Source organism: Takifugu rubripes, chromosome 10 (genome assembly GCF_901000725.2).
Source record: "Takifugu rubripes chromosome 10, fTakRub1.2, whole genome shotgun sequence".
Taxonomy (NCBI): Eukaryota; Metazoa; Chordata; class Actinopteri; order Tetraodontiformes; family Tetraodontidae; genus Takifugu; species Takifugu rubripes.
Window position 1 is genome coordinate 6,873,779 of NC_042294.1, and position 273,526 is coordinate 7,147,304.

At 45.3% G+C, this 273,526-nt stretch overlaps 23 protein-coding genes, 1 non-coding gene and 1 pseudogene across 48 annotated transcripts; 19 read left to right on the forward strand and 6 right to left on the reverse strand.

The window, feature by feature from the left end:
* The first annotated feature begins 1,171 nt into the window (after window positions 1–1,171).
* Window positions 1,172–16,261, forward strand: zbtb47b (zinc finger and BTB domain containing 47b). 3 transcript variants are annotated; one of them, XM_029842656.1, is made up of 6 exons: window positions 1,172–1,701; window positions 9,465–10,857; window positions 10,942–11,089; window positions 11,409–11,524; window positions 11,607–11,751; window positions 11,845–16,261. In XM_029842656.1, exons 1-6 carry the CDS (start codon window positions 1,628–1,630, stop codon window positions 12,261–12,263), a joined length of 2,295 nt encoding a protein of 764 aa, XP_029698516.1. In that variant the 5' UTR covers window positions 1,172–1,627; the 3' UTR covers window positions 12,264–16,261. The 3 variants fall into 3 exon arrangements, with proteins under 3 accessions (XP_029698516.1, XP_029698517.1, XP_011606241.1); XM_029842657.1 differs by having other exon boundaries at window positions 1,174–1,701; window positions 9,465–10,851; XM_011607939.2 differs by having other exon boundaries at window positions 1,176–1,701; window positions 9,496–10,857.
* Window positions 16,262–16,303: 42 nt separating this feature from the next.
* Window positions 16,304–19,631, reverse strand: klhl40b (kelch-like family member 40b). The gene is made up of 6 exons (XM_003967991.3): window positions 17,930–19,631; window positions 17,689–17,849; window positions 17,513–17,620; window positions 17,244–17,429; window positions 16,737–16,886; window positions 16,304–16,639 (listed from the first exon to the last, which is right to left on the reverse strand). Exons 1-6 carry the CDS (start codon window positions 19,040–19,042, stop codon window positions 16,528–16,530), a joined length of 1,830 nt encoding a protein of 609 aa, XP_003968040.1. The 5' UTR covers window positions 19,043–19,631; the 3' UTR covers window positions 16,304–16,527.
* Window positions 19,632–19,929: 298 nt separating this feature from the next.
* On the reverse strand, window positions 19,930–25,554 carry hhatlb (hedgehog acyltransferase like, b). Its single transcript, XM_003967990.3, has 13 exons — window positions 25,341–25,554; window positions 24,073–24,135; window positions 23,874–23,986; window positions 23,205–23,272; window positions 23,017–23,130; window positions 22,112–22,306; window positions 21,818–22,027; window positions 21,253–21,424; window positions 21,011–21,155; window positions 20,892–20,927; window positions 20,618–20,819; window positions 20,395–20,536; window positions 19,930–20,313 (listed from the first exon to the last, which is right to left on the reverse strand). Exons 3-13 carry the CDS (start codon window positions 23,977–23,979, stop codon window positions 20,099–20,101), a joined length of 1,605 nt encoding a protein of 534 aa, XP_003968039.1. The 5' UTR covers window positions 23,980–23,986; window positions 24,073–24,135; window positions 25,341–25,554; the 3' UTR covers window positions 19,930–20,098.
* A 1,448-nt stretch (window positions 25,555–27,002) lies between these two features.
* Window positions 27,003–31,529, reverse strand: gars1 (glycyl-tRNA synthetase 1). The gene is made up of 17 exons (XM_003967989.3): window positions 31,241–31,529; window positions 30,817–30,918; window positions 30,583–30,685; window positions 30,298–30,439; window positions 29,950–30,038; window positions 29,716–29,792; window positions 29,389–29,534; window positions 29,171–29,320; window positions 28,943–29,105; window positions 28,708–28,872; window positions 28,529–28,636; window positions 28,303–28,448; window positions 28,135–28,220; window positions 27,943–28,052; window positions 27,769–27,862; window positions 27,508–27,698; window positions 27,003–27,427 (listed from the first exon to the last, which is right to left on the reverse strand). Exons 1-17 carry the CDS (start codon window positions 31,490–31,492, stop codon window positions 27,302–27,304), a joined length of 2,250 nt encoding a protein of 749 aa, XP_003968038.2. The 5' UTR covers window positions 31,493–31,529; the 3' UTR covers window positions 27,003–27,301.
* On the reverse strand, window positions 30,107–30,245 carry LOC115251357 (small nucleolar RNA SNORA84). The gene has a single exon (XR_003889915.1). It is a non-coding gene; the product is annotated as a small nucleolar RNA SNORA84 (small nucleolar RNA).
* Window positions 31,530–34,505: 2,976 nt separating the features above from the next.
* ctdspla (CTD (carboxy-terminal domain, RNA polymerase II, polypeptide A) small phosphatase-like a) lies at window positions 34,506–52,810 on the forward strand. 3 transcript variants are annotated; one of them, XM_029842591.1, is made up of 8 exons: window positions 34,506–35,089; window positions 44,350–44,516; window positions 46,037–46,069; window positions 47,396–47,497; window positions 50,095–50,151; window positions 50,634–50,726; window positions 50,808–50,917; window positions 52,452–52,810. In XM_029842591.1, the coding sequence occupies exons 1-8, from the start codon at window positions 35,014–35,016 to the stop codon at window positions 52,510–52,512; spliced, it is 699 nt and encodes a 232-aa protein (XP_029698451.1). In that variant the 5' UTR covers window positions 34,506–35,013; the 3' UTR covers window positions 52,513–52,810. The 3 variants fall into 3 exon arrangements, with proteins under 3 accessions (XP_029698451.1, XP_029698449.1, XP_029698450.1); XM_029842589.1 differs by lacking the exon at window positions 52,452–52,810 and adding an exon at window positions 51,408–51,829 and having other exon boundaries at window positions 34,523–35,089; window positions 50,808–50,993; XM_029842590.1 differs by lacking the exons at window positions 46,037–46,069; window positions 52,452–52,810 and adding an exon at window positions 51,408–51,829 and having other exon boundaries at window positions 34,527–35,089; window positions 50,808–50,993.
* A 69-nt stretch (window positions 52,811–52,879) lies between these two features.
* Window positions 52,880–61,700, forward strand: vill (villin-like). 3 transcript variants are annotated; one of them, XM_029842586.1, is made up of 21 exons: window positions 52,880–53,307; window positions 54,795–54,827; window positions 55,960–56,043; window positions 56,173–56,247; window positions 56,332–56,531; window positions 56,891–56,999; window positions 57,179–57,289; window positions 57,677–57,882; window positions 57,959–58,037; window positions 58,118–58,216; window positions 58,300–58,450; window positions 58,578–58,678; window positions 58,788–58,925; window positions 59,015–59,173; window positions 59,249–59,428; window positions 59,519–59,661; window positions 59,790–59,934; window positions 60,036–60,224; window positions 60,472–60,540; window positions 60,718–60,996; window positions 61,355–61,700. In XM_029842586.1, exons 1-21 carry the CDS (start codon window positions 53,263–53,265, stop codon window positions 61,466–61,468), a joined length of 2,709 nt encoding a protein of 902 aa, XP_029698446.1. In that variant the 5' UTR covers window positions 52,880–53,262; the 3' UTR covers window positions 61,469–61,700. The 3 variants fall into 3 exon arrangements, with proteins under 3 accessions (XP_029698446.1, XP_011606239.2, XP_029698447.1); XM_011607937.2 differs by lacking the exon at window positions 60,472–60,540; XM_029842587.1 differs by lacking the exon at window positions 54,795–54,827.
* Window positions 61,701–61,841: 141 nt separating this feature from the next.
* plcd1a (phospholipase C, delta 1a) lies at window positions 61,842–70,980 on the reverse strand. 2 transcript variants are annotated; one of them, XM_011607938.2, is made up of 15 exons: window positions 70,678–70,980; window positions 68,026–68,184; window positions 65,628–65,856; window positions 65,427–65,556; window positions 65,128–65,356; window positions 64,845–65,046; window positions 64,592–64,736; window positions 64,361–64,513; window positions 63,835–63,981; window positions 63,601–63,757; window positions 63,394–63,510; window positions 63,121–63,299; window positions 62,700–62,835; window positions 62,477–62,626; window positions 61,842–62,339 (listed from the first exon to the last, which is right to left on the reverse strand). In XM_011607938.2, exons 1-15 carry the CDS (start codon window positions 70,706–70,708, stop codon window positions 62,248–62,250), a joined length of 2,256 nt encoding a protein of 751 aa, XP_011606240.1. In that variant the 5' UTR covers window positions 70,709–70,980; the 3' UTR covers window positions 61,842–62,247. The 2 variants fall into 2 exon arrangements, with proteins under 2 accessions (XP_011606240.1, XP_003968055.2); XM_003968006.3 differs by lacking the exon at window positions 70,678–70,980 and adding an exon at window positions 69,746–70,651.
* Window positions 70,981–71,651: 671 nt separating this feature from the next.
* Window positions 71,652–75,380, forward strand: LOC101062404 (sperm-associated antigen 6-like). Its single transcript, XM_003968005.2, has 11 exons — window positions 71,652–71,693; window positions 72,070–72,175; window positions 72,273–72,442; window positions 72,677–72,860; window positions 72,937–73,142; window positions 74,073–74,246; window positions 74,322–74,474; window positions 74,550–74,741; window positions 74,869–74,985; window positions 75,076–75,221; window positions 75,291–75,380. The coding sequence occupies exons 1-11, from the start codon at window positions 71,667–71,669 to the stop codon at window positions 75,367–75,369; spliced, it is 1,554 nt and encodes a 517-aa protein (XP_003968054.1). The 5' UTR covers window positions 71,652–71,666; the 3' UTR covers window positions 75,370–75,380.
* A 2,312-nt stretch (window positions 75,381–77,692) lies between these two features.
* dlec1 (DLEC1 cilia and flagella associated protein) lies at window positions 77,693–87,197 on the forward strand. Of its 2 annotated transcripts, none has more exons than XM_029843133.1 (38): window positions 77,693–77,862; window positions 78,810–78,893; window positions 79,152–79,289; window positions 79,358–79,634; window positions 79,715–79,875; window positions 80,026–80,225; window positions 80,308–80,392; window positions 80,464–80,551; window positions 80,629–80,799; window positions 80,895–81,031; window positions 81,114–81,206; window positions 81,309–81,399; window positions 81,486–81,648; window positions 81,725–81,917; window positions 81,987–82,063; window positions 82,139–82,307; window positions 82,386–82,482; window positions 82,567–82,697; window positions 82,788–82,937; window positions 83,068–83,198; window positions 83,263–83,413; window positions 83,495–83,611; window positions 83,699–83,820; window positions 83,922–84,104; window positions 84,176–84,231; window positions 84,313–84,464; window positions 84,534–84,649; window positions 84,721–84,791; window positions 84,876–85,075; window positions 85,178–85,276; window positions 85,356–85,478; window positions 85,562–85,656; window positions 85,781–85,868; window positions 85,949–86,143; window positions 86,211–86,372; window positions 86,440–86,590; window positions 86,672–86,765; window positions 86,848–87,197. In XM_029843133.1, the coding sequence occupies exons 2-38, from the start codon at window positions 78,816–78,818 to the stop codon at window positions 86,969–86,971; spliced, it is 4,929 nt and encodes a 1,642-aa protein (XP_029698993.1). In that variant the 5' UTR covers window positions 77,693–77,862; window positions 78,810–78,815; the 3' UTR covers window positions 86,972–87,197. The 2 variants fall into 2 exon arrangements, with proteins under 2 accessions (XP_029698993.1, XP_029698992.1); XM_029843132.1 differs by lacking the exon at window positions 77,693–77,862 and adding an exon at window positions 78,495–78,570.
* Window positions 87,198–88,421: 1,224 nt separating this feature from the next.
* Window positions 88,422–113,803, forward strand: map3k22 (mitogen-activated protein kinase kinase kinase 22). 2 transcript variants are annotated; one of them, XM_011607936.2, is made up of 18 exons: window positions 88,422–88,772; window positions 95,181–95,264; window positions 95,838–95,882; window positions 99,330–99,439; window positions 100,367–100,404; window positions 103,186–103,285; window positions 103,446–103,562; window positions 103,945–104,059; window positions 105,298–105,431; window positions 105,904–105,977; window positions 106,730–106,791; window positions 108,121–108,192; window positions 108,704–108,868; window positions 109,658–109,806; window positions 109,904–110,035; window positions 110,655–110,784; window positions 111,643–111,820; window positions 111,983–113,803. In XM_011607936.2, exons 2-18 carry the CDS (start codon window positions 95,246–95,248, stop codon window positions 112,209–112,211), a joined length of 1,869 nt encoding a protein of 622 aa, XP_011606238.1. In that variant the 5' UTR covers window positions 88,422–88,772; window positions 95,181–95,245; the 3' UTR covers window positions 112,212–113,803. The 2 variants fall into 2 exon arrangements, with proteins under 2 accessions (XP_011606238.1, XP_029698396.1); XM_029842536.1 differs by lacking the exon at window positions 88,422–88,772 and adding an exon at window positions 94,744–94,970.
* Window positions 113,804–113,918: 115 nt separating this feature from the next.
* Window positions 113,919–118,637, forward strand: cry-dash (cryptochrome DASH). The gene is made up of 14 exons (XM_003967988.3): window positions 113,919–114,131; window positions 114,925–115,097; window positions 115,376–115,469; window positions 115,558–115,688; window positions 115,784–115,932; window positions 116,409–116,497; window positions 116,582–116,655; window positions 116,751–116,840; window positions 116,920–116,999; window positions 117,068–117,127; window positions 117,232–117,389; window positions 117,519–117,638; window positions 117,713–117,889; window positions 118,037–118,637. The coding sequence occupies exons 1-14, from the start codon at window positions 114,069–114,071 to the stop codon at window positions 118,142–118,144; spliced, it is 1,566 nt and encodes a 521-aa protein (XP_003968037.1). The 5' UTR covers window positions 113,919–114,068; the 3' UTR covers window positions 118,145–118,637.
* An 89-nt stretch (window positions 118,638–118,726) lies between these two features.
* On the forward strand, window positions 118,727–121,314 carry myd88 (MYD88 innate immune signal transduction adaptor). Of its 2 annotated transcripts, none has more exons than XM_029842412.1 (5): window positions 118,727–119,168; window positions 119,840–119,971; window positions 120,361–120,538; window positions 120,765–120,856; window positions 120,929–121,314. In XM_029842412.1, exons 1-5 carry the CDS (start codon window positions 118,859–118,861, stop codon window positions 121,102–121,104), a joined length of 888 nt encoding a protein of 295 aa, XP_029698272.1. In that variant the 5' UTR covers window positions 118,727–118,858; the 3' UTR covers window positions 121,105–121,314.
* Window positions 121,315–123,442: 2,128 nt separating this feature from the next.
* On the forward strand, window positions 123,443–145,508 carry oxsr1b (oxidative stress responsive kinase 1b). 2 transcript variants are annotated; one of them, XM_029842570.1, is made up of 19 exons: window positions 123,443–124,120; window positions 128,325–128,437; window positions 131,702–131,810; window positions 135,268–135,409; window positions 139,128–139,183; window positions 139,318–139,427; window positions 139,544–139,645; window positions 139,740–139,873; window positions 139,973–140,021; window positions 140,504–140,569; window positions 140,642–140,764; window positions 140,925–141,002; window positions 142,360–142,395; window positions 142,484–142,618; window positions 142,711–142,760; window positions 142,871–142,923; window positions 143,000–143,068; window positions 143,164–143,228; window positions 143,485–145,508. In XM_029842570.1, the coding sequence occupies exons 1-19, from the start codon at window positions 124,051–124,053 to the stop codon at window positions 143,557–143,559; spliced, it is 1,635 nt and encodes a 544-aa protein (XP_029698430.1). In that variant the 5' UTR covers window positions 123,443–124,050; the 3' UTR covers window positions 143,560–145,508. The 2 variants fall into 2 exon arrangements, with proteins under 2 accessions (XP_029698430.1, XP_029698432.1); XM_029842572.1 differs by lacking the exon at window positions 140,925–141,002 and having other exon boundaries at window positions 123,450–124,120.
* A 378-nt stretch (window positions 145,509–145,886) lies between these two features.
* LOC101061725 (solute carrier family 22 member 13-like) lies at window positions 145,887–151,042 on the forward strand. Its single transcript, XM_003968002.3, has 11 exons — window positions 145,887–146,003; window positions 147,571–147,965; window positions 148,129–148,232; window positions 148,888–149,042; window positions 149,297–149,468; window positions 149,559–149,679; window positions 149,763–149,857; window positions 149,923–150,137; window positions 150,305–150,413; window positions 150,485–150,679; window positions 150,769–151,042. The coding sequence occupies exons 2-11, from the start codon at window positions 147,591–147,593 to the stop codon at window positions 150,905–150,907; spliced, it is 1,680 nt and encodes a 559-aa protein (XP_003968051.3). The 5' UTR covers window positions 145,887–146,003; window positions 147,571–147,590; the 3' UTR covers window positions 150,908–151,042.
* A 3,957-nt stretch (window positions 151,043–154,999) lies between these two features.
* Window positions 155,000–159,694, forward strand: LOC101067890 (solute carrier family 22 member 13-like). 5 transcript variants are annotated; one of them, XM_029842567.1, is made up of 11 exons: window positions 155,000–155,039; window positions 156,021–156,415; window positions 156,625–156,728; window positions 157,487–157,641; window positions 158,027–158,198; window positions 158,289–158,409; window positions 158,494–158,588; window positions 158,654–158,868; window positions 159,027–159,135; window positions 159,197–159,391; window positions 159,465–159,694. In XM_029842567.1, the coding sequence occupies exons 2-11, from the start codon at window positions 156,041–156,043 to the stop codon at window positions 159,511–159,513; spliced, it is 1,590 nt and encodes a 529-aa protein (XP_029698427.1). In that variant the 5' UTR covers window positions 155,000–155,039; window positions 156,021–156,040; the 3' UTR covers window positions 159,514–159,694. The 5 variants fall into 5 exon arrangements, with proteins under 5 accessions (XP_029698427.1, XP_029698426.1, XP_029698425.1 ...); XM_029842566.1 differs by lacking the exon at window positions 155,000–155,039 and adding an exon at window positions 155,079–155,277; XM_029842565.1 differs by lacking the exon at window positions 155,000–155,039 and adding an exon at window positions 155,089–155,225.
* A 4,124-nt stretch (window positions 159,695–163,818) lies between these two features.
* Window positions 163,819–168,820, forward strand: LOC101068119 (solute carrier family 22 member 13-like). 5 transcript variants are annotated; one of them, XM_029842577.1, is made up of 10 exons: window positions 163,819–164,498; window positions 164,565–164,668; window positions 164,902–164,954; window positions 165,310–165,481; window positions 165,560–165,680; window positions 165,759–165,853; window positions 166,600–166,814; window positions 167,209–167,317; window positions 167,406–167,466; window positions 167,537–168,820. In XM_029842577.1, exons 1-10 carry the CDS (start codon window positions 164,124–164,126, stop codon window positions 167,693–167,695), a joined length of 1,464 nt encoding a protein of 487 aa, XP_029698437.1. In that variant the 5' UTR covers window positions 163,819–164,123; the 3' UTR covers window positions 167,696–168,820. The 5 variants fall into 5 exon arrangements, with proteins under 5 accessions (XP_029698437.1, XP_029698436.1, XP_029698438.1 ...); XM_029842576.1 differs by having other exon boundaries at window positions 163,820–164,498; window positions 164,586–164,668; window positions 164,902–165,053; XM_029842574.1 differs by having other exon boundaries at window positions 164,016–164,498; window positions 164,902–165,053; window positions 167,537–168,819.
* A 475-nt stretch (window positions 168,821–169,295) lies between these two features.
* LOC101061986 (solute carrier family 22 member 13-like) lies at window positions 169,296–172,855 on the forward strand. The gene is made up of 10 exons (XM_029842573.1): window positions 169,296–169,873; window positions 169,992–170,095; window positions 170,162–170,313; window positions 170,588–170,759; window positions 170,846–170,966; window positions 171,048–171,142; window positions 171,265–171,479; window positions 171,752–171,860; window positions 171,988–172,182; window positions 172,264–172,855. The coding sequence occupies exons 1-10, from the start codon at window positions 169,499–169,501 to the stop codon at window positions 172,304–172,306; spliced, it is 1,581 nt and encodes a 526-aa protein (XP_029698433.1). The 5' UTR covers window positions 169,296–169,498; the 3' UTR covers window positions 172,307–172,855.
* A 2,021-nt stretch (window positions 172,856–174,876) lies between these two features.
* Window positions 174,877–178,427, forward strand: LOC101061758 (solute carrier family 22 member 13-like). Of its 3 annotated transcripts, XM_029842839.1 has the most exons (10): window positions 174,877–175,277; window positions 175,377–175,480; window positions 175,627–175,778; window positions 175,927–176,098; window positions 176,189–176,309; window positions 176,386–176,480; window positions 176,661–176,875; window positions 177,255–177,363; window positions 177,422–177,616; window positions 177,701–178,427. In XM_029842839.1, the coding sequence occupies exons 1-10, from the start codon at window positions 174,882–174,884 to the stop codon at window positions 177,729–177,731; spliced, it is 1,590 nt and encodes a 529-aa protein (XP_029698699.1). In that variant the 5' UTR covers window positions 174,877–174,881; the 3' UTR covers window positions 177,732–178,427. The 3 variants fall into 3 exon arrangements, with proteins under 3 accessions (XP_029698699.1, XP_029698700.1, XP_029698702.1); XM_029842840.1 differs by lacking the exon at window positions 177,255–177,363 and having other exon boundaries at window positions 177,385–177,616; XM_029842842.1 differs by lacking the exons at window positions 177,255–177,363; window positions 177,422–177,616; window positions 177,701–178,427 and adding an exon at window positions 176,993–177,230.
* Window positions 178,428–178,716: 289 nt separating this feature from the next.
* Window positions 178,717–181,733, forward strand: LOC101061310 (solute carrier family 22 member 13-like; annotated as a pseudogene).
* Window positions 181,734–185,144: 3,411 nt separating this feature from the next.
* Window positions 185,145–188,770, forward strand: LOC101061531 (solute carrier family 22 member 13-like). Of its 3 annotated transcripts, none has more exons than XM_029842873.1 (10): window positions 185,145–185,556; window positions 186,270–186,373; window positions 186,464–186,615; window positions 186,796–186,967; window positions 187,060–187,180; window positions 187,262–187,356; window positions 187,509–187,723; window positions 188,031–188,139; window positions 188,257–188,451; window positions 188,533–188,770. In XM_029842873.1, exons 1-10 carry the CDS (start codon window positions 185,182–185,184, stop codon window positions 188,573–188,575), a joined length of 1,581 nt encoding a protein of 526 aa, XP_029698733.1. In that variant the 5' UTR covers window positions 185,145–185,181; the 3' UTR covers window positions 188,576–188,770. The 3 variants fall into 3 exon arrangements, with proteins under 3 accessions (XP_029698733.1, XP_029698734.1, XP_029698735.1); XM_029842874.1 differs by having other exon boundaries at window positions 187,626–187,723; XM_029842875.1 differs by lacking the exon at window positions 188,533–188,770 and having other exon boundaries at window positions 188,211–188,362.
* A 3,934-nt stretch (window positions 188,771–192,704) lies between these two features.
* Window positions 192,705–196,683, forward strand: LOC101067592 (solute carrier family 22 member 13-like). The gene is made up of 10 exons (XM_029842866.1): window positions 192,705–193,427; window positions 194,129–194,232; window positions 194,322–194,473; window positions 194,658–194,829; window positions 194,922–195,042; window positions 195,119–195,213; window positions 195,351–195,565; window positions 195,880–195,988; window positions 196,107–196,301; window positions 196,386–196,683. The coding sequence occupies exons 1-10, from the start codon at window positions 193,053–193,055 to the stop codon at window positions 196,414–196,416; spliced, it is 1,569 nt and encodes a 522-aa protein (XP_029698726.1). The 5' UTR covers window positions 192,705–193,052; the 3' UTR covers window positions 196,417–196,683.
* Window positions 196,684–198,852: 2,169 nt separating this feature from the next.
* On the forward strand, window positions 198,853–202,465 carry LOC115251328 (solute carrier family 22 member 13-like). The gene is made up of 10 exons (XM_029843135.1): window positions 198,853–199,280; window positions 199,963–200,066; window positions 200,156–200,307; window positions 200,484–200,655; window positions 200,753–200,873; window positions 200,950–201,044; window positions 201,178–201,392; window positions 201,694–201,802; window positions 201,920–202,114; window positions 202,200–202,465. Exons 1-10 carry the CDS (start codon window positions 198,906–198,908, stop codon window positions 202,228–202,230), a joined length of 1,569 nt encoding a protein of 522 aa, XP_029698995.1. The 5' UTR covers window positions 198,853–198,905; the 3' UTR covers window positions 202,231–202,465.
* Window positions 202,466–214,742: 12,277 nt separating this feature from the next.
* Window positions 214,743–218,474, forward strand: LOC101064186 (solute carrier family 22 member 13-like). Of its 2 annotated transcripts, XM_011607948.2 has the most exons (10): window positions 214,746–215,368; window positions 215,445–215,548; window positions 216,110–216,261; window positions 216,417–216,588; window positions 216,672–216,792; window positions 217,136–217,230; window positions 217,394–217,608; window positions 217,690–217,798; window positions 217,980–218,174; window positions 218,265–218,474. In XM_011607948.2, exons 1-10 carry the CDS (start codon window positions 214,994–214,996, stop codon window positions 218,323–218,325), a joined length of 1,599 nt encoding a protein of 532 aa, XP_011606250.1. In that variant the 5' UTR covers window positions 214,746–214,993; the 3' UTR covers window positions 218,326–218,474. The 2 variants fall into 2 exon arrangements, 1 of the variants encoding a protein (XP_011606250.1); XR_003889881.1 differs by lacking the exon at window positions 218,265–218,474 and having other exon boundaries at window positions 214,743–215,368; window positions 217,690–217,855; window positions 217,980–218,110.
* A 1,663-nt stretch (window positions 218,475–220,137) lies between these two features.
* On the reverse strand, window positions 220,138–227,580 carry LOC105417000 (xin actin-binding repeat-containing protein 1-like). The gene is made up of 9 exons (XM_029843075.1): window positions 227,514–227,580; window positions 227,158–227,314; window positions 227,015–227,084; window positions 226,693–226,947; window positions 226,092–226,442; window positions 225,835–225,913; window positions 224,818–224,963; window positions 224,658–224,705; window positions 220,138–224,422 (listed from the first exon to the last, which is right to left on the reverse strand). Exons 1-9 carry the CDS (start codon window positions 227,566–227,568, stop codon window positions 220,475–220,477), a joined length of 5,109 nt encoding a protein of 1,702 aa, XP_029698935.1. The 5' UTR covers window positions 227,569–227,580; the 3' UTR covers window positions 220,138–220,474.
* Between the last annotated feature and the right edge of the window lie 45,946 nt (window positions 227,581–273,526).

Below are 273,526 nucleotides of genomic sequence, written 5' to 3' on the forward strand. Positions count from 1 at the left end.
ATCTGTTGGAGTCCGGCCTGATTATGGTTTTCATGTCTTTTAGGAAAAGAGTGTGAAAGGTTACATATTTGCATCTAAAGAAAACCATTTTTGACAACACACGGATTAACGTGAAGGCTCCCCGAGGACGCACCTTGATGCTCCTGCCTCACATTTCAGCTTAAGTCTTTTTCATTTCTGCTCATCAAAGAAACACATGATATCACTTAGTCTTAGAAATCAAGAGTAATCTTAAAAACCTCTCTGCTGATGGCGGTCTGCGTCCATGAGGCCGGGCTTGACCCAGCGCTGAAGAACTGCCTCCATGCTGACACTGAAGCCTGTCTGAGTCCCTGACAGGAAGTGATGAATGGGACGTGCTGCAGGCTGTGATCAATTTCCCCCCACCTTGTTATGAGCATATCGACTTGTGCTCCATGTGGTCGGCTCTGGAGTCAGCGGTGGCAGCGAGGTCCAGGCACTGAAACCAAAAACAGAGCAGATGAATGTTTAAACGACAAAATAAAGCTCCGTCTGTGTGGTTTACCACCAGTTTAAATCACACCGATGCCACTCTTGACAGTTGAAATCGGTGTAATGACTTTGATAACGATAACTTTAATTCAGAAGCACATTTTAAAGCATGAAAATGACCTCTTTCACCCCTTTGTTCCCTGTCTTTGTTCCGTGTTTTGCAGAAGTAAACGATGCGATGGAGGAGGATGCCCCGTTCGTCAGAACCTGACAGTGACAGCTTCAAGGTCAAACCGAGGGAAACTGATGATGAGGGCGATGACGATGAAGGCAGGGAGAAAGGGAACCTCTCCATACAAGCGAGGGACGGTGAGTAGCTCCAAGATGAATCTATTTCACCAGCGTTGCATCCAAAAATGAACATATAATGAATCCCTTTAAAAGTATTACTGCCCTCGCTGTGTATAGTAGGAGTGCTATTAAACCTATAAAACACATATAATCTGTTTTATTTCATAACGGAGGCCATACAAATATGCTTTCTAAAAAGTATACTACAAAATTAAAAAAAATGTATTCTTACCTGAATTAGGATTTTTTTTTAAATTAAGGATAATCAAAAATAACTAGGCAAGATGCTGTTTAAATTAGTCATGTCTAATTATTGCAGTTATTAAAGAAGTTGAGATTTGCGTGGATAAATGACATCACAAGTTCGTGCTTATTATTGTGCAAATAAAGTTACGATGCCCTCTGTTAGGTTAAAAATGACTAAAATAAAGCCCCAACCGCCCCCTCCTTTTGCCCGCGTGACGTCACCCGGGTGCAGGCTCGCCCAGCGCGCAAACGGGCAGCGCACTGGGGCGTTTGCGCCATCAGGCTGCGCGTCCTTCCCAGTCCGAATGTGCGCCAAATCCACTGGGGAGAATTGCGCGTCGTCTCGGAACTCCGCGTTTGGAAGGGGGTGGAAAAAAAAGGAAAAGAAAAAGTACCGTGTCCCTTTAAAAACGTCTGACAAAAAAGCCCATATGATCCCCGAGCTCCAATCACCAATTCCTTCTCCAAAAGCAGCCTCTGCATTTTTGTCTGTCTGAATGCTACGGCAGCACGGGGGGAGAAAAGACTGAGGATAAGGCAGAAACTGGAGAAATGTGACAATTCAGCGGCGATTTTCATGGCGAGGGGGAAACTGGTGCGGCAGGAGTTATTCTGGGACTCCTCGGAGCCTCACGACGCTGGATCAAAATGGTAGGCTACGAAGAAGCGCCGCGATTTTTTTGTTTATTTTCCCCCCTGTGCGCGTGTCCCTGTTTGATCTCTTGCAAATTTGAGCCACTTAGCAGGCCGATCAAACTTAACCGCACTTGCGCTTCGCTGCGCGCACGCAACGCCGCTTGTCATCACGCGTGTTTTTGGGCGCCCGTTATCCTCCGTGGTGAAGTTTGCAACTTGCTGTCATTGCACAAGTTGGACGCCGAAGCAGCCGAGGGGTCGCGGCGGATACAATAGCTGCGGCGACGCAGAGAAGGAGTTAAATTCTTTCAGATGTTGCGCCGGAGGCTCAGGTCGCGCCTGGCGCAAATGTCGACAGGAGGAGAGAACCTAAACTGCCTCCGCGCCCTCAGACAGCGGGGCAAGTTTGCCTGTGACATCCATCGGATTCGCGCCAGCACGCAGGGGTAGATGTCACCAAGAATCCGCGATGTGCACATTCCTGTTTTCGGTAAATCCGGACGGGTTCTGCAGGGGCAGGCTAATAGAGTTGTGGGAAACGAGACCGACAGGCGGCTCTGTCTCTGGGGTCGCTCTGGGATGCCTCATTAGGAAAGCATGTGGAGCTCGATGCAGTGGTGAAGTAATCCCAGCGCGTTCACATCTGGAGGCTTGGGTTAATATCTGGGTCAGGTCAGCGGGGTTAGGTCTGGTGCTCGCTGGGTGGCTTCTGGTGGGGGGGGGGGCGTGTTTTTCGGGACTGCTGTTGATCATCTTTTTTGTGTAAGAGGGTGAACTCATCTGGTGTTTTGAGATACTTTTCACCACAGTTGGGACAAAAGTGTCCTAGATAATTCCTGCTACAATCTTTGTGGAAATAAGAGCAGATTAGTCCTTGTCATCCCCCCCACCCCCACAGCCTCACCTAAAACCTGTGGGTTTAGACCTACTGTGCATGGCGTCTGCAAAGGGATGCAGGAAACACTTGTTTTGCCAAAAATACAAGATACTGGATACAAAGCAGCTCCGAAGCATCGCTAAAGATTGCAAAACAGAGGAAGCAGGTGCAAAACAACAAAGATACAGGTGATGTAACACAACTACAAAGAGAAAACAACCTGTACAAGACACAGAACAGCACAAAACAAGATGCAAAAGGAGTGAAAAGATTCAGTTTGGCTCAAAACAAAACTGAAATGGAGACAAAGATGCAACAGAGTGCAGCTCCTCCCTGGTTCTTCCTGCACCAGGTGCTTTCACATAATCTCTCGGGGACATTCCTGCCCCCTCCCGTCTGTGGGTGCTGAGTGTGGAGACTGTCCTCGGCCCCCATGACGAGCGCAGCCGCTCCTGAGGCCTGGCAACAAACGACAGCAGACATTTTCCTGCTGCTGGTAGGAGGCCGCTCTCCATGGAGACGCAGACCTGACTGTAGGTGCTGCTAATTTATGATCCCCACATTAAGAGCAGTGCCTGAGTCTTCACAGAGCAACATTTTGGTAATGGTGGAAACAAGACTCCAGACTGGGAGGACCTTTTTTTTCTTTTTTCTTATTAACCTTTAATTGTCAGTCAGAGGTGTTCTTGGGCTGAATTCAGGCCGAACTAAGAGGTTGAAACCCTTAAAGCGGAGAATGTTAGTTCTAAAGCGCATCAAAGCAAAACGAGTTTTATTTTGTTCCATTTTAAAATAATGCCTCGTCTTTTAGGAACCTGTGCTACGTGACAGTTAGCATCGTTGGCAGCGTCGTGTGGGGGAAACAAGACTTGTTGTTTTTATTGTGCAGCAGTTATTGCGCAACGAGGCGTATACACTGTGCATAATGATGTGTGTGACAGTGGCCCTCTGGTGGTAGGCTGCAGTAAAGGAATAGGTCCAAATGGGGGGGGGGGGGGGGGGGGGCACATTAGAAGAAGGCATTGACAGTTAAGTCTTCAAGAATTTGTGATGCTTCGTTGGCGTCGCTTTAGCTTTGTTAACTCAAAGCCTGGGAAAGTGGCTCGCCTGTTTTTTCCAGGCTTTAAAGTTACCTGTCAACTCCCACAAAGACCCAGGTTGACCAAGTGCGCCCCTCTTTGTTCGACACTTCTCGAAGCTTTTCTCCTCCTCTGGTGCAAATGAGTCCCCCCCCCCCCCCCACCTCCAATGGCACGTTTCTTCCCTTTAAACTCGCCTCCACTCTGCTCTCCAGTTGGTCATTGATTACCAGTGGCCATTCAAAGCCGACGCTCCTCGTCTCCTGCTCTTTTTTTCTCTCTTCATCCTCTCTGACCTTCTCATCAAACGTCCGCCCACACACACACACACACACACACACACACAGATTCCACTGATAAGGGCCTTTTAAGTGTCTCGTGTTAGCCTCTTCTGTCGGCGTGTCATGGGATAATTAGGATATCACGGTTTTCCTCCCGTGTTATAGCCACGGTTGTGTCTGCACCTGCTTCTCCTCCCCAACAGAAACTTTTTTTGTGCCTTTTGGACGACTTCTAAGTCGGGACTTTCACTCTTTTACTCCTCTGGCCCTCGTTTTGTTTGACTTGTTGCTGTTTGCTCTCGACCGGCAGAAATACCTCACCCGGCTTGGCGTTATCCGCACGGCGGGTATTTGGAGTCTGTGAGTTCATGCACCCCGGGCAGGTGTGCCGTTTGCTCTGACAGAGCGTCGGTGTACTCCTTTGTGTGAGCAGACGCCAGCATCTCCCTCGGCAGGCGTCCTGACTCAGCACTTTTTCCCCGAGCCCACCGGCCCAGACGCACGCTTCCTGGCAGGGCTTCAGCGTGGACGCTCCTACCTCCTCCAGTCCGGCCGCTCAGCTCCAGACGAGGCGCGCTCTGACAGGCGAACCCGCGCTCCTTATCCGTGTCAAACGGCCCGTGTCAAAAAGATGCCGCTCCTGCTCTCCCGCGCCATATTTTTCTTAGCGTTTACGCCTGGTTACACTTGTTTGTCGGTTTGTCATCTGCTGTTGCGTTACCATGCAAATATATCAACATATGAAGATTAAACCTGCTGCTGCTATCAGGAAAATTGTTGGATTGGGACAGGAAACGACCTTTCAGTGAGGAGGAGGCTTTCCTGTCACTTAAATAAACCTTGATATGTCCTGTAAACCACATTTTAATGGTAAAATCTGCATGAAACCATCATCTTCTGATGGAGGAATGCTCAGTTTCCGGAGATTGAAGTCCACGTTCAACAAAACGAGAGGATTTTTAAGCCGTCTGCGTCACAGCGTTGCTAATTGACAGGATTGTGGCTCTCGCTGTCGACGTTAAACGCCAGTGTCATCTGTCGGGCTCCGCTCTGACGTGACCTCGGCGGCGAGACCACCGTGCCTCCGTCAGCTGGCAGGCATCGATTTTTAATGGCCTGGTCTTTTATTTTAATCGCAGCGCTGTAATTATCTCAGCTGGGCCTTTAAAAACCGAGTCCTTGTCACTTGTTCGACAATCAATCAGGCTCAATCGTCCCGCTTGATAACACATAATTCGAGTCGAAGCCCGTGTAAATCCCATCTTTCATTGTGTTTGGCGTGCTCCGGCGCCGCACGTGCCGGATGTCATTACCTTCGCGATTAGGATGCAGGTATGCGCACGTGGGCGCTGCAGATGGGGATGTGCAGCTACTGTATGTGCTTCCTTTACCTCAAGGTCAGCGGCGGGTGCTGATTGGATTTAGAGGAGAGGAGAGGGTTCACGCTGCAGACAGAGGAGGAATCTTCCAGCAGACACATGGGTGGATTAAAAGAAACAGGGGCCCATGGGCACAGATAAGAAGGCAGACCCCCCAACCACACACCCATACATGCAAGACTGATGAAAGACACCAAAGGCCAAACTGTCACCGTCTCGAACCATTGCCGTATCTAACGTGTACCTACGGGGCTGGTGAGGCGCTGCATAGAACCTACATTATATCCCACCGGACTGTGAGACGACGGCTGTTTTCCGACCTGTTCTGAGCCTCCGTTGCCCCCCCACAGCCTTTAACCTCACCCGTCTATGCAGCAAACTGCCGCCTGCACGTGGAAGATTCCTCATTGCACACTGACGGGTTGTTATGATGTTAGCATGATGTTAGCAACCCTCGTATCCCAGCGGTGCGCACGGCTGGTCGGGTCCAGGCTGCTGACTAGATAACACCCTGAGGGTTAAGCCACGCCTCTCACCTGCAGAATCCGCGGCTCGGCTCCTCTCGGACTGACCCTGTCTGCACCAGCGGCGAGCGGCGGGAGTTTCTGGTGAGCGCGCACAGAGGACACAGAGGCACTCATTACCCTGATGACTTTTTAATAGCCATCTGATTGGACTCTGCCTGAAATGACACGTCCTTGTCCCGTTCCGTTCGGTCGGCGTTTTACGCCCGACCCGGTCCATTTCTCACTTTCAGCAAAGCCGTTGCGACTGTGTGATCTCGGGGAGAGTTTGTGTCCTGCTTTGCGGTCATCAGTACTGATGATTACACAGGGATCTGTGTGTGTGTGTGTGTTACCATCTCTGTGCCAGTGACTGAGATGAGGCCTGACACGGTGCCCGATCTCCTTCCTCCGGGTGCCAGTCATGTCAGGCCTCGTACAGGGACCCTCGGCAGGAGGCCTGGCTGCGAGGAAAGCTGCTGAGTGTGCTCTTTACTGGGGTTGCTAGAACTCCATGGGTGGAGGTGGCAGGGACGCCCCCCCCCCCCCCCCCCCCCCCCCCCCCTTCCCCCGTCCTGCAGGGTGACGCCAGGGCAGCCAGAGATCGCTGTCTGGTGGCGTGATCTGCTTGTGATCTGACGAGAAAGGTGACTTCAGCGTGCAGGCGGGCAGTTGGACATTTGCTGGATGAGGATTTTGATGCTTCACTCGAATGTGCAGCTGGGTTTAGTTGAGGGAGCTGCATCAGAACGACCCTGTAAAGTAAAAGTTGATCCCAGTAATCTATTTAATTAGAAATAATCACTTTATTCATAGATTTTGCCTATGGATGTTATCGTTGTAATGAGTCGAACTTTGTGGAGAGTAATCCTACAGCCCGATTGGTATTTTAAGCTGAATGCTAACAGGATCCGATTAGTTTAAAAAGAGACAGAGATGTGATGAAAGAAGAGTTCATTCCGTGGGCAGAATAGCTTTAACCCCCGCGCGACTCTCTCTCTTTCTGAATGCGCAGCTTTCCTCCCTCAAACGATCGACACGACCGTGACCGCGCTCCGACATTGGCCTCTGCCTACGGTTCGGCCCGTTCACAGGCAGCCAGGCGTGGCTCTCTGCTCACTACTGGCTGTCACACACGCTGTTTGAAGCATAAACAGGGGTCTTTCTCAGGAACACAACCTTGACAGGTCGCCGGTGCTTTGCAGGTCATTTAAGAGTCCCCAATCCAGCAAGTTGGTGCCTATTTTGGGAGTAAGAAGTCACGCAAAATGCTGGAGTTAGAACCCAGAACCTCAGAACGTTGCGTCTTGACACAGTTCTGGACTGAAACCCCAATTTAGTATCATCCAGTGCACAAACCCTCAGGTTTGCTTTGAGGCTCAATTCGGTTGTGACAGAAGGGGCCCCAGATGATCCCAGTTGCCGCCTTTTATGTCTGCCGCTGCCTCTCGGCTTCATCACAGTGACCTGCCCGCTGAAATGGCAGCTTGGCGGAGGTTATCTCACATCCTGCGACTGTAGGGGCGCCCACAGACACGCGGACGCTCAAAAGTCCTAAATCGGTGGCGTGTAGTAGAAAAGGTGTGCAGGAGAAAGGTCGGCACACTGATGAAGTGACGCCGTGACTCAGGGCTTCTGGTCCAGTGCTGGTTCAACCAGTCACACCCCAGTTTATCGGTCGGCTCCTCGGCTCTTCCATTTAGCAGCCGGGGGGGGGCTGTGTACAGAACCTTGATTGATGCTCCACATTTTGTAAGTCGGTAATCCCCCCGCCTGCTGCGTTTGTCACGGGTCAGGCCAGGTATGAATAATGGATCGAGAAGCATCTGACTGGTTAAAGGCAGTGTTCCGCTCACTCTGACATTTCTGACAGAGGTGGATAATGAGAGGGGTTAAATGTGTCCCGTACTGTAGTTTGTTTGACTGGTAGTTGGATTTTCGTTGTTTGGATTTGAATGGGGTGAAAATAAGATAATAGCTCACATGAACAATTTATTACCCAAAGTTTAGTGTCTATTCTCTTTATTCGTCTCTAGTTTAGCCCACATTTTACACATTTTATTCAAAACTTTTATAGCTTAACTGGTTTTTCCCACCAACGAGAAGACTTCAGTTGCATTAGTGAGCTAACTGATGCTACCTTTTACTGTAATTGTAACAAAAATTGATTATTTGCTGCAGTTTCCTGAGGTATTTAATCATTTCAAGGACGAACTGTGCCAAATGATCCTGGTTTCTTATTTAAATGATCAAAAGAAGCGCATCTCTCGTTCCTGAAACAGACTGTGTCCATCTTGAATTGTGTCTAGACTTGTTTTAAAACTGCTGAATAGGCAACCTGTTTGCAGTCCTGGAGCAGGGCCGGGTGCAGTCCTGAAAGAGTCTCGCCTGTTTTTTCGCACAAAATTGCCTTTCGCAACGTAGAATTGAATCTTTGAGTGGTCCTATTTGAATTCCAGGAGAACTTGATTGTGATCTCCAAAGAAGTTCCAGTGTGCAACATGATCTGATTAGGGCTGCAGCAGTTTGCCCTTGGGTGATGTTTGTAGCCTCTCCCACTCCCCTCTCGTCCCGGAGTCAAAATCAGCAGCCACGAACTACGAAGCAGTCAATCTACTTCCTAATTCAGATGGGACAGATTTGCCGGATTGGGCCCAAATGCAAGTCCGTTTCCCAGCCATATCGACGTGTTTGGGAAAGCCAAAGGAGCATTTTAGCCCTGATATTCAATCATTCTTTAAAGAAGACATTAATGCAGCTCCATAGCTACATCGTGTCCTGCAAACCGAGCCTTGTCTTCACGTGTGCTTCTCTACCGCCAAGAGATGCCCAGAATGATGAATCCCCCTAATTGTTTGGAGGGTTATTTAGTATTTATTCAGCCTGGTTTCCCTAATTATTTCTCCCGACATGTTTTGTCTCGTGCATAATTCTCAATCCTCAGGGACAGTGTAGTGTGCGGGTGTGCCGAGAGAGCCGGCTAATGGGGGGAGATGGCCTTGAATACCAATGCTCCCACCACTCCCCTCATCTGTGTGTGTGTGTGTGTGTGTGTGTGTGTGTGTGTTTTTCCTTCCCCTGCGTGGCTGCACGTTACATACGCATGTTTGAGAGTCGGCACACACGCGCGCGCGCGTTAGGCCGCTCTGTCCTCGCTCACATCGCGCCTGGATCGAAACCCTGCCCTTCCTGTGCTAAAATAAACCCACCTTGGGAAGTTGAGGACCTTGCACAGAGCCTTGAGTGTTGCACCTTTTTGGATTTTTTCTTCCCCCCTCTGAATTCCGGAATTCCGTATCATGTATATTAGATATTGATTTATTCCTTTTGTACTGAGACTGAACACAAACACAAATCAAAAAGAGCTGAATTTAAAGATGAACCGGTACTTTATAGCGTTTAAAATGTAAGGTGCAGGATCACGTTACATTTAACGAGATGTAACAGCCTATACGTCCTTCTGGACTAAGGTGTGTTTCCTGTGTGTCCTGTAAAGAACCTTTTAATCGACTAAGTGATTCTCCACAGGAAAGAAGGGCTCAGCGTGATGTGGCACTCTGTTTATTGTAACGGTGATGATGGTGATGATCCACTCTGCAGGGTCTGGTTGATGTGGCACCTGCTTGTGCACTTGTTTTCTCTGTCAACCTCTTGTCCAGCATGACCTCCTCTCTGCATCTGTGCCTCCAGCTCATAGTGGAGAAGACCACAGACTTCCCCACTGCTGAGTTCTCTCTGGTGGAGGATGTGGCTCTGCACTTCACGTGTTTGATGGACAGGTTGAACGAGCAGCGCCTCTTCCAGCCTGACCTGTGCGACGTCGACATCGTCCTGGTGCGCCAGCACAGCACCTTCCCCGCACACAAGGGCGTGCTGGCGGCCTACAGCCCCTTCTTCCACTCCCTGTTCGCCCAGAGCAAGCATCTGCGGCGGGTGGACCTGTCGCTGGACGCTCTGACATCGCAGGGCTTGCAGCAGATCCTCAACTTCATCTACACCTCCAAACTGCTGGTGAGCAGTCGCACTGTCCGGGACGTGCTCAATGCTGCCACCCTCCTCCAGATGAGCGACATAGCGGCTTCCTGTCGAGATCTCATCAGCAACCACTCGCTCAGGACCTCCGCGGAAGACATGGCCAGCGGCGGCGACCCGGCCGCCGTGAAGGTGTCGCCCAGCCGATTGTACCCTGAGATCAAGCAGGAGTCGGAGCTGGGGAGAGCGTACAGGAGGGAGGGCAGCAGCCCCTTTTCTGTTCGAGTGGAGGACACAGGAAAGACGGCATCCCAGCAGAAGCCATATTACCCAAAGGAGGAGGGGCCGACAGGTGGCGCCAGCTCAGGCGTGGCATCTTTGTGCAAAGTGGAAAGGAACGGGGAAGAACCAAAGGCCGCCGATGGTCACGGCTCCTTTAACAGAGACCAGATCATAGTTGAGGTCAACCTGAACAACCAGACCCTTAACGTGTCGAAGGGGTCAGAGGGCAAATCCGCCCCGGAGACGACGGCCATCTTTGGCCGCCGCCGCGACAAAGACAGCATCTCGGAGGACGACGAGGAGAACGAGACGGAGAATGTCGGCACAGTTGGAGACGAGGAGGACGAGATCCTTAGGAGGGGGGACATGCTGGGGCAGAGCAGCGAGGACGAGGAGGAAGACGAAGAGGAAGAGGAGAACACCTTAAACATTCCCTGTTTGGAGCAGCCAGCGGCGATGGAGAGACCGCGCAGGGGGACCAGAGCTTTCGCCATGGCGGGCACCGCCGCCTCTTTGCGACAGACGCTGGCGGAGGCCACGTTGGCCAACCAGCGACAGGGCGGGAAGAGGGCGCCGGACATGGAGGCTCTGGGCCAGAAAGTGAGGCTGGAGGAGAAGCAGCATTTCCAGTGTAAGAAGTGCCCTCGCATCTTCAACAACCGCTGGTACCTGGAGAAGCACATGACCGTCACCCACAACCGCATGCAGAGCTGCAGCAACTGCGGGAAGCGCTTCCTGCTGGAGAGCGAGCTGCTGCTGCACCAGCAGACGGACTGCGAGAAGAGCATCCAGGTACAGGTAGCTTTGATCTACACGGCCTCCCGTGTACGTTGACCCCGATCGGCTGAAGACCTCTTTTTTCTTTGTCCCATTGTGTCCAAGTGCGTCACGTGTGGCAAGGCCTTCAAAAAGCTCTGGTCGTTGCACGAGCACAACAAGATCGTCCACGGCTACGCGGAGAAGAAGTTCTCCTGCGAGATCTGCGAGAAAAAGTTTTACACCATGGCCCACGTGAGGAAGCACATGGTCGGTGAGTGACAGGCGAGCCCGGGGGGCTTCCTTTTATACCCCCGCCGATTGTTGGGCAGAGAAGTTGTTTTGGGCGTCGTTTTCCTTTTCCAGCTTTTGTGAGATGCGCGTCTAATTTCGCTGCCAGGCAGAGAACTAAGATTCATTATTTCTGCAGTCAAGGGTCTCTGATTTATCCTTTTTGCTACTAATGTAGCAATAAGACGACCCTTAGGGTGCCACTTTCTAATGCTTCAGCGCCCTCTGACCGCAGTGCAGGTGTAACGGTGATGATGGTTCATTATTTAAAACCCTCGCCGTGTCCTGTTCTGTGCGTTCAGCCCACACCAAGGACATGCCGTTCACCTGTGAGACGTGCGGGAAGTCCTTCAAACGCAGCATGTCCCTGAAGGTCCACTCGCTGCAGCACTCGGGGGAGAAGCCCTTCAAGTGCGAGGTGGGAGCACGTTTTCCGCCTCCGTTTGAACGCGGTTAAATCGCCGTCCGTCGTGTGCTGACCCAAACGTTTGTGGTTGCAGAACTGCAGCGAGCGCTTCCAGTACAAATATCAGCTGCGGTCCCACATGAGCATCCACATCGGACACAAACAGTTCATGTGTCAGTGGTGCGGGAAGGACTTCAACATGAAGCAATACTTCGACGAACACATGAAGACGCACACTGGTGAGCGTTTCAGTACATTTTGGCTCTTTATTGTGTCTGAAACCGTCCCTGTGAGTGTGATGATGGAGGTTTTTCGCACCCGTTTCCCTGCAGGAGAGAAGCCGTACATCTGTGAGATCTGCGGGAAGAGCTTCACCAGCCGGCCCAACATGAAGCGCCACCGCCGCACCCACACCGGGGAGAAGCCCTACCCCTGCGAGGTGTGCGGCCAGAGGTTTCGCTTCTCCAACATGCTCAAAGCCCACCGGGAAAAATGCTTCCGCATCAGCAACCCCGCCGGCCTCGACCCGCCCCTGGCCTCGCTCGCCGTGGACTCCGGCGGCCAGGTGCAGCTGGCGATGCTTCCCGCCACATCCGCGGCCACGCCCACCACTGCTTCTAACCCGCAACCCATCCGTGGAAGCCATCTATCCTTCCCCCTGCAGCACTCCACGCCAGGGCTGCCTCCCACTCCTCATTTACCCCCACCGCCTCCTTTGTTCTGTCCCGGTAGGATAAACTCCAACAACTAACACACTTTAGTAGCATCAAAAGCACTTTTTTTTAGAGCTTTTCAGCCAACTCTTGCAACAGGAGTTCAGAAAAGAATGACTGAAAGCTACATGGAGGTCTTCAAAAATGCACCCCTGATAGAAAAAAAGATTTTATACTCTTTAATACAGTCAACAACCTCAGCTTACACCATGCTTGTCCTTCTCCAGAGCCTTGCACAACGCCTCCACTGTAGCGCCGTTTATAAAATATCCGGAATCTTCACTCGCGAGAGCAACGCAGTTTTTATTTCTGCCCATTCTCTGCCAAGATGTAGCAGGTGGTCCGACCCAGCAATAACCAAATGCCCATTTGTCTCTGATCATATGTGTGTACATGGCCAATAACCAAATCCTGCTAGCGTAACAGCTATAGTTATCAAATGTTACACAGCATTTATACTCGATCCTGCACCTTACATTTAACTAGTGATATTTAATGCTGACTGTTTTTCTTTTTAATAATTGTGGTAATGTGAATCTTGTGGCAGGTTAGGTCTGTTTGTCGGGAACTAAGAAAAGTTGTGAGGACAGTTAGCCGTACAGCGGGTAGCGTCTGTAAGGCAAGAGATGATGAGTATAAAATGTCGCATTAAGCTAATCAATGTGTGAGCTTCCTTAAGTCAGGAGGAGTAAACTGCTGACTTTTGCTTATATTAAGCAAGCGCGCTCCTCTCCTGGAGATTCGGCTTCGAAACGATATCGCACCTTCCTGCGAAGCGTGTTTGAGGCCCGGGGTACGTCCACACTCTTGCATTTTTGTTTGAAAACGTCGCATTTAAACCCGTTGTCCACACAACTCCGACCTTTACAGCAAATTGCAAACAATGTAGCAGACCTCCTTTTAGTTATAGCGTCTTTGCGTATGCCGTGAAAATGCTAATATGGATGAGGTTGATTTTCGTTTTAAAATTAAAAATGCGCCAGTGTGGACGTGCCCTCCCTAATGTAATCAAACCTGCAGTGTATTTACATTTTTTAAACTAAATGTTAAGGTCATTTCCCAGTTAATACTAAAAATATGTAGGAATTGTAGCTTCTTTTGTAACTCATTAGGTGTGCACATTTTATTGTATAATGTTAGCATTATATTAAAATGCCTAAATCTGTCAAAGAGCACCGGCAGCGATTACTTTGGGCACAGTAGAGCGCATCGCTAAAAGGGCTCACCATAATTGCTGTGATCTGTAGAAGCTGATTAAAGGTAGACACAAGCAGTTGCCAGTGAAAAAAACAAAACCAAGTGGCGCTATGTGCAATTGTGACACAGGACAACTAGAGTATCATAAAAACAAAAATGATGCATCACTTTTGAGATCTCAGAAAGGAATATTTTGGCATTGTTGAAAGTTTTATGGAGACCAAGCAAGAAGATCCAAATGATATCTGTATGTTAAATATGAAGCTAGTAGCTGGTTAGCACTGCCGAAAAAATGAATTTATTTTGAGTCATTTCAGGGCTAATCTGTAAAAAAAAGTATTTTTACTGTATGTAGCATACGATTAAATAAGGAGTCAATTAATTGTCTCCTTAATTTGCACTGCTTCAATTTGTTGAACAGTGTTTTATCCTTATGCTAAGCTAGGCTTAAAAAAAACGATCTGGCAGTTGCTGCTTCATATTTACAATGTACAGTGCCGTAAACAGGCTTTGAAAATGTCAGAATTATTCCTTTCTGTCATTTCAGTCAGATAATCCAAAATGATCCTCTGTGCACTGTTGATGCACTTCTGCTCACTTTATCTATCATCTACACGTGTAGCATTAACCTGTAAATATTGTTGTCTCTTCCTTGTGATTCATTCCTTATGTTTACATTTAGAGAGTCAGTCGAATGTCGCCCCCTGTGCGTCGTTGTCGGTACTACAATAAGATTTTCTAAGGGCGTTATGCTTCGCGTGGTTTTAATTTTAAAGACACTTTTAAGCACCTTAGTGTCCAGTTTGCCACAATTAGATTAGGGCCACATCAGATGTTGGTTGATGGTACTTTACGACGTGTCTTTTTATGCATTCATTTGCTACTTTTGTACAGGGTCTCACCTGAGATGACCCTCTAAATGTAAATGATCTGTTCCTTGTATTCTGGCTATGGTGGTTGCAGATCAACCCACTGGACGGGTGACTCTTTTAGACCGGACGAGTCAAAATCAAGTAATTTCCCTGCTTTGAGAAGCACTAAGCTGGCATAGTGTGGTCAGAACAAGCTAACCGCCTTATTGTGCAAAGGGATTTGAATGTTGTTGGTGCAGGTGTTAGCTGTAGGGAGTAGTAAAGGATGAGAAATAGCAGTTGATGCTACTGATTTATGCACTTTGAATTTGACTAACTTTAACGTGGGATCGTGTGCAGTACTGTAGGTAGTAGGGAAAGAGTACGAGGAAGTAGAATCCAAATTTTATGTTTCAAAGTGCCATGTGTCCTCGCGGATGACCAAGACACATGGTAATACGGTTTTATTATTATTTTTATTAAAATTGGGTGGGAAAAAAATAGCAATATGTAAGCTGCCAAAATGATAAAATAAGATATTAATGGTGAGCACTTTATAGTTTAGTTTGGCTGGCAGGTTTTTTCAGAAGGAAATATTATAACATTAAATAATAATCCACTCACTTCCTGTTTGAGGAGCAGTAATTGACGGCATGCAGGGGCCATGTGTTGAAGGCCAAAACTTATGTAATAGAGGTTCATTTAGTTTATTTTGTCACACTTCAATCTATGCTGACAATACTTACGTAGTTGTTATAAAAGTCAAAGTCGATACAGCAGCGTGATTATGGCTGTTTCTTCCTCTTGGATTATTTAATAACCTGAAGACTTCCCTAAATATCAGTATCAGAGACACATTTACATTTAGCTGATGTAATATTACGCAGTGACATAGAAGTTTTTTTTTTCCTTAGAATTGCCGCCTTTTATGGAAATTAGCCAAATTGTTCTATACTAAGGCTAACGGCCAAAAGCTTGCACTAAATTAGGTAAAGGCGATCCTGACCTTTTCCTTGAACGAGGGTTTGCTCCTGATTAAGTGGGTGCCTAGATACCACGTCGCCTGGTTGTATAACGTGGCCGGCTGTACAATTTGTGACTTCCAAGTTGGGTCTCCATGGGATAGTGTCCCCTCTTGTTTGGGGTTTAGCTGCCAGACTCCAAGCGTGGCCTTCAGCTTCACGAAAAAGGTTTTCATAGCAACAAAAGCTTTTGCTGATCAATGCTAGCGGTGAGAGTGCACTGAGAGTGGGTCAGAATTTCAAGAAACAAGTCATTTTTTCAGGAAAAAAAAGGCTTTTTGGAGAATGAAAGAAATGTTTGGTTTTTTTTTATTCTGTTTTTATCTGCACACGCTTGTCGTTTAAAAGAACACACACAACAACAAAATCAACATTAGGAGGCAAAAGATGCTAGAGTCAGCAAATAATGTTAGCTCGATTAGCTTAAAAGTAGAAAAGCTATCAAATCAACACATTGATTGGTATCAAAATTCACTGTTCTCAGTGTGTGGGCTTCATTAGAGCTTAACATAGGGGAAATAAATCTAGTTTGCATGTAAGATTTGATAAAATGTTTAAAGAAATTACCCTAAAGGTGACTTTTTGAGATATACGTGATAATAACAGTAGGTGCTGACGCCATAGTCGGCTCAGATGTATTACCCACGTACCCGCTACATTCTCCTGATTTTTTCACACTGCAGTTGTGTTAAAAAATAATCATATATGTACCATAATTTGCTGATTCTCTACTTCATAATGTAAACACTGTCTTAGTCAACTCTGGTGTACCATGTGTAGGCAGTAGTCGTCAAATTCAGCTATATGAAGGACAAAAAAACATAAGAGGACAATAGTGTCTAGAGGTGCTACAACATTAGAACGTATTTTCTGTCTTATCTTGTATTATTAACCCGTGTTTACTGTCTGTAACACCGCAGAAATCATTTCAATATTAAACAGTATAGTTATATTATTGCAAAAAAAGGTTGTGTGGTGTGTTTTTGCTGAGGAATGCACTCGTCAGCACACGATTATTAGTCAATTTTAATGTCAAAAGCAGAGAAAAATGGTGTCAACAGGTTACAGGCGGATGAAAATCACCAAAACTCAGATATAGAAAAATCGAAACTACCTCTGCTCAGTGTTAAACCAGGATTAGCAGCTTGATTAGAGCCAATTGAAGGTATAAAACAAAGGAAACGGCAAAGGCAGTTTGCTGATAAGAGAGAGAACATAGTCTACAGAATGTTTCACATCTTGGTGAGTCTCAGGGTGTTGAGGCGGACCCCCAGAACGGTGGCCCCTGAAGCATACTGGATTTCTCTGAGGATCCCGGTCCATTTCTTCTGTGTCTCATCATATCTAAAAGAGCAAAAAAGAATTAAAAAAAGAGTGGCTTATTTTAAAAATAGTAGCTTTAAAATTGGAAGAAGAGAGGTTGGTTTTCCATTTGTCCCACCTCCAGATGTCATTCATTTCCTTGGGAACTAGCTCGTCGCTGTCTTCCAGAGGCATCATGCCGAAGCCTCCTACAGCGTACAGAGAGTCGGCCAAAGATACCAGGTTTACCGAGCTGCGCTCCTGAGGAAACACGGTGGACTCGGACCACCTGGGAGGAGGAGAAACACGACTCAGTCAGGCGTAATCGATCGGGCGATACTCCGCTGTGTACGGGAATATCGATCCAAGGAGCCGAATGTCTGTCCGTCAAAGGAAACAACCAAAATATTTGCATCCATGGTTGCATCTTTTTAAACTTTAATGCTGCAAACGTGCTGAATTATAGCTGCTTAGTAACTTAAAAATAATAACTTTCAGGCTACTGTAAAAATATTTAGGAACAGCAATCTCACAATCACTGAAGGGGACCGGTGTTGGTATTTTTAATGAAATAAGTTATTTGTAGCTAACGTTGGAGTAGCTTTGTGCTAATTTGGCAACTTCTTGGCCTTTTCAAGGCTCTCACTTGTTAGATTTGATGTCGTACACCTCCACGGAGTCCGTCAGCCCCGTGTCCGTCACTCCCGCCGCTACGTATATTTTGTCCTTGTGAACGACGGCGCCGAAGAGAGAGCGCGCGGTCGTCATGGGCGCGAGCTCCTTCCATTCGAAACGCTTAGCGTCGTACGCGCACACCTTTTTCAGGCAGCTCCTTTAAATTGAAGACAAAATGTAATCTAAAAACAAATGAAATGTTCTTATTTTGGGATATACACCAGCAGACTGAATACTCACTTGTTGTCCCCTTTCCCTCCGAGGACGTAAACAACATCGTTATGTGATACGGTTGAATGTCCGTATACCGGATAGGGAGATGGATCCGATTCACCCCATTTAAAAGATCTGTTTGAATAAAAAGGAATTGGTAGATTAGTTGTGTCCTTATGATCCACGTGAGCTTCTGGACTCACTGTCTGTCATAGACCAGGACAGAGTCCAGGGTCTGCTCCTGGTCTTTCAGCTCCCTCCCGCCCACAACAAAGATGGAGTTCTCAGCCTCAGCAAGCCCGAACAAGAAGCGAGGAGACGGGACGGGAGGCATCGCCATCCAGTCGGCAGTGACGGGGTCGTACTGAGGCCAAGAGAGACCAACATCATTGTTAGCGTCTCCAGAGCAGTGTTTAAAAAGTCCTTTTAGGAGCCGTTTCCTACCTGGAGGAAGTAGGAGCACAGTGGATCCTCTTTGTTCTGCTCATCGTAGAACAGCCCCCCGGCCGCGAAGATCTGGTTCTCCCTGGTGACCAGGCTGTTGTGATTCTTGGGAATCTGCGTGGAGAGCGACGCTAAAAAGCAGTCGTTCCCGGCCGGGTCGTAGGCCACGGCACCCGTGTCGTTGACCATCAGGATCAAGTCTCTGACAAACATCCCGAACCGCAGGCTGTCATTCAGGATACCTGGCAGAAGGCCTTCTTCTTCTTTGTCTCCGTCGTTCTCTGCTCCACCTCCTTCCTTGCTTTTGCTTTTTTTGACATCTGGCATTTTGCCGGTGTGGGCGTCTCTGACCAGCTGAAGCTTCTCCCGCAGCTCAGGGTTCGAAGCGATAAGCTTGTGTTTCTCCACCGCCTCCTTCAGGTAATCCTCGGTCACCAGACGCAGGCGGACACAATCAAGCAGGCCCGGAAGCTCCTTCTCCCTCTGCTCTGTGTCCCGGGACACCCAACTCATCAGGGCTTCAAAAACCGTCTCCTCTGTCTCCACGCTAAGGTTGTCATTGGATAAAATGGCCGCCAGCTCACTGGGAAGCAGCTGGAAGAAGTCCTCGTCTCTGGAGATGAGCTGGAAGCGCTCGCAGGCATAGTTCCTAGCGGAGATGGCCAACCGGGGACAGTCCAGCATCAGACCGAGTCTGAAGACGGCCAGGCAGTTGCTGAGGCTCAGGCGCTTCTGCAGGAAGGACACACACACGGTAAAAATCGAAGGGATCTGGTACATGTTAGCGACAGCGAAGATATCCTGGACGTTGTGCTCCGTCACGTTGATCTTGGAGGTGTATAAGTATTTCAGGATGAGTCCCATGACCCCCGGTTCCACGTCTTCCAAGACAATCTCTTTCTTTTTGCTCTCCTCCAGGTCCGACAGGAAGATGGCGCGGAAGTAGGAGCTGCAGGCGCACAGGACCAGCCGGTGGCAGGGGAACTCCTTGTCCTTGATCTTCAGGACGCAGTCCACCAGCTTGTCATTCTCCAGCAGGTCGTACAGGCCATCCTGGAGCAGCGTCTGCTGGTACACCCTCGGCTCGTCCGTCGGGTTGATCGGCAGTGCCATCGTTCCTGGCGGGCGGGGAGTAGAGACTAGCCTTTGAGTCAAGTAACGCTGGATCTGCTTTGCAGTCAAACTGCCCTCGTTTCTCGCCCAGAAAGAAGATTCGGAGGCAGAGTCAGTCAGCTGCTGGCTATCACCGGCTGAACAGCAGCAGAGCCCACCTCCCTCAGCTGTCCTGAGCCCTCAACTCCACTCCAACTGGCACGCTATTTATAGCAGCAGCACTCGGCGCGGAGCTGGGGGGGGGCTTCATTCTGGAATGAAATGCAATATCAATCAACTCTGAGGCAACTTTGTCCACAGGAACATCCACCCAATCTCAGACAGCTGACTTAATGCTTCACGGTCTCGTCCCTGAGTCACGAGAGGCCCGGAACCGTTGTGGTGGGCTTCCCCTGCTGGTAACTGGCGGTAGTGTTCTTTCAAAAAACAAACGCATCATTTTTTTGTTTTACATTCAAGAAAAGCTGAAATCCAAGGTCCATTTGTCATGCTCGTGGATGACATCATCGTCCTGGTTTGAATTTTCTGGCTTATCATCGGTGCACCATTGTTCTATTTTTATATCTCATCCTGCGCGGTTGGTGAGTCAGTTATACGTGACAAGTGTTTGAAGAATCTCCAGCGATGAGGCACCAAAGTAATATTAAACTTCTAATCCCTTTTTAACAACACAACACCTCATCATCGTCATGACAGGAACACATGGAGACCCAGAAAGATCAAAATTCAATGATCAAAGTAACATTTTATTATAACGGTCGCTACAATGTTCATTTTTATTGTCATTTTTGGTTATTGTCTATGGTCAAGATAAACCTCTAAAAGAATCAGATATGACAAAGCGTTTCAGCTTCTGAGCTAACAAGATGAACGGCTCCATCAGAGAGTGAGCGGTGAACAAGTTTGCTTTTTATTTTCATTTTTGAATCAATCAAAGGTTCCAAAAGCACATATTTTAATTCTACTGTACACTGTTACACTGTGTTGTTGACAGTAATGTCTCATCTTTTGCATCAGCGTGTTAAAATCTGGACTTTCACACCTCGTCGAAGCAATCTATTCTGCTTTTTCTTTGCTGGGATCCATGACTGGTGGAGCGGCAGCGGCCGGTGCTCCAGCAGGCGCGGCGGCGCTGGTGGGAGGAGGAGGGGGTGGCGGAGGAGGAAGAGGGTCTGGATCGTCGATGAGAGCCTGCTTCCTCTCCGTCTCCTTGATCACCTGGATCAGGCAGTACGTCACAAACATGACAACGATGGTGGTTATGGGGAAGCCTGGGAAGGTGAGAGATATGAAACCATTTTTTAAACAAAAGGCTTTGATGAGAGTATGAAGATTATTGAGATAACAGTTACCTCTGAGAAACAGACGTTTGGCAACTAACTTGGCAAAGTCCAAGCTATTCAAGGCCAGGGTGTTGTACAAAACAATGCTCCAGAAGTTGAAAACGTTAAAGACGGCTCTGATCCGGCGGGATGCTGCCTCCGACATAGTGGTCTGTGGGGGGGAGGGCACCTTATCAAGCAGCATGAAAGGCACAGAAGTCGTTCAACTCACAGGTAATCTTGAGAAACAAACCTCTACGGAGGCGAAGGGCTCCATTGAGAAGAACTTTTCCATCCACAACTCAAAGTTGAGGCCGAAGCAGTTAAAGAAGGCCCAGATCAGCACCGCCGGGCAGGGTCCCAGCCAGATGATGGTGACCCCAAAGGTGCACAGTGTTGCTACCAGCTCCTCTAGCACATTGTTGTGTTTTCCCCCAAGGTAATTATATACATACCTGTAAAAACCCAATGGTTCAGACCTTTGATGTACAGATTTTCACGGCTAGGTTCTTGTTTGCGGCACTCACTTGCACAGCCACTCATTGATCCCTCTGTCAAAATGACTGAAAAGGAGGAGAAAAAGGGGGGATTTACACAATTGTGAACTGAGCGTGCGCAGTCAAACTTGTGCTAGAACTCTTCTCACGTTTCTGCAAAGACATAAAGCATGGTGATGCATTTTGGCGGCTTCGGAGGGTCCAAGTGATCCAGTCTGGATACAGTGTTGATTACTCCGAACATGACGGCAGCTTTTACCCAGTCGTACACCAGGTTAAAGTAAGCTAGCCCCACTGGAAACAGCAGATTTCAACATTCATTTGTCCTGGAATAAATTAAAAAATAGTCCTTGAAACACATTCCCCAGCTGGGGGGAAGGGCGACACGGACCTAAGGCCCAGTCCGACATGTGCCTCAGCAGCTTCATGTCGGTGGGGATGGTGACAATGTACATGAAATGGAAGAGGACATCCACCACGATGACGACTCCCAGGTGGATGGCGCCCTGCACGCTGATGTTCCACATCTCTCGTTCTTTCCTGGTCAGGTCTGACCTGTTCACCTACAGGGGGCAGCACACGCCCATCAAATGCAGGATATTCGCACCCAGGACAGGTGGATGTTAGCATGCATCACACCTCTCTAAGTGTTAGCATGCTGCTATGTTTGTACTGAATGGTCAGATTGAAGCGTGAACTCAATAATGGTGGTGTGAAGTTTCTAAATATGTTGATAACAAACTTCAGGACTGAAAATACTTGTGGAAGCAGTTGTGGAAAAATCCATGTGGTTGCCTGGCAACCAGCACATGTTCACTGACACTCTTGCTCAGGGAGGACAGGTATTCAATTCTCCTAATCTTTATTCTCGCCGCTCTCACACACGGGACCAAAACACGACCTAAATGAACAAGATCTGACGCTGGATCGGGGGAGTCAATAGAAGCTGAACTTACTTGAACGTAAAACTTATCAAAGGTCATGATGGGCCCGAAATAGAAGAACGGGAGGTAGAAGTTGTACTTGAGCAGTTCCAGGATGTTGTAATTCCCATCTTTGCGCTCGCAGTTCTCCAGAGCAAAGCTCATGCACCGCATTATAGTGAACCCGCAACCTCCGTAGAAGAGAATGTGACGCAGCTCAAAGTCCCCCTTCACGAAATCAACCTACGCCAGGAGAAACAGAGAACAACAAAGAGCCCTTTCCTCCCATTTCATCCAAGAAAAGGGTCGTTTCCCACCCGGCCTCACCTGCCAGGACACAAAGGGCTCGCACTTGAATGTGGCGAGGGTGCAGAGGCCTGTGGCGAAGCAAAGCCAGCGGATTTTCACCAGGGAGATGCTGTAGAGGAGGATGCAGTGAGACAGGATGAGGGTGACGTAGGTCCAGCCCATGCTGGTCCACACAGCCAGGAGGCCGTACACCAGGTACACCAAAGACCTGTACTGTGGGAGAAACAGGAAATGTTAGCATTTGTCCTGAGGGAGCCATATTTAATATGATTTAGACAAGATTTGTTCATGAGGATGTATTTTCTGGTAATACCAGTGGTGCCACAAGAGGCAGCAATGAGCAGCAGTGTTGTCTTCAGCATGAGTGGATGAAGACAAACTTTGTTTTGCTATTTTTGTGCAAAGTCGTGCCAATCACAGTGCACTTCTGCACTCCTGCAACATAGAGCTGCTCATGCACAGGTATAAAACCCATATTGTGTATAATCAGACAATTTTCTGCAGTTCTTGGTGCGAATGACAATGTGGTGAAATACTGCCCCCTAGTGTTCAGGAGGCCGTGGGGTGAAAATCACTGCGGAACCCGTCAAACGGGAACTGGCAGGAACTAAATTTGACAAGTTTCAACAAGTAATGTATCATCCAGACCAAACAGACCGAAAGTAGATCTTTTAGTTCCCCTTCATCTACCACCATCCTCCCTCTCTGGGGCCTTTATGCCTCCCACCTGCCCCCCATTCATCATCCGCGGCTCAGCTAATGATATAAAAAGCTGTTGGTGCTGTAAAAATACATTGTGACAAAGAGCATCTCAAATGTCACCGAGCCTTTGTAACGTGCGCTGTGCTGCCTTGGCCTGGCGTGTTTCTCTCAGATCATTAACCCCCCCCCTTCGTGCAGCCTCCCCCGGTCAGCAGAATCACCTGCACAGCCAGCATGGAGCAGATCTTGGCGAACAGCACATGACCGGACAGAGCGAACAGGATGTGTGCTTTGAACGTGGAGAACCACATCATCCACTCCAGATCAGCCGTGTCCTGTGAATCCACATCAACATGTGACCACTCGGAACGTTTTGGCTCTGTTGACGAGCCGTAATGTGGCTTCTCACCATTTTCCTGCCAAAGTAGTACCATCCTGGCTTCACGCTGGTTTTAAAAGTCTTTCTGTTGACGTTGGCTGCAGGGAAAATCAGATTAATAAAGCAGAAAATGTCACAACAGGAGCTTTGTGTGTCCCGTCTTTTCCTTTATTCAAGTGACCAACGTGTTGTTTCGCTCTTGTGCGCTCTGGTGTTGGTGCTGACATCTGATCTCCTGCCTGACCTGCACAGCCGCGGCGCTTCGCCCTCACACTGCGATGCAGGAATACTGCGCATTGTGTCGACATTGTCCATTTGTCCACCCTCTGAATAAAGGGAACGTACCCATTCCTCTAAAGCACAATCCTAGAGGAATGGTTTTTACCTTTGCATGTTGGGAAATAATAACGTCTGCTGTTAATGTGAGGAAGCTTGTTTATATCTGGCTAGAGTGGTTGTTTTATTTGTATTTTCATTTGCAGATCCACAACTCCCTTCAATGGGAGTAGCTCACTCTGTATGGGACTAGGCTGCAAAGCAAAGGGTTCCTGGTTCAGTCCCTGGAGTGGACGAACCATGGAAGGATGTTTTTGGTGTGCCAGGACAACTACCCAGGTTCCCTTGAGCAAGCTTCCAACCCTGCCCCCCCCAAATGCTCACATAATCTGTTTGTGTCTTTGTGTGTTTTCTTATACTCACAAGTGGACACCTCAGAGATCCAGCTGGCAGCCCAGATCATGGCCAGACCCAGAACCGTGCTGTAGAGGTACAGCTCATATTTGGGGAGGGCGGCTTTAATCCCCATGGTGACGCTGACACAGAAACACACACATTTTATAAACTTGCTGACATCAGGCTGACGTTTTCACCCGCCTCAGGCTGATCCTGTCTCACTCACCGAGCCTCTGGATGGCACCCGTGGGCGGGTCAGCGTGGGCTCTGCAGCAGGCAGCTGTTGATGCTATAAAAGCAAGTGTAACAATGCAATCTTACTGTCTGCAGGAGAGACATCCAGCACGTCTAAAAATAGACGCCACAGCCTGTCAAACGTCCTCGGTAGAGGTCACGCGTGAACTGCTGAACTTTCTGACTGCAAGTTGGAAGAAAGTAAATGCACGTCGCTTCCTGTGATGCTGTGGTTTGCCGCCTGTTGCACTTTGCATGGTGAAACATCATTAGCTGATTCTTGAGGTTTTAAACACACTAAAACACACAGATGGTGGCCCAATGAAAATTGAATAAATGATTAAATAAAATTCCATTTGGAAAAAAGTGGTATCGGAAGTCAAGTAATTAATCTAATTAATGCATGAACCGCAGAATAATTAGAGGAGCTATATTATGCAGGAGGGAAACAGCTTTAAATGACAGCCCGACAGCAAGCACTGTAAAAAAAAAGATCTGGTTTTTAAACGTTAAAAAATGCCAAATTTGACCAAAAATGTGCTTTGAATTTAGTCAAAACTTGTCCCCGAGTGATTTGAACACAAATTTGGTCGTTTTTTAGGGTGAACACACAGCCAGTTATTTCAAACCGACTGTTTTTTACAGTGCACATATAAACACAGCATGGAAAGAACAGAATAACAAGTTTAAAGTGCTAGTTTGCTGCTTTTTAATATTACTTCTGACACATTTATCAACATTTCGAACAAGCTTAAATTATAGATGATTAAATCAGCTGATATAATGTAATTAATGTATTTTTTTTAGATTTTATTCCTTTTATATGATTCGTTTGTTCTTATAAACAAAGTTTGGATTGTCTAAGATAAAATCTTGATCTACAGGCTTGCATGTTAAATCTTCAGTAAAATGGAGACTGATATTCAGTAAGAAAGCATAGAAATAAAATAAAATATGAATATACTTCAAATATTAAGTAAATTCCTTAATTAATTAATCCATCCTGCTGGGTCCTGTTTGTATATTTGAACTACTAATCCCTCTCAGTTGAAAAGCAAATCGTCAAACTTCCACAGATCACAAGTAAAGAGTTAATAGTTTTAATCTGACTTATTTCTAAAAAGATGAAGGTAAACTGCTCTTTCAGGTTTCCTTTTGGGTGTAGTCAGACGTGTCCCTGTTGTTTCTTCTCTTCGGGATTTATCCATAAATGTCACACACGCTGGTTCGTCCTCCAGCAGCACCTGTTGTGATACTGACCTTGGACGTAGCAGTTGTTGCAGGCCTGAAGAAAGCTGCCACCAAATACACAGAATGCTCCAAAAACAGAGGGAAGTTACAGGCACTGAGATGCCAAAACACCAAAAAGAACGTAGGAGAACGTAGATGTAAACTTTTACATCTGCTTGCATCTGCAGAGTGCAGGGTGGGCCGTGGGTCCCTCTGACTCCCAGAGAGGGGAGCTGCCGCCGGTTAAAGGTTCACATGATGTATTTATACTTCGACTACTAACACGGTGGGGGCGGAACAGGAGGGGCTGCAGTCACTTCAAAGCCTTTAGCCATCTTTAATTTTACCAGACCGAACGTTGAGAAAAGCTCATTTACGTGTGTCAATTACGTTTTTCATGCAAACTTTACATTTTCAAACTAAAGTTGATTCAGGAGAGACAATTGAGGTCAGTAATTGTTATTTTCAGCTACTTTTTACTGTGTGAACAATATTGCTGAGTTTAAATGTAGAAAAATTAGCTACTGTACTCATTGAAATGTAATGTGCCTGAAAATCATATGAAAATCAATTATGAAAGGAGAGAGCAAATGGAAGACCAGTAAGACCAGTTCTTACTGGTTTGGTGGGAGTTGAACCTATGCTAATGCGGTATGAAAGTGTTGACTGTCCATCATAGGGAGGAGGTTTCATGAATAGCTGTCGTTTGGTGAGTCCTGTCCAGGGTTCTTGCCCCTTCTGTGATGAGCTGCGTGCTTGTCTCAGCCCAGCGGTTGGTTCTGATGACACCCTGATTCAGTTTCCTCCCCTATGATGGTCATTCAGCCCTTTCATACTGCATTAGCCTAAATAGTTGGAACTCCCACCAAAATAGTCAGAACCTTTATGGAATACTCTTATATAATCAATTGACTCTACCACTAGAGGGAGCCCGTGTGCAACCAGTGGTACACACGCTTTAAAGAGCGCTGAGGTGGAGAGTTTAACTCCACAGAATGCTTAAAATCAAGTCACAACAGGTCACAATAAGACGGTAATCTAAGAGGTAATATTGTTGATTCATGTTTTAGGCGCGGAAGACAGAAAAACGACTCTGTCACAAACAATTTAATATTTTATGACGAATGGCTACATTCCTCCTTGTCGCCCACAAGGGGGCGTTAATGTCACTGCTTCCCGTGCTGACTAAGCTGATCTGGGTTCAGTTTCACTTTGAGTCGGGCTCGACGCAACTCTGAAGAAAATGAGGACGTGAGGGTACATTCCCGTACAGCCACAGTTATGAAACTGAGGCTTATTGTTGCATCATCCAGGAAATGCAAATATTTAACTTAATATTAAGTTGCTGTTATTGGACATACTGGTCTGTCAGGCAACCTGCAGGATCGTTTTCATTAAAACTTCTCACTGACCTGTGCTGAGAATAATATAAAAAAGTTTGTACCTGCACGGGAACCAGTAGAACTTATTTTTACTCAGTGGCCTTCATGTAAAACCCAGGTTACCAAATTGAACTCAGACTGGGGTTCATTTAAATTACTTTTAATCAAATATTATACTGTTAAAGAAAATAAGGTTGCAGATTTTCCCCAATAAAATGAAGAAATAACCTGCTTTGATGGTGCTTGACTGTTTTTTTTTAATACCTTGCCACCATTCCTGTAATGGTGATCTCACAGAAAACATCAGAGCTGTAACATAAGTGCTGGTTGCTTTATTGAGCTTAAGCCAATCAGCCCGGAGGCCGGAATGACGGAACCCTCCTCACACTGGTGCCAACAGGTTACATTTTGTCCCTTTTAAAACATCCGATTGGTGAAAATGCTCACAGATGAGAAACTGCCCATGGAAAAGTCTGTCCTCCGCCTGTTAGAAATGGTGTTTACATGACTTATTGTGACTGTGGGCGCCAGGAGAGCTCATCACAACACTGGTGCAGCATTCCTGGTGGTGCATGAGCAACAAGGAGGCATTTTCTGGGAGCAAAGGCTTTACTCTTCGGTTGTGTCCTTCTTGCTGGTCTCCTGTCCTTCAAAGATGGGGTACTTGCTCTCCACTACGGCCCAGCTCAGCGTCCCGTTGGCCAAATCCCGAATGATTCCAGGCAGCTCACTGACCTGAGGAGATTTAATAGAAAAAGGGTGTTGAAGTCCTACGTTGCAAGTGAGGACGTACAGGAAGGAACCGTCTACCGTACCTCGGCCCTGATCTGCCTCATGGAGTCGCGGTCCCTCAGAGTGGCTGTGTGAGGTGTTTTGTTCACCGTGTCGAAGTCTATGGTGATGCCAAACGCCACCCCGATCTCATCCGTCCTGGCGTAGCGCCTGCCGATGGATCCCGAGGAGTCGTCCACCTTGTGCGAGACGCCGTTTCTGGTCAGTTCCTCGGCTGGAAACGGGTAGAATTAAGCTTCTATGAAATCTCAGACTGCCTTAGGCGTGCGGCTGTGGGCGCTTACACAACTCCCTGACGAAGGGCACGAATTCCTGGTTCTGGCTCAGCGGCAGGACGGAGCACTTGTACGGCGCTACGGTTGCCGGGAAGCTGAAGAACTGCCGGAGGAAGAAGCGTTGGTTGCCAAGATCTCGCGAGCGGCACGTCAACGATTTGACGTCCACAGATATTTACTGACCGTTCGTTGCTCGTCGCCCTCCCTGACGTGGAATGTGTGCTCGAAGATGGTGTACATGATCCTGCCGATGCCGAAGGACGGCTCAATGACGTTGGGAATGACCTCCTCCACTGCAGGTGACAAACGGGGGGGGGGATGAACTGAATCTGCTCCCAATTTTGTCTGAGATGTTCTGTCCGGGGTGGAACTCACCGTGCATGGTCTTCTGGAATCGCTTCACGGACACCATGTCCTTAGTGAGCTTGAACGTCTTGCCTTCTGTCTCGATGGTGAACTCTCTAGACATGAAGGAGCCCCCATCAATCGTGATGTACATGACAACAAACTTCCCTAACCTTTAGGAGAGGAGGCAGCGCTCACCCGGTCTCGTTGAGCAGCTTCTCTTGATCTGTAATGTAGCATTCGTCGCACATGGACAGGAAATCCATGGCTATCTTTGCATCCTTCTTGTAGGCCTTCCCCAGTGCTCCCTTGTTGGGTTCGAACTGGACGACGTTTATAACTTTGTGTGGGGGAGTTGAGGAAAACCCCAGGGTGGGTAGTTCACGCTCATTATCCGGGAAAAACCACCACGCTAAAAGGATATGGGTTCTTTAAGAGGCTTTTCGGCGACCAGAGGCACCTTTGTGACTCGAGCGTGACACGCCAGGTCGTAGCAGGAGCGGTCGGCACATCCCACAATCTCGATCCAGCCCTGAGTGTACAAGGAGGTTCCGGTCAGGTTCATTACGACGTGGGGCTACGAGTCCCGAGGCGGCCGCTTACGTATGAGGTTTTGGTTTCAGCATCCCAGCAGTCACAGGCGTAGTGAGCCATCTCGTTGTCCATGTGCTGTCGGAAACGCAGCTTGTCTTTGGCGACGCCGACTTTGATAAGGTAGAGGTAGATCCTCCCGATGAAGTATCCCAGGACGGAGTTGTTGATGACTCCCTGAATGACAGCAGAATTAAGAACCCGCTCCAGAGAAGATGCCCACAACAGTGGCTGAAGGGACCTTCACCTGCTCCACAGCGTCGCCCAGCTTCATGACCTCCGCAGACTGACCGCTGGTCTGCGCTTTGGAGGAGTACAACAGAATCTCCAGGTCAGCTACATTTGCAAATTTCTGATGGACCTTCTCTTTCGGATCCACAAAGTGCTCGATCTCTGCCATGGTGAACTCCCTGCACAGAGAAACTGTCAGCAGAGGCGTAAAATCGCCGTTGCGGGCAGCGCGGCGGCCTGCTACCTGACACGGATGAGTCCAGAGCGAGGAGAGATTTCGTTCCTGAAGGAGTTTCCTATTTGAGCAGCGGCGAAGGGCAGCTTTCCCTGGTTGAACTCTAAGAGACGCTTGAAGTTGAGGAAGATTCCCTGAGCTGTTTCAGGCCTCAGATAGCTGCAGAATAGAAGATGAATGACTCAAGGCCACAAGAAAACAAGTGGAACTATGTTTTTTCACGGTACCCTGGCATATTTCCGCCCGGTCCGATGGACGTCTGAAACATCAGATTGAAGGAGATGGGTGGCGTGAGGTCATTTCCTGTGGTGGGAGACTTGACGTTGTATTTCACAAAGAGGTCAGACAGTTCCTGCTGGGTGTAGTTGTCCATCTGAAATTCATGAGAATGGATATTCAGGATTTACCGCCATCAGATTCTTGTATTGAGCTGCAAATACCGATTAAAAGATAAGTTACTGCCAACTACTACAGCTGATTTAGGAAGAGTTTAGCTAGAAAGCTAGAAATGTAAACGTAAGCGGCTGTTTTGGTTTTATTTCTGTGTCCCCGACCTGCGTGATGACTTCCTCCATCTCGGCCTTCTTCTCTGCTGTGCATTTCTTATCAGACATCAGCTTCTGGAGATGAGCTGCAAGTCATAAGAGCAGGTTTACTGTAGCAATGTTTCCACCTTTAACGAACTTTGATGTGTTTGTTTACTTCCATCGTCCCACTTAGATGGGAAAGATTTACCCAAATATCTTCACTCATATTTGGGGGAATTTATTTAGCAAGGAACTCCTCACCTTTCAGGAGGTGGTCGGCCCTAAAGCACTCGCCATTCTTCACGTCTTTCACCATATAATCAGCAAATTTGTCCACGTGTCCTGATGTCCTGGGGAAAATATGGGTGAAAAGGGACGCGCATTGCTTCCAGGTCTGTTCAGAGATGTTGAATCCTGTAAATGTATCTGAGACCGGGCTATGGAAGGCTGCTATGGTGGCAGCTTCCATGCATAAAATCACAGACTTAATGTGCGCCTGTTGACAAAAACCCACAGATCAGCACTTTGGAGTCAGCCGACTCTGGGAACCACGAGGCGCTCTCTTGTAACATTACCTACAACTACAACCACGCTAATGAAAACACTCACTTGAGGACAGGCTCGGGCGTCAGCATCGTGCAGTCGATCTCCAGGATCTGCTCCTCCTGGATGAAGTGCTGCCTCCACACCTGCAGGATGTTGTTCTTCAGGGCACAGCCCATGGGGCCAAAGTCATACAGCCCACTGACACCTGTAGAACATCAGGGATCGGTGAGGGCGATGGCAGGGTCCTGACGCGGCGACAGCCCCTCCACGGTGCCGTAAAGCCCAACGTGGGGCTGAAAGGGGCTTGAGGACACTTAAACATTTATACATTTGCAGAAAAATGTATACCTCCATAGATAGCAAAAGCCTGGTCGTAAAAGAACCGTCTCTTGAGAGTATCCTCCATCTTGGTTCGGTCAACAATGTCATCTTTGGGTTGTAATGCCAGCTCCTGCAATCATAAACAGCTTGTGTTTACAACCATGTAGGGGACACAACTCAGCTCCGCAGAGGCAACCAGACCCTAACGGTGGGGATAATAAACGATCCATCTGCGCCATTTTATGATCATCAAGCACTCACCTTTGCCTCCAAAGCCTTCTTCCTTGCTTTCAGTTCAGCCACAGCTTTCGTTATGTCCACCTCTGGAGCTCCATCCTGTTTCATTTGGCGCACCAGGTCCCCCTGCAGAGACAAGCGGCCGTAGAGTCGTGCGTAGAAGACGCTTTAAATAAAGCTCGCTCTAGTTTTATCCGCCTTGTCTTTTAGCAGCATTGTTAGCATCATCTCGTAACCCCACCCTGCTCCCAAAACTCTGCAGTAGCACCCTGAAACGTGGCAACACGTTAGCATTAGCAGCTACTTAGAGAACCATGCATTTCCCGACTGACACTTCCAAAGGCAGCCGGTCAGATGAACCGGGCTGCCGGGTAAGCTGACGTGTCGACAGCTGACTCTCGAAACTAAAAAATCCCATCTCAACACAAGTAAAGCGAGAGTGTGAAACCTGTTCTTTGACAGCAAGCCTGAAAGGGGCGAGAATCTCCTCAATGTTTCCTTCCATAACTTGTCCTTCCGCCGGCTGCAGCCACAGGCTCGTCTTCTTCTTCCTCTTACACAAGCAGACCGAGGTTGAAAACGGCCTGATTAAGGGCAGGTAGCGGGGTGACTGGCGGACGGAGCGGACCGTGGAGACTGCACAGATGGAGGAGATCTCAGAGGAGGTCCGCAGCAGTGCAGATGTAGCGCTACGAAACATGGACCGCGGAAATGCGGGAGGCGAATGATGAAATCTCTGAAATGAAGCGAATGCTGCTTCCGCTCCCCCGCCAGCACTTTCGTCTTAAACCGGCGTGGCATTTTACGTGTCGGCAGATTCGTTACAGGGGGAAATAGAATAAATAAGTCGGACTGCTTTACGGTTTAGCTAGAATATTTTATTACTTGATTGATTTTTTTTTTTAAATGTAATTTTACTCAGTGGTTTCCCAGCAGCCTGACTAGGAATAAGGAACTGATTTTGTAAGGAAGGGGGGATTAAGTTTATGCGAATTATTTATTAATTCATTTATCTCTCACTGCTCTTTGTAGACAAATGAATTCATTAATGATGTGCATGCACTTATTCTAAATTTAATTCTACCTCCCGTGCAAAAACAGTTCCTTATTCCTAGTCAGGGTCATGGAGTTTCGAATTTAGACGAATTTCTACATTATTATTATTGTTCGTGGCGGTATTGTTATTTTTTATTTGTTTTCTACACGTTGTCTATATTTTCCCAGTTCAACATTTATTTATAAACTAATTTGAGCAATAAAAACCTTTCCGCATTTCATAATTTTACCCACAAGGGGGCAGCACGTACGCAAAATAACGTTTTTAGTTGCAGACGCAGAAAAAATAATCGTCAGAACTTTATTGTTTTCCTTACTGATTTGCTATTGTCTTCCCTGGAATTTAAAATACACTTCCACAGCTTCTTTAATTTGTCTCTAGCCTTTTGGGATTTAAAATTTCAGATCCCCAAGTGTTAAAATGTCCTCTTTATTAGACGTGTCCACACATGTCTTGCACCACATACTGTCTGCTAAAGAAGCCCACATTCAGAGCGACACATGTGATAATATGACTCTAAAAACCACCTCAGCTGCACCCATGTTCAGAAAAAGTCACAGGACCTCACAATCTGACACCACAGTAGATCTGTTTGAAGTTGGCCAAAAAGATCTGGATCTCATTAAAGTTTACATTTGCTTTAAATATTCATTTACAGAAATATCTTGTTCCGGGGCTGAACTTTTCACTTCTGTGACAGAGACCAGCAACGTTTGAAGTCAGGATGGCAGCGAGGTCCTCCTTTAAAGATGTGAGTGGGTTTTTTTAACCAACCCTGCCAGCTAGTGTTTGCATCCTGTAAGTTTTCAAAGCATATATTCCCAATAAACATGTCAAATTGACGTTCATGACAGCAAAGTTACAGCATTTTCCTTATTTTTTCATTTTTTACACCTCCTTCAAAAGGACTCAGAATTCTAAAAGCCCATTCTGCCATCACAGGAGTGATGGTAGCAAAAGGTGAGACTTCTTTATCGCCGACCTGGTCCGGGACATAAATGGCAGAGATGGGGGTCACCGACTCTAATCTGAGGCCATGATGAAAAGAGTTAATCTCCTTCATCTGGGCCGGGGTGAGCTGACGGGGCATTCCGCTGTGTTCGGCTCGTATGAGGCCAGATGCATGTCAAGTGGCTTAAATGAAATCCCACCTTTGGTGGTCTTTTGGGCACACCCGGTTAGAGAAGAGACCCTGTGGAGACTCAGAGCCGGCCAGAGGGATTATACTCTATATCCCATCTGCTCCGTCTCTTTAGAGGCTAAATGAGCCATCATGTTTATTAGTTATTGTGAGCTACAACATACTTATCCCGTTGCTGCTTGACGAGCATTTATTCCTTGTGCTTTTTACCAATTTTGGGTCAGAAATGGTAAAAACAGGTAACAAGTCCCGGTATTAAAAAGGCCATTTCCTGGGAGTCCCCCATCTTAACTATGTCAGGCCAGGCCATCCTGGCAGGCTCGATTTTCAAGTGTCAACACAATCCTGAAACGTACATCGTAACGTGAGCCCCGAGGTGAAGTGCTCAGAAGTGATTGCGATTGTACAAAGTGCCTCCGGGACGTGTGTTGCCGTGTCACTTGAGCACATGCATGATTGGGAGCATCCGAGGTTCCCGACCCTTGCTGAGAGGGCGCTGTCTCGGAGAGATTACACGCTAATTAGGAGTCAACAACCTGCGCCCACCGCTGCTTTTGTGTCTCCTGTCCATATGCAATCACGCCCCCGTCTCTCAGGTGGGTTCATTTGGGTCTGGCTCTGGTTAAGTGACAGCAGAGGTGAAGAGGGACGAACATTCAGACACGCTGACTCTGGCAACGGCCCAGGAAACCACTTTATCTCCCTTGTTGTTATTCCACAGTCCGCCGAGGCTGAAATAGCATGAATTATGCTTGTTTCAGTACGCGCGGTGGGTCTGCAGCTCGGGTGGACGTCAGCCCAACTGACGGGGAGCCAGCTACAATAGAATCCAATGGAAACTTGCAGAAGTGGGCCTGAGGCGAAGGTCGAGTTATTTACCATGCAGAACATTTCTCCATCTGCAGCGAGATGTTCGTCAGTTCTCTGTCAAGTCAGAGGAAAGTGACCTTGGTGATGCCATCATTGTATATACAGGGTCCTTCCAGCCCAGCATTGGATTATTTATCTTTTTAGAACCATCAGACATGTATTCCTTAACCATTTTATAATTTAAATTGCTGGAATTAAAGGATTTTTGTGTGGCTGCGCAATTTGTTTAAACCAAAATCTATTAGGTCATTAAATTTTCAGCTAGATGTTTTTTAAGAAATTAATGCTCATTGATTAAATTAGACCGATGCTTGACAATAAATAATTATAAATTCATGTTTTTGTCTCCTGACGCGGGTGCCAGACAAAATTATTGAATATATCACTTTATTTATATTCAAGAATCTACTTCTAATGTAACACTTTTGTGGAGAATGTTGCCGAAAATGCAGAACCGGAGAGGAATGAATTCCTTATGGTGGGTGGGGTTGATGGACTTTTGACCCTAGAGTTATATAAAATTATGATGTGGTTGCTAGTTAACCTCCTCATCTGGCGCAAAAGGCGCATTTCCGATTCGAATCTAAGGTTCTTTTTCTTTTCTTTTTTTATTATTAAAGAAAAAACACACACACACACGGCAGCGGACGCGGAGAGGTGGGCGGACTGATCGCGTCGACGTATTGCTGTTGTTGGAGCTGAGCTGTGCGCGGCCCCTGCGGGAGCAGGACGGTCGCCATCTCTGGATAAACACTGTAGAGCGCAGCTGATATTGTAGTGTGCGGAGCGCAGCCGGAGCGCGCAGCGGCAGCAGCAGGCGGGGTGATATGCTGCCTGCAACAACCACAGCGGACACGCACGACCCTGAATGCGGGACTGACGCTTTGTTCGCCTCCCGCACTGTCACCACCGCGGATGTTGGATCTCCGCTTCGGCCGCTGATATTTCGCCTTCTCTCGCGCGTTTGTGAGCTCCGGGGAAATGGGACTGCACGCTCCGAATGAGACGGGATTTTAATGCTGCTGCGCACAGCAGACGACTGGAGCCCGAGAGACTGTAGTAGTAACGCTTTGGTAATGTTTACCGAGGACTAAAAAAACAAACAACAACAACCAAAAGCGGTGTAGCCGTAGGTGTACAACATCTCGTTTCCATGGACAACACGTCCATAATAACACAGGTTGCAAATCCGAAAGAGGAGGAGAGCATTTCTTCAAGTCCAGATAAAGGTAAGACGCGCGGGAATGATTCCATTTATCCTCCCTCCCTTCTTTTCCTTTCCTTGAAATATAGTATTTTATTTGCGCCGCTTGTTTGCCAGCGCGCTCCGCCGACAGGTTCCTGCGTTGGGCAATAACATGACGGAAACCTCCATTGTTCAGTAGGCGCAAACCCAGAGCCACGAGAAAAGCCGTAAACTTGTTTGGAATCCGCTGAAAATGCATCCTATTTCTGTTTAGCGTGCCTTGTTTTCCTTTTTACACTGTCGCTTTAAAAAAAAAAACGGCATTTATTTAATTCTGGATGGAGTGAGCTAGCATTACTACAGGGGGCGGGTACTGTAATCCTCCCCTTGTACTGGAGAAAGCCTTGCATGCATCACTGGTACTGTAAAGGGCCTGATGTCAGCTAGCAGCAGTGGCCATGCCAGTGGAACCTGAACGCCAATGCTGGATGCCCCTTTATTTGGGCCGTATGTGGTTCCTGTCACAAGAGGACCACGTGTTTTTGAATTTTGCCTGTAAAGTTGTAAACAGGTTGCGTATCAGCGTGGTTTGGGCAGAAATGTCCACCGGCAGCCGCGCAGGACGACAGCTGTGCCAGAGATTACGTGCAGGCAGCAGCAACATCCCCTCTCTTGTTTTGCGCCACAGCTCATGCGATGGTGATGATGATGATGGTGATGGTGATGATGATGACATCGGCGGTAAATCCCCCGCACCCGCGGCCAGTTTTCATCAAGTTTTCAGCGTGGGGCTTCCACCAGTGTGCACAGGCCACAGTTGCACGTGCACACACTGTGAGACCAGGTCATGGAGGGCGGCGGCGTGCACGGGGGAGTGTAGCTCAGGGCCCTGGCATTCTTCCCGACACCCACCCACCGACACGCCTCCTGCTGAGCTCTATGGGCGCCTGGAGGGTTGAGAGGCCAGAACTTCCTCTCCTCTGGCCGGAGGAAAGGGCACCTTCCTGCTCAGAGCATTTCTCAATCGCCCGCTTCGTTATGTAACCGCTGAAAAGAAGCGTCGGACGCAGGTAAGAGAGTTTGGGCCGCTCCATTCTCTCGCTGAGGCGTCACAAAGTAATCAAAACACCCCCCCGACCAAAAAAAACCCCAAAAAAGATCGATCAGGATTCCCACAATGTCGTCCGCAGGATCCCGCCGGTTTGGAACAGTAAATCCCAGATGACGCAGGGAATCTCACAATTAATCCCCCGGGATCATATCCAGGGTCACTTGCTGACCAGAGAGGGCACAAAACACACACCCACACATGCACACACACACACACACACACACACACACACACACACACAATGAATATTTCAGAGCACTGCTGGGCTATTTTCAGAACCCTATCCATTTCCTTCCAAAGCATCTCATTAGAGCCACATTCAGCTCAGGTGGAGATCAGACCAGATCTTGGGTCTGTTTTAATAAGGTCAAGGTCAAGGTCATTCGTGCAGTCCTGCGTATTGGTCTAAAGTCAACTATCACCCCCCTCCCCCCCCGATAGAGCCTATTCTGCAATAAGGAGCCTTAAAATCGGCACTTTTGGTCTCCACTCGTGTTAGCACGTTGTGCTTCTCCTCCGCTCGTCCAGAACAGAAATAGGGCAGAGAGAAAGAGAGCAGTGTGGCTTCTCTCTGAGCCCCAATGAGGCTTTTCGTTTGGCAGCCGCTTGCTTGTCATGATCTGATGCAACGGGATGTAACGAGTGGGCCACCGGCGCGCCTCCGTCGCACCGAGGCTCTGCTCCCATAACTGGGCGGTCTGACAGGTATCGATGGAGGAGCCGTTTACTTTAATCAGATTAGGTTAAATCCGAGTTTAGCGCTTCGATGCAGCGGCGCGAATGAACCGGAGATCTTCTCCGCTGCTTCATCTGCTTGAAGCTCAGACTCAAATGAATCTATATTTCTATTCCAGCTAATTTAGAACTTGGATTTAGTGGAAGTGGATCATTCCCCTTTGATAATTGTGACTTTTTAATGGTCCTTTTTGACTTAAAAACGTGTTCTCGAGACTTTTACTCAGTTGTGGTTTTACAACTCTGGCAGGAAAGAAGGGGACTTTTTATTTTTATTTTTAAAGAAAGCACCGCAGCTGTAATTGCACGTGCGTTTGGAGCCTGTGATTTCATGCACGCCTTTTATTCCTGGAGCCCGCCGCCGCACATTCATGTAGTGTTTATGATGTGCGGACCACACCTGCAGGGGTGTGCGGAGCCCGCTCGCTGAGGGCAGCTACTGTAAAGTTTTGGCTGGACCGGAATCCCAGGCTGCCACACGGAAGGCCGCCGCGTGTTATCGGGCTTTTCGGACTGGTTCCGAGGTCTTTGTGAGGCTGTTGCAGCCAATGTTGCTCAGAGAAGCCGATTATCTTCACCCCCGGTTGCACAGCGTTAAACCCATCTTCATTATAGTCCCATACCATATCGGGAAGAAACGCATGTATTTCTTTCCTTTAATCCCCTCGACTGATAAGCTTGTTAAGCGTGTGTGCGGGATCGTGCCCAGCATGTGGGTGAACATGCCTGAAGAGGAAGCTGTGGGACGGAATTCTATATTTATTCACTTAATGAAAGGGCTTCCATCCTTTTTCAGCCACGAGCTGCAAATTCTGTCAAAGTTTTCCTGCATTTTCCTTCTGTCGTTCCGAATTTCACGTCGTATATGACACCGGGAACCAGAAATGGCTCCGTGAGAGTCGAGCTGGTGTTTTCATCTCTCATTGTGTCACGTTTACATCTGTCTCCCGGATCCGATGTCTCTTTTTAACCATGGTTCTTCACAAGTAAACACGGCCACGTTTGTGTTTGACATACTTGTGGTCGTGGCCGCAGGGTTAGAAAAAGAAAAGGGAATAAAGAGAAGAACTAAAGAAACAACCTCTTGATCAGCATTTATAGTGGTTTGAGACCAAAGTTTGCAGTTCCTGGTGGTTCCTGAACAACAGTGCCGCCGCCTCAGTCATTCTGTTGTGATTTTAACGGGGTTAAAGTCAAACGTTGACCTCTGAGGACAGAAATCGTGGCGTGCTTTGTGTCTCTATAGGAATTTTCTCCTGTGATACGCAATACTTATGTCAGACTCTCAGAACTTCTTGCAGAATGGCAAAATTCTCCTTAATTAGGAGCCAGCGTGCGGATTGGAAGGCGCAGTGCAGGAGATGAAATCGCGCTGAGGCCACAGGGGAAAACAACGCGCCTCGGCGCTTCTCTCCGCTCCCACGCTGCTGGCTGACGGGCTTAAGCTGGGAATAACACATTTCTCATCACTCCTTGTCTGATGTCTCCGTGAGGACTCGCGCTCTGAACCAGTGGAATAATTGTCCGGCTGTCTCAGGACTTGTGTTTTTGATTCAGCGGACTAAGTTGAAGCAAGATAAAAAAAAAGAAAAATCTATCTTCTCATGAAAATGATGGATTTTTAGCGGAAGTGCACGTCCGTCCTCTGGGTTCACTGAAGTGTAATCAGGATAATCACAATCATCTGATCGCTCTCCAGAGGACAGCTTCCTGTTTCACTTCCTATTCAAATCCACTTTTGTTTCTGTGTTGGTGACATTTTGTTGCTTATTAAAATGAATGACGAAAACAAATAATTCTGCAGCCACTCAAGTATTTAACCCTTCCGCTCCGCCTTTATTACATCTGAACGGCTACTTTTGGTTAATGCACCACATCATGAGCCTCGAACATTGTGGTCGCAGCCGCCTGGACTGATGCAGTCGGTGGAGTCCAGATGCTCTTCAAGCTCCTGAATCCTGTGCATGTTGGGAAGGGTTTCATTACAATTCCTCGCTCCCTTTCAGTACCGCCGTTGCCACCGAGGTTGCGATGATCGTGCTGCCCGTCTGCGCCCCCCTCCTCTTCCTCCATGTGTATGCGGGAGTGTGTGTTGGGGAGAAGAGAGGTAGCCGTCTGCACATTCTGCTCTCTTCTGTCTGGCATTCGTCACCAGTAATTGGCCGTCCAGAACGAAGATCATGTTTTGGCTGTAATGATTTTCTGCCACCCTTCTCGGGTAATGCCGCCTGCCACTTTATGAGTTATTGGACAGGAGATCACAAGAGGTTCATGCATTTTTAAACAGACGGGCGAAGAATAAATACGCAGATGCGTTCGGAGGCCGTAGAAGAGGCTCTCTGCTGGATGTTTAACCGTAACCCCGCCGGGGGCTCTAAGTAGGACGCTACATGTGGAGACGAAGACATCCGCGCCCTTCAACATACGGTCACGACCTACTTGCTTGCTTCCCTTCGGTTCGGGATGAATTAAACTCCCCGAAACAACGAACGGTTTAAGTCCCGATGATGTCATCGCCATTGAAGTTGCAGACGTCTGAGGCCGATGTTCTTGGTAGATTTGTTGGTTCCTTCAGATTCCTCTTTTTTTTTTCTTAGCGTTCACGTGAGATCGCTGTTTTAAGCACAATCAATAATCAATAAATATGGCACTGCTTGCTGGCTTTTGATCAATTTTACTTCATTTCTGAGGTCACGGTGGCCTTTGAGTGCATCTAGCATTAATTCTGACTGGGTTTTATGTAACAGCCTGGTGTGTAGGATTTCCCATCAGTCTCACATTGTGCTCAACAATCACAGACGCGAATATAGAACGATATAAATAATAAACCGCAGCTCCAAACGGCGTGGGCTGCTGCTGGTTGCGTAACTCCGTCAGATCTTCCTCATTATTTCTCCCCGGAGCTCTCGGTGGGTTAATCCCCCCACGCTTGTCATATCCTTCGTATCGTGAAGCGACAGTAGCCCGCATCCTCCCGGGGCCCCGCGGGCGGACTGGCATCGCCTGCCGCTGTACGGCTGAGGCGGGGAAACCGGGCCGGACCCGCCTAAACCTCTGTGTCAGGGTTCACTGCAGCACCGAGGAGAGCTAAGGCCTTGCACAACACGGCTGCCGAGCGAGTTGTTTATGTGTGTAATCTCATCGTACCATGTCTTCGCTTGTTCAGCAGTGAATGTCATCCATCAGAAGGTCACGTATGTTGACATGTATGCGTACATAATGTTCTTAGATGCGTATGGAAGCAACACCAAGGAGTCAGCGCGGCATATTCACAGGCCCCTACAGATTAGGATACGGTGTAATGGATTGGTTTTTTGGTTTTTTATTTCAATTATATTGTGCTATTACGCAATATGATTAATATGATAGACCCATTTTCCAAAACAGGCTGTTTAGCTCATAGTTGACAGCTCAGCTTTGTCTATAGTACACGTATTTTAAAATTTCGTTCCTGTCACTTTGGAACAAATCCACAAATTAGCACAGATAATATGAAAACATGGCAGGACAAGTACAGTGTCTCTTTCCTTTAAGGACATATGATCACTGAAGGCTAAACAGGCCAGAGCTGAATGCTAATAGACTCCGATATGTGAAGATGCTTTCGCGCTGCATTTTTATTGGAACGCTGCTGTGGGAAGTAGCCACTCCGGGAGATTATCCGTTAACCGTTTTCCTTTGGTTAAGGATCTTGGTCAGCAGCTTTCTTTGCTTGATTGCCAACTTTGCTAATTAGCACAGTGTGTCGCTAACTGTGAAGGGAATATCAGTGCCGTTATTTACGGTACATTACTGGTTTTAAGCATGTTAGCTTATAATTTAGCAACATAATTGTTCGGTTTATCCTCTGGGAAAGGGTAATGATTGGAGTTCAGGGTGAGCTTCATCCGGGCCAAACCCGCCTACTTCCACCTGTTTTCACTGGACTGTACCATGCAGTCTGCACCCAGCTGAAAATAAAAAGCAGGAACACGGCATCAAAAGCGAGCCTTGTGAATGCAGAGTGTCCTGCAGGAATTCCTTCCTCACTGTTATTCTGCTGACACGCTGGAGTTCCCTCTTTGTTGCTGCCAGTCAGGAAAGAAGCGTTTCACATTCTGCCGCTCCTTCTCCCTCTGATTGTTACTGGATCTCAGACTCCGAGTGAACAAAGTCAGTCTGTGTGCACATGCTCCTTTTTGGTATTACCTCATATAATTCATTTAGACAGTCAGTCCCACTTTAAATGTAATCACCCACAGCCCAAAGAAGTCTAAATGTAGGGAGGTTATAGAGATCGGTGCGATCTGCAGGCTGGCTCGGGCCCTGCAAGGGTTTTAGAGACCTGGCCTTGTTTTCCGTGTTGTCGAGTTTTAACTCTCCTGTTTTGGTTTTTGACCGAAGAAATAGTTCCGTAAATCTTACACTTAAAACCAGCTTGTTCTCCATCTGAATTATTCAAAGCCGCTCCTTCACGGGGACCATTCTCACAGTTACCTGCCCGCCCTTCTCCAGGTGCCCTGCCTCATTACCCCTTCAGGACCGCCCATGTCTTTTCACCATCATTTCTAATGTTGAAGGGGTTGTTTTCATATTCTCCCGTCACACTTTTACTAATGATTGCTAAGAAAAGATAACAGCATCCAGATTGAGAAAAAAACCCGCATTTATCTTCTATCTTATCCCTGACATTATAACCATTTTCCCTCCAGTGCTGTTTCTAAAGTGTCCACGTTGTGCTTTGACCTTTTGTGACTTTCTGAAGTAAAGGACCCCCCCTTCAAAAACAGATCGTATCGCCTCTCTGCGCTTGGCATTATTCCAACGTCAGGCTCACAGGGTGATTATCTCTTCCTGTCAGGAATGCAGAGAATTTCCTTCATTTTCTCTCTCTTCCGGTGTTGCGAGCGAGCGAGCGGCACATGTGACGGGGGGGCCTGTTTGCGTACAGTAGCGAAGCTGTTAGCTAAAGCTGTGCTGGCGCTTCATATCAGGACGGTCTGTCGATTGAGCGCATCCAGCAGGTAAATAAGGTGCACCTGCAGCTCCGCCTGCGAAGGGAACACGGGCGCCCCTCATGGCGGGCTTTTTCCCGACATGTCACTCTCGGCCGGCTGCAGCCACATTCCGGCGTGAGGATGTGGTCAGAACAACATGCCTGGTTCCTTGCTAAAACATGTGCATACGTCGCATATGACTGTGTGTGTGGGTGTGGGTGTGTGTGTGTGTGGTTGCTCCAGCAGTAGTCAACCCTCAGCTATGTTGTTTGTGTCAAAGGGAGAAAGGAAAGCTCTGTTTGTGCAGGGGGTGGAGTAAGAATCAGACCCAAGTATAGGCTGTCTGGCCACTGTAACTCTCCCCACCCATTCTTCACCCCCTCTCCTCTCCCGCTTCACTCCCACCTGTTTTTTTTTTCTTTCTTCCTATTTTTTTTCTTCCTTTTTTAGGATAACACACCAGGGCGGGAAAATGTAGGCAGGCTCAAAATGGAGGGTTACGAAAGTACGAAGACGGATGAATGTGGTTGGGGCCAACTTCAGGGAGCGCGGAGGAGGACGCGGAGGGTCCGCGCGACACGTTTCTTTGAGTTCAGCTCACCCAGAGTTCCACTGGGTTGCTGTTCTCTGTTGACATGCGAGGAAATTCCCAGTTTTTAATGTGCTAAAATACTCATTTTAAACTGTTTTTTTTTTTTTTTATGTTCGGCTCATCTTTAGTTGCGTTTATCAAGTACATTAGGCTGTTTGTGGAAGGATCCCAACCTTGAAAGATTTTTATTTAAGTCACAAAAACAAACCGAAACTGCTTTAAATGATTTTTTTGGACTTGTATCTCATCGTCAAGCAACCTATTAACTCTGCAAATTGGCCACTGACCCCATTTCTACCAGTTTTCGGGCTAATTTCCAACCTAACCTCAATTTAACTGGGCCTGTTTGTTTTCTCCAGACTCGTGTCAGTTTTGTGCACTGACAGTGAACGCGTCGAGCCTGCGTGGGCAGAACATCCTCTAGTCTCGCACCGTTTATAGTAACACAGTCTGTTAAGATTCTATCTCTGGGGCTGTTTTGCATCTTTCTCCATCAAAGGATCAAAGGAGGCAAATTTGAAGCTCCTCGGAGCCACTTGCATGTGTTACGTGGGTTTACGAATATGTTTGGAGGCAGGAGCAGTATGCGATGGATGCTCCGAGGCACGAAAACCTCGATCCTCAAAGTCAAAACTGTGAGCACATCAAAACCCTGGACAGACTCGGGATTTACGGCCCCGCAAATGAGCTTTAAAGCAATTAAACTGGCTGAGTTGCGACATCAGGGACACCTCCGGATAATTGCACTGTCAGATTTTCACCTAGCCTTGCCTGTGCCGGCCAAAATTTCCATTTTTGCCCGCTCATCCTCGACGACAGAAAATATGAAAAATCATAATCTGCTGGGGAACATTTATACAGGCTTTTACAAGGACGTCATCCGGATCCCACATCACTGCAACCTTTTTAGAACATACTTTTAAAAGCGGCGATATGCTTATTTTCTTCCACTTTCTGTCCATTTATGACTCTGTATGACTCCATCTACCTTCGTCTCTTTTTCCTTCTCAATGTTAATTAACTGGACTGCTTTCCCAGAAGGCCCTCTGCTCTATTTTAGTCCCTGTCCTCTGTGTTGCATGGACTGGTGTCTCACTACGCCGTCCAATATACATCTGAGTGCGATAGAAGTACTGCAAAAAAGCGGCAATTTTCTCTCTTTTAGATGCTTTCAAAGAAGATGAAGGCTTTAGAATTGATACCCATCGTAGCCGTGCAGAAAGGCATTATTTTATTCAGGGAGTAGGTTAATCTTGCACGCATTTGGTAGCTAAAAGTGCCAATAAAAGCGTGACATAACAAGGTTACCCCAGAACAAGCCTTTATGATATTCTACTGGGGCAGCTAAAGGTTTTTATTTAACTTTACATGATAATTTAAGCTCACTGGAAAGCGCCAACTTTTGTAACTGTTTTTATCCGTTCAGAAACTGGTACAGTGTCAGACTTTTATTCACGGTTACAAGGAAAAGCTGTTTCAGCTTGCTGTACCTGCTCTTCTTAATGTTTCCTCCATTGCTGCCCATTTTTCTTGGTAAATTGTTGATGCCGTTCGAGCTTTCGCGGCATATTTTACAGTGCACCATCATTTGGAGCGGAAATGTAATTTGCTTCTGTAAACTTTGCTATTTGAATTGGCTTTAATCAGACACCTGTTTCAAAGTCCATCTGGAAAAAAAAAAACCTGGTGCAAATAAAATTGCAAAGAATTATCAGACAGAAGTTCCTCGCGGCTTCCAATGGTCGGAATCCTCAACAAATTAAGGGCTAATTTCCTCCAGAAGACCCCTTTGAAAGGGCTTCAACGTCGTCTGTTGAATTACGTTGTAGAAATAATCTTCCCGCCTGACCTCACTTCCATTTTGGCCTTTGGCCTTTGATCTTTTGCAGTCTCCCAGTCCAACAGCAGCCTAAAGAAGCACCGGAGCCGGAGCATTTTCAGCCCTTTCTTCTGCTGTTTCCGAAACTACAATGACTACCGCGTGGAGCCGCCACCCCCCAACAACAAGACGCTATCTCTGCCGCCGCCACCGCAGGAGAACGGCAGTCCTCCGAAGGTAAAGCCCCGATTTTCCCTCTCGCGGACAGTCAGAATTCCTCAAACTTTGCTTCTCTATTCAGAAAAACAGATTTAAAAAAATTATAAATTATAGTTGGAAGAGATTTGTCAGGGCGTAACAGTTGTTTGTTTTGCTGCAGAGAGCTTGTTAAGGGTTTGCCTTCTCCTGCAGGCAGCTGAGGCCGAGGCCTCGCCGAGATCCCTCCGCAAATTTTTCCAGCTGCCTCAAACTCGTTGAACTTGGAGGTTGTTTACCGTCTGCTGCTTGAAAAACACGGGCTCGCTTCCCATCTCGCATTCTTCAATATCGGCCTACACACACAGCCGCGCACGCTGAGCAACACACACAGCGCAGAGCACGCTGAGAGGCTCAACACACACACACACACACACACACATATTCTCAAATTTCTATCTTTGAGGGGACTTTCACAGCATAATTACCCAGCTTGCTACCCTAAAATGGCCCCACTTCTGAAAAATGTCCTCACTTTTCTAGTAGAATAAGCAGTTTGATGCAAACACAAGGACACACACGCAGCGTCTGGCGCGGGCTTGCACAACTCTTACCATAAACCCATGGCAACACATGTACACATGCACAAACTCACACTGCTTCTCTAATACCCATAAAGTGGGCCTTGTGTGTGTCCGCTGTGATGGATTGCCTTGCGCCCGCGCCTCCTGCTCGCCTCACACACACCGACCAGCAAACGTTCTGGCGGGGGTAGGGGGGGAAGGCGCCAAACCGCCCCTCTCCCCCCCTTCCTCCCAGCTCCTCCAAAAATACAGTCTTCTGCTGCCAAGGCAGGTACACAAACTCTATAAATGGCACAAAATAATATCAGATTTTGCCTCCTGTTTACGCTTAGCAGAGGAACAATCGTTGACTCAAATGCAGTTTTGAGGTACCTGAACTTCAGTATGGAGGCGAATGATGAGCATTTAACCACTGTGCTGCTCAAATCCTGCATTACAGACACAATGGTGCAGTTTCAAGAGTTGGGATTAAAAAATATCTGATTAAAACGTATGGAGGACAGTTATGTATGTGTAAAGAAAACCATTAGCATTTCTTTTTGCTAATTTCCAGGTTACTTTTCTGTCACGTGTTCTTTGACAACCACCAAATGTATACAAATTTATTGCCATTTATTGTCTATTGGAGAGTAACATCATGATGCTCCATCCCTTCACTGTGACACGGTTTAGTGTGCTCGCATTTGGGTTTTTGTGTACATTTCCAAATATTGGCAGACACATGTAGAGTGAGCCCTCCAAATGCGGCCATATAAAGCTCGGGTCACACTCGGGATTTCAGCCCAGCTGTATTTGCTCCGATAGCGGCTGTTTGCTCTGCAGCCAGTTGGGTCTTTATTCCTGTGGCTCCGCGTCCTCTTCTCTCCTCCTCTCTGGTGATCACTGTGTTACTGCTATTGATTTCTTCACTGTTTTCTGTAACTGTCTCTCTGTCTCCCTGTCTCCCTGTCTTCTTGTCTCCCTGTCTGCGTTCTTCAGTGTGACCAGGTTCAGGTCCTCCCCATCTCCAGTGTATGTATTACCATCTCTCATTTCTCCTCATCCCATGCCGCTAACCTCCACCCTCCATCATCGTTTGGATGCATGCGGACTTTGACACCGTGGCGAAATGACACCTTCGTTCCTCTTGCTGGCTCGTGACACCTGCTCCGTTCCGTTTGTTTTACTTTGATTTGTTCATGTCGCCTCTTCTCCCGTTTCTCCTTATAAAGCGTATGAATTCATGTATCAGGACATTTAGATTAATAAATGCGCGCCTAACCCGTAAGGTTCTGGATTAAATTACCGGTAGGTGCTAGTATTGAGATGGATCACATGCTCAGGCGCTGCGCGGTTAATGGAATTAGCCCAGCAGAGCTGGGATTGGTTTCAGCGAGCGAACGCTGCGATTCATTTGTCTGCTTTTGACTCCATGTGGTCCTGCGGTTGACTAATTTAACGTCTTCACACACACACACACACACACACACACACACACACACCCCGTCCCACATCTCAGCCACACTTTGAACTGCACCGTCTCCCTTCGGCGACAGGAAGTGCATGTGGCAGTGAACTCCGCGTTTGTGTGCTTTTAGCAAGGAAGGCTGGGGTTGGGCTGACAGCCACCCTGGAACTGCTGGATAGAGACACTTACTGTACATCCTGTCAAGATAAAATGACAGTATGGAGTTCACATGTCATCTGTGGTGCTCCAGTTTACCCACAAACATGCAATGGAGCATCTAAACTGCTTCCTCTAACCTGATCTGTTCTCTTTAGTTCTAAGCTACTGTATCTTGTATAGCGCCCCCTGGTGGCGGTGTCCACAGGGCCGTTGGTTTGCTTCAAACCTCGCGGAGGTTCACGCTTCCTTTGTTTCAATCACATTCCTGATGGTGTGTCATCGGGTGACCTGGGCAAATGCCCAGGACACATCAGTCCAAGATAAGACGCGATGAAAACAGGCCGATCGAAACGCACGACAAAACACAGATAGAGGCACGAGGAGGCAGGCATGCTGAACAGGAGCGCATGCGTGCGAGATTGACAGGGACTGTCCTTGCTCCTCACCTCTATAGCGTGTGTTCGTGTCCACAGATGCGAGCGTTGGCCACCTATGGCCGCACCATCTGCCCATCTTTTTCACTTTTTCCCCTCTGACCCTGAACGGTTGGCTAACATAAGGCGACGCTGAAGCTCTCAACCCGATTATTAGCTGTTTGCTAAAATAGTTGTGTAATTTCCTCCCGCTACTTTCCTGTCTGCTCCAACTGACTCATCATCACCCCCTCGGTGTGTGTTTGTGAAAATTAGCGATCCCCGGTGCTAAAGAGTGTGTATTTTCTGTCACTGCAGCCACCAGCCAAGTTCCTCCTGCCAGAGGTCAACATCGCAGACTACGGCAAGAACTGCGTGGTGATCGACCTGGACGAAACCCTCGTGCACAGCTCCTTCAAGGTAACGCCGCTAACGTGCAACAGCGTACTGAGGTTCTTGACTGCCATATTGTAACATATATTTATCTTTAATATTAAAAGACTATAACAATCACATTCTCTGACTCAATGAAAAGTCGTTTTCCTCCAAAATTCCATAGTTTGGAATGATACAGAGCACATTCGATATGTTGACCCCATCCAGAACCTTTAGGGGGAACCTACCTTGACCACAACCCTCACTAAAGGTTCTGTGCACAACCTTTTTAATTTCTCATGGTTCCCACCAACAGCGTTCCCTCGGGAATTCATTAATATTTTACCTCTCATGTGAAACCCACAGAAGGAATTTCTTTTTATAGAATCCTTTTGGTTTTTTTTTACTGAAATTCCCACTGACTGATCTAATATCCAACGGAACACTGCTCCAGGACCACACTAGATCACATTTCAGGGCCGTGGTATTCCAAAAGTAACACGTGCGTGAGCTGGATGCAGCTATTTACAACACTTCGGGTTCAGGGTCCTTCTGCTGACCCGCCTGGTGCACCCACCGACCCATTCCTTATCCCTCTCAGTCCAGGTCCAAAACCGCTCAGGAAGCCGCTCTAGAAATCAATTTGTGGACACCTGGAATTAATCTGTTTTGGTTTGACAAGGGGGAGACCCGCCCACAGCGGTCTCATAGCAACAGAAGTGTGAGGCCACACACACACACACACACACGCACACACACACACACACACATGCAGGCTCACCCACATACTTGGGTGTGTCCCATGCGTTTCGACATCAACTTTATGATTTTCTCTCTCACTCTTCCCACCGCTACCGTCCCCAGTCACGTACTCCAGAGATCCGTGTGCAAAGATGGATCCGGACGATTCAGTGGACGAAAACGTGCGCGACGCAGGCGACAAACCGGCGTGGCGCGGGATTTACCGTCGAGGTTTTTGTGCGAGGATGTAAACGCGCATCAAAACATCCGAGTTGTCATCGGAGATTTGGTTACAGAAAGGCAACACATCACATGGTGTACAGATGGGGGGGGGGGCTTACATAACGTATCACATCACATACTGTATCCCATAAGTTACGGATGAAAAGATAATTCCTCCCCCTCCTCCAGGATTAGATACGATGCGTGGTGCTTATGTAAAACCAGCTGTGGGGATATATAACATGTATAATAACCTTAAAAACGGTAATGGTAAGAAATTGGATAACAAATAATAATGGAATTGTATTGAACAGATTTGTGGCCCCAGCTGTGCGGACAGTTGGCTCCTGCGTTTGTTAGCAGCGCTAATGTAAACCGTGTAAACCGATCTCCTGCAAGAGCCTAAGTGGGATCAGATCTGGACGAGGTCGCCCTCGCCGCAAATTAATTGCGCTGCATCCTCCCTGGGAAATGAAAAGCGCTGATTTATGGGCCTTGTGGAATGCTGCAGGAAGAGTTCTGCTGTTTTAAGACCCAATGTCGGTCTTCACCGACTTTAAAGATGCTACAATATAATAAAACCATCTCATTTCGATGGCAACTGCATGTAATTGCAGTGAATAAGCAAGTCCTTCCAAAACCAGCCCTGGTCTGTGGGAAAAACACCCTCCCTGCCTCCATATCCGCGCATTTCCCACCATCCCAGCGTGTCGCGGATTCCATTCTTCAGATGATGGAGGGATTGAGGAGTGGAGCAGCAAACCGGGTCAACACTCCTCATCCTGCCCTCCTCCTTTTGTCCTCGTGCATTTGTTCTTTCATCCGCTCCCTCGGTCCATCTGGTCCCGATCTTTGGCCGTCGGGGCTGGAGTCTTTTTCTGCGTCCCGGCGTAAACATTAACCAGAGTTAAAGTGCATCCGTGGACGCCTCCGTGTTCAGAGTGAGGGGTGGGAAAGGCTCATTGACTCACTCTTAGATCACATAAAGGGAGCACACATCTCTGTTACAGAGGGCCTTTTGTTCCACCGTCCCTTAATGGCGGGATTAAGCGTCCAGGACTTTACAGGTGACAAGTGTGAGGTCCGAGCGCTGGGTCGGACATTCCTGCAACAAATGCTCCCTCTGTTGGACGCTACAGAACTGTACCTGGTTAAGAGTGAATCAGTTTAAAAAAGGAGTTTTCATTTTGAACATGTTGTTTTCAACGTTGTCAGGAAAACCGATGGTGGCTGAAACGAAACAGATCTCTAAATTCATGTTGCGTCCCTGGTATAGATACCTTTATGAGTCAAATCTGGAATTTGCAGTTTTATGAGTGTTTTCTGCCGCTACAGTGACATTCTGAATGTTTTTTTTTCTTTTCTAACCTGGTTAGTGTCAAGCTAAGAATACTTCAGAGCTCAGAGAAGCAGCGCTCTGCGTCGCCATCGTCTGTGTCTCCTTCTGAAAAGACAGCACAGATCCTCCCACCTGATCCTTTCATCTTTCCACTGCTTCCTCCTCCTCTCTTCCCCTCACCGTTCTTGAGGATGAAAGAGCTGATTGCTGAGAATGCGGCCGTGTTCCTCTCCGCCGTGCTCCTTCAGCTTCCGGGCTTTTCAGCTTCATTAAACAAAAAAGGCTAAAAAAAATGTTTAACAAAGTCTGAGCAATGTTTTTAATTCTCAATTCTTTTCAGCCCATCGGTAATGCAGACTTCATTGTCCCCGTGGAGATTGACGGGACCGTTCATCAGGTATGTAAAATATTACCGCATCCTTTGCTAAATCTGGCACTTCCTGTTTCTTTTTATTTTGTTTTTTGTCCTTCAACTGTAATAAAGCGGAAGAGTTCTCCTGCTGGGAGCAGAAGTAGCTGCAACCGGGTTCAAGTAATCCAGGATAGGCTCTGTATCTGTCTTGGCCTATGCTTGATTACTTGCTCTTGGAGGCGGCGAGGTAACCACGACGACCTGTGGAGGATGAAGGAAGTACGACATCTGGGATCACAGGGTGTTGTCTGGAAACTGTTGTGCAGAGGTCGTATTTAAGGATAATACTAGCTCTGTTAGCGCCTCATAGCAAGAAGATCCCGGCACTCTTAATAAACACGCAGCTACTGAATATTGTAAATGATATTGAAAAGTGAAGCAAGGAGAGATTAAAAGATTGAATCTGAGGTGTTGAGCACTATTTTCAGTACATATTACTGCATTTAAACCACAACACCATGTCCCAGGTGTACGTGCTCAAGAGGCCCCACGTGGACGAGTTTCTCCAGAAGATGGGAGAGCTCTTCGAGTGCGTCCTCTTCACGGCTAGCCTAGCCAAGGTCGGCCCCACCCACAATGACCTGCTAACGTGGCCTCGCGCCTCGCCGACGCCGCTAACCCCGTATCCTTGCTCCCACCAGTATGCCGATCCTGTGGCAGACCTGCTGGACCAGTGGGGGGTGTTCCGCACCCGGCTCTTCAGGGAATCCTGCGTTTTCCACCGAGGAAACTACGTCAAAGACCTCAGCCGACTGGGCCGGGAGCTCGAGAGAGTCATCATTGTAGACAACTCGCCTGCCTCTTACATCTTCCACCCTGAGAATGCAGTAAGTCAGAAAACAACACAGCAAAAATAAGCCTGCGTGCTGTTATGTTGAGGATTTGGGTCATTTTTTTCCAGCAGAGATGTAATTTTAATCATTGTCGACGCAGCCCACCTGCAGAAAATACATCAATGCATCTGCAAAGTATGATGTTATGCTTTTTTAATGTGCTAATATTAATACTGTATCTTCTGAAGAGTACCTGAAACACTCAGTTCTCACTATCAGGGTATGACAAGTTCCCATGGTGAGATTTTAGAAAGCTAGCCTGAGTAAAATGGCTCCCTTCTTCTCTTTGATGCTCCCTCCTCATTATTTATTCACACCCTCCTCCTCACCTATAATGAAAGACTTTGGCATGCACCACTGGGGCTTCGCCTTTGATCACACGCTTTGTGCTGCTCCCGTCCTCCGCAGGTCCCGGTGCAGTCCTGGTTTGACGACATGACGGACACGGAGCTGCTGGATCTGATCCCCCTGCTGGAGGGCCTCAGCAAGGAGGAGGACGTTTACAGTCAGCTGCAGAGTCTGAGGAACAGGTAGCAGATCCGGCTCAGGCTCCGCCTCCTGGTCCTGCGGCCCAGCTTCTGTCCTCCAGCCGGCTTTTGTGTCCAACCCCGGGACCCAGACGCCTTCACACAACAGTTCTGTTGAGACATGGAGACAATAAACTGTGTGTTTTTCCATCTCAGCATTCTCTTTGTACAGGACTCCTAAAGATGAATATTACTGTATGTACATATTATATGTTTCTAAGAGCAGAACCTACATAAAGTAATTTTTCTATCAGAGACAGAAGGTTTTACTATTCTATCAAGTAATATTTTAGTTACCAGAAATACTCGACCGAAGAGATTCTTCTTGTTTGGCTTTTCCTGAGTAACCTTTTTTATGTTACGAGCTGTGCTATGCAGGCTGATGTTTTCGCGTCCGACCCTTTTTTCCATTCACACGACTGTGATCTGTTTTCTCTTACAGAATGAAGTGCCTTCATTGCTGTGCTCAATTTGTGGTGTGGGGGTTCGTGGGGGGGGGGGGGGGGGGGTGCTCATTTTTCGAGGCTGCGCACTGGCGCAGGTCTCCCAGAGGCGAATTTATCGGGTCCATTGGAAACGAGGCCCTTAGCCGTCACTCAAGAACGCCGTCTCCATCTGGCCTGACCTGTGAGGCTCTTTGCTGTTAAGTTTAGCGACACTGAATTGTTGAATTTGTGGGCATTTTCACTTCCAACTATTCAAATAAGGAGCTCGGGGGTCGCTAAGAGGTCAGACAGTGACGTTAGCAGTAGCCCTGCAGCATATATTTTCATAATTCTTTAACTTTATCGTACATTTATCCTTTATTGCTTCATTAAAAGTGACCTGGTACATTACATGTGAGGACTGTACAGAATTGTGATGGTTAATGAGCTAACGAAGTGCAAGAAAAAGCTGTAGATGTATGTATTAATTACCGTAATATATTATACTACAAAAATAATATATCGATTAAACCCAAAAAGTGCCAGTTTAGAGGTACCTGACCTATTAGCTTGATCGTTTGCTTAGTTGGAAGTGATAATATATTTTGAAATGATGTGATTTGTGGCTGAATTACTGTAAATTGATCATCTTTAATGGCAATGAAACTTGTTTTTAATACCGCCCCCCCAAAAAAAATCAAGATATCCACCAGTAAATGTTAAACTTTTCAAGCAAATAGAACATTTAGCTTAAATGATATAGAAAAATCCATATTTATTGGGGGAACATGGGTTGTGAGGACTGCTGTTGAAATCGTACTGTACAACGTCATTAAAGTTGCAAGTTTGCACACTGTCACTTTTGCATCATGGTGTCGTGACATAAAGCCGCTATAAAGTGTATTTATTAACTTGGATTTTGACCATATGTGAGCAGAAGTCTGTCTGGCTTAAATTTAAAGGGTGGGAAAAGAGCATTGAAGCATTTTACTATAGTAAATCCCAGTGATTTGTTCTGTAGAAAGGAGGGTTTATCCTGGTGTAGGAGGACAATCCTGCCTTCCAAGGTGAGCAGGATCCTGCAGGCACAACAATAACCTGGATATAGACTGGTTAATGAACAACAAAGAAGGTTCATGCAAGTTTTAAGCTTCCGCTCGTGCTGCCACTTTAACTGCAGCACGGGATTAGGCATTACAGGCTCTATTGTGCAAACCTTAAGAGATCTTTGTGTCGGTTAGTTTCTTATTTGGCCTCATCTGAAAAGGATGTAGCGCATGTGTCCTTTGTTTGACTGGTCAAGTTTCCCCAATGGACCTCAGGATTGACTCTAAACACGAAGGCCTGCGGTCAAAGGTAAGAACTCTGGGTTAGTTATGCAGCAAATTCCTTTTTCTCCAGAGACAACAGGAATAATCAATGTCTTCCCGAGCTGAGAACATCAGCGGGGGGGCCTCATCCATGATTCATGACAAAAACTTTCCCACAGTTTGGAAATGAAAGCGGATTTCATGTTGGTGGGGATCTAATGGAGGATTAAATATTGATGACATGGCCATTCTTGGCTGTAATTACACAAATGCTCCTCTTAACGGACCGAAGGGTCCATTCACTGCATTCAATGGGTGAATACGTCATCACAAGGTGCCGACGTCGGAGGTCAGAGAACTTCTGGGAGCTCAGCGTGGTCCCCCTGGCTCGCTGCAGGCACAACAGCTGCAAGACGTAAGAGCCGTGTTGAGGGGGCGGCTGTAATAAGTGCTGAGACGTTTGAAGAAAGATCTGGACCTGGAGTGAGCGTTGAGCATCCAAAGCATTGAAATGTGGAGAGAAATAAAAATAACCCCATAAAAATCATGTACAAGTGAAAAATCAGCCATGAGAATGTTCAAAAGCCATTTTATCATGCAAGAAATACACACTAAATGACTGAATAACGCTATAGCTGTTCACACGCTGTTGTCGAGGGGCTATCATGCTTCCATCTGTCCCTGAAGAGTTGAAAGATCCAATTTGTCGAGCTTGAGCCCAACAAAATAGATAAAGGCGATAAAAAGTTGACTTCCATTGCGGGGGCAGCAGCCTAAGAAGAGAAGCCCAGACTTCCCTCTCCCCAGCTACTTCTTCTAGCTCATCCAGAGGGATCCCCTCCTGGGCTACCACCTTATTGTGGTGGAGGGGTTTGCGTGTCCCACTGATCCTAGGAGCTCCATTGTCTGGGGCTTTATGCCCCTGGTAGGGCCACCCATGGCAAACAGGTCCTAGGTGAGGGATCAGACAAAGCGTAGCCCAGGACCCCCTCATGATGAAGAACAACAAGTTTCCCTTGACCAGATGCGGGTCACTGGGCCCCCCTCCTGGAGCCAGGCCTGGGGGTGGGGCACGTTGGCGAGCGCCTGGTGGCCGGACCTCTGCCCATGGAGTCCGGCCGGGCACAGCCCGAAGAGGCAACATGGGACCCCCTTCCCATGGGCTCACCACCTGCAGGAGGGGCCAAGGGGGTCGGGTGCATTGTGTTTTGGGTAGCGGCCGAAGGCAGGGACCTTGGCGCTCTGATCCCCGGCTGCATAAACTGGCTCAAAGTTGACTTGCGTGGGTTAAATGATCTGCACATGCATTAAAACCTCAGCATCAACACCAATAAAAGAGTGTAAGGAGACACCATGTCACTGCACTGTAAACAAGAGGCAGGAAATTGCAGGTGTGTTAGAATCAGGGCGTGGTGGCAAATACAGTCAGCCTCCCCTGGCGCACACACTCCTGCGTGCACACAGGAGGCAGAGCCAGTGAGCCTCGACTGCATCGAGACATCATCTGGCTAATCTACGTCTGCAATTTTTCAGGAGAGGCCCTCGCTTCACCGGACGCCACCCAAGGTAAGGCTGCTCGGCAGGCTTTTACTTTGAAGGATTCGTCCAGGTCACTTGCAAAAAACCCCTGTGAAAATGCATTAGAAAGCTGCGTCCAAGCACAGCGTGGGTTGGCTGGACTGGAACCAGTCTTTCCTGCACGCCAACGGCCTTCAAATCGCGCTTTTCAGAAATTGTTTGCTGATTGTTTTCATGTATTTGGAGCAGAAATGAGGAGTCAACAACAGAGACGAATGGATGCTTGTCATCTGCCATTAAACCCCACGTGGTGGAATCGGATTCTTAAATGTGACAAATGGGCGATCAGTGTTGATGAAATCAACCAGCATAACTAGCATTTCAAATTAGATGTGTATATAATAGATAAATGTGTAGATGTGGCGAAATCATTGGATCATTGCCTGAAAAATGGTTTTTACTGTTACTATTTCTGCTATTTATGGTAATTTTGGCTGTTTATTGGGATTTTATTTTTAAAAATGCAGACTACATGAATTAGAATAGCAACTCTGTTGCAGGCTTATCACTGAAGATCAAACTTCACCTTATTATACTACAGCCTTGATAAAAACAATAAAATAATAAGATGCCACATCTTGATACGGCTTGATCGCTGCACCAGGGCAACAGTCGCTTCCTCTGAACCCGACCTTAACCTATGACTCGAGGCAGCGATTGGACTCTGAGCCACGACTGGATAATCTCTCTGAAGATTCTCCACAGCTTAGGTCCCTCCTGCCACGCTACAATCACATTAGCGCTGATTGTCGCATTTTCATGCTAGCGCCGCCTGTGGCGCGACATCCCGTTTACCCTCTTGAACCATGCTGTGTCAGCAGTAAGATCTCGGTTAATCAAGGTTTTAACGACGCTGAGGAGCCAGTGCGACACTTGTCACCTGTCAGAAACCTTAAAAACACGGTTTGCTTTGTCAGGTTCTGGATGTGAGAAATGGCGATTGCAACCGCCAGAAATGATAAAAAGCTAATAAACTATTGTCCCACTGGTGGCTGTCATTACAGTATTTGTTGCTATTTTAAGTCACGGCTAAGATGCATTTGCATATTCAACTCTGTAAATCTGTGATGTTTCAATCTGAATTCTGCTCCCGTTAATCGCAGAGTTGCTGTGTTTTCAGTTCAGCACGATGATGAGCGACGACAGACTGGACGCGTTTAAGGGTGTCACCAGGAAGCCGGGCCTGCAGATATGGACCATCAACGTAAGACCCACACAGACTTTCCTGCTAACGTTATTACCACCACCACCACCACCACCACCACCACCACCACCATCATCATCATCATCATCCCATTAAGCCTTTTTTTCCTGTTTCGTTTTATTTTTGCAGAAAATGAAGTTGGTGCCTGTTTCGGCTCGAGGATTTGGTAACTTCTTCGAAGGAGACTGTTACATCGTCTTGAACGTGAGTAGAATCGTGGCTGAATGGTAACGCGGGTGTGCACAGCGCCCCCCCCCCATACACACACGTACAACTGTTCTTCCTTAGATAAGCCAAAACAGGGGCTGGGGCCAGACATCTGACATCCACTACTGGCTGGGCAAGGCCTCCTCGGTGGACGAGCAAGGCGCCGCCGCCATTTACGTGGCCCAGCTGGATGAACACCTGGGCGGGGGTCCGGTGCAGCACCGGGAGGTCCAGGGCAACGAGTCGGCGCTCTTCAGGAGCTACTTCAAAAAGGGTCTCATGTGAGTGAAAAGAAAGGGGCGGACACACACACACACACACACACACACACACACACACACACACACACACACACACACACACACACACACACACACACACACAGCAATCTTCCAGAGTCAAGGCTTACAGCACTAATCCCTCAGCCTGAAATCATTATGACACAAATTACACTTGTTTTGTTGAAGCTTAGCTCAGAAAAACTTGCCCCCCCCTACCCTTTTTCACCCCGTTAAACAACAGCAGACATTTCCTTGCTTGTTTCCTGATTTTTATTCCAGCGCGAACCAACCCAGCCACCCCATGCGCTCAGCCTGTCCTTTATTGCATTTGAACTTTGCTATCCCATCTCATCTGCCAGCTACAAGAAGGGCGGGGTGGCCTCGGGATTTCAGCAGGTCGACACCAATGCCTACAGCGTCCTGCGCCTGCTGCACATCAAAGGCAGGAAACACGTCACGGCCACTGAGGTACCTCCATCATCACAACACCGCTGCCTGTGCAGCGTCGGTGCTTTTCCTTAAACAAATTCTGGCTTCAGTGTGATGCTAGCTATCAAAATTATGCAACTTTGCAGCTGCGGGATATTTGCCTTGCGGTGACGGTTTTAAGGTTCAAATAAAGGTCAGCTGTGTGGTCACGTGTGCAGGTGGAGGTGTCGTGGAACAGCTTTAACAACGGAGACATTTTCCTGCTGGACCTGGGGAAGGCTATCGTGCAATGGAATGGCCCACAAAGCAACAGGAGGGAGAAACTCAAGGCAGGTTTCCTCATTAGATGCAGACGACTAAAAGATTGAGACATTTAGACATGGCGTAATGTTCTTTTCCACATTGGAGGCAAGTGTGTCCCGTTTTCAGGCCACGTCGTGTTCAAAAGGCGCCTCAGCCATGTTGGCTTGAAGCGACCCTTGTACTCCTGTCATGTAGTAAACTTTACGGCAGCATAAAATAATCAAAAAACTAAGCTTGGGTGGTTTTATAGACAGGGCATCATAAAAGAGAAAAAAAAGGACTCACTGCATTCAGTAAAGAAAATGTACTTGATTTTAAAGATCAGCATTTAATAGAATTCACATATCTTTATACTTTGAGTACTCGTTTATACTCGACAAGCACAGAACATCCTCTCTCCTCCCGTTTTCCAGGCCGTCGTGTTGGCCCAGGACATCCGGGACCGTGAGAGAGGAGGACGGGCTCAGATCGGGGTGGTGGAGGGAGGAGAGGAGCAGAGCTCGCCGGAGCTGATGAAGGCCATGATGGCGGTGCTGGGCCAGAGGAGCGGGTCGCTGAAGTCCGCCACATCGGACGACACGCACGAGCTGGTGCAGAATAACAGCATCAGGCTGTACCAGTAAGAGCTTCCCTTTGCTGTGCCTGACGGAGGAATGTTCTGTTTTTAAGCAAAGCCATGCCTTCTCCCTTCTCAGCGTGTTTGAAAGCAACGGGAATCTGGTGGTTCAAGAAGTGGCTACGCAGCCTCTGACCCAGGACCTGCTGCTCTCCTCTGTAAGGCCTTTAAAACATCCCATATGTTCCTGTTGAGGATGGCGGGCTTTTTCTCTAATCAGTTGTTACTTCCTTGTCAGGACTGTTATATTTTGGACCACAAAGGCTCCAGTGTGATGGTGTGGAAGGGAAAAAAAGCTTCCAAAGTGGAGCGACAGGCAGCTTTCAACAGGGCTCTGGTGGGTCCACGACCACATTCTCTCTAAAATCTATAATCAGCGTCAACGTTATAGCACACCCTCGCGCTCCTTTTGCCTCTCAGGGCTTTATCAAAGCCAAGAAGTACCCACCCAACACCAGGGTGGAGGTGATGAGCGAGGGAGGCGAGTCGGCAATGTTTAAACAGCTGTTCCAGTGCTGGAGGGATAGAAGTCCAACTGGTGTTGGTACCGCCTACAATGTGGGGAAGATAGGTGACAGTGACCCATCTTTGATTAGAAAAACAGCTTCATGGCTCTTTTCCAGTGTCAAAAACATCAAAACAGACGCATTTGCCCCAAAATACAGTTTCTGTCATGCTAAACATGTGTTGCATTTCAGGGAAAGTAGACCAGGCCAAGTTTGATGTGATGCAGCTCCACGCGCGGCCTGAACTGGCAGCGCGGCACCGCATGGTGGACGATGCATCCGGCGATGTGAAGGTGAGAGCTGCCTACCCCCCCCAACCAATAATATACCCCCCACACAGACAGAGGAAACAGCTTTTTAATCGAAATGACACTGAGTGTGTACGACTGGTATCGCTTGTAGGTGTGGCGGCTCGAGAACTCGGAGCTGGCCGAGGTGAAACCGAGCATGTACGGGCAGTTTTACGGAGGAGACTGCTACCTGGTGCTGTACACGTACCTGAAAGCCGGTCAGCCGCATTACATCCTGTACATGTGGCAGGTTGGTGTTTGATCTGAGCGCAACACTTCAGAAACAAAAGCCATCTGCCATTTCTTAACTTTCAATGCCGGAATGATTGTCGCGAGCAGGGCCGCCATGCCAGCAAAGACGAGATCGCAGAGTGCGCCACCCAGGCGGACATCATTGATAACAAATACAAAGGAGCCCCGGTGCAGGTCAGGGTGGTCATGGGAAAGGAGCCCCGCCAGTTCCTGGCTCTGTTCAAAGGGAAGTTCATCATTTTCGAGGTGCGATAGCTCACCAGGAAGACCAATGAGATCGATTTTGTAGGAGTTTATAGGAGTTTGCGCGTGTGTTTCCAGGGGGGCACGGGCCGACCTGGAGTGGTCAACAGCGAACAGGACGCCAGGCTTTTCCACGTGAGAGGGACTGATGAGATGAACACCAAGGCCACCGAAGTGCCTCCCAGGGCCTCGTCGCTCAACAGCAACGATGTCTTCCTGCTGAGGACCATTGGTGTTTGCTACCTGTGGTACGGAAAGGTGCGATCTCGCCGAGGACGTGACGATAAAGAATAAGGAATCGGAGATTTCTGGAAGCATGTTGCAGGATTTGCTGATTTTCTTTTCCAGGGCTGCAGCGGGGATGAGAGAGTGATGGGGAGAGCGGTGTCTGATGTGCTGACAAGGGGGGGCAAGCAGGTGGTGATGGAGGGCCAGGAGCCAGTGGAATTCTGGGTAGCTCTGGGAGGAAAGGCTCCCTATGCAAACGACAGGTGAGAGGAAATATCACACCTTGAACTCTGCTACTTTGTGGAAAAAATATCCCAAAACCACAATCTGTGGAGCATAAACCGCCTGCAGGGATTCGGATATTGTCACAGTTCTCGGCACCCTGTTGCAGGCTTCAAAGGGAGGAGCCCTTTCATTTTCCTCGCCTCTTTGAATGCTCCAACCAGACCGGTCACTTCAGGATAACCGAGGTGTATGACTTTGCCCAGAGCGACCTGGACGAGGAGGACGTGATGCTGCTGGACACATGGGAGGAGGTGAGAGGTCACCTGAGAAGACACAGAGCAATACAAGCACTACGGAGTAAGCAGGATGATCCTCAGATGATTTGTTGATTTTTTTTTCTCACACTCTTCAGATTTTCTTATGGGTCGGAAACTTTGCCAACAAGAAGGAGACCAAGGAAGCTTGGATCAACGCCCAAGAGTACCTGAGGATGCACCCGGCGGGCCGCGACCGGGACACGGCCATCATCTTTATCAAACAGGGCTACGAACCGCCCACCTTCACCGGCTGGTTCAGTTCCTGGGATCCTCACAAGTGGAGTGTGCGTCTTTGATGAAGGCTGCTGCAGTTGTGTCCATGAGCAGTAAAAATCCAGAACGGTGCATTTCCGTGACATCGGAAGTGATCGTAGAAGCAGAGATATCAGATGAAAACTCAACTAATCGAATAAAAGCGAATCATTTCAGAAATTAGGTGGAGTAGGCTGACGTGGAGATACTTTTAAGGCTTGGTTGAAGATGAAAGCGTTCCTGTGTCCTCACTGATTTCCAATCATTTGATCTCAACAGGAAGGCAACTCCTATGAGCAGATGAAAAGAACCCTGAGTGATGCCGGGTCCTTCTCCCAGATCACTGTCGTAAGCACTAATCACTAACTCTAACTCATGTGCCAATAACACCAATGCAGTCAGGACTCGTGGCTTGAATGAGTACTAATCTACTAATCACAACTCGTGGCTCTAATGAGTACTAACGCACTTGACTGACAGGCTTTCTCCTAAATATAAAGTAAAAATCTGCTCAAATGTCTTCAGGAGCTGAACAATGCCAGCTTCAATAAGATGGGTGACGACGGTGCTCCAAGCTCCCCCAGTAGTACCACACCATTCTACAGAGTCCACGGAGGCAACTGGTCCCCCAAACCCATGAGTCCCACCAGTCCATCTTCCCAGAGACCCCAGTTTACCATGCCATTAACCCCAATCGATGGGCCCATGCACCTGCGTGCTGACAGAGTGTATTATGAACCAAAACTCCTCGTGAACAAGCTCCCTGACCAGCTGCCGCCAGGCGTGGACCCCTGTCAGAGAGAGGTGGGCTCAGAAACTGCAAAGTCATTTAATCAGTTTACTGGGGGGGATGGGGGGGTCATTTAGACTAAAGCACCATTGGCAATTCTCTTATGTTGAAGTCAAATGAAAATAACTACCGGTAAATGAGCTCAGAATGCCAAAGAGAGAGAAGTGAAACAATCAGAAAGGTTAAACAATGTTAAAAACATAAACCAGGGATAAGCAGAAATCCTCCACACACAAAGGAGGAACCTGTGCTGTCAGTAATCTCTTTTGCCGTGTTAAGTGGTAATTACAATGTAATGTGTATGTTCTTGTGTAATTGCGGCCCTTATCCACCAGGCGTCAGTAAGACTTCCCTCTGTCCTTCTGCTTGCAGGACCATCTGACTGATAAGGACTTCGAGGGACTCCTCGGAATGAGCCGCTCGGAGTTTGAGCGACTGCCAAAGTGGAGGCAGAATGAATTAAAGAAGAAAGCGGGACTTTTCTGAGGCTCACACGCAGAAACGCCCCAAACGTCCTGAGTTTATGCATCATTACACGCCAATTGAATAAAAACTGCTGTTGGTGTTTCATCCATCAGTAGAAAATGATTTAACATGTTGACTTATCACACCGATGAGGGATTGACTTCTTTATTAACTGATTTGTGATCATCATCATCATATTTATCTTAAACTTTCAGATTATCGCATCATGAATAAACACACGATTGTAAACAAGAAACTGTTGGATTTATTTCAGTGTAGAAATGCAGAAAAGAGACAAAAACAAAGGAAAAAGATGATGAGACAGTGACGTTAAAAAAGAAATTTAAATTTAAAGTGCAATAGGGCTGAGTTTTAAGACGATTTATATAGAATATTGTCTCTTAAATCTGCTAATACATATATAAAAGGCATATTTTGTTAGGAGGGTCAGTAAAGACAGTTTTGTTACTTTTTACATGTATTTAAATGAGCATTTAAGGTTCACATGTTTCACATTCGGCTGGTGTCCACATCTCATTCATCTGTTTACTGATTATTTTCATGATACACCCACATTTTTACCTGAAAATTTCCATTCATTGTAACTGCATCAGAGTCCTTTTTGACTGCTAAATTTAAACAATGTCAGGAAAGAGAGTCAGCAGCGGCCACCCTGCTGAGCGTGCTTGGTTTCTCCCCGATATTTATAAAAAGCTCGGTTGTATTTAACTAGAATATCCTTTAAGGTCTTCGGGGAAAAGTCCGCCGCTGCTGCTGGAGGAGATTTTCCAATCGCCGGTTTACTTTACGTCGATGAGCATGAGGTTTAAAAAGAGTCCAGCCGAGCTGATGATGTCCCCTCTCTTGGTGAGCAGTGGAACATGGCGATATCCTGTTACAATAAAAGACCACACAGGAAGTTGGTAAAATCCAACATCAAACAGGAAGAGCAATAAAAAAAAAGGCAGCTAAGCGTTTTTTAGAGAGCTGAGGATATGAAACCAAACTGGAGCACAAAGCTGCTTTTACCGTTCTGTATGCTGGTCAGCGGTAGGCAGTACTGCCCTATGAGGTCATTCTGGGATGTTGAGTCATAGTCTTCCACCACAAATCGCACCATCGCCAGCTCTGGCACGTGGACGTCAAACTGGAATCTGTGGTTCCACATGGGGTTGAATCCTGCGTGGACAGATGGTTGTTGAATCCCAAACTTATGTATTTGAGGTTAATGAACGCTCGCGTGTTCTGTCACCGTTGTTTGAAATGTAATGCGTCTCCTTGCTGGCGTTGTCGGCCGGGACGCCGTAGAGCTCCACTCTAACCAGGGGATCAACGATGGATTTGGGTTTGTCCTTGTTGAGTTTAGGCAACTGCTGAGCTGAGATCACCTGTTGTGTTGAGACAAGCCAGTGCATTACTGAACCTGTCCACTAGAGGCACTACTGAGCAGTTGTTAATCAGGCCATATTTTATTCTTTCCTAGATTTTAACAAATAATTGTAGAGTAGAGCAAAAATAAAACAACTTAAGAATAAACTGAAGCGATTATAAGACTTATGAACTAAATTCACCTTTTCAAAATGTTCCTTTTGTATTATTTGCTAAATGTGCCCAGCCAATCAGAAGAAGACAAGGTTCCCTGTAGGAAACACCAAAAGTTCAGTCAATCTCACCATGACGTGAAATGTCTTTCTCTTGAGCCAGGGCCCGTGGGTGAGCTTGCTGGGGTCGAACTGAGAGGACGGGTTTCTCATGAATTCGGGTTTGAGGATGTATCCACAAAAACCGTTTGGCAGAAACCGACCCTGGTTGATCTGCATTTCTTTGGAGGGAGTCTGGAAGTTCAGCGCGACTAGGAGGGAAAAAACAATCAGAGAAGAGCATGAATGCCTCACTTTTGTCACTTCACATCAAGCGCTAATGGCTGGATTTTGCGTGAGCTGTACCTATCTGGCACCCCACGTTCCACATGGGGACGGGGTTGTAGTTAGAGGAGTCAGTTCTGGAGCCCGCTGGATAGATCCGACTGAGTTTGTCCATATTGTGGTGGATGTATGCAGTAGCTGCAGGCATTAATAAACCCACCCTCATTTAACCCACTTCAAGGGTGACAAGAGTCATCACTTATGCAGATGATGTGACGCGCTTCCCACCTGAAGTGTCAGCCAGGTTAAAAGCTTTACTCTCCTTGAAGGACGACATCTCGTAAAAGGCCTGACTGTCCCTGGCGTGTTCGAAGCCGTTGAAGTGGACGCTCTTGCAATAGATGACGATGTCTGACAGCTCTTTGGCAAGTTTGATTTTGGATTTCTACAGAGGGGGGGAAAAGAGTGACAAAAAACTGACTTTCTAGGATGCTTTTCCTCAAACAAATCCACCTGGCGCACCTTGGATTTGCCTTTTTGACCGTTCTCTTTACAGTCCGCCGCCTCGTCCTCCTCAGACACAGTGCCGTCTTCTATCAGAATGTTGTTGAAAGCATCATCCAGCTTGTTCAGTCGCTTCCCCTTGATGAGGAACCTGCCCTTCAACGCCTAAGGAAACATCCACAACCACAAATATGCATTTATAACACCCCGTTGAGAAGAAGACTATATTCTCAACTACTAAGTATGTTTGTCTGCCTGCCACTCCCTTTCAGCAGCTGGTGACAGAGAAGAAAAATTGCAAGAGGCATGGTTACAATTGAGGCTAACAATGTCACAGGCACTCGTGCCAGGGATGTGACTCATAAACATTGCTGTTTAGATAGAACATTTTGAGCTCCTCTGGCAGGAATATGCTGCAGAAATGAGAGAATCAGTAGGGTGATACATGGGCTTTGAAGAGACCACTAAAAACAACGCGTTGAGCCTCATTTCCCAAACAAACTCAACAGTCAGGTATATTTGAAAAACGGAGCCGCTTGTGCACCTCAGGGGAGGGGAAGTTAGAGGGCATGCTGTTTCCCAGAGGCTTTGTGAGCAAAGCACCTCCCAGGATGGAGATCAAGTGGTGGGCCATGAGTTTCTGTTGATCCACGGTGCAATGGTTCTCCAAGGACAAGATGACTGGATACTGTGAGGTCTAGAAGAGTAGAAATGGATAAATGAGCACCTAGAGCAGCGACAGAATACAGTAATGAGAACAGTCAAGTCATCTCACTTTGAAGGCGTAGTCTTTGATGGCTTTGATGACGTCTCGGAAGAGCACTTTGGACGTGATTGTGTAGCCGTGGTAGATGATAGGCTCGCCGTTGGGCCCATCCCAGCAGTCTAATTCCACACAGCGGCAGCTTTTCATCAGCGCTCTGCAAGGTGAGAACTTGAGTTAATCCTTGTTGTGGAGAACCAGCAAGGTTCTAGCTAACACATCTGGAGCCCAGACCCAGAGAGAACATGCTGACAAGAACAGTTACTTGATGTAGGCCTCTGTGCTGCTGGGGCCTTTGAGCTGGTCCTCCATCAGGTACGTGTTGTGCGAGGAAGAGATGAAGTAATGGTTGAGGGGCTGATGCATGTCCTGGTATATGTGTTTATGAGCCGGGTTGAGGATGCAGCCCTCATCCTGGTGCAGGTACATCAGGAAGCCATCTTTGGTCATGTGTTTTCTCTGCTTCGCTGGAGAAAAGAACAGGCAGATACGCAGGTAAGGCCCAGGACATCCCCCACCAGAAGATCTTGTGCCCAAGTGAAACCTGCCTGTTTGATCCACTTCGTATTTTTCGATCAGCCTGACAGCATCGTGCAAGTTCACCTGCTCCCTCTGTTCATTTAACAGGAAGTTCAGCAGGTCTTTGGAGCTCATCTGGCCCTCTGTTGCAGCGTACTTGTCGTAGATCACGTTGATCTCCTCCCGTTGTGTGAGCAGGTCGTAGAAATGCTCGATTTCAGAGCCCTCCAAAGAGCCCGAGTTGGACTTGTCACATTTCTACGACACAATGGGTGAAATATGGCTGTAAAATGTGTTCCAGACCCAGAAACCTCTCTTTGGTGCTCACCTTGAAAATTTCCTCCGCGTAGACATCATCCACTTCCACGTTGATCTGTCGCAGGAAGTGCTTCAGCTCCTTCAGGGTCATCTTGTTGTCTTCGTTTTTGTCCGCCTTCCTCATGCAGTTGATGATCCAGCTGACAAGATGGATGTAAGACTTTACTCGTTTTCACAAAAGAGGGAGGAAAAAACGCTTTGACAAGGATACTGCTCGCTCTTCTGCACGTGACTGAGGTTGCGCATGTTGTTTATGATCTTCTCGATGCCGTTGACCCACTTGCGGGCCACCTCGCCGTTAGGGGCCATCAGGTCCAGGTTCTTCTTGCGGCCCTTGAAGATGATGGAGAAGCACTGCGCTTCATCCACGGGATGCGTGTGTTTATTGAGCCCTTCAGACTGGCGACCGAGCCGCATGGAGTCAATTTCATCGACGGAGACTGGAGTAGATCAAATGAAAATTCAATTTTGTAAACTGCAAATTAATTACGTGAATTAATTTGTTTCAAGTTTCTCACGAGAAACTTGAGAACATTTGGGAAACTCCATGTTTGGGCAGTAAACGCTGTGGCTTATCTACAGGAAGACCTTCGTCTCTGCACTGTCACTCACTTTTGTAGCAAGAAAACCGCAAAAAAAAAAGAAAACCTTTTCACCGCCTGTCTTGTCAAAAGGCTCATGGTCTCGGGCTCAGCGCCACAAGCGCAAAGCAGTATTTTTAGCAAACATTGCCTTTGCTCTGATCTGGCAGCGGAAAACTTGGAAATGCAATAAATTTTAAATACCTTTTGTAATGATTAAATGAGTATGATGCGGCTACCAATGAACTTGTTTGATGAAAGTGGCCAAAAACTGAATCATATTTTTTAAAAACGGGTTTGATTTCATGGAAACAATTGTGCTCGTGGTGTCTCGTGGTCTCATGGTCACTGGACATGTGGCGGCCAAACAAGTCAGACACATCATGCAAAGATTTAATTAACCGCAATCTGTCCTGCTTGATGTTCACAAACACTGAAAGTCTCCACACACACACACACCATGTGTGTAGAGCTGCGCTGTCCAGCAGCTTAATGTACAGAAGAGCCCATGCACGACCATGCATGATGTAATCCCGCTGAATGGCAACAACCGCCCTGCTAACAAAACAGCAGAGACCACAGGCTCAGCCAAAAGGCTGCGACGTAGATGCCTGCAATCACAGTGTTTCCACCCTTAAGAGAATAAGCCATTGTCCCTGTGTCGGAGTCTGTCAACTGAATTTAAAGGTCAGCCTGCTTGTAGGGAGAATAAAAAGTGGGGGCGGCGTAAAGGAAACGCGCCCTCGTCTTGGCGCGCACGCAACCGACGGCGTGAAGGTCAAAATAACTCTGGCAGAAGAGGACAGCCTGTTTAACCTACACACATACTCATTTGACTGACATAAGGGGCCTTTTGAGAGGACCTCTTCTGCGGTGGTGAGGCTGTTTCCTCCTCATCGTGCAGCATTCTTTAAATGCCTCTCAGATGAAATGTTACACAGTCAAATGATTGTGACATCTCAGGAAAAGTTCAGCTGTTTGTAAGCAGAGAAAAGGGTGTTCCCTTTATTGTGCCAAAGGAAAAGTTGATAGCTCAGTAAGAAAAAAACTTTACATACCATGTTACTTTGTAAATATACAGTGATTACATCCATTATGGTAGTATCCATAATGAATATTACTGTATATTATATAATATAATGTTATCTAGTGTAAACGTTTTGGACCAGTCAGACAGAGTTTTACTGTTTTAGTCTCATTGTGATGATTCAGTCTTGTGGTTTTTCTGCACGTAGCAGTGAGCGCATGTCACACAGTACCTAACAGAAGCTCTCTGTCATAAAAATGCAGTTTATGTGTGACAGGGGTGGTGGGATGTGTTGCTTGTGGGTGAGCTGGGCTACGTGGAGGGAAACAGCCAGACCTGAAGACACTTTCTAAGACAGGACTTCACACCATGCAATTGAGGGAGGCTGGAAAGCTGCGGCTCGCTAAAGCCCACAGGAAATTTTTCAGCCCTTTTACCCCTGATAAACAATTTCTCTGGGTACAAATCCCACCTCTGCACAACCTGAACCATTCGCACAGCCGTCTTGCCCGGCATCGTATCTCTGTGTTCTGTCTGCGTCTGGATTGGAAATATACGCCGTTCGGCTTGTCAGTGTTTGTTCAAGCTGCTGGTCAAAGGTTATCAGACCCAGAAAGCAGCAGCCACAGCCAGGAAGGGGGGAGGGGGTGGGGGGTATCAGAGCATTTACATACATTTCCACCTTGAGCATGAGCCACTGAACCAGCAATCAGAGGAGCCTAATCTCTCAGATAGAGACGCGAGCAAACGCAGGATTCACACGCGTATTTTCCAGGGATTAAATGCCAGTTTCAGCAGTTATCATTTCGCCATCATATATTGTAGGAATTTGAAGGGTGTGATCGCGTCCCCTGAGATGTGAAAGGAAAACAACAAGTATCATCAGGCCGAAGAAGGAGTGTCCCAATATTTTTTAAAAAAGCCAAAAACAAAGACGTTCTGGTCACGTAAAGAATGGAACACGGGCGTGATGCAAACAGCCAGCAGATATCCACACTCACATGTCTGGTTCCGTTTGAATTTCTTGTGCGACTCGTGCCAGATTGTTTTGCAGTCTTCCTGCAGTTTGAAGAATCGCATCTTCTTCCAGGAGGTGGAGCGAACCTTGACCAGCTCTCCGCCCAGCAGCAGGAACTGCACGTCTGTGTCGCCCTCCAAACCTGAAGGGAGGTCACACACAAAACCAGTCCAATCCAAAATCAAAGCAGCGTATGGTGTTTCCCAAAATGCACCAGGCCTTGTTGCCTGTCTGTCTTGTAAGATTAGTTATTGTAAGGGGTCTACTATCTTATCGTGAAGTTCAGATTACAAAAGATGCTAAAAGATTGCAATCTGTGACAGATGCACCTCAAAAGATTACTTGGCGCAGTTTCTGACTGTGGTGTTTAGTATGATAAAGTGTTTCATCCAACAGCTGTGCTCAATCATTTGAAAACACTTTCTTTATGTTTTGACAGATAAAGTATCCATGTGTGACGCAATAAGACAAACAAAGGGGAACAAACTGTAACAAAATGTATTTATTGATGTTGTTGGTGTTTTCAAACTGTTGAGTCACACTTGGGACTGCTGCCCACAAATGGCACAACACAAAGCTGGAATTATTGTAAAAAAAAGATTTGGGGGGGCGCAATTACATTTTTCATTCAGACACGATACATAAAAATCTAAAGAAAAAAACAGGCCCTGGGAGATTTTTAATGAATGAATGAATGAATGAATGAATGCAACGATTAGCCCCGCTCTGTTTAAACTCTGCCCTCCAGCAGAGGGTGATGGAGCGCACAGAAAGAGAGGCCTGAAGCCACACATCTCAGATTATATATACAGCATTTAATCACAGTATTTATTTATTTATTTATTTTTACTTTTTACGTGCATCTGAATGTGTGTTACCCCCTTACACACATGTACAATGTGTAATAAAATAGTTATTATAACGCGTGTGGCGTGATTTAACCACAACATTGATTCCTGGTCATTTTTTTATTATTCCATTCACCCGACACGGACACGCAAAAGGTTTGGGGTCTCCTGGCCTTTGTGGAGAATGAGTAGGGAACATAAACCTTGAACACAAATCAAAAACAATGGCAGGGTCATGCAGGGTTGTAAACTGATCTATTTTCCCCTGCGTTTCCCTACGTCATCAGTTTTTTAACGCAGGGAGACATCGGCAAGTCAGGGCAAGAAAGCTGTGAGAGCAACTTTAAGGGATATTTTACCCACGGGTGGGGGGTGCTTCCCATGACTTTCCTTAGGAAATCTCGACTCTTCCGTGTGCTTGTTTGTTTTCATTAATTTGTGCATTTTACACCCTTGTAAAACTCCATTTTGAAATATCATTTCATGACAACGCGAGTGTCTCCTGTGCTGTTTTCCCCAGGGTGACTCATAGATTCTAAACATAATTCAACAGTCACCTAAAAAAAATCACAAGATCACATGAACCAAACTCGTCGCCTTCCTGTTCCAGTTCCGACGAACTAAAGACTGTCCAGTGGACATTTCATTTTAAAATCTAATCTAAGTTTCCATGAGGAATGCATGGCTCCGGGCGAGGAAGGACCCATTATGTCTTTTGGATTTTCCTTCTCCCACAGTCAGACGCTTCAAACTCGGCGAGCGGTTTGCGCGTCAGTCTGCTGGTAGACTCCAAATGCCCGACGCATAAACTCATTTACACGCTTTTGATGACAGGCAGGTAGGGGGGACACTTACCCAAACGTTTGCCGTTCTCCTGCGCAACTTTTTTAACATGTTCCTGGAATGCCCGCTCCTCTTCCTCAGACCTTTTCGGACGTTTGTGTAAACACGACATCGCCGCATGCGTATTTCTTTGCGGTATCCAACAGGTTATAATAAAAAGCAAAGAGGCAACGGCCGTTTCATCTGTCCTCTGTGTGGTGGGAGGCAGATACAGAGTAGATTTCCCCCCCAGACACACACACACACCCTCACAGGGCGGGTCTACAGGCATCTATTGCTCTGATGTGTGCGGACGGGACAGTCCGTGCGCAGTCTGGACAGGGGTGGTACATGTGTGGTGAAGTCATATTCTAAACATATTTGAAAAGCAACCTTTATTGAGGATCAGCGAGTGAGTACTTGAAATTTGTGCCTGATTTAATCTGTTTTGTGACGGTTCAAAGCAACTTTCCGCTAAAACTCAGATCGTGTGGGCGCAAGTGAGGCATGCTTCTGTTTTCTTTTCAAGATCCCAAAAATGCCAAGTGGTTTCATTCCAAATATGCTTTAAAACTAGTGCCATCTAACGGTCGGTATGCATAAAAGCAACAACTGTCAGACAATTACCCAAAATGTTTCCTGTTGTTGCAAAGGGTGGCGTATAAATATAACATACATTTGAATCACCCTTATACGAAATATAAATATTTCTGAACCCTAGAACCTGACATCCATACCACGAACGTGTATGATTGGAGATTACTTGTCACCGAAAGATAAAAGGGATCTACAGCATAATTGGGTGCCAATTTTAATAAAACACGCCAAAATACACGAAATAATGTAACTTCAATAACAGGAATCAATTGCTTTATTACGGAATCAACTCTATATGTAAAAAGCAGGGGAAAAAAACCCCAAACAAACAAACAAAAAAAAGCGTTCACCTTGGCACATCTACTCACCATGCCTGGCTCTTGTACCATTTTTCTCCATCTTTAATTCCTTCCAGAGATGTCACAGTAGGTCAGGGTAAAGTCCTCTCTCTTGGCACCACTATAAACCCTTCAGAGCGGGGAAAAGTGCAATCAATGCTCCTCTTGGTCAACCCTCTGAATGTGCTCCCGACGTCAGCCAAGCAGGTTTTTATGTGCTGTCCACACCCACAGCAACACCGGTCTGACAAGTGCAGCTCTGTTCTTGCGCCTTTCAGCTGACTGTCAGTGGCAGCTACACCCTGCGGGGGATGACAAATACACACTTTCCATGCAAACGGCGATAAGATTGCACTATCTTTTCCTCGTAATGAACAGCAGATGCGCCACATCTGCAGATGCAGGGATTTCCTGGCCCTTTGGCCGGCGTGATTTCATTTACTTCTAGGGTGTCGCCCCACTTGGCTCGGCGCAGGTGCTATTTATAATCTAAGGTGTGTACTTGGCCCGGTTACATTTAACTAACACTACATACTGCAAACTGGGAGTTTTGCCAGTACGCCTTCCAACGTGTGGAGTGATCACCGGGGTCGTTAAGGGCCGCCGCCAACAGCGACAGTCATCAGTCGTAGGCTGGAAGGTCAGCAGAGGACTTGGCCGAGGGTCGAGATCTGTACTATATCAACATGACCGTGAAGGAAAACACTGGTGAATTGTTGTGCGGGTGTCAAGCACGACAGGAAACATTAAAGTGAGTGATTTTTTAGTAATTCTGCAGGTCCCACCGTTCCACCCCCAGGCGCCCAACGCGCGGCCCATGCGTAACAGCGCGCTACGGTCCTACACTTCGGGCACAGAGATGTCCCGAAGGTTTGGGTGTCGACCGACAGTACCAGATATCAAAGGCTGAAAAAAAACCCTTTGATCTTTCTATGACCAAAGGCCGGGGATGCATTTTAATACAGCTATGTAACATATTATACGCGCCCCGTATCGAGCTTCAGCCACGTTCATCAACTATGGAGAGAAATCCAAAATACAACAAGGTGAGGTGACGCAAAACATTACTCAGTCCTGGTATTTCCTACTGTGTGTGGTATGGTTTGAATGTAACATCCAGAATAGTGTTAAATCCTCTAAAATGCGCCTGCACACACACACACACACAAGCATGCGTATTTAAGGGTTGGGTTTTAAGGCGTTGACAGGCCAGAGGCAGAAGCACAGTCCCAATTTGTGTGGAATTCATACCAATCAATCCTGCCAGGTCTCATGACCTAAAGCGTGGAGCTATCGAAAAACAGTTAAACCACCTTCGGCACCGTCTCCCATTAACTCCCATGTCAAGATGAGCGATACAAAGACACAATAAAATGGGGGGAACGCGTTCCAATCGTCGTTTTTGCTGCAATCTCCCACCAGTGCTTCGCAATATTCGAGCAGTATCAGAAGTCACGGTTGCAGTTTGTGCAAGCGGTCGCAAGTCTCGCATCGAGCCCGCAAAACACAGAATCCCTGCAAAGCGCAGGTAAGAGAGCCGTTTCAGAACGCTGCCATGGCTGTCCCCGTGTGTACCAACGCGCTTTTATTTACTTCTTTGTTTGTTTGTTTGTTTGTTTTTGCAGGTGTGGTTTCCTTGCTGAAACCTCTGATGCTCGATGTGGTCCCCAGCATCCAGCAGACGGCCGCGCTGGCTCTGGGCCGCCTGGCGGAACAAAGTCCTGTCCTGGCTGAGGCTGTGGTGGAGGAGAACATCCTGTCCGACCTTATTCGCTCTCACATGGGCGAGCAGAATGTGAGTAGGGGGTGGGGGGAATGCAAAGGGCAGTTATATATGAATAACAATTAGCGCAATCAAATTATTCCTATAAATAATTGGGGTGGGGGGGGGGGGGGTATACTCAATGTGTGTTATGTTGTTTTAGATGTAACTGGTGCTGGTGTAACAGCCTCTATCTTAGTTTGGGCAGTGACAGTTGATAATTGTGTTTATGTTTTTATGTGTGTGTGTGTGCGAGTGCATTTGCAGAGGTTCTACAAAAAGACGGCTGCGTTTGTGTTGCGTGCGGTGGCTAAACACTCGGCGGAGCTGGCTCAGGCTGTGGTGTCCTGCGGGGCGGTCGCCCCCCTGGTGCTGTGCATGGAGGAGCTTGACATTGGGGTGAAGGAGGCCGCCGCCTGGGCCTTGAGCTGCATAGCACGGCACAGCGAATGTAAGGACACTCACGGAGGGATGCGTGGCTCTCCCTTCATCTCTCAGTTTTTTACATCCCCCCCTCTCACTCGCAGCGTTGGCTCATTTGGTGGTGGATGCCGGTGCCGTCCCTCTGCTGCTGCTGTGTCTCAGGGAGCCCGAGGTGACCCTCAAACGCATCGCGGCCGCTACGCTCAGCGACATCAGCAAACACACGCCGGAGCTGGCCCAGGCTCTGGTGGACCACTGCGCCATCACCCATCTGTCCCCGCTGATCCTCCACAAAGACATCAAACTCAAAGTCAGTTTAAAGTCCCATCACTCCATATTTCTGATGAAATGATGAATATTAGATCAAAGCTCTGCTTTGCATTCATGGCGACTTCACCAATACAATGTGTGACAGGACTGGAGATCAATGTTCCCTCTAAGCTGCGCGCTTGCGCAATCGCGCACTGCTTGCACATACTCAGCGCACAAGAAAAACTATGCAGCACACAAAATAAAATTCAACAGAAACGTATCAATTAATATCTAATTTTAGAACTGATAATTAGACCAGTAATATAGTTTTCTCTACCATTTCGCAACATAACTAAATGAGCGACAGGTGTCCAGCCAGTAATCCGATACAGTTCACTTACGCTACGCAGCCAATCATAGCATTGACAGTGTTTGTGTATGTGCCCTGCCTTTACTCGCCGTGCACGTTAGCTAGCTAACAGCAGTGCAGTGGATCTAAGAGACGCAAATGCTAATCCCTTATCATGGCGAAACGAACGGGCAGAGACACATCCACTCATCAAGCCAAAGTAAAAAAGAAATGCGGTTCTTTTAAGATGGAATGGCTGTCGGAGTGTGTGCAAATAGAAGAACAAGCGGTGAAACTGAGTGACTCTTCCTATGGTTAAAGCAGGACTCTCACATATAACATAGTACACATCTCATGAACAACAAGATTTTTGTCTTTTTCATTTTATGTGCTGCTGTCATTTGATTCTTTTAATAAGCCATGTAACTTGCTATGATCCGAGGTTTTGAACAAGCGTGACACTGGCCACAGCGCTGGCCACAGCGCACCCATCTGATGTTGCTCACAGTGGTCCTCAGTGTGCTCAGAGAGCTTGTGTGTCTGCTCAGACACATGAAAGATTAGAGGGAACATTGCTGGAGATGCGTCATTACATTGGTATTACAACCCGAGTGTTTTTGTTTTTAACGCTGCACGCAGAGACAGGTTTTCTCAGCTCTCAGTCAGATCAGCAAGCACTCGGTGGACCTGGCTGAGATGGTGGTGATGGCTGAGGTCTTTCCCGCGGCGCTGGCGTGTCTCCGAGATCCCGACGAACACGTGAGAAGGAATGTCACCACCCTGATGAGAGAGGTGGCGAAACATTCTTCAGAGGTACCGCACACACACACACACACATGGGTGGAGGCATCAACAGATGAAAATGAAGTGTGTGTGTGTGTGTTCCAGCTTTCCCAGGTGATTGTGAACTGCGGCGGCCTGGCAGCAGTGATTGACTCTCTGGTCCATTGCCGTGGAAACGAGCGGCTGCCTGGGATCATGATGCTGGGCTACGTGGCGGCTCACAGTGAGAACCTCGCCATGGCGGTCATCCTGTCCAAGGTGAGCCTGCGTTCCTTGTGTGAGTCTCTTTAACGTGCCGGCTTCCCTTCTGAAGTGTGTTCTCCGCTCCTGCAGGGGGTGCCCCAGCTGGCCCTGTGTCTGACCGAGGAGCGAGAAGATCACATCATCGCTGCCACCGCCTGGTCCTTAGGGCAGATTGGCTGTCACACCTCGGAACACGCCAAAACAGTGGTGTTAAGCAATGTTCTTCCCAAACTGCTGGAACTTTACATGGACACCAGCAGCTCTGAGGATCTGAAGGAAAAAGTAAGTTCACGGCTTCCTTCTGAGCCAACTATTCAGCTGCTCTTCTGTACTAGATGTATTCACGCCCATCTATGATGGTCATCACTGGTCGGTGTGCGAGCTTATTATTTACTCCTTTCACTCCCAGTGTAAACAGGCTCTGAAGAGCATCGTGCAGTATTGCACCCACCTGACAGCCCTGGAGCCGCTCCTCTACTCCGCCCCGAAAAACATCCTCAAGCACGTGCTCTGCCAGTTCAGCAAAGTGAGTTTATTTCAGTTTGGTTTTGCGCGTTGGCAATGTCCAGGTTTCTAAGTTCTTTGCTTTCCCGGTGCGTCTTGCCACCATTCGGAGGTTCTGCCCTATGACAGCAAAGCACGTCGGCATTTTGTCACCAACGGGGGGCTGAAGAGAGTGCAGGAGATCAAAACTGAGCCCGGGTCTCCGATGGAGGAGTACATCAACAATATCAACGGCTGTTTCTCTGAAGATATTGTCAGGTGTGAAACGAGCAGGATACACACTCACCTGAACAATAGAATGGAAGTGAATTTAAATGCGTGTTTCAGGTTCTACACCCCAGACTATGTCAGCGTTTTGCTGGAAAAGATGGAGGACCCAAATCTGAGCTGCACTCACAACGAATAAAGTTTTGTTTTTAAAAAAAAATTGGATTCAAGAGGTTATTTGAATCTTACATTATATGAAGTCATGTTCTTGCATTATGTTATATATAAAAACTCAGTGGCGGGCCGTGCATTTCACACCCAGGCCTTCAGTAGTGCTCCGTCTGAATCAATCCAACCCTCAATAACCATTTTATGGCTATAAAACTTCCACTGCGGGTACAGCTGCGACACACATAAAAATGCATCAAAATTACCTGATAAAACTGCAATATCATTGTGGCAAGCTCGGGTTTTAGGTTGCAGAAGAACTCAGACACGGACTCCTGCAAGCTTATGCAGCAGTTCGACTGCAGAAAAGCGTCACTTTATTAAACACGAAACTGGAGACAAAAGAACGAAGGGAGGTCTTCAATCACACACATTACCTGTCTTATGGTGTGCAAGTGTAAACAGTAATTAAAAACATCAACAACCAGAACTAAATAAATAGAACACTAACATTGAAAGTTGCAAAAGATACCATTTACAACGAACAAAAACCGGGTTAACACCAACCTGAACCCACAGACACACTGCCACAAAGCATGCTGGGAAATCCCCACACTGACCCTCCCCAACACGCTAAATTATTTAGGAATATAGCAACATTTTAGTATAATAATCAGGATTTTTGATTTTACTCACCAAAAATCCTGATTATTTGTACACAAAATCCATCCTCCTTTCTTTCCTCAAGAAGATTTCAATTACTCTGTTGTGCAGATTATCCGTGCGTTTCAGTTCCATCAAGAAGTCCTTTTCTATCGCCATCGAAGCTAATGCTGAAAGTCGAGCCTGCCCTGTCGTATTTCTGGCATAAGTTTTAATTCGCTTTAGGGCTGAGAATGTCCGTTCAACAGAAGCAGTAGACACGGGGATGGTCACCGCCAAACCGCCACAGTCTATCAGTCTTTTTAAGATTTCCCTATTTTTCTCCACCTTTTCGCTGCGGAGCTCCGTTTCCCTGCCCACTTGCTCGCTCGGCTGTAGATGCACTCTGGTTTCCCCAAAAGTTTTGGAAAGCACCGTCGCTTGTAAGTGTCCGGCAGTGCTTTGATGCCTCGTTGCTGCCTTGGTTAGGCAAGCCAAATTTACAAATCCAGTGTGGCTCCAAACACCATGTCGATCAGTGGCAAATAACAAGCACTCCCAGCAATACAATTAGCAGCGTTCCTCGGAGCCTGTGAGCCCGGAGTACCGCTCGTAGTTAGTGGACTTAAAGTGGCGGACAAATCCTTTTCCCGGTTGCGACAGGCTTACTAGCTTCGGAGTTGCCCGACCTTGCTTAACGATGTCCAGCTTTTCTTGAAAAGTCCGTCTTGAAAATGGCTTTGACAGTAAATCTGTAACCAAATCCATTTCTTCTCCTACTTCAGCCATTGTGGGTTGACAAAACCGCTGTTAAATCAACACAACAATATCTTTGCTTGTGCAGCTCCCTACAGATGCAGTTTGCTAGCTCTGGCTCGTGCACTCTCTGACTATCCAATCAAAGCGTGTGAATACGCTGACGTTTCCTACGCCTGCTAGAAGGCCTTGGTGTCACCAACTCAAAATCTGGTTGAAGCAACAGTTTGATCGACTTTTTTTTATGCTACAGGGCCCGCAGAACTGATTGTGAAGGCCTCCAGGCAGATTTCTCTGACCCTGGCAACAGATAGTGGCTGAAATGTGATTGGTTAAATGCTTGAATATGAAAATACACGTCTGGAAGCAGCGCAACCAGGGGGCTGGCAATGAAAGGAAGCGGACAGACCATTTGGAATTATTTAAAACGTATTCATGGACAAAATATAATGAACATCAGTCTGTGATTCAGATATTTTTAGGCCAGCAGAGAAGGCCTTGCAGGCCCTGACGGCCCACCACTGTAAAAACTACATTCATTTGTGAGGACGAGTAATCAATGGGGTTCTTTAAGTCTGACAGTTTACCTGATTTTTTCAATGTCAGATTGATGTTGGATAACTTTATTAAAAATTTATATTTTTGATTGCCTTCAAGTTTTCATTGATATACATTAGACTTGGCATTTGTTGGCGGTGCAGAGTAGCATCTAAAATAAAATAACCTTTAGGGACCTGTCACGCGCGGTGTAACTGCACCCCTGATTCAGGAGGCACAAAAAAGGTGTGATTCATTTGTGCAGGTGGATACGATCTTTGTCAGCAGCGGGACGCCCCAGCTTCCTGTCTGTTGCCAAGGTGACGCCACGCAAGTTCACCTGGAGTTAAGCTTCAGAAACGAGCCCGTCACTCGGATAGATTGGAAATCTATCGCTTTTTTCCCCGAGAGGTTTCTGGCTGCAGTTCTTTTGCCTCAGGTCGATTATACGGTACAGGTCTCTTGTCTTGGCCCGGAAAAAGCTCAAACTTTTTGTGCGTCTCTCAAACGAATCCGACCTTTTCGCCTTTTGCCAACTACCGCGTCTTTTGTTCCTCACTACTGTGTCTGGCGACCTGCAGCTTTGCCAGTAAGTGACAGTGACAATTTACATGTTCAATAAAAGGCAGAATAGTCTAATTCTGTCCTTTAATATGTCCTTCTATTAAATTCACAGTTGGTTCGTTTAAAAAAAGAAGAACTTTAACTGTTCTCATGCTGGCAGTTTTATAAGCAAGGCTTGTCTCTTTGGCTTCTGTCTTCTAAAGATCTTTAAGAGTGAAGCCTGTCTTGAATAATTGAGGTGGAACCATTCAATACTGACTACATTTTATTTTAATGCAATATGCGAGATGTTAGGGCCCTCAAAAATGCTCTGTTCACAAGAGCTTCAGGTCGCATCAGCGTCTATTGTCCACAGTACATTTTTTACATTAACTCCTCATTACAATGGATCAGTGTTAATCTAATCAATGGTAAATTTTGTAAGGCTGATTGCCAGGAAGAAAGGCTCAATTATTATTATTTGACAAAATATAAATTTCAAATAACGCCACAAAATGTTCCATGGGAAACTCCCATTTCCACCAGTTCATAGCAGAAAGATGTTTCCTTGATCATATCATTGTGCCCTAAACAGAAGACATCTTTCAACGGTCAAAGCTTTGATCCTTTGATTCAGCGAGCCTTGATTCCCACTATTACATCTATGTCAGATTGTATTACAGCTGTTCTTTACATCACTGGCATCAATTAACCAGGGACGGTAACTATGGAAACCATTGCAGAATGTGATGAGGTAAAATACTAGCAAACATGTTATATGTTATATTTCCTACTGTGTAAGATGTTTGGATGTGAACGTAACATCTACAAATGTTCTGTGTTGAACTGAAGGGAACGTGGATAAATGGCATGATGTCTTGTTTGTGCATCAATTGCTGGTGCTGGTTTAATAAACCCTTCACCCACCTGATGACATAGGTAGCGATGAGCATATTGAATAGTTCACTTTGCTGATTGAGCTGTTTCATATAGGGCACCATGCTGGAACCAGAGATGGGAAACATATATGCTGATCCCCCCTTGGACAGCCCCAGACCCTCATCAAAAACAAGATTGGTAAAAATATTCAACTACTGGAAGGCACAGATGGCGTTTCTGATTTACAGCCTCCAATCTAGGAACTAAAAGTAAAATGTAGCGAGGACTATTAATAAAGGCATATAGCCTCTTCAGAATTGCACAAGAACGGTCATTTTTTACCCACAAAAATTTTAAAAAGTGGAAAGATTCAAATCCAAAATCCAGTGTTACTTTGTCAGACATTCATTTGGCACCAGTACCACAACATAACTGATAAGCTTTATTGTTCACTAGGGAATTTCTCATGTCCTTGCAAGCGTTTTCAAGGACTTTTACACAAAAGATATCACCAGGGGCTCCTTGTCCGACCGCTTCAAGCCAGAGAGTGGGGGGAGCAGCCACCAGAACAGATATGTGGAAGAGCTTCAGCAGGTAATCTGATCAAACTCAACTAGCTTGACTGGGGCCTCTACACAAGTAATTGTTATCTCATCACATAGATCCGCTCTGATTACAATAAGAGTATAAAAGAAGCAGACATGCTGGAAAGCCACATCATTCAGGCCAAAATTCGGGCGGAAGCTGCAGAAAAAGAAGCTTATGAGAGAATTAAAGAGAATATGGGAAATGCTAGCGATGACCTGGGACAGTTTGAATTCCTTGTGAAATCAGCCTTTACGTGGTGTGTAGACAGCAGTCTCCTCCAACAGCACAACCTGATTTCCCCCCGAGACTACCTCCCAGTACAGAACCCTCACGTAGAGCGGCCCGCAGCAGGTACATCATAGATTCTTTGGAGCCCCAGCCTGTTACAAGTCCAAAATCTCAACCCTAAAATTCCTTTTTTTCTCTCTCAGTAAGACAGGATCCTGCCAGACACGACGCCTCTTACAGCACATGTCTTCCCCTGGATGATGGTTATAATCAAATTTCCAGTCTAGAACCGATGGCGTCAGATTTCAGCCTAACCTGTGAATCCAGTTCCGAAAAAGAAAAGAGGAAGAAAACACCAAAGAAGGTGACGGTCAGAGGCCCCAAGTTGATGAGATTAGAGTTTAATTTAATAATCCAATATTCAGATCAGTCAACTCACATGGAAATCAGCAGATATAAAAATGGAAATGAGCATAAAAGCTCCTTTTGTTCTGTTGTGCCCATGACTGTTCAGAGCAAACAGAGTAAACCCAGACCGACGCCGAGGGATGAGCAGAGTGCGCAGGATTGGATGGAGGCTCAAGAAAAGATGCGGATGCTGAAAGATCGACACGACTTCTTACCGAACCCTCGCTTCCTGCCTCTAAACACGCCGCATGGCGCTACATCCCTCGTAAAGCCCAGAAACAAAGCAGCAAATGTGACAAATGAAAGGTGCTCGGAATCTCCTCCGTGTCTGAGAAGCTCCGTTTGTTGTCAGAATATTGAACTTTATTAACTCCCTTCCCTCTCAAAGCTCCTCTGAGGCTCCTGTTCCAGTCTTTTTAGCAGAACCCGCCACGCTGCTTTTTTCCGATTACACTGTGGGGCGAGTTTACGAGGTGGGACTTAATTTCTTCCTTGAGGTCCAATCATTCGCCAAGAACTTTTAAAAACATGTGTTCAATCCAAGGCAACGCTGGAGCTGAAAAATGTCACCTCTGCCAGCCAGCACGTCCGTGTCATCCCACCCGCCACCTCTTTCTTCTCCATGGGCCTCGGTAAGCTCACCTGCAGCCTCGCCATCCCACCGGTTCCAGCCCACATGTCTTGTCACATGAGTTTTCTGTTTCCTCAGGGAGGTTCCCTGGAGATGGTGGCATGGTCGCCCCAGGCATGAGTTGTAAATACACCATACGCTTTGCTCCTGATTCTCTGGGGGATTACGAGGACTGCGTCACAGTGGAGATGCAGATGGAAAAGCTAGTGGTGCCCATCGTGGCCAAACGACCCCCTCCGGTGCTCACACGTGAGTCTGGAACTGGTCTACCGGATGCACGGTTTCTCCCGATCTTACACTTGACATTGACGTCCTTGACGCGTTGCCTTCTGAATCATTTTCAGTGCCCAAAACTCTAGACTGCGGTTATTGTCTGATTGGAGGAGTGAAATTTGTCCAGTTCCAGTGCAAAAATGTGGGTCTGAGTGGTGGAAGCTTCTGCATCATCCCCAAGGGCCAGTGGCCGGTCTCAAACCTGAGGGTAATAAAGTCCATTTAAAGCAAAAAAAAACAACCTCCCAGCGTGCATCCAACGTAACCGCATGCATCTTGTCTTTCCTCAGTCTGTGGCGAGAACTCAGTTTTCCGAGCAGGCGCCCTTCGCCGTCAGCCCGTCACTTTTTAACCTGCAGTCGGGCGATACGGTTGTGGTCGAGGTGAGTGCAAACGGGAAACCGAAACGGATTAAAAGGTGTGTTGAGTTGTTAGAGCCCACATGATTCTATGGTTCATTTCAATGGGAATCCGGAACTTTTCAGGTGGTTTTCTTTCCCACGGCGGCTGAGAGAAGCTCCCGAGATTTCACTGTGGTGTGCGACAACTGCCAGGTGAAAGAAATCACAGTTGAAGGTGATGGAATGACCTCAGAATTGGATCCGTAGAAAACACTGGCAGGTTGTTTGGCCACTCTGATCTCTGTGCGTGCGTTTCTCCAGGTGAAGGTCAGCTCATTGCAGTCAAATTCATACTTGCTTCTGAGAAAACGGAGCGTCCCTCGCTGGCAGAGGCGCGAGATCTCACTGCCCAGCACTTCGTCCGCTTTAGCCCGTGCAACCCGCACTCTGTGCAACAGGAGAAATTCATCGTTAGGAACAACACGTAAGCCCCCACACCTCTACAGACAGACGCAGCACGGCGACGCAGCGCTATTAAAGGCACATTTGGGTCTCTGCAGTCACGTGGAGCTGCCCTTCCACTGGCGGATCATGAAGCCCAACCTGCGCTACCTGCTTCCGGGGGAAACCCCGGAACCCTCTTATATCCGCTTTCACCAGGCTACGGATGACGCTTTCCAAGTCAGGCCGCCCGCAGGTGTTCTGGCTCCCTGTCAGGATGAAGAGTTTCTGCTCACGTTTAATCCCAAAGAGGTGACATTAAGGCGACACCAAAGTTTAGTCTTTCTTCTGGAATATTTATTTTGTGTTTCTTTGCTCAAGTTAAGGGACTACCACAGCGTCTGCCACTTGGTCCTGAACGATGTCCCACAACCACGGCCGCAGCCTCTTGACCTCAGGTAAAGCCTCCATTTCTTTCTTTCTTAATACATCGAGGGAAAGAATCTCCGCTAAGCACGTGTGTATCTGTGCAGCTGTAGCTCCCTTCAGCCCTTGCAGGCTGGCACCAAGGTGAGCGATGTTGTTGCCCTGGAGATAGAGGTCAAGGGGTCAACAGAGCCGTACCAGGTTCTCCTGGAGCCCAACGCCGTCGTCATCCCCGGAGAGATTTTCATTTCGAAAGAGACACGCAGAAGTTTCATGGTTAATTCACAAACTTGCACAATAATTTGCTTGCACGTTGCAGTTGAAGCAAAATGATGTCTGTATGTCTTGTACCAGATGTGGAACCACAGCAGGACGCGTGTCTCCTTTCAATGGGAGAGAACCTGCAGCAGCAGCCACATAATTGAAATAGAGCCCCCTACTGGAAGAATAGGTGTGTTACACAGACGAGTGCGCAGACAAATCAGCTTTTATCGAGCTTGACTTCTTCATTGATTCATTTGTTTGTCCATTACAGAGGTGAATGAACATTTTGATTTTAATCTGGTTGTGACCGGACTAAAACCAGTGAGGGTGGAAACCAGCGTGGTCTGTCGCATAAGGCACCATGCCAAACCTGTCAGCCTGGCTGTAATGGTCAAATTTAAGGTAGGAAAACTCAGTGAAGCTTAAAATCGATGTGAAACCCTCCACTGAATCCACCTGGTCTAATTTATGGATATGGCATGCTTTGGCTAGGGTCCCATAGTGACCCCCAGCATTCCCAGTATTGACTTTGGACTGATGGAACTGGGCAGGCGAGCCCAGACCTCTCTGATCCTCACCAACATCACACCTCTTAAGGCCACCTGGGCCCTAAAAGAGAGGGAGGGCCACAAGGATTCACCGGTAATGAACCTACAAACTATAAGCCCCTCCAGCTATCCGTGTGATGATGGATGATGTTTATGGACCTATCACGTCAGCATCAGATAATTCCGAACTACAGTGTCCAGTGTTACAAATGTCTGTTCCTCAGATTTCAGTTTGGCCACGCAGGGGCGTGCTGCGACCCTGGGCGTCCTGCAGCGTGGACGTGGCGTTTACGCCGCGTTTGTGCCAGGAATATGACACGGAGCTGCAGCTGGCAGTGGTGGATGGACAAGACTTGTAAGGAAGAGTACGTTTCCATGCTGATTCTGTGAGTCCAACGCTGCCTGTGTGTTTGTTGCAGTCGTCTGTGGGTACGGGCTGTGGTGCAGTCTCCACAGGTGTGTCTGCTCAACTGCCAGCTGCTCCTCTCTGAGCTCTACCTCGGTGTTCCCACCACGGCGACAGTCACGCTCTTCAACCAGACGCTTCTGCCGTCACACTTCAGATGGAGGGTGCGCCGCAACCTGCATATTTGACTGTATTTACATTCAGTTGCGAGTGGTTAACAGTATTTTTGTTTATTTAAAATTCAGAGTCAGCTCGAGGGAAATCTCAGTGGACTATGCATGGCCACATTTGACCCCTCCTCGGGGACTCTTGAGCCTAACAGCAGGATGGAGATCACGGTTACCTTCATTTCTCACACAGATGTGAGTGAAAGGCTTCCAACAGTTGATGTGTTCGTCAACCATTATACGAGATTTTGGCTTTTAGTTTTGAAATTGCTGTTTTTCCAGTTGGAGCTGAAGGAAGTGACTGCACTCTGTGACATCCAGGGGATGATCTCTCCACTTGCTCTTCACTTGGTGGCTTCCAAACCAAAGAAACTGAGCGTGAAATATTCGCTGCCCAGCACCAGGTGATCTCACCACTCCTACCCTCGATAGCTTTGCTAACTGCATATCTTAATTATTAGATCGACATTTTACGCTGATATGGCATCTGTCCTCTGGTTTCTAGCTCTCCTGGTAATAAAAGCCTGCAGGCAGTGTCACTTGACTTTGGAGATAATGTAAAGTTGGCGAGCGCTGTCACCAAACAGTTATTGATAACTAACCAGACCGCTATCCCGGCCCCCTTCACCATCGAGGTGCAGTATTTCTCCTGCGGCGCCTCAAAATCAAAGGAGCAGCTGGAGAGAAGGTACGAGTGCATGATTACCAGCCTACATTAATGGCAAAAAGTTGTAAAAAAGACTGCATTTATAATCGCAGGTGTTCCCCGGCGCCACTGATCCGAACTAAGAAAACAGAGGAACGAGCGCAAAGTGGTTCGTGTCCGTAGCCTTTCAACGTGAGCAGATGGAGGACTTGGGAATATGATGCTAACCTTTTTCTCTGTGTCCTCACAGAGTTTGTGAGTCACCTGCTGGCTCATGGGAGAGATGCAGGTTTCTATGTGTCACCACACAGCGGCATGTTGGGACCTTTTGAGACCAAAGCCGTGGACGTCACCGTCTACACCGACATGTGGGGGGAATACACAGATTTCCTCATATGTAAAGTACGCTGTGGCTAACTGGACCAATACCCATTTCTTTTAGCTCCATACACTGATGATGTCTTCCTGTAGGTGGGGGAACTCGAGGACACGCTCATCCCCATGCAGGTGAAGGTCAAAGGTTGTCCTATCTACTTTCAGATCACAGGACCGCGGCCCAATGACCAGAACCGCGGTCCAACCCTACGGTGAGTCCCACCCTCCATGTCTGAAAATGGAAATCCCTCCCTGACGGTCGTCTGTCCTTTTTCCTGATTAGGTTTGGCACTCACATATGTGGAGGTGACACGGTGTCGCGCTGCCTTCGCATCAACAACCCCACCATGTTTGGTAACCACACCTAATCAATATCGGCTCGGCTCGCTTTAGCGTCTCTATCAGCGATGATTGTCTTTGTTCTCCGCCTGCCACCAGATATCCGCCTGGACTGGGAGACGTACAACATAAATGTGGACGAGCGTCCGCCTGTAGGTGAACCGAGAGACGCTCCCTCGCCCCAGCCTGCTGATGACGGCGAGGCTGCGAGCATGTCGGTGGAGAGCCTTCAAGGCTCCCCAGAAGGAGACGCCAGCCCAGGCGCCGAAGGAACAGACGCCTCTGCTCCGGACGTGATTGTAATTACGGACGAAACATTAGGATTACTTCTTTTGTTACCGTTTAATTGCTGTGCCTACTGTACAATACTAACGGACACTTTAAAAAATGGTCGCTTTTAGGATGGGGAAGGCAAGGAGGGATATCCCTCCCCTCGCCAGGAGAGAGCACACGTGGCGACCATGTCTGATTACCCGTACTGCGTCACACCTCAACAAACAGTACGTGGAGGCGGATTTTAGCGCCATGCAGAACATCACGCCGATCTGTTTGCTCAGCTTGCTGTCGTGGCGTTCGCAGGTGATTCCAGCCAGAGGCAGCAACAACATCCACGTGTCCTTCACGCCTCTGACGCTCTCGGAGTTGGGCAGCGAGACGCGGTGCGTGGGCATGGCTCTGGGATTCCTGAGTCTCCCCAACGAGGTGACGTGCTCTGTGATGGCTAAAGTTGCCCGCGTTTGCCCATAAACATTTGGATATATTGTATCCCCTGTTTGTGATTACAGCTGGACCTTTGCGTCCCGGAAAAGGTGGTACGGACTCAGGGTGTGGACCTGGAGCCGGTCAGGTTGGATCTCCTGGCGGTCGTCAAACCACCAGTGTGAGCAGAGTTCTCAGATTATTAAAACCCGTTTTCCTTTGAATAAATGGTGATAGTCAGCCATGACAGTCGTGTAGCGTGACTATTAACACGCCCGCTGCCGCTTTTCTTCTTGTCGTTCCAGGTTGTCGGTGCTAATGGAAGATGATGAGGGGACGCTGGAGTTCCGGGCCTCGGCTTCAGATCTAGTGAAGGGGCGCTTGCAGAGGGAGGTCAGCCTCAGATACGGTGACGCCAAATACAGCCTACCCGTTGTCCCATTTTCATCGCCCTCGCTCAATGTTCTCTGTAGATGCCGTTGGGCGACTTTGACGTCAAACAAGCCCTCCGGCTGACAAACAACGTAGGAGCGACGCTACACTTCAGACTCGGGACCCTGCCGCCATTTTCCTTGGTCGAGCCTCGGCATCTCCTTCAGACCAGCAGCTCCAGCCACCCTTCCAGCGATGGGCAGTATCTGGTGCTCCCGCCACACCACAGAGTCCAGGTGAGACATACGAGATGGCTTTGTCGGTCTGTTGTCAAGGTAACGTGACATCTGCTGTCACCTACAGGTGAATGTGGTCTTCCACTGCACTCCAGCCCTCCTGGACTATGCAGAGCAGGCGGGGGAGGACCTCCCTGCTGGGGTGTCATTGATCCAGTGTGAAAATGGGCAGAAGAGGTTGATGTTTCAGCAGAACCTCCTGATTCAGTACAGCAACCACAGCCAGCAGGTCAGAAAGTAAATCAGCGGTGAAACAGAGCAGACAAACAACCCGACTGAATTCTGTCCCTGTGCAGTCTGTGCCTCTCTGTGCCCACCTGTCCCTCCCTGCGATGGCCCTGTCCACTGACAGGATCCACTTCGGGGTCTGCTTCGTGGGGCAGACGCTGACTCGAGGAGTGAGCCTGAACAGCCGCGGCGGGCGCACATCCTGGACATCAACCATAGGTTGGTTACAGTCCTATTGCAGATACCTGTACAAGTTAATGAACCACAGCACGGCTTTACGTGTTGTGTAATTGCGTGCAGAATCACGGGACTCTGATGCCTTCGGAGTGGCACCAAGCTTTGGGTTTCTCGGATCCAAGGACGCCAGGACCATCCAGGTCAGCTTCACTCCGAGGTAACAACCCAGCACTCGCCTCTGTCAACGTAAATGAGTTCTTGTTGCGTTTTGTAGTCAGAGATTATGTTTTGTGTTGCAGCGGGGAGCGGGAGTTCAGGGCTACTCTGGTAATATTGTCTCCTCTAGTCAAGACCACCCTCACGCTGCAGCTTCAGGGGACAGGATCATTCAACGAAGTCCACAGAAAAGACCACCTGACATGAGGGTTGCGCAGTTACCCCCTGCTGTTCACCCTCTTCTCATTAAATGAATCAGAGTTCTTCTAGAATGGATGCAAATTCCTTTGAGATACTGATTGTGTGTCTGCCCCTGGTGCCGTCCAAAGGCCACGGACCTTCTGCTCATTGTGTGGGTGGTCAGACACAGACATTTTCTGTAAAAAGTGTGTGTTTGTGCATGTTTAGTGGATACAAAATTAAAAAGCTAATTTGATGTACGGGTACATTCATTTATGACATGTAACATCAGCAACATTGTAAAAAAAAAGTCCCAAAGTCATGCATGAATAAATAAAAGCATCAATTATACGTTACAACATACACACGCACACACACTCACACACACACACAGGACAATGAAATGTGAAACAAGTGTAAAATCTGAAAGGCTGGAATGTATTTTCCCATTTCTTCAAACATCTAAAGGCACAAACATCTAATTAGGTTTGACCTTAAAGTCACAAAACTGGCTTAAGAAAAGTGGATTAAAATGAATTCAAGTTATGAGGGGAAAAAATGGTCTAAATTGATCACAGCATTTTATAATAGACAAATGCATTCTCTTCTCAGAGCAGAATCCTTTAAACCTCTTTTAAAACTTGTGCCTCAAGCCTTCCTCCCTCCGCCACAAGCCTTTACTCACGCAGGCTGTTGTTCACAACAGCTGCCTGTGGTGCTCAACAAATGTCTCCGAGTCTGTTCCAAACCCGCAGAGAGATGCAAATATCCAATTGTTATTCACTGCACTCTAACAGTCATATGCAGAGCAAAGGCATGTCTGATCACAGCCAAACTACTGCTGAGTGGAACTAACCTAAAGAGAGCGATGCAGCAGCCAGGAGGGACGAAAGCATCAGAGTGAGGAAGAAGACAGGCATTAGAGTAATTCTGCTTGACTAGCTTGTGAGTTATAAGCCTAAATGTTGCAGTTGTCTTACGTAGGAGGGTGCGACTGCGAAGCTTGGGGCCGTGCTGGGTCAGGGTGCTTCTGAGAATCCCTGATTGAGTTGCAGTCAAGCAATTAAGCAGGGTCACAAGATTTTGGCTGTTAATAATGGTTGCGCTGTCTTGAAAGGAATCTCAAGACTGCCTTATTGTCATCATTCTTCTGCTCTGGGTTACAATCACTGGGGTAAAAGGGAGGTATTTACAGAATGTGGCGGGTCACAGGATTGTGCTAAGGGTTTTTTTTTTTTCCTTCAGGTGTCCCACATCAATCTTATGCTGTACTTTTAATACGATGCAGCTTTTATACCGTCACCCCAAATTTCCCCCGTCTCTTCCTGGGATGCAGCGGTTGCACTTACAACAGTCAACCACTGGGGGGCGATACGGTCTCCGGGATTGACGCCGCTGCCCTGGCAACGCGGCAGCGCGAGCGTCACCGCTTCCTGGAGATCACGTTGCCGCTGACGTCAGAGGCGTAGCTCCGGGAAAGACTCCGCTCGTCGCTGTAGTGTGCGTGGAGACGAGCAGACAGGCAGGCTGGAGAAACTTTCCCCCAGAACCAGCAGCCAGTCCCGCGCCGTCACCTCTGTAAACACGGCTCTGGAATATGCGTCCGGGAGAGGAGAAAACCTTTCCGCTCTAACTCGGCCCGTATTCGCAGACACGGAGCGCAGTTTCCGGACGCCACACCGCTGTTTTTTAGAATAATTTACTCTGCATTTCTTTTCGTCTTGCGTCCTTTCTTTAACTCAGCTGTCTGACCTCAGAAGTCGCTCCTTTGTTAATCTTTATTACTCTTCCGAGCGCGACTGAAGCATGGAGATATACAGATAGCAAGGTAAGGTTTCGATCTAGACAGTTTCTGCTTTGCTTTCCAGGCACTGGTTCAAACTGTTAGTTCCTGTTTATTTTAGAATTCCAAAGCAGTGGCACCGAGCCGCAGCAGCCGCTTGTAATCTTAAAATGCCTTTTAAATACCAACTCTAATCAAACAAGCATAAATAATTAGAAATTCCGGCATCAATGGTCTGCAGGCCTAAATCTGCGTTTGTGCAGGAAGTTAGTAAATGTTCTTTTTTCTTCTCAGAAGGTTTCAGTTGCTCATCCTTTAAGTGAAGATTACAGATAACCTTTTTTATTTTTTTTTTGCATGTTTCGTGGTGTGATTTCTGGAAAGTCATTTCCATCCTGTGCTTGAGGACGTTGTCTGCGTCCCTCTTTTGTCCACATTGCTGTGTGGATCTCATCCCGATGTGCTTTGCTTAAGCTGGGGTTTTCCTTGAAAGGGGGGGAATCTTCAGCTCCCCAGCCGTCCCCATGCTGCACCGTTTCCTGTTTCCTGTCCAGTAGTTTTGAATCCTCGGTGAGGCCACGTATGGTGTTAAAAGTCATAAGGTTGCTGGAGCTTTGCCTAGAACTCTGTCCGTGTCCCAGCCACAGCCAACTCACTGAATGTATCTGCCAAATTGGATTTTAATGAGGCCATTGTGTTCATCAATCCCAATCCATATAAACTGCTCACAGGAGGCTGTGTGGCGAACTGACGGATGAGTTTATCAGCATATTGGCGTGCCCTCGGGGCTCCAAAATAGCCTTAAAGTGAGATTCAAACTGTCAAGTTGAAGCCGCCCACAGATATGGCTGTGCGCCTCGAGCAAAACAGTCCATTTGGCTGATAACAGGACTGATCCCACAGCAATGATACCAGAGGAGCTGGATTGGTAATTGAGTAATATCGAAGAAGCAGGTCTGAAACAAGGTCCTGTCGCAGCCTCGGTTCGATTTTGGTTTGATTCTTCAGTTCTGTGAGAAAATGATGGCGTTCCATTGCCTCTCCTCAACATCCTGGCGGCCCTGCGGAGGTCAAACCTCAAGCCTTTCTGCAACTGAGTGTCTTAATAAGGACGACAGCTGTGCCTCCTTGAAAGAGCAAATAGTCATTCTTTCATACTTCCTCCGAAGTCTCGCTGCTTACCAGACACCCACTGACCAGAGGTCCCGGGGTCAAAGGCCACTGTGACTCATACAATCACCCACGGGCTGTTTTTGGTGTTGCCTAGTTACGACAGTCAAGAGGTCAGCAATATAGGTCCATACATATTTTATTGGATGACACGGGTTCAAAGACTTTTGCCACTCTGCTTATGTTAAAGTGGAGTTGACTGACAATCGCTAACAAGGAGATGTTGTCCGTCGTGCTATCAATGATTAAATGCTCCAAACTGACCTTAGACCTTTCTAGGTTTCCTCAAATCTTCACTGTGGCATCGCAACATTGAAGGAGAACAGGAGATCTCGCCACATCTCACTAGATTTCTCTGTGTTTAAGGATTAAAATACAGAGCTTTTCTCCCTCTATCCCCAGTCTGCACTCTCTAAGAAACCTGTGGATTTTCTCTTGAGTTTTTACACTTTATTTAGGTTCAAAAGGGCACAGAATGGTTGCAACAAGTGTCATAATGTTGGGGAAATTCAGCCACCATTAGTATCTTGTGTGTATGTTTGCTTGGGCTTGCAATTTTTCTTTTTTGGGATAGTATTGAGTTCATGGTAAAACAACAAAAAAACACAGCCTTATTGGTGCAACGTAGGTAATGCTTGGTATTCCATCCATCTATCCGAGCTCAGCAGGCCTGGAGGTAACATTATAGGAATGCTCCAGACCTCTACAACGAAGAGGGAAGCAAGAAGAAAGGGGACTTCCTCAGCGCCGAGCTCTCACCTCAATCTGGGCTTTGTGCAGAGATGGAATGCGAGAATAAAGCCACATCCAGAAAAGCCTCCTCACACTCTGCCAGGTGGAACACAGGACCCGGAACGCCAGAGGAAAAAGGCTGTCAAGTCTGGCACAAGGAAGCCAGGGATCACAATGTCCCGGCGATGCATTAAAGGTCACCAAAACGCGGCAAAACAAAAAGCTGTCTGACTGCCTACTGAACTCTGGCTGGGTCACTGTTCTTTATCTGGGAGTGCGGTCAGGTCCGCCCCCGCGCCTCCCCAGAACCCAAGAGGAAGTGGTCCTGATTGAGCTTTGTCTGCACAGCGTGTCTGACAGTGAGGACAATGCAGTCGGCGGCAGAAGAGGACAGCTGAATGGACAACAACGCGCTCAGGCTGGCCTCGGACGATAATGCCGAACAGGCTTGTTTTTTCAGTCTGATGCGTCCTGATATGAGCATATGCAAAAAAAAGCTGGGCCTGGTACCAGGACGCAGCAGCAGAGCTGGATTTTATACATTAAACCGTGATTCCCCGCTAGGTGTTTTCACACTTTGAGGCATCACAACCACGAATCTGAGACTTTCTGCAAAGATGAAGACGTAGAAACGGCTCCTTGTTTTCCCCCTGAAACACGAGGCAAAGATCTGAAAACCCTGCTTACGTAAAAGATGGCGCCCCTCCCGGGGGAGAAGAGTGTGGCCCCAGCGATCCAGTGAGTGGATTTATTGCGGATGGCAGGAGAAATCACTCTTTTATTTGGCTATTTTTAGCCCCCACTGCACGGTCGACGATAATGGCGGACAGATCTACTTATCTTTGAGCTAATAGAGCCGTCACTTTTACCGACAAGGATCCTCTCGCCGGAACACGAGGAGCGGACTCAGCTTCCCGACTCAGTCGGACGGTGTCACCTTGGAAGCGCAGCTGTAATCTATCGTGAAGTAATTGCGGCTGTGAGAGGTGAAGATAAACTCCCCCTCTCATTGAGTCTCCTTCAAGAGACACAAATTTGCAAATAATGGCATCGAGTCAGGAGGCGAATTCCTTTATTTCAAATAAATCAGATTCAGTGGCAGAATAAAGGAAGGCCCCTCTTGTGCTGTGTTGTGTTCAACTTTGAAACTCTTGGAGCTGTTCTCAGCAATAACCCCTGCGTTCCTAGACGAGCCAAGGTCATGATAAATGTGTGCCGAGTCTGGTCACATCCTCCCGCACGCCTACGAAAGACCCACAAACCCTCAAGTGCGTCCCGCTACAGAACAATCCCTTAAGCTCGACTCAGTGTGCGGGAGGTTTCAACTGCATTCTCTTACTTCCCAGAATCGTATCGCAAACAATACGCCTGACTCATTTGGCCGCAGCTCGGCTTTGGCAGGCGTGCAAGACACCCCTGCTGGTGACCTTTTCTGCCGAGAAAGTCGCGGTAATATCCGCGGTGCGCCGGCCGCCATTCAGGCTGGTCACTGCCGTTTCTTTTTGACGTCGCATCCAAATCATGCAAAGTGTTGGTGATTATTTTAGTTTTCGGCTCGGTGTGAAATGTACAATTAAAAGCCTGCGTTTCCATGCCAACAAGATTAATTGCTAAGGTCGACAAACTGTGCGTTGGCCTGATTATGTTATAAATGACCTATTGAAATTGAGAGCGAGATAATGAGTCAAACTGACTGCTTGAGTATGTTTATCTTAAATTAGCCAAAAAAAATCAAGCTAAAGGCATGGTCTTTTGTAACGCACACCAACCCTCTGCAGTCTCTGACGTAGATAATCTGCTGTCCTTCAGCAGAACCGTCCATTGTCCAGCTGACATGTTGCAACGTTTCGATTGTTGACGTATGCATTGGAGCTCTCCCCGGGACTCCAGAGGACTGGCGTTAGCCATTAGTGCATTACTGCTGCTCTGGACGGCAGGCAGCTGGAGACGAAGCCTCACCCCATCTCCGTTGTAGCGATCGGGGAGTTCCCCCTCGGAGACCCGCAGCCAGAATCGTATTGTTCGCTCGGCTACGGAATGATGTAACAGCACTGAAAGAGGCTGGAGTGTAATTGCGCGTGTACGTGCTCATCTGCATAGGCCCAGCCAAGGCTTCCTTGTAGCCAATCCAAGGAAAATAAGACTGCAGACTGTTCCCATCAACCCTTGTCTGAAGCCCCATCTTCTGGTGTCCTCGTTTTAATTGATTCCTCTGTTGATTTATCTAAATCCTCTCTGGCACCGAAGAGAGGCCCAACTCTGGCTCGAGTGCTGATTGACAGTCAAATGCGTCAGTCTTCAAAACCCGTCTGGCCCTGGTTTTGTCTCATGATCCAGCGAAGGGACAGACTTCTCCGCAGATGAAGCGCGGCGGCCGAGCAAACCAGACGAGGGTGACACAAGCGATGGGAGATTAGCATTTGATCTTCAACAGGCGAAGCTGTCGCAGGCGCCCGCCCGCCAAGAAGTGCGTGTGGAACTGGGCCGGTGATCTGTGGGCACCAGCAGCCCGGCGTCCTGCCGGGCAGAGAGGCGAAACAGATGGGCCATCTGGTGACTCGCTGGCACCAGACAGGGGTTGTTCTGTTCCCGGGTGTGCGCGCGTGTGTGTTTGGAGCAGGGACACGCCGGGCCACGCCGCGTTGGGAGACCACCTGTCTTCAGCGCTTTCATGTTCAGTCAGCAGCACCGTCCTCGCGCTGCACGACACAGAGGGATTCCACATATTGAGTTCTGACATTCTTTGTCTTTTTGTACATCGGCGGCACAAAAAAAATCATTGCGGCCACATTAGCGTGACACTTCTCTCGAGCCGAATCAATTTCTATGCATAAAATTTGCGGTAGTCAATGCAGGTTTTTAATTGTTTCACAGAAACCCGACGAGTGACAGCTTTGTGTACTCTTTTCAGAATAAACAAACTCTTTTACTCTTTTCTCCAATAACTGCTAGCTTTAGAAAGCATCTGACTGCCCGACTGGCTAATAAATAGCCCGCAAGGAATCCTGGTTATTGCAAGTATGTTCCGAACATGTCGCGCGGCCATAGATTTTGCGCAGGGTTATCGAGTAAAATTTAGATAAGTGAAGTTCGGTCCTTTTGAAGACAAGCTAGCAAGCGTTGCTGCTTGTTTTGCATGTCACATGAGTGCCTGTTGGCTCGTTTAGGAGCGGTGGAAGCGGACCAAATCAAACATCATCGGTGGTGCGGTCGGTGGCATGGCAGCGCTGCAAAGTGTGTTTTTGAACTGAAGAACATTTTGTTCTAAACTCTCTGTTGCCTTCTGTACAGAAGGGGGCAACCATTTTTGTCCAAAAGGTGTTTGCTGACATCAGACCACTTCCTGTAGGTCTATATTTAGCGCCCGTGCGTGTAGGTTCCTCTGTTCTTGTGAAAAAGGTCCATCTTGAAACACTTTGCAGCTGTGTTTTTGAAACATTGGGCCAATGAGAGCAGCATTCCCATGCTCAGGCCCCGTTGGCAGCCTGCGACTCTGCCCCTCGTCTTTATTGCTTTTATGAAAAGTTTTCTGACGGACGCAGAGAGAAAGTTTTAATATCCTTGAGAGACGGGCTGGAGAGTTTGGGACAGCGCGGCTCAGTCCTCTGAAGCACAATAACACAGGCGGCTTGGACGGCTGGAGATAGTGAGACAAAAAGCCACTTTGAGCAAAAGAGGACTTGCCATTAATCTCTCTAGTGGTGCTTCGTTCTCTCCATAAAAAAAAAAAAAAAAAGAGTGGGAAACTGCTGCAAAGCGGCTAAACAGAGGGATGCATAATGTGGCATAATTTACTGTCTGTTTACTATTTCAGTTGTGTTTCTCTTACCTACGTGTTGAGCTCATTATTTAAATAAATGCACCTTTATAAAAGAAGCAATAGTGCATTGTTTCCTCCAACAAAATCTTTTTATTTGAATTTACTTAAAAGTGTTGGATTTTGTTTGGCTTTGCTGATGCTAACTTTTGCCAGCTGCGTTGAAGCTGTGTAAAATGCAGATTACCTATAGGCTAAAGCCACCGATACATCTTTTTCGGCATTCTTTTGCTCGGGTACACGAAGAGAGCACCTCATTATGGGATGTGACAACCGTGAGCGCTTCTGCCGTCGGCAGCTTATTGCCGGGACGTCTCTTTGAAGCGCCGAGGTCTTGGGGTTAAGGCGAACACCCACGCTCGCTTCGCTGTAGCTCGACGGGGTCTCCGGGGCAGCGTGCTCCTCTTTCATCAAACACCAAGGGATCCGTGCACGGATGCCACCGGCGCTGCCTGAGATTCTCACTGTGGCGATCTGGGAAATGAGGGAATTTCGATGGCCAGACGTCGCGGTTTCATGTGCGGGTGCGTCACTCTCGAGTTAGCCTTGTTGAATAAGGACTCAAAACAACACTGATATTTCAATCAAACAATGCCTTTGTGGAAAATCGCACCTGTGTCCTGTTTGGCCAGTGTTTTTGTGCGAGCGCAGCAATATTGTGTCCTCCGAGCCGTCGGAAAGTGACACAGTTCTTGGGTGCTGAAATCTCTGTTTGTGTTTTTCCCTCCCTGCAGGATGAAATCCTCGCTGGCAGAACGGCGTTGAGCTCTGCGCTCGAGTTCAACGGGGCAACTTCCTGATGATGACAGTAAACATGGGTGAGCGGCCGCGCGGCACAAGCACGCATGCATCCTCGTGCATGCGCGGTAAACCGGGGAGAGAATTGTCACACGTCCTCTGGCAGGAACGCTGCGAAGGAAAATAACCTGAACGAGTGCAAAAAAAAAAAAAACGTGCGGAGGTTGCTAAGCGGCTCCAGATGGCATGAAGCACACACACTTGTCGTTCCTTGGTTTTTTCTTTTACCTTGTTTAATGGCGAACTCTTGATTTTTTTTGCACGTGATATAGAAACTCGTGCATGCACGTGCATTCTCATGCTTATTTATATATTCCCAGCTGCCAAGCTTGTAAATTCATATGGACTCTTTGCAAAACACACACACACATGTTCTCCATACACTACAACTCCCCTGTGTGGTATTTGCATGTGCACAGGACCTTTTGCTTGGAGGAGTTATAGTCTTAGCCTGTTGGCTGCTCATGTTCTTCATTCTTTCCATTCCCAACCAAGCACAAAGGAATATACGTTGCATCTATTGTGTAGCCTTAACTCTTTAATTTTCTCTCTCTGGCTGCGATTAAGAGGGTTTTTCTTTCCCGTTCTCACAGATGACGGTCTCCAGAATGGGCCGGGACTGCACAGGAACTCACAAGGTAAACAATGCCGCCTCTCCTGCGTGTGTCTTTGCTGCTAGCGTTGCTTAGCAGGACAACATTGTAAAACTAGCTGGAAGGTTTTCCCATAGCACAAATAGCTTTAAATGTAAATGCGGTGGCAGGGTAACGCACAAGGGAAGGCTGAACAATATCTTGACAAGTAACTGGAAGGAAAACTAGGAAGAAACTGTCACTGACTAGCATTGACGTGCTATTGTTTTTAGTTGTTCTACGCTAATTGCCTCTTGTATTGGAAAATTCTGAAAAAAATTCTGTTTGTAGTGTGAAACACACACACACCACTGTTCTTTACATTTCCATTACGTAGTTGGAAAAATTTAGCAGCTGCCAAACATGGAATGCCACTCTCCCTGGATATCGAATGGAAATATTTACAGACGTCCACATAAATGGAATCTGCATTGATCCGCTGCGCAAACAGTCACTCCACAAACGTTACCCACAGTTCTGTTACCGTCCTCCTTCTCAGTTAAAAATCAACTGGAGGCATTCGCACCCATTAGGCGCTAAATTAGCCGTCATGCAGTTTGGGCAAACAGCAAAGTGTGTGCAGCGTGCGCGATGCTTATTATAGCCCGTGCGTGTGCGCGTGCGTGCGTGAGTTGTGCGTCAGAGCTCGCCTGGCGCTGCCGTGGAGTGAGAGAGCGCGGACACATTTGGCTCCAGCTGCTTGCTAATTCTGCCGGATGCCTTCAGCCTGATGTGTCTCTCAGCACCAGGAAATCCCCTCAATGTCTTCATTCAGGCAGCCTGCACACACACACACACACTCACACACACACACACAGATTCTGATTTATAGGCCCTTTACACACACCCTGTCAGTTTGCATGTCGGAGGACTGAACTCTTAAAATCGGCTCTGGGAAACTCAAACTTGTCTGCCACAGCAAGGCTGCAGGACAGTAACTGTTTTCAGAATCTACCTGATCCGACCAGACCGGAATCCCGACTTTCACAACTTCTGCCACAAAACCTAACAGTTCTCAGCTCTACCCTGGGGGGGTGGGAATGACGTGCACAACGATGATGTAATGCTCAGCAATCAGCCTGCATTGTGTAATGTTGTTCTCTCTGTTCTGCTTGCTGGAATTCCCCCTTTTCTTTTGGCTAGTCACAGCTTTCACAAGACAGCAGGAACTGCAAGTACCTGAAGCTCCTCACACATTACTGATAACCGAGAGCCGCTCGCATTCCACCGTGGTGGCGTTTAGCGTTAGCCGCGGACTTGGGGATCAAACCTCAGTGATGTAATCGTTTCAAAGCAGCCATTAGAGCCGGGTCTGGGCACTACCACGCAATTCTCACACTCTGACCCCCCCCTGCTTTTTTTCTGCCATTGAGCCATAGCTGACAGCACACACTGACACGTGCACACGCAGTCCTCCGCTGTTTGTTTTGTTTCCTTGACTGCCAGCGCGGGCTCCCTCGTCATCACCCGAGGAAGGGCTCATTTTTTAAGTAGAAGCGCAACCATTCGCCGGGCTTGGCGATGTCTGGTTGTGTTTAGCTGTCATCAGTTTTGGATGTTGGGTTTCAGACCCGCGGCGCCATCGACGCGAGTCATTCCAGTAAGCTTCTAACAATCCCAGATACCTTCACGAGGAGGCTTCAGCCCATTATATAGATATTAGTGTTGTAGAACTGGCCATTCATTGGCTGCACTAGCTAACCTGTTTGTTCAGTCTGCGCCTTAATAGGTGAACCAAAAATCTCACTGAAAAGGGGCGTCTGGCCAGCTTTGGGCCAAAAACAATCTTTCATGCACATTGACGGAACGACCATGAAGATCCTTTCTGACCTTCGGCCCATATCTGAGAGGTTTCACCAAAAGCCGCTAATTTCCAAGAGCGGAATAACACGGTCAACCCTGGACAGAGACGATGACTCAGCTGCTTCCTGTTTGGTGAGGGCAGGCATGGTCGGGCTGTTAGTCACCCGCTGCACAGGACAGCTTATATTTTAGCTCTTTTTCTGTGGGCAGGTAGCTTGAAGAAACCCGGGGAGGGTTCACCTGGGCCGGATTTGGTTAATTTGCATACCTGTGGGGGGGGTTCGTTGTTGTCCCTCTGCATCGTGCACGGTTTATTCACCTAAACTCTCATTTCTAACCTTAATCTAAATCCTGAGGGGGATGATTTGTCTCATCTGGCCTGGAAACACTGCAGGATCCTCCTGGAAAATCGTTGCAGGGAAGAGCGAAGTCTGCAAATAAACTGTTAAAAATAAAGGATAAAAATGGGAAAGATTTAATGTAACTCTCTTAATCTACATTTTAATACATTCCCATTGTTTTTACCAGCTAAACTCGCAACAGCGCGGTTGGATTCTCCATACTTTTGGCGTCATGTGGTCTTTCAGTTGCAAATGGCACGTCCTCAGCGTAGCTGGTTGCCATAGCAACACCATGGGAAAACGTGCGAGAGAGTCGTTTTATTAAGATCTGCATAGAAAATCCAACGTCGCTAAATACATTTAGCTCTGTTATATAACATAATAATAATTTGTTTAAGGTGAAATGTGAGCAAAAACGCCCTTTTATCTGCTCAAGTTCACTTGCACATAAAGTTACGCGTTTCCCGAGCAAACCCTGCAGTCATAAAGTGGAAGGTGTAATTGCGTAACTGTGCAAATAAATAAGTCTAACCTGCCTGTATTGAGCAAACACGGCCGCTGCACTGTCATCCTCTCAAACCGCAGCAGAACGCCTGTCCCGAACTTGCCGTGGCAGCATCATCACTAACATTTATCAGTTTAAGACTCTGTATTTGCTGAGCAGCTTAAGTTATTCAGTGGGCCAAACACATGACCCTGAGGGACGCCTGTGTCCAGGATCCACAGGTGAGCTGAGCTCCTTATAGTATCTATGAGCCCAATCCTCCGACCCACCGTTGGCAGCCGTGGCGACTGTACGGCTAGTCGTGCAACCGGCTGATGTCATGCTAGCTGCACGGGTACCACCTCTGCTGTGCAAACACAGACACAAACACACATTCACAGATCTTTACGTAGACGTTACAAAGAGCCCTTGTTTTGTGAAGAATGTAGCCCAACCTGCAGGTGGTTTCGCGAGATGATGTCACACACCTGGTTTACCTGTTCTGTGAGTGTGTGTTCAGCGACCTTTATGAACTGTTACAGTCGGGCGCTCGGTTCTGTTAAAATCCCCTGACGTGCTTACCTGTGACTCTCGTCCGCACCACTGTGTGTGTGTGTCGAAGAGGGACACGCACGAGAGCGAGGCCGTTTGTGCTTCAGCATGAGAGAAAAGGTGCTGCGGGAGAGGAGACGTGAGAAAATGTGACATCATGTTGTCTTTTAAGGCCTTATAAAGGCTCTCAAAGGTTCCCATTGTTTCAGATAGATCACTCAAATGGTTCCTGAGGACTTTCCTTCACCGCACTGTTGTTCACTTCCTGTTTAGATGACGAAGAAGCGCTTAATTCCATAATGAAGGACCTGGCGGCCCTGGGTCGCTGCTACACCCAGCACATCAGCCACAAGCCCAAGAGCAGAACCTTACTCTTCAAACAGGTGTGTGTGCTGTCCAAAAATACGGTTCCTCGCCGTCCTTTGAATATTTTAATAATTAAAAATAGTAATGGAATAATATTGTTGATGAACTTCCTGTATTCTGCAGGTGTGGTCCAGACTTTTCTGGTTAGTTGTAAAATTCCATGTTTTTTTTTTCTCTAATTTTCTAAAATTAGCAAAAATCATTTGTCTCCGATTCATGCGAAGACGTTTGCTGCTAATATGTGACAGTTTTAGCCCAGTTTACATCTTTTTATTCCTGTTTTTGGACTGGCGAGGGCAATTTACTGACTGCATGCATGTCAATAGGCGTAAATTCACATTATTTTTTATAAAATCTGATTAAAACAGGCAACTTTTAGGAGATAAGTTGTAAAATGTGAAGGCTAAAGTGACACTGGCGCGCTGATCGCTCGTCTTCGTGCTGTTGGCGCTCTAAAACATTCTGCAGGGCTGAATTTGTCAATCCTGCGTTTCTCTCCTCCAACCCTCGGTGGAATGATAATTTGCCGTCCTCCTCGCGGGGCAGATGTATCTGATGGCATGTAAATAAACGACAGAGAGCCGAGGACATTTCCGCTCCGATGCGCGCAGGCCGGCGTGGTGGGGGGCACGGAGGGGGGTCGAGCCCCCCTTCCTTGGCCAGCCGCTGATGTGATGTCAGGAGTTTATCACCATGACTTCATGCAGACTTTCAGACTCCTCCACATTCCGGTTTTATGCTCAGCTTGTGTTTTGTCGTTAGTGAAGGGATCAAAAAAAGCTTCTCCTTGTGCTCCTTGAGTGCAGCAACACTTTAATTAAATGCTCTCTGACAGTTTAATTCCCTGTAAAGTTGGTCATTTATTCAGCAAATCCGATAAAACCGCAAATCTTTTTAACTTTCCATAACTCCCCTCTGTTGTTATTTTTTCCCCCTCTCAACAGGATTTAAGAGTCAAGCTGGAGCATGAGAGAGAGAAACGGTACGTCGGATCCCTGCGTATTGTCCCCCCCCACACACACACACACTCTTCTGTCTGAGCCTCGGCTCTTCTCGGATCCTTTTTGTTATGTTTCTCCATGCCCGGGATTCTGCGTCCGGGGGAAATCGCAGTTACACGGCAGAAAATTCCGGCTTTGACATTTAGCTGCATCTGAGAGAAAAGGGGGGTGGGAACATCCAGAGGCACCTTGAAATGAGGGCTTCTTCCTGTGTTTTTGTCCTCAAGTGTCGCTTTTCCATCAAAGTGCCTGGAACGATGTCTACACGGCGGTTAAACGGCGCCTTTGGAGCAGGAGAAGCTTCACGCGGCGCCTCATCTCTGGTGACGCCCAAATCTAAACATCAGGCACCCTCAATCTGCCGTTACAGCAGAGATTTATTAATATTCTGGAAGGGAAAAGAAATCAATCTCGTGCTTTTTGGAATTCCAACACCAAACAAACCAACAATCAAAGATGATTATCGGCGGATCGGAAATAAAGAAAAGAATCACTTCAAGGAAGAAGCGCTCAAAGCGGGTCCAACCTGTGGAAGAGGGCCGTTTGGACGGATCCTTCCTGGATCCTTCGGAACGTTCGCTGCGTTTCCACAGCGACGGCGAGGTGCTTTGATTAGAGAGCCGCAGGAGAAATTGGGAGCTCTTCAGCGGAATACGGTCTGGCGCCGGGCCTCTCTCGCCGTTCTCACAGCCCTAATTGGCTACTGCTGTAGGAAGAGACGAGTGTTCCGTGGCGTCTCGCTACATATCCACCACCCTCCGCTCCCACCGCACTGATCGCCCTGGCACCAGCGGACGCACACATGCACCATTTAGGCTCTTTTCATGCTTTCCCCCCAATCTCCTTTTCCATGTTTTGCTTGTCCAAGTCTCTGTAATCACTTTGTCTCAGAGTCTGTTTTGGAAGGCAGTAGGATATCCTGAGTTTGTTACCTCGAGGGGTGAAATAATAATAACCAGACCGCATTCTAGCATTAGCATGGCTAACGCGTTTTTGTTTTTTAAATCAAAATCTGTTGTAATCATCATTCATGCGCTAACGCCAGGCTGTCTTGAGTTCTCCCCGATAGCCTCGGATCCTCACAAGAGCGCCGCGAGCAGCTGCGTTCGCTCAGCACACATTTTTCTGCTTCTCAGAAATATGTCGTCCCTCATTGCTCGACTCCCACCAGCATGAGGTGTTGAACTTTAAGGAGGCAGAACAGTCTTATTACGTCAGGATTTAAAGGGAATGTCCAACGAGCGTTCGTCGAGGGGGGAGGAACAACGTCGGCAAAGAGGCTTGCAAATTGGCCTCCCTCCACTTAAAATGTTATTTCAGTTTAGTGGCATTAGATCGAAGATCAGAAAACTCAAACTTCACTGATGTAATTTGAGTGGGTTCTGTAGTCTCTGAGCAGCGTGCGTCACGCTCCGTCCCTGAGTCAGGATAACCCCCGACGTCTCCCCACAAATCTAATTGGACAGCGTCTCTTTTCATTGGCAAGCGCCGACGGTTTGGGGGCAGGAAATCGGAGCCGCGTCTCTCTCTTCCTCCTGGCTCTGCCTCGGGGTCTCCCTGCAGAGAGCGGAGGAACACAGCCAGATAATTCTTCTTCTTCTTCTTTTTTTTCCCCTGCGTCCATGAGAGAGAAGGGGAAAAGAGTGTGCTGGGATGTGTGAAAGCATTCCTTTCCTTCTGCGGCCCCGCGTATCCAGGAAGGAAAGGCATATCTTTTGGAGCAGCATCCTCATAGCACCCCCCCCCCCCCCCCCCACACACACACACACACATCTCCCCTCTTTATCGGAAACATCGCCGGCGAGTGTAAACAGGTTGAGAGTGTTTAACTGTGCTGCCGCCTGCCTCTGATCTGCAGGCCTCACTATTCCCAGATTCCTCAGCTCAAATTAGGGAACCAGTGAACGTCATCAAGATAGGCAGCGCGTTGGCCTCTGATGGGAAACGCTGGGATGAAAACAAGTCTTTTTATCAGGACACTAAAGCATTCGCGGGCTGGGGGGGGGGGGCGATAATGTCTCTTTTCCCTCTTTAATTCCATCTGACTGCCGCCTTCCCACAGTCCATAAACACCTCCCCAGGTCGGTGTTTTTCGCTCTCTTAAAAAGAAAAGGAGAAAGACATTCCAGATTTTTACCCCCTTTTTCCTCTCAGGAAGTTTCCCATCTTCCTTTGTGTTGCTCAGCGTGGAGGCTTTTCAACAGGCCCGCCGGGCCCCTGCGATCGGGCACGCATACGCGGCTAACGCTCGGTCAGACGGGTCGAGAGCGCGTTGGAAAAAAACAAAAACGCAAGAAAACCTCGGTTCTCATACTTGACGCGGCTTGATAAGCGAGGCGGCTTGATAAGCGAGGCGGCTTGATAAGCGACTTGGCTTTACAGTCATATGTTGAAATGTTCGACACTGAATGTCAATATCACAAGAATGGAAAATGAATCACTGGGTGATCTTTAATCACCAAAAGCAAACATCACAGTTAGAACTCCAGGAGGTTAAATAATTGAGCTATAATGTGCCAGTAAGTTATGTATTTAATGTGTTTTTGTTTTGTTCCCAATCATGTAAATTGCAGGAATCTTTACTAACTTTCTAAACACTTTTCTACTCGTCCATAATAATGGTTACACTTCCCAGCATATCTATCCCAGTTTATTAGTGCTACATGAAAGTAGCTGCAGCTCAGCTGCTATTTTGGGTCTGAACAAGTTAGACAAAGCAGTCGTTTTCTCTGTCTGACCTCTGACATTTCTCCACCTCCTAGAATCATTCCCTTCCAGAGGCCGCTGAAGATCAAGGAGCTGCTGCAGAAGGTGACGGAGGCCTTTGGACAGCAGATGGACATGTATTTCAAGGAAAAGGAGGTACAAAAAGGGGATGTGGTCAGTGACATCTGTTTAAAAAGTGATGTAACTTTGGTAGCAAAGGAGCAAATTTTGATTCCTCATTAGCTTTTACGGCAGCGTTACAGCTTTATTGTGGGGAAAAGGAGTTTTTCCACAACTTTTTTTCTTGTCCATTCAGATGTTGCTGCCCCTGAAGACTCAGGAGGACCTGGATCAAGCCGTCATGACGTTGGGCCTCAGCTCCGGGGTCAACGGGCTGCTCAGGATACTGCTCAAGACCCCCAAAAACAACCCTGTGAGTGCTGAAGATGTGAAGCGACTTGAAGACGCAGATCCCTCATGCATTTTAAAGCACGCTGCATAATTTAGCAGCACATATGCGCTACACACGTGTGGCCGCGCTGCTGAAGTGTTGATGATCACTGTGTGGCTTGCAACCATAACAACGGTTTCGGGAACAGCTGCGAGTCACCTGATAACAGTCAGAAGGAATTTAAGTTCATCAAAAAGCAATGTCTTGGTGGAACTGCTTGACCTTTTAGAGAGGTCAACTTGCTAAGAGCTACCGTTAGCAGAGCCGCTTCCCGGTCGGTGTGATGATCTCATGATCTCGCCAAGCTCACTCCTGCCGGCGCTCTCGTGCTGCAGCGTTAAAAGGCATCTTTTTCTGTCCGAAGTACCTACAGGTGAACAGCAGGGACAAACAGAGCGAGATGAGGTCATCGCGGTCACTAGGAGACCTGAAGGGTTCCCTGCTCAAGGGCTCGGAGAGGGTGCGCAAACACTCAACAGGTGAGCTGGCACACGGCACCGTCGTCTGAATTTGGAAAGCTGATAATACTGTCAACTCCATGTTTTCCTGCTCCGCCTGCTACGTCGGGCTTTTAAAGCCCATTTACAAGAAATACGCAGAGGAATGCTAATGGCCACATGAAGGACGTGCTTTGTGGGAGGAGAACAAAGCTAATTGTTGGCGATTGTGACAGTCTGAGCCTCCAAAGAGATGTCATGTCATAGCAAGGACAACTTCCTGCTCTCCTCTTTATTATCTAATTGAATCATTAGCATAATTGGATCGGGTAGCTCTTGGATTCATAAAAGCGTAGCCTGACATGCTCCGGATATGTGCACAGATGTGGTCAGACTGTGAGCTAAGCGAATGCGCTAGCATCTCAGTTTTAGCCTCCCTGCTTATAGGTCTGTGCAGCTTCCCAGTCTCAGGTTGTAGCGTCAGAGCATATTTTTGTAAGAGAGACAACCTTTTCATGTCACTCTCCAAATGTCACAGTCTGCACCACATCCCTTCTCGTCCCCTCTGGCTTCTTTTGGTTAAACAGCGTGAAGATTTACTCAGCGCTGCGAACCGCTGAGCTCTCTCCTGCCCGAATTTTTTCACTTCCCCCTGAAAGGTCAAGGCCGCAGTACATCCAGAAAAAAAAACAACCCCTCCGGCATGTTTCCAAAAGGCCCAGCAGGCATTTACATTTCTCGCATAGCAGCTGAAACAGCATCCCCCGAAGGCTGTCAGCGCGGGCCTTTTTCCTCGTTGGTCCGACAGCTTCGGACCTGTCACCATCTCCGGTCGTGTAAATCGTATGGAATTACCGGCTCCCTCGAGATCCCCGCAGGCCGGCCTCTCGACAGAGCAGCTGAGGGGGAGGGGGATGAAGGAAGTGGCGGCAGATGAGAGGTGACAGGAGAGGCTACGCGGTGGACGGTTGAGCGAAGACGTGATGTCAGCCGGGCTAACCTGACGACGGATCGCAGCGGCGAGAGAGGAGAGGATGGAAAAACCGAGCTGGGAAGAAAACGGAGGCAGCTTTCTGCACTTCTATACATTTCGGCCACCTTTTACCCCTCGTTTTCCCATCAGTAGATGACAGTCTTCCATAATCACAGCAGTTCTTCTGTTGGGGTAATTCAGGTTGGCGCCGGGGCATGTTTTTAGCGAGTCCTGGTCACATCCTTGCATGGAACTTTTCTGCCGTCCCTGACGTGTTTGCGTCCGTCTGCTTTTCACCATCTTCCAGGTTCGCTGCACACAGGGCGCACGTCGCCGCCCCCCGGCAGCGTCCCCGAGGAGCAGCAGCAGATTGCTCGCCAGGGCTCCTACACCAGCATTCACAGCGAGGGGGAGTTCATCCCCGAAACCCTCGACCAGAACGTGAGCCCACATCCAGACACGGACAATAAAATATATTTATTACTGGAGCACAAAATGTACTTTTTCCAAATAATTACTACGGGGGCCATAGGTTAGCATTTAAGGTTTTCAGCTAATTACCTTACTTAGATTACGTCATATATTCTCCAGACCCTAATGCTAATTCCAGTCAGCAGTGACTTTGTTCCGCTCATCTTGAGTGGAGATTTACCTAAATTTAGGTCTTGTGGAGCCGGCTGTTAGTGTTTCTGTCATCCTCTCAGAATGTAAACAAGAGCAGCTAACATTAGCATTTTATGTTCTGTAATTTGCATTTAAAATCAACAAACTCTGGAACTACACAACCTTTTCGCTCATGAGTTGAACATTGTGTCTGAGAGTGTTTTAGTTATGCCTTTTAGGAAGAAAGGAAAGCTCTTGCACGTCACCGTGCACTGTGTCACCCTGAGTTTGCTTCTTTCCTGTCTGTCAGATGCTGGATCCCTTCGGGAGTGCGGACAATTCACTGTCGAGCAGCTGTCAGTCAATAGACCAAGCCCTGGACAGGTAGGCTGACCTGCTGGGGTGCACGTGTCCACCCTCACATGCGTGGATTTGTATTTCTGATAGTGGCAGACAACACCTTTTGCATCATAGCGCTGAGGCTTGGTTGATTCAGCTCCTGTATGTTGCTACACACACACACACACACACACACACACACAGAATGACGAGCATGGGCTGCTACTGGTAATGTTTGTAATCAGCTCATGTGGGGAAAAAAGGCATAGTGTCGTAGTGCAGTTGCCATGGTGACAAAACTCTTATCTCGATGCCTGGATTCCTCTGTTATCATTAGGAGAAATGTGCAGCACAAGAGCAGACGAGACGAAAGAAAAAAACCAGACCAAAGGTAAAAAGGCAAAAGTGAGAATTAAGAGAGAAAAGAAATAAAAGTAAATGGGGGGGGGGGGTCCAAACTGAGCGAGTGCGGAGTGAGTCTAGAACGGAAACTGCTCTACCTGCACGAGGCTTATCTGGGCTCCAGGCTGCAGAACAATGGCAGGAAACGAGCGCATGGAACTTTTCCCTTCCAGCGGGCATGCGTGCCCTTATCCAGAGTCTCGTGGCCCCGCGCCGCCCTGCGGTCAACCGAGAGGGGAGGGCGGCCAGGCTATACATCAACAATAATTAATGACACAACGCTAAAGAGGCAGGCCTCAACATCCACGTTAACTCTTCCAGTTTGGTGGAACCTTAAATGGCTTTAAGCATTTGAAGGTAGTTCCCGGCTCATCTCTGTTCTCTTGTCGTTTCAGTCCCCCTTTCTCACAGAACAACCGGGACAATAATTACCTGAACCTCAACTATGAATACAAAGGTAAGACGGTTGAACCCTTCTCAAAAAATGACTCCTGTATTTCTGACAAATGATTACAGTCTTAGAACAGGATCTGATTTCTGGATTAAGACTTGATTGTTCGAGCCTTGTTCGACGTGATGGTTTGTCATGGATCACTGGCTAAATATAAAGAAAAGATCATATCAAAGATTTTGATGTTATTGTCTGAGTTGACGCCTCACAGCTGAATTATTTATATTCAATGGTCTGCGTTACTCGCTGTGTAAAGCAAACATTAAAATGAACTGAAGTGTTATTTACAGAGGTTTCTGTATATATGAAATAATGTGGTATAAATAGAACCAGCAATAAACCGCCAGTTCTACAGGGTGTGAAGTCAGTTTGGTGCTGATGACAGGATTAACATTTGCTCTCAAATATTGCACCTATGCGTCTCCTCTCCTCATTTCCTGCCCTCAGAAAACCCCCTCCACTCCCCTCCCCTCCCCCCGCCCCCCTCCCCCAGCCCCGGTCCCATGGCTCCCTGTCTGCACCCTCTTCTCTCCGAATGCCGATTAAGTGGCGCAGGATAACAGATAACGGCCAAAACACAGCAGACCTCCCCAATCTTTTCCCCTCTTGAACGGCTCCTGCACGAAGTTTAAAATGAGGGGAGTGCGCACACAAACTGGCGGCGGGGGTGCGTGATTTTTCTGCAGTGCTCAGGCACGCAGAGGCGCACGTGCCTGCACGCAGACATCCTTGCACACGCTCCTCCTCCCAGATGTGGAGCTTGTGTGGCCTGTCCTGGTGAGGGCTTTCAGTATTTGTTTACCATCCCTATGAGTAGATTTTTCCTCTCCATCTTGGAGTGCCAAACAGAAAAAGAAAAAAAAACAACAACTCCCGTCTCCATGGGATACGGCCACAAAAACAGCACGAGGGGAGGCAGTCATCTGACGGAACAGCTGCTTTCAATTGCTAGCGCCCTGCCGCACTCCATTCGGCGCGTGTGAGAAAGAGTCAGCGCCCGCTTGCGTCAGCAGCGCTCCCCACCTGCCTTCACTTACCGCTCCGCCGGGTTCGGCGCTAACGCTAAGCTAGCACAGGCGGGCCGCAGAGCGGCATCGCAGCAGCTGCTTGGCTCATGAAAGATCAGTCCCGCATTCGGCGCGGCTTTGATTCCACACACGGAGTCGAAGTCGGCGCGGCGTCCCGTCAGATGTGACGAGCTGAAATGTGAAACTCCAGCTTTGTGTTGCCGAGCAGCTCGGGGCAATTAAATCTGCATTAGTGAACTTGTGAACTTGACTACAGAGAAGCGTTGAAGTTTCGGTGATGCCCTAACTGACATCTCTGGCTCCTCAGGTCGCCATGGAAAAGGAGGGACGTTCCCTCGTCAGTTCCAGTTGCCCAATAGAAGCAAAGATTATGGAGACCGTAAGAAACCTTTATGTCTTAACACTGTTATTACTGCACAGATTAAACATTTTATTATCATGTGGACTTGACAACACATGGAGACATTTTCCAGATCCAGAACATTTCTACCACAAATCCTGATAAAGTAGTTTTTTAAAAATGCTGTTTACTGGCTTTTGCATTTCTTTTTTTCTATCTGAGTAGATCTTTGGTACATAAAGTGCAGACTTGCTTTTCCAAGCAGCTGCTAGTAATTGCTTACTCAGAGGCTAACCTTGGCTAGCAGTGATTTACGGTTCCCTGCGGTGAACCTGAACTTGTATAAAAACACAGCACCCCGCTTCCTGTCTGAGGGGAAGTGGGCCGGAGCGGCGAAAGGCTCCCCGCTCCGGCCGGGGTCAGGCCCTGGCGCGGAACTGGTGTTCTTGCAGCTCGTATAAAAAAATCACGCAGAATACAAACAATAGACGTGACGTCTGATGAAAATGTCTGTTTCTCCCCTTTGGTTCAAATCAAGCTATATTTTCAGGCCGCAGGACGCTTCCGCGCAGCTTCATGCCGCAGGAGAACCTGTTCCAGCTGGTTCCTTCCAGTCGCACGCGCAGCTATAACGGCGACGGCGCGCTGCAGTACAGCGACCTGCGCTCCATGGGCCGCACTGCGGACAAGAGCTGCCAGCGTGGGTCAGCAAAGTGTAAGTGAAACTGTTTTAACTGTTGCATTAGTCCTGATCTCATTGACATGCACCCCCCGGCTCATGCAGACATGAACAAAAACAGGCTTCACCCTCCTGTATTTGTAATTTTACTCTGTAAGCTCTACTAAAGAAACGGGCTGTTGAGCACGTCCCAGTTCTTTTTACCGTAAATTATAGAAGCGATTTGGACTCGATACAGATCAGATCGCTTTAGCCAAGATAAGAGTATTGCCTCAATAAGAAACAAATCATTTAGAAAGGAAGAAAAAAAAGTTTTAAAAAAGTGAATAATAAAACCATGCAGTGGGAGGGGTGAGGGCGTCCACTCGTGAAGAGCGCCGCATCAGCGCTTTTGATGAAGCTCAGCAGCGCTCCCACCTCTGGTTGGAACAGAGGATTGAACCTACGTGCGGGGATATTTTACGTTCCGGCCGGCAGAATTCCCCCGTCTCGTCGCGTCGCAGAAACCGTGTGTGTCACAAAAGCTCAGCTCAGCAGTCTGTGGTCGGCGCGTTGGCCTCACCCACGCGTCTAAGAGGGGCTCGTTAATCCAAACCAAAGCTTTGGAGTCTGAAGATGGGAGCCGTTAGGGTGCCATCATCGATACCCTGAGAGGGGCTGCTTTGCAGTGGTAGTTATTTCACAAGTCTGCGGTATGACGCCGTCTGGCGGCGTTTGTGTTTGGCTCATATTGGAATACGGCAGCAGATTTTCTTCTGCTTCTGGGGGAGGTTGGAACAGATAGAATTGCCGGCGGTTTTTCACTGAATGCCGATGTTTCCGCAGCTCCCAGGGCGCCAGTCAACTGGCGACAAGGAAAGCTCCTGGGGCGAGGGGCGTTCGGGGAGGTTTATCTGTGTTATGACGCCGACACAGGCAGGGAGCTGGCCGCCAAGCAGGTGCCTTTTGATCCGGACTGCCGGGAAACCAGCAAGGTGAGAGAAAAGATGTGACTGAGACTTTAGGAAAGCACCAAGCATCGTGTCTGAAGGTTACGGGCACTGAATTTGACCTTTTTTCGTTTGTTTGTAGGAGGTGAACGCTCTGGAGTGTGAGATCCAGCTTCTGAAGAACCTGCGCCACGATCGCATCGTGCAGTACTACGGTTGCCTTCGGGACCACGAACAGAGGAAACTCACCATTTTTGTCGAATTCATGCCCGGGGTACGTTCTGTACGGGGCTTCCTGTTGGAATGCAGTCCGACTTTATTAGTTGCACGTGATACAACAGCACGCAGAGTTGTTTTTAGTCAGGTAAAAAGTGCGTCGTGTTTAGGCTGCAGAAGCAGGCAGCCAATGTTTTAGCATCCAATCACACACTGAGTGGCGAAAGCCAGTCTTCAAATGTCACCGGCTGTCACTAAATGCGTGTTCGGTGCTTGTTTGAACAGTTTATGGGACCATTTTCTCACTAAACGAGCGACTTAATGAGCTACTGTCGCCTGTGGATCCTCATCCCCGTGGCTGCTTAAAGTTTCCTTTTTTTCTCCCCGCTAAGTAGTGCTCAGCGTCTTAGTCACTCATTGTCTGGAGCTTGGAAATGTTGCTGTTTCTCGGGGGGGTTTACTGGCAAGAAAGGAGGCGGCGGTGCCTAGTCTGTGGTGTGTCACTACCCGGGCTCTGCTGCACCTCTCTGCCCCTGTTGAAGCGTGTTGATTAGGGCTAAAAGTTCTGAATGGATCGTACCCTTCTATGCATATTTAGTTCAATTGGACAAACTGCAGGTGTAAATGTAAGATTATTAATGAAAAGGTCACATTTGCTCCCTCTGTGCATGTTCCAGGGTTCCGTAAAGGACCAGCTGAAAGCCTACGGTGCCCTCACAGAGAAGGTGACCAGGAGATACACCCGGCAGATCCTCCAAGGAGTCTCCTACCTGCACAGCAACATGATTGTACACCGAGACATCAAAGGTAATGGAGAAAAGGTCAAGGCTGGGATTTATTGGATTTGCAACTGGCGAAAAGGGCTGACGCTGTGTAAACAACAAACTTTTAAACTTCATACTGCTCTGATTATATGACTTTAGATATTCATGTATTCATCTATAGAAGTAGCCTGGAAAATATGGACACGTGGGGCTCCCATTTGGGATAAATAAGGCTTCAGTGGTGAAATTGCCTGAGCTAAAAATGGTCGCTGCCGGATGGGAAAGCTTTAGCTCGGCGGCCTGCAGCTTTGGGAATCACAGCTTGGTGAAGCAGTAAGCCAAGAAAAAAGGGAAATGTACCGTCTGGTGGGGGAAAAAAGATAGTAGGTCTCAAAGGACGGTATACGTGGGTGGGATTTTCCACCTAGAAATGCTCCTCGTGTCTAATTTACAGTATGTGCGTGTGTTCATCCCGCCACACAAGAGCTCTGCTGTCTGCAGTTAAATGAGCTGTTTGCTTATACAGCTTTTGGACTAGATAGTCTCTGAGATTTAAACCTACGAGCGTGGCAGATTTATTGGAAACTGTCAGGACAAATGTATAAGAAGTGAGATGGAAGCCATTTAAAGGTCATCGTCAATCTATTTTCTGTGAGCCCACTCGTTTGTCAGTGGGTGTGGAGCGTGAGCAGTGTACATTAGTCACTGATCAAGCAAAAGAGTGTCCAGAGGAAATGGAATAGACACAGCCGCAAGTTGGAAAATTGCTGAAATAGGTGGCTGCTGGGGTTTGATCCACGTGGATCAGACCGTTAAAAATACATTGAATAAAATTTTTGTACCCTCTGCAGACGTTCCTCTGGAGGCTCCTGAACAAACCTTGTTTTTGTTGCTCCACCAGGTGCTAATATCCTGAGAGACTCATCGGGGAACGTAAAGCTGGGGGACTTTGGGGCCAGCAAACGTATCCAGACCATCTGCATGTCGGGTACTGGAATCAAGTCTGTCACTGGCACCCCCTACTGGATGAGCCCGGAAGTGATAAACGGGGAAGGCTACGGCAGAAAAGCTGATGTCTGGTGAGAATAAAGTCAGATGGGACTGTGAAGACACCCAGAGGGGGTGTTAGACTGTCCAAAATGGGATCGATTCATAAAATTGCAATAATAAAAGCCTTTAATAACCGATATACTGCATGTAAGGCAATGTGTGTTTCAATTAAATGATGATTCTGTGTACAGGAGCGTTGCCTGTACCGTTGTGGAAATGCTGACCCAGAAGCCTCCGTGGGCTGAATACGAGGCCATGGCTGCCATATTTAAGATCGCCACGCAGCCTACGAAGCCCATGCTTCCCGAGGGCGTGACCGACGCGTGCAGGGACTTCCTGCGGCAGGTGTTTGTGGAGGAGAAGTGGCGCCCCACAGCAGATGTGCTCCTCAGCCACCCCTTCGTCCAGGGCAGCTTCTGAGCCCCTGCACCTCCCCGGCCTCCCACGGCCGCGGTGCCTCCCCTCCACTCCAGCCCGGCCTCTCTCCAGGACCCTTCCTCCCCTCGTGCTGTCCTCCAAGGCTTCAGCCTCTCTTAAGCCTCCTGCCACGTCACCTATCACCAGTGTTTGCCTTTGTCAGGACTACTCACCAACTAGCTCATCCCAGATTCCGTTTCACAGGAGACGTGCCAGAGGAACTTTGATGTCTCGCAAAAGCTCCGACTGTTCTCAAACCGGCGAAGAAGGAGCGACATCGGAACAGTGTCTTGATTAGTCAGATGCCACATCAACCTGACAGCCTGCATGGTGAGACTGATCACACGCGACAGCACTGCCAGTCGCTCATCAGGCTGCAGGTTGGCTGTAAGGAAACTTAAGATGGTAAAATATTTTTATATGAGACATTAACGCATAGAAACGTAACAGGTTTTCTACTGTCAGCTTAAAAAATGTACATGTATTTTTGTTAACGCCTTACAATAACAGTTTGTAAGTCAGAATGTCTTTTTAAACAAAAATCATAGAGTTGCTGCATTACGTTACTTTCCAGCACTCACAGGCCCATTTATGAATTATTGTCAACGTTGCACTTTTGATATCATGCATCCGATGCTTTTCCAACATGCAGGATAATCAACTGAGGAGATATTTTTGTATTCAAGGTTGTTTTTCTTTTATGATTTCCTAAAGACAATGTTGTAGCTTGTTTCTGATAATGAGAAATGAACCAAACCTTTTGCATTCGTGTGCAATGTCTGAAAAGCAATATCGATACAACCGTTGCAGTCTGTGACATCCATTCCAGCTTCCCGTGCCGTGAGAACTCCAGTCCTGGGAAATAAAGTGGCCAAAGAGACAGAAACTTGCAACAAGGGTAAAGTTAATGTGCAGTATTAGTCACCTCGGCGCCCCAAAGCCTTTTCCAAGTTATGGCAGCTTTGTGCACAGTCGACTGCGCAGGTCAAATCAGATGCATTGGCATCACATTGTGTTAATCTGAGTCTGTTGTGTAATTAGATTGGGGCTGCTGTCAGCAGTTTTGATGTTTAAATCCAGTCCTCCCTTTAATTTGATCCCATGAATGCCATGGAAGACAAATGCCAGTTTGGAAAAGACGTAGTTCTTTTACCCCATGAGTTAAAGCAGGAGATTGTTGTTGGATGTTCAAGCGCTAGCTGTGGTAAAACAGCCATTAAGGAATGATCAATTTAATTTTTTTTTACACTTGTCAGTGCCTTATCTGAGTGGAAGGCTTCTGTGAGCAGCCGTTCAGTAAAGAGCACACTTAGGATTTGCTATGGCGTAAAAAAAATTACTGTAAATACATATTGTTCTGCACTTTTGTATGGAATTTTCTTTACATTATATACAAATCTATTTGATGAAACAGCTACGTTATACAGTAGATCGTACTGTGATTTGACAGGAGTGTTGATGATTGTCTCTGATTGCTTGCAAAGGCTCGGAGGCTTTCGACAGACAGCTTGTTTTGTCTAAATGACAAAGCCTTGCTACAAAAACTGAATCAAGTCATTGATCTTTTGTACATTTAACTTAATAAATCTGAAGACTATTTCCCGTGTGGCTATGATTTTTACAAAGGTCCTATTACTGAATTGCTTAAAGTCGTACCGATATTGGATAACAGTCTACTCATTAGCGTTAGCATTAGCTTCAGGCAGCTGTTGAATAACCTTACAAAACCTGAGCTTTTGTAACAGCGTGTCTGGAAACGTGAGCAGCGTCAGCAGCTCACACTCGGGCTACACGGCTGAAGAACACTCGGCGTGTCTGATTCTGGTACTTTTGCTGCTCCTGCTTTAATAATTTAGAAACATGTCCGGTCCTCGTACTGTCATATGTTTACTCAGGAACGACTTGCGGCTTTTCGATAATGAGGTAAGCGAATGAATTTGCGATCGGTGTTTATAAAACTAGCATAATTTGTGCTCAGCTACTAAATTTACAAGCAGCTATAAGTGGTATATTGACTCTTATGAACATATAATGTTACACTTGCTGTGATGTCTAATATGATATAAATTCAAGCACATTTTATGTTAGCGGTTAGCATCAAGCTATTTTTGTTGGACAACAAGAGTACTTCCGGGTGCTCTTTTTCCCCCAAATGAAAATCCCTCGAAATCAAACTAAAATTGTAAAAAAAACCACAGAGGCTTCATCCATAAATGGAATTCCCGTGTCTTTCTTTGCTGTATCCTCTTGTAGATTGCAAATTACGTTACTTTTAACTTAATTCTTGACGGTTATTTCCGGGTACCCTTTCAAAACAAAAGATCAAACCAAACCAGGCATTGAAGAGTGCTTAAGACCGGAGACTAAAATAAGACATCAGGTCTGAATTCTGTCGTTGTGACATCCACAAACCTTAGTTCTAAAATGTTCCTTGTAATTATTCAATGATTCTATTTGTTTGCAAAAATGGAAATTGTTATTGTTTGTATTTCCTGAAATTGTGCATACATTTGGTAACGATGCCCAAAATTAGTTGGACAATAAATGGTAATTTAACATTTCAAAGCAGATTAGAAACAATATTTAAACATAAAAAGCGCTGAAAGAAATGTTTCTATTTGAAAATAGCAGCTTATGCTGCCAAATCATTTGCGTTTATTAAAAAAAAAAAAAAATACTTGAAGCAATTTCCAAGAAAGTACCTTTATACTTGCAGCTTTTCCACTGGGCTCAGAGAAATGCAGACCACATAGTTCCCCTGTACTGCTTTGATCCTCGACATTATATGGGAACATACCACTACAATCTGCCAAAGACGGGGCCGTTCCGCCTGCGCTTCTTGCTGGAGAGTATCAAGGACCTCAGAAACACATTGCTCAACAAGGGCAGGTGGGTCCACGGATTTCCTCAATTTCTATGCCTTTCATAAATGTGCTGACTTACCCAAATGTGCAAGATTTCAGTGCAGACCTCTCAGCTTTTTAGGATTGAACTGATTCAGATATAACAGGATGCACCTGAGCCTATAGGCGGTTCTATTTACATAACTTAAAGTGCTGCGCACAGTGTTCTGATGGTTTTTCCCTGGTAGTTCTCTATCCAGGATGCAGATTTCCTGGCATAGTGTAACTTTGGCCCGTGTGTCTGTTTTTACATCTGTGTGACAGTAACCTCATAGTGAGGCGGGGTAAACCGGAGGAGGTAGTTGCCAGCCTCATCAAGCAACTGGGCTCTGTCAGCACTGTGGCTTTCCATGAAGAGGTAGTTAAACGGCTTCTTCTCTTATTGGAGGGAGTAACGGTCCTGTCACGTTGTATGGTGAGTTTATTTCTTGGCTTTGTGCTTCCAGGTAACTTCAGAAGAACTGGATGTGGAGAAAAGAGTGAAAGATGTCTGTGCCCAGATGAAGGTCAACGTTCACACCTGCTGGGGGTCCACGCTGTACCACAGAGATGATCTTCCATTTCATCACATATCCAGGTTAGAAAGGACGTCTGGGAGGAAAAGTGTTTTCCCCCCTCGATGCGATAGATTAAACGCTTGGAATTCTGAACATTGACTTGTGGTGTTGTCAGGCTGCCTGATGTGTACACCCAGTTCAGGAAGGCAGTGGAGTCCCAGTGCAGGGTAAGGCCCGTGTTTCCTCCACCTGAGCATCTGAAGCCTCTTCCTCAGGGGCTGGAGGAAGGAACTATCCTTACAGCTGAGGACCTGGAACAGAAAGGTGAATAACCCCGATCGTTTTTGTGTTTTTGCTTTTGTTACAAATCTGCACTATTTCATACCGAATGCCTGTAAATTGAATTTATGAAATTAGCAAATTGACTTTTGTTTAAATAAAATCAGAGTGCTGCTGGATGCAGAAACTCGTTTGTGCTGTGATGCTTCTATTGAGCGATTCCACAATGCAGCTGCTCTTAAGAATCAATAAGACAAAGTGCTGAACACAGACTTCCTCATTTAGTGCAGCAGGAGAACAGATTCAATATCCATGCATGTGATTAAGCCCCCATGCTCATATACGTCCTTAATGCCCACCAGGGAGTGTTAAACAGACATTTAACAAATGAAAAATACCTTCCCCTTCCACTTTATTCAGCTAAAAAGCTGTCTAGCTAGCAAGTTAATAAAATCTCTAATATTAAAGAACAAAATGGCATCATTGGTTTTTATCTACTGGCTTATCTTTTGGTCTTCTAGAGCCTGTGGCTGATCCTCGCTCAGCTTTTCCCTGCAGCGGTGGTGAAAGTCAGGCTCTTGCCAGGCTCAAACATTACTTCTGGGACACAGTGAGCACGTTTCTTTGCATATAAATGAAGAGGGGTCATCTACCACGTGTTGAGAGGGATTAATGTGTATTCACTGTCACACAGGACGCAGTCGCAGTTTACAAAGAGACCCGTAATGGCTTGATTGGTGTGGATTATTCTACGAAATTTTCACCCTGGTGAGCGATTCCAGCTGTCCGCTAACAGGGTTTAACCTCTAATGTAAATCATGTAATGTAAATATTCAGAGATCTCTGACGGTGTAATTCTGCAGGTTGGCGCTGGGTTGCATTTCTCCCAGGTACATTTATCATCAGATCAAGCAATATGAGAGCGAGCGAACAGCCAATCAGAGCACGTACTGGTGAGTGTGGAATCAGAAAGGCTGACCTTTGTGTCCTGTTATCACCATCCACTCCAATTTGTCTTTTGTCAATCACCAGGGTCATTTTTGAACTGCTGTGGAGGGATTACTTCCGGTTTGTGGCTGTCAAATATGGAACCAAGCTGTTTCAAGTCAACGGTAAAATTTCTTCCCCATTGTTGAGACGGTGTAAATCCAAGTGTAAATTTAAATAGACTGTGTCTCAGGTCTTCAGGACAAGTCTGTTTCCTGGAGAAAGGACATGAAGCTTTTTAACGCATGGAAAGGTTAACCATTTTTCCACTTATTTGTGAAATATTATACATTTAACAGGAGAGGTGCATTTAAAATTTATGAATAGTCCCTAAAAATATGCTGTTGGATTTTATAGAGGGAAAAACTGGAGTACCCTTTGTTGACGCTAACATGAGAGAGTTGGCAACAACAGGCTTCATGTCCAACAGGGGGCGACAAAATGTGGCAAGTTTCCTCACCAAAGATTTGGGTCTGGACTGGAGGATGGGAGCTGAGTGGTTTGAGTACCTACTTGTAAGGAGTTTACCAATTTTAAATGATGATAAATTACATTTGTGGAGTCGTTTTTAGGAGTTTTCAAGTTCATCCATCATGTTTCTCACATGTGTCTAAGCTTCATTATTTGAACCTTTCCCCTTGAAGGTGGATCATGATGTCTGTAGTAACTATGGCAACTGGCTGTACAGCGCAGGTATAGGAAATGATCCCAGAGAAAACAGGAAGTTCAACATGATCAAGCAAGGCCTTGATTATGACAATAATGTAAGTTTTGGAAGTTTTATTTTCCCCCCATCGTTCTCACAAACAGAAATATCAAGAATATGTTTCTTCCCAAGGGTGAATATGTACGGCTGTGGGTTCCTGAGCTGCAGAGAATCATGGGAGCTGATGTACACACACCCTGGACCCTCAGCTCTGCTATACTTTCACATGCTCACTTGTCCCTTGGCGAGACCTATCCCACCCCCATCATCGTAGCACCTGAATGGAGCAGACACTTTAACAAGAAAATGGTGGGTGCCTGAGAAAAAGGAAGTTGACAGCATGACCACTGCCTTTGGATTTTATTTTTGGCTGTTGCAGCTGTTAGAATGAGAAGTGCTTCATATCTATGTTCATGTCGATGAGTGATTATCAAACATACTGTGTTTTTGTTTTAGAGTGGTGCAGGGCCTTCGCCACGAGGAAGGAAAGGTCCATCTCACACTCCCAAACAGCATCGAGACAGGGGGATAGATTTTTATTTTTCTAGGAGCAAAAACCTATGATCCGCCTCAAGCAGCAAACACTGAAACAAACATGTGTTGCAGACAGTCTTGCTTACCAAAGGAAGTTGATTTGAGGAAATGCTCAGTTCTTCATCCTGGGAAGTAAAGCAGCAGAAAGCGGCCTTAAGCAGCACACCTTCTCTATATTGTCTGTGGTTTTACAATGAAGAAAGCTGTGGTTTTTACACGTAATGCTGGAGATCACTTCCTGCCATCTATGTTTGTTACTGGGTTGTTTATCTGGTTTTATTATGCCTGATTAGATATGTGGCTATATGACATTTTTTGCAGCATTAAGATAGTGATTTCAAAATGAATATTCCTATATTAGCATATGACCTTATTTACTTTAGTTTTATCACTGGTTTAAAAGGAATTGGATGGTGTTACATGGAGTTCTGTTACATTGTTGAATAAAATGGAAGAAAACAAACCTGTACAATTTATATTCATATTAAATGCTAAATAAAGGAAGCATCTGCAACATCTAAAATGCATCTTCTGGTCATTAATGGCCCACGAGCCACAGTTTTGTATCACTGATGCGGAAATCAAGTCTCCACACGTCACGTGTGCGCTGCCTCGGGTGACGTCACTTCCGCGTTGTCTCGGTAGGTCCAGTTTTCCTTCCATGGGCGTCAGCGTTGAAAAACGGTATAATGTCTCTTTCTAACCGGAGTTAGGTGTCCAAAGACGGGGACCGTGAGGGACAACATGGCGTGCTGTAACTCAAAGACGGACCTGTCCAGGGTCCCTCTCCTCGCTCTGAACATGGGTTTCAGGAAAAAGGTGGGACTTTATCTGAATCCCAGAAACGCTGTGGCGGCGGACTGGATGGCTCTGGCCGAGGCCTTGGGCTTCACTTTCCTGGAGATCAAGAACTACGAGAGTGCGATAAACCCCACGGTGAAGGTGCTGGAAGACTGGCAAGCCCGCAGCACGGACGCCACGGTGGGGAAGCTGCTGTCCATTCTGTCGGAGGTGGAGAGGAACGATGTCCTGGAAGATCTCCAGCCCATGATCGGTCAGAATCACTTAATAGTTGTATTTATTCGCAACAAACGCTAGTTCAATGTAAATGAATGCCAATAATAATATACGGGGAGGCGCGTTTTGTATAATACGACAAGTATAAAGTTATAATTATTATCCATCTTGATTTGAAATGTGTCAATTGTATCAGTTCCTGAATCTTAAAAAATCTGATGCTTTCGGTCCGCAGTTTCAGTCTTAAGATCGACCACATATCAATGAGCTTGGTTATTTTAATTATTTTCCCCCGAAGTGCTAATTTCCTGTGACAGTAGTGTTACTTTGCCTGTATAAAATGTCTTTTACAGCACTTTTGCTGAGCATAAACTTCCAGTTCTCATGTTAAAGCACTGTTGCACAGCCCTGTTGATTGTGGGTGGGTTTTACAAAAAACAACATGGATTAAGTGATCATGTTTCATGATACAATCATTGCATAAAATCAGGTCATTAAATATAGGCAAAGATGTGCACACTCTATCACCAAGAGAGATGATATTATTTTATGTAATTACTTGACATTTTACAGCAGTTGCAATTATATCAAGCATTCCAGTGGCTTCACCAGTCTTAAAAACTGTCAAATGGGTCGTGTGAGCCATCTTGCTTTGATCTTTGCACGGTTTCTGCTAAATGACCTGCTTGTGGTTTGGTTCTCCACCAGATGAGGATGTCAAGAGGTATTGTGAGAGATTGAACAGGAATCCTGAGCCCCCTGTTCAGGTCAATCAGGTCGACAGCTGTTCCTGTCGCACCTTAGAGAGGGTTGGTCTCACCCTGCATGACGATCCTGAAGGTCAGTATTCAAAAAAAGGGGTTTCTCCTCTAAAGGAGTTGAAAGTTGCTTTGGCAGCAATAGTACAACTGCCATGACGCTAATCATTACAACAAATGATTAACATATGAAGTGTGCAAGACATTACATAAAGTAGCTGTGCTCGATCCATGTCTTTAGCAACTCTGGTTTGAGATTGGGACACCAAATTTATTTTGCACACCCCCACACAGGAAACCTTCTGGCTTTTCGAATCAGACAAATCATCTGAGGTTCGAATCTCATGTATGCACAAACACTCTGTTCTGCTTCCTGCAGTGCTCTGCGGTGGCTGTTTTGTCATGGTCCATTCCTGTGTATATGAACTATTTCCTGTATTATTTTTTGCTCATTCTATTTCTTCGTTTTAGGCACACCTGAGCTTTTCGATGCGTTCATCTGCTACTGCCAGAGGGACTTTGAGTTTGTCCAAGAGATGATCCGACAGCTGGAAGAGACAGATTTTAAGCTGAAACTGTGCGTGTTCGACAGAGATGTCCTCCCGGGCTCCTGTGTGTGGACCATCACGAGTGAACTAATCGAGAAAAGGTGTGATGTACGCCCATCATATTAAGCTCTGGTCCTTTTCAACATACTTAGAAGTACTAAGATGACTTTGCCTTGAGTGTTTTTTTGGGTAAACAGGAAATAGAAAGTGAAGAGTTGCAGAAGTCACGAACGCTTCAGTTACAGTTAAAAATCAAAACTTGTTTGTGTTCCAAATGAGTCTCAACTCCCCCTATTAAAATCTGCTTTTGGCAACGTTTACCTGCAGGTGTAAAAGAATGGTGGTGGTGATATCTGACGAGTACCTTGACAGTGAGGCTTGTGACTTTCAGACCAAGTTTGCGCTCAGCCTGTCTCCTGGTAAGTAATACTTTGATACATTTACCTGTCAATATCTTTGAATTTAAAAAACAAAAACAAACAAAGGAAAAGGATCATTTGCTGCTGTTTCAGGGGCACGAAACAAGCGGCTCATTCCAGTGAAGTACAAGTCGATGTCAAAGCCATTCCCCAGCATCCTACGCTTCCTCACCTTGTGTGACTACACTCGACCCTGCACGCAGGCTTGGTTCTGGAAGCGACTGGCCAAAGCTCTCTCACTGCCATAGTCATAGACTGGTATTTTGTCACATGCAGAATATGGTGCAGGATATTACAAAAAAGCCCCAAATTTCAGCTTTCACACACTGTACTTTCAAATCAAATCAAATCAATCTTTATTTATATAGCGTCTTATACAATCAAAATTGTTTCAAGGCGCTTTCCAGAATCCCAGGGCCTGACCCCAGACAAGCAACAGTGGCAAGGAAAAACTCCCCTTTAACAGGAAGAAACCTTGAGCAGGACCAGGCTCATGTAGGGGGACCCTCCTGCTGATGGCCGGCTGGGTAAAGAGAGAGGAGAGGAGGGAGGACAGGTAGAGGATAGGATAGGTAGGAGAGGAGAGGGGTAGAGGAGAGGAGAGGTAGAGTGAAGGGGAGGTGGAGGAGAGGAGAAGGAGGAAGAGGAGAAAGAGGAGAGGAAAGAAGAGGAGAGGGAGAGGAAAAGGAGAAGGAGAGGAGAGGAGCGGAGAGGAGAGGAGAGGAGAGGCACAGAGCACAGAAACACACACAAAAAATATGCACAATCACTTCAACGGGGCCGGCGGTCATTATGCAGCTCCGATGGCAGTGATACCTGCAAATAGATAGAGGGGGGGGGGGGGGGGGGGGGGGAGAGAGAGAGGAGAGAGAAGCAGAAAAACTACACAAGAATCAGCATAACTAGTCTGCTTGATGAGGAGAGGAAAGGAGAGGAAACCATGACCCAGTGGAGTGACAGAGGCCTGTCAGGTGATCATGTTTCCGGACCCCGGCAGCCTTGGCCTATAACAGCATAGCTAGAATGTGACCTAATGATTAGACGACCCCCTAAGTATGATAATTTGTCTGTCTATGATAGTAACTGGAACTACTGAATTAGTAACAGTAAGCTTTTTCAAAGAGGTAGGTTTTGAGTCTGATCTTAAAAGTAGCGATGGAGTCAGCCTCCCGTACCTGGACAGGGAGCTGGTTCCAAAGCAGGGGGGCCTGGTAGCTAAATGCTCGGCCCCCCATTCTACTCCTAGAAACTCTGGGAACCACAAGTAGACCAGCATTCTGAGAGCGGAGCGGTCTATTGGGCTGATAGGGTATCACTAGCTCCTCCAGGTAGGATGGAGCTAGGCCTCTGAGGACCTTGTAGGTCAGAAGAAGGGTTTTAAAAGTTATTCTAAATTTAACGGGCAGCCAATGAAGCGACGCCATTACAGGACTTATGTGATCTCTTTTGTCAATACCTGTCAGAACTCTGGCTGCAGCATTTTGGATCAACTGGAGGCTTCTTAAAGAGTTGTTTGGACACCCTGATAATAAGGAGTTACAGTAGTCCAGCCTGGAAGTAACAAATGCATGGACTAACTTTTCAGCATCAGGCTGCATCAGTAGCTTCCTGATCTTTGAGATGTTCCTCAAGTGAAAAAAGGCACTTCTAGAGACTAATTTAATGTGTGAGTTGAAGGAGAGATTTTGATCAAAAGTTACTCCTAGATTCCTCACAGAGAGACTAGATGTTAATGAGATACCATCTAGAGTGATCATGTGATCTAATCTATCCCTGAGAGGTTCAGGACCAAACACCATGACCTCAGACTTTGAACTTAATGAATGTATGTTATAATGCTGCCAACGATAATACTGTAAGATCAATTACTACCAAATACCAATAATTCTCTCACTGCTCACATTGGGGTTAGATTGTTAACAAGAGTGCCTGCTTATATTTGCTTCGTGAAATACAGTGTATTTGATCTATTTCTCTGCCACAATGTAAAACTTTGTAAAACTCTTTTTTGTACAGCTGCAAATTTTTTTTTAATCTATTTGCAGATTATACTAAAGTTTCAGAGGTAGAGGTATTGGAGTTTTATTTAAATTTCCAGTCTAGCTCTGGTTTTGCAGACTACTGCCACCTGCATCTCCCTCTCCCTTTCTCCCTCCCCCACTCACTTTCTCTCACTTTGATGTTTTACTTTTGTATTTGTATAAATCTTTTTTTGCAAAAGTAATTAAATCATTTTATTAATAAAATAAATATAGTTTGATATATACTTTGAGTGTGGTGTAGATATCTCATACAGTTGCCAGGAAGGGCAGAATGTTTTGTGGTGTTGCCAGAAGGTGTCGCTATTTCACAGGCTTGCGTTATATAGGGAGCCGTGTTGCGGCCGCCACAGCATCCAATTACAGAGCAGCGTATATAGCTCTGACCAATCAGAAAACAGATGCCAAAAGTGCAACACGCCCCTTTTCATTTACAGGCTCTCGGTATTTTACCCCGCGATTTGTCTTTTAGGTAATAAGTTACAGCCTTTATTAAATCCGGATGTATATACCAGCTACTCTTTGCTTGATTGTACCGACAAGAAAATATTTTTGACTGATAATTAAATGAATTTAGATTTATAGATTTGACGGCTTACAATTGAGAATGCCTATAAGACATGATCGAGGGGAAGCAATTCCTACATATACATTACAAATGTGGCGGAAACGGAAGCGCTGATTCATATTTTGCGTGTTTCTTTAATATTTATGCACGATATTATCATGGTTTGTGCGTGCAAGTAAATTCTGAGAAACAATAATGCGTAAAAAAGACTCCACTTGTATAGTTTCATGTTTAGTGTGATGCATGGTTTTAACAGCCCGGTCTCTTCCACTGTTACAGTGAGCTCAACTTAAATATCCGCCAACCAGTGCGTACAGAAGTCACATATGATTTTGGGGCGAATGCGGTCTCACGACCCACACCCAACATGTCCGCCGGGAAGGTCCACATTTGTTGAGTAGGAATGCGGTAGGCGGGGCTGCTAGGCTAGTGTCAAACTTTGGGAATGACAGGAGTGCTGCAGGATTCGCAAAGAAGGGGAAGTGTCGCCCTTGTTAGTCCTGTTTGGATTACTTTAACTTCTTTTTACGCACATTTTCCGGATTCGGCGCCTTTCTACAGATAAGGCCTCAGCAGACTGCTCAGTCATGTCGGAGGACCAGAGCTCCCAACCTTGGTCCATCAACAAGGATGATTATGAGCTACACGAGGTGATTGGTACGTGATTCGTAGCTAGTTAGCTTAATGAATGTGACCCAGCGGTCTAAGAGTGTCTGCATACGGAAACTGAATATTCCGACACAATATCAATAAATTGTCGGCGAACGGTCCTTTTAGTTAGGTTAAGTTCGTCCCATTTTCATCTGGGTAATCTTAAATCGGGCGGTGTTGTGATTTGGAGCCTGGAATATCACTAATGCGGACGGTTACCCCGTCCGCCGGGGCTACGCCGGTTCGTTAAAGGAGTAAACGCCGAAGTACCAGGGTTTCTGCCCATTCAGGCTCTGACTATTAGCCGGGAACTCGCACATTTCATTCATCCGCCACGTATTTCTTTTTACGGCTAGAAATATCTACGAAGTGCTCATAACACTTTGGTTCCTCTGCATTTATGAAATTCTGAGACTTCCAGTTGCAGCATTATATTCACATTTGGCAAATTTGGGTTTTAATAAGACAAAATCAACATATAAAAGTTTACACTAAATAGTGACACTTTATTAACTGTAGTTAATACAGCTATTTGTTTAACTGTGGTTGAGCCCACTCCTATTGAATAAAGGCGTACTACTGCACTCTTTTATTTCCCCCTACTCAAATTCCAAAAGATTTCAGGGATTATTCTTTGTTTTTCTGCCTGGATCAAGAGCTTGTTCTCGACACTTACTCTGCCTGAACTGATCCAGTTATGGGTGAGCTCTGAGGGCAGAACTAATTAGCATTATTGAGCCTTGAACCACAACTTCCTGAGCAACATCATTCCACTAAATTAGATATAGCCTCTGTTGAACCATTCAAAGTATCTTTTTTTCCCACCAGCAAAAATGCTGCATCTCTTTCAAACGTGCATGCTTTTAAGTCCCGAGGACATTGATGTCAAATAGGTGGGCTGTTAAATTGAGCTTTTCCACCCTACAAATAGCTGACCTGCCATACCTTTGGCTGAGTTGGCCATGGTTCCGAATATGGAGTGTTTTAGTGAATAAGCAAGTTATTGTCCTTCAAGATCACTTAGTTTCTGCTTCTGGTTTGCTTTACCTCCGTGGTGTGTGCTTCCTCTACTGGGAATCTGTGTGTTTATAGAAGGTGCATTCTGCACAGTCTAAATTGACCATTTGTGTATTTGCATAAGACCTCAATGCAACTTAAAGCCATTTCTATCCCAGGTTTCTTGGAAGATTTCACCAAGGGTACCCCGCAAGCCTTACAATTTCACATACACGCAAATAAAGCCCCCCGTTGTGTAGAAATTCTGTGGCTTTGACGCAAATTGTCAGCACCGGCTATTTCAAGTTTGGTTCGCCACATACTTGCTCGGTGTCAGGCCAATGGTACTATAACGATCGGCTTAGATTTAAATGAATAGTGCTGCTGCTCCACTTGCTTCATTACCTCATTTTATTAAATGCCTGAAAGCTGAATACACATCCAGTCTACCTTTTTCTTCACAGTGCACAGAGCTCAGTGTGAGGCAGTGTTTCCAGGACCCTTGCAAACATGAGGAAAGCAAGAAAGCTCCTCCAGTTTGGCATCCACCTCTGCATCAAGCTTTGCCAGTAGTTTGTCCTCTCAAACATCACTTGATGACTCAATGACCAGAACAACTTTTTGGTGTTTGAATTGTTAAGCCTTCTGTTTGGTAAATTTTCCATGAGAGGCTGTTGTGGAAAAAGTTGCGGATGTTCCTCTGCTGCAGACCTTTGATCACATTTTTTAGGAAATTGACAAACTTAACAAAATGGCCAAGCTCTTCATGTGGTCTATTCTCCAGAGCGGCGCAGTAATTGAGGGACTGGCACCGCAGCTTTAGGCCCACTTAGTAAACACAGATGTTGTATAGAGGTCTGTAAATTATTACAATCGAAGTGAATTGTATTGTGAATCCTCCCCAGCATCACATTCAGACCAAATAAGTTTAACTGCTGTGTTAATGAACACTTTTTTCCCCTCACAGTCACATTAGTTTGGTCCAATACCGACAGCATATGCACTTTTCTGGGTCAGACTCCCTCCCTCAAACGACACTTTTAAAAATAAAACCCGGAAAGCTTAAAACCTGATCACTGACGACTCTTTCTCTTAGTTTTGATTAGCAAATGCAGCGGCAGCCAGGTATGCGGAAACCTTTGATGGAAAGTGACAAACTAGATTGTTAAGGGCAGGAAAGAGAAACGGCTTTTGCTATTAAGTAAACAAACCACCAAACAAATCACATGAGACACGATTGTACCAGGTATTTGTGAGTTATCACCTTGTTTATGAAGTTTCAACCAAAGGCATTAGGATAAGAGCAGTGCAATCACTCCATCCACAAATGTCAACTCCCTGAAAGTAAATAGACCAGCCTCGGAGTTATGTAGGCTTCAGTGAACTGCTTCGACTTCATTTAGAAGAAAACAAGGCTATTTTTTGCATCTCCCATTCAGATATAGTCTATTTATTATGTAATTTTGAAGTAGCTGTCAGCCTGTGCAGAGCGAAGCCTGTTATGAGGAAACATGCTTACAGAAAATACGGGTTACCTTTTCAAAGATCAGGCTTGTTTTGTCAATATCTATTCCAGTGATCATTTATTGTTATAAAAAACTTCACATATTCAAACAAACTAATGTCCGACTATTCTGAAATTAGCAGACAGCAAGGCAACAAAACCCAGCAGCAAAATAAGCCATGTAAAGCAACAAATGATGAAATCAAATATATTTCCAAGTTAGATCAGACGCTCTCACTTTTATCTGCATGTGAAGCCTCCTAAAAAAGTATTCTTTGGCAGCGATTGCAGAGGCTTTAGTCCGTGAGTGTGACGACTTTCCACATTCCTGTGCATCGCAGTCCTCAGGTGCATCACAGAGTTAATCAATTTACAGGTTGGCTGGAGCTCTGGAAGCACTGGGAGTTATGGATGATAAGGAAAAGCAGGAAAATGCCCCCAGACTGGCTATTAGATCAGCTTCTCTGTCTCAATAGTCTCGGAGGCCTCTTGACCTCGCTTGCTTCAAACCCAACAACCCCCCCCCCACCACCCTTTTTCATCCTCTCCACACACACAGATGAGCACACACATGCTTGACCAGCCACCCCTGACGACTGGCTGTTTGTTTGCGCCGAGGAATTTACACTCCGCTGCGTACGGGGCAACTGGTCTCCCTGTGGTCCGGTCCCCATCACTGGCCCGCCTCCAGAGGGTTGTTCGGCATTCCCGATGATTGTAGGAAGGGACTCAAAGCGTGTACTTAAAGCCGGGTTTCAGCTTGGTGGGTGAGATCCCCAAACAGGCTTTATTTATCAAGATGACTGTTCCTGCCCTTTCGTTCTAGGAAATTACAGCCTCATTGAATTATCTGAAAATTTGGTCCTACTTATTGAGGACATATCTGTCCTCCGTTTCCTGCCTGAAGGTTGACTTCTATTCAGGAAAATAATGACATCTGCAGCTTTACATTTAATTAAAACCTGAAACCTTTACCCCTTCCACGTAAATACCCCGCTTCCTTCCTCCCTCCTCATTTGGCTTTATGAAAACTTTAAACAATGAAGACTTTGTTAATATTTGGGCAAAGCTAAGAGGAGGGAAGTTTGGGGGGAAGGGGGGGGGGCAGACCTCACTTTCATTCACCAGGAGAGAATGTGCTCCTGGCACTACTCAGTGTCAGAGAGAACTTCGTGGAAACTAAGAGCTTTAAAGGGACGGTGACCCCACATGGTGCAGCGGCTGCACCCCAACGGGGGTGAGCCAGACTTTTAACCAATAATAATTCAGGCCTCCTTGTGGTGGGACATTTGTGGTCAGGGTTATGGGATCAAGGTGAAGAACCTGGTTTGATCATTTTTAGTCCCGGCTGCTGGAGTACTGGTGCCCCCACCCCGACTCGATCAACTTTGACCAGTCTTCCACTGTAATATCATCGGTCGGCGCTGTAATAAACAATGAACAAACCTTGAAACTGCGCCAGTAATGAGCAATCCAGACTAACCTTTGGTCCTGTTGGGCATTAACCTGATTCCACATCTTTCGGAATAAGATTTACTTCATCTGGCAGGATTTGGGAAAGCTGAATCATAATTGATGACAGACAGTTAAGCTGTACCTAAAGAGAAATCCCAGTCACAGGAGAACTGTATTTAACTGATTTAACTTCCTAAACTCCAGGGGATTCAGGCCAGCGTGGTGATATAATGTTTGTCTTTGCTTCTTTTCCAGGGAGCGGAGCAACGGCAGTGGTTCAGGCCGCCTATTGTATACCTCGCAAGGAGAAGGTGGCCATCAAACGCATCAATCTAGAGAAATGCCAGACAAGCATGGATGAGCTTCTGGTAAGTTTCACGTTATTCTGAACAGAATTGGCTGATAAACGCGGTGAGATTTCTTGGATGAAGCTGCATCCACATCATAAATCGGGACGCCTATGCATGACTGACGTCGAGCACAGCTTGATCCCATGAAGGACGCTGCGGTTCTTAGAGTGCTTTTATGCTTTTCCAAGAGAGGGGGCGTGGTCCGCGATAAAGGGGCGTGGTCAGAGAGAAGGTACGGGGGCGGATCCACAGATTTGCTTCTCTGAACTCTTAATAATATAAATCCAACTGTACTAATGTTTACTGCTAAAAGGTAAATAGGAAAATGTTGTAACTGAGAAAATCAGCACGATTGATCAGAAGGGTTTCGGGCTCTCTACATGCTGTGGTCGGCACACATGGCCACAGTTAGCTACCCTTTCCATTACCCGTCTTTTCTCCCAGCCTTTGCCTCCAACGATCTGCAACTTCAAACACTATTGTGGTTGTTCTCTGAAGGCTGACTTACGACCAGGAAACTGCAGTAAAATCCCATCCAGTGACCTCTGTCCAACAGCTGATTGACAGATTTTTCCAACCTTGTTCTTTTCTTTAATTTATCAATATATTATATGTATGGTATGGTAATGAATCACTGTAAGCTCATGAGCGTGCTCGGATGAACTTGGCTAGCTTTTCCTGGCTGGGCTGTCCCCGCTTGCTGGCAAAACTAGAACCACCCGCAACACCCCACCCCCCCACCCCCCCAATTCCTGGAGGATGAATCAGGGGAATGCTGCTCCAGGATCCTGCAAGCAGACGGTCACATGGAATATGGCAAGGTCCGATTTCCCGATAACCCCCTCCACACGAACACACGCACTTAGACATCTTAACCTCGCCATTACGTCTAGAAGAGGCATTAAATTAAACCCAGGTTGATGGTGCGAGGCCCAAGCGTTAGCACAAAAGAATGCTCCGTGCCCGCAGTTTAACTTGCATCATTTAATGCTATGTAAAAATGCTAATCTGTCATTTCTCCCTACGCTGGGACACGCTGTAGTTATTCCGGGCAGTTTGATTGACAGGTGCTGTTGAACGACTCGAGCCTCATGCGATCGGGAGGGTGTGTGTTTGCATTTTGTGTGGCACAGGTCAACTATACTGTTCATAGTTACCCAGTTGTTGAGCTCATTTACTCACTCAGAATTGTGTCCTGATGAAAATCCCCATCACTGGTTCTTATTGCTGCAGAATATTAATAATATGGGATTTAAATAGCTATTTCTTGAGCAGGAAGTTAAAACGAAGGAAGATGGGTGTGTGTCGGGATCAGATTTCAGCCTTCAATCTGTATCTCTGTTCTTTGAAAAGCCTCGTGCGCGCGCGTGTGTGTGTGTGTGCTACAGTGAGAGTGGATCATGATGGGTGTGTATTAGGCTCTGAGGAACTGACTGTGACGTAATATTGCTTCTATAGTGGCTTCTCTGTACGTCTGCCATCTCTGCAAATCTGTGGCACCAGTTTGTTACCCAGCACTGTGTTTAGAAGCCGACAATGGCCCATTCATTTTTATTCATCCTATTTTAAACTGATGTGCAGAATAGAAAATGAAACCCTAGAGTGAATCATAATTTGTGTGTGTGTGTGTGTGTGTGTGGACTCTGTCTATTTCTTGCACATTCAATACATATAATTTTAAAACCACATGTACTTAGAATTGTGTTCTGCAGTGTGTCAGTGTAAAAATAAATCATTGTATTATACATCTATATTAATCTCGGCCAGTGGGAATGGAAATGCCTGTTCAAAGGTCAGAGATTCTGTAAACAGATGTAATTTTAATTAGGAAGAGCAGGAGACATTTATATTAGAGATATTTGAGGAATTTTTGGGGGTTGAATCTCATGCCTAGCTTTAATCTTATATTTAATTTGGATACAAATCTGTTTATTATATACAGCTGTTGGCCTTGGTGTATGTCACAGCTACGCTCATGTTGCTTTCGCTCACAAATGAGGAATTCTTATATGTTGAGGGATTGGGAATACATTAAATTAAAATAAAAGAAGGCATTGCAGAGGTCTGCGCTGGCCTGATCCCCACAAAACCTTTACTGGTTCTCACATTGTTGACTGGAAAATATGGGAAACTCACTCGCAGCCAGAGCATGATATCCTCCCTGCCATCCCTTTGTTTTCCTTTTCTGGGGTTGCCCCGGCCCCCAGAGCTGGGATGACCCATCCCTTCCATTGTGCCGGGAACGCGAAGGGGAGGGAGGAGGTGGTTCACTGGGACCAGTTAACAGCCAACTGGCCATTCCCTTATTGTTCTCCCTGACTAGTATCAAGATCCAGAATAATGGCACGATGACACGCAGAGTTGTTGCCTGGAAGTTGTTAGTTAAATTGTGTTCAGGGTCGGCGTATTAGAGGGGTGGAGCGTGATCCCACTCTTTTGCTTGATGAGTTAATTGATCTGAAAGAGCCGCACATTTACCTTCAACAACTGTACTTCAGACGGTCTGGACTCACACTTATTGTGAGTCGGCTCCTGTTCTGAACTCTTGTGAAGGGCTCTTGACCGTGATGTCACCCCGCGCTCCTCTCTGAAGCACCGGAAGGCCCCGGGCTCCCTATTGATACTGTAGCTCCGCACCGCTGCTGAACTGCATCGTGAGCAATTATGTTGGTGAAGAATCCGGTTGCTCTGATTGCTTTTGTTTTCGGCTCCAACAAAGCCGCCGTCTGATAGGAAAGTATCGCAGAGAAGATTTTGGGCTCTGGAAGAACCATCGGGGGAAAAAGTAAAGTACTGAGTATATTTTTTATTACAGAGTTTAGTATTTTTGTTACGTGCAGACATGCAGCTGCGGTACCGTATCAAAAGTCCACTGGATTTTCATAAGACCTCGATTAAGCTCCAGAATGGGTTTGGGACTGGTGTTGAAGTGCTGCAATGTGGGGAAAATGATGGATCGGGCTCCAGCGCCAGCATTACCTCAGCACTCTCGCTTGTCAAATATACACAGAAAGCTTAAGAGGCTCTTGCAGATATGCATCATGTGGACCTAACCCGAATCCCTCAAGTACCGACGCCATTAAGATCCTGAGTGTCACACTAAATCTCCAGAAAAGCTGCAGCGCCAAACACTGGAAGTATCTTCAGTAGATTTCCTCTCTTGTTGGAGCGAGTGAGCATAATTAGCTTGCAGCTTCTGCGTCTTTTGCATATATAGAAACAATATAGTTTGTGTCTGTCTGTGTGGTCTGACTTGAATCTCCTATCGTTCCCCTTGAACAGAAAGAGATCCAGGCCATGAGCCAGTGCCACCATCCCAATATTGTGACCTACTACACTTCGTTTGTGGTCAAGGACGAGCTGTGGCTGGTCATGAAGCTGCTCAGCGGAGGTAAGTATCTCATCAAGGCCCCTTTTCTCTCCTTTTTCCACTATATTACCAGGCTGCCCTCCACTACTTCCTCCTAGATCCCGTGTGGACTCGGGTATTATTTAAAATACTCAGCACGTAGAGTAGATTTAAGTTGGTCTCTAGGGTTACCAGATTTTTTACATGCCCCGTCAAGATAATAAAGGCACCAGAAGGCATAGTTGGGGTATTTACTGCCTGTAATGTTAACTGATTGTAGGGAATGTGACAGCGCTGATCCTCATTGTGTCTGTATGTGCGCCGCAGCGCTATCCGGGCTTTAACGTGCTACAGCGTTGGAGCTAATGACAGGGCAGTGGTAATAACAGCCCACATGCACCCATGTGGCAGTGCTGCAATTAACTAGCGAGAGGAGTGTTAACAGGAGGCCACCAAGGAGAGAAAAGACTCGCGTCTGTTTCTGGTTGTTTTGCGCCATCATTATTTTCCCCAGTCGGGCTAATCTGTGGCGTCTAATTTGGCATTTGAATCAGTCGGTGAGGTGTTAACAGTCCAATATGAAAGGGTTCCAGATTAAAATCCCGTACACGAAGGTGTCGTGGGCCGAACATGCGGATGAGAGGAACGTGTGGCGCTCTTCTGTTGGCAGAGGTTTAAATTACAGTCACTCAAAAGCTGCTTTGAATTTCACACGCTTTATTACTCAAGAGCAGAAAATGCATCCACACACTGGTTTACACTGCTTCATCCTTCATTCCGCTCTAGTCCCTCTACGTACACAACAGCCAGCTGTAGCAGCTTTGCGGAGCGCCTCGATCCCTCAGATACAGTTGCGTTTTCGGCCACTTTGATGGAGACGTTGAGCCAGCAGTGCCCAGACGGCAGCCGCCACCTACTGTAAGACGGTCTAGCTCCTTCCCTCGTACTTTAAGGCCCTGGATGTTGAGTTTTATTGTCCGGAGTAATTCAATGATGGCGCTCGCCACATCTGTTGCTGAGGCGGCCTTCAGATGAGGTTATGTTTATCGAGCATTCCTCGGTTCAGCGGAAATCTGTCTTCCTGCTGTCAAAAAACCATTAACGGCTCCACAGGTGATCGAACCAAGTCCCGTTTTGCTTTTATCATGTTTGTGAAGTGTTTATTATGAAGCGTCAGGGTGGATTCCACAATGTTTCCATCCTAAAAGACGATAACACATCAATATTTTCCCTTTAGATGTATTGCATACTTGTTTAATGGGATATTTGCACATTTTTTTTGTCTCCCCACTGTTTAAAATCGCTGTCCAACAGTGTTTTTAAGCCACTCGGATGTTGTTCAGTCTGGAAAATGTTGGGCGCTTTGTCAAAAAGTTTAGGGTATTTAAGGTGTCGCCTTTTTGTCTGCCCCATTTAGCTTTAATCCATTTAAATATGCGATTTCAATGAGATGTTAGCAGTTTGAAATGGTTCTGCTGATTGTGTCAGTGGCTTATGTCAGAGGATGTTTTGTTGATTCCTGAATGCTGTTGCAGCATCAAAAAGTCATGACTTGTGTTTTGGTTTTGTTCCGTGCACGCTGTAATAAGAAAAGATGAACAAATGCTGCCCAACGCTAATTAGATTAGCACAAATATGTGTAGGGAAGCGGTGATAGAAGGCTGACGCCTTTGAAAATCATCAGATAAACAACTTCAGAAGCTCTCAAAGTTCTAGTCTGCTGTTTTTATCAGGTTAATGTGATTTTGGAATGAAATTACTGTTATTGTGTTGCTCTTATGGAGCAGAATCTGCAGGCCGCTCGCACTTTCAGCTCGAGGCATAAGCTACCGGTACATATAAAAAAAACTAAAGAGGACAGAATTGGACCCAGCAATCATTATTGTCTGTCATTTCTTAAATCTTGTTTCCGTCCAACTTTGCCCGGTCCACCTCGTTGCTCTGCCCTCTGCCTGACCTCCTGACACCGCTCGGCATTTCCCACCAGACTGGAGCACATTTGGCACCGACTCCTGTCCTCCCCGTCTCGTTGCCCTCTCACACTAATCTCAGAGCGTTAAAGTGATGTCGCATGGGGAAAGAGGGAGGTGCCCCCTGTGGCAATGTTGGGATTTTTTTAATGCACTATAGTGCACTGCATTGAGAAGAATCAATTTATGACTGGTACTGGATGTCCTCTTAGAACTTTGGCAGGCACCAGCTGGACTGTCATGTGTTTCTTTAATGTACAGGTTGTTTATCTTTCATACAGAATATCGATACCACAGGCTGCATTTCTGGATGGATGATGTGAGGATACAGCAGCTGGATTACCCTCTGGTGGTGGGCTGCAGTAAAGCCATAGGCTCCTAGAAAACTTTATTTTCTGAAATATATTTTGGGTTAATAACTTCACCTTTCCCAGGCACCTTTCCCAATTACCACACGTTCCAGAGAGTTAGTGCTGGATTTATAAGCTGTGAGGCCGACCTGTGTTTTTTCATACCTAATTTAACAGAGTTAATGACCCACACATTAGCTAACGGAGTGAGTGTGCACGTCAACACACCCCTAAGCTAATAAGGCGCTCCTCCTGCCCCGGGCGGCCAAAACATGAGATTGTTCTTACGCTCCCCTATTTTATTCTTTCAGGCATCACTTTTGTTTCCTGCTGCTCTGCATCCAAGATTATTGTGGCCATATCTGGTCTCAAGTGGCCTGTTGGTTCCACTGGTGCTTGACAGAGTGTTGTGGTTCAGAGATATCCTGGAGTGATGGAACAAATAAATAACTTGGCACTGAAGGGCCGCTACGGTTAAATTTAGCCCTGGTGTTGTAGCGATTGAGGATGGGGTCGGCAGCAGGACGGGTTGTGGAGGTCATAGGTCACCATTTCTGCACAACCCTGAGGTTAGCACGCAAATGTGTGCAGCTAGCGTTGTTGTCGCAGTGCTATTGGGTCGATTCCCAGAGTTGCTTCTGTGGGAATAATTACATGAGTGTGGTTGTAGGTTGTGACCCAAGACAAGAAGCCCCTCCATCTAATTTGAAGTCAGAAGTGTCCCAAATGTCCCCGATAAGATAATTAATTCAAGAGGATCTGAGCAGAAAGACGGGCTTACATAATTCACAGTAATGCCCCTTTTATCCCGGCCAGATAAAAAGGTCACCGTGATGTTTGTGGTTAAAGGACTTTTTGTCGACTCAGCTGAATCCTTTGTTTTTCCCCTTACTGGAAAAGGTTTTCTGTGTACCCGTGATCAAATTGCTCTCAACAATATACGTTAAAACACAAATTAATCCGCGCTGAACATCTGCCGATCCACAGGAAATGTGTGTTTTTGAGAAATCCATCTGTTTGGATCAGGATTTATCAGTTAGGAGCAGAACTAACAGCAGCCACGACTGTTTCTGGATAGTTTTCACTTGTCTCGGACATTAATATTGACAACCAGAGATGGAATTTTCCAGCAAAGCGACGCACAGTGGCAACTCTTTTTATGTCTTGGTTAATGTCCAGGCTCCGTGCTGGACGTGATCAAACACATCATCTCCCGAGGGGAGCACAAGTCCGGCGTCCTGGACGAGGCCACCATAGCCACGGTGTTGAAGGATGTGCTGGAAGGACTGGAGTACCTCCACAAGAACGGACAGATCCACAGGTAACAGCTCGTTGGTTCCAAGCCGCAGTAAAATAAAAGAATTATGCTTCTCTATTTTTGGTACGGCTCCCGTCTGACTCGGCAGAGAGTGCAATTCATTTATGTTTTAAGTGCACGGCTGAATCCAAAGTTCACTGCACACAAGTGACGGGTCGTCTTCATCGTGTTAGCTGACTTTACTGATGAAATGGCATTTTCACTTCCTAAAGGTCAGGGGTGTCACTCAGCATCTGCATAGAGATGAGACGGTGCACGTCTGAATTTGCTTTCCAGCGAGGCCTCTGAGATTCCTGCTCCGGTTTTGAAGCTCCTGCTTTTGCATGATGGAGCAATATTGAAATATGTCAGGAGCTGTGAGTCTGAATGTGTTTGTAAACCACTTCAGAGGATCCCGACATCAGAAAGTATCACGCACTCAAACGCTTCTGTCCACCCCGACGCGATTCTCCACTTCACGCTGTTGTTTTTACCAAGATCACCAGGCCAGAGGAAGCAACGCAGCCCCCTCATATGATCTCCTGTCACTTGATCTCAGTTAGAGGCAGATGGAAACAAACTAGAACACATTTCGCAATAATCTGAAGCAATGAGGGCTAAAATAAAAAATGCTAAGTGACTAAATGGGCATTTAGTCAGCTTGTTTGCCAACAGAGGTTAGCTCACACTATACAGCTGTTACCAGTGTGAGCAGTTCAAGGGTGATTTTACTCATCTGAAAGCCTCTCACACTAGCATATAATCTGGGGAAAGCTCCAGTACCGACAGCGGAGGAGCTTTCTGGTCGCGGGGGGAGTGAATCGGAGGGTAAAACTGGCCCAAAACGGCTGAGTCAGGCTTCCACCGTGCTGGAGACATTACAATCAACCCAGTCAGCTTGCTGTTTTTCCAAGCCGTTGCACAACTCATGTTTTATTTTTAACATTTCTCAACTTTTCTTCTTCCACTGACAGGATATAAAGTTCCTTTCCAGCTGTTTGCTGAGGTACAAGTGTGCAAGTTCCCTCCCGTTGTAAGCTGAATCATATGAGCCCGAACCCTCAGGGCGCGGGATGATGGGGGGGGTCAAAGGGTGCGGCTTGACGAGCAGCGAGCGCGTCACATGATGGGCTCTCTCCATCCCAGGAGCGCAGAAAAGCAATTAGAGCCTCTCGGCTCAGGTTGGAGTCCCAACCTGACATTTACCAGGAGACAGCGAACTTTTCCACCTCGGCGTTCACACCGGGCTTTAAACTATCATACTCGCCCTCGAAGGGGGTTCAGAAGATCATTCATCCAGAAGATCGGCCTGCGGGGTTGTTCAAGACCCCTCACACGCCCACAATCGCTCCAGATTTCAAATAGTTGTGTTGCTGTTTCCCCAGAAACAAGCTTTTAAAACCCACCTGGAAAAACCAGACAAGAATGAAATGTGTCAGTTTGGGGAAAGCCATCGGCGTAGCGAGGCAGGAGGAGGTCTGGTGGTCACAGAAAGGCGTTTCATAAACTGTTTTACAGCCGTGTTAGGGTTCCTGTGGCCCTGGCACCAGGATGTGATGTCACAGGAGGTTACCCAGCGTAGCTGCAAGAAGGAATGACTTCCAGATGAGGGGGATGAATCTTATTCAGGGTTTAAAATGGCGCCCTTCCCACCTGACTGCTAGCCCTCTATCATTTCAGCCAGTTGCCACGGCGCTTCCTTTCCTCGCTCGTTGGCGTCGAGCCGCGACAGCGGCAGTTGCAGAACCGTCTGGGCGAGCAGCAGGAGCCGCACCGGAAACTGCTGCGCGGCTGCTTCTCCCTGCGCCGCTGCGCTTCTTTTGAACTTGCGTGGTGCATCGTGTCCCCACCTCCTCCCTCTCCCCTTCCTCTCCCGTGAATGTTAATCACTGTCTGCATCCCTCCCCCCTCCCCCTTCTCCCTTCTGAGCTTTAAAACCTGCTGCAGTGAATCACAGCCTCCCCAGCTTTTGAATGAACACAGGAGAGGCCGCGGAGTTCTTGGTGAACGGGATGTCTTTGAAGAGCAGTGCGTGAAGAACTTATGTCTGAAATCTTTGCCTCAGGCTAAGCGTGGCATTATTAGCACTGATTAGCAGCTTTAGCGTTCGTATGTGCTCGCCTAGCTTGAGCGTGGAAAACACAAAGGCAACATTGTTTAGTTTTTCCACTATGCCAGTTTAAAATTGATCCTCTTCACTAAACGGATGATTGTTGACAGATCTGGATGCTTCCAGTCAGTCTTTCCGGGGCGTCACAGTACAGCGCCGCTGCCGTTGGCACCTTAAGCAACACCTCAAATCAGCAGAGTAATAATAGTGCAGGAAGTGGAGGTGGAGGATGTTCCCCATCATGTCTGATAATCAAGATGATACTTTGACCTGATATCATTAGGCTGAGGAGCCGTAAATCCCCCATGGGGCAGCAGGAACTGTACATTTATTATCCACCACTCCCTTTAAACTGTCTTAAACCGTGTCCTCCGCCTGCCATCATACTCATCCCTCCCGCATCTCGAAGGAGTTACTGCAGTTACTTTGTCCTCCCGGAGATATCTCCATCCCCTCTCTGCAAGTGGTTCCAATATGTCGCACATGCTGCATTCCTCCGTCTGTGGCTGACTGGCTGCCACTCCCTGCCCCTGTCGCTACCAGATCTGTTATCTGAATGGTATTTTAGTGGCGTTCTCCACAAAACAGGCCTCTCCACTCCGGTTTGTACTCGTATTTTAAACTGTGACCTGCAAACGCTGGAATCCCTTTGGCACGCGCGCAACGCTAAAAGTTTTTTTTTTTTTTTCTAGATTACTCTCAAGACTCAATCCAAAGCTTGTGTGTGAATGACAAAGGATTTAACGCTGACTCCACCTCTGTTATTCTATTGGCGCCGTAGCTTCAGAGGGCCTGAATTTGTAAAATAGTTGGTTCATTCTGAATGCAAACCTGTTTGAAAACTTGTTTGTTATATTCTGACAAAGCAAAGTTTTGTTTCCTCATGCATACATTTATTTTTAATTGATCAGGCAGCGTCATTACCTTTATTCTATGACTAAGTTTTTGCTGCAGTGACTAAACATCTTTTTTATATACGTTTTAAACAGTTTTACTCCAGCTCCCCCTCCCGGTTGCACAGCGAATTACAACCTTGAGTATATTTTTTAAAGATATTTTCATTATTTCCCGTCAGTATGGTGAAAACATTTGCTTCCCAGTAGTCAGTAAAATCTTCAGGGCAGTGTTTGATATACTGCCACTGCTGTAGACACTCAGAAAATCTGACCCTGACATCAAAAGTCAGAGGTGAAAACACTTAATTCATCATCACAAAGCAGCATAAAATTGTCTTTGCATTTTCTCCCTCGACTGGACCGACACAGTCGACGTTCATGCTCTGTGCTACCCTTGCATTTTATTCCCTTACCTTTTCTTCAACCCTTAGTCTGTTGCTATAGCAACTCCGTCTGGGAGCAACTCCGAGACGGTCGTATAGAGTGTGTGTGTGTGTGTGTGTGTGTGTGTAAAATTTTATGAATGCACACAAATGCAGATGGGCTGCTGGACAGATGTCCCAGCTGAATCATCTTATCACCAGCAGGGGAGGAACAAATTAACTGGTGTGTGTGTGTGTGTGTGTGTGTGTGTGTGTGTGCGTGCGCTCATACTGTTAATAAAGTAGTAACTACAAAGCCCTGGAATGGTAAAAGAAGAAATATTTGGGTTGATGTGCGCTCTCGTGTCTTACAGGGATCTAAAGGCGGGAAATATTCTGCTTGGAGACGATGGCTCAGTGCAGATCGCAGGTATGGGGCCTGTGGGTTATCTCACTGGTCGACTCCTAGTTTCTCTCGATCAATTGTCCCATTCTCACCAAAAAGTATCATTTAGGTCACGTGCACTGTAATCGAATCCTTTTCCGTCTTGTTTCTCTTGGCAGACTTTGGCGTCAGTGCCTTTCTAGCCACAGGTGGCGACATGACGCGGAATAAAGTGCGTAAAACATTCGTGGGAACACCGTGCTGGATGGCCCCAGAGGTCATGGAGCAGGTTTGTTTACACGCAACAAGAAAGTGATGATTCGGCACTCAGTCATGCTAGAACCACAAGATTGGTGACTCAGTTTAACCACCTGGGAATAATTGATTGAAACTGTGCGTCTGCAGGTGAGGGGTTACGATTTCAAGGTGGATATTTGGAGTTTTGGGATCACGGCCATCGAGCTCGCTACGGGAGCGGCACCTTATCACAAATACCCACCCATGAAGGTCGGGACACCGGAAAACGGGCGGAGACGCAGCATAAAAGCAAAGTCAGTTTCTCGAAACGCGGTTGATCTCTTCTCTCCCGTTGCATCGACAGGTCTTGATGCTGACGCTGCAGAATGACCCCCCGGTGTTGGAGACCGGGATCGCAGACAAGGAGATGGTGAAGAAATACGGCAAATCCTTCAGGAAGATGATCGCCCTGTGTCTCCAGAAGGACCCGGAGAAGAGGTGCCCGCTCTGTTGCTGTGGTTCGCCGCAAAGCGTTTTCATTTAAATCTCCGATGGTTGTAAATGCCGAGCTTATTTTTGTCCGTGTTCCTTTTCTAGGCCAACATCTTCAGAGTTGTTGAAGCACAAGTTCTTCCAGAAGGCAAAGGTGGGTGCTTGACCTCCCTCGGGGGGTTGGAGTGAATCGGGTTTCCCATGAATCGCTGCCCTGAGATGTGAGCCTGCTGAAGCAATTTAATTAGCTCTCTTTTCATATTCGCTTGCAAACAAAGGTGTTTTACTAGTTCTCTTTTTAATGGCATTTGGAAATGATGATTATGGTGAAAAAGTCAAACTCAGGTTGGTCAAACTGTAAAAATAACCCAATAAAGCTTCTGTCCAGGCTATTGTAGCGCTCTGTTGCTCGTTGACGGAGCGGAGCCGCTCCCGACAAAGGCAGGGATAATGTTCTAATTCCAGCTCTGACAACTGGAACAACAAAGTGCTGGTTCAGCAGGATGCGATGCCCGAATCCAACCTGGACATGACCGCTAACGGACACAGGGGGCTGCAGTCCTCCTTGCGAACACCAGGGGGCAGCATCTGCAAATGTTTGGAATGCTGAGCCTCTTTTTTTCTCTTCTGTGGCAGACCCATGAGTATTTACTTGAGAAGCTGCTTCATAGAGCACCCACAATAACGGAGAGGTCAAAGAGGGTAAGGCAACAGGGATTGAGATCCACTTCTGAGATTTGGGACGAGCTGATTGGTCAATTTGCTTGTCTTCAGGTGCGTCGAGTACCAGGGTCCAGCGGTCGGCTGCATAAAACAGAGGACGGCGAGTGGGAGTGGAGCGACGATGAACTGGATGAAGAAAGCGAGGAGGGTAAAGCGGCCGTTGCTGCTTCGAGGGTGAGATGAAGACGCTTATCTCCTCCCTGCTCACATTGTAGTCCACACCTGGTCTTTTAATGGCCGTACGATGCCCAAACTGTCATTCTCATGTCTGCATGTTTGTCCACTGTCTCTGCACTGAGTCTCTTCCATGTTTATGTTCTGTCTGATGGCCAAGGAGCAGCAGGTGAAGCCTGTTAATGCCACCAGGCGACAAGTGCGCTTCTCCTACCCCCTCGAGCTGCCTGCGTCCAGGGTTGTTCATTTGTACCCACAATACCGATGGTGTTCCCCTAACAAGGAAGGGCTCTCTACATTAGGGAAGGGTGGGCTTGGGTGTCTGGGGAAGAGAAAAGTGGATACTACAAAGTGAGAAATCGACTTCAACTTACAGTCACTTTGCATTAGGAACAAGGACATTGAGATTTCTCGGGGGTTTTAACGGGGTTATGCAATCATTTTCTCTGGGGAAAACACCACAGCCCAGCATAATTCCATCCATCATGCAGGGGTTCTTTACAATAAAGCCTTCTTTCACACATGTTCTCTGGAGAATCAGATCAGGAGGTTCTGCCGCCTGCGACAAACACACAAAACAGACCTCAGACATCTTAGCGATAGGCGACATGTTTACACAGATCTTAAGCGTTGATGTGGGAGTCCCCTTTCCTGGAAGCCATCTGTATTTCCATTTCTCTCGTAAACATTTTTTACATTTAACATATTTGTATTTATATGGAAACTGATCAAGTCACGTTTAATCACTGCACATCAAATGACTCATCGGCTCATAAATCATTTGCATACTGAGAACTAATCACACGTGGGATTAAAATCATTATCTGCTGCTTTGATGCTGCTGGGCTGGACACGTGCTGACAAACTGAGCTCTTCAAGTCCAACTCCTCCACCCAGAAGGCGTTATTGGAGTCTTATTTGGCAGCAGGCCCTGGCTGAACGTCTGTAATATCCAAAAATATTTAATCCGCGTCTGAATTGGATGAACTCTCGAAGCAGCCAGACTCGCTGCTCGCTTTGGTTAATTCACCTCAGTTTGTCTGCTTGTGTGAGCGGACTGTGTGGTTTTATTAATGGAGGTTTTGTCCAAGCTTGCTATTCATGTGTGTACATGGATTTTGACTAATATTAACAGGCTTTTTGGGGGGATTTGTGCTGCTTTTTCAATCACTTTAAACTCTTTTTACAACCTAATTTCTTGTTTGGAGTCTTTCTAATCTTTAAATTAGTGATTGTGCGTGGAAATCATGGGGATGTAAGATATTGACATTTACAGTATTTCATAATTTTGTCAGACTAGTCTTGCTTGATTCAATATTCCAACAGCTCAGAGCTGTTTTTGTCTTTTCTCCAGTACCTGTAACACTTACCCACAATTCCCCAGGTGTATGATTAGAGATGCACTAGTCACCTTTTTTATGTGGCTGTAATCACAAGAAATCCCAGGGACGCGTAATTTTTGGAAACTAAATGAGCGTGCGTTAATCCGTTTGCTGCTCCAGCTTCTCTGTCTTCTCTCCCCGTGAGCCCTTCTTGCTTTGCTCAGACCACCTCGCTGACAGTCTGTTTCTGACCTGTTGTCTGCTTGTCCTCAGTCTCCGAGGGTGAAGGAGGGCTCCCAGAATTCAGAGGTGAGTTTGTGCGACCTTTACCCGCCCGGTTCTGCTGTGTTCGCATTAAATGTAGAGCCGAATCGATCCAAACCATCATCTTCGGCAGGTTTTCCAGACCCCTGATCTCCTCGGCAGTCAGTTGCAGCCGGTGGCTGCGCGGCAGCCGGAGCTGCCTCAGGCTCCGCTGCAGCCCACGCCGGTCAACACACACGCCCCTCCCCAGGCTGTGTCTCCCACATCGGTCAGTCGGCTCCATCCTCCACTTTTTTTTACCCACCGTTTCCTTTCCAGAAGCCCTGTTAAATTCAACTTTCTTCTTCTGTGTGACTGCAGGCGGCACCAGGAGACACCAAGGGCCCCATTAGTTTGGTACTGAGGTTAAGGTAGGTGAACTGGCAAAAGATGCAACCTGGCAGGTGATGTGTGAAGGTTTGCTGCAACAGATTCTTTCCTCATTTGTTTATTTTTTATTTTCTCCTTTTTTAAATCATAGAAATTCAAAAAAGGAGCTCAACGACATTCGCTTTGAATTTATGCCGAGGAGAGGTGAGTTGAAATGATCCGCTTTGGTCGGCAGGCTAACTGGTCAAAATGGTAACGGTGGTTTGTCTTTGACCATCAGACACAGCAGAGGGGGTGTCGCAGGAGCTGGTGTCTGCAGGCCTGGTGGACGGGAGGGATCTAGTAATAGGTGGGACCTTTTTAAAATCACAAGCAACGCATATTTTCTTAGTTTGGCTTTTGTTGTGTTACATTTTCTGTGTTTTTAAAAAAATCTTTTTTCAGTTGCTGCAAATTTGCGGAAAATAGTTGACGAGCCTCACGCCAATAAAAACGTCACTTTCAAGCTGGTGAGTGTTTCAGATTCTTGGTTTTCGTTACAGGAACATCATGTGATTGAAGATCAGAGTGTTAAAAAAAAGGTGGGGGGGGGGGCGATGTTTGAAGACTTAGTTTATTTCTGCTGATTGCCTTAAAACTGCTGTTACAGGTATCACAAATTTAGGGGTTTAACCAATAAAGTGCTCTCCTCTTTTGAAAGGACGCACATTCAAGCCCTCAACATCCAGTAAAACCATTTTTCTTTACTTTCCTCTATTTTCACAGGCTTCTGGAATGGAGGGATCCGAAATACCAGACGATGTCAAACTGATGGGTTTTGCTCAGCTCAGCATTAGTTAACTCTTCTACCTGGGACCATGACTTGCCTAAAAATGTGAAAATATATATAAAAAAAAAAATAGTTCAATGCATTGTTTTTTGTTTTTTTAATTCTATGGCTGTAAAGAAACCACTACTGCCAAAAAAAAACAGTACCGTGTCACCCATAGGTCCACGCAACTGCTCACCTGCAGCGGCTTAAGTATCAAACTAAGTATCACTCTGAAGTTTACAGTGTTCGTTTAGAAGGATGCACCTAAGTCCGTTCAACCGTTTCCATCCCTTCTTTTTTTTGCCTCTCGCTAACACGTGATGCATTTGCACAATCTGACTTAATGCCCCTGAATCTCAGTGTGTAACAATGCCTTACAGTCATCAGAACTACTGAATGCACTTTTTTTTCCTTTGGGGGGGGGGTCTCCAATTACCACGAAGCATTTTGGGCTCTGAAATGTAAAAGCTGTGGTTTCAGTGGCTGAGTTGAACTTTTTACCTGGATCATCAGGGGTGTGGAATACAAAGGTGGCTAGATTCAAATATTTTGGTTGGTGTCAGTGAGTCTGCTGAACTTTTTAAGAAATGCCTGAAGGAGACTGACTTTAGGTTCTCATCTCAATACTGTGACTCTGAAAAAGAGACATTTTCCCTTTGTTTTCATTCATTTTGTTATGCTCATTGGAGGTTGTTTGCCATCCTGGCGGCCTTATGAAGGATGTACGATGTAGCTCAGTTGTGTGAATCTGGAAGGAAATTTGGTTCTTTTCACAGCATTTCTCCAAAGCAAAAATATTAAAAACACACTTATTATGTTTAAGTTTTGACTTTCCATGATACTAATTGGCACTTTTCACATCAGGGCTGTAACACAATTACAGGCTGCATCCCCCCTTAAAAATGACATTTTGACACTTATTAGGATTCAGATGAAATTAAAAGGCTTTTCAGCAGCTGAAGCCACACGTGTTGTCTGTGTAGTTTGTTTGGGAGCAGTTTCTTTAACAAAAAAGGACTTAAGTGCATTTTGTTGTGGATGAAACCAAGTACTTGATTTAAACTAGTATGTAAATAATGGCATTTAGGTTTTTTATACCTGATGTTTCACCTTTTGCCTCTTTTTCTGCATGAAATTCCCCTGCCCCCCCACCCCCCTTATTTGAAAATCGATATGTGTACAGCCTGATACAGCCTGATTTTCTGCCCATCTATCTGACTCAAACGTTAAGCAGATCAAAAGCCTGTCATACACACTTTTTTGTTTTTTATTTTTAAACGCTGACAATTTTTACATCCTGCAGTTTTGAAAAGGACTGACAGCTTCAGGCAGCACTTGTGTAAATCAGAAATGCCAGCAAGGTTTTACCGCTCAGACCGGTGATGAAGATCCTAACCATCGAGGTGCCATATTTAATAAAACTGAATTCTGTTGCTTGTTTAGAAACTATTGGCAAGATCTTTGTATTTTGACTCTAAAAATGTAAAATTTTAATCTAGCCTTAAATTTGAGGAAAAAAAACCAAGACAAAAAAACAATGACCAAGTGTAATTTTTTGGTTGATTTTCAGTGTCTTTTATTTGCAGTCCTTGTTACATTTGAAGAAATGTAAAATAAAGATATACGGGAGCCCTGTGTTCTACTCAAAGATCTGCAACAGATCCAGGCTGCTGCAGCCTCCAGTGCCATTCTTCTTTACTCAGCAGTGAACGAGGACTGTGTGTGTGTGTGTGCCCATGTGTGTGCCCATGTGTGTGTCTGATCCGTGCATCCAACAGTATTTCTCAGCCTTCCTCCAACATAAACACAAACAACAGCCTGTTCAGGCAGAAACTTATCAGGATTGTCCCATCATTTGAATTTCCAACCTGGTTTCTTTTCTCCCCACTGCTGTTTTGATCATTTCTAAGTTCAAAGCATGTTTGTCTTGATTATTTTGATGAATAAAGAATGAGAATATCAGCCAGCTTTGACACTATTTAATGCCATTGTCCCATTATTTTATGTAGGTTTTTATTGTAAACAGGCAAACAGATGATTGCCTTTAAGTGTTACTGTTGCATTGAGTGAAACAGCATCTATCTTCAGTGTGAGACACAGTATGTGTTGATAGGGAGTCACTTTTCCTGCAGTGACGACATTAACGTAAAAGTCCAGCATGGAGGATCTGGCGACATCTAGTGGAGAGTAAAATATTTAATAAAATATCTTTTTAAACAAACCAATACTTTTTAAGGCCTTAGGTGGATGTCCAGAAACAAAACCCTTTTTTTAAGAAAAAAAAAATCTGAGATTGAGAGTATTGTTGTGGTGAAGATGGGCAGCAACCATGAACGCACCACGGGGTGCATTAATGTGCAACACCTGTGCGTGTAGAGCAACTGAAAACTCGTTTGTTCATTTGGCTACAGAGGGTGGTTGGCCTGTTGTTATCCTGTTCATTCCTGCATTGGTTTATTAACAATTCCAGAAGGTGAGTTTGACATCTTGTATTTAGGTTGACTCAATCTGTTATTTCTAAATTAATCTTTGCTAGTGAATCTTTTAGAATATTAGTAATGTGCTGTTTGTACACTTTCTGTTCATATTGGTTGAGTGATGAGCATTTGAGGTTATTAAATTCATAACTTGTTTTCTCTTAAGTTATCCTCTGTATAACAGACCACAAACACACACACAGGCGGATCAGTAACCCCACAACTGGGAATCTGTATCTTCGTTTTCTTTAACCAGAGCTGTACACCTCCTCCCACTTTGCTACTCTGATACAGCCAACTGTTAGAGGCAACAAACCCTCTCCATTATAAGTATTTGTACCAGGAATGTCCAACAGATGTGGAAGTGTGGGAAGAGTGTGAAATCGTGGAGCTCATTGCTGAAGGAATCCTTGTTTTGTAACCCTCTCAGATTGTAGATCAAGGGTTGTTCTCTAAGATACTTCGTGCAGCTCTTGAACCCTGGTAAATCTTGTCAACGACTATTTATCTTTCCTTGATAAGATGGGGAAGTCACCACAGAGAGTATCCAGCAGACACCCCTCCATCCCATACAGAGCATTAGATAACATTAAAAAGGTTAATGGATGTCAAACGCAAATGTAAGGATTTGAGAGCGTTTGACAGGAGCTCAATTATTGTGGCTGTTGACCGGGTCAGAACACCTCCAGGAGCGTTACTGGTCTGCAGTATCTGTCGAAGGAAGGATCCCTAAAGGACGTGGGGAGCAAAGACAGTGGACCCCGGGCACCACTTACTTGAGGAAAACATGGCACCATCATGGGAAGAAGGCAAATTTTAATAGACAATGCAGTGCTTTGAGAAATATTCTGATGGGGAACCTTGGGTCCTGCTGCAGAACACCTGCCAGACAACTGAGTAATCCCAGGGGGCACCACTTGTCAATGATGAGGACTTTGAAGGACTTGCTGCTAACATCTTGTTGCCAGAGAAAAGAGGCTTTTGCTGCCAAAATAAAAATGATACAATTATCAGTGGATAGTGTTCAAAACTATAGGGAAGAAGTCTCCAGGGAAGAGTTACTGGGCCGCGAACCCTTTAGAACTGACATCACCGAGCTTCAGATGGACATTTTGGATTAGTTGCACATTTGTTTTATGATGGAATGTTAAATGTCCAGATGGAACTGGCTCTAGTGTCGAGCTTTTCATCTACACCTCAGGCTGGGTTTAGGTGCACACCGTGTTTGCTGTGTCAGATGATTCTAAAGTCAGTTATGCTTATATAAACAAAGTTATTCTAAAAATGAAATATTCCATTGTTACCAATATTACCTTGTTTGTGTCCAAACAGAAAGAGCTTGACTTTTTGTGCCTCTTCACCTGAAACAATTATGAGCCGCCATAGTGGTGCATCTGAATGTTTGTGTTGGGAGGTGTCACAACATTTGGACTTCAACCAGAGGGATCCTGACTTAACAAATTTAGAAGCTTTGCTGCATTTTCCTATGCCAGCAGCAATAAAGATCTGTTCAAATATTAACCTGTTGAATAAAAGACGTGCAACACTGTCTCACTGTCACAGTCCACAGTGCCGCCACCACCATGAGCAACTTTGGACAGATCCTGAAGGAGATTGGGGAGTTTGGCTTATTCCAGAAACGACTAGTGGCCGTGCTGTGCATCCCCAGCATTTTTGTAGCCTTTGACGTGATCGGACAGGTGTTCATCGGCCTGAACTTCCCACACCACTGCAACACTGACTGGATCCTGGAGCGTGGACCTAACCTGACCCGGGAGAGGCAGAAAAATCTCACCCTGCCTGTAAACAAAGATGGTCAGTTTGAAAGCTGTAGGATGTTCACACCTGTGGATTGGGATCTGGAAACTATAGAAGATTATGGGATTAACAACACAATTGAATGTATCAATGGAACTGAATTCGAGGCGCCAAATGGTGCTTCCAGCATTGTGACAGAGGTAAGGACTGCTGTGCAGTGATTAGGGTTTTATTTTTAACATTGTTACATCTCTAGTAGTGTCTATTCACTTACTGAGATTATTGTGCCTTAACCTGAAATGTTTTGTGAAATGATACTGAAGTTCTTCCATGCTTTGATTTTACCCTCCTCCCTCTCATCAGTTCAACCTGGTGTGTGACAGCAGCAGTCTCATCGAAGCATCACAGTCGATCTACATGGCCGGACTCTTGGTCGGAGCTTTGCTGATGGGGCCGATGGCTGACAGGTATACGTTCTCTCTCCCCCCTTAAAGGCACATAACAATTAAAGATAGATACACATATAGAGACATTTCTCCTGCGGAGAAACACGCCTACAGACAGTCAGCCAGTTGTACATTCTATCACATTGATTTCATTACCATCAGGTACAGTTTAAAGTAAAGAAATAAACTTCGCCAAATGAATCATAATAATCACCACAAGGACTCCAAAGCCAATATGAAATGGGACCATGAGGCTCCCCAAAATCCACCAGCTGTCATACTCTTTTCCATCCTCCCAGTTTTGACAGGGCCTACCAACTTCAACAAGCCCCATTCTAGGTCCAAGCAAAGCCACAGCACCAGAAATAAAATGGCTCAAATCTTCCTTGTGCCAGCTGACTCTGGTTTACTCACAATTCTCATGTCTCACCTTTACATAAGGATTTGGCTCCCAGGGCTTTCTACCCTGGAACCTTATTGCTTTGAGGTGACAATGCTCACTGGACAACAGTGTTGCCCCAAAATATAATGCATATAGCCTAAAATTATATTTAATTACAAATTATTTATGGGTTTTAAAGTGTTTTGATGACAACTGCAGTGTTTTGATGACAACTGCAGCTAACTAATGACATTTTTAAAATCCAAACCTGTCTCACGTGCCGACTCTCTGTAGGTTTGGTCGACGCTTTGTGGTCCTGCTCTCAATCTTTGTGCTACTGGTGTTCAGTGTTGGAAATGCTTTCTCGCCCAACATATACGTGTATATGGTTCTGAAGTTCTCAAGTGGGATCTCCATATCTGGCATCATTGCAAATGCATTTGTCATAGGTATGTTTATTGAAATCTCCGTCTGGGTCTTAGATTTTCTGATCTACTTGTGTATTTAAAGCTCTCTGTATGGATTCATTCTTAAATGATCAACAATGATATAGTGGGGGAAAAAAGGCCATCTTTTCCTGAAGAATATGACATTAGCAACCATTTATATATAATAATATAATATGAATTTATCTTGGCTGTACTTTATTGAGGTTTACATCATTACTTTGCTGAGATGATTGTTAGTATGTTTTTATCTGAAGGTGGAGAATGGAGCGATTCCTCCAAGTTTGCAATGTGCACCATTCTCTGCCACTCATCTTTCCCTCTTGGACTCATGACATTGTCTGGCGTTGCCTATTTAATCCCTAACTGGAGGATCCTGCAACTGGTACTTTTCAGCCCTCTTATCCTGGTTCTGGGAATCTTTTACTGGTAATTCATTTCACAGTTTATAATTCTGGTATTGGTAAAACATTTTTCCTCATCTAAAATTCAGTGATGGTCGTTCTATGTGTTGATCAGGATTCTGCCAGAGTCAGCTCGCTGGCTCTTGACCCAGGGCAGGAAGAATAGGGCCATTCAGGAAATCCAGAAGGCAGCCAAGGTCAACGGTAGAACAATCTCACAAGAACTATTAGAGAAGGTAAACGGCATCAACACCACTTTGTTCACGAAGAAAGAAATAGATTTAAAGTATAAAAAGTGAACAAAAACTTCATTGTTTAGCTGGAGTCCGAGCATGAATCGAAAAAAAGGACCATGTTGGATATCTTCAGGATACGCTCCCTGAGAAACCGTACATTCATAATGAGCTTTGTCTGGTGGGTATACCTTTACATCAAAATCCTCAGTGACCTCTCTCTGAAGATGTCTCTCCTGGTGATAGGTTTGGAACAAGTCTGATGTATTATGGACTGAGTCTGAACGTGGGCAATTTTGGCTTGGACATCTACCTGACACAGTTAATCTTTGGCGCAGTGGAAATTCCCGCACGTCTCGGTTCTTTGCCCCTTCTCCGCTATTTGGGCCGGAAAATAGGCCAAGCGGTCGTCCTGTTTTTTGGGGGCTGTGCATGTTTGGCAATCCTTGTGATTCCAAAAGGTACTTAATTTAAAAATATTTCTCCAGAGCATTATGATAATCCTGTGCATTCACTGATTATGACTTACAGATTTATTAATGATATTCTTTGCATGAAGTTCAGGAGTCCTACTGAAATATCTTAGCCTGGAACATGTGCGAGAAATGTTTCCTTTTTGATCTTTCAGACCTTCCTGTGGTGGTAACAGTTATAGCTGTACTGGGGAAATTTGCAGCCACTTCAAGTTTCTCTACTGTCTATGTTTATACTGCAGAACTATATCCCACCACTCTGAGGTAAGGTACTGTGAGTATCAAGTAATGCTGTAATATAAGATCTCTGCTAAGTACACCATTTGTTCTGGCAGGCAAAATGGTGTTGGCTTAAATTCTATGTGTGCTCGCGTAGCGGGCATCCTGGCACCCTTGGTCAGGCTTCTTGAGGTCTACCACTACACCATCCCTATGCTGATATACGGTATCATCCCTGTCGGTGCTGGAGTTCTGTGCTTTTTCCTGCCAGAAACCCTCAATGCTGAACTTCAGGACCATGTGGAGCTCAGGTAAGTTCATAAAGCACTTCTTGTCCTTCTTTTTGATAAAGTAATTGGCACAGAGCAAAGCGGCATGCTGACATTATTTTGAATTCCAGAGAAACTGATACAAAGAATTCTGGAGAATATTCCAAACAATCCAAGGACAATTCTGAAGAATATTCTAAGGAATCTAAGGAGAGAAATGTTGAAAAATATGGATGTGTAACTGCTTTAGAAAAGAGTACTAAATTTTAAGTCCCCACTGAAATTATTTTCACGTGTTTGCAATAAGTAGCACTCTGCAGAACTATTAAATTCAAGCAGAATTAAATTTTTGCACTGTCACTGTCCAAGAGTTATGTCTATAGTGGGACCTTGATGAACTGTATATTTAATAAGAAAATGTATATATTTGTCATAATCTTTTCCGCTGATGTTATCTTTATCATGAAATAGCCAACATGTGTTGAATTGTTTGTTATAATTTATTATGAAGTATCTATAGATCAAAATAAAGTCATGTCTTGTAGAATGCTGAACATTTCAATAAAATACCAGGTCTCCCGAAATGGCGAGAACGTTTGGTTTGTTGTTGGAAGGAGTGGAGGACTGCATTGTATGTGGGTGAGAGGAAGTGCCTTAGCCCACCACCTCTGTTTAAGGATGGTTTTTCCAATTTGACATGGATGGCTTCCTTGATACCCCCTCTCAAACCAGTGATCTCCTCTGGCCAGTACCCGTACTTGGCTGTCCTCAAAGGAGTGCCAGATCTCCGTCCTCCACTCCTTCCAACAACAAACCAAACGTTCACACCATTTCAGGAGAACTGGTGACTCACCACCATGTGAGATGTCTGTGTAGATTCTCAGTCATCCAGGTCATCGTTATCCAAGGTAGTTTTCTCTGTCAACTGGACTGTGTTTCTTCTCTGTGAAGACCATTCGCCTTTTATCCAGAAGGCTTCTTCAGTTCTGAACGTGCTGGGGACAGAGCTTGAAAATATAGCCCCTGGGACCATTGCCATGTTAATGATCTGAGTGGTCACCTGAGAGTCGTTGGCAGGGTCATTGGTAGGGTCGTTCACCTAGTTTTGGTTGAGGCATCTTCCCTTTGTCTGCTGGCTCACACAGTGGTGAGTCACTGGGTTTCCTGGAATGGTGTGAGGGTTTGGTTTGTTGGTGGAAGGAGTGGAGGACTGCATTGTACATGGGTGATAGGATAGAAGGCGAAACGTCTTCACAGAGAAGAAACACAGTCCAGTTGACAGAGAAAACTACCTTGAACACCATGTGAGCCAGCAGACAAAGACGAGACACCTCAACTGAAACTAGGTGAACGACCATATTAACGACTCAGGTGACCACCCAGATCATTAACATGCTAACCGGGGTGCAATAATTGAAAAGATCCGTGCCGTCATTGTGTATATTGTGGCAGACAGTGTCAAAACTACTTTTTCCATATAAGAAAATAACTGGAGTAAAGAGAAAAATATGTTTTACTGAAGGCTGAAATGTCAACCAAAGGAAGAAGCCCGAGTCTTGTCTAGTGGGTATTAATTTACATCAAAAGCTCAGTAATGATGCTTCTTTTGCCATTGTAATAGGTTTGGAGTTTGGTGTAGGAAACCGGTGTGTTCTCCCACTATATTGCTCTGGAGAACATTCTGGCTCCCACACAACCACATCAGTAGTTACTCCCAAATTAAATTAGCATGCTTATGTTACAACACATTATTTTAAAAATCCAGTCTGTGGGCATTTGGTTTGTGAGTTTGTTCTGCATCTACAAAATTTCCCACCACCATTTCACCCCATCAAACCTATTAAAGATAATAAAAATATAATAAAATAAGAAATAAAATAGAATAAATTAAAAATAGAATATGAATATAAATATAAAACTATAAAAATGTTCCAGTTCTCCTGTTGGCCCTCCTCCCCCCCTGTGAGGAGTTGAACAGCCTGATGGCTCTGAGGATGAATGAGTTCCCCAGTCTGTTGGTCCTGTACTTGGGGAGGCGCAGCCTCTGGCTGATCAGGCTTCTCTGGCTGTGGATGACAGTGTGCAGAGGGTGGCGGACATTGTCCATGATGCTCCGCAGCTTGTCAATAGTTCTCCTCTCTGCCACTGTCGCCAAAGGTTTCAGCTTCATCCCCACCACCGAGCTGGACGGCCTGATCAGCTTCTCCAGCCTGGAGAGGTCTGCTTTTGTCACACTCCCCCCCCCCAGCACACCACAGTGTAGGACAGGACGCTGGCGACCACAGACTGGTAGAACATCCAGAGGAGTTTCCTGCAGATGTTGAAGGATCTGAGTCTCCTCAGGAAGTACATCCTGCTCGGGGTCTTCTTGTACAGCTGCCTCGTGTTGCTTGTCCAGTCCAGCCTGTTGTCCAGCCACAGCCCAAGATATTTGTAGGTCTGCACGCCCTCCACCTCCGTTCCTATCTGAACTGGTCTAGGTCTCGGTCGGTCCCTCCCAAAGTCAATGACCAGTTCTTTGGTTTTGGAGGTGTTGAGCTGCAGACCGTTGTTGTGGCACCAGGCAACAAAGTCCCTCACCAGGCACCGGTACTCCTCCTCTTGGTCGTCTCTGATACAGCCAACGATGGCTGTGTCATCAGCGAACTTCTGAATGTGACACATTTCAGAGTTGTAACAGAAGTCCGAGGTGTACAGAGTGAAGAGGATGGGGGACAGCACAGTCCCCTGTGGAGCACCGATGCTGCTGACCACAGTGTCAGACGTGATGTCCTTCATCCTGACGAACTGCGGCCTGTCAGTGAGGTAGCTGGAGATCCAAGCAACCAGGCAGGGGTCCACTCGCATCTGTAGAAGCTTGTCCTGTAGGACAAGGGTCTGGATCGTGTTGAAGGCACTCGAGAAATCCAAAAAGAGGATTCTCGCTGTGCCACTCCCCTTGTCCAGATGCGAGTGGACTCGGTGCAGCAGGTAGACGATGGCGTCCTCTACACCGACCTTGTCCCGGTAGGCGAACTGTAAGGAGTCCTCAGCGTGCTGCACCTGGGGCCTGAGGAGGTTGAGGAAGAGCCGCTCCAGAGTCTTCATCAGATGTGAGGTGAGTGCCACCGGCCGGAAGTCGTTCAGCTCACTCGGTCTGTTCTTCTTGGGGACAGGAATGATGCAGGACGTCTTCCATAAGGTGGGCACTTTCCCCAGCTCCAGGCTGAGGTTGAAGACTCGTTGTAGCGGCTCCCCGAGTTCAGCAGCGCAGGTCTTGAGGAGCCGGGGGCAGACTCTATCTGGTCCAGCTGCTTTTTGGGGCCGGAGCTTCCTCAGTTCTCCCCTCACCTGGTCAGCCGTGAAGCAGGGAGGATGTGGGGATGGTGAGAGCAGGGGGATGGGGGTGGTAGAAGGTGGAAGGGTGGGAGGAGGGAGGTCAGCAGAGGGAGGGGAGGTGGAGGAGGGAGGAGGGGAGGCGGGGTTGGGGGAAGTTGTGGTGGGTGGCTGGTTGGAGGGAGGGGGGGTAGAGGGGAGCTCGGCTGCTGAGGTGGGGGGCAGAGGATTGGAGTGGAGTGGGCTGACTGAACCTGTTGAAGAATTGGTTCAGGTTGTTTGCCCTCTCCACTCCTCCCCCTTCCGTGCTGGTCTTGGCTTTGTGACCAGTGATGGTCCTGACACCTTCCCAGACGTCCCACATGTTGTTATCAGCCAGCTTCTTCTCCACCTTCTTCCTGTAGGTGTTCTTCGCCTCCTTCAAGCAGCGTTTCACCTCCCTCTGCGCTTCTTTCATCTCCTCCCTGTCTTTATTTCTGAAGGCCTTTTTCTTCTTATTGAGGACATCCTTGACTTCCTGTGTTACCCATGGCTTATTGTTAGGATAACACTGTACAGTCTTGGTGGGGACAACCACATCTACACAGAAATTGAGGTAGTCTGTGAGACGGTCGGTCATCCCATCTATGTCCTCTTCATGTTCCCCCAGCAGTACATCCCAGTCCGTGATGTTGAAGCAGTCCTTCAGAGCCTCCTCTGCTGCAGGAGTCCATCTCCTGATGGAGCGTGTGGAGGCTGCCTGCCTTTGGACCAGTGGGGTGTACTGGGGCTGCACGTACACCAGGTTGTGGTCCGATTTGCCCAGTGGGGGGAGAGCGATGACTCTGTATGCCTCCTTGACGTTGGTGTACAGTAGGTCGATCGTCCTGTTGTTTCTTGTGGGGCAGTCAATAACCTGGTGGAGAGCAGCCAGTGTGGAGTCCAGGGTCACATGGTTGAAGTCTCCAGAGATGATCAGGAGGGCCTCAGGGTGCTTGGTCTGCAGCCGTGCAGCGACGCTATGGATCTTCTCACACGCAGTTGCTCCGTTGGCCGTGGGGGCGATGTACACACACAGGGCGATCACGTGACTGAACTCCCTGGGCAGGTAATATGGCCGCTAACAGTTCGAGATTTGGGCAACACAAAACCGCCTTCACAGAGACATGGCCAGGGTTACACCAACGGTTGTTGGTGTAGATGATTAGTCCCCCTCCTTTGCTCTTCCCGCATGCCTTTGTGTCCCTGTCCGCTCTCACCGCGGTGAATCCTCGCAGGTCCACGTTAGCGTCGGGTATGGTAGCGGTTAGCCACGTCTCTGTGAGAATAAACAAGCTGCACTCACGGTAAATCCGCTGGTTTCTCTGGGCTGCCAGCTCGCCTATCTTATTCGTTAAAGAGTTGACGTTGCCCATAATCACGGAGGGGAGCGATGGTTTGTGCCTCCGCCGGTTTTCTGTTCGCCGCGCCTGTACTTTAGCCCCGGCTTTGCAGCCTCTAGCGTCGCTGCAGCTCAGCTGGGACCCGGTGTCTCAGTCCGTGTTTATTTTTTGCGAGTTCCAGTAACTCCTCTCTGGAGTAAGTGAGAGGTCTGGTTCTTCTCTGTGCGGTCGATGTATCCATGGGATGCATAAAAAGTAACTTCGTGACGAAGTGAAATACTAAAGAACAAGCTAAAATGAGTAAAAAACACACACGGTGCTGTAGAGCGCGAGGAGTGGCTGCCGTCTGCTACAGCGCCATGTTAGCCCAATCTTCTTCTATTCCTAACCTCAACCTTTCCTAACCCTAACCCCAGCCTTGAAACTCAGACTGATCTGTGTCTTTGTCCACTAGTTATAAAAGTTTGTTAAACATTAACTTGCAGTATAGGTGAATTAACATACTGTGACTGTTCTGTTGTCTTGCTGTCTCGGTCTCTCGAATGTTTGTGTTGGGAGGTGTCACAACATTTGGACTTCAACCAGAGGGATCCTGACTTAACAAATTTGGACGCTTTGCTGCATTTTCTTATGCCAGCAGCAATAAAGATCTGTTCAAATATTAACCTGTTGAATAAAAGACGTGCAACACTGTCTCACTGTCACAGTCCACAGTGCCGCCACCACCATGAGCAACTTTGGACAGATCCTGAAGGAGATTGGGGAGTTTGGCTTATTCCAGAAACGGCTCGTGGCTTTGCTGTGCATCCCCAGCATTTTTGTAGCTTTTGATGTCATCAGTCAGGTGTTCATTGGCCTGAACTTCCCACATCACTGCAACACCGACTGGATCTTCTTGCGTAAACCTAACCTGACCCGGGAGAGGCAGAAAAATCTCACCCTGCCTGTAAACAAGGATGGACAGTTTGAAAGCTGTACAATGTTCACACCTGTGGATTGGGATCTGGAAACTATAGAAAATTATGGCAAAAAGAACACAACCGAATGTATGAATGGAACTGAATTCGAGGCTCCAAAAGGTGCATCTAGCCTTGTGACAGAAGTAAGGACTGCTGCTCAGTAATTAGTCTTATTGATATGTTTTAGTGGCTAATCAATTATGTCATAAAAACTGGAACCCTAGGATCACCTGTAGTTTGTACAAGCACCTCTATAGGAAATTTTGGTGCCTTAACCTGTAAAGGATTGTGAACTAATGCTGTCTGAGGTTCTTCTGTGTTTTATTGATTTTATCCTTCTTCCTCTCATCAGTTTAAACTGGTGTGTGAGAGCAGCAGTCTCATCGAATCATCACAGTCGGTCTATATGGCTGGACTCTTGGTCGGAGCTCTGCTGATGGGACCGATAGCCGACAGGTACATGATCCCTTTCACTCTTAAATTTATGTACAAACTTGAAGTAATTTTAAATTAACTTGGGACACTAGAATGTTGCAGTGAAGAAAAATATGAGTCAAAAGGCAAAGCTCTCAATTTACCGGTCAGTCTCCTGCAAAGCACACCTATGGTCATGAACTTAAGGTAGTAACCAAAAGGTCATGATTGGGAAATACAAGCTGGCAAAATGAATGCCCTCTATTGGGTGCCTGGGTGCTCCCTTAGACAGGGAATAAGAAGCTCGAGAGGAGCTTGAAGTAGAGCCGCTACTCCTTCGTAATGAGACAATTTAGCTGAGGTAGCTTGGTCATTTTTGCTGGATACCCCTGTGGATGCCTCCCTGGGGAAGTGTGCCAGGCATGTCCCACCGAGAGGAGGCCTCGCGAAGGACCCAGGACATGCTGGAGTGAATGTGTCTCTCAGCTGGCCTGGAAGCACCTCATAATTTCCCCAGAAGAGCTGGCGGATGTCTGGGCTTCTTGCTAGACTGCTGCCTCCGCGACCCAGCCCCGGATAAGGAGGATGAAGACGAGACCAACTCCGAGATTATAATGCATCTGATGTGAATGTTTTTGGACTCTGCGAGAAAACTATAAAGGCACCTGAAACATGCGCTCTGCAGAAAGAATGCCCAAGAACTGGAATTGAACCCGTCTGCTCTTGATTCAACTCGACTAAATGATGAAAATATGTTATTGATTTGAACCTGTCTAAAGCACCGACTCTTCATTCTGCAGATTTGGCCGACGCTTCGTGGTCTTGCTCTCAGTATCCCTCTTGCTGGTGTTCAGTGTTGGAAACGCTTTCTCTCCCAACATATACGTGTATATGGCTCTGAAGTTCTTAAGTGGCATCTCTACATCTGGCATTGTTGCAAGTGCATTTGTTATTGGTATGTTCACTAAAATATCTGTCTGGATTTGACTGATTAACAAAGACAGGAAACCCTCCTCGAGGAATGTGGCATTGACTTGTACAATATTTGTGATTGCCGTCTCGTTGGTGCTCAAATGGGTCTTAGACTGCAACTTAAAAGTAAAAAAACAGAGTGTAAACATATCTCTCTCTCTCTCTCTCTCTCTCTCTCTCTCTCTCTCTCTCTCTCTCTCTCTCTATATATATATATATATATATATATATATATCTTCCTCGCCCTCCTGGGCGGTGCCTCCTTCCTCCTTCAGACTCGGGTCCTCTACCAGAGGCCTGGGAGTCTGAGGGTTCTATATATATATCATTAGTTTTCAGAGATGGTTGTCTGTCTGGTTTATCTGAAGGTGGAGAATGGAGTGATTCCTCCAAGTTTGCTTTGTGCACCATTCTCTGCCACTCAACTTATGCTCTTGGACTCATGATATTGTCTGGCGTTGCCTATTTAATCCCTAACTGGAGGATCCTGCAACTGGTACTTTTCAGCCCTCTTATCCTGGTTCTGGGAATCTTTTACTGGTAATTCATTTCACAGTTTATAATTCTGGTATTGGTAAAACATTTTTCCTCATCTAAAAATCAGTGATGGTCGTTCTATGTGTTGATCAGGATTCTGCCAGAGTCAGCTCGCTGGCTCTTGACCCAGGGCAGGAAGAATAGGGCCATTCAGGAAATCCAGAAGGCAGCCAAGATGAACGGTAGAACTATCTCGCAAGAACTGTTGAAGAAAGTAAGCAGCATTGAAACCACTTTGTCTATAAAAAAGAAATACATTTGAAGTATTCAAAAAATGAACAAAGACTTCATTGTTTAGCTGGGGTCTGAGCGTGAATCGAAGAAAGGGATCATGCTGGATATCTTCAGGATACGTTCCCTGAGAAACCGTACATTCATAATGAGCTTTGTCTGGTGGGTATACCTTTACATCAGAATCCTCAGTGACCTCTCTCTGAAGATGCCTCTCCTGGTGATAGGTTTGGAACATGTCTGATGTATTATGGACTGAGTCTGAACGTGGGCAACTTTGGCTTGGACATCTATCTGACACAATTAATCTTTGGCGCAGTGGAAATTCCCGCGCGTCTCGGTTCTTTGCCCCTTCTCCAACGTTTTGGGAGGAGAAAAGGCCAAGCAGCAGTCCTACTCTTTGGGGGTGCAGCTTGTCTGGTGATAGTCGCAATTCCAAAAGGTACCTGATCGTAAAATATTTTCAGTCTGTAGTATTTTTTCTTTTGTTAGTCCCAAGCATGAGGAAATGTCACATTTGTTATAGTTATACATATAAACAAGTAAGAGTTTTTCCAAACACGTCTTATTCTGACTCATATGTTTCTTTTTGGCCATCAGACCTTCCTGTGGTAATAACAGTTATAGCTGTACTGGGGAAATTTTCAGCTACTACCAGTTTCACCACCATCTATGTTTATACTGCAGAACTGTATCCCACCATGCTGAGGTAAGGGAGGTAATACGTTATCATATAAGACTACTACTAAGTACACCATTTGTTCTGGCAGGCAAAATGGTGTTGGCTTAAATTCTATGTGTGGTCGCCTGGCGGGCATCCTGGCACCCCTAGTCAGGCTCCTTGAGGTCTACCACTACACCATCCCTATGTTGATATATGGTATCATCCCTGTTAGTGCTGGAGTTTTGTGTTTATTCCTCCCTGAAACCCTCAATACTGAACTTCAGGACCACGTGGAGCTCAGGTGAGTTGATAAATTAACTCCTTGAGAGTGTCCCAGAGCGAAGCTACATGCCAATGTATTTTATGATTTCCAGGGACTCCAAGAGGGAGAATTCTGAAGCACAAACATTCATCACTTCTTGATGAAAGAGTACTTGACTTAAATTCTAAAATAAATGCTTTTCACCTTTGAATGAAACAATTTTTCACTGCTATCCTTGTCAAGTCTAAGCATATTTTGTTTTGTACTTTTATTTTACAATTATTTCTATAATAGGGTGTTTATAACCTGGCTATTGAATAATAAATATATATTTACCATTTACCTTCTTTAATCTCATTCTTATGAGTAATCCCCTTGATTATGTGATTTTTATTTTTAAGATTAGTCCTATCCAAGGTAGTTTTCTCTGTCAACTGGACTGGGTTTCTTCTCTTGAAGACGTTTCGGCGAATGACCTGGATGACTGAGAATTTACACAGACAAGATTAGTCCTAGAAATTATCATTTATTAATGACAAATTATTTACATGGAAAGTCAATTCTTGCAGAATGCTTAACACTTCAGAGTAAACAATGGATCTACTGGATCTAATGCATAGATCACTAACTGGCGGACCCCGGTCCGAGTCCGGACCCAGAAGCAATCGTGTACGGACCCGGATCTAGAATCCATTAATTATTAGATGAATTTGACGTGACACTTCTATTTAACCGGGGCAGCTTTTCTAATGTTTACAACCAATGCCGTAAACACTAGGAAAGCTGCCCCGGAGGAAATTAACTGACCAATCACATAAGAGTTAAGCCATCCCACGTGATGCTACTCAGCCAATGAAGTCTCTGCATGTTCATCTCTGAACATGAAGCTACAGGGCAAGAACAATTCCATTTGTGAACTGATAACAGCTGTGTGCTCCTTTCAGAGGAAACTTGAGGTGTTCAGCAAAGACCTGCAAGGAGACTGTCCACTTCCCAGCACTGCAGGACCAGGTTCAGGGAAAGAGAGATGTGTCTTCTTTTGTTGACTTTGTTGATAAGCTGATTGTTAACTTCAGCAAACGTTTTGACAGCTTCTGCTTTGGACAGCAGCTTACCATCTTCATTCGGAACCCATTTCTCATCACAGATGTCAGGGGTACTCAAAGGAAGTCACACACCTCTTCAAGTGGGCAAATGCTGCACCTCTTCAAATGGAACTGGTTGATCTCCAGGCAGATGTTGCCCTGAGAGAACAGTTCAGAGGAACTGACCCTGACACTTTCTGGTTCCAGATAGTTTCTGCCTTGTACATCATGACCATGTTTGGCTCCACGTACAGTTGCGAGACAGCTTTCTCCACAATGAACATAATTAAGACAAAATATCGTTCCAGGCTTACCAATGAGCTCCTCCACATGTGCATGAGAATGGCCCTGACACCATTTAGGCCCAGATTTACAACCCTGCCAGGAAAAGCTGCAGCTCAGTTCTCTCACTGAGCAACACGAAGAAGGGGAGCGGAATATAAGCGGAAAGACAGAGAAACTCAAGTGTTTAATTGTTAGGATTTGTTAAGATTGTTGATGTAAAAGTGGTTAGGATTGTTGTTCAGTCAAGATTGAATTGAATTGAATTGAATTGAATCAGATTTATTGCCATTGTTCATGTAATACACAGTATTACACAAGCTAGGAATTTGTCTTGGTGTGACGCTGTGACATTCAACATAAAGAAGACAACACTTAGAATAAGATAAATAAAAATAAGACATATATACAGTATATACATAAATAGTAAGAAATAGTGCAGGTCAATGCAGGAGTAATGTGATGTATTGTTCGTGAGTCCGACTGGCTGCTGTACATGGTGCTTAAGTGATAAGTCACTTGGTGTTCAGCAGCCTGATGGCAGAGGGGAAGAAGCTGTTCATGTAGCGGGAGGTTTTGGTCCGAATGGACCGTAGTCTCCTGCCTGAGGGGAGGGGGGAAAACAGTCCGTGACCAGGGTGGGAAGGGTCGGCCGTGATCCGACCTGCACGCCTCCGGGTCCTGGAGATATACAGGTCCTGGATGGATGGAAGCCTGCAGCCGATCACCTTCTCGGCAGCGCGCACGACACGCTGCAGCCTTAGTCTGTCCCTGACGATGGCGCCAGCATACCACACGGTGATGGAGGAGGTGAGGATGGACTCCATGATGGCCGTATAAAACTGCGCCAACATCCTGGGAGGCAGTTTGAGCTTCCTCAGCTGCCGTAGGAAGAACATCCTTTGCTGGGCCTTCTTGATGGTTGGCTCCCACTTAAGGTCCCGGGTGATGGTGGTGCCCAGGAAGCGGAAGGAGTCCGCGATGGTGATGGGGGAGTCCATGAGGGCAAGGGGGGGCAAAGGGGCTGTGACTTTCCTGAAGTCAGAAGAGGAGGGGGGAAAGTACACAGCCCTGGGGTGATCCAGTGCTGATGGAGACAGAGTCCGAGACAGTCTTCCCCAGCCGCACGTACTGCCTCCGATCCGTCAGGAAGTGGGTGATCCACCTGCAGAGGGAGTCAGGCACACTAAGCTGGGACAGCTTGTCCTGTAGCAGAGCGGGGCGGATGGTGTTGAATGCAGAGCTGAAGTCCACGAACAGGATCCTCGCGTAGGTTCCCGGGGAGTCCAGATGCTGCAGGATGGAGTGAAGGGCCAGGTTGACCGCGTCGTCCACAGATCTGTTAGCTCTGTAGGCGAACTGCAGTGGATCCAGGAGGGGGGTGGTGATGGACTTGAGGTGTGGCAGGATCAGGCGCTCTAAGGACTTCATGACTACAGAGGTGAGCGCCACAGGTCTGTAGTCGTTAAGCCCAGTGATCCGTGGCTTCTTGGGGACAGGGACGATGGTTGAAGTTTTGAGGCAGGCTGGCACCTGGCACGACTCCAGGGAGGAGTTGAAGATGTCTGTGAAGACAGGAGTCAGCTCCTCTGCGCAGTGCCTCAGGGTGGAAGGAGACACGCCATCCAGGCCAGGGGCCTTGCGCGGGTTCAACCTGGCGAACTGCCTTCGCACATCCTGTTCACTGATGGTGAATGGGGGGGGGGGAACTGGTGGTAAGTGATGGGGGGGTGGGGGACTGATGGTGACTGATGGTGAGTGGAGGGGGGGAGGAGGAGGGAACTGCCTTTGATGGAGTGAGGTCCATGGGGGCAGTGACACTGGGGGGAGGGGAGGTGTTGGGCATGGCTGACGAGGTGTCAAAGCGGGCAGATGTGAGACAGTTGAAGAAAAATTCGAAAAAACTGTTATTAAACTTTATTTCTCTCAAGGTAAAACTTTATTTTAAGGTGCACATTTTTTTGCAGAGCTATTTTATTTATTTTCTCTTTAAAAAAATGCAGCACTTCTTTTGAGAGATGTTGATGTTCCGGACCTTTACTTTAATAAATTTTCTCTGACTGGACCTCTTTGCATTATAGTTGAATACCCTTGATCTAATGGATCTTCACAAACAAAAAGGGATAAAAAAAAAACACAAACGAAAGGAAAAGGTTTCCATCCAAGTGACAAAACTAAGAGTAGTTGTCCACTCAATTTTTAACATTTTGTGCTGGTGCCACATACAAAATTAATGTGAGTGAAAGTTTTACCACACATGACTCTAAGCCTCAGGACTTCATCTGCTGTCCTGGGTGGGTAAAACATTGATAACATTGATAAACATTGATAAGTCCTGTCAGACATAAACGTGACACATGTCACAGAGGATATACTGTAACATTCTACAGCTCTTTTTTTCAAAAGATAAAATACATCCATTGTACTTTATGCCTTTGTTTGAACAGCTACTCAAAGTTAGGGCTTATAGAGTTAAGAAAACAACTTCAACTACTCACCAGTATCTGCTTAAAGAATCAGCATTCCCATCTGGATTGAGGCAAACTAAGCATTTTGTGTGCTTTTATGCATGACTATCTGCTAAAAATCAAAATGGTCTAGTTTTAGTAAATATGATTATATCATGAGAAGCACATTCCTGTAGTCTATACAAATACAAGACAAACTTTTACAAAAAAATATCAAAGGCCATATAGAGCAGAACAGCCTTTCTTTTGGTTTAGCTGTTATACTGTGTGAAGTTCTTTGTTGCAATCATTTGATGTGATCACCTATAATTTTCAAGACTGAATTATTCTTGACTAAGTTTCAGGTTCACCTTTATTTTTCTTGATGCTGATACAGATGTCTGGGATGTCGGGGTTTCCTTTACTTCTTTTATACTATCTTTTAATTATGCATGAACATAATGTCTTGTATGCACACGTTATAATGTGCAATAAATAGCCTGTTTGTGTAAAACAAATGTAATTCATGGCAATATAAAATCTTAGGCCTGATAAACTTTGCATCATCAGATTTAAGAAATAACAAAACAAAGAAAGCAACAAAACATTAAACAGCAGCTTATAAAAAGTCTTCTACAAGAAATTGTATGTCTAGTAAAAAGGTAATCAACCTTGAGTCCAATAGAGCATTCCCCACAGTCATTTTTCCTTACAAATTATTTTTATAAAAAAAGTTTGTTTGGCACTCGGAATGATAGAAGTGAATGTAAACAGAACTAAGGGAGCTAACATCACCATCAAGGGACACTGATTGCATTTTCTCAAATAAAAATGAATATATCCTGGAGGCTTATATTCCCATTCTTGGGTTGTGCTTGGTAAACGATTAATAAGGTCTGTCTGTGTCATGATCTTCCCTTTGACGAGAAAGGACTGCAAACTTAGCCACTTGTCATCATGAGACATTTTGGAGAGATCCTTAAAGAAACTGGAGAGTTTGGTTTGTTTCAGAAATTGTTACTTGCTGCATTATGTGGCATTAGCGCAAGCTGTGCCTTTGGTATTGCCAGCCTGGTGTTTACGGGGCTGAGCTTTCCGCATCACTGCAACACCAACTGGATCTTGGAGCTTGGACCCAACCTGACCCAGGAAAGACAAAGGAATCTCACCCTGCCTGTAAACGATGATGGACTATTTGAAAACTGTAGAATGTTAAAACCTGTGGATTGGGATCTGGAAACCATTGAAGTTTATGGAATTAACAGCACAACTGAATGCATAAATGGATGGGACTACGAGGTGCCTGCAGGCTGTGCCAGCATTGTGACAGAGGTAAGAATACAAGCAAGGATCAAGTCACTTTTCTGAGCTATTTCCCATGATTTTCTCATCTTTCAGTTTGGTTTGGTTTGTTCCAAGAGTGGCTTGATTCAGGCATCACAGTCCAGCTACATGGCAGGTTTTCTGGTGGGCTCTCTGGTATTTGGGTCAATTTCTGACAGGTAAATGATCAGTTAACATGAACTTACAGCCCTTTTCTCTGGTCTGTTCAATGTTTTTTCTAGCCTGTTCCCATCTCTGACTCACCTGATAATTATTGCAAGTTACCATCTTTGGAGAAAATATTAAAAGGCCAATGTAAAATTGACCCCTATAATTTTTTTGCAATGTTCTTTGTGTCACCACATGCTTCTGCAAAAAAAAAAAAAAAAGTATCAAGCCTTTTCTTTTGCAGATATGGACGACGTTCAGCAGTCCTGATCTGTGTCTTTGTCCAATTCCTGTTTGGTGCGGGAGCTGCCTTTTCACCAAACATCTATGTTTACATGGTCTTAAGATTTTTTCATGGGAGTTCGGGTATAATTAAGGCTAGTTTAACTGTGTTTGGTATGTATACATTTCATCTGTGACTGACTTCTCAAGTAAGCAGAGTAGGCATCTTGATTGTTATAACCCAGATACTCCAGTGGTAAAATCTGAAGAAAAGAAAATTTCAAGGTGTTTCCTAGAAATGTAGATGTGTGAAACTGTGTTTCTTGTGTCTTAGACAGTGATATCAGGGGCTGTAAACAGTTCTGATGAACAGCTAATCAATTGTGAATATTTTCTAACACTGATGTTAATATAATCATTCCTCTTGCAGTAGTGGAGTGGACTGATCCATCAAAATCAGCTCTTTTTACAACAATGCTTATGATTTTTGATGCCCTTGGAGTTATGGTGCTCCCTGGTGTTGCCTATTTGTTTCCTAACTGGAGGATCCTGCATCTAGTGCTTTTCGGCCCACTTCTCCTCATTGTGGTATTATCGTACTGGTTGGTATCTTTTTGACCTTGTGTCAAATTCTCCTAAACTGTAGGTATGGCAGTTTTAACACTCTTGATATGTGTCAGGCTTCTCCCAGAGTCGGCTCGCTGGCTCATGACTCAGGGCAGGAAGGAGGAGGCACAGAAAGAGCTCATGAGGGTAGCCAGAGTGAATGGGAGGAAGATACCTGAGCATCTGTTAACAAAGGTCAGCAGCATTAGACATGATAAGTTTTTGACAATTACAAATGTAATTTTAAAGGCCATTATTATTTCCTTTGTTTAGCTAGAGATGGAGGCTCTCTTGAAGAAAGAAAACATGTTGGACATCTTCAGGATACCATATTTGAGAAAACAAACGTTTATTTTGGGCTTTATTTGGTGCGTATTTCAATGATTCGTTAGGTGTAGTACCGGTAGTAGAAAACACGATTCCGAGTTACAGTACATAAAATGCATATGGATGATTGACAAAAATCGACACAGAGAACTCCAAATTAATTCAGACTGAAAACCCCAGATGGCTCGGTTGTGAGTCGATGTATGAGAGCATGTGGATGGTGAGCTAGCCTATGTAATCTGCAGATGTGCTATGTTTCGCTAATATTTTCCTCACCTGAAAACACAAGCATCCCACCAAATTTAAACACTTTGCTGTGTGGTAGCAACCGGAAGTAACACAGCAAGCCATGGCAAAGTATTTTTGTGGATGACGTAACGCTGATTCAGGACATAAAAAGAGGATGCCAAGTACTGATGTGTAAAATTGTACATTGCTGTTGTTGATTTGACTGTTGCTACCACCACACTGGCTAACTTCTCTTTGAATTGTTGAAGTGTCAAGTGAAAGGTCAACCAATGTAGCCCAAGAACAACAAAGTAAAACAGTACAAGTCCATCCATAATCTGACTACTGCAAACTTCTTTGTAGGCAGAAATTCTAGTTGCAAAAATTATTCGCCCCAATCATACTAGAAGTGTAGTTCAATTTATATGCTCATTGAAACAATCTTAGTGTTTGTTTGCCATATATTCACATTAACTACTCAAAATCTTAGTTTTTAAATTATGTAATTACTAGACTAGCTGACCTTTATAAAAAGCGGAATTGCTTCTTCTTCTTGTAGGTTTTCAATAAGTATGGTGTATTTTGGACTGACGTTGAATGTTGGCAGTTTTGGCCAGAATATCTACATCACACAGCTCATCTTTGGAGCTGTTGAGATTCCATCGATGCTCAGCAGTTTTGTTCTAAACCAGCATGTGGGAAGGAGGATTAGTCAAACAGCATTCCTGTTCTTTGGGGGTGCCACGTGTCTTTTGGTCCTTGTGGTCCCAAAAGGTAATGTCTAATATTTTGTGGAATAAAATGCTGTTAGTCTACATGAAACACCAAAACACATGATTGTAATAACGTCTCCTTTCACCACATCTGTCCTGATAAACTAACACATTTAAATGTCAATGCACATTTATAGGACTTATCCAATGACTTCACTTCTTTTTAATGACTCCTGTTTTCTACCCATCAAGGTGAGCACTGATTTGTTTGCTCTAGTCAAAATCTTCTTTTTTGTTTTTCCAATCTAAGGTCTTGCATCAAATTTGATGAAATCTGTCCATGAGGGATTATTGCAAATACCTCAACTTTATAATCCAATATGTGCTCTTGTAACATGAGGCAGATGCCCCTCAGGATTTTGTTTTCTCTAACATATGTCTTTTTTCTTTATCAGACCTTCCTGTGGTGGTCACAGTCATAGCCGTGCTTGGAAAATATTTTGTCAGCGCTGCATTCACTACAGCCTTTGTTTATACTGCAGAGCTCTATCCTACAGTGTTAAGGTAATGCATATTTTGTAAATGAGTACATACATAATGACAAAATACTAAGCATTATCGATTAATAGAAGTCAATTTTGCTCTTATACAGGCAGAATGGTTTGGGTGTTAACTCCGTGTGTGCTCGTGTGGCTGGCATCCTAACTCCTCTGGTAAGGCCCCTGGAAGTCTACCACCAAAGCTTACCCATGATGATATATGGAATCACTCCCATTGTTGCAGGGTTTTTTTGTTTGTTACTGCCTGAAACGATCCACACTGACCTCCCAGACCACGCAGAACTCAAATGAGCTAACAATTCATCCAGTATTGACACCAATCCCAATTCTCTGTCTCAAATTCAATACTACACAGTTGGGATGCAATTGTGTCTGTCACTGAACCGTTTGTACAAAATGCAACTTCTTCTACTTTCTGTTGTGAAGCTGAAGTTTGAGGAGCAAACCACATTTGGTTCTAACTGCTTAAATACAAAATATTAACATTTTCCTCATTTTTATTTACAAAAAACTTACAGCTGGGCCTACATACGATCCAATCGCATATCTGATAGCGTCCCATAAACGTATTTTATTTTCACTACATTCAAGCACGAACTGAACATTGTAAGGGCCCATCTTGGAATGGGAGCAGTTTATATTCTTTTCTGGCTAAATGTTCCCTGTACTGTATAGAAAAATGAACTATCCTTTATGGAATAATCTTCCGGTTCTATGTAAGATTTGCAAGTGGGGCTACCACATCCACCAAATCCCCCTACCATATTGTGGATTTTCGCAAAAATACTACAAGAAAATTCTATTGTTTTTAATATGAAATAAAATGCATGAAAAACCTGATACATAATTACAACACTAAATGTAGCAATTAAAAAATAGCTTTAAAAGAAATGTTATAATAATTATAATTGCTATTATTGCTATTCTCATGTACAATCTTGGAGAAAACATGGTCATTGTTTCAGACTTATATTTTGATATGTGAAATCCCCTTTTTCACTATTTTTTCGGGGTACACACAATTTTACTCCAGTAACTCTGTTGGAGTAAAATGTAAGAAATTTGTTCAAAGTAGCCCTAAAATGGCTCTGAGTAACAGCCATGGCTGTAATGAATTGGATTAGTAGATTGTGATGGTAGGCTATATCATTAAATAGAAATCACCCAAATTTGTATTACTAAATTTTGGCAAATTTTGTTTAACCTGTTAAGAAAGCTGAGGTAGTACAGCTTCACAAGTTGCTTCAAATGACTTTAAAAAATAGAACTTGGCCCATGGACACAGAAATCTGAAAAGCTTGCTTTTACAGGGCTTAGCAAGATTGTTTATTTATGCAGGAACCAGCTCTGCAACACACAAGAACTAGAAAAAAGGTCCAACATACACACATCAAATTGTAACAATTTCTATTTGGGTGCTGCTCAAACAAATTATTGTCTACACACAATGTAAACACTGGTCTCACTAAATAAAAGAATGAATAACCAAAAGTGTTGACGTGTTGAATTTTAATCAGAGGAATTTTTGATTTTGTGCTGAAATTAGCTTGGAATCGTTGAAAATATTATTATTTCCATTATTTAGGGTCTCAAACAACAAAACTGAATATATTACCACAAAACACAACCATGTGGAGCCTCCAACGATAACATGTCTATACAATTTATGTAGAATTAATCATTTACAAAATGTCAGTGAAGGAATTGGACAAGTCTAAAGAGCAATGTTTTCCACCGCTGGTGCTCAAACCACATGTGTCAAGTGAATTCTAAGGTCAATGTGTTTTTTAGAGCAACATCTATAATCTCAAACTTCCCAGCTGTATACAGTATCTGTCACACTTATGAGTGTGCTACTGATTAGATCTTTTTATAGTTGCTGACAAGACTAAGATATCAAAGACATCTAGGTCCAATAGGGCATTTTTTCTTGACATTTAATTATGTTTTCATGGTTTTACTTAAGAAAAAAGCAAGCACATGAATTTTATCTATTGCAATAAAATATTCTATGGGATTTTCTAAATTCACCAGTTTTCTCAAATGAATTTTAGTGGTTCAATTTGGAAGCTGTTGGATAACATGGACAGTTGTCCTTAGTAAATGATTGATTTACATTGTCAGGTTTCCCTGGTTCTCGCTCTGCCTTGACAATGCATCACTGCTGGTTCTGCTGCCTTTCAGAATGGCAAATTTTGCAGAGGCTCTCAAAGAAATTGGCGAATTTGGCTTTTTCCAGAAAGCATTAGTTGCTGCATTTTGTATAACCCCTCTATTTAGTTTTTTTGACATGATAGGTCAGGTGTTTAATGGCATGAGCTTCCCACATCACTGCAACACTGACTGGATCTTGGAGCTTGCACCCAACCTGACCCAGGAGAAACAAAGGAATCTCACCCTGCCTTTAAGCAAGGATGGACAGTTTGAAAGTTGTAAAATGTTCACCCCTGTGGATTGGGATCTGGAAACCATTGAAGTTTATGGGATTAACAGCACAACTGAATGCATAAATGGATGGGTCTATGATGCACCCAAAGGTGCTTCCTCTACTACGACTGAGGTGAGTCTACAACCAACAATCAATTTCTCACTCAGGCAGCCATTAATGCTTTTGGAGTTTACAATGGCTGTCAGTTAACAGTTGTTTTCTTCTTTGCATAATTCTTTCTACCATTTAGTTTGATCTTGTTTGTGACAACAGTGGTTTGATCACAGCATCTCAGTCCATCTATATGGCAGGTTTCCTGGTTGGGACACTTAGTTTTGGGGCGCTGTCTGACAGGTACACTTAAATGCCCCCATCCAAGCAAGACAGAATCAACTGATGTCTTTTTTGTTCTGTTTGTAGATTTGGCCGGCGCATCACAGTCCTGCTCATACTCTTTGTCCTGCTGTTTGGTGGCGTTGGAACTGCTCTTTCACCGCATTTTTACATTTACATGGTCTTCAGATTCTTTTGTGGGAGCTCTGGAGTCATTGTGGCTAATGTATGTGTGTTAGGTAAGTAGAATATTCACAGAGGTAAATATGTCTGTCTCCATATTTTTTCAAGCGAGTTCAGAACTGCCTTCTCGATAGAAGGGAAAATGTCTTCAATAGAGAAGAAAAACAGTCCAGTTAACACAGAAAACTACCTTGAATGCCTGTCTCCATATGTTTTGAATAAAACGCCACTGGGGTTTAGTGCTAAAGCCAATGATTGTTGGTGGCAATGAAATTATTTATGAATGCAGTAATGAGCGAAAGTTTTACCAGTTCCATTTCTGTTATACAGCGGTGGAATGGACTGATCCCACAAAGGCTGCTCTTTCTACAACGCTGATTGTATTGTTTGGTTCAATTTCACTGACTCTGCTTCCTGGTATTGCCTATTTGTTACCTAATTGGAGGATCATGCAGCTGGTCATCATCAGCCCTCTCATCCTTGTTTTGGGACTGTACTACTGGTCAGCAGCACCCTGGATCTTAATAAAATACTCTAATCAATAAATTAACAAAGATGGTTTAAATTTGGCATCGTTGTCCACATCAGGCTTCTCCCAGAGTCGGCTCGCTGGCTCCTCACCCAGGGCAGAAAGGAGGCAGCACAAAAGGAGCTCCAGAAGGCAGCCAGGGTCAACGGGAGGGAGATACCAGAGACTCTGTTAGAAATGGTCAGCACTTATGGTCAGGACTTATTTTTGAACACATTGAAGTCTCAAATCACCCATGATGCTGTGCTTTGCTTTGTTTAGCTGGAGATGGAGACTCCCCTAAAAAGAGGAAATTTGTTGGACCTCTTCAAGATATCATATTTAAGAAAACGTACATTGATTTTGGGAGTTACATGGTAAATTTATATGTGTATTTTCTTTGTGGAAAAAAACTTGTATGCACAGCATATTTTGCCTGTCCTGCACAACAGTTGCTTCAATATTTCTGTTTTTTGTTGTTTTTCCATTTTTTCCCCAGGTTTTCAATAAGTCTAGTGTATTTTGCTCTCTCTTTGAATGTTGGAAGTTTTGGCTCAAATATCTACATCACACAGCTCATCTTTGGAGCCATTGAATTCCCTTCCTACCTAAGTGGTTATGTCTTAAATGAACGCTTGGGAAGGAGACTAAGTCAATCAGGCTTTGTAGTTTTGGGTGGTGTTGCTTGTCTTTTGATCCTGGCCATTCCAGAAGGTAGTGTACATTTATTTTTACAATGAGCATTTGACAATCAATTGTGCCCTTTTACAAATGATAAACAGAAAATTTCTCACACAGATGTGTGTCATGCTACTGACTCTCAATAGCACCATAGACCGCTTGTTTTGAATAAACTTCACCAACAGCAAACAGACATTGTTAAGATAGAGCCCACCTCATTAAGGTGCAACAGTACATGTGTGAAAGAGGTCGTGTTCAGTAAAACAGTGACATATATGAAGTATCCTTTCCCATTTTCTCTTCAGACCTTCCTGTGGTGGTCACAGTTGTGGCTGTATTTGGAAAATATTCTATCTCAGCTGCTTTCAGCACAGCCTTCCTTTATACAGCAGAGCTCTATCCAACCAGTTTGAGGTAATATTTATTTTCTTTAAGGATTTAAAATTATACAGTTCTTTGCTGTATAAATTTAAATGTCTACATTATTTAGTACAGATGAGAAAAAGCTATTTTCTGAATTTTAATGTTTCTATTCATGCAGGCAGAATGGGATGGGTATCAGCTCAATGTTTGCACGTGTGGGGGGAATCCTTGCTCCACTGGTCCTGCTCCTGGAGGTCTACCACTCCAGCATACCCATGCTGATATGTGGCACATTCCCTATTGTTGCGGGAGGTTTGTGTTTGTTACTGCCTGAAACAAAGAACATGGAACTTCGGGACTGCATTGAACTCAAGTAAGCCAAATCCATTCAACATAAACACTGGAATAGAACCCATAAATTAGTAACAGGCTCGTTTTGTTGGTTTATTTTCAGAAAACCTGAAGATGGATCTACAGAGAAGGCGATCTCTGTGTAGATCTGCAACTGGAATCATAAACACTTTGAAGATCAATGTTGCTATTGTGAAACTGAAACTTATATTTGAAGACAGATTAATTTTATATATTTTCAAGTGCCAAATGGTGATAAAGTGTCTTTTCTTAGAATAGAACTGATAGCCATGGTCCATTTTGCATGTGGTCTCAATTTTACTTTGACCAAACGACAAAAATGTTTGTGGTTTGTAAATGATAATTCTTTACTATTGATCACTTTTACTTCTATATAATGTTATTTAAAGGAAATATGTAAGGCTTTGTCAGCAAAAAAACAAAGTAATAGGGACCTTTCGTTGCTTTAAGTAAACCTTTAAGCAGTGAAAGATTTTGTCACAAAGTCTCTGAAAATGTAGCTGCTAGGCCATCCACTTTAAGATCTTTGAATCCAGAGTTCTTTTTTTATGTTACTTAGACTGCATTCTGCTCATCATGACCTGTCTCAGTTGCTGTAATTGTTGCATTCTGGCCATGGGGTTGAAACTCATTGCTAATAAAATGAAGAACATCCTTTTCATTTCTGCAAGACAGGCCTGCAACGTATTCCAAAGTTTTGTTTCCTCTGATGTCAACTTCTGGAAGAAATATTTACATTGTTTTGAGACAGTTTTGCAAATAGACTTTTTCAGTCTATTTTGAATTTTCTATTTTGTCTATTTTGTGGTTACTTGAACAGGGTGGGATGATAACACACTGAGGCTGCAGTCAGCAAGAAGGTTTGTGGTTTTAATTCCCTGATTGCCAGGGGCTTTTCTGTATAGAATTTGCATGATCTCACAATGTTTTTTATCAAAAGGCACTCCCAGTGTAGCCAGGGTCAACAGCAGGGAGATACCAGAGACTCTCTTGGTGTCAGCAGTGCAGGACAAGACTAGGAACACATGAAAGTCTTTAAACTTTAAATTACCAACAATGCTTTGCTTTGTATAGCTGGAGAATACCTTAAAAAAATGTTTGATTTCTTGAAAGATAAAGTAAAAAAAAAAACACATATAAATTAAATTGGATTGATCTTAGAACATAACTTTGTGGAAATCCATAAACCTGGAGACCTGAAGTTGATAAGTAACAAGTGAGAACTAAACCCATTTGCAAATTACAGTTCAAACCTTCAAAAACACAACTTTAATATAGTCAGTATGATGTTGAAGGTTGAAGCCAAAGTGTCACGGATGGGTTGATTAGGACCCGAACGCAGGCCAGGACACAGTGGTAAAATGGTCAAACAGCTTTATTTACAGGGGGGAGGGGGCACACAAAGAACATGGAGCGCACGAGGAACACGAGGGCAGCCCTCCAGGACTGCGGAGCACCCAGGGAACAGAGGCGGCCTCCCAGAAAACACAGAACAGCACACAACAAGGAAGACGAACTGACGAACTGACGAACTGACACACTGACAAGACAACCAGAACACCCTCACAAGACAAACAGACACCCTGGCACTGACAGGCAGGCGCAACCTGCTTAAATAGGCAGCCCAATGTAAATTGCCTACAGGTGCGCCTGCCAGCAGTGCCAGCTGCCACCAATTGTGCCCCACACCACCCCCTGCAGGACAACGACCGACACAACCCAGAAACCCTGACACAAAGTGTGAATAAATTGAATAAAGCAGTTATAGAACCAAAACAATTTAAATATTAACTAAAATGCTGCAGTGTAAAGAGTGAGCGTAAACACAGCTCAATGCATGAAAAACAACTGCAAACATTGCGACCACAACTTAATGCCAATGGAAAAGCATTCAAAGATTCGTCACTGCACATTCACTCTTTATAGGATGCTTGTAAAAAGTCCCTATGATTCTATTCTATTTTATTTTTATCTTAATTGTCTCTGCGTGCTCTTGCTGTTGTTGCGTTGTAAATTTCCCCGTGTGGGACAATAAAGGACCTGAATCTGAATCTGATATAGATTCTATATGAGATAATAAGGTCCAAAAGGACAACTGTGACTTCACTGTGAACATTCATTTAAGGCACTTTGTGGACATTTGCTCTGTATGCATTCTCTAAAATAATAAATTGAATAAAATGAAGTTTCATTGTGTCTTCATTAAACCAATATTGTAAGAAAAGTGTAATGGGTATTTTTGAGTTGATTAATTTGCTCAGTTAGGTTCTTCTGGTGAAAAGTCCACCTTGATGACCAATCATTCACAAAATTTGGAGAGATTCTCAGAGATTAGAGAATTTGGCTTTTTTTCAGAAAGGTTTCTGCATCATGTATCATAACCTTATGCTTTTTTCTTAGTTTTTTTTTTTTTTTTTACATGATTATTCAGGCGTTTCAGACTTCTACATCAACACATTATCCTACAGTACAGAGATTTGCACAACTTAAAATTTTAAATATACTATGTTATAAAAACATCATATCTAAGCAGTGTTATGTTCTCATTGAAACAAAAATGTTTGGTCTAAAAAAACCACAGGTTCACTAAGAAATGTTAAAGAGCAATGTCTATTGTTGGGTATGTTATGCTTGGTAAAAGATTAATTTGCTATGTCAGTTTTTTTCAACCCACTTTCTGCCTTAACACTTCACTTGCACATGATTCTGCCACCTGTAAGGATGGAAAATTTCAGAGAGGTTCTTAAGGAAACTGGCGAATTTGGCTTTTTCCAGAAAGCATTGGTTGCTACCTTATGCTTCACTGTCTCATTTAGTCTTTTTGACCTCATTGGTCAGGTATTTACCAGCCTGAGCTTCCCACATCACTGCAACACTGACTGGATCTTGGAGCTTGCACCCAACCTGACCCAGGAGAAACAAAGGAATCTCACCCTGCCTTTAAGCAAGGATGGACAGTTTGAAAGTTGTAAAATGTTCACACCTGTGGATTGGGATCTGGAAACCATTGAATCTTATGGGATTACCAACACAACTGAATGCATAAATGGATGGGACTATGATGCACCCAAAGGTGCTTCCAGTATTTTGACAGAGGTGAGACTGCGATATCAGGCGATCAGTAATGCTGTTGCAATCTATATTGGCCATTAAATAACTTTAGCGTTAACACTTTTAAATTCTTCTTCCATTCAGTTTAATCTCATTTGTGACAACAGTACTTCGATCGAAACATCTCAGTCCATCTATATGGCAGGTTTTCTGGTTGGAGCGCTAGTGTATGGGGCCCTCTCTGACAGGTATCATGCTTTTATCTCCCCATCCTGGGATCCATAACTGCACTAGAAAAATACCACTTATGTGTCAATCTACCTGATGTCTTTTCTTAAAATTCCATGTTGAAACCTGACAGAATCAACTGATGTCTTTTCTCTCCTGTTTCTAGATTTGGTCGTCGCTTCACAATCCTGCTCATACACTTTGTTCTGCTGTTTGGCGGCGTCGGTGCTGCTCTTTCACCAAATATCTACGTTTACATGTTCTTCAGATTCTTTTGTGGGAGCTCTGGAGTCATTGTGGCTACTGTATGTGGACTAGGTAGGTAGAATGTTTACAGAGAAGCATGCTGTTGTTGATTACTTCTATAATGATGAAAAACACTGATTTTAGGTAAAATCATTGATGAAAAAATTATTCTGTTACAGTCATAAGTAAAAGTCTTAGTAAATCCATTTCCTTTATACAGCGGTGGAATGGACCAATCCCTCAAAGGCTGCTTTTTCGACAACAGTGATTATGTTTTTTGGTTGTTTCACAATGGTTGTGCTTCCTGGTATTGCCTATTTGTTACATAACTGGAGGATCATGCAGCTGGTCATTGTAAGCCCTGTTCTTCTACTACTAGGATTCTCCTACTGGTCAGCATCTTCTCAGCTCATTATAGAACCTTCTAAGCAAACAATCAAAAGGTGCTTTAAATGTGACATCTTATCCTTTTCCCGCATCAGGCTTCTCCCAGAGTCGGCTCGCTGGCTCCTCACCCAGGGCAGGAAGGAGGCAGCACAAAAGGAGCTCCAGAGGGCAGCTAGGGTCAACGGGCGGGAGATACCAGAGACTCTGTTAGAAAAGGTCAGTAGTTTAAGATAGGACTCATTTTTGAATATACTGAAGTCTCAAGTAACAAACAATGCTTTGCTTTGTTTAGCTGGAGATGGAGACTCCCTTAAAAAGAGCAAACATTTTGGACCTCTTCAAGATATCATATTTAAGAAAACGCACATTTATTTTGGGAACTATCTGGTGTGTATTTTTTTTGTAAAACAGAAAATAATAGCTGTTTTAACTCATCTAGGATGTGAAATAAACATGTAATATACATCCAGCAGGCTTAACAATGTGAACCAATATTGAAAAGTTGCTATTTTTCCCTGTTCTGCAGCAATAGTTGGAACATTTCTGTTTTCTCAATTTTTTTTCTAGGTTTTCAATAAGCCTGGTGTACTTTGTACTGACCTTGAATGTTGGAAGTTTTGGCTCGAATATCTACATCACACAGGTCATCTTTGGAGCTATTGAAATTCCTTCATTTATAAGTAGTTACATCTTAAGTCAATGCTTGGGAAGGAAGATAAATCAAATCGGCTTTCTAGTTTTGGGTGGTGCTGCTTGTCTTTTGGTCCTGGCCATTCCAGAAGGTACTGCAAAGCTATATTATGCACATTGTATTCCATCAATTTGTGCCCTCCCACACATTTTGCCCAGAAATCATGGTGCTATTGTTTTGCACAATTAAAAAAATGAACTATTGTCAGACAGTGGTGGAATACTGGAAGATAATATAAAATGACAATTTGGTGCTGAGTGAAAGCACTACCCAGATGGAGAAATTCAAACATGTTGATATTTGCGCTATGAAAAATCAAGAGAAAATTCTGAACTGATTAAACATCTCAAAAAGGGAAAAAATAACAATCGTCAAAGACATCCGTCAAACAGAGCCCATCTAATTCTGGGTAAGTGCATGTGTGAAGGAGGCAATGTCGAACAAAATAACTTTTCCAATTTCCTCTTCAGACCTTCCTGTGGTGGTCACAGTTGTGGCTGTAGTTGGAAAATATTCCATCACAGCTGCTTTCAGCACAGCCTATCTTTATACAGCAGAGCTCTTTCCAACCAGTTTAAGGTAATATTTATTTTCTTACAGGATTATATCCTTGGATTAAAATATTCCATTCATGCAGGCAGAATGGTTTGGGCATCAGCTCAATGTTTGCCCGTGTGGGGGGAATCCTCGCTCCCCTGATTGGACTCCTGGAGGTCTACCACTCCAGCATACCCATGCTGATATGTGGTACATTCCCTATTGTTGCGGGAGGTCTGTGTTTGTTACTGCCCGAAACAAAGAACATGGAACTTCAGGACTGCATTGAACTTAAGTAAGTTAATAACCATTCAACATAAACACTGGAATAGAACAAAGATAAATGAGTAACAGGCTAGTTCTGTTGTTTTAATTGCAGAAAACCTGCAGATGGAAGGAGAGAGATGTGAATCTGCATCCAGATGTGAATCAAAAATAAATACAAACATTCTTGCTATAAACAGTTTGTAGATCGGTATTCCCATTGTAAAACTGGAACTTACATCTAAAGCCTTGGATCGAACCATGTTAGATTGTGCATGTTATATATCAATGTGGTGAAGCAACCCTGCTTGAGTACATTTGGGCTTTAGGTATTGTGAGTGCAAGTGCCTCAGCACAAAGGAAAACAGGTCATAGTGTGATTCAACCAAAAAATGTTGCAGTGTATAAAGAATTCAAATGTGAATGTAATCACAGCAAGGAAATATAGCTGCAAACATTAAAGCTCAAATGTAGTATCAATGAATAATTACATTTGAAACTAACTAGATCTCCACCATCAGTTATCACACAACTGATTGGACAGAATTTTTATGATTAGGACACTTAAATGACATAAACAGTTCTATAAACATGTCAGAATATACACGTGTAGTTTCAATTCTAAAAATCTTCAGGTCATTGTAGACTTGTCAAGATAAGATGAAGATAATCAGGTCCAATAGGGCAACTGGTGACTCCCTGTTACCATGTATCTGTATAAATCTACAATACTGGTATTTGATGTATATTCATTCTTCACAATAAGTGGGAAAAAATACATGTAAAATCTTATTGTGTCTTAATTAAAACAATTAATTGTGTTGTATAAAAAATAAAAATTTAAGTCAAATTGTCTCTATTTATCTCCCTTGGGAAGAATTGGTTTTGGGCGGGGGGTGATGGACTGTTGGACAGCCAACATATTTAGCACATTCCACTCTGACATTCAATAATAGTAAAAGAAACAAGAAATCACATGAGGCATGAAGTAACAAATGTTGAGGGGCAACATATGCTGACGGATTGTATTTGGTAAAATATTAATTTGCCCTGCGTAGAGACTTGGCACCGGTGCTTTCTTGAATCACGCTCCACCTTGAGACCTCATTGTTGGTTCAGGCACCTTTCAGGATGGCAACATTTGGAGAGGTCCTCAGGGAAATTGGCGAATTTGGCTTTTTCCAGAAAGCATTAGTTGCTGCATTATGTATCACCATTTCATTGAGTTTTTTTGACCTGTTTGGTCAGGTTTTTACTGGTTTGAGCTTCCCATATCACTGCAACACTGACTGGATCTTGGAGCTTGCGCCCAACCTGACCCAGGAAAGACAAAGGAATCTCACCCTGCCTTTAAGCAAGGATGGACAGTTTGAAAGTTGTAAAATGTTCACACCTGTGGATTGGGATCTGGAAACCATTGAAGTTTATGGGATTAACAGCACAACTGAATGCGTAAATGGATGGGACTATGATGCACCCAAAGGTGCCACCAGTCTAATGACAGAGGTGAAACTGCAAAGATAAGTTGATTTCACATTCAGGAGATCAGTATTGTTTTTGGAGTCTATAATTTCCATGAAATAATTAACCTTTGGTTTTTTCTTAAACTGTTCTTTCTTTCATATAGTTCAATCTTGTTTGTGACAACAGTGGTTTGATCGAAGTATCTCAGTCCATCTTTATGGCTGGTTTTCTTGTTGGTATATGGGGCACTCTCTGACAGGTATTACACATATTCCCACCTCTGGGTCCACAACTAACCAAGCAGATTTACTGTAACTGATTTGTAGAATCAACTAATGTCTTTTCTCTCCTGTTTGTAGATTTGGTCGTCGCTTCACAATCCTGCTCATACTCTTTGTCTTGCTGTTTGGTGGCGTCGGTGCTGCTCTTTCACCAAATATCTACATTTACATGTTCTTCAGATTCTTTTGTGGAAGTTCTGGAGTCATTGTGGCTACTGTATGTGGACTAGGTAGGAAATAATGTTTAGAGAGGTAAATGATTGGGTGTCTACAAGTTTTGAACCAAAACACCTCTGGAGTTGAGTCGGTGCCAAAGACAATGATTGTCGCGGTCAATAAAATCTTGAATGACCGTGTTATAATGGATATTTATTGACAAAACTCTGCATCTTTCTGTTATACATACAGCGGTGGAATGGACCGATCCCTCAAAGGCTGCTCTCTGTACAACAATGATTATCTTTCTTGGTTCTTCAATCCTGACTTTGCTTCCTGGAATTGCTTATTTGTTACATAACTGGAGGGTCTTGCAACTGGCCATCATCAGCCCTAATATTCTTCTTTTGGGACTATGCTACTGGTCAGCAGCTCCCTGGATTATTGCTCAATATTCTAATGAAATAAATTAACTATGGTGCATTTTTTTCAGGCTTCTCCCAGAGTCGGCTCGCTGGCTCCTCACCGAGGGCAAGAAGGAGGCAGCACAGAAGGAGCTCCAGAGGGCAGCTAGGGTCAACGGGAGGGAGATACCAGAGACTCTGTTAGAAAAGGTCAGCAGTTCAAGATAGGACTTATTTTTTAAACACTCTGAAGTCTTAAATCAACCATGATGCTTTGCTTTGTTTAGTTGGAAATGGAAACTCCCCTACAAAGAGAACATTTGTTGCACCTCTTCAAGATATCATATTTAAGAAAACGCGTGTTGATTTTGGGATTTACATGGTAAGTGTTTTCTTTGTAAAAACACAACTTAATATCTGATTTTGTTCACAATTCTGCCTGTGGAATAAATTGAGACATCTGCACAGCAGACTTAACAATGTTAAGAAGCTTTCAAAAATTGAAATGTTGATGTTCAAAATTTTATTCTAGGTTTTCAATAAGTCTGGTCTACTATGCACTGACCTTGAATGTTGGAAGTTTTGGCTCGAATATCTACATCACACAGCTCATCTTTGGAGCCATTGAACTTCCTTCACACCTAAGTGGTTATGTCTTAAACGAACGCTTGGGAAGGAGGATAAGTAAAATAAGCTTTCTGGTTTTGGGTGGCGTTGCTTGTCTTTTGATCCTGGCCATTCCAGAAGGTAGTGTACATTTAATTTTACAATGAGCATTTGACAATCAATTGTGCCCTTTTACACATGATAAACAGAAAATTTCTCACACAGATGTGTGTCATGGTACTGACTCTCAATAGCAACATAGACCGTTTGTTTTGAATATTTTTATTTTTAACATTATATGAAGTCACATTTTAAACTTTCAGGCATGTTTCACAAAAATGTAGGCTGTCTTTGTCACAAAATTCTAAAAAAAATGTGTTATTTGTCAACTGGTAGTGCAACATCAAAATAAAAAGAAAATAGTGATGACTCAAACGCTAAAAATGCTTCTCTACCTTAGGATCGAGCCCACCTCATTCTGGTCCAACAGTACATGTGCGAAAGAGGCAGGGTTGAATATACAGTTAAATATATGAAACATCCTTTCCCATTTTTTCTTCAGACCTTCCTGTCGTGGTCACAGTTGTGGCTGTATTTGGAAAATATTCCATCACAGGTGCTTTCAGCACAGCCTATCTTTATACAGCAGAGCTCTTTCCAACCAATTTAAGGTAATATTTCTTTTCTTACAGGATTATATCCTATACAGTTATGTGTAATCATCAGTATTGTTTAATACAAGTGAACAGAGGTCAATTTTTGGATTAAAATATTCCATTCATGCAGGCAGAATGGTTTGGGTATCAGCTCAATGTTTGCCCGTGTGGGGGGAATCCTCGCTCCCCTGATTGGACTCCTGGAGGTCTACCACTCCAGCATACCCATGCTGATATGTGGTACATTCCCTATTGTTGCGGGAGGTTTGTGTTTGTTACTGCCCGAAACAAAGAACATGGAACTTCGGGACTGCATTGAACTCAAGTAAGCCAAATCCATTCATCATAAACACTGGAACAGAAGAAATATAAATAAAGAGTATGCTAATAGACATTATTTTATTTGTAGAAAACCTGAAGATGGACCTGCAGAGATGTGAATCTATGTCCAGATGTGCAATTTTGATGCAATTTTTATTACTTAGTAGAGCAATATTCCTAATGTACAATTTACATCAAAAGGCATGGATCAAAATGTATTTCTTTGGTTAATAACTGAAATTAATATTTCATTAAACATCTTATCGCAAGATGACCACAGTGGGTTTTGAACGTTTTAAATTAAACTTTGATCATCCATCCATCCATCCATCCATCCATCCCCATCCATCCATCCATCCATCCATCCATCCATCCTCTACTGCTTATCGTCCAGGGGGATCCCCAGGCATCCCCAGAGCAGTTCAGAGACATAGTCTCTCCAACGTGTCCTGAGTCTTCCCGGGGGCCTCCTACCAGAGGGACATGCCCTGAACATCTCACCAGGGAGGTGTCCAGGGGGCATCTAGTTAGGATGCCACCTTGTCTGGCTCCTCTCAACGCGGAGGAGCAGCGGCTCTACTCCGAGATCCTCCCTGATGGCAGAGCTTCTCACCCTATCTCTAAGGGAGAGCCTAGCCACCCTACGGAGGAAGCTAATTTCGGCCACTTGTCCCCGTGATCTTGTTCTTTCGGTCATTACCCAAAGCTCATGACCATAGGTGAGGGTAGGAACGAAGATCAACCGGTAAATCGAGAGCTGAGCCAAAAGGCGATGCCCCCTGGAGCGTCTTATACAATCAAATTTGTTTCAAGGCACTTTCCAGAATCCCAGGGCCTAACCCCAGACAAGCAACAGTGGCAAGGAAAATCTCCCCTTTAACAGGAAGAAACCTTGAGCAGGACCAGGCTCATGTAGGGGGACCCTCCTGCTGATGGCCGGCTGGGTAAAGAGAGAAGAGAGAAGAGAAGAGAAGAGAAGAGAAGAGAAGAGAAGAGAAGAGAAGAGAAGAGAGGCACAGAGCACAGAAACACACACAAAAATATGCTATAGAGCGGGTCAGCGGGGCTGGAGGTCATCATGCAACTTCGAAGGCGGCGATACCTGTAAATGAATGGGGGGGGGGAGCAGAAAAACTACACAGGAACTAAACTACACCGTCAGAGAGGTGACATTCTATGTCCCTAGAGCCAGTTTCTGCAGCCGTGGATCAGACCACCAAGGTCCCTGCCTTCGGCCGCTACCCAACACACAATGCACCCGACCCCCTTGGCCCCTCCTGCAGGTGGTGAGCCCATGGGAAGAAAAAAACTCTGATTAAACTAAACTTAAACTGTAGTTGTATTGTTGTTGTAGTAACTTTGATTAAACTACAAAATTGATTCATTTTTTAAATCAGCTTCAATTTGATACATTGTTATTTCAGCACATGTATGATGCATTGTTACTGTATTAAGTAATTTTCTGTTAGACATAAGAGACATAAATATCATTATTATTATTATGAGAAACACTTGCAAAGCTATTAAAATTCTTTAAAGAACTTGTATGCAAAAGATGAACATAGAAAGGAAATGGGATTGGTCCAAGAACAAAACCTTGTGGAACTAATAATTACTTGTAATAAAGTCCTTATAGTAAAGTACTTTCTAAAGTACTGTTATGAAACATAAAAATGAAAATATAAATATAGTTATTTGATTGCAAATCAAATCAAAACAAAACAAAAACAAACCATACAGGTCAGTGGTGGGCTGTAGTTCCAGTTATTATCCTAGACAAACAAATTATCATACTTAGAGGGTCGTCTAATTATTAGGTTAACATCTTAGTTATGCTGCTATAGGCCGAGGCTGTTGGGGTCCAGAAACATGATCACCTGATCACCAGGCTGCTGTAACCCTGCTGGGTCATGGCTGCCTCTCCTCTGCTCTGCTCTGCTCTCCTCACCAAGTAGATCAGTGATGTTATTTCTTGTGGACTTTTTCTGCTCCCCCTCTTCTATTCATCTTCAGGTATCACCGCCTTCATAGTTGTATACTGACCTACTGACCTCTGACCCCGCTGACCCACTCAACTCTACCGGCATCTTATTTTAATTAATATAATGTATTTCTATGTTCTACCTATTCTCTCCTCTACCTATCCTCCTCCGCCTTCTCCTCTCTCTACCCAGTCAGCCATCAGCAGGAGGATCCCCCGATATAAGCCTGGTCCTGCTTAAGGTTTCTTCCTGTTAAAGGGAAGATTTTCCATGCCACTGTTGCTTGTTGGGGGTCAAGCCCTGGGATACTGTAAAACGCCTAGAAACAATTTTGATTGTAACAGATGCTATATAAATAAAGATTGGTTTATTGATTGATTGATATTTCTGCTATCTTATGATGTTAGGTATGATGTTGAAATCTGCCTAAGGCCTTCTTAGTCAATAAAGTACCGGCAAAGTCTCGAGTCTTCCATCACATGGCCAGTTAGTAGGTCTTATGCGGTGTACATGTTGAATAACTCAGACACTCAAGAAATATGTATTTATTTCTTCAGTTATGTATTTCAAATTCTCAGGGGATTACATCAACCCATGATGAAACGGGCTTATCCAAAAGAGAATGAATGGCAAATCAAGGGCAAACTCCAGCATTCCCCTTTGTGTGTTTATTGGGATTGTTCTCATATGTTTAGATTTCTGAACTGGTTTTTCCTTGACAATTTGGACTTATGGTACAACCCTGAAAATCTTTTTTTGAATGTTTCAAACGGTCTATTTTGATCAGAATTTCATCTTTTTTTCACCTCACGTTCCACCTTGATATCAAAAACTTTTGGAGTTTGTTCTGTGTTAAAGGAATTGATTCTTAATAACAATACAATCATTATTGACATCATTACACTGAATGCAGTCATCGGCATAAATCGGCACCTTTTTCTCTTATCCAGCAGTGGAATAGACCGATCCCATTATCTTGTTTAGTTCTTTGGCACTGGCTGTGGTATTTGCTGGTATTGCCTATTTGTTACCAAACCGAAGGATCATACAACTGGTTATCATTGAAATTCCTTCATTCCTAAGTGGTTACATCTTAGGGAAGGAGGAGAAGGTTGCTAGGCTGTCTAGTTTTGGGTGGTGTTGTTTGTGTTTTGGTCCTAAGAGTTTGTTAATATTCACTGGCAGTTCACTCTTGGTGTGACCTCTGTGTGTGCCTGTGAGGCATGTATCCTCATACCACTGTGCAGGTTCCGAGAGGTCAACCACCACAGCATACTGCGCACACACGTTGAGTGTCACAAGCAGGATCATAATTATTCTAATCGCTGTCAATACATCCTTGTACATCATTTGGAAGTATTTTCAGATTTAGGAGAGTCTTCATCCATTATATAGAATGATCACTTCTATAACGGCCAAACTATTTATGTAGTTGTAGAGCAGACAACTTGCCCTCAGTCATTCCCCAGGTATACTGCTAGGTAGGTCTGACCTTGTGAGAAGAATTATTGTCATTACTATTATCTGATCTTTATTTACTTTTCATTTGTTCTATGGTGGCTGGTTACTTATCGCTCATAATATAATTTTTAATGGCCATCCAGGTCCAAATAGGGTAGTTAATGATTAATCAACCGGTTTACACCTACACTATACTGTATATCTCCATGTGCTTGGCGTTCCCTTTTTCAGAAAGAGAAAGCCGGGCATTTAACTTCTTGCCAATATGAGTAGTTTTGGACAGACCCTAAAAGAAGCTGGGGAGTTTGGTTTGTTTCAGAAATATTTACTAGTGGCACTCTGCATCCCTAGCCTACTTGGTAACTTTAATTTAATTAGTCAGGTTTTTACAGACTTGAGGTTCCCACATCACTGCAACACTGACTGGATCTTGGAGCTTGCACCCAACCTGACCCAGGAGAAACAAAGGAATCTCACCCTGCCTTTAAGCAAGGATGGACTGTTTGAAAGCTGTAAAATGTTCACCCCTGTGGATTGGGATCTGGAAACCATTGAAGTTTATGGGATTAACAGCACAACTGAATGCCTAAATGGATGGGACTATGATGCACCCAAAGGTGTCTCCAGTGTTATGACAGAGGTGAGACTGGAAAAAAAATCACATCTCATACTGTTTTTGTGTTGCTGTTGTAGTTCCTCTCTGTTGCTCTTATTTGTCCTCAATGGTTGTGTCTCCACTGTGGGGTAGAACCCCTGGGCGACATCACAGGTTGTAATCACCGACAGTTTCGACTGCGACGTAACCGGGTGAGCCCATAAAAGCAGAAATAAAAACAAATAAACAATGAGGGAAGAGATCAACAAAAAGGAGCTGAAGCAGAGTCATATTGGAAGAGAACAGGAGTTTTACCCAAATTACTTTTTTGTTCAAATTCATGAATACATCCATTTGTTTGTGACAGTTATAGAATACAACACAGGAGAGATGGCTTTTGCATTTCTGTTTTGTACATTCGTGCACATGGCAGTGAATGCTATGAATAAGAGAAGTGGGGTCTGCTAGGCTAATGCTGGAGCATTAGGCTCCTCTTCTCCGGGTTTCCCATCATCTCATGTTCTACATTTAGACAATAAGTACTGAGTGATCCTCAACCTCCACCCAGGAGCTTTTCAGAGCCGTTCTAAGCATCTACTCTGGAGCAAGGACTCAGTTAGGCCCCATAAAAGTTCCTGCAATAGGCTGGTTGGGGGAAATTCCTGCAGTGGAAACATGTACCTTCTATTTGCCGTTAAATGATTTTGCTGTTAACTTGTTTGTTCTTCTCTTTACACATTTTTATTTCTTTCATTTAGTTTGACCTTGTTTGCGACAAAAATGGTTTGATCGAAGTCTCTCAGTCCATATTTATGGCAGGTTTTCTGGTTGGAGGGCTGGTCTTTGGGGCAGTTTCTGACAGGTATCACATTTATTCTCACCTTGTAGCTGAACCAGACCAGTCCCGCTGATGCGTAAAAACTAACTGATGTCTTTTCTATCCTGTCTGTAGATTCGGCCGACGCTTCACAATCCTGCTCATACTCTTTGTCATGCTGTTTGGTGGTATCGGTTGCCTGCTTTCACCAAGTATTTATGTTAACATGTTCTTCAGATTCTTTTACGGGAGCTCTGCGGTCATTATGGATACTGCATGTGTGTTAGGTAAGCCTGATTTTCACAGATGTAAATTGCACAGTCTCTGCATGTTTTAATTGGAAAACTCAGTTCAATGATTCGGTTTCAAAAGAGGTGAATGTTGGTGTCAATAACATTATGAATGAATGCATTATACTGGCTACAGTAGTAAGTAAAAGGCTGAGTAATTCCCTTTGTGTTATGCAGTGGTAGAATGGACCAAATCCTCAAAAGCTGCTCTTTCTACAACATCGCTGATCTTGTTGAGCACTTTTGCACTGATTGTGGTTCCTGGTATTGCCTATTTGTTACCTAACTGGAGGATCATGCAGGTGGTTATCATCAGCCCTGCTCTTCTTCTAGTGGGACTGTACTACTGGTCAGTAGCTTCCTGGATCATACTGCATTCTTCATCAAGGACTCAAAGAGATGGATTGAATATGACCTCTTTTGTTTTATGTTGTCTATCAGGCTTCTCCCAGAGTCAGCTCGCTGGCTCCTCACTCAGGGCAAGAAAGAGGCAGCACAAAAGGAGCTCCAGAGGGCAGCCAGGGTAAACGGGAGGAAGATACCAGAGACTCTGTTCGGACAGGTCAGTAGTTTAAGATTGGACTGATTTCTAAACACTCTGAAGTCCCAAATCACCCATGATGCTTTTCTTTGTTTTGTGTAGCTGGAGATGGAGCCTCGGCTCAAAAGAGACAATTTGTTGGACCTCTTCAAGATATCATATTTAAGAAAACTGACATTCATTTTGGGATTTACCTGGTGTGTATGTTCTTTTTGAAGGTAGAAAATAAAAGCTGTTTTAATTAGACAAAAATATAATGCGAGCATCGCAGATGTAGCAGTGGATAGCAGTCTTGAAAAGTATTTGCCATGTGGTTTTTACAATCTGTTTTTTCACACATTCTTTCTAGGTTTTCAATTCATCTGGTCTATTTTGAACTAATATTGAATGTTGGAGATTTTGGCTCAAATATCTACATCACCCAGGTCATCTTTGGAGCCATTGAAATTCCTTCATTTATATGTAGTTACATCTTTAATCAACGCTTGGGAAGGAAGAAAAGCCTAATAGGATATCTCGTATTGGCTGGTGTTGCCTGTCTTCTGGTCCTGGCTATTCCAGCAGGTACTGTACAGCAATTTTACTTTCACTTTTTTATATGCAGTTAAGATTGTTACACAGAAATGGAGAATGTCTTTTGCTTATTGTCAGGCAGACAATGTCCAGTATGGGAATAAAATATCTGGCTAACTAACACCTAGAACATTTTAATTAAATATGTCCTCAACATCCAGTTGAACTGAGTAAACATCTCAAACAAACCCCACAAAAACATCCTTTAGATCCCACCTTATTCTGGGCCAGCAGCACATCTGTGAGTGAGGCAGTGTTGAATAGTACAGTTTCAAGTATCTTCTCATTTTCTCATCAGATCTTCCTGTAATGGTCACAGTTTTGGGTGTGTTGGGGAAATTTTTCATCTCAGGTGCTTACAACGCATCCTATGTTTATACAGCAGAGAGCTTTCCAACCAGTTTAAGGTAATATTTATTTTCTATAACAAATGCAATACTATACAGTTAATAATAAACCTCTGTACTCTTTGATACAGGTGATTATAGGATATTTTATGGATGACAATTATTCCACTCATGTAGGCAGAATGGTTTTGGTGTAACCTTAATGTGCGGCTGTGTGGGGGGAATCGTCGCTCCCCTGATCAGACTCTTGAAGGACTACCACTCCAGCATATCCAGCCTGATATTTGGTATATCCCCTATTGTTGCGGGAGGTTTGTGTTTGCTACTGCCTGAAACAAAGAACAAGGAACTTCAGGACCACATTGATCCCAAGTGAGCCAATAACCTTTCAACATAGAGACTGGAATAGAAAAAAGATAGTATGGTAATCGTCTTTGTTTTTTTTCTTCCCAGTAAACCTGAAGATGGAGCTACACCGTTGAGAATCTATGTGTAGAGGGGCAATTCTGCATCAAAACTAATACAAACATTTTTGCTATTAACACTTTGTAGGACAATAAATATGGTGGGCTTTGGTTGTGCTTTTAATTTCACTTACAAACTATAAAATTGATTATATTAATCAAATTTGCTGTAATCCATTGTTACTTGAAGGAAATGTATGATGCCCAGTTAACTAAATAAAGTGATTTTCCCTCAAAGAAACATAAATATTGTCATTTTTTTAGAAACATTTGCAAGGCAATGGTAATGAACATGGTTTTAAAAAACAAAGGAGGAACACATGAAGAAATTTCGGGGAATTCCAAAAAACCAAGGAAATTAATAATAAACTTGTAACAAACCTGTTTCTAAAGTACAGTTACCAAACATTAAAAACACAAACAAAAAATGTTTTGTATATAGTCACCTCAAATTGTAGCCACATGAAGAGAATTGTGGTAGAAGTATGGATGGATGTTGTTTTTATGTCAACTTTTTACATGGTCACTGTAAAGTGTACTGACACATGTGATCAAGATATTGAAGATAATCAAGTCCAATAGGGCAACTGTTGCTTCATTCATACCATGGACCTTTAGCACTCTATTGATGCTTGCTGTGTGCACCTGCTTTAAAATAAGTGATTAAAAAGGGCAAGAAGGAGGCGGCACAAAAGGAGCTCCAGAGGTCAGCCGGGGGAAATGGCAGACTCTGTTCGGACAGGTCAGCAGTTTAAGATAGGACTGAATTCTAAAGATAATGAAGTCTCAATTCACCTATGATGCTTTACTTTGTGTATCTGAAAAGAGAAAATACAATGGTTGAGCCACCACTTATCAGTTCATTAACTTAAAATCAGCTATTCATGATTCATGCTCCTCATCATTGGATTGTTGCCCTGGGCATGAGATTTACTGCAGAAAACTGTCAAACATCCTTTTTATTGAACTCAGACTACGCTGAAATAAAGTCCAAAGCATTTTTGAAAACACTCCAAAGTCTCAAATCACCCATTAAGCTTTACTTTGCTTTGTTTAGCTGGAAATGGACACTACCCCAAAAAGAGAAAATTCGTTTCACTTCTTCAAGATATCATATTTAAGAAAGAAAACATGTGTTGAGTTTGGATTTACATGGTAAGTGTTTTATCTGTAAAACTGATTTTATCTGATTTTGTTCACAATTCTGCCTGTGGAATAAATTGTGATATCTGCACAGCAGACTTGACAATGTTTGGAAGTTTTCAAAAGTCGATGTGTTGATTTTTCATGTTTTTCAAAATCTTATTCTAGGTTTTCAATAAGTAGGGTATATTATGCACTGACCTTGTTAGGAGTCCCGAGTGTTTTCCTTCTCCCCTCCCCATCTGTGTCTTGTCTGTGTTTCCCCTGTCTGTCTATTCTCAGGCTGGATGGAGTGGCTTCCGGAAGAAAGCTACTGGCCCTGATGGCATCAACTTGCTCTATGGAGTACTCCGGCACATCTTTAACCTGAGCCTCAGTCTGGAGAGAGTTCCACTCCTACTACTGCACTACGTCCAAAATCTCTAATTTGCACATTCATTTTTCTTCATATAGTCTAATATTCCCTTCTGTATATAATTTCCCCCTCTGTATATAATGTATAATGTACATAGTAATGTACATAACAAAATAGTTCTTTTTCCCTTTAGTGTTGTATATCACTGGCTACTTCTGTAACACGTGAATTTCCCCAATGTGGATCAATAAAGTTTTATCTTATCTTATCTTCCAGACTCTCCCCTGTCGGGCAATCGACACACACCTGAGACTGATCTCCAGCAAATGAGCCACACCTGCCATCCACTTTAAAAGCCTGGTCAACTCTCCAATCATCGCCAATTCATTGTTAACCCCTGTTTCCAGTTTGGAAATAATTATTCGTCTCTCCCGCAGATCACATTTTGGATGCCTGTTTGCGCTGCCTAGCATGCCCCAGCTTGACCCTGTTTGGCTTTGTTCTGAACCAGGTCTTCAGTAAATTTGATTTTCAACATAACTCAGTTGTGTGTCTGCATTTGGGATCTTGATTTGTGTCTGTAGTGCCTAACAGACCTTGAATGTTGGAAGTTTTGGCTCATGTATCTACATCACACAGCTCATCTTTGGAGCCATTAAACATCCTTCATTTGTCAGCTAGTAGTGCAACATCAAAATAAAAAAACGTCCAGACTCAAACACTAAAAATGCTTCTCTACCTTAGGAACAAGCCCACCTCATTCTCGTTCAACAGTACATGTGTGAAAGAGGCAGTGCTGAATAAAACAGTTAAACTACAAAACTGATTCATTTTTTAAAATCAGCTTCACTTTAATACATTTTTATTTCATGCGTGTATGATGCATTGTTACTGATTTAAGTGATTTTCTGTCAGACCTTAGAGACATAAATATCATTATTCTGCGAAAAACTTGCAAAGCTATTAAAATTCTTTAAAGAAATTGTATGCAAAAGACGATCATATAAAGTAAATGGGATTGGTCCAAGAACAAAACCTTGTGGAATTCCATGAACCCAAACTAATAATTAACTTGTAATAAAGTCCATACAGTAAAGTAGTTTCTAAAGTAATGTTCTCAAACATAAAAATGACAATATAAATATAGTTATTTGAATGCAAAATAAAATGAAAACCAACAAAACATACAGGTCAGCGGTGGGCTTTTATTTTAGTTTTTTATAAATGTGTGAATATTCTTTCCTTCAGAGATTATTCTCCATATATTCACTTTATGTCATATTATATCCTCCCGATTGTAGAGTTTTTGTGTTGTATATTATTGTAGAGTTTTTAGTCCAGTCATATTTCTGCTATCTATATAGGTTCTGCCTGAAATCTGCCTGAGTCAACAAAATGGGCTCCAGTGTGATGCCAGTGAACTGGCAAAGTCTTGAGCCTTCCATTAGATTGTCACTTAGAAGGTCTTATGCTGTATACATGTTGAATAACTCAGACACGAAGAAAAAAATTATTATTTATTGTGATGTATTTTAAATTCTCGGGGTTTACATCAACCCAATGGACAAAAGGGAGGTGGATGAAACGGGCTTATCCAAAAGAAAATGAATGGCAAATTAAAAGCAAACTCTTACGCGACAATCGTCCTGTGCCCAAGCACGGTTCGTCACAGCCTTTCATTAAAGGCCTCCAGCATTCCCCTTTGTGTGTTTATTGGGATTGTTTTCATATGTTTAGATTTCTGACCTGGTTTTTCCTTGACAATTTGGACTTACGGTACAACCCTGAATTTTATTTTGAATGTCTCAAACTGTCTATTTTGATCAGAATTTCAACTTTTTTTCACCTCACTTATATATCAAAAACCGTTGGAGTTTGTTCTGTGTTAAAGGAATTGATTCTTAATAACAATACAATCATTATTGACATCATTATACTGAATGCAGTCATTGACATAAATCAGCACCTTTTTCTCGCATACAGCAGTGTCATGGACTGATCCCATTATCTCTGGTACTGGCTGTGGTATTTGCTGGTATTGCCTGTTTGTTACCATACTGGAGGATCAAACAACTGGTTATCATTGAAATTCCATTATTTGTAAGTGGTTACATCTTAGGAGGAGGGAGGAGAAGGTTATAAGCATATATACAGCATATATTATAAGCATATATATAATATATACATAATATAATATACAGTATACATATTATAAGCATATATACATAAATATAGAATAAAATAGAAATAAAATTACAACATAAAAATTACACAGTTATTGTTATTGGCTGGGTTAGGATGAGTTATACAGTCTGATGGCGGACGGCAGGAATGACTTCCTGTACCGTTCATTAGAGCAGCGAGGCTGCAGGAGTCTGCTGCTGAAGCTGCTTCTCAGTTTGTCCACTGTGTTATGGAGGGGATGGGAGGGACTGTCCAAGATTGTCCGCAGTTTCAACACCATCCTGTCCCTCACCACCTCGTCCAAGTTTGCAAGTCTACAGCCAACAACAGACCCTGCCTGAGTTTGTTAAGTCTGTTGGTATCCTTAGCTTTAATGCCTGCACCCCAGCACACTGCAGCAAAGAAGATGGTGCTAGCCATGACAGACTGGTAGAACATGTGGAGCATCCTGCTGCAAACACTGAAGGACCTGAGTCTCCTGAGGAAATAGAGTCTGCTCATTTAGGAGAGTCTTCATCCATTATATAAAATGATCACTTCTATAACGGCCAAACTATTTATGTTGTTGTAGAACAGACAAATTGCCCTCAGTAATTCCCCAGGTATAGTGCTAGGTAGGTCTGACCTGATCTTTATTTACTTTTCATTTGTTCTATGGTGGCTAGTTACTTGTCGCTCATAATGTAATTTTTAATGGCATTCCAGGTCCAAATAAAGTGGTTAATGATTAATCAACCGGTTTACACCTACACTATACTGTATATCTCCATGTGCTTGGCGTTCCCTTTTTCAGAAAGAGAAAGCCGGGCATTTAACTTCTTGCCAATATGAGCAATTTTGGACAGACCCTAAAAGAAGCTGGGGAGTTTGGTTTATTTCAGAAATCCTTACTAGTGGCACTCTGTATCCCCACCCTACTTGGTAACTTTTACATAGTTGGTCAGGTTTTTACAGACTTGAGGTTCCCACATCACTGCAACACTGACTGGATCTTGGAGCTTGCACCCAACCTGACCAAGGAGAAACAAAGGAATCTCACCCTGCCTTTAAGCAAGGATGGACTGTTTGAAAGCTGTAAAATGTTCACCCCTGTGGATTGGGATCTGGAAACCATTGAACTTTATGGGATTAACAGCACAACTGAATGCCTAAATGGATGGGACTATGATGCACCCAAAGGTGCCGTCAGTGTTATGACAGAGGTGAGGCTGGAAAAAAATCACATCTCATACTGTTTTTGTGTTGCTGTTGTAGTTCCTCTCCGTTGCTCTTATTTGTCCATAATGATTGTGTCTCCATGGTGTGGTAGAATCCGTGGGCAACATCACAGGTTGTAATCACCGAAATTTTCGACTGTAACCGGGTGAGCCCATAAAAGCAGAAATAAAAACAAATGAACAATGAGGGAAGAGATCAACAAAAAAGGAGCTGAAGCAGGGTCATATTGGGAACAGAGAACAGGAGTTTTACCCTAATTACTTTTCCATGAATACATCCATGAACATATCCATGTGTTTGTGACATTTGTAAAAAACAACACAGGAGAGATGGCTTTTGCATTTCTGTTTTGTACATTCGTGCAAATGGCGGTGGATGCTATCAATGAGAGAAGTGGGGATCTGCTAGGCTAATGCTCCTCTTCTCCAGGTTTCCCATCATCTCATGTTCTAAATTTAGACAATGAGTACCGAGTGCTCCTCAACCTCCACCCAGGAGTTTTTCAGAGCCGTTCTAAGCATCTACTCTGGAGCAAGGACTCAGTTAGGCCCCATAAAAGTTCCTGCAATAGGCTGGTTGGGGGAAATTCCTGCAGTGGAAACATGTACCTTCTATTTGCCATTAAATGATTTTGCTTTTAACTTGTTTGTTCTTCTCTTTACACATTTTTATTTCTGTCATTTAGTTTGACCTCGTTTGCGACAAAAATGGTTTGATCGAAGTCTCTCAGTCCATATTTATGGCAGGTTTTCTGGTTGGAGGGCTGGTGTTTGGGGCAATTTCTGACAGGTATCACATTTATTCTCACCTTGTAGCTGAATCAGACCAGTCCCGCTGATGTGTAAAACTAACTGATGTCTTTTCTATCCTGTCTGTAGATTCGGCCGACGCGTCACAATCCTGCTCGTACTCTTTGTCGTACTGTTTGGTGGTGTTGGTGCTTCGCTTTCACCAAGTATTTATGTTAACATGTTCTTCAGATTCTTTTACGGGATCTCTGTGGTCATTGTTGATACTGCATGTGTGTTAGGTAAGCCTGATTTTCACAGATGTAAATGGCTCAGTCTCTGCTTATTTTGATTGCAAATCTCAGTTCATTGATTCAGTTTCAAAGGCGATGAATGTTGGTGTCAATAACATCATGAATGAATGCATTATACTGGCTACAGTACTAAGTCAGTAAAAGGCTGAGTAATTCCCTTTGTGTTATGCAGTGGTGGAATGGACCAATGCCTCAAAAGTTGCTCTTTCTACAACATTGCTGATCTTGTCGGGTAATTTGGCACTGATTGTGATTCCTGGTATTGCCTATTTGTTACCTAACTGGAGGATCATGCAGCTGGTCATCATCAGCCCTGCTCTTCTTCTAGTGGGACTGTACTACTGGTCAGTAGCTTCCTGGATCATAATGCATTCTTCATCAAGGACTCAAAGAGGTGGATTGAATATGACGTCTTTTGTTTTATGTTGTCTATCAGGCTTCTCCCAGAGTCGGCTCGCTGGCTCCTCACTCAGGGCAAGAAAGAGGCAGCACAAAAGGAGCTCCAGAGGGCAGCCAGGGTAAACGGGAGGAAGATACCAGAGACTCTGTTCGGACAGGTCAGTAGTTTAAGATTGGACTGATTTCTAAACACTCTGAAGTCCCAAATCACCCATGATGCTTTGCTTTGTGTAGCTGGAGATGGAGACTCAGCTCAAAAGAGACAATTTGTTGGACCTTTTCAAGACATCATATTTAAGAAAACTGACATTCATTTTTGGATTTACCAGGTGTGTATGTTCTTTTTGAAGGTAGAAAATAAAAGCTGTTTTAATTGGACAAAAATGTAATGTAATGGTTAGCAGTCTTGAAAAGTATTAGCCATGTGGTTTTTACAATATGTTTTTTTCCAAAACATTCTTTCTAGATTTTCAATTGATCTGGTCTTTGTAGAACTAACATTGAATGTTGGAGATTTTGGCTCAAATATCTACATCACCCAGGTCATCTTTGGAGCCATTGGAATTCCTTCATATTTATGTAGTTGCATCTTAAATCAACACTTGGGAAGGAAAAAAAGCCTAATAGGATATTTCGTATTGGCTGGTGTTGCTTGTCTTTTGGTCCTGGCTATTCCAGCAGGTACTGTACAGCAATTTTACTTTCAATTTTTTATATGCAGTTAAGATTGTTACACAGAAATGGAAGCTGTCTTTTGTTTATTGTCAGCCAGACAATGTCCAGTATGGGAATAAAATATATGACTACGGTAACTGACACCCAGAAAGTTTAAATTAAATATGTCCTCAACATTTAATTTAACTGAGTAAACATCTCTAACAAACCCCACAAAAACATCCTTTAGATCCCACCTTATTCTGGGCCAGCAGCACATCTGTGAACGAGGCAGTGTTGAATAGTACAGTTTCAAGTATCATTTCTCATTTTCTCATCAGATCTTCCTGTTATGGTCACAGTTTTGGGTGTGTTGGGGAAATTCTTCATCTCAGGTGCTTACAGCACATCCTATATTTTTACAACAGAGAGCTTTCCAACCAGTTTAAGGTAATATTTATTTTCTATAACAAATGCAATCATATACAGTTCATTATAAACCTCTGTAGTTTTTTGATACAGGTGATTATAGGATATTTTATGGATTACAATTATTCCACTCATGTAGGCAGAATGGCTTGGGTGTAATCTCACTCTGTGGCAGTGTGGGGGGAATCGTCGCTCCCCTGGTCAGACTCCTGGAGGTCTACCACTCCAGCATACACACCCTAATATTTGGTATATTCCCTATTGTTGCGGGAGGTTTGTGTTTGCTACTGCCTGAAACAAAGAACAAGGAACTTCAGGACCACATCGATCCCAAGTGAGCCAATAAACTTTCAACATAGAGACTGGAATAGAACAAAAATAAATCAAGAGTATGCTAATTGTCTTGTTTTTCTTCCAGAAAACCTGAACATGGAGCTACAAAGTTGTGAATCTATGTGCAGAGGGGCAGTTCTGAATCAAAAATGAATATAAACGTTTTTGCTGTAAACACTTTGTAAGACAATAAATATGGTGGGCTTTGGTTGTACTTTTAATTTTTACTTACAAACTATAAAATTGATTATGTTAATCAAATTTGCTGTAATCCGTTGTTATTTGAAGGAAATGTATGATGCCTCGTGACTAAATAAAGTGATTTTCTGTGAGATGTCCCTCAAAAAAACATAAATATTTTCATTATTTTGAGAAACATTTGCAAGGCAATGGTAATGAACATGTTTTTAAAAAACAAAAGAGATTGGAATTGGTCCAAGGACATAATTTCAGGGAATTCCCAAAACCAAGGAAATTAATAATTAACTTCTAACAAACCTGTTTCTAAAGTACAGTTACCAAACATTAAAAACATAAACAAAAATGTTTTATAAATAGTCACATATTTTTAATTGACAAATTTCTAAACCTTTGAGGTTTAGAGGTTTAAAGGATATTTTCACACTGTAGTCTAAAAAATGACTGTACAGTCTCTGATCTTTATTATTTTGATCTCATCAGGTGCATTCTCAGTCACCCTGTTGTTGAGCATTTTAAACAAGGAAGAATTTTTAATAATTAAGACAATTAATTTTAATAAAATGGAGCTTTTACTCACAAATTATTGAGGTGCATTCTATGAGATACATCCACCTCATATTGTAGCCACATGAAGAGAATTGCGGTAGAAATATGGATGTATTGAGGGGTGCTGTTTTTATGTCAACTCTTTGCATGGTCACTGTAGAGAGTACTTACACATGTGATCAAGATACTGAAGATAATCAAGTCCAATAGGGCAACTGCTGCTTCATTTATACCATGGACCTTTAGCACTCTATTGATGCTTGCTGTGTGCACCTGCTTTAAATAAGTGATTAAAAAGGGCAAGAAGGAGGCGGCACAAAAGGAGCTCCAGAGGTCAGCCGGGGGAAACGGCAGACTCTGTTCGGACAGGTCAGCAGTTTAAGATAGGACCAAATTCTTAACATAATGAGGTCTCAATTCACCCATGATGCTTTGTTTTGTGTATTTGGAGATGGAGACTCGCTGAAAAAGAGAATATAAAATTGCTGAGCCACCACTTATCAGTTTATTAACTTCAAATCAGCTATTCATGATTCATGCTTCATGCTCCTCATCATTGGATTATTGCCCTGGGCATAAGATTCATTGCAGAAAACTGTCAAACATCCTTTTTATTGAGCTCAGACTACGCTGAAATAAAGTCCAAAGCATTTTTGAAAACACTCTGAAGTCTCAAATCACCCATTATGCTTTAATTTGCTTTGTTTATCTGGAAATGGACACTGCCCTAAAAGAGAAAAATTGGTTTCACTTCTTCAAGATATCATATTTAAGAAAGAAAATACATGTTTAGTTTGGTGTTTGCATGGTAAGTGTTTTCTTTGTAAAAACACATCATTTTATCTGTTTTAATATCTGATTGTGTTCATAATTCTGCCTGTTGAATAAATTGTGATATCTATGAAGCAGACTTGAAAACTTCAAAAGTTGAAATGTTGATGTTTGACATGCTTTTCAAAATTTTATTGTAGGTTTTCGATAAGTCTGGTCTACTATGCACTGACCTTGTTGGATCGCAATACCTCACGTGTGTCACTGCCAATCTGCGTGTTCTCTGAATGAAGACTTCAAGAAGATAAATGCCAATTTCAAAATGTATTTAGCAAATAGAACCAATTCAAGATACAAATATTACAGAGCTCCGGGCCAGTTCATAACCCTACAAAAACAAAGTCAATTGTCAGGGCATGAAGTCTGACAACCGAACTATCCCTTGACCCAGTCTTTTATAGAAACACATATGTAAATTATTGATGCTACTCCAGTCCAATCCAGTCCTTCTGATTGGATGAACTCATTTTCTTCTTCCAGTTCCATTGGAGAACAGGTCTTGTTCTCAGCCCTTGAACAGTCCTTGTTCTCTGTTGTTTCCCAAATGGCCAGGTCAAAGTCCACATTCTTCCCTCAGATGAACTTATCAACACCACGATGCTGTCGAGTTTTAAGATGTTTGTTTAACACTTTTAGCCTGACTGGCTCCCCCTCTTACAACTGTATAAACAACAATCATGTAAAGGAAGGGTCAACTGACTGCTTATCTTTATTTCACTTGTTAATGATTCAACCATGCCTAACTTCTAAACTAATTCTAACAGAAAACATAAACATATGGTAAAAAGTAAACACAATTCTCGTCACCAGGTATACTGCTAGGTAGATCTGACCCGATCTTTATTTACTTTTCATTTGTTCTATGGTGGCTGGTTACTTGTTGCAGATAATATTTTTAATGGCCATCCAGGTCAAAATAAGGTGGTTAAAGATTAATCAATCGGTTTACGCCTACAGTATTTATCTCCATGTGCTTGTTGCTCCCTTTTTCAGAAAGAGAAAGCCGCCCATTTAACTTCTTGCCAATATGAGCAGTTTTAAACAGGCCCTAAAAGAAGCTGGGGAGTTTGGTTTATTTCAGAAATGCTTACTAGCGGCACTCTGCATCCCCACCCTACTTATTACCTTGAACATAATTGGTCAGGTTTTTACAGACTTGTGGTATCCACATCACTGCAACACCGACTGGATCTTGGAGCTTGCACCCAACCTGACCAAGGAGAAACAAAGGAATCTCACCCTGCCTTTAAGCAAGGATGGACAGTTTGAAAGTTGTAAAATGTTCACCCCTGTGGATTGGGATCTGGAAACCATTGAAGCTTATGGGATTACCAACACAACTGAATGCGTAAATGGATGGGACTATGATGCACCCAAAGGTGCCGTCAGTGTTATGACAGAGGTGAGGCCGGAAAAAAAAATCATATCTCATACTGTTTTTGTGTTGCTGTTGTAGTTCCTCTCCGTTTCTCTTATTTGTCCTCAATGGTTGTGTCTCCACTGTGGGGTAGAACCCCTGGGCTACATCACAGGTTGTAATCACCGACAGTTGTGTGTGACGTAACCGGGTGAGCCCATAAAAGCAGAAATAATAACAAATAAACAATGAGGGAGGAGATCAACAAAAAAAGAGCTAAAGCAGGGTCATATTGGAAGAGAACAGGAGTTTTACCCTAATTACTTTTCCATGAATACATCCATTTGTTTGTGACAGTTATAAAATACAACACAGGGGAAATAGCTTTTGCATTTCTTTTTTGTACATTCATGCACATGGCGGTGGATGCCATGAATGAGAGAAGTGGGGATCTGCTAGGCTAATGCTCTACTTCTCCGGGTTCCTCATCATCTCATGTTCTACATTTTGCCAGTGAGTACCAAGTGGTCCTCAACCCAGGAGTTTTTCAGAGCCGTTCTAAGCATCTACTCTGGAGCAGGGACTCAGTTAGGCCCCATAAAAGTTCCTGCAATAGGCTGGTTGGGGGAAATTCCTGCAGTGGAAACATGTACCTTCTATTTGCCATTAAATGATTTTGCTGTTAACTTGTTTGTTCTTCTCTTTACACATTTTTTCTTTCATTTAGTTTGACCTTGTTTGCGACAAAAGTGGTTTGATCGAAGTCTCTCAGTCCATATTTATGGCAGGTTTTCTGGTCGGAGGGGTGGTGTTTGGGGCAATTTCTGACAGGTATCACATTTATTCCCACCTTGTAGCTGAATCAGACCAGTCCCGCTGATGTGTAAAACTAATTGGTGTCTTTTCTGTCCTGTCTGTAGATTCGGCCGACGCATCGCATTCCTGCTCGAATTCTGTGTCATATCGTTTGGTGTTGTCGGTGCTGCGCTTTCACCAAGTATTTATGTTAACATGTTCTTCAGATTCTTTTGCGGGATCTCCGGGGTCGTTTTGAATACTGCATGTGTGTTAAGTAAGTCTAATTTTCATAGATGTAAATGGCTCAGTTTCTGCATGTTTTGATTTGAAAACTCAGTTCATTGCTTCAGTCTCAAAGGCGATGAATGTTGGTGTCAATAACATCATGAATGAATTATATTGGCTACAGTAGCAAGTAAAAGGCTGAGAAATTCCCTTTGTGTCATGTAGTGGTGGAATGGACCGAAGACTCAAAAGCGGCTCTTTCTACAACATTGGTGATCCTGTTGAGCACTCTTGCACTGATTGTGATTCCTGGTGTTGCCTATTTGTTCACTAACTGGAGGATCATGCAGCTGGTCATCATCAGCCCTATTCCTCTTCTAGTGGGACTGGGCTACTGGTCAGTAGCTCCCTGGATCATACTGCATTCGTCATCAAGGACTCAAAGAGATGGATTAAATATGACCTCTTTTGTTTTATGTTTTTATGTCTATCAGGCTTCTCCCAGAGTCAGCTCGCTGGCTCCTTACTCAGGGCAAGAAAGAGGCAGCACAAAAGGAGCTCCAGAGGGCAGCCAGGGTAAACGGGAGGGAGATACCAGAGACTCTGTTAGGACAGGTCAGTAGTTTAAGATTGGACTGATTTCTAAACACTCTGAAGTCCCAAATCACCCATGATGCTTTGCTTTGTGTAGCTGGAGATGGAGACTCAGCTCAAAAGAGACAATTTGTTGGACCTTTTCAAGACATCATATTTAAGAAAACTGACATTCATTTTTGGATTTACCTGGTGTGTATGTTCTTTATAAAGGTAGAAAATAAAAGCTGTTGTAATTGGACAAAAATGTAATGCAAGCATTGCAGATCTAACACAGGGTAGCAGTGTGGTATTTACAATCTGTTTTTTCACACATTCTTTCTAGGTTTTCAGTTAATCTGGTCTTTTATGAACTAACATTGAATGTTGGAGATTTTGGCTCAAATATCTACATCACCCAGATCTTCTTTGGAGCCATTGAACTTCCTTCATTTATATGTAGTTACATCACTAATCAACACTTGGGAAGGAAGAAAACCATACTAGGATATCTCGTATTGGGTAGTATTGCTTGTCTTTTGATCCTGGCTATTCCAGCAGGTACTGTACAGCAATTTTACTTTCACTTTTTTATATGCAATTAAGATTGTTACACAGAAATGGAGGCTGTCTTTTGTTTATTGTCAGCCAGACAATGTCCAGTATGGGAATAAAATATATTATTAACTGACACCCAGAAAGTTGTATGTCCTCAACATCCAGTTGAACTGAGTAAACATCTCTAACAAACCCCACAAAAACATCCTTTAGATCCCACTTTATTCTGGGGCAGCAGCACATCTGTGAACTAGGCAGTGTTGAATAGTACAGTTTCAAATATCATTTCTCATTTTCTCATCAGATCTTCCTGTTATGGTCACAGTTTTGGGTGTGTTGGGGAAATTTTTCATCGCAGGTGCTTACAACACATGCTATATTTTTACAACAGAGAGCTATCCAACCAGTTTAAGGTAATATTTATTTTCTATAACAAATGCAATCATATACAGTTCATTATAAACCTCTGTAGTATTTGATACAGGTGAATATAGGATATTTTATGGATTAAAATTATTTCACTCATGTAGGCAGAATGGCTTGGGTCTAGCCTTAACGTGTGCCTGTGTGGGGGGAATCATCGCTCCCCTGGTCAGACTCCTGGAGGTCTACCACTTCAGCTTACCTAGGGTGATATTTGGTATATTCCCTATTTTGGCGGGATGTTTGTGCTTGCTACTGCCTGAAACAAAGAACAAGGAACTTCAGGACCACATTGATCCCAAGTGAGTCAATAACCTTTCAACATAGAGACAAAGATAAATGAAGAGTATGCTAATTGTCTCCCCCCCCCCCCCCCCCCCCCCCCAGAAAACCTGAAGATGGAGCTACAAAGTTGTGAATCTATGTGCAGAGGGGCAATTCTGAATCAAAAATGAATACAAACATTTTTGCTGTAAACATTTTGTAGGACAATAACTATGGTGGGCTTTGGTTGTGCTTTTAATTTCAAGTACAAACTATAAAATTGATTATGTTAATGAAATTTGCTGTAATCCGTTGTTATTTGAAGGAAATGTATGATGCCTAGTGACTAAATAAAGTGATTCTCTGTGAGATGTCCCTCAAAAAAAACATAAATATTGTCATTATTTTGAGAAACATTTGCAAGGCAATGGTAATGAACAAGCCAGGCGAGAGATGTAATCTCACCACCTAGTCCTGGGCCGGCCACGAGGCCGCCTCCTGGTGGGACATTTCCGGAACACCTCTAAAGGGAGGCGTCCGGAAGGCATCCTAGCCAGATGCCTGAGCCACCCCAACTGACTCCTCTCGATGTGGAGAAGCAGCGGTTTTACTCCGAGCCCCTCCTGGATGTCCGAGCTTCTCACCCTATCTCTAAGGCTGAGCCCGGCCACCCTGCGGAGGAAACTGATTTCAGTTGCTTGTATCCGCGATTTCGTTCTTTCGATCATCACCCAGCGTTGGACTGGGAAGTAGATCGACCGGTAAATCGAGAGCTTTGCCTTCCGGCTCAGCTCCTTCTTCACCACAACGGATTGGTTAAGCATCCGCATCACTGCTGACACCGCTCTGATCCGCCTGTCGATCTCCCGTTCCATCCTACCCTCACTCGTGAACAAGATCCCGAGATACTTGAACTCTTCCACCTGGGGCAGGACCTCCTCCCCAACCCGGAGAAGGCACTCTACCTTTTTCCGAGCGAGGACCATGGACTCTGACTTGGAGGTGCTGATCCGCATCCCTGCTGCTTAGCACTCGGTCGCGAACCGTACCAGCATTTGTTGGAGGTCCCTGACTACGTCATCTGCAAAAAGCAGCGACGAGATCTTCCGCCCACCGAACTCGACACCCTCCACTCCCCGGTGGCCCTCCGGGCCGGGTACACAGCTTCCCTTTTAGATGTTCCATGGTGGGTCTTGTGAACCATTCTTTGTCTGACCCTTCACCTAGGACCAATCTGCCTTGGGAGACCCTACCAGGGGCAAACTGCCCCGGACAGCATAGCTCCCAGGCTCATTAGGGTACGCAAACTCCTCCACCACGATAAGGTGATGGTTCACGGAGGAGCCCTCAAAGAAACATAAATATTGTCATTATTTTGAGAAACATTTGCAAGGCAATGGTAATGAACATGTTTTTAAAAAACAAAAGAGGAACACATGAAGAAAATGGGATTGGTCCAAGGACATAATTTCGGGGAATTCCAAAAACCAAGGAAATTAATAATAAACTTGTAACAAACCTGTTTCTAAAGTACAGTTACCAAACATTAAAAACACAAACAAAAAATGTTTTGTATATACTGTAGTCACATATTTTTGAACTGCCAAGGTTCTAAACCTTTGAGGTTTAGAGGCTTTTTATACAGTCACATATAGAAATTAAAAAAAATACTTATAGGTACATAAAGTTTAGGTTACCCCACAGGTTGTTATTAAAAATAAAAATATTTTTAAACAGACACACTTCTAAACCTGTGAGGTTTAGAGGTTTAAAGGTTATTTTCACACTGTAGTCTTAAGATATGACTGTACAGTTTCTGATCTTTACTATTTTAATCTTATCAGGTGCATTCTCAGTCACCATGTTGAGCATTTTAGACAAGGAAGGATTTTTATTTATTATTTTATTTTTATTATTAAGACACTTCATTGTAACTAAATAGAGCTTTTATTCACAAATGGTCCGAAGAAGCCGAGGAGGCCCTGAAAGACTGTTTCAACACAACCCTGTGGGATGTATTCAGTGACGCCCATGGGGAGGACATTGACCTCACCAACTGCATCACGGACTACATTAACTTTTGCGTGGAGAACACTGTACCCACCAGGACTGTACGGAGCTTCTCCAACAGCAAGTCCTGGATCACCCCAGACATAAAGGCCCTCCTGAAGGAGAAGAAGAGGGCTTTTGTGTCTGGAGACAAGGAGGAGCTGAAGACTGTGCAGAGGGAACTGAGGAGGAAGATCAGACAGGAGAAAGACAACTACAGGAGGAAGATGGAAAACCAGCTGCAACAGAACAACATCTGTGGCGTATGGAAGGGACTGAAGACCATCTCGGGCTTCAAGGAGCAGAAGTCCCAACCTGTGGGTGACCGGGGGTGGGCTAACGACCTGAACTTGTTTTTCAATAGATTTGATCAGGTACCCACCCCTCCCCCAGCCCAGTCTCCTCTGCTGCTACCCCCGCCACTGTCTGTGCCCGCAACCCATTGTTCCTCCTGTCCCCCCTCCCCCTCTCTCATGAACTTCAGCCCATACATTCCCGACACTTCACACCCTGGCCCATGCCCATCCCCCCCACCAACACCTCCCTGCTCCAGCCTGTCCCTCACACCAAACCAGGTGAGGAAGGCCCTGAAGAAGAACAGGGCCAGGAAAGCGACAGGTCCGGACGGCATCAGCTCCAGGCTCCTGAAGTCCTGCGCAGACCAGCTGTGTGGGATCTTCAGTCACATGTTCAACCTGAGCCTGAGGCTGGGGAGAGTGCCACAGCTGTGGAAGACGTCCTGCATCGTCCCAGTGCCAAAGACACCGCACCCCAAGGAGCTCAACAGCTACAGGCCGGTAGCTCTGATGTCTCATCTGATGAACACGCTGGAGAGGCTCATCCTCGCCCACCTGCACCCACTGGTGAGCTCCTTCGTGGACCTCCACACCTCCCTCACTCACCTGGAGAAGGCTGGGAGCACTGTGAGGATCATGTTTTTTGATTTCTCCAGTGCATTCAACACCATCCAGCCCAGGCTGCTGGGGGACAAGCTGCAGGTAGCTGGAGTGGATCATGTTGGATCGCAATACCTTTCAAGTGTAGCTGCTAATCCGCATGTTCTTTGAATGAAGACTTCAAGAAGAAAAATGCCAATTTCAAAATGTATTTAACAATAGAACCAATTCGAGATACAAATATTACAGAGCTCCAGGCCAGTTCATAACCCTAGCAACAACAGAGTTAATTGTCAGGGCATGAAGTCTGACAACCTAACTATCCCTTGGCCCAGTCTTTTATAGAAACACACATGCAAATTCTCAATGTTCATGCAATCCAATCCAGTTCCTCTGCTGGGATGACCTCGTCCTCTTCTTCCAGTCCCATTTGGTGTTGATACAGTCCTTCTTGTCCATTATTTTCCCAGGTGGCCAGATCAAAGTTCCCATTCTTCATGCAAATAAGATCATCAACCCCAGCCTGATGTCCCGTTTACAATGATTGTTTAACACCCCCTGCCTGACTGGTTCCTGAGATTACAGTGGAACAAACAACAATCCTGTGAATGGAATGTCTCTGTTCTTTATTACATTTGCTAATGAGTCTACCTTGCCTAACTTCTAAAAGAAGACAGGAACATATGGTGAAACACATACAACAAGATAAAGACAATTCTCATCAATCACCACCTCACAACATGGATTCTGGACTACCTCACACAAAGACCACAGTTTGTGAGGGTGAAGGGCTCCCAGTCAGATCGGCTTCTCTGCAGCACTGGTGTCCTGCAGGGAACAGTTCTGGCTCCTTTCCTGTTCACCCTCTACAGTACACCGCGGACTTCTCATACAGCACATCTTCATGTCACCTCCAGAAGTTCTCTGATGACTCTGCTGCTGTCGGCCTCATCACTGATGGGGTCGATACGGAGTACAGAGGACTTATTCAGGACTTTGTGGACTGGAGCCTGCGGAACAACCTCCAGATCAACGCTGGCAAAACCAAGGAGCTGGTGGTGGATTTCCACAGGCGTAACAACCCCCTGCCTGCACCAGTGAACATCCTGGGAACGGATGTTGACGCGGTGGAGTCCTACAAGTACCTGGGTGTTCACCTAAACAATAACCTGGACTGGTCACACAACACAGACGCCCTGGTCAAGAAGGGCAATAGCAGACTGTTCTTGCTCAGGAGGCTGAGGTCTTTTGGAGTGCAGGGACCCCTCCTCAGGACTTTCTATGACTCTGTGGTGGGATCAGCCATCTTCTACGGCAGTGTTTTTCAACCTTTTTTGAGCCAAGGCACATTTTTTTTCATTGAAAAAATCTCGCGGCGCACCACCAGCAGAAAAAAAGCTTTATTTAACACTGAAGAATTATGTTACATTATAGTGTCTTGAATAGGAATCAAGTAAACAAAATGAAAAAGGTATTTTATAATCTTTCCATTTTTTACTCACTCAGTGTGAAACATGGGTGTGTTTGGATGAACACAGAGCTGATATCCTGGCAGGAATCGATGAAAGACACACACGAAGCTCTTCCTCCACAGCTCTCAGTCTTTCTCTGTTTTTAGTTTTTACAGCAGTCAGGCTTGAAAAGCTCACCTCACACAGATATGTTGTGGAAAATGGGAGCAGTGTTAAAATAGCTTTGTTGGCCAGCATTGGGAACTCCTTTGCAGCTGCCAACCAAAAACTGTCCAAAGGTAGATCAGCAAAGCTAAGCTTGAGACCACGATCGTGTCTCAGTTCAGTCAGTTCCTCCTGCTCCTGTAAAGTCATGTCCTTTCCAACAGCTGATGCTGAGCTGAATGGGTCCCTAACCCAGTCAAGGCACTCTGTGGAGGCTGAAGAGAAATAAAATGACATCTTCTCCTCAAGAGGTTTCAGATGTTTAACTATTACCTCACCCAGTGCAGCAGTATTAACATCTTGCCATTTATTGGTGAGTGGGAACATTTCAAGATTGCCACTTTCCACATGTTGCTGCCAGAGTTGCACCTTTGAACGTAATCCATTTATTTTATCTGTACTAAGCAGGTTTTCATTTCGGCCTTGCATTCGTGTGTTCAGTTCATTCAGATGATTAAAAATATCTGCCAGGTATGCCAGCCTTGCACACCACTCATCACATGCAAGCAGCTTTGCATAATCGGAACCCTCATTTGTCAAAAAAACGTTAAGTTCCTCTCGCAGCTCATACACACTGGCCAGCACCTTGCCGCACGACAACCATCGCACCTCCGTATGAAACAGCAAGGCTTTATGCTCCGCTCCCATTTCCTCACACAAAGCCGCAAAAATGCGACTTTTCACAGGTCGTGACTTCACAAAGTTTACCATGTGCACAACATCATCCAACACAGGAACGAGGTCTGCTGGTAAAGTCATGGCAACGAGGGCTTCGCGGTGTAAAAAACAGTGCGTGATGAGCACATCTGGGTTTTTTTCCTTCACTCTGCTTACAAAGCCTTTGGTGCTTCCGACCATGGCTGCAGCTCCGTCAGTGCACACACTCGTGCAGTTTTCCCACTTAAGTCCTCCTTTTTCCAGATATTCTGATGTAACCCGAAAAATTTCCTCTCCTGTTGTTTTTCCTGGCAAAGCCTTGCAAAATAGAAAGTTTTCTATGATTTTGTCTCCATCCACAAAACGCACATTAGCCAAGAGTTGAGCATGTCCACTTATATCAGTTGACTCATCAAGTTGCAACGCAAATTTATTACTGATACGGATCTTGTCCAAAACCACACTTTCGATGTCTGCAGACATCTCATCAATACGTCTGGAAATCGTGTTATCTGAGAGAGGGACTTTGGCTATTTCCTTAGCCGCTACGGGTCCGAGCATCTCGTTTACAATGGCTTTGCAGGCGGGAAGTATTAATTTCTCTGCCACAGTGTGGGACTTTTTTGATTTAGCCACAAGTTCAGCGACGTGGTAGCTAGCTTTAAGGGCTCTCTTGTTTACCTTTGTAGTTTTTCTCATGAAATCTGCCTGTTTCTCTGTGTATTCACACAGGCGAACAAAATACTCAACATTTTTATTTTGAAGTGAAGGGTGTTTCGTTTGGAGATGGTGTTTAAGCTTACTTGGGACCATAGCACTGTTGGAGAGCTTTTCACCACATACCAAACACAATGGAGTCGGCGCCATTGCATCTCCGGTAAAAGTAAATCCAAATGAAAGATAGCTTTCATTGCATTGCCTCGCGCCAGAAACTTTGCTCGACGTCACCGTCTTTGCTTTCTTTTGACCTCCATTCATACTGGGGCCTTCATCTGGGTCTGGATTTTGTCCAGGGTCCAGTTCAGAGCCAGAATTTTTTCTCTTCAAAAACTTATCCATCACTCTCACCGCTGTCCCGCTATCCACAACGCCACCGTAAACGTCACCTGCCGCGGCATCGATGCGTCACTAATTCGCTTGTCTCCAAGCACAATGCAATTAACAATTAGCTACCTACCTACAACCACCTACTGGTATGGAAGAGTACTACATGGTTACTCTGCCTGGCGCTAGACCGCACGGCACAAAAATTTGATAATTTCCCACGGCACACCTGATAATATCTCACGGCACACTGGTGTGCACAGTGGTTGAAAAACACTGTTCTACGGGATAGTCTGCTGGTCCAGTAGCATCACGGACAGGGACAGGAAGAGGATGGACAGACTGGTGAGAAGGGCCAGCTCTGTCCTGGGATGTCCCCTGGACTCGGTGGAGGTGGTGGGAAACGGGAGGATGATGGCTAAGCTGTCATCCATGTTGAACAACACGTCCCACCCCCTACAGGACACCCTGACAGCACTGGGCAGCTCCTTCAGTGAGCGGCTGCTCCACCCTCGCTGTGTGAAGGAGAGGTATCACAGATCTTTCCTGCCGGCTGCTGTCAGACTGCACAATAAACATAACACCCGCTAGCACAATCTGAATATTATATATTCTGATATGTATATTGTATTCACCCTCTGTACTATGTACAGGTATACAGAGGCCGAGTATCCATTTATCTGGATTATTGTAAATATACATCCTCTTTGTATATTCCAAATCCTATTCTATTCGATTTTATCTTATTTTTCTCTGTGTGCTCTTGCTCTTGTTGCACTGTAAATTTCCCTGTGTGGGACAATAAAGGATCTGAATCTGAAAATTGTGCATTTTGTGAGATACATACACCTACCATTTTGTGAGATATTGAGGTGCATTCTATGAGATACACCCACCTCAAATTGTAACCACATAAAGAGAAGTGTGGTAGCAGTATGGATGTATGGAGAGATGTTGTTTTTATGTGAACTCTTAGCATGGTCACTGTAGAGAGTACTTACACATGTGATCAAGATACTGAAGATAATCAAGTCCAATAGGGCAACTGTTGCTTCACTGGTACCATGGATCTTTAGCACTCTATTGTCGTTTGCTGTGTGCACCTGCTTTAAAATAAGTGATTAAAAAGGGCGAGAAGGAGGCGGCACGAAAGGAGCTCCAGAGGTCAGCCGCGGGAAATGGCAGACTCTGTTATTACAGGTCAGCAGTTTAAGATAGGACCGAGTTCTAAACATAATGACGTCTCAAATCACCCATGATGCTTTGCATATCTGGAGATGGACACTACCTTGAAAAGAGAAACTACAATGGCGGAGCTACCATTTATCAGTTTATTAATCTGAAATCTAACATCCTTTTTTATTGAACCCAGACAATGCTTCAATAAAGTCCAAAGTCCAAGTTTCTCTTGTGTAAAAATGGATCAAATTACAAAATCCAATTACATACGATCAGATATTTCTAAAGATGATGTTTCTAATTGGTGTATGCAATGAATGAGCATATAAATTGAATGGGATTGGTCTTGTTTGGTTCTTATTTGGTCCAATAACATAGCTTTGTGGAACTTCATGACTATGAGGTATTGATTGTCAACTTGTGATAACTGAAATGATTCACAATGTAGGATTTACTTTATCCCTGTCCTAATAAATAAGAATAATAATTAACACAGTCACTACTGTGCTAGTGGAGTTTTAGCCAGAGAAGACAAATATTTGACAGGAGGAAAAAGAAGCATAATTTCTAGTGGTAAAGCAACCATCTTTGAACACTGGGGTGCCAGGGATCCAATGCATAGTCTTTCTTCCACCTACAACACTGTGATAAATAATATTCCCAAACACATTCAGCCACGGTCAACGGGAGAGGATTCAGAGACTCTATTAGGACAGGTCAGTAGTTTAACACAGGACTTATTTTTAACACTCTGAAGCCTCAAACGACCCATGATGCTTTGCTTTGTTTAACTGGAGCCCAACCAACCAACCAACCAACCAACCGAGATAATAACCATTCAAAATAAAGACTGGAATAGAAACAAGATAAATGAAGAGTATGCTAATAGTCATTGTTTTATTTGCAGAAAATCTGAAGATGGACCTGCAGAGATGTGAATCTATGTCCAGATGTGCAATTTTTATCAAAAATGAATAAAAATATTTACACTATAAACACATTAGACAGACACACAGAAGCATCTTGGTGTGACGTCTGTGTGCGCCCTTGTTGTAAGGATCCTCGCCCCACTGGTCAGGCTCCTGGAGATCAACCATCATAGCATGCCCATGCTGATATATGGCCTCATACCTCTGTCCGCAGGAGGTTTGTGTTTGTTACTGCCTGAAACACGCACACAATCTCCAACTCTCAAATCATGCTGAACTTATGTGAGTGTATCAAGCCTTTAGCATTAATAATAAATGCTGGAATACAACAAATATTTATTAAAAATAATAAAATCATAGTTTATATATATTATATTTTTTATTTTCAGAAATTCTTGAAATACTACATGACAATGTGTGAAGTTTTCAAAGGCAAATTCTTATTAATGACAAGTAAAAATATAGACCCATAAAAAAGCCGTTTCTTTTAGGGATGTATTGGTTTTTGTGACCTACAATAAATAATCAAAAATATAGGCTTTTCTCACTCACATTAAACGTCAAAAGCAAGAACCTGATTCCTCGAAGTAACATATCAGGACACATCGTTTGTATATATTTTTGTCATATCATATCATATCATATCATATCATTGCAGTATAACAGTAACACTAGGTCTGTCTGACCTGACCTTTATAGTTTGTTTGAAGGCTGCTTTCTTTATATGTATAACCAGCCGCGTGATTACGGCTTCATGCATTATGACAGAAGCTGTTTGAAGGTAATCATTATCAAGTCAAGGTGTTTAAAGATTAATCTTCAACCAAACAGGTTTTAAGTGCTTGCCGCTGCACTTTTGCAGAAAAAGATAAATATACATAAATAAAATCCAATATTGTGATGTAAAAATAAAAAATCTGAAATATTTGACTGTAAAACTCTGTATCTCCATTTTCATTAAGAAAGGCATAAGTGACTCTTTTAGGTTTGGGTGACATTTTTCAACCCTCTTTTGCCTCCTTTATTTCCTTTTGTCTGGTGGAGGGGTTAATGATCACCACTGTTATGGGTAAGTACAGCATTGATTGCACTGATATTGCCAGACATATCTCTGCAATCATTCATTAACAGGATAAGATTTTGATGCAAAGGAAGGAAGGAAAAGCACATGTATGAACCATGCAAAGGCATTGAGCTGTGCAAAGGAATAGGTTTATGCTTGGTGCCTAGAGTCACTCTTGACATTATGTAAAGACATTATATTTATAGTGGGCCGGGCCATCAAAGGCTCTTATTTTACCATAACCATCCTGCTTTTCAATCCTGTTGGACTAATCCTGCAGCTCGTCTCATTCAGCCCCATTATCGTACTGTTGGGAATATACTACTGGTCAGCCCCCTCTAGGGTTAATAATGCAGGTCTATTTTCTAAGGAGTGCTGGCAGGATTGTTTAACATGTTCCTGGTGCCGTATTTCATTCAGGCTTATCCCAGAGTCGGTTCATTGGTTGAAAAGTCAGACCAGGAAAAAGGAGCTTTTGAAGACATCCGGGGTGAATGGGAGGAACATGTCCAAGAATCTGTTGGATACAGACAGCAGCTTTAGATTATTATTATTTTAAAGGACAACAGAAGTCTCATGTATGTATGTATGTATGTATGTATGTATGTATGTATGTATGTATGTATGTATGTATGTATGTATGTATGTATATACAATGTTCAACATTTCATCCATGGGACCTCAGTCAAGCCCCAGCACATTTAAAGCACTACAGGGATTATTTCTGTTGAAGGCAGAATAGTTTGGATGTGATTTCCATGTCTGCTTGTCTGTCGGGCATCGTTACCCCTCTGGTCAGCCTCCAGGAGGCCCTTATATCAGCATGGCATCGCCCCCGTCATTGCCAGGGGGTTATGTTTGCTACTGCCTGAAACACTCAATGTTGAACTGCAGGACCACACTGGAGTGAGGTGAATTTCATGTAAACCTTTCAACACAGAAAATCCTGCCCAATAACCATTGTTACATCATCGAGCATTCATTTCCAGGAAACGAAATGCTGAAGCAACAGAGAACAAAAAGACAATCCTCCAATGTCTAATATAGACTAAAATAATATTTATCTTCAATATCAAACATATACTCGTGCCTGACCTTAGTCTGACCTCATTCACAAATAATAATTTAGTAAAAACCTTCTATTTATTCCCATTTTGCTCCACAATTTAAACAGGCAGACAAAACGCTGGACATTGATTCATGTAAAGGCTTTTCCCCCTTATTTTGATGTTTTCATTTATGCATTTATGTAACCATTTCAGGAGACGTGGTCACTATCATGAACATCTACTCTAAAACGGTTCTTTTGTATATGCGACTGAAGTGCTTAGTGGCCAGTTAAAATCCTGACTAAGGTCCTCAGAAATGTGTGTGTGTTTATTTTCACGACTGTGTGTGTTTATTTTCATGACTATAAGGCGCACCTAAAACACTGAGATTTTCTCAAAAATTGACGGTGCGCCTTATAATATGGAGCGCCTTGTGTGTGGACTGAGTTCCAAAATCTGCTGTGCGCCTTTGTTGGGTACACTACGGTAAACGCTCCGCCAATCGATTAGCAATACACCTATGCGTAAGGATCCCCTAAAATGGCGCCGGTCAAGCGAGACGCGTATGAATGAGGCTTACTTTAAACTACAGGCCATCGAATATGCGGCTGAAAATGGCAATCGAGCAATCTTAGTGTTTTCGCTTTATGAGGAGGCGGCATCTCTCTATACGCGCAAGGACAACTGTTGCGCAGCGGCTGCCCGCGGATTACCAGGAGAGGGCGGCCATCTTCCGCACCCACTGCCGCGACAAGATAACCGCGCCCAGCCACATCACCAACATGGATGAGATCCCTCTGACTTTTAACATCCCTTTGACCCACAAAGTGGAGAAAAAGGGACCAACACGGTGGCGATACGCACAACGGGGCACGAGAAGTCATCCTTCGCCGTGGTTCTCGGCTGCCACGGAAACGGACAGAGCGCTGGGTGACGGAAGGCGAACAGTCCTTCACAAAGACTGAGGCAGCGGCGGGCAGGTTGTGCCACCATATGCGGGTGGATTGTAGACGCATGTGCTATGATACCTATGTCTTCATGTATTGGAAGAGCTTTCATAAAATCAACGCTGAACCAGAACCCGTCGGTGAGTCCGATTCAGGTGATTAAGAAGAGGAATTTGGGATGTTGTACATTGAAATAGTGCAGCTGTTTCATTTAGATACAGAAGATGAAAACTTTGATGGTTTTGTGGCGGACGAATAAATACTCACTGTTTTACTTCCGTTGTCATTTTTTACTGTATGTTTCAGCATGCTCCTAATAATACGGTGTGCCTTATGTATGTTATGTACTGTACTTATGTACTGCGCCTTTTAATACAGTGTGCCTTATGGTCGCGAAAATACGGTATATACCGGTATCTATACCTCAACAGAAAGCCCATAATTCACTGACTAATGTTGTTTTTCAGTGTTATCACAAGAAAAATCTTTTCTAGTGCCCCCTCCCAAAAAAACCAAAACAATAGAATACTAAAGATATATGCCTTATTAAATGAACTGCATTTAAATTCCATGCATTTATCTTGACAATCAAGTTTAAAATAAACTGTTGTTGGATGGCATCAATGTTCCTGTTGCCCAAAGGACTATTTTTTATTTTCATTTTTCGTCACAGTGATTAAACCTGTGTTATGGAAACTAAGGTACAAAGGTTGGGACCTCGTAAATTATCTTTTGCCAATGCGAGCTGATGTCAGATGACACCGGAGACACTTTCTGCTGAGCTTTCAACAGTTGAGAACAAACACAGCGTCTGCTGGGAGTTTGTTTGGGACTGGACAAAAATTTGCATTTCTAATATGCCTGTTGCTGGACGGTGGAGAACAAAACAAGAGTTTAAAAGAGTACCAGGTGCTTTATGTCCATTGAAAAACACATTCCGCTGGACTTAAAATCAGTTCTGATCTATGGCAACAGAGTCAATCATCGCCACATTCTGTAGTTAATATTAAAATATGTCATCGGTTTTCTGGGCTAGATTAACAACAACCACCCCCTAAGGAACCACCAGGGTGTGAAATTTAGATTGGAGAGCTGCAACTAAGCATTATCTGTGAGATTTAAGAAGGAATTTGTCAGCTGATAGAAAGGTCACAGTAGACTACAGGTTTACTGACACTTCCTTTAAATATACAACCTAAAAGTAGATTTTAGCTAACTGCAGAAAAGATTATAGTGTACAGTTTAAAGTACATTGTAAGTGTAGTGAGGTTATCAGAGTCGAGATGCTGAAACAGTTGAGTTAAATATTAATAAGCAGCATCAACTATAATACCCTTTCCTTGGAGATCCACAGCATGTGGGACTCAGTGCTTGTTGACAACACTTCCTTTCAATAAGGAAGAGCAGGAGATCCATCCGTACGTCAATATGAGCACTTTTGGACAGGTTTTGAAAGAGGCTGGGGAGTTTGGTTTGTTTCAGAAGTGGTTACTGCTGGCGCTGTGCCTTCCCAGCATATTTTCTGCCTTTAATGTGATTGGTCAAGTGTTCACAGGCCTGAGCTTCCCACATCACTGCAACACCGACTGGATCCTGGAGCGCGGACCCAACCTGACCCAGGAGAGACAAAGGAATCTCACCCTGCCTGTAAACAAGTATGGGCAGTATGAAAGCTGTAGGATGTTCACTCCCGTGGATTGGGATCTGGAGGCCATTGAAGGTTACGGGATTAACATGACAAGCGAATGCATACATGGATGGGACTATGAGGCCTCTATTGAATTTTCCACTATTGTGACAGAGGTAAATGAGGAAACTCCACTTATTCTTTGATACTGTGTGTAATTTTCCCTTTTTAACTACTATTTCTGCCATCAAGATGGATCTTGTGTGTGAGGAAAAGGGTTTCATTGAGGCCTCTCAGTCCATGTTCATGGCAGGATGTCTGATCGGATCCCTTTTGTTTGGGGCGATTTCTGACAGGTACGCTCCAAAAGCATCAGTTATCAAATAATATTTCAAAAAGTGGGGAAAATGGTTGGATTCCCAGCAAGTTTAGTGTGTGAGGGAAACAGCCATTGATTGAGTCTGATCTAATCTGAAGAAATTAAAGACTATATTTTTGTCTGTCTATTGTCACAAAACTAAGGCAAATTTAGTGTCATTTCAAGGAAATATAAATAACACCATATTGTGGCTAGTTGTAATAAGCGCCTCTCCTGTTAAAATACTAGCCAGGATTTTTAAAAAGATACAATTTAGTCTCGACATTTTAAACAATGTAAATATGGTCGTTTAATCCCGATTCACCGCTGTACCGACATGACTCTGTTAATGTCTTTCTGCAACTAACTCGATGAACACGAGAGGGCAGCATTTATCTTGGGTCTTCTTTGGGTCATGTTGCATGAAGCAATGGCATTGCCCATTTTAAAAAAATAATCAGGTGGTAAAAGTCTACCAGCCCAGTGATATACCAAGAGATTGCTTTATTTTTTTGTTGTTTGTTTTAAATATACATGTTTTTTTCTGTTATATTTTTAGGTATGGGCGACGTTTTGCCACCATATCCAGCCTCTTTGGTCTGCTGCTGTGTGGCGTTGGCTCGGCTTTCTCACCCAACATTTATGTTTACATTATCCTGAAATTTTTCTGTGGGGTTACAGGAGTACTTGTAATGCAAGCAACTGTGATAGGTAAGTTAAGAACTGCACTTTTCAAACCAGTAAAGAAACCTCTGTCTTGCCTGCAGTGTCCCCGGAGATGAGTTTGTTGAACTGAAAGTGAAACAGACTCTGTCCTTGCATGATGTTGTTATACAAGAGAAGGTGAATCTATCATTGTCCTTCAGGCATAGAGTGGACTGGTCCCTCACACTCGGCATTTTGCACCACGATGATCCTGCTTTCTTACCCTGTTGGACTGATGCTGCTGCCTGGAATTGCCTATTTGATCAGCAACTGGAGGACGCTGCAGCTCATCTTCTTCAGCCCTCTGATTCTCCTCGTGGGATTGTTTTACTGGTAGGCATCATCTGGAGTCACTAATACAAGTCGGACAGAAATGTTATGAACGTCACTGATTCTGGATCTGTTTTCTCCTTCAGGCTTCTCCCAGAGTCTGCCCGATGGCTAATGACTCGGGGCAAGAAGGAAGAGGTGCAAAAGGAGCTTCTGAGGGCAGCAAGGGTGAACAGGAGGAAGATACCGCAGAATCTGTTAGATAAGGTCTGTAGCATCATAGCTGACAGGTCTGTGCGATTTGTACTTTTGGAATTTCCTCTGTTATTGCTCTGATTCTGCTGGGATATCCAAATGAGAACAATCTCTCAAGGATTCTGTGAGCAGATTGTTTACAGTTTCAGTCACACAAAGTGGATCAGCAACCCTTGAAAGAATATTGGCACAAATCTGCATAATCTGTGGCCGCACTGTTTCCACAACGGCTCCTGTGCGGGTGGCAGCAACATGGGTTGCCACAAACAAAAATTCAGGGGGTGTAGGTAGTAGAAGAAGAAAAAGCCTGTATATCATTATTACCATATTTTTCTTCTTCCTTTGTTTTGATCAGTTGGAAATAGAGGGCGCAGGAAAGAAAGAGAACATGTTGGACATCTTTACCACACCCTATTTAAGAAATCGTACACTCATCATGGGATTTATCTGGTAGGTTTGTTTTTTTTCAAGGAAACATAAGAAATTCCCTCATAGATGGATGAGCCACTGGATTTCACGTCATTGCTGAGCTACACTTGGTGTAAAATGTTTAATTAAAAAGTATGCTACTCATGATACCCTAAATTTATTGTTTCTCCAAATCTGACACCAGGTTTTCATCAAGTATGCTCTATTATGGATTGAGTCTGAATGTCGGAAACTTCGGCGTGAACATCTTCCTCACTCAGTTCATCTTTGGTATTGTGGAAATTCCTGCAGTCCTGAGCAATTTTGTTCTGACTCAGCGTTTGGGGAGGAGACTAAGCCAAGCGGGTTTTCTGTCTTTTGGGGGTGCTGCTTGTCTTTTGATCCTTGCAATTCCAAAAGGTACAGAGTTTTGTATGCTTTTTTAATTATTTGATTTTTTTTCATTTTTTTTCAACATGGATTGTTGCATTCAATTTTCAGACCTTCCTCTGGTGGTTACAGTCATCGCTGTACTTGGGAAATATTTTGTATCTGCCTCTTTCAGCACAGCTTATGTTTATACTCCAGAACTCTACCCCACCACTTTGAGGTGAATTGACCTCATGGGTAACGTTCTAAACATTTTAAAAAAACTTCTCTTTTGAAGGTAAATGCATGAATATACAGCATTGTTATTTCAAATCTGTTGATATATAAAAACAGCAGCATGTATGAAATTTAAATCTTTAAAAAAGACATCGAGGCTGAGGAGACATTTTCTTTTCTTGCAGGCAGAATGGTGTGGGTCTAAATTCTGTGTGTGGTCGCGTGGCAGGAACAGTCACCCCCCTGATCAGACTCCTGGAGGTCTACCACCACAAGATCCCTATGCTTATATATGGAATAGTTCCGGTAATTGCAGGTTGTTTGTCCCTGCTGCTACCCGAAACGCTTAATGTTGAACTTCAAGACCACACTAAAGTCAAGTGAGTGCATATTTAATGATGGCCATGATAGATTGTGAAAGATGCAGCATTAAATGCAGATGTGAAGAAAATCTATTTTATATGTTTTAGGAAAACTAAACAGGAACGGACAGAGGATGATCCTGCTGTGGACAATCTCTTGAAGGTCTAATTCAAACCATTGAAACCATTTACGTTGAATGTCTGTTGCTGTTTTCTGACATCACTCCTGTCTCAGCGAGTAAACGAGTAAACTCTGCCTCTTTAATATTTTTTTTATTGTACCTGTCACAGTCTTGCATTAAAAATATGTCTCCTGTTGACATTTGTTGGTTTAATATTGACATTTAATGCATTTCTACATCTTTAAGCCATTAATAATGTCTGTATTTTGAAACAATATACACTGGCTTAAAACAATAAAAAAAAATATTGAGACAGAAATATAAAATTTCTAAGTACACCCCCCCCCCATTGCAATTTTTTTTAAAAACCACATTATACGGGGTTTTAGCGAAATATTGCGAGGAGTGTACCATTCTGTTCCAATAGCGCAAAGTTGTTTCCGTAGAAACTAAACGGAATGGGCCCCATTGCGTCAACTACCTACACCTGAGTGTAACTCGGAGGAAGTTGAGAAAAGCCAATAACAATGACAATAACAAAAACATAAAAATGACAATAATGTGAAGTTAAAAAAAGGGCGGCGGAAGGAGAAAGTTCGAATGGTGAGTAAACTAAAGAAAGAAGCATGCAGATATGGAATCCTTTTACATCATACAACAGATGATTGTGAAAAAGGAGTAAAAGGAGAGCGTTACATTGCCCTTTTGGGGCCGGTTGCTATGACATGTGTTAAAAATGTTAACTTTTATTTTCTGTCTGACAAGACAAGACAAAGGGAAAACTGTGGGCATACATGAAATAGGGTATGATCAAAATAATCATTTTATATATAAATTTAGTCTCATCATTTTAATTTGATTAAAAATTATGATATTATACCAGGGTTTTGGATCAATTCTAGTTGAAAATAAATGCGGATAACATAAAATTCTTCTGTACACATGTGATGTCCATTTTAATTTCTCTTTAAAATCACTTTTCTCTACTCATACATGGCCCATTTACACATGTAAATGACAAACAGGAAGTCAGCTGTACAGTGCTATGCATGGACGGTCATTTTTTACATTTTAAAATCAGAAATTGGTAACGACTGATCAACAATTTTAATCGGTTACTAACCAATGATTTCACAGAGTAAAATCTTGACAACAGTTGAGCTTTTTGAGGACCCCTAATATGTCTTCAAAGAGTGGCTGTAGGCTGAGAATAAAAACACACTGCATTGTAACCATGGATATTATCGCTACAACAACAAAGAACAGCCATAAAGGTGAGTCATGTGATACTTACTATCACAGAATATCTTCGTCTATAGCTGAATATTATCTTCTGTTTTCTTTAGAAGCCACCGGTTCTTGTGCTGAGCATATCCAAAGCCTTCATCATAGTTCCCTTTTCTTCTGAACAGTTGTTGGTAGTGAAATGTACAGTAGAATTCCTCGTGTAAAGGTGCATAATTAGACACGCTATGAATGAACAGAGTCTGTCAGTAGTGGCAATTTTATTCCTTAAAAGATTAAACGCGCGTGGTACTTTGTAATTAACAGGCTGTTTTTAAATATTCCGCATTTAAGCTCATCTGTCCCATTAAATTTACTTAATCAGATGCTAATTGTTCATTTTTTAAAGTTTATCTTTTATCTTGATTCATTCAAAACCTCCAAAATGGACCAAGAAATAGGACATGTGAGTCTTTCCAGAGTGCCATGAACGCATCATTGCTATTATTATTATTATTATTGAGAAATGAGAAATTTCTTATACTGAAGTATGATTTTCAATATCAATCATTAGTACTGAAAAATTCACTCAATTGAAGATTAAAACAGAATTAAATCATCGATGATTCTGTAGATTTTCTTAAAGAATATTTTAATGTCTCACCTCAGTTTTTTCTTGCACTGTTTACAACTGAAGCAGGCTTTGTGAAATATACATTTGTGTGTGGTTATCCTCTCCATCGGATAAACCGGCTTCAAACACGCCGAGCACATCTCCTGACAAGCTGGTTGGAACTGGGGAAAAAAGTTGGGCCTTAAAAAAACTTTTCAAAAAGAACACCCCAAATCAGTTTAAAGTAAAATACATCCTGAAACATCACCTCACAAATTTTACCAAATTTGACACAAAAAACAAAATAATTACTAAAACTGTGCTTGTCTGATTTCTGATGGCCGGTAGGACCTCTGAGCCTAACCCATGGATGGTTCTGGAGGAACGGGGATGATGGAAGCTCTGGAGGAGTAAACCCTGTTCCCAAAGGGATCCGTCCTCTCAGTGACTGTGATAGTGTTTCCCCTGTGGTCTGTCTGCACCTCCAGCACGCTGACCTCTCGTTTGTGGTTGTAGCAGGACTCTTCCTGGCCTCTCCTCTCTCCGTTACATGTGAGGGTTGCTGTTGTCAGGAATTTCTCCTCTGTTTTAGGACTTTGCTGGCATGTTGGGCAGATTTTAGACTCTGGTGTCTGTCTGGCAGCAGACTGGATGGAGATGAAGTTGGGTGAAGGTGAAGGACTTGGCTGATGTTTTACTCCAGTACTTGCAGGCTGGATCCCTTGGAGAGGTCCGCTTTCTTCTGCAGGGCTTTCCCATTTCAACACAGGCTTTGCTCTGTACGATCCAATGCTAATTTTGCTAATGTTAGCAGCGGATGGAGAACCTTGGTCAGTACCCATTGACTCTTTGAGTAGGCTCGATAAACCGGCAATGTCCGACTCAGATTTCAAAGTTGATATAGAATAAAGAGCCTTCTTTATGGCTGCTTCGATGTCCAGGAGCCTGGCTAAAGTCTGTTCCTTTAGATTCAGAATTTCCTCGCTGGCTCTCTCCAGGTTTCCAAACACATGTTCCATAGAGAGTTTGGTTCCAACACTGTGTGTGGTTGAGGGCGTCCTCTCCTGTTGTTTCTCTTCGTTGACCTTGTTTGGCTTCTTTCTGTTAGAGCTGACCACCCAGTCTGGGACATTCTCGAATACACCCCGCAGGGAGCGTACATCCACCCCGCTGGTGGCCTTTTCTATCTCCTCAACTCGACTGAGAAGGCTCTGCAGCTCCTCCTGCTTTCGCAGGTTGTCAAAAATCTCCATGGCCGCTGTGATGTTGCCTTTGACGATCTCGTCCATGTGGACTGACAGACGCTGCCGGCGTTCTGCCTCCGTCTCAGAACGTCCTTTCTTTTCCCTCATCTCCACTTTGCTTTCATGCGTCACTGATTTATCGATCGGGTCTTTTCCCTCAGCGTCGGTGGAGATATTTGGATAACTGGCTAACTTTCCTGTGAGAATTTGGGCTTCCATATTTGGGCTTTTATGGTCAAGCTGGGCAATTTTTACTCGTTTTGGCTTTTTGGGCGCATTCATAACAGATTTTTTCTCCGTTTTTTGACTTTCTTCATGGAAATGTACAGCCATTGCTTTAGTCATGCTCTCCTCAGCTGATGAAACTTTTTCACCTACCATTAAATTCTGTCGTCCATTTTCATTTTCCTCTTCTGTGCTGACGATTGAACCTTTGTCCTGGTGCCTCTCTCCATCATTGAGCTGGTTTGGCTGAAGAGTTGCTGAACCAGGTTCTTCATTTGCTAGACTCTTATTGGTTGAGTGAATGTCTTGTTTGACTTTCAGATGCTCTGGCTTTGGTGGAATTGCTGGTTTTGGACCAGCAGACCTGCCTTTCTCAGCACTCCCTGGTCTTGATGTGTCTTTATGTTCTTCACTGTGTTGTCCTTGATCAGATTTAGGTTTGGAAAGAGGGTAAATCTGCTTTGTAGGTGCCTGAGTGAAACAATGTACAGCATTTTGAGGACTTTTGGATGAGTTTCTGTATATCATGGCTGCTTTGAAATCTCCTCTGGTGACATTAATGTTAGATCTCTCTAGAGACTCTAAAGCTGCTTGTAGTTTACCCTCAAAAACCTCCTCGCCCTCATGCTCTGCTGCTACTGTTTCTGAACTACTCGCACACCCAGAGTGGCCTTCGGGACCCATTCTGGCGCAGGACGGTTTGTTTGTCTCATTATTTGTGACTCGATGATAATCCTCTGTATTTTTGTTTGCTAAATTTAATTGTTCGACATCACTCGTTGGCCTTGTATGTTCTTGAACATTAGATTTTGGCTTTTCCTGTAATGTTTTGGCCTCATTAGTAGCTTGTTGGAGGGCATTTATTGCAAGTTGGAGGTTAGAAATCTCATCACAGTCGGCTAAAACCTCAACTAATTCAGCTTTGTGGATGACATGATCCTCCTGGTTCTGAAGATGAGTGCTTGTTTTTGATGGTGTAGCTGTATGGTTTTCCTTTACTTTCTGCTGGGAGATCATCCCGGAGCTACCAATGGATGTTGGGTTCATGGTTTGACCTGTAAACATACCTGAACTGTTTTGGCCTCGAGTCTGTCCTTCACCCTTCGGTTGGTTTGGACTTTTATCTCTGGAGAACATGTGCTTCAATTTTTTCACATCCACGGGGACCCACTCTGATGTGTCTGCCTGGTTATTCATTTGTGCAGGGTGAAGCTCCAGGCCTTGGATGGCCACATTATTGATAGATGGGAATTCCTCCATTGCTGACTCGGCATGAAACGCTTTTAAATACTCTAAATCTCCCGTCTCAATGCAGGTTTTAAACAGTTTAACGTTACCCTTTGCTATGATTTCAGGCCGTATTGATGCTGTGAGGGTTTGGTCTTTGGGAGTATGTTTGCTGGACCTCATTAGTGACCCAGCTTCTCCTTTACCTGGCTCTTGAGCGCCGCTCTCTGGCTGCAGTTCCTCATACTCTCTTGCCTGTGGAGGACAGTATCTTTTCACATCGTCTTCATCAAAATACTTGTAGAGGGAGTAAACGATGACCTCAGCCCATGCTTCCACATTCTGCTGGATTATCACGCCTTTCCTCAGGGAGTTGTCTTGATGGAGAATATCCTCCACAACCTGAACCAGCTGGGCAGTTTTACACTCCGTTTCCTGGTGAAATCCAACGTTCACTATTGTGGCCTCAATGCTCCCTTTCTTGTCCTCTTTCAGATAAGTGATCCGAGGCTTGAGGTGTGTACGTGGTACCAGCTGCAGGATGAAGTTCTGTGCTCCACCGTCAGCCACCTCGTCATATTTTATCATGGGCCTGCCATCTGTCAGTGTGAATTTGGCCTTTTTGGCGATCATCGTTTCACTGACTTCAATGATGGAGCCGTCTGAATGTACGACATTAGCATGATGGAGACACTCGAGCGTGTCTCTGATGTTCTCCACCATCGCCTCCACCTCATCCTTGTTCTGATGCTTGATCTTATCAAACGGCAGCGATTCAAACAAGTAAGCTCTCTTCTTGACATTGGCTGTCAAACAGTCTCTGTGCTCCCCACTGTCACCTGTTGCATTATGGGTTGTTGACTCCTTTTCTAAGTTTGCCGCGATGAAAGGATTGTTGTTGAAAAGAGCCGCACTTGTTTCGAGTTTTTCCTCTGCGTCCATATTTCTAAGGCTTGTCTCATCCTCAAAGGGGCTTCCATCTGTACCAGAGAATTCATAGTCGGGGCTCTGCGGGTGCAGCGGGCCTGATGAATGAAGAGCTTCCTTGTTTCTGTTCTGGAGGTTCCCAGTTTTGCTCTCCTGTTTTGATTTTTGGGCATTCCCTCTTTGATCCTCAAATAAAGGGAGTTCACTCACAGACTGACCCTCAAAAATCTTCCTCGTGGCTCGAGCGTCGATTATTCCATCATCCTCCTCATTGTGTTTCACACTTTCTTCTTGCGTTTCACACTTTGCTATTTTGCTGTTTTCACTTCTTCCCACTGGCAGCCTGGGAGCAAAACACACTTCCGTCGTAGAGCGGTTCTCAAATAACAAGCGTCTGGACAGGACCTCTCCCTCGTATCCACTTTCCTCAGCTGCTCCACCAGTGTCGGAGCTCAAGACCTCAGCCAGCTCCTCATCCAAAACATCATTCAGCCTCTTTAGCTCTGGGTGGGTGTGCTTTAGCAGCCTCCTCAGCTCACATTTCTGCCTCTGCTGATGTAGATTTCCTTTCACAACCTGGGCCATCACAGGCAGGAAGCGTGAGTCAGACCTGTTGCAGGGCTGCTGTCTTTCTGAAACAGGCGGATGAGGGTCCTCTGCCGTTTGTCGGGAATTGTCCGCCATCTTTGAAGAACAAAACGATGTTCTTAAAATAAATCCCGTGAGCATGCACTGATGCCATTTGTTACCTTCATGCATGTTCTTTTTCCACATGCAAAGATGGGTCAGTGGGTTAACTGTGTTCCCAGTGGATTAGGCAGCCACAAACAAACCTTGAATGTGATTTTTAAAATGTGTTCTTTACATCTGAATGCTGCCGTGTTATCACATGCACGCGGTATCTGAAATTCTCTCTTACTTTGATGTTGGTGAATGTTCTCCCAGACCGAGGTGACTGATCTTGTGCCTGTTGGAATGAATAATCAGTTTTGCAGTTAAAACACTTGATATAATGTGGTTTTCAGTAGGGAGTTTACACACTGGGGAGCACAGGCAAACTAGATCAGTGAGATATTTACGGTTTGTAAAAGCCCGTTTGCCGGTTCTTTAGGCGCCCCCTTCGACAGCAAGAGGGCAGAGATGGCTTTGACAGAGACGCTCAGTTTGTCCTTGGTTGGTTCGAAGGAGCTGTCCCTGAAACCTGTAAATGACTGCCTGTTTTCATCTGCAGAGAGGAAAGACGCAGCGCTCAGTGCACAGATTTATCATGGTAATAAACCAAAATGAAAGACTAGACTGATTTTTATAACGTAAGCTGCTTTTTAGCTGATATCCACATCGGTATTCTGTGTGGAACGGAGAATATTAGGTAACAGCTGTCATGTGGTCAAGTTATAAATGCCCTGTTGCTGTGAAGCAGGACTGATACCCAACCCCCAGTGACTCAGATATGAAGATTTAGGCCGGCTACAAATGCAAGCGGGAGTCTAAAAGGGACCTAAAATTGTTCACTAGTAGGAAATAGGCAGAAGAACAAGGTTTGCTCGGACTCCATGGAGCTTTCGTGGCACTAAAATGATCATCCTCTATAAGGGCGAATCCTGCAGCATTAAATAATCACATCTGTACTCACAGGTGATCAGCGCCCAGTTCCCTCTGTCCTGTCTGTCCTGTTTCCTTTCAGGCTTTCTTAAATGTGTTCAGTTCTGCGTCCCTGTTGTGTTCTGTGGTTCCCTCTTGTTCTCGCCCCGGTGACAGCTGAACCTTTCACCCTTCCACACTTATTCTAGCCTGGAAGTCAGCTATTTCTGTCCCTGTCCCCTCCTCTGCCAACACCAGGCTGAGTCAATCACGACTTCCTGCACAGTCACTGCCCCCCCTTTCATTCTGCAAACCGATTCATTCATAACCTTTGAATTTTTAGCCCAGTGATTCCTCTTATGCGTCATAAATCTATAAATAACCCTTATTATAACCACATCTACGACAGCTCAGTCTTCGCTGTGTTACATTTATTTATTTATTTTACACATTTGCTAAATACGACTAGTTACAAAGTCGTGTATGGACTGGATGGTTGGAATCTGATTACCCACCAGCTTTAATGGCTACCATCTTTTCAAAGTCGATGCCTGCTATTGTCTTCCTCATCTCTCCTCTTGGCCTGGTCACCACCTGTAGAGACACATTCATCAGCTGCTTTCAGCCACAAAAATGATTTTTTTTGGGGGGGTGGGGGGGTTAATCTGGTCATCTGTAAATAAATGGCATGCATTTCTGTATATTCTTTATATTATATAACCTTTGATTGAAATTTGTCAGCTATTTTGACACATAGTTGGTCCTGATTTACCTTCTGAGATGATGGAGCATCTTTTCCCTCCTTCTGTGGGACATCAGCAGTTTGGCTCCTTGGTTTTTCTTTCAGGCTCTTTCCTTCAGCCTCTCTGTCTGTCACCTGCAGGACTTCTGCTGGCTTGATGGAGGCTGGGCTGTTTTTGACCCCTCGGGCCATGTTCTGTGCGTCCACTTTGGACTCAAAGCGAGCCCTGAGGGCCTCGATGGACCCAGAGCTGCTCCGAAGGCTCCCTGTCGACTTGCTACGGACCAAACTCGTCTTGATTTGTGGGGACTCCCACTTGTCTCCTTTCATCTTCAAAGATTTTGGGGGACGTTTTTCAGTTTCCAGAGGAGGATCATTTGTCTAACAGACAGAAAGTAGATTATTCACACACTTGAAACGTAGCATTCTTTAAAACCTGTTAGATAAATGTAGTGAGTTGAGTCACTGCTGCAATAAAAGCATTTGCGGAGGTCATATTTTATTCCGGCACACCCACTTTCCATTCCCAGGGACTTTGCCAATTACAATCTAAGGAATTGTGAAGAAAAGTAGTTAAACCTGTCATTGTCATCATCATCATCATCTTAGTCTGCGGTTTTATCATTTTTACCTGTTTGGCCTCCGCTGTCTTCTCCTGTGTGGCTTCCACAGACCTGCTGGTTGACTGTTTGCTGGTCACCTTCTTCTGTGTGTCCTCCTTTGACTCAAAACGGGCCTTCAAGCTCTGGAAGGAGACCACCTTGATTTGAAGGCTGCCCATGGACTTGCTGCGTGTCAATCCTGTCTTGGAGTGAGACTGGTCCTTGTTGTCATTTCCTCTGTCCAACGCTTCTACGTGAGGCTTTGTAGTCACCAGCGATGACATCTGGAGGAGAAACATGAGCTTTCTGTAGCGCTCTAACACCAGGAGCTAAGAAATGTCACATAAATACCTGTTTTGCTATTGCTTCTGCTTTGATTTCTGCATTTTCCTGACTATGGTTCTCCGTTGTCATCTGATACCTGCTCACAAAGATCATATCACATGTCTACAAACACAAGAACCGAGGTCACTGAGCTGTTAGGATTCGGTCACCTGGAAACCAGCTGGGACACAGATGTGGATCTGTCCCGAAGGAACAAGGTAGGCTGGTCACGTAAAGAGGAAGCGCTCGGCGTCTGGGTGTGCCACAGGTCGCTCTTCAGTTCCATGACAGTCGTGTTGTAGCAGTCCGGCTTTCCAATAATATTACCTAATATGCATAAAAGATAATCAATGGACGTCTTTAAGGTTTAGAAGATTTAGTCTGCAGGAACATGTTAAGTAATTTTAAAACAATCTCTATTTATGATGAAGCCAAGAAGAAAAAAATGGAGCTGACGATCAGTTTAGTGGAGACGTTGACAGAAATGGAGGCACTACTGTGAGGCAATCTGCAGCAGAGTCTTTACCTGATGAATGTCGGCCAAGCGTCTGTTCCTGTGACGAGGAGATACCTGCGCACATCACAAGACCTGTGCATGAGTGGAGCAAAGTCCTCCTTCCTCATGACACATGACTGTGTGTGAAAGGATCTAGGAAAAAAAGTCCCAGAGAATCAGTTGGGTAACTGAGAACCTGAGAATCTGCTGCATTCGTATGATCCAATCTAGAAATGATTCACATCTGTTTCATTATTATGGTCCTCTATTTAACTTATGAACTTGTAACAGCTGATGCCAGGTTAGACTTATATGATGTATAAGCAAAGTTCCAAAACCTCTTTATGAATAGAATTTATTCCATGTGCCACTTTCAGAGCATTAGTGGGATGGTTTTAAAGACCAACTGAGTTAATAGGTAACAGATTACCAACTCACACTGCGTTATTAAATCATGTGAGCAGGCTTATCACAGTCTTTTATTTTGTATTTATGTATTTGCACCTGTGCTGTACTCTCTCTCTCTTTCTCTCTTTTTTCTCTCTCACTACATTCTCATACTCATATATATAATATACCCATATATATATATATATATATATATATATATAATATTGATGTTAATTAGCAAAAAAGATAGCAAAGCTGCCAAATATTCACCCATAATATATACAGCAACAAATGATAACGTGTGTTCAGACCACAACCACATTCCAACATTCAAATTGAAGCTATAATAATAATAATAATAATAATAATAATAATAATAATAAGAAGAAGAAGAAGAAGAAGAATAACTGAGTCTGTACAAACAGAACACAATGGATTTCTTTTGATTTCAGTTGCGTGAGTGGGTTTAAAGTGGCTATTGGAGACACCAGAGGCTTTTGTTGCTGTATAGAATTTATATTCCCTCTTTTTTAGTCTTGCCTTCTGTTAATCAGTCGTCAGACAAAGAGAGGAAAGGGGGAACAGCAGCAACAGCAGCTCACACCCCTGGGGGCAAAAAAAAAAAAGATTTTGTCTCCCCCCCCCCCCCCCCCCCCCCCACGACTGCAACCCTTATCCCTCCTTTCAAACCCCACTCCTGTCTCTGTCTCAGAGGCGCTGCAGAGATGAAAGGGAATATGCAATGCACCGCCTTTGACTGTGAACTGTGCAGTGTTTTTAGGGGGAAGTTTACTGGCCTTGTCTGCATTTTAAACACATGTCGACGCCGTTCCAGCCAGCTGTGGGAGAGGCTGAAACGCCAGTGGTTTCAGTCTGGCGTCTGGTGAAGCCTTGAGAATATACATACGCTCATGTGTGCTCGTAGAATTTACTGCGCTTTGAATACAGCAACCAAGAGCTTTGCCTCGAGTAATACCAAAAATGACCAGTAGATGGAGGTAGAGACCAGAAAAATCCCTCTTCTGCATTGTCTTCACATCTGGGTTACAGTGGGGCTATTCGAGGCCAAACTAGGTTATTACAGTGCACTAAAATAACCCACGCACGGCGAGAACAGATGAGGGAGATAAGGTCAGAGCTGCTGAGAGTAGTTGGATGCTCTGAGTGATATCACACACTTCAATTTGCACTCCTCTCTGCCTGTCATGCACAGTGTTAATGTTCAGACAAGTTAGGCCTCAATTAGGCTTCTTCAGTTGACATTTTTACAGCATGGTGGAACGTACGAGGTCAGTCATGCGACCTTCTGCATGCAAGTGACATGTGCACACACACACACACACGCTCTGCCACTCTGTCATGAGGTTGCACAGTGTGGATTATATGTATGCATCGTGACACAGAGGCCAAGCGTGACTCATCAGTGGTGCACGAGTGTGTGAGATTCAAGATTCAGCCTTTGATACTTCCCAACGTTTGTTCCTTTCTTTAAAAAAAAAAAAGACTTGGCTTCTGTGGATGAATTCCCATATGATCTTAAACATTAACTGTGGAGCGGAAGTAAACCAGCCACATGTTAGCTAACAAATACAATTATATATTTTCTTTTTTTTTCTTCTCCCTTTTCTGTTCTTGTTTGCTGATGATGGCCAATTGGCCCTGAACATTGCCTATTTACTGCCTCTTAGAGCTTTATTTTATTTTATTGATTTATTTTTTCCTGGCTGGACACCTCACAAAGAGCCTCTTACATCATTTACCTTTATGTTATGCAACAGTGGTTACCGATGTCATGAAAAGACCACATCAACAGTTTGTTACGTGTGTACTTTATGGCCATAAACTGACGCTTTTTGGGGCATTTTAGCCCGAGTCCACGCACATCTGGACATCTCTCTGCAGCTGCTTGTTGTTGGCCCATTTCATTACCTCAGCAGAGAAGATTGAGGAGGAGGAGGGAGAGAATCTGCTGTATATTTATCATATACTGATATCATAAGTCAGATGAATGGCAGAGAAGCCTCATACCTTCTTTTATTAAATTCTTTGACCTTTTGTGGTCTGATCATTTCCACGCGTACAGATAAGATTATTTAGTCGTCGGAATGAATAAATCAGTTTGTCTCTGCCAGTCCATGATTGTAATAAGGTGTAGCAGCTCTCCCCGGCTAAAGGGAGGAAAACTGGAGCCCAGTCCAGGCAAAGATTTCCAAGTTCATTTGTTCTCAGCGCCTGAAATAGAAGCAAACGGGGGAATCTGTGTGTCACGGGGAAAAGTGCATTCTTTCCAGCCTTCTCCAAACACATGGCTATGATTTGTTTGAACACTCCCCTCTATTCCTGCGGAGAACACGAGCAGCGGTACACTGTGTGTGTCCCTGTGCATGTTCTATTGCAGGTGTGTGTGGCGGCCTGAAGGGAACGTGCTTCGGCACAGCTGAGTGGGAGTGCCTCTGACCTGGGCCGTCCCCTTTCTGTTCCCATGAAGTGGAAAGTGCTGCTGCCCGCCTCGCGTGTGTTTGTGTGTCAACGAGCACGCACGTTTCACACATGTGACCGCAGCGCAGGCAGCCGTGCTTCTAAGCTGCTTTGCAGGACTTAGAAGGGCAGCCGCTCGCTGGCTGCTGAAAGGGCCCAGAGGGGGTGACCACGGCCTAGCTACGCACCGGTGCCCGGGGTTTCACACAACAATGCCGGGTCAGAGGCGCCGCTCAAAACTCTCCATGCTCACAACTCCAACTTTTAATTAAAGCTATCACTTTTGTTCCCATGGGGGTCAAAATAGTTGTAATTTACAACCCCCCCCCCCTTCCCAGAACTAAGTTGTCCAGCCTACACAGAGGATTGTGTCTTGTGCTGCACTGGTGACCTGTGCAGGGTGTATTCTTACCTCTCACCTAATGACCACTGTGACATGCTCCAGCCTGTGAATCTGATTAGAAACAAGCTGCAGTTGAACAGAGGCTGAATGCATAAGCACGTTTATCAATAAGTGCGCAGCTTAGTTTGACCTCACAGCTTCAAGAAGAAGGTTTGGGAGGTGCGTGACTAATTACGGTGCTCAAGGTCCACCCATGCACTGTACCTGGGCATGTACCACTCCTGCAGGACTTCCTGTTGAGGCACACGCACACAAACGCACCCTCCCTCTGCATTCAGTTCATATTGAGAGCTGGAATATCAGGTTTCCTGTCTCTGTGCACAGTTTGTACTCGCAGCTCTGAGCTTTGTTCCTCCTCTGTCAGCAGCTCTGCACGCAGGGCCCTGTGAGCCGCTGCTCCCCGAGGAGAAACCCAGCAAACCAGTGGCAGGCTCTGTCAGTGAAATTTAAGGTTGCTAGGAGATGATTACAACAAGGAATTCGAGCAAGCCGCCATATGCATTTAGATAGCTGGACCATAGGAAGTGAACACCCCCCCACATCTTAAAGAAGCTGTAATGAGATTTTGATTTGTGTGTAACTGATTCACGGTTTTTCTGTTTCCACCTTCACCCCTCGGCTGTGGGACCCTGTTTGACCCCGCTGGGATGCCAGCAGAGGCTGGTCACTGAGGAAATGGGAGGAGGTACTTGGGCTGGATGGGGATATTTGAGCAAATTTCTGGCACAGGCGAAAAAGACAGGAGAGGGTGGAGGGGCGTAACTACACCGTTTCCGGAAAATTGTCTTTGAAATGTGTGTAAATCCTCTTCTTTATTTCATTTTAAGCAAATCAGCGGCGTCAGGAATGAGGTCTGTGGTCTTGCCTGAGGGCTGCTGGGGCCCTGCCTGGTGAAACTTGATCACATATGTTGTGACGTCACAGCGCAGCTCCTCGAATGTCCTGCGCCAGAAGAAACTCAAACAGAGGCCAACCGGATTCTCTTATCTGTAACTGTCTCACTTTGTACTGCAAGAATGTCACTAAAGGGGCTGATAATTTCTTATCAGCAAACAAACATTTAGAACTTATTTTTTCTGTAACCACAACTTTTGTCTGATATGTGCAATTTAATGAAATATCAGGTTGAACAGAAATGTAATATTTACAATCAATGAAGGCAGAAACAAACATGCTCATTTGTCAATTTGGTGTAAACAAAAACTTTCTTACTTATCCAAATATCCTTATTTTTAAATTTAATTTAAAAAAAAAGATTCAATAAGATCTCTTCCCCCAACAATTCTAATCTACAGTAGTTATAAACCTTCACTTCTTTGTTTTGAGTTCCTGACCTGATTTGCTTGTACCGGCCCTGGCCGCTGGGGGCAGTGTTTAGCAGACCCTCCACACGCTGGTGGCTATGTCTTCATAAGGGGCAGGAGGCTGCTGCTAACACATGATGCAATCACGTTGAATCCCATCACACCGTTGCAGCATTTTTGTATTAAATATGGATTTTGTTGTGCATTTTAATCGCCTGGGGGGATACAGTGCAGCAGAACGCTTCTTTGTTACACAAAGAAGGAAAATAGAGTTTAGCAACAGAGCCATGTGATGCTTTCTGCAACTGAGCAGCACCAGCTCCTCTCCTGTTACCTAAGGCAATCACCACATACTGCCTGAGCACGTGCGCGCGTGTGAGCGAGAGTGGTGAAAGCTGGGAGCGTGCCTGACCAGCCTGGAAATGATGAATTGCGGTATTAGTTTGGACACGCGTGTGCTGCACCAGCTAAGAAAGCCTCTCCTAAATGCATCCACGCATGCCCCCCACCCCACCCCACACACACGCCGTAGTTGTGTCCTGCTCCTCATTTTATCTTAAAATCTCCTACAGCTGATGCTTCTCAGTGTTTTTTGGACATATTTGACATGATGGGGAGGCTGATGGAAGCAGGTGTTTCCTCCTTATCTGCAGATTATTTAATCCCATTACGTAATAGAGGGGGCCGGTCGAGTTTAGGTGACGGTTTCAGCATAACAGGGGTGGAAAAGTGACCGAGGGAAACCGAAAAGACTGTGGGAGAGAGGGGGGACGCGGGTGTGCAGACCCACTGGGTGTGCGTGGTCCCAGCAAGCCCCAGCTGCTTGTCCCTTCACTCATCCACGCGCACTCGTGTAAACACCTCCGCGTGCGCTCCCTCTCGAGGCACGACTCTGGTCACTGGATATTAATAAACTCCTCCGCCGCCGAGAGTGAGCACAGCAGTGCAAATATCTGACAGCCACTATTTATAGATCTTACAGGCGGACGGGAGGAATCCACAGCAAGATCCCGGCCTATCCCGAAGCCGTGGTCGGAAGAACTGGCCTCTGTGGGCCGGAGCTGCAAAGCCCCAGGGCCAGGGGCCCCAACTCAGCCACTGCTTGGGAAAAAGTCTCTTTTTTTGTTTGTTTTAATGCTTGTGGGTGTTGAGAGTGGGAAAAAGCTTACAACTGAAAGAGACACGTGTGGTTGTTAAAGCCAAAACACATGTAATGTAATATTCATGCAGGTGTGCACTCTGACACACACACACACACACACACACACACACTTGGAGTACATGTTAAAACAGTGATGGAACCTCAAAGGAATGTCTGCGTTCCTTCTCGTGTTTTTAATCAAGTCCACATTTAGATGTGCAGCAGCCATGAATTAAAGATGATTCACGCCGCAGCGGCATCGTGGGAGAGCAGAAAAGTGTCGGTGGCAGATCAGGCAGGTGGGCTGACCTTTCGCTCCGTTCGGCCACCCTTTGAACGCGTGCTCAGTCTCCCTCTGACATACGGCCGAGTCCTGCTTTGGTCTCCTTTTTTAATCAGCGAGGCTGGTGATGGACGAAGCAGGACTCCTTCCAGCTGAAGTGTGTTCCTGCTAATCACACATGGGCACTGGACAGTGCATCTGGTTTATTGTTCTGGCAGCTCGCAGCTTTACAGTCTCCTGATTTCACGGCGCGAGTATGTGAACCAGCGCCTGTGTGCCAATATATTATACAGTAGATCTCAAATACAGCAGGGGCCATAATATCTGAGTGATAAACAGGAGCCACAATAAACGAGAGCATAATATCTCTTCCAGTAACTCCATATAACTGTGCGCACCTTGCCGAGCAACATTGACTGGTTTTGAGTGCGAGTGATTAGAAGTAATGTGATTGCCTCCACACGAATGCTGGATTTATCGCCGATGATCCCGGGATCATAACAGAAGTCTTTTCAGCCACTTGCAAAACTATTCTGGATTTTTGATTTATATAATATACACTTAATCAAACGTTTCCATCTACTTTTATTAGGTTTATTAAGGTGATTCTAACAAAACATTAAATTCTGTTTGGGGTGCAGTGCCGCAACTGGCCAATAGGGCACAACATTGATGTCCAATGTGGAATATTTAATACTGATCATGAGAATTTTAGCCTTAAATTTGAAAATGATTAGACTTTTTTTAGATGTTGACATTAATTTTAGGTCTTTTGTCTGTTCTGAGCTACCGTTTAAATGTGACAGAACACCACGCTAGCATATATTGTAGCATTATTTTGCTATTTAATCAACAGAGACACAAATTTGATACCTGGCAAAGGAATATCTGAGGAAAAGACAACTGTTCAGCACTTTTTACTATTTTACATCAGACGTCTCACTTCACTTCACATGATCTACAAGAACAACTGTACATGATGGACAGCCGGAAACCCCCCTCGCTCAGGTTCTGTACCTGGATATAGAGGTTTTTCCTGCCAGTGCACATTATAGACTAAACAAATGGATCGTCTGACCTCAGGTGTCCCAGTGTTCAGTTATTACGCTCTGAGAAAAGGAGAAATGATCCTGTTTGACTTTGTGCAGTGGCGCCAACAGCAATAACAGTTTGAAACTGACAATTTGCTTTTCTTTAAAGTTGATCCTCCTCTGTTCTGAGTCTTTTCTCAGGCCAAACTTCCCACCAACTACTTCACCTTTTGCTTTTCCAGCAGAACTGGACATGATGTTCAGCAGTTATGACACATTTCTCTCGCCACCCCCCTCCTGCAGGGCATCCTCCTCCTCTTCTTATGCACTCTATAACACTGTGTGTCCCCACGTGTGTGTGTGTGTGTGTGTGTGTGTGTGTGTGTGCGTGTGTGTGTGTGTGTGTCACAGGGTGATATCCTGGCAGACTGTCTGACTGGTCATCTGCTTGCATGCTTTCAGTCTTTTTGTGACTACACGGTGTTCTGGCAGGTCGGAATTAACAAGGGAGCTCGCCTCTTATCTGTGTGTCTGTTCTGCCTGAACGTGTGGGGGGAGGCACAGGCTCTCCACCGTGCTTGCCGAGCCTGTCTGCTCACCTGGTGGTTGCCATGGGAACAGCCAGACAGCGGCAGACTCTGCAGCAGGCTCCTGAGGGGATTGTGAGAGCAGAGAGGAGGTTTAAAGGGAAACGCCGTCTCTCTTTCATTATTTTGCCTCCTTACCCTCACACAGATGTACATTAGTATAGATATAATTTGCAAACGTGTGTGTGTGTGTGTGTGTGTGTGATGATTAGCTTAGCTCAACTAATGGCAGTGAATGGGAAGTACTAGCTTGCTCAACTTTCTAACAATTCTTATTTTGTCCCCAAGCAATGGTTTCATTAATGAATAAAAAGGAGATAAGCTTCCTTTCACGTGAGGAAATTATGGTCATCAATGACAAAACGGGTCTTGATCCTACAGAGCGCAGGTTAAATTGCTTAACATGGTTATTTTGCGTTAGAAACGTAACATTTCTGTTTCAGTTGTTCATCCTGAAGGTTCAACCTCTCTGTCAGCGACAGTTTGAAGCTTTCATTCAGGGCTCTGTGCTCTAGTTCGAACCATAAAATTTCAACTTTCACAAGTCAACAGTTGTCCTTATGTAAACATCCCTGTGAGTAAGAGCTGCTGAGGAGCTGAAGCTTTCGGGAATTTCAGAGAAAGGGAGTAATGTTAACACACACTAATACATCAGACTGTCCAAATACATAGTGTCATGGCAGCACTTTTGAGCTTAAAACACACGTCATGTAGCCTCACTATGTTGCTGTCTGATCATTTACATTCCCCAGCGAGGGGAACAGACAGCTCTGTTGTCTTTTTCCCCTCCCATGTCCTCAAGACAACCCTGCAGCTGGACGGAGGCGCTGCCAGGACACTGAACACTTCTTTTTTTTTATTTTGGTTTTGGGATCCTTCTTGCCTTTTTATTTTATGTGCATAATACAGCAGCGCTAACGGCAAGCCGTCCTAGCTTTATCACACCGGTTGCATGCTTGCCTCTTTTGTAAAACACCAGCTGTCCTGAGAGAAGGTGGGTGAGTGGTGGCGGCGTTTTGTGTGTAATTGCACTGGATAAATGTTATTTACAGTGTCTGACCTGATGAGCTGTTTTTAAATGCATTTTCAGCATCTGTGGCGTCTCCTGTCACGGTGTTAATTCCACTTAACGTTTCTGTTTTGGCCCAGTCCTGGGCTCCGCTACGTCTGCCGGGACACCGAGTCGGCACCTCTGATCTGTCCACCCCCGCCTTCTCTCATCCCCTCTGCCTGATCCTCCCCACTCTGGCGACAGGACGGCCATAGAGCATCGGGGGGAAAAAAAAGACGGGGGGGTTTGATGATGGGACTGGTGGACGGCAGCCAGGCAGACGCAACAAACAGACACGAGCGGCTCCAGGAAGGACGCCGCAGTCCTGCGAAACCATCCGCGTCTGTGTGGGATGACCACAACACAAACATGTGAGGCGCTCCAGCAGGCCCACGGGCTGCTAGGAGACACTTATATAAAGCAGCTCCTTGTCCCCTGCTTGCCACAGTCTCACATGGGGGAGCATGTGAGACAGGAGCTAAGTCTGTGCCGCTGCCACCGTTTTGATTCTTTCCCGCCCTCCTGTGCCTCTTATTACCAACGCCGTTCTCTTATCCTTCGTGATATTTGCACGGTCTTGCCTCCACTTTACCTTAAAAACTTCGCCGCCTCTTCCCCTGTGGTGCTTTTCTGCACGCCTCTCCCTGACCTGCATGCGTGCACCTCCCCCCCCCAGGCCTGATGGAGGATAGCCAGAGGTCAGTGCGTGAGGTGCGGCTGCGCGGCGAAGACGTTGAGGAGGAAGAGGGAGGGGGAGGGGGTTAGAAAAAGCGCTGACTGCGTAGGAATGATCACCCAAATGATGTCACGGGCACAGTTCTAGCTCACAGCGTTGCATCTGTGCCAGAGTCCCATGCTGCCTCTGTGGCGTAAGCAGAAACGTCTCAGATAAACACGATCGGCTGCCTGGAAGTCGGCCCCATTTGGGACGTGACGCAACGATGCGCACCGTCCCCGTGGCAGCAACGAAAATGGATTCAGGAGGATTACGAACAGCAGTTTGATCAATGCATTCAGGATGCAGGATCATGTCTTCAAGGTCACATGAATGACCCCCTTGAAATGTTTAGTTGAGCGACCCATCACTCATTTGTTGATGGTAGGGACAGGGATCTTGCCAGCGTAGCAGAGAAGGAAGTCTGATACATGACAGGACACTCTCAGATAGCTGAGAAGTGTCCTCATGTTCAGCACTGATAGGCTTATCAACGCCGTTGTCGGTTAATTTGCTGTAATCTAGCATGTCAGCGCTGCAGTTTCCATATGGAACCTGTTGACAGAGCAGAGTTTCTGTTTGAAGTGGGAACTCTGGCCTGGATTAATCCTCTGTTCCTTAAAAATCACTCAAATGGCCTCTTCTCTCGCCCCAGTGACACCCCAGTATACGTGTCACTCCCCTGCAGACGTATTCAGGTCGTGCTTCCCAGGCGGCCGACCTGGAGCGCCGATTCCAGCCTGCTTTTACCTTCTTCTGCGCAACTCGGTTCCGGTGTGCCACTGGCAGCCAGCAGATGGAGGCTCCCGGGCGAACTGGCGCGGAACACGCTGAACTAGACGGATTATCCTTGTCGAGGGAAGAGATCGGGACAGATCATCTCATAACAGTCGCCGCCATCAGTGTTTTCGCTCCCTCCAGGGATGCCAACAATAGTCTCGCACTTTTCCAGATGGGTATCAGCAGAATACAGCAGTTAACACAATCGGAGGTTCTCAGGAAAAGAGCTGCAACAAAAGGGTTTATCTCCAGCATCTCATTGTATCAGACGCCGATTTGTCTCTGGCAAATTCCGCACATATCTCCCCGATTATCTAATTTCTTGTTGTCGGACGCAAATTTGCTGAAACAGGGAAAAGACTGAATAGTTAATGAGTGTGATTTGAAGCATGAGCAGACTTTATGTCTTGTGTCATGCGCCGTTGCTCTGACCTCAACTGTCTTTTGGACCAGGAACCGCCGGGTTTTTCTGTTTATTCTTTAGCATCTTGTCACATCCATCTCAGAGGGAAAACACTCCCCCATCGTGCTGCTGGTTATTCCTGTGTCCTTGCTCTTCAGAAGTGGCAGCTATTAAAAAGAAGCATCTCTTCTTTGTGCATTTTGAAGTCTAAAGTGCCTTTAATCTCATAGTTTCTGCTAGTTTCTCCTCTCTCGGAGGGGCCGGACTGTGTGCTTTAATTAAACGGGGCACTGGTTTTGGGTCTGACCTAATCTGAATCTATCCCAGAGTTTTTCTTGGCCCGAGCAGTGACCGGGCTGAGATTACCACAATTCATGAGATTTGGCATTTGCAGAAAACTCTAGATGCATGTCACGCGGAGTAATCATTTTCTTCTTCAGCGATGGATTATCTCTGCCTTTTTATACCCATTTAATGTAATAGTACCATTGTGGCTGTTTAGAGGCCCTAATTCAATCCATTTCTATCATCTTAAAACCTTCTGGCAGATTACTGTTGGTTTTTTTTTTTTTTTTTTTTTTAAGGATCTGAGATTTTAGCTGAGGCAGAAGAAAAAACAAAGCTGCAGAGAAATGGTTTAAAGATGGCGAACACTTCGGAGCGCCGAATAAAAATGACAATGGGGGTAACGTGAAATAGGAGAAGTCATAAAATGAGGAGTCTTGCAAACAGATGGTTTAGTGGAGGAATTACTGGCTGTTCTAACGCAAAGCTGAGCATCACAGGGGCTTACCAAGAAATACTGATGATAGCAGGCAGTCTGTTTCTATGGAGTTATTTATTCTCGGTGCGCACATTTGACCTGTAATTTCCCTGAATTTCATTTCTCCTTATTAAATAAATCCAGCCGGCCTGGTTCGGTGATATCATCCACATGTTACACAGCAGACTTATGACCTAAATCTCAGTTCTCACTCAGTAGTTCCAACCTCCAGATGTATTAAAGCGCTCATTGTCCGCCCACGTCTTCTGTCTGTGAATTTCAACAAGCGTGGCAAAAGTGAGTAATTAACGGAGACTCTTGTTTTAGGATCACTAACCATCGCTCGGCTCCAGCTGTCATGCACGACGATGGTTAATAAATCCTCCTCTAACCTTTCTGCCGACTTAATATTCTCTGCAGACCTAAAGGTTAAAAATGTTAGCGAGCGCGCGGAGCGGGTGTGTATGGAAGTGCATTAGCTCCTCAATTTTCTGGATCAACTGTTTCATTTACACAGAACAGAGCTGATAATTCGGACAAAGCCTCTCCATCAGTTGACTGTTTGGATCAGAATTATGGAGCACAAATGTCTCGGACATGGATGGGGCCTCTTAATGACGCAGATTTTTATAAAACTTTAATACAGAGAAGTTAAATTAACAGCATTAAATCCATCTCTAGTGGTTAGAATATGAGGTGCTTTATGATTTGTGTAGGAGTTCAGAGGATGAGACTTTCTAAATAAACTGTAAAAACTGGCATCAATTATCAGATATCTTTTGTTCTTATTGTAATTGATTATTCTGTTCAGGTTATGTTGAATGTAATTAAGGAAGGGATCAGGAAGTATCAAACATGTGCACTTCCTTGTTTGGCCACTAGATGGTGAATCAGAAAGGAACTAAATCTTTGTTGAAATTGTAATAATTCAATTCCTTCTGGTCAAAAAAAACAAGCTTCTTTCCCCTGTTTTTCTTGCTAAAAACAGTATACGTACTCAAAAACAGGGTTGATGGATAAGATGCCAGCTTTGGGTTTGTGGCAGGATCTAACAGGTGACATCACTCAAACTCCCTCCAGCTCTCCAGCACCACGACATGAATCCTACAGGTCTCGTGGGACCCAGACAAAGAGATAGTGGAGAGACGAGGATTTATTACCTGTGGATGAGTCTCACTGTGTTGAGGCACTAATGTTATGACTCAGAATGAGATCATCCCGACAATAGATGATGGATGGCGAGGCTCTCGTCTCTTTTCGCTCTTCCATCACGCGCATGATTGGGAGTTGTGCCGTCATGAATGGAGCCTGTCACAAAGAAATATTCAGGAGGGATCCGATCAGGTGGGAAGAGCACAAGATGATTGCTCGCGTAACCCAAAAGGTGGCACTGATGCGAGTACACATGCACATGTAAGTCGGTGCTTATCTGGAACGTTAGCTGCACTATTAGCCATGTAGCTATTTAAGTTGGGGTATAAACGGCACGCGCACACACCCTGTGCTGTCCACCGCACGAGTCCATAAACAGAAACGCGTTTAAAAAAAGAATTATGCTGCACTGCTGTGGACAACGGAGATACTTGAGTCATCGTTATTGCTCCGGGGGGGAGATCCTATTTATAGGATGCGCCGCTGTTTATAGTGGCGGCAGCAACAATGGCCTTTTATCCAACACAGACCGCAAAACAGTGGTGGTTATCTGACGCTATGGCGCCAATTCGGTGACTCGCATGACGACCACTGGCTGTTTTCGCGGTTGTATTTCATGCCTCGCGGCTATGCGGCCCTGGCCTACGACGTTAACAATAACATTAACGTTAAAAAGCTCAAACTTTCTAGGCTACACATAGCAAACATGCTGTCGTGCACAACTGATCCATCAGCAAATTGTTCTTAAAGCATCAGTACGCGCTGATATTGCATCTTAAGTTTGCAGCTTCTTTCACATCCCCCTTTTTCTCTTTTCCTCCTGTAAAAATCAGGGTTGCACAATGGAAGAGCACGGTCAGCTTGTTTTTCGCTCTGAAAGGCGATAGCCCCCCCGGGAAGGCACCACTCACTCCTCGCCGCCGTTAGGGTTTCCTGAGAAAGGGGGGGCTGCATCTGCGAAACAACCTTGATGTCACGCTACCGCGGGAAAACTCCTGCAGCCAAAATCACATGTGCGTTTAGCAAATATCCCGTTTTGATGAATACAAATATTAATTAACAAGGAGTGAAAACGAAGGGTGTTAAAGCCACTTAAAGGGTCCCAGGTGGGACCATAAGAGGAACCTGTAATCACATAAGGCTCAGGTGTCCCTACCCTCACCCCTGCCCTCCCCCGCCTCTGTCAGGGGAGAGCTGCACCAGCGTGCGCGCCCACAGTGACGCAGCGTGCACCAGCAAATGTTGTTTTTTTTGCACAACCTGCGTTGGTCTGCAGGGAGAAAAGCCGTGACACAGATCCAGAGCCAAATCTTTAGGAAATATAGAAGAGCGATCAAGCGGGGCTGCTATTTATCGATTTACTTTAGGTTGAGCTTGAGATCTAAGGTCAAACGTTGGGGTGAACGAGGGGAGCGGAGTGAGGGTTAAATGAGGGATTCGTCTCTTCACCTCTGGGTTTATTTCAAGGTGCAACTTCTGATCTTCTTCACCATGTGGAAATACGACATCTATCTCATTCTCTGCCTTTCTGTCGTGACTCACACGCGCCTCTGCACGCCCAAACGCAGACTGATTCATGACTCGTGGATTTCTGTCCTGGCCGTGAGTCAGCCGCGGCGCGCTGCGGCCTCCGTAGCGTCGTGGGCTCGGTGAGCAGCGGCCGCCTTCCTGCTTTTGTCATCAGTTTCAGACGTGCGCAGAATCGGCTGACGGAGAGTTCGTCACGGAACAAAGTGTCCGTCTTGGTGTCTGATCTGTACTTGGTGTAGATCTTCACGCTGTGCTTACACAGGGCGAAATGAAAAAGAGCAAACATTCCTTTTATGTCACGTTTAAAAGTAAGATCAAAGCAAAAATGGAAGATGATAAAGTTGGCTGTCTTTTTACTGTAACAATCAAAATAGCAGCAGATCCTGGTTGTATTTTAATCGGTTTACTTGGCTTAAATGTGGTAAACTAACGGTAACATCTACAAAGCCCTGAAAAAGGGAAAAGATTGACAGATAATTCAGTCTTTTATGTCTTCAACCTGGAGGAGAGTGTTGTGTTCCTATATCAGTGTGTGTTGCTGTTAAACTGGACATGAAAATGAGCTGGAAACCAGTTGGCTCTCATCTTTTTCCTGGTGGGTGTTTAATAGTGGAGTCAGATGTTCCTCAGCCTGACTTCAAACATGATGTATTTATAGGAAGAGCTCAGTAACTAACAAAACACCTTTGATTTATGTTCAGAGGGATGAGAAGCCTGCTTTTTCTTTAATGAACAAATAATGCTTTATCTGGATTTCAAAGCAAAACTTAATTATTTAGATTCCAGAGCTCTGCCGAATAAGGACAATCAGCACATTTAACTGCACAAATACACAAGTTAGCATGTTTGGGGGCAGCAATGTGTCCTGCAGTGGCGGTTCCAGACGATTGGCGTGTAGCTACGAGTTCAGAGGTGAAAGTTCAGGAGTGTTTTCATGCTTCAGCTGTGTGTGAGACACAAAGTGTGCAACACGGAGCTGTCCAAGCACAGAGTTCAGCCTGCCTGTACACACTGTCCTGACAGTCTGGTTAATAAATGGCCCTGTTACAGCCTGCTCTTTTACAGATTCAGACCGGTCGTCTTAAACGCACCAGATATCCTCAAATGTGATGCAATGACAGGAGGATAGCATATTTCAGGTGAGTTCACTGCTCACCATTAGCCCGCAGAGAGAATTATGATGGGTAAAAGCATCAGGATCAGCCACACCAATGAATTTGCACAGGCCTCGAACGTCTTTTCCAGCCACCACAACCAAATAAATGTTATGGTAGAAAAGCCACAATAGCCAACAAGAGTGAGCAGAATGAAATATCAGCAAATAAAACAGAGAAAGAGAAAATATAAAGCAGTTCCAACAAAGATGGATCACACACTCTTTTAGAATATTCACTTAAAAAGCTGCTTGGTTTCATAATCACCTCTCAAGGAGCACAGAGGGAGGCGGGACGAGGGTTTGATTACGTAAGGTTTCCTCCCGGCGTCGCCGAGATGAATCAATCATCTTGTTTAAAACGTTAGCGAGCCGTCACCCAGAACGCTGCTGCTGCCTTCATGAAGCGGCAGACGTGACAGTCTTGGGCAGATAGAGGTTTACAGACGTCTGTAGAGTGGCTCATCAAATATGGCCGGCGTGTATTATTCATTAGGTAACCGCCTGTGAAATGGATTGCAGTGCTGTGATTCATAAATCTGCAGCGGCTGGGCGTTTGCAGATGGCCGGGCGTGTCTTAAAACTGTATCGGCGACCACAATTTTCTAAATCATCACGCCGGGCCGGCGGCGCCGCACCTGCCTGGGGCATTTTCATGTCTGTCCCTTCACAGACCTCCCCACAAAGGGGTCATTGAATCCCGTCTCCTCCGGTCGATCGCAGTCGCTCGCCTCCTGCCGGAGAGCTTTCAGGCTCGTCTAACCTTCTCCCAATTAGCTGATCACAGAGAGGAGGGTCAGAGGTCAGGCACTGGGGCAAGAGCTGTCGGAAGAGCTGTTAGGTTTCAGTAGGCTAGTGCAGGGACACGAGCCGGTTTTTGCTTCTGGATTAATGGATCGATCGTTGGATTAATTTGCTCAAATGTGAAGATCCCGATTGTGGACGGTGGCACTCAGATTGTGATGGAATCGCGCCGCCATCGGCGACATTAAGCCAGTTGTGTCGGTCGCTCAGTCTCACCGACGGATGTCTGGTATGTCAACACAGCGGGGCCACGTGATTGGAGAAATATGCTCATCACGACCTCCTTAAGCCTGTGGAATGTGTGAATCACACAAACACACTCAGGAATGTACACACACACACACACACACACACACTCACAGGGGAAGAAGTGTTAGCAATTAGCTGCTATCTTTACCATCATCTGTATATATTTCAGTTTCTAAAAAGAGCATCGTTAATCAGCCAAATAAAAGATCATAAAAATAAGTGTTGGTGTTGTGAAGAGCGTGTTTATCGAAGCAGAAAGCGTAAAGATAAATTACAATCCTCCTGTGTAACTCTGCTAACAAATTTGATCAAACTCTTTTTCTCTCTCTCTGCGTTTAGTTTTATGCTTCATGCATCCACTCAGTAAAACACCCCAAGAAAAGAGGGGAAGAGAGAAAAAAAAGAAAGAAACTGTCATGAGAGTTCTTATCTGCAAAGTTGCAGGCTGGAGTCAAGCTAGCCATCCCCATGAGGCCTGTTGCTAACAAGCACAAGGCCATGAATTAAGCAAAAATGAGTTTCAGACAAGAATTTGACCATTGCTGCCAGTGTGGAATCAAATTAGACCTGTAGAGTATTCCAATAAATACAACTAAATGTTTTATAAGTATTAAGTTTGCATAGGTAGAATGACTGCTAATATTATATTAGCAGAGCCATGAACATGCCTTTATTGTAATGCTCTTCAAACAAGCGTTAAAGTTTTCTTAAGGAGCATTTCTACCCGAGGTGTTTACAGCAAAGGAGATTAATGGTTGAATACAAGCTATATGTTTAACCGAGGGATTAAAGTAAACTCACACACACACCCACACACACACACACACACACATACAAATGTTGAAAACCTGACATTCGCTGCTTTTGGATTGCACAAGTTGCAAACAGGAAATTTGTTCTTATTTCTTTTTCCTGTCTCGGATCAGAAGCAGGCTGCACCTGAGGATTTGACATTATCAGTTGAGACCTGCTCTGCGCGCACGGCACCACAGACCGCAGAGCCACTAATGCCGAACAGATGTTCATCAGCTGCTGAAACTGGATGAACTCCTGCACGGTGACTGGTCGCACTGCATTAAGGCACCGTAGCGTTTGACTCGCCTTCCTGTGGTAAAATGAAAAATAACCAAGTAAACGGTCACGGCCGCAATCTTCCACCCGTCTCTGCAGCTGTGTGAGTGGGAGGTACGAGATTACGTCGAATGCGATCAGGTAGATCGAGTCCTGCTGCATTTGACTCCCCTCCCGCCCTGAAATAGCAAAGAAATGCAACCATGACCCACAAAGTCATCGAAGGGGATTGTCGGAGGTCCTGCGACCAACCCGGCTTCACAGATGGATCATGTGGGAGGACGAGGGCAACAGATTCTGGAAAATAGTAGCCAGGAATTTAGTATGAGGCTTTAGTGGCAGTGTGTCACCAGCATTAGCATATCATTAGCATTTTTCACAGGGGGATGTGTGATTTATCAAACCATACATCACTCACAGAGGGAGAGAGAGGAAATCTTAATCAGCCGGGGCACAGGCGGACATATGGTTGGCTGATTACTCCGGCGTTCACCTGCTGGCTGAGATCTGCATCTTGAGTTAAGATGCTTTGCTGGCGCCGGGAGGGGTGTGGAGCCGGCGCGCGCAGGCTCTCAAATGCAACCGTGATGAGTTCAGGGTCACCCGGTACAGTGGAGCCAGGCCCGGAGCATATGTGTGTTTCACACGCCGGGCGCGCCGCGTTTACGTAAGCGACCCAGGGGGCGCGGGTCAGACCTAATCCTGCGCCCGGAGAGCGGCTGTCCTATCCAGAGCCATTTGATTGACTTAGCGCGGGTCATTTGCCGGGATGACCCACAAAGTAGCTCAGACCTGACTTACTTTCAGTTGAGCGAGCTTAAACGGGCTTTTCGTAACTTTCACTTCAGAAATCGTTGTGAAAAATGAAAAGTGGCTTTAAAATGCACCGGAGCTAATCCTCCGAACTCGGCGCCAGCGTAAACCGGCATGTAAATGTTTGTTTTTACGGTTGGAATAATCTGTGATTCACATACGTGTTTTGCACAGGACACCTCCCTGTGTCTCTAATTCTGCCTCGGACTCTTTTTTTCCTGGGATGAGATGAGATTTCCTCATCTCCCCTCTTACACTGACCTCCTCTCAGCGTTTGGTTCCCTTAAGAGGACGTGCCATCACTACTTATTACACGCAGGGGAAAGCAGGGGGTGAAATAAGTAGGCCACATCAGCATTATCTGGGTTTTTTGTGCCTCAGACTTGATTTGGAGCAAATGCAGACGAGGGCCGCGTGTCCAGCGGGGCGGACGCCAGACACGGGAAACAGACAGTGGCTCAGAAACGTTGCCTCGCTAGGTTCCATATTTATGTGTTGCTCATCATCATCCCTCCCTTTGAGGTTCACATTTCTCTGCCTTCCTTCTCTTTCTTTTGAGTTGCTGTGGATGCCTTCGGTGTGCTGATGTTCAGGTACGGCGAGCCAACCGCCAGATGGCCCGCTGACCTGCCCATATGCGATTAGGCTTTTCAGTAAGGGCTTTTCAGAAGAACCCCCGTTTATTATGCTAGGTGGCACAGATTTGTCCTCCCACATGAGGCGCAGCATGCATCTGTTCTTTAGCTTGTTTTTTTAACTCCAACCAGCTCCAATAACAAACTGAAATGTGCGTTTTGTGGCTCAGCCGCGTGTGAGCTGATTTGTGGGAGGAAACTGGCTCATACATTTGTGAAATATTGGGAGGGTTCAAACAGGAAGGGACAGTCCTTTGTCTTATAATCCTGATAATCTTTGGGAAATCCCTCAGCATCGACTTGGATTAAGTATTCGACTAAAGAGCCATCCGGCCATTATTAAATGTTAAAGGGGCATAAGCCTAATTAGGGCAGAGAAGTCCACTCCTGAGCCGGTCCTGGGCGACAGGCTTTCCTGCTGGCGGATGCCTGACCACCAAGAATGAGAGCCTGCGGCCACCCTGCCTCTCCTCACCTCTTCCACGGCTCGTTTCCCACAGTTCAATTATTCAAGAGGGCCCCAGATCGGCTAAGAGACAATTGAGCTGAACGTTATGTGACTGTCTGCTGTGGCACTAGACACTTTGTTTACCCTCATCTGTTACTGGTTTGGATATTTCTACTGCGACACAACCTCTGTTCCGTCTCCGTTCTCTACTGGAACATGTTACAGCAGTGCAGTCATCGGGCTGCTAATTTCTCTGTAGGCAACATGCTCCATTTCACTCTCTCTGACTGCTTTAAACCCCCTCCCTCCATCTCCTCTGCACTTCCTCCTGTTCAGCAAAATGCTGATATGTGCATTAGAGCGCTTATTTTTCTCATCCATTACCAGATTAATTAAAGTGCGGCCGTTGCCAATGCCCAGACGGATCCTCGATACTTCAAATGAGCCTAATCGCCGTGCACTTCCCTAATCTCGCACTAATTTAAAGAATTGCCTGGAACATACTGATGACTGGACCCTCTCAATTTTCAACCAGGAAGCTTTAGCTGGGGAGAAAAAGAGAAAAAAAAACCTTCCATCCCACCAGCCCGCGCTGCGTTTCATGTCAAGTAGAGCTGTTTGACAGGGCTTTCCCCTTTTGGATACGCTGCTTAAAGATTTTCGCTGTGTTGTGTGATATGTAATGCTTCCCCGTGCGCGGGAATAGCCTTATGTTCCGGGGAGATAGCGCAGACTCGCTTCTGAGGCGCCGTCCATTGTGCACGCACGCACCAAGTCAGGCGTTCTTGTAGCTCTTTGTTGTCCACATGTCATGATGTATTTGGTCAGCGGCGGCCGTGAGTGGGGTTGACGCGAAAGCATACAACGTGCCTCCAGGAAAGCACAAGCTCTGCCTATTGTGCCTATTTCACAAGGCTGCAATATCCCACCGTCTAATATGCGGCGTCCTCGCTGTGGAATGATGCAGATTTAATCAAAGTCTGCATGTTTAAATCATATTGCTCCTCAAGTGATAGCCAGACCCTTAACTTTGATTAATCGCTGCCGTATTTCCTTGTTAATTGTTAATCGCTGCGTGTTGTTTTAGAATTCCCTGGGCGAAATGAACGTAAGGGGTATTTATTCAAATACACAAGTGCTTCCAGGCCGCTTTGGTGCTATCTGAGCTCATAAGGGTGTAAATAAATAATTAATGACTAAATGCATGTGGATGTTTTTCATCAAATAACGTGGCTGCGTGGCCTGTATCCAGGTGTGAGACATGCTCGCTCCCTTCCTCGTGCTGTCCTACCTCAAGAATGGCAGCTGATGCCCGCTGGGCCGCAGCGCTGACCCACAATCCTCTGCTGCTGTGTTAGAGCGAGTCCGCAGAGAGAGGTATTAATCCTCTCCCGGCTCCCAAATCAGCCCGCTCGTATTTGCATAAAGATATCGGGGAGCCGGGCGGGGAGCATCGCCACGCTCCCTTCCTCTGCCTGTTTAATGATGTCCCTCCTCTCACCTGGCTCTATGAGCGCGCGGGAGCGTGGCGCGGGATAGATTTGTTTAAAGTGGTAAATCGCTTGATTTATCATCAAGGACAAAAGCCGTATTGGTGCCATCCATCTCTGACAATTGAAAAGCCGTCCGAATAAATCATTCATCCCAGTGTCAGTTAATGTGATGCACGGACAACACACATGCACAAGACACTTAATGGACCCTCGATGGGGGGAAACAGGAAAGAATCGACCCAGCCACAGCAGCACTCCTGCATGTGTGTGTGTGTGTGTGTGTGTGTGTGTGCGCACGCACTGGCCTAGTCTCTGCTTCATGCCTGGCTGACCGTATTTGGGCCTAAGGGCAGAGCAGGAGAGAGTGGGGGTCACATTCTGCTGCTTCTGGGTGGAAGCCCACTCAATCGCCCACACTGAGCTGCAAACACCCTCCAGGCCCATGCAGGACGACAGGAGTATGTGTGCACCACCGCCATCCCCCCGCCTCCACTTCTCCACCCCATGCGGCGCCATCTGTTACCCCACTAGTGAGCCACCCATGATAGGCCGGAGGACGGGCAGCTGGGGGTGCTGCAGGGGAGGAAGGACTTCGAGTAGCCCCAGTACTGACTCCCGGACGAGTCCTGCAGGATGAAACGTCCTCGGACTCGTGACATCAGATACTGATTAACGCGACGTGGAAAATGTAATGGGCTGACAGACCCCTGCTGAGATCAGGATCGAATTACCAAGGAAGGACCAACAGGCTGTAATCCTGCCGCCGTGCGCTGGGCCCCTGACAACAGCCACCGGGGGAGTCACTGGCGATCGCTCATTAGCAAACTCAGTAGGAGCCTGTTCTCCCAGGGACCTCCATTTAGGTTGGTGGCGCCTGCAACCGACACGCCTTTAGGAGCGAAACGGGAGACGTGGCATCACCTTGATGCCGGGATGTCGCAGCATAAAGAAAACCAGCCTTTCTTCCTCTGCGAGCACGTGTGTGGAAACGGCGCTCACGAGCAGTCTGGAGTCATTAATGTTAATGTGTGTGCATCCCTCACAATTCCCTTTGTGGCTCTATATATAGGACTGTAATGATAGCCAGCTCGGGGAGATGAGAGTAGTGAATTAATAAGCCTGGGTAGAAGATCTCTGCAACGCCTCTAGACAATGTCGAGCCTCTCTGTGGAAATGCGGCGTAGATGAGATGTAAAGACACTTTGTTCCCCCCTACTCGTTCCTATTTCCTGTATCCACTAAAAGCTGACAGCGAATTGGTTTCAGAGGCAAAAACGGCTCCAGTTTGGCTGAAAACTTCTGCTGAGACCCAGAGTCTGGATCACAGATCAACCGACAAAGTACAGGTGTGAGAACGATCTCACCATTATTTGGTAAATGCAGGTAGTTGAAGGAGGAATAAAAACTCACACATGCTTCAGATACGTTGAAATCCACGGTGTGGGTGGGCGAATAGGCTTATTAATCAGCAGCAGAAAATGAAACTGTACTTCTGCGAAAACTGGATGAACGTTGGAGGATGCAGCAACATCAGCTGCCCCCATTTGCCGTCAGTGAAAAGTGATTTAAGTGCGAGACCCCTCCCCAGCCAGGCCAGATGAGGGAACATCCAAATGGGGGGGTGGGATGACGATAAGATGCCCTAGTTGTTGGGAGTGATTGACTGTCGCAGACTCTCATGGGAGTCCGTCTGTGTGTGTGTGTGTGTGTATGTGTGTGTATGAAGTGAGGACAACGTGCAGCTGCGGTTCTCAGAGTTTTATGACTGCATATCAGCTGCGGGGGGGGTTGCTCAACAGCCTCATTCCTGCTTCCAATGATCTGACGACTGGGTGGGAAATTTCTAGCTTTCTGGTTGGCACCGTGTGCACAGGTTAAGCCTGTGGGTCGGATGAGCTCGTTCTTAGTTTCAGGTTGCTCTGTAGATGCACACATTACTGGGGTGGTCGGCATGGAGCAAGATGCATCTGCATTAGCTGTGCAGAATGTGAGGGGAAAAAGCAGAGAGGTGTTAAGCGTGTCATTTAAACCCACATGTAAAAGTTAGCCGGCTGTCTCTCTGCACACGTTGGCCGCTGAAGTATCTGTGGCGGCGTGATCTTTGAACAGCATTTGCCGGGTCGACCTTGTCTGCAAATCTGGAGTCTGGAGTGCAAAATGGATCGGCCCCGGCAGGGGTCACGGCCCCTCTCCTGTTCACTTAAGTCAGTGGTTTTTTTGACACAAGCCCTTAATCCAGACAAAATGGGCCGCTGTTGTTTTTGCGGCGCGTCGCCTCTCCAGGCATCTGCTCGCCGCCATTACCATTCATCCGAGCAAAGTCACATTCAGACGCTAATCAATCGATCAATATTTGCTCCTCTGCTGCTTTTAGTGCCAAGCGTGCGTGGCCATTTCTACCCTAGCTGCCTGTGGCGTTTGCTAATACACACTGCAGCTAGCTAAATACCTTTTTTTTCAGTTATTCACCAGTTGCAGAGCAGGTTCCTGGTGTGTGTTCCCGTCAGATTGAATAATGAGCTTCCCTGAGGACACCAGATCAGGCTGGGACAGTCCTCACCTGTGCCCTGACCGTCAGCATCCAGAGGAAAAGCTCGGAAATATCAGACAGAGGTTCCTGCTTGATTACAGTGATGTGAGAGGTGAACTATGACATCGTCTATCATTCCGCCAGGTTGGCTTCCATCAGTCTGGTAATGTCAGATCCTTCCTGTTTGACCTCTTCCATCCAGGACTAAACACTCAACAACAGGTTGACAGGCTGTGAACTGGTCACATGATGAGATGGCGGCATAAACTGGGTCTCCTTTTATGTGCAGGTGTCGCTTCAGCAGTTGTCATGTTGTTTCCTTTGTCTCGTTTTGTGAGAAGCTTATTCTGTTTCTGCTGTTTGGCTTCAGGGTCAAAGTCCATGGAGCATGTGCTGAGTACCCGTTCCTGTCTGCGGAAGAACAAAGGGCGGTTAATAGAAACTAAATGCATGGTTATACACTTTATTGCTATTTTCAGTTTTTATTCTTCACCTGGTTCTTTGTGAACTAAACCAGTATTAATAACAAAATAACTCCCCCCAAAAAAGCAAAAAAAAATCTCATTGATGTTTTGCACTTCTTGTGCACGGTATTTAAGCCTCATTCTTCTCTTACCACAAGAACCTTTTATTCCAGGCCTCCCACCGACTTCAGCCACTCCAGCTCTTAGTCTTTCAAAGAGGCCTTAATCATTTTAATATGAAAGCTGTTAAGTACCCCCAATAATCACTTTGATGAAATGGAGGACATTTTAAACAGCCCCTACCTCATTTCAGCGTTTCACCCCTGTCTTTCATCATCCTTTTCATCATCCCAGCCCCATTGACTAACACCGGCTCTCCATATACCATGTAATTTACGACCTCTCATCCCTTTCCTGACTGCATCTTGATTCATCCTCTTTTAAGCTTTGTCCAATTTTTTCCCCCCAATCAGCCCAGTTTGGCTGAATTAGGCCCGTTTTTCTTACCAGCCCGGGGTGTGGAACACGCAAAATGAGATTTTGTTTGGAATCCTTCCCACACATAAATCTATTAGAGCTGCCAGTTTGATAAAGTTGTTTTTTCCTTGTGCTAATATTTCCCCTTTTCTGTGTGTTGTGTAGTTGCGATGCGAGGAGTCCTCTCAGCCGCCGCATGTTTGCGAGTATAAATTAATCACTAAAGCCGATGTAAATGGCTTATCTTGTCGGTGGGGAAGGAGCGAGAGAGGGAGAAAAAAGAGAAGCTAAAAGAGCAAAAAGCCAAGCTTTCGCTCTGAGTTATATTTAGAAATTATACAGAAGTGCTGCACAACTCGGCTGTTTATGTTCCAAGAATAATTCATGCGTATGTCTACCCGCCACCTCTCTGCCCGAACACCACCACAGTGAGAGAAACCAAGCAATGCAAATGAATCCTTGCTGACTTATTTATCAGCTCTTCTGCGTTACCTTGGTATCTCTCGCTGCCTTTTGGCGCTTGCGCTGCCTTGTGGTTTATTTATACCACGTCTCATCATTTATTAAAAACTCAGTCAGTGGGGCAGGCGAGAGAGCATTAAGGAGCGAAGTTGACAGACTGCTCGGGAATCATCCTCCCATCCTGCCAAGTGGGGCTGCTCCTACCCTCGCCGGCTCGCGCCCAGCGCCAACGGGCCCGCGGAGGCAGGGAGGCGAAGCCAGGACGGGTCGGCGCCAGCGAGCGCGTTAGAAGGAGACTAAAAGTTCCTGCCATTCGATGGAACAAATGTGGGTTCTAACTAAGAACTGCTCTCCTTGAGGGCTGTTTTTGAACGCCCGCTGGCATGGGATGAGAAGGGGAGCGCGCGCGTCTTTGCCAGGCAGACCCACGACCACATCTGCTCTGGCAAGAATATAAAAAACTATAAAACAGGATGTTTCCTTGGGCACCCGTCGACATTTCATTTCACACGGAGGGCTGCCCCTGTTCAGATCAGACATGTCACATTTTCTTCTGATTTGCATAAAGGTTTCAGGAAGACTCAAACGCTGGTTGATACAGAAACTCAACCCAACCGTGACCCCCCCTCAGGTCATCTATTTACAGCCTAACCAGAAAATAACTTATTTTTCTTTAACACCTCCCTATTGTCAAACAGTGGGGGGTAAAAAATTCATGATACCCCAGCGTTGAAGAAGGACCCCGAGGTAACCTCTGTGTGGAATGTCACACAAGTGTTACACCCTGGGGGGGTGAAGAAGACCACCCATAGATGCCAGGCGTAACTTCAACATCCCCAGGGACAAATTTCTGCTTCTGACTGCCCAAACACATGCGTGACACGGGGTCGCGGCGTGCCGCGGTGCCTTAAAAGCCATTTTATTTTGCTTTCCCTGAGAAGATTTTTGGATTTTAATTCCATTGTCATGTGTTGCAGGAAAAGTCTCCGGTTTCACCTTATTGCTGGTTGACCTTATGACCAGCTCTCCAGGCTGCTTCTTCTTTTCTGTTTTTTTTCTGAAATCTGGAAGCTGCTCCAATCTATTTTGACCTTTAGATAAAAAGTAGAAGAAACATCTAGTGATCAAGCATCTACACAGGAGTGAACGTTGACACTCTCTATGACCCATCTAAGGAGCAACAAACTAAGTTGGCATTTGGGAATTAAAACAATATGAATCAGAATAAGATCAAGTTTCACAGTGTTTTAAGATAAATGAGTGGCTGTAAGTGGATTTTCTGTTTACAGGATCAAACTAAACAGAGGCAGGTGTGCTTATTTTCTCTCCCATCTCTGGGTGGATGTAGGTCAGCGACAGTGACGTCGTCGGGTGACGCAGCTGCACTTTTTTAAACTTGTTCTCTCCACAAGAGAACAAGTGTTGCCTCAAAATCTTCTAAAACTCCTCCAGCAGGTTCATGTTCCCTGCATGGAGGAGCAATAAAACGCATTAGCAGGCTTCATAATCGCTGATTGCGTAACCGCAGCGCCATGCTCCAGTGACCTTTGGCTGAGCCAGAGCGCCTGGCTGCTGGCTGCCAGCTCACCTTTACACCGCTCTTCCTGTGGTCTTCCCTCCGCCACCGCAGGAGCAATCAGATAAGAGGTCTGATGTAAAAGAGAAGGAATATACACTCTGTCCACTTGTTGCGCGCCTCTTCTCCCCGACGTAAATCACGATTACAGCTCCATATAGCCATAGACCGAGTGAGATGTTAAAGGAAGGTATGAGATGAGGCTGCTGTAGAGGTAATTAAAATAATTAACCTGCTAATGCATGCACGCCAGAGGCAGGTGTGCAGGATCTACGGATGATCCATCCTCCTGCCTTTGATCTCCCACTATAGTGAGTCCTGGCCCTGCCAGACTGTGTGAAGATCCACGCTAACGTTTCAATAGGCACCAGTTTTCTGGATTACAGCAGCCGTCAGGATTTACCTAGAATGCCACGCTGCAGTGTTCACACACCTGGGGGTTTTCTCAGGTAGCGTTAGCCAGCAGAAAATATCTCATTTGCAATCCGTGCTGCATTTAAACGGCTCCATTAAGCTCCATTCGCGGAGCTAATGGCAATTCTGCGAGCACACAGGTACACAAAGGCACTTCAGCAGGCGGCATCGAGGCTGCATATTCCTGCTTACGCCCTTTAAAGGCCCCGGCTGGTAAACAGGAGGAATCGTGTACTCCAATAAACACTTGTCAGTCAGCTTTAGGAGAGTAGTCCCAGCTGCATACTGGGAACTTTTGGCGGGGAAGGCATCAGCTGGGAGCCGCGGGGGCTGCGAGCCTCTCTCCCCATGAGGTAGAGCGATTTCAGGAGACTTGTTCTCGTTGTTTTTTCCACGCTCATTAAAGTCATGCCACTAAAAGGTGCGAATCCAAGCGACCTCTGTGATCCTTACGGTTGCATTAATCTGCAGTTCCGGAAATAACTAACATTATTCATCATTCTCACAGCAAATGTTTTGAAAGAAAACTGTATGACAAAATTAGATGAGACCGTGCGTGCACCTTTTCTCACCCTTCCAGTGTTAGCATTCGCACATGCATTACGTGGTTACTATGAGCTCCTAGCCTCCAGGATTAGAACGCTTATTCCTCTAATGTGCATGTTTCCTCACATGCTACAATGCTGAGCCAGCAAGTTTAATAGAGACCTCACCTGCAACATCTATACACACTGTTGCAGCGCGTAAAAACGCCAACTTTTACCTATGTAATAGTGATCGACTGTGACAAGCGTTTAATGTACAGTAAAAGTGATAGACATCAGGAATACTATAATATTTGTACTATTTAAAGCTGCTCATCAGAGAACAAAGTGAGCTGAGAGAGACTCTGGCACTACCAGAGGCTTCAGAGAAGTTCCTGCTTTGATCTTGGAAATTACCAGTGCACCCGAAAAGGGCTGCACGTGACTGTAGAAACCGGAGATTTCGCACATAATTACATAGTTCCTGGCTGGACATGCACCAGCCACACAGACCACTCGCTCGCAGGGTCTCCAATAAGTCCAATGTGCAAAGATCGGCCCTCAGACAACCTTGCTTGATTTAAATGACAACGTGCACAAGAGGAACTGTGTGCTTGGAACAGGAAAGCCACAGCTGGCTGGTAAATTCTGACATAACAGAGCCGATGCTAATAGCATGAATTTAACGTGAAATCAAAACCAAACAGGGGTTGTAACACTTCAGGATGTTGTGGCTTTGATGTCATGGCAACTGTAATTTGAGAGCTGTGGACACGTGAGGAGAAATGACATTTTTAAAGTTGAGGGCGGGGGGGGGACTCGTAGGCACATGTGGAGCCACAGACTGCAGCGCAGACTCGTGACTAATGCTGTCTGCATAGCAGCGCGTCTTTGATCCGTTACAGCCGTCGCCCTCAGTCGTGCCGCTGATGGACCAGGTGTCATGCGATAAGATCTGGCCAGCGGCTGCAAGAGACGCCTCCTACTGTACACTTCTGCTTCATTTTCCATGGCCGGCGGCCAAATCACCTAGTAGTGGGCCGAGGGGAAAACAAAACAGATCCTGTTTCCTTCTCCTTGTTTTCAGTCTTCTTTGAAGTTTCCATGGCATCAGCAGGGTTCTGAGAATGGTTGATGGAAAACCCCGCCCTCTCTTTGTGGCGTCGTAGACATTCGAGGGCTTGGTCTTGTGTTTTCCAGCCTAAGGTTTTTACCCTCCACTTACACGCTGAGATCACACATTCCGTTTGTGAGACTCATCTCCTGGAGCAGACGCACGCGCTCGTGTTGATGCTGTTCGAACCCTGCAATTACGCGCCAGTGACATACGCTTCCATCGAGAACGAGCCGCTGGAAATCCTCGGGCTCCTCACTCATCAGATCCACGTGATGTCATCCCGAAGCCCTTCCTCGGGATCTGATGGTTCTCTGGTTTCCGTGCGTCGCGCCCTGACGTGTCCTTTGATATCACAGCTGGAACGGCCACATGATGCTGGCAATAATGTGAGGCAAATTTACGGGATAACAACGAGAACGCCGCCCTTTGCGTCTTCTCTGCCAGAGGGGGGAAAACTTTAGAGCTAGAAACTTCATGAGCAATACTTTCTGCTTTCACTCATTGTTGGTATAGCTCAATATCATCTTGAATTTTAAGTCAAAATATGAAACCCGGAGGATGTCGATGAGTATCAGAGAGAAGTAAAAGCAGACTTTGGGTTGTTGAAGACTCAAAAAGAAAGAGGTTGACAACAGAAACTGAACTCACGCACCACTGAATCTCACGTTTCCCGGCTAAACCACCTAATCGTTTCTGTGGGACCCCGGCCCTTCCCTACATGCCCTTCCCTGACTGGGCACGTACCCTCCCTGCACTGTAACAAGTCACAACAGAGCAGCAGTGATAGTTTATAGCTACGCATTACTGTTTCACCCCCTTGCTGTTGTGAAATAATCAAGAGTAAACGTGAGTAAAATGTCTTGTGATAATTCACAGAGGTGTGCTGGTGAAACTTTAGACTCTTGTTCCGTGGCTTCATTGTCTTCGGTGCTTGTGGAAGCCGATTCATGTTAGCCGCCACGCTAGCATGTCTTTAAAATTGTAAACTGACACAAAAAAAGAAGCATATTAATCAGGCAAGAGCACTTATTGCCAATGGCCCCAGCTTGCTAGCATGAGTGTTTTCAAGTTAAATTTACAGACTGAACTTTCCCCAGCTGTCCAAGTGAAGAAGTTTTACACGTCACGGGAGGAAAAGGTCAAAAGGTTATTGATTGATTCCCTCCTCCAGTCGTCTTGACGCACTCAAAATTAATTTATTAAGAAAACTCAGTCCGGACAGTCTCCTCCGCTTCAGATCGAGGATTTTAGTCTCGAACAAAACATTTGATTCCTTTTTCTACGAGTGTGTCCACGTTGCCGTGGTGACCAGAGCAACCAGTTTCACGCTGTTAAAATTGGAAGTAGCGGCTGACAGAACCTTCCTCTGTGGTCTCATCAGATCCCTGGGACTTTCCGCAAAACTGTTTTTCAGAAATGTCCCAATAAAAAGAAATCTGGTTCTGCTCCGTTTGTATAGCGAGCAGTCCTGGGGATTTTAGAGGATGGACACAACACGTGTTAATTAAAGAAATAACCCTTCAGTATGGAAATTTTACAGACTTTTTGTTGGAAACCTACTTATTTTTTTCTCTGTTAAGAGAGTTCAAACCATTGCATTATTGTTGTTCACCAGACATGATGCAAGTCTGATTTTGTTGAACACATAAAGTTGCTAATTTTCCGACCAGCACAGTCTTGCCGGCAGCGTACGTGGGAGTCGGGTCCTGCTTTGCCATCATCACGGCAGGCTCGTGTAAAGGGACGCGCAGAGCAGAAAAATTAGAGTGCGACGACTTCCTGTCACCACATGCTAAATCTGTCACGCTAATCTCAAAACCTGTGAAACCCTTGTTCTCCCGACAACATATTTGATTTCCAGCACCTGTGGGCGCCTGTTCACCTCACCAATTCCGCCTCGGTTCTTTTTGTGTATTCAAAGGATTTCAAACAACTCCCCTTCCCCCCCTTCCCCCCATCCACCCTGGCTGAGAGTCGCTCTCAGGGCTGATCTGCTGCAGACCACATGTGGAGTTTGTCTATGAAGGTATTGACTCTATATTCATCCTGCTTACTCTCCCAGAGCTTCCCTGCGAGGCTAAAAATCAGGTCGGCATCATTCGTTCGCCTGTTGCAAGACCCCCGTATTGAATTCTTCAATGCTTTGCTGGATCTTATGGGTTCTTACTGGGATGGAGAAATTATTTCATCCAAGAGTCCACAGATCTGCTGCCATGGTGCAAAGAGTATTGTCATCCAAGGTCAGAGCTAATAACAGGAGAAGTCTCGGCCCAAGAGCATTAGCATAGAGGCTAGACAGACACCCAGCCACCCGAGATGTCATCTAGCTGCCGCTGCCGCTTTGTTGTGCGCAGCTTACCCCCGGCCTCGGCCTCAGAATGAGTCCAAAATAACATTCAAAGAAATGGCTTCATTCCATAAAGATATTTCCCCTGCAGAGCTCATCTCTCAGCCTCGCCGTAATTGGGGTGTGACCTAAATATCAGTCTGAAGCTGCACTTGAACCAGACTGCAGCCTCATTGACCTACATATGTTGAGAACATTGGGTAGAGTTTTGCAGGAATCAATACGTCACAGTGCCCTCAAACAAGGGTCGTGCTTTTGTGTGGACAGAAGTGGCCGTGCTGTAGGGGGAAGCCAGACAAGACCGGATCAGGTCTGGATCGTTATCAACCTGTTGGCTCGCTGCAACGAGCGGTTATTTTAAAAACCTCCCGTATTCCACCAGCTCAAGTTCAAAAATCTCCCTCGCTCTCTATATGTCCAACGCAATATTAAGTTAGTGCTTCCTTTGGTTTTCAGGAAGTGCCATTGTTCAGAGAAATGCCTTCTTTTACAAAGGCAGCAGCAGATGTAGGTTTACTTGATTGTTAGAGCCATTATAATTATAATGGTTATTATATGTAATTATTATATATGTAATTATAATAATTACCATTATAATGGAACTTATCTTCCATAGTGTTTTTGACACATTGCTAATGAAATGGCAGCTCAACTGAAGTTGTCAATCAATAAACAGTTGCTGCACTTTGGTTTGCTAGCACTCTTAATTAGCATTAACTACTAAAGTGTGTGCGTGTGTGTGTGGGGGGGGGGGTTGATGAATGAACGAGTGTGATTTTGATGGCAGATTCACAAAATGCCCCAAATATGCCACGTTTTCAACAAGGAGCTGCTCGCAGGAGAAAATTCCTAAAAATAAAACAAAGCGAGACAAAGGCCGGCATCAGAATTCATTAGGGCTGTTCCCTGTGGATTTGTAATTGATCGTGACAGATCCACCCCCTATTGAAGACAGCCTCTGTCCTACCATGCGCCCCTCGGTGAGTCAGTCGGTGGGATTGATTTAGGACTTCCTGTCTGCTCCTCTCCTCAGTCTCGGCAGCGACAGTAAAACCAGCCCCGGCCTGATGTTTCTGTGTTCTTACCCCTTCAGGGGTAACCAGGCTCAGCGCAGTTTACACGTCCCCTGTAATTAGCAACATCCTCTGGGTCTTGTAATGTCCGTGAATTAGTCGTTTGCAAGGACACGGCCGGCACGGGGGTCTAAAGTCCAAAAGTGCCTTCGAAAGAATCTTTGTTTTGCAGCGGGGAGTCGCTGACTGTCTTAACTTTTTAATTACGAGCCTGTCGATTGTTTTGGAAGGGCGAGAACTCAGAGAGAGGCTAATGAGAGTGCTAGCAGCTCATTTGTGTTGCACCAAGTTTGACAACATGTTTCTGATGTTGTCTCACGGTTATTGCTCCCTGTTTTTAAGCCACATCAGCTCTTCCATCAAGTGACGTAGACATTTTGGTACAGATTCCTCACCTGTTATCATTTTTGGCCTCATCTTCCCTGTCGTGTTTATGTGCTACAATATACTGGGAATGCGCTTCTGTGTTTATATTACAGGCTGTATTTTTGTTAAGTGACACCAGAGGACACAAAATCAATGTGAAAAATATTTACCGGCGCAGGCTGGACACACAGATTGTGGGTGCCAGCAGGAGCAAAGAGGTCGGAACAGTCGATGGAAATTTAGATAAATATCCACGGTGGTCATTAGTGCAGATCAACTAAACGACGGCGATTTTTGATTCTTTTCGCAGTGGGCGGCGCCAGTTTTCGGCCTGAACGCCACACAAATGATTCATCGCTCTCTGGTCGGAGAACACGTGCTTTTAAATTGCGCCCATCGGTGATTCCCGCCTTTTTTAATTGGCAAAGGTCCACTCGGACCTGATGTGAGCAGCTTTTGAGATTTGTGGGCCCACAGGGAATTCCTGCTATTGATTGAACGGGGATCACATAATTCAGGAAAAGGGATCAATAAAGGCTGTAACCAGAAACAACACCGTAAGCTGAGATCCTTTTTTTTTTTGCCGTTGCACAGGAAATGAATGTTCGAGGACAGGTTGAGCTCAGGAAGTTTTATTTAAGTCCTCAATGAGCATCTCAGACGGTTTCAATCTAATTTCCTCGCCATCCCTTTTTCCCCTCAAACAACCTCCGCATGTCTCGTCTCATGGCCGCCCGCACGTGATCCCAGCGGCGAATGATTGTCCGGTGCCTTTCACCTTCAGAAGTTGCTTTTCTTTCCCTTTTTTCCCCCCTCCTCTCTGACTCCCAGCCAGGAAATTGAGTGCGGGATTGGTGCCAGAGTGTGTGTGTGTGTGTGTGTGTGTGTGTGTGTGTGTGTGTGTGTGTGTTGTAGTGAGGGGTGTTTTGTGGAGACAGCAAGTTGGATTGTGGATTCCTTCCCCCACTCGGCGCCAATGAGGCCCACGCACAGGAAGCTCGTCCTGCTAAATACAGCTGACCCCCCCCCCCCCCCCCCCCGAACCCAACCCCCCCTCCCTCCCTCCCTCCCCTCCTCCGTCGACAGGTCTGCACACTGTGAGCCAAGCAGAAAAATGACAGTGAAAGTAGCCTCCCTTTTCCTCCCCCCAACCCCCCCCCCCCCCCACACACACACACACACCGCTACCCTCCTTCTCTGCTAATTCGCCTCCCTTCTGCAGCTGCAGCGTTTTAATGAGCTCGCACTTTCAGGTCTCTCTCGCTCCTCACTGTTTTGGGATCATATAGTTCCATCAGCAAACACCCCTGACCGTGACGTGACCTCACAGCGATAGCTTGGACATGCAGACCTGCCCACCCCCCCCCCACCCCCACCCCCACCCCCCAACCCACTGAAAAAAGAAGGCAAAATGGTCTGAGGAGTCGGCTGCGTGACCGTCTCCTCACATCTGAATCAATAAGAATTCTATGCATCAGCACTCTGCCCCTACCAAGTAATTTGGTGCCATGAAATTTGGGATTTGGCATTGAGTGGGACACCCCCTCCCCTTTTTTTCTGGCTTTCAGACCATTGAGTGAACCCTTTAGCAGTAATTACACATCATTCCAGTCATTTACACGTAAATGACACTTTCTGATGATGAGTTTAATGCCCATTTCCAGTGCCAGTGTGACAGGAAGTTCCCATAACTGCAGGAAACAAAGACAAATGGACACAAAAGTGGTGGAAAGGTCACATAACTCTGGCTTGTTTAGCATGATTTGGAAATATAAATCTATATTGTATATTCCTTCTTGCTGTGTTTGTAGAAGGTCTTTCTGCTCTGAATGATGTAGCAGAGGAGGAGGGAAGATGAGAAAGACAGATCTCCAAAGGCAGTTTTGGGAATTTGACCCTGACCCTGGCCCGGTGAAGCGAACCCTGCCAGGCACGGACCGGTTCAAAGGTGACCAGACAAGCCATCTGATGAGCATCGCTACGTTCACCTCTCTGTGACCTCAGAGCGCTTTTCAGGGCTCAGAGCGAAGTTGTACATGGAAATTTGCTGCAAGTGGTTTGTCTTAATGTGATTAGGTCGTCTTTGAAACATTATTGATGGGGGTTTACGGATACACAGGAGATTAGCTGATGTTTGTAGCGGTTAGCAAATTTTCCACCAGGCTATGCTAACTGCGGGCATAATTGACCGGTCGCACAGCGACTGAGCATCAATAACCGAACTTGGACGAGGAGAGCTCAGCTCTTCAAGGTGCTCATCTGTGTGTTTGGCTGCTGTGTATTAGAGGGACTTTAGAGTCTCCTGAGCTCTGCAGACTCCTTATCCTCATCACTGTTGTGTAAAGAGAGGGAGGCTTAATCCTATCTGGCCTGCAAATCCTCCACTGGGGCCCAGACTGTGTGGAAACAGGCAAACCAATGCACAGGCGCCCGACTGGCCCTCTCTTTGTCTTCTGTACACTTAGTTGCCCAAAGTACACACACAAGCACACACTGCTAGCCTTGGATAGCTGCCAGTGCTGCTGCAGTCACAGGTGAGCGCGGTAGTTTACTGCAAACAAAGGCAGGGATTGTTGGGGCACTTTCCTCGTCACTCAGGCCACCGTAGAACGTGTCGCCTCTCGTGTTGACGCAGAGGGAGAATATCTGTGGAAACCAGCAGAGTAGCAAACTTTAATGGAATAGACGGAGGTGGAGCACGTGACCTGCTGTCAACTCTCGGCGGAGTGCTTTTGCAGTAAGACCGGTTGATTAGTACACCGCGGCCGAGCAAACAGGACCAAATGAAAACAGCCACCTCCTCTTGTCTGCCGCTCCGCGAGCCGCAGAGAACAGTTCTGTAATTGTTGCTTTGCTGCTCCGCTGCCAGCCGGCTCCATTCTCCCTAAATGATAAACACCCAGTTTTATTTTGGGTGATCTGAAGAGCTGCAGCAGTCGGTCGGGCTACAACATGCAGCCATGACGGCCTGCCAGGTTTACACAAATTATCCATTTGGAAATAAGTGGCGTGTGTGTTGTCAGAAGTGTGTTTGTATGCTGCGGGAAAATGTCTTTATTTTAAATAAGAACAGGGAAATTGCTTTAAAATCACTGCACAGTTGGGTCTCTTTTTTGTCTCCTTTTAAAAGCATTCTTATTTAACCTGATGTGTTTCTTCGCCGCCACCTTCAAAGGATTGAAGTGGGAGCAATGACTGCCAGAACCTCTCCAAACTGACCTGCATCCTTCAAGCATGGCCACTCTTTATTTGATGTATAATTTCAGGGGTTTTCGGGGACGTTAAACGAAACCCTTCTTGTTTTTGAGCCCTTGAAGAGCTGGAAAAACATCGGCGACGGTTTATCTGATGACCGCTCGCTCTTCTCCTAATTTGACGGCTGCTGTTGTGACCTCAGCGAAAAGCTCGCAACCCGCTGGTTTCGTGCCAATCCGCAGCTTAGCCAGCTTGGTATCACCAAATTACCACTTTTGTCAGGACACATATTTGCTGTTTGCGTGTTATTGCACGCCGCTGAGGGTTGTTCGGGGCTGGAATTATATGGAGAGGAGGCAGGAGTGGGCAGGGATAGTTGGTGATTGAAAAACAGGGGTAATTTCTAAACAAAAAGTTGAAAAGAGGAAAAATCAAAACGTAATAATTTCAACAATGAAAGCAATAAACTGGAAAATGTGTATTGTTTAGGAAACAAATACCTATAAAACATGCTGAATGTGCAAATGTGATCATTCTTTTACTACTCGGAATGATTGGATGTATCAGAAAAAAACTAATGTTATTATTTATTGATTATCATTTTTCTGATTGACAGGTCCACCACTCTCATTTCATTCTATCAAATGAAAAGTGTACGCTCGTGGAGAAATATTGTCTCGTTGGCGTTATTTTAGATCTTGATCCTGGTAGGATTGGACATCTGACATGATTGCTTCTCCCTATTTACACAGCTAATCTACCCCCCCATCCCTCTCGAATTAAGCTATTGTGCTGAAGCATGTAGCTTCAAACCAGATTATGGTGTCAATTTCTCATTTTCCTGCGACAGAGCCATAACTTGGTTACTGTCATGTGTTTGTTCCAGCATTATGAATCAAGCATCGCACATGTGCATGCCAGATGAACCCGTCATCTATTCGCCAGTTCGTCTCATCAACCAGAAATCATTCCAGCACAGCTCCGCAAATTTGCATCTTTATAATCCCAAATCACTGCCCTGAATTGGAATCATTCCTCACCGATTAGCGCCCCTCTTTATTCCTTTGAGGCTTATACTCCTATAGTGGATCTATCTCGGCTCTGCAGAGCCCATAAATTGTGGCTTAAGAGGGAAGACAAACAGTGGGCTGCTGGTGTGGGAATCGGGTGATTTAATCCGTCGTCATTATCAGGCAGGCCCCGTCGGCAGACATCTGCTTGTGAATGCAGTTTCAGGCACCACTGAGGAAAAAGGCGTCGCTTTGGTTTCGAGAGGAAGGGACACACCCTGGTCCCTTTATGCCGCTTACATGCACTTCATCTGGGTCCGGGTGTTCTCTTCACAATGGAGGAGCGGCCCTGCTGCTGATGGCTTTATCCCTGGGCGGCTAAAGAGACCCGTGGGCGCTCCATCAGTGAAGCTCAGGCCGCCTCGGCGCAACCGCTGAGTCATATAAGTGTGAAATAATGAGGCGCACTCGAAAAGATGTCTGATAAAGGCGGAGAGGTGAAGTGAAACCAACCACGGCGACAGTACCTGACTGGGTCCACCAGACAGACGTGATGGAGGCAAAAACAACAAATGTCAAGCAAAAATGGTAAACAGGCAAAGCCGATCCTGTTTGTTTCTTTAAAAGGACCATTGGAAAGGCAATGTGGCAAACAGAGTCGGTGGAAGGATACTAATCTAGACCTAATCCCCCCAGCATCTGCCACTGATGCATTAATCAGGCAGAGAGGAAACATGTTTTTCTGTAATACCTTCTCTTATCTAAAGCCACTGTTGATGAATTTTACAAGCTGGATGTGGGTCAGGAGCCTGTTTCTTCTAGAAACAAAAATGTCCTGTAAACCACCAAATCATTTCGGGCCAGATTAATCAGCCGGTATTCGGGCAACTGTGGTCGCTGAATTAAAAGAACATTTTATTCTGAGGAATTCCAAACTGCCTATAATTAGATTATAAAATATTTACTGGACACGCTTTGATGCTAATGATCCTTGTTACATTAGCTACTCCTACTGTGCTGCTACTTGTGATTATTTGCTGACATGCTAATAGTGAAGTGTCAGAATCCATCAACGCCTCCAAAGCTCACCTGATTCTCCGGGAAGCAATAAAGGCTGCAAATAGGTGCAATTTAATGAATTAGGCCATCAGAGCACCGTTAGCATGGCGATACAATTCACTGAGCCTTCACAGTTCTCACCCAAACACACTTTCTCACCCCAAAAGAGACACTTGTCAGCAGCGGTATCACAGTCGTTTCCATAATGACTGTTGATAAGGGTGCTGATAGGGTCACAGCCGACTGCAGGCGCATGCATATGCATCCATTGTGCTTTAGATGGGAGTGGTACGTTGTTGAGATGATTAACAGCACCTGGGGATGTGTGTTTGTGTGTGTGTGTGTGTGTGTGTGCGTCCACCCGTCTCTCTCAGTGTTTAGTCATTATGAAACACTCGCTGTCACTGCGCGTCCCATAAACAACATCAGGAGTGCACGACAGGCGCGGGGGTCCATCTATAGAGCGGGAACCGCTGCAATGTGAGGTCATGTGGGAACAGATGATTACGGCGGCAACAATGCGCATCCAATCTCAAACAGGCAGGATCTGCTCCCTTAATCTCATCACAGGGACGCAGCCTGTCTGCAGGCAGGAAACAAGCACTCCTTCAGTGTGTTTACGCAAGCCGGTGTCAGCTGATCGGCAGCGTGGGGGTGAACCAGTAGTAGGAATAAGTGAAATAATCTCAAATCTGTTCTTTCTTGTGAATCAGCAACTGGGGGAGGAGGTAATGAATGGAACATTTGTTTGGCTAAAGTTACTAAAAAGGGCCTTAATGAGCCATAAAACAGTAGGAGAATTGGCAAAAAGAGCAATTTATGAATATTACAAATGATGAAACCAGACTCTTAAAATATTTGTTATCCTAATGGATTATAGATGAGCTGGCTGACTTAGTAACACTGAATAAAAAAGAATAATTCCAATTATCCTCGATAAATCATTTCATTCATGTCTAAAAAAAACCACTAAGACATGATTAATAACAATTGTGCTCATTGAATTAAACAGGGCACTGTCGTTAACTCTATTATCTTGGTGAGATTAACTAAGTAAATGGAGATAAAACATTGATAAATGAATAAATGCCGCATTGTAAAATCTTAAGAAGTGACTCTGGCTGAAATTTGTAAATCGATGGAACAAATGAATTTGACGCGTTCGGCGGCGCCGCTGTCAAACGGAGCCCAGTGGCGTCTGACTCCCTCTCCCTGTCGGCCACATGACCTTCCTCCTGGTACACAAATATTGCTCATTACACGGGGGTTTATGTGCCTCATATAGCCACTGACCCTCCGCCTGCGTCTGGTCGCCGCCGTTCCCCTGCTCTTCCTCATCTCCTCCCTGTTGATGGCTAGTTACAGATGGGGCAGTAAATTACAGCGGCTGGGGCTGGGATTAGTCTTGGGGGGGGGGGGGTGTCTCGCCTATACTGGCTGTTTTCCTTTCATGTGCCAGATAACTCCACACTACTCCTCCTCCCCCCTCCTTCACCTGCAAGATTGCCCCATCAATCGATCGATCCAATTTCCCGGACGTTGTTTTCTGTTTGCGGATGCGCAGCGGTAAATAACGGCGCCTTCGCAGGCCGGGAAGAACCATTTCTGCGGCTGTTCAGGCAGTCGGACCATCAGGAAAATGAGGGCGCTGACTTGCTGATGAGTGTGTTGCTGTATCATGGCGAGCAAGTTCAGGTTCCAGTCAAAAATGACCAGGTCATACGGCAAGAACCAAGATTACGGTATTTTGTTGACAAATCCCATGTGGGTGGTATTTGTTTTTGCAGTGCAGAGGCGGTGGGTAAGAGGAGCCCGTAATCCTAATATAGGGGATGACCTCAGTGGCGTCCTTTCTCCAGCTCCCACTATAGATGCACTGTGCACACATGGACTCGCGCTCGAGGCAGCCGATGAAAATAGAATTGCTGAAGGGATTTCTCCACCAAATGACCTGGAAAACACCGCCTGCTTGACTTATAGGGGAAAACGTGCACCTCCCGCACGCTGTTGCGCCCAGATCGAGCGTTTCTCCAACGCCGGTGTCGCTTGTTTGCGCTGTTAAATAGGCCTGAAATTCCACCTAATTCTTGCTTCTGAACTGTGCAGCAGGAACCAAACGCTAAACTGATTCAAGACTGCTCTGTTGGTGCGACTCCAAAGTGTTTGGCATCCTCCTCTCAGCCCTCTCTGCTGCGCGCTGCCAAAGCATTTTAGAAATAATTACGTGTACTTCTGCGAAAAAGCGCTCAGGAATCTCCATCCTCTCCTTTTGCGTTTTGTTTTTCCTCGCCGCTTTACACGCACGGGCAAACATGCAAGTACTCATTCTGTTTGTGTGCTGGCATGTGGGGTGTGTGTGTGTGTGCGTGAGTGTGAGTGTGTGTGTGTGAGGTCTTTGTGTCCAGGAGTGAGAGACCTGCTCCAGTGATTAATGGGGTTCCTGTGTGAGGCACCGCGAGGCGCCGTACACAATCGCTGGGCCAGACCGCAGCCCCGCCAGGCTTGTCCTTCACACGAGGAGAAAAGAAAGGAAGGCGAGCAGAGGGAAAAAATATTCCCTCGCTGTCCTTTTGCTCTCTCTTTCCTCCCCTCTGCCCATCCATCCTGCTTTTCCCCTCTTGAAACTACTTTTACAGCGACTCCCACCCTTTTTCTTCCTCCGCTCCCTTCCCGTTGGCCCCTGTCCTCCTGTGAACTTGGACTGTGGCACGTACCCGCTCACATGTATGGGGAGGAAAAAAATGCAAGAAAACATGTTTTTAAAAAAGCAGAACTTGTGTGTGAATGAAAGGGGGGGGGGGGGGGGGGGGGTGTAAAGGGAATCGTCAGCAAAACAGGGCTAAGCTTTGAAGAAATAGCAAAGGGGGGTCAGGGGGGCCTGCTGTGAATCCCTCTCCCCACCCCTTATGTACCCCTTCCCTACAGTTTGGGTATGCGGCCCCTCTTCTTAGTGTTAAACAAGCCTTTTAAATAGGCTTTAACCTGGGCCCACCCTCAATGGGGCCATTGTGGGAACGGATGTGTGGACAGTAGTGTTCGGTAAACACGGCTGCTTGTCCCTTTCTCACATTCTGAGGCCATTCTGCTCAGGCTAGCCCGGAGGTTGACCCTGTGGGTGTGTGTGTGTGTGTGTGTGTGAGAGAGAGAGAGAGAGAGAGTGAGTGAAAATAGCCTGGGCAGACCACAGCAACCGTTATAGGAAGGAAATGTGGGCTGATGCCTGCGAATCAATGATGACTTATGAAATGGAAGAAGTGTTTATATAAAACAATATGAGGGTCAAAAGTCTTCTCGGTCTATCAATCAATAAAGGCTGTCCCGGGGTCTTTAAGGGGTTTCCGGCCACACAATCAAATCATTGTTAAACAACTGTGGACTTATTTAGTTAACCCACATAGGTCCGGGGATAAATTTCATTATCTCCCCTCACCCAGGGTCTCTAATTGGCCCTCGCTGTTGTCAGTCTGGCACCTGCGGTTGGCCTGCATGTCACTGTAGCCGTGGTAACAGCAGCATGCTGAGATTCTGATTCCAGCAGCGTCAGGGGCTGCGCGTCCCCACCCCCACCCGCTTCTTCCTGTCGTTCCCCCACTATTGCCAGTGCCGTATTGTCCTTCATCCCCCATCCGAGTAGAAAAATGCCACTCGTTAGGAACCCCCCCCCCAAGAGCAGCCAGGCCAGAAACTTGAGATTTAGGCAAAAACGAAATGTGAAGCGCCTTCATATGTGACAACACTGGAGCTGCTGGTTGGTGCAAAAACCCTTTTAAAATCTGTCACATCAGAAAAGTGCGCTAACATATTAGACAAGACAGGCAGGAAGGCAACAGCGCCGTTGCTTCACACCTGAATTCAGCTTGGCATCAGTGGAATTGGAAATATCACTTTTGAGAGTCCTGGTGGCAACGGCATTCCTGGATGGATTAGAGGTGTGATATAGCTGCATTGCTACGCGTGTAGCAGTCGGGATTTTGACACTTGAACAAACTTCGCCTCAACCCCCAGCTACCACGCTGTGTTTTATTTCTTCAAAAACTAATGAGGATTCTGATAAATTAAAAAGAAAATCCTCCAATAACTCAACAAGCTGATCTGAAATCACCTTCCGGAAGTTTGCAGCGCAAGCCAGAATAATTACCAGGAAGAACCTCCCCCAGGTAAGTAAATTCCCAGTAATAAAAACACCTGAAAATATTGATGGTAAATGGGTTTTGGGTTGTTGAGTCAGCCAGGAGCTTCTTGCTATGACCACATTTGCTGACGCAAACCATAACAGGGAGACGCTGCTGTTATTACAATGTTATGAAGTGTTGCCAACGACGAGTTCACGCAATAAAAACAGGACAAGTCTCGGTCCCTACTGTGACAGCTCTGCTGTTTGAGGAACACTAGTTAGTTATCCAAAACCACCCGGCTCATTTGTGTTGTGTAAATACCATAAACAAACCAACTGTTGCGTAATCTCCATGTTCCCATCTTCCGTCCTAACTGCAAAATTAATGAGAAAACAAATAATTAAATGTATTAAACTTACTGTCTAGAAGCATCGGGGCTTTTTTTAAAGGTTTGGGGTGACAAGTTTAAAGGTCTTAATGACTATTGTTCTTTGCTGGGGCTGGAATTGTATCTGTTTTTCCCACTCCCAGCAGCACCTATTCAACCATTGTGATGAACTGTACGCTTTGAAATTTTCTCAACAGACAAAGAGTACACGGACAAAGAGGAAGTTCTGTATTTGTGACGGGAAATGCGGCCGCGAGTGGTTTCCTTCTCCCTGACTCAGAGAGAGTGTGACACGACCAACGTGTGCTGATGCCGCCTCGACTCCCATTCAAGAAAAAAAACAAAAAAAAACACCCCAAAACACCATTTTCTCTGTCAAATTAAAATCAGCCTCAAATTTCCCACAGGCAGCCCCGTCACACATGTGTTTAACAGATGATCAGCTAGTTTCTTGGCCACCTCGCACGCTCACGCTACTGAGGATCACACCAGGTCTGCATGTGCACGCTCGGCTTTCTTTTAAAGCACGTGTGCTGCATGTAAACACCTCAAAGAGGAAGTGCTACAGTCAGAGGAAAATAAGCAGATGAGCAGTTTCGTTTCTGTTGTGTGGCGCTATCTCCGCGCACAGACCATATCTTATAGATCGTATAGGTCGGCATCTATTGATTTCTGGGAGCTAGCAGAAGAGGCGCGGAGAGCTTTAAATTCTCCGAGACCTGCCTCCAACACTTTCACGGCTAGCGAGCGAAGCTTGACGGCAGCTTAGGAGTCTTTGTGGCAAAGTCGAAGATGAAGATAGAGGCTAACTGCTGCGTTCAGAGCGGGATGGAACTCAGCCGTGTGAATTAACGGCTGGCGGAACCAGACCTGTGTCTTCGGCTGTTAGATCTTTTCAACACCTGGCTCACACGCTCTGTTTTCTTCCCTCCTTTGTTTGACGGATCCTTGTGAACGGTGTCGCTGCGCAGCGAGCGATCTTCACAGTTGGGAGAGTGTAATAATTGATCTAATGTAGCTATCCTCCAGGTGCCGCTACCAGAGCCAGACCCACAATGAGTTGTGTCTAAATTCTAGAGAATTGTAAATTCACCATCTTTTGAAATGCCTAAAACTTGTGCGTTTTCCTATTCATTTCTAAAAAAAAAAGAAAAGAAAAAAGAAATAGCTATTTTCCTATTAAAATTCAAGTCCCTAATCCTTTAATCACAAAAAGAGGTTTTTGGACAATTCTGCTGGTTTATTTTCTGCCCCTTAACTAATGAGCTATAATAGCAACATAACAAACTAATAATAACAATAAAGGCTCTCCGGTCGTCAAATCATTAATTGACTTCCGCAGCGAAGAAAAACAGCACAATATTTGATAGTAAACCTCCAACTCCCCTTAAAAACACCCTATAAAGGTAGATGTGTTGTTTCCATAAGTGATTCAATTCCTTTGATCCCCTTTGAGGGGATCAATAATATTATGTCAGAGGGAAGTCTACAGCACAATAGGCTGATGAATAAAACATGGCCGTCCTGGGAGAGACAATCCGGCGTGCATTAGTCAGACGGCCCTGCGACGTCGCCAAGCACACAACACACAAACTGCTGGTGTTGGTTTCTTCCCCTGAAGCCAAAGACACGAAGAAGCAGTAAGAGCACGCAGGCATGCCGCGAGCAGCCAGGGCAGCCCAAACATAGCGCTTGTTGTTAGACGAATGAATGGGAGCATTGAAAACTGAACATTTCTTCTCTAAATGCGGTGGCGACAAAGGCAAGAAGCAAAAAAAAAGAAAGAAAAAAAAGTACTTATTTTTTTGTGGACCGCTCAAACTCGGAACCGCTAACGTCTCATTATCACCTTGGTCCGACCCCTGCACATGTTTGTAATTATCATCATTATCCTTTAGAGAACAGAATTGTCTGCAAATTTAAAATAAGGACCGATCAAAAATGTTGGGTGCTTGAAAGGGTCTTTTGTTCATGTGTCACATCCTTAAGGGGGGGGGGGGGGGAGGAAAAAACTGACCTCTCCTTTAATGGGCAGCTGATGATGTCATATCACTACACACAGATTCTTCGGTCTCCAAGTAAAGCAGCTACCCTGAACCGTGATTGGCTACTTTGCTTTGAGAGGGGGAGGGTGATCTTTTTTCCCTTCTTTCCCTCTTGCTCCTGGATTAATTCCTGTGCCTCAGTGAGCTCATCTCTTCTGTTTTCCTCTCTCATGTAGCTTGTGTCAAAACAGTGTTTATGCCGGTGATGTTGTGTCCCGGGGCAATCTCGGCCCCCAAACCGAGGCGGTAGCAGTTACGCGGCAACTGAGGGGAAAGGAAACCCAAAAAAATAACAAAAATCTGGAAAATTAACCTTATTTACGCAAAGACTCTTTCCTGGAGGACTGTTTGGAGCCTCTTGCTTGTTTTCCTGGCTGTGATGAACAGTGTCCTGAACCCTCTGCTGCACTCTGCCCTCCGCTGTGAAACACAATGCCACGCGCCTCCATCACGGTCGCGTCTGGGGCTACAGGTGGCCAGCTGTCTGCCTCTGTTCCTCTCCTCTGGGACAGCTGGGGCCATCAATCAGAACCCCCCTCCCTCGCCTGGGTCTGAACAGCAACACAACATTACAAGGGCGTCTCATCTGAACATTTCTCTGCATCTTCTACTCATTTCCAGGTTTTTCCGGACAATCTAGTCTGGCATTTTCCTGCTGGGGAACCTTTCAGTCCGACCACGCCGATCTATTGAAAGTTTTGGCATTTTTACCCCAGGTCTGATCTTCACCTTGGGGCACTTTTGGGAAGCCTCTGATGGCAGTAAATTGGAATATCACTGATCCGGTTCCTCGCAGCACGTGCAGTCACAGGCCCCTCTCCATCTGCAGATGGAAAGAATTGAAGCCCATTATTGTGTTCTTGGAGGGGCGTCTTCATCCGTGAACTCTCTGGCACACTTTTAAAGAAAGTGGCCATAATGTATTCAGTCTGATTCAGTGGCTTTGGCACTAAGGGTTACCACCCCACCCCCCACCCCCCCTTCCCCCAGCTAACATTCACACACAGGAAACCCAGTCCAGTTGACAGAGAAAACTACCTTGGATTCACACACACATGCACATCTTAGGAAAGAGGGTAAACATGTGTGAGCCCACTGTTCACCAGAATGCTTCCCTGTTTATCAAAAAAAGGAATTGATAGTCCTCAACGGGTATCAAGAAAGTGCCACATCGAGGGTATTTCCTCTTGGTCTCAATGGAAATTTATGAACTTAAGTAAGAGAATTTATTTTTTTTAAAATCTCCCAAAAATTGTCCCTCCGTTCAAACATCATCTAGCGCTCCGACAGAGTAAACGACAAAATCGCAACTTTTTGCTCGTCGCCGCCATTCACACGTCCTTCCTCGGTTTCTCTGGTAGCTCTCCTCCGGAACACGAGTGCACACTTCTTTTATCTGTGAGAACTTTACCCAGCATGTTTTTTAAGGACAAACCTGATGTGTTTTCAACTTCCTTTTGACCTTTAAAACCTTATCTTTCAGCTTAGGAGTTACCCACTGTATTTTGGCCTACTTTTCCCCCTTTTTAGCAATGTACACTCACACACACACACACACACACACACACACACACACACACACACACGCACAAAGAGACACACAAAACCAGTGTTGAGAAACTGTACAAAAACAAGCAAAACGGCATTCTCAGAGGCTGTCTCCGACTTGTATTTATCTAATCAAAGACTGGATGGTCTGGTTTCGCTATCCCTACAGTCCTGGAGGTGTTAATCAGCTTCAATTTCATTCATCTTTCGCTGCAGAAAGGTTGCATGACGGGGTCTAATCGCCATCATCTAGCATGCTCATCATCACGGTCATGCAGCCTTGATTAAAAGTTAATTTATGGTTCTGGAGCCACATTTCAGGGAATTGGCGAATTTTGCAAATGTGCACATTGCGTGTAACTTCTTGCTGATTAGTTGAAAGAGGCGGCACCATTTTCGCTGTCATTCACCTTGATTTTCCCCTTTTGCCTGTGCGGTAGAACAAGAAACTAGCGACAGATAGCCACCTATTAGCAGGCAATTAGTATAGCTGACCTGAGACCACATACTGTATCGACGATCAGTACCCATATTGATACCAGGTCCAGCTGAGAGTGTCGTTGTGATGCTGTGGAAGTAACAAATGTAACAACCTGAGAGGAGGTCAGCAAAGGCAGCCACGCAGCTGCTTTTGGAGAAAAGATTGATTCAATCTG

Bases quoted from the DNA above. Each gene is read 5' to 3' on its own strand.
- zbtb47b (XM_029842656.1), top strand. From the start codon at position 1,628: ATGGCGAGGGGGAAACTGGTGCGGCAGGAGTTATTCTGGGACTCCTCG. The intron at 11,525-11,606 runs GTGGGAGCACGT...TTGTGGTTGCAG, and splicing joins AGAAGCCCTTCAAGTGCGAG to AACTGCAGCGAGCGCTTCCA. The intron at 11,752-11,844 runs GTGAGCGTTTCA...GTTTCCCTGCAG, and splicing joins ACACATGAAGACGCACACTG to GAGAGAAGCCGTACATCTGT.
- klhl40b (XM_003967991.3), bottom strand. From the start codon at position 19,042: ATGGCACTGCCGATCAACCCGACGGACGAGCCGAGGGTGTACCAGCAG. The intron at 17,621-17,688 runs GTGAGTCCAGAA...TTATTCAAACAG, and splicing joins GTCCTGGTCTATGACAGACA to ATCTTTTAAATGGGGTGAAT. The intron at 16,887-17,243 runs GTGAGAGCCTTG...TCCTCCTCCCAG, and splicing joins TACGACATCAAATCTAACAA to GTGGTCCGAGTCCACCGTGT.
- hhatlb (XM_003967990.3), bottom strand. From the start codon at position 23,979: ATGGGGATTAAAGCCGCCCTCCCCAAATATGAGCTGTACCTCTACAGC. The intron at 23,273-23,873 runs GTGAGTATAAGA...TTTTCCCTGCAG, and splicing joins GATCTCTGAGGTGTCCACTT to CCAACGTCAACAGAAAGACT. The intron at 20,314-20,394 runs GTAACTGTTATC...TCACCTTCCCAG, and splicing joins CAAACGTCTGTTTCTCAGAG to GCTTCCCCATAACCACCATC.
- gars1 (XM_003967989.3), bottom strand. From the start codon at position 31,492: ATGTTTCGTAGCGCTACATCTGCACTGCTGCGGACCTCCTCTGAGATC. The intron at 30,440-30,582 runs GTATACATTTTT...GATGTTCTACAG, and splicing joins GGCTTTTGCTATCTATGGAG to GTGTCAGTGGGCTGTATGAC. The intron at 27,863-27,942 runs GTCAGTAAATAT...TTCCTCCGGCAG, and splicing joins AGGGCGACGAGCAACGAACG to TTCTTCAGCTTCCCGGCAAC.
- ctdspla (XM_029842589.1), top strand. From the start codon at position 35,014: ATGGACAACACGTCCATAATAACACAGGTTGCAAATCCGAAAGAGGAG. The intron at 50,152-50,633 runs GTATGTAAAATA...ACCATGTCCCAG, and splicing joins TTGACGGGACCGTTCATCAG to GTGTACGTGCTCAAGAGGCC. The intron at 50,994-51,407 runs GTAAGTCAGAAA...CGTCCTCCGCAG, and splicing joins TCTTCCACCCTGAGAATGCA to GTCCCGGTGCAGTCCTGGTT.
- vill (XM_029842586.1), top strand. From the start codon at position 53,263: ATGGACCTCAGGATTGACTCTAAACACGAAGGCCTGCGGTCAAAG. The intron at 54,828-55,959 runs GTAAGGCTGCTC...CTGTGTTTTCAG, and splicing joins TTCACCGGACGCCACCCAAG to TTCAGCACGATGATGAGCGA. The intron at 56,532-56,890 runs GTGAGTGAAAAG...CTCATCTGCCAG, and splicing joins TACTTCAAAAAGGGTCTCAT to CTACAAGAAGGGCGGGGTGG.
- plcd1a (XM_003968006.3), bottom strand. From the start codon at position 70,004: ATGCCTGTAGACCCGCCCTGTGAGGGTGTGTGTGTGTGTCTGGGGGGG. The intron at 65,357-65,426 runs GTGAGCACCAAA...ATTGTGTCGTAG, and splicing joins ACGCGGAGGAAATTTTCAAG to AAATGTGACAAGTCCAACTC. The intron at 65,047-65,127 runs GCAGGTTTCACT...TCTTTTCTCCAG, and splicing joins ATACGAAGTGGATCAAACAG to CGAAGCAGAGAAAACACATG.
- LOC101062404 (XM_003968005.2), top strand. From the start codon at position 71,667: ATGGAGAGAAATCCAAAATACAACAAG. The intron at 72,176-72,272 runs GTAAGAGAGCCG...TTGTTTTTGCAG, and splicing joins AGAATCCCTGCAAAGCGCAG to GTGTGGTTTCCTTGCTGAAA. The intron at 74,475-74,549 runs GTGAGCCTGCGT...CCGCTCCTGCAG, and splicing joins TGGCGGTCATCCTGTCCAAG to GGGGTGCCCCAGCTGGCCCT.
- dlec1 (XM_029843132.1), top strand. From the start codon at position 78,544: ATGGAAACCATTGCAGAATGTGATGAG. The intron at 81,649-81,724 runs GTAAGCCCCCAC...GGGTCTCTGCAG, and splicing joins TTCATCGTTAGGAACAACAC to TCACGTGGAGCTGCCCTTCC. The intron at 85,657-85,780 runs GTGAGCAGAGTT...TTGTCGTTCCAG, and splicing joins GCGGTCGTCAAACCACCAGT to GTTGTCGGTGCTAATGGAAG.
- map3k22 (XM_011607936.2), top strand. The intron at 104,060-105,297 runs GTGAGCTGGCAC...ACCATCTTCCAG, and splicing joins GGTGCGCAAACACTCAACAG to GTTCGCTGCACACAGGGCGC. The intron at 111,821-111,982 runs GTGAGAATAAAG...TTCTGTGTACAG, and splicing joins GGCAGAAAAGCTGATGTCTG to GAGCGTTGCCTGTACCGTTG.
- cry-dash (XM_003967988.3), top strand. From the start codon at position 114,069: ATGTCCGGTCCTCGTACTGTCATATGTTTACTCAGGAACGACTTGCGG. The intron at 116,841-116,919 runs GTGAGTGTGGAA...GTCAATCACCAG, and splicing joins GCCAATCAGAGCACGTACTG to GGTCATTTTTGAACTGCTGT. The intron at 117,128-117,231 runs GTTAACCATTTT...TGGATTTTATAG, and splicing joins GCTTTTTAACGCATGGAAAG to AGGGAAAAACTGGAGTACCC.
- myd88 (XM_029842412.1), top strand. From the start codon at position 118,859: ATGGCGTGCTGTAACTCAAAGACGGACCTGTCCAGGGTCCCTCTCCTC. The intron at 119,169-119,839 runs GTCAGAATCACT...GTTCTCCACCAG, and splicing joins AGATCTCCAGCCCATGATCG to ATGAGGATGTCAAGAGGTAT. The intron at 120,539-120,764 runs GTGTGATGTACG...GTTTACCTGCAG, and splicing joins AGTGAACTAATCGAGAAAAG to GTGTAAAAGAATGGTGGTGG.
- oxsr1b (XM_029842570.1), top strand. From the start codon at position 124,051: ATGTCGGAGGACCAGAGCTCCCAACCTTGGTCCATCAACAAGGATGAT. The intron at 139,646-139,739 runs GTCGGGACACCG...TTGCATCGACAG, and splicing joins ACAAATACCCACCCATGAAG to GTCTTGATGCTGACGCTGCA. The intron at 140,765-140,924 runs GTGAGATGAAGA...CTGATGGCCAAG, and splicing joins CGGCCGTTGCTGCTTCGAGG to GAGCAGCAGGTGAAGCCTGT.
- LOC101061725 (XM_003968002.3), top strand. From the start codon at position 147,591: ATGAGCAACTTTGGACAGATCCTGAAGGAGATTGGGGAGTTTGGCTTA. The intron at 147,966-148,128 runs GTAAGGACTGCT...CCCTCTCATCAG, and splicing joins CTTCCAGCATTGTGACAGAG to TTCAACCTGGTGTGTGACAG. The intron at 149,469-149,558 runs GTAATTCATTTC...TGTGTTGATCAG, and splicing joins GTTCTGGGAATCTTTTACTG to GATTCTGCCAGAGTCAGCTC.
- LOC101067890 (XM_029842565.1), top strand. From the start codon at position 155,132: ATGATTAGTCCCCCTCCTTTGCTCTTCCCGCATGCCTTTGTGTCCCTG. The intron at 155,226-156,020 runs GTATGGTAGCGG...TCACTGTCACAG, and splicing joins CAGGTCCACGTTAGCGTCGG to TCCACAGTGCCGCCACCACC. The intron at 158,589-158,653 runs GTGGGTATACCT...TCCTGGTGATAG, and splicing joins TTCATAATGAGCTTTGTCTG to GTTTGGAACATGTCTGATGT.
- LOC101068119 (XM_029842574.1), top strand. From the start codon at position 164,124: ATGAGACATTTTGGAGAGATCCTTAAAGAAACTGGAGAGTTTGGTTTG. The intron at 166,815-167,208 runs GTAATGTCTAAT...TTTCTTTATCAG, and splicing joins GGTCCTTGTGGTCCCAAAAG to ACCTTCCTGTGGTGGTCACA. The intron at 167,467-167,536 runs GTAAGGCCCCTG...CCATTGTTGCAG, and splicing joins CTGGCATCCTAACTCCTCTG to GGTTTTTTTGTTTGTTACTG.
- LOC101061986 (XM_029842573.1), top strand. From the start codon at position 169,499: ATGGCAAATTTTGCAGAGGCTCTCAAAGAAATTGGCGAATTTGGCTTT. The intron at 171,143-171,264 runs GTAAATTTATAT...TTTTTTCCCCAG, and splicing joins TTGATTTTGGGAGTTACATG to GTTTTCAATAAGTCTAGTGT. The intron at 171,861-171,987 runs GTAATATTTATT...CTATTCATGCAG, and splicing joins CTCTATCCAACCAGTTTGAG to GCAGAATGGGATGGGTATCA.
- LOC101061758 (XM_029842839.1), top strand. From the start codon at position 174,882: ATGATTCTGCCACCTGTAAGGATGGAAAATTTCAGAGAGGTTCTTAAG. The intron at 175,278-175,376 runs GTGAGACTGCGA...TCTTCCATTCAG, and splicing joins CTTCCAGTATTTTGACAGAG to TTTAATCTCATTTGTGACAA. The intron at 176,310-176,385 runs GTCAGTAGTTTA...TGCTTTGTTTAG, and splicing joins CAGAGACTCTGTTAGAAAAG to CTGGAGATGGAGACTCCCTT.
- LOC101061531 (XM_029842873.1), top strand. From the start codon at position 185,182: ATGAGTAGTTTTGGACAGACCCTAAAAGAAGCTGGGGAGTTTGGTTTG. The intron at 185,557-186,269 runs GTGAGACTGGAA...TCTTTCATTTAG, and splicing joins TCTCCAGTGTTATGACAGAG to TTTGACCTTGTTTGCGACAA. The intron at 186,968-187,059 runs GTCAGTAGCTTC...GTTGTCTATCAG, and splicing joins CTAGTGGGACTGTACTACTG to GCTTCTCCCAGAGTCAGCTC.
- LOC101067592 (XM_029842866.1), top strand. From the start codon at position 193,053: ATGAGCAATTTTGGACAGACCCTAAAAGAAGCTGGGGAGTTTGGTTTA. The intron at 195,214-195,350 runs GTGTGTATGTTC...CATTCTTTCTAG, and splicing joins TTCATTTTTGGATTTACCAG to ATTTTCAATTGATCTGGTCT. The intron at 195,989-196,106 runs GTAATATTTATT...CCACTCATGTAG, and splicing joins AGCTTTCCAACCAGTTTAAG to GCAGAATGGCTTGGGTGTAA.
- LOC115251328 (XM_029843135.1), top strand. From the start codon at position 198,906: ATGAGCAGTTTTAAACAGGCCCTAAAAGAAGCTGGGGAGTTTGGTTTA. The intron at 200,067-200,155 runs GTATCACATTTA...TCCTGTCTGTAG, and splicing joins TTTGGGGCAATTTCTGACAG to ATTCGGCCGACGCATCGCAT. The intron at 201,803-201,919 runs GTAATATTTATT...TCACTCATGTAG, and splicing joins AGCTATCCAACCAGTTTAAG to GCAGAATGGCTTGGGTCTAG.
- LOC101064186 (XM_011607948.2), top strand. From the start codon at position 214,994: ATGAGCACTTTTGGACAGGTTTTGAAAGAGGCTGGGGAGTTTGGTTTG. The intron at 216,262-216,416 runs GTAAGTTAAGAA...ATTGTCCTTCAG, and splicing joins AATGCAAGCAACTGTGATAG to GCATAGAGTGGACTGGTCCC. The intron at 217,231-217,393 runs GTAGGTTTGTTT...ATCTGACACCAG, and splicing joins CTCATCATGGGATTTATCTG to GTTTTCATCAAGTATGCTCT.
- LOC105417000 (XM_029843075.1), bottom strand. From the start codon at position 227,568: ATGTGCGCAGGTATCTCCTCGTCACAGGAACAGACGCTTGGCCGACAT. The intron at 225,914-226,091 runs GTAAATCAGGAC...GTGTCTCTACAG, and splicing joins ATGCTCCATCATCTCAGAAG to GTGGTGACCAGGCCAAGAGG. The intron at 224,706-224,817 runs GTAAATATCTCA...TCATTCCAACAG, and splicing joins CAAACGGGCTTTTACAAACC to GCACAAGATCAGTCACCTCG.